This window comes from Eptesicus fuscus, chromosome 3, assembly GCF_027574615.1.
Source record: "Eptesicus fuscus isolate TK198812 chromosome 3, DD_ASM_mEF_20220401, whole genome shotgun sequence".
Taxonomy (NCBI): domain Eukaryota; kingdom Metazoa; phylum Chordata; class Mammalia; order Chiroptera; family Vespertilionidae; genus Eptesicus; species Eptesicus fuscus.
The window spans coordinates 23,732,006-23,966,426 of record NC_072475.1 but is presented as its reverse complement, the minus strand read 5'-3'; the positions used below and the strand labels follow the sequence as shown (position 1 = coordinate 23,966,426).

General features: G+C 43.5%; 1 protein-coding gene across 4 annotated transcripts; it reads right to left on the bottom strand.

Annotated features, from left to right (window-relative positions):
• Window positions 1-96,201: 96,201 nt before the first annotated feature.
• SCHIP1 (schwannomin interacting protein 1) lies at window positions 96,202-212,072 on the bottom strand. 4 transcript variants are annotated; one of them, XM_054713680.1, is made up of 8 exons: window positions 211,888-212,072; window positions 210,647-211,369; window positions 124,923-125,041; window positions 107,283-107,400; window positions 106,033-106,230; window positions 105,021-105,144; window positions 102,173-102,266; window positions 96,202-97,155 (listed from the first exon to the last, which is right to left on the bottom strand). In XM_054713680.1, exons 2-8 carry the CDS (start codon window positions 211,349-211,351, stop codon window positions 97,104-97,106), a joined length of 1,410 nt encoding a protein of 469 aa, XP_054569655.1. In that variant the 5' UTR covers window positions 211,352-211,369; window positions 211,888-212,072; the 3' UTR covers window positions 96,202-97,103. The 4 variants fall into 4 exon arrangements, with proteins under 4 accessions (XP_054569655.1, XP_054569654.1, XP_054569657.1 ...); XM_054713679.1 differs by lacking the exon at window positions 211,888-212,072 and having other exon boundaries at window positions 210,647-211,727; XM_054713682.1 differs by lacking the exons at window positions 210,647-211,369; window positions 211,888-212,072 and adding an exon at window positions 150,697-151,063.
• Between the last annotated feature and the right edge of the window lie 22,349 nt (window positions 212,073-234,421).

Sequence of the window (234,421 nt, the reverse complement as noted above, 5' to 3'; positions counted from 1 at the left end):
AGCGGTGAACAGATCCCTTCGGGGCACTCCCATACCGAATCTGACTCAGTGTGTCTTGCCCATGGGTACTGGCTTACCCATGAACAGGGTTGAAACCAGACTATGTAATAACCTACTGTTTTCAAGAGTCCAGATTCTTACAGAGTCCAGGAGAAAATCGTGACAATGTAGTGGGATGGATCAATGGTCCGCAAACTCATTAGTCAGCAGAGCCAAATATCAACAGCACAACGATTGAAATTTCTTTTGAGAGCCAAAATTTTTAAACTTAAACTTCTTCTAATGCCACTTCTTCAAAATAGACTCGCCCAGGCTGTGGTATTTTGTGGAAGAGCCACACTCAAGGGGCCAAAGAGCCGCAGTTTGCCGACCACGGGGATGGATCCTCAGCTCCTGGGAGGAGAAGCCCAGAGAGAGGGCACCTCAGCAGGAGCAATGGGGGTGAAGCAGCAGCAAAGGCTCCCAAGAGCAGAGGTCCCTCCTCTGCGCCGTCCCCCCCATCCCCCCAACCTGAGCGTTGAAGGGTGAATAGGCCTTAGACCACTTCCAGTGGAAGGGGGTGCAGGTTCTAGGTAGGGGAACAGTGATCAGAAGCACAGTCAGGGAGGGTAGGGGGAGTGGCTGTCCAGGGGTCCTGCTGCCAGGGTGGGAGACTGGACAGGATGATGAGGCTGTGCCATGAGATTGGTAGATGCCATGAGGAGGAGTGTGCATTCTGCTGAGGGTGGTGGGAGCCTTCTAGAGCAGCGGTCGCCAACCGGTGGTCCCTGAGGTCCGAAAGGTTGGCGACAGCTGTTCTAGAGTGTTAGGCAGGATATATGGTCTGATGTGCATGATGCAGAGATTTCTCCAGCAGTAGCATGGAGGGTGGATCCCAGGAGTCAGGAGTGGAGCAGAGGGAGCAGTTGGGAGGGTGTGGCCAAGGCCCCATTTAGAATGGAGAACAAGGGTGGACAGAGGGGGGCCAAGGCTGGGTAACTCCTCAGGTGTAAGGGCCAGACAGGCACTGCGAATAGTTGAATGGAGGTTGTCCCAGGTCCTGCACAGGGGTTACTGGAAGAGGGGAGTGAGATTGGAGGCGACAGTGACAAGTTCCATTTTGGATGTGCTGGGTTTGAGATTCCTGTGGGACTTTTCAGTTCACTCATTTCTACCCAAGCATTAGTCACCCTGGGTGTCTATGAAAGGGAAGGCTGTGTTTGGTCACCCGCTCAAGGCTTCTGAAGGGTCACACTGCACCAAGGTCCCAGGACTTCTCTATGGAGCCGGCGGTGTCCACCATTGTGCAGATTCACCGGTCTTGGGTAGGGAAAAGGCTTTTGGGAATACAAGAGAGAAGAGTGGGTGTTTCTTCTTCCTCTCCTCTGGGTCTCCATTGGCGTCGGGGTAGATGAGATCACTGTAAGCCCTGAGATGCTACCATGAACTCTTGGCTGGGCCAACCTCTCTGAAGATGGGCTGATGAAGCCAATGAGGAGAAAGCTATATTAGCCCCTGGTCTGATCCAAGCTCTCTCAGTTGTTGGCATCAGTCTCTCTCTCTGCCACCCCCCCCCCCCCCCCATATATTTGCTTGAAGATAATGAGGCTTCCACCTTAGGGACTTTTAGATGTGTGTAAAGGAGAGCAATAGTTGATCACTGAGCCTCCTTCCAATGCTACTGTCTGAACTCCCCCATAGAGACCAATGGGTTGTCAGAAACAATTACGTTTAGCAGATTGAGTAAAGCAAATGACAGGTGCAGAGCTGTGATGTTGCCATAGGGTTTAGGATGCAGTTAAATATACTTTAAGTCAGAAGTCAAGTTTATCACAATTGAGCTATTTCTCCCCTGGAAGGCCGTCTCCAATGGAAGAGTAATTTCTGTGGCATATGTAAGCACAGGCCTCTCTGCTCAGAATGTAGTCTTGGCCCCCAGACACAGTTTCTAACCTGTTCTTTTGTGAAACAGTTCTCTGCACATCCTGTAGCCAAGATAAAATGAAAAACTTTCTACATGAGGCATTATTGGAGCCATGATCACTACTACATAGTGTCTGATATTGTACTGGAAGTCTTGGCCAATGCTATAATGAAAGAAAAAGACACGAGAGGTTTACAAATTGGAGAGGAAAAAACCAAATTTTTATTATTTACAGTTGATGTACAGAAAAGCAACAGAAACAATAGAGCCAATAGTAGAACTTCACTGGATACAAATATCAACTTACAAAAATCAACTAAGTTCTCTACATCAGCAACAACCAATTAGAAAATCTATAATAATAAAAGCGTAATATGCTAATTAAACCAGATGTCCTTCTGGATGTCCTTCCGGACGACCTTCTGGATGAAGCCACAGCGGGCGGGGGTCCAGGCAGAGGCTGCTGTCGCGGCAGGCAGGTCTGAGCCCCTTGCACGAATTTCGTGCATTGAGCCTCTAGTATAATAACAATAATATACCAGATAATACATAAATAATGAAAAAGATACTACTCACAGTTGCAGTCAAACTATATAAAGTAATTGCGTGTAGGAAGAGAGGGAATACAGAGGTTAAGAGTATGGATTCTTAACTATTTGAATCCAGGTTTTGTTACTTGTGGTGTTACTGTGTGTTCTTGGGCAAGTTACTTATCACTCTGGGTTCAGTTTCCTCATCTGGAAAATGGTGATAATAAAATACCCATATTTTTGGGTTCTATTTATTACCATGAGTTAGTGTAAGTATAGAATAGTCTTTGGAGGAAAATTTAAAAGTCTACTCAAGGACATAGAATGACTTCAGTGAAATAGAAATACATTCCATATCCTTGGGTGAAAGATCTTAATATATAAAGAACTCAATATATATAGTCTCCTTTAGTTAACTTATATACTCAATGGAATCCCAGTACAAATTACAAATAAACTTTCTGAGGAACTAAATAAAAACCTATTCTAAAATATATAACAATAAAAGCCTATGGATAAAATCTAAACTAAATTTGTAAAGGAATCACAAAGATGTGGAATATGAAAACATAGTTCAAAACAATAGTAATAAAATTAGTGTTTGTCAAAAGAACACTAGTAGAACTACTGTTAGTTCTACTATGGAATATTCAGCCAAATGAACTATTGAAACAAAAATAGAGAAACTAGAATGGACTCAGTATGTCTGGGTATTTATTTAGTATGAGGTACAGATTAATGAGGGAAGCATGGATTATTAGTAGAAAGTGCTCCATGTGTGGTGAAAAATAAACTAGACTCCAGCCTAAAATAAAATACAGAGGTGAAGCCATTTGGAAGTGGATTAAAGAAAAAATATGAAAAATAAAATTACTACAGTAGTAGAAGGAAATGTAGGAGACTATGTTGTCACTCAAGGATGGGAAAGATTTTTTAAAAAACATCAAAGCCCCAAGCCATAAGGCAAAAATACTGATAAATTTAATTACATAAAAATTAAGAATTTCTGTAGTATGATTTCCTGTTAACCATGGACAAAGTTAGCAGTCAGCTGGCATATTAGGAGAAGATATTTTGCAATGCCTAGACTCAATAGGGAAGTACACAGAAATGCCTGTAAACAAGAAAGAAAAAGACAGAAATCCCAGTGAAAATGGGCAAAGCCTATGGGCAGGATTTATAGAGAGGAAACCCCAAAGGCCAACCAGCATCACGAGATGCTCAGATATATTATAATCAGAAAAAATGCAAATGAAAACAAGAATAAGATACCACTTTATAACTATGAGACTGGCAAAAACAGGTGCATGGATACTGACAAGTGTTGGTGGAAATACAGGATTCCAGGATCCTTTCTATAATGCAGCAAGTAGACTGATGCAGCTATGTTGGAAGGCATTCTGATATAGCTTGGTCAGATTAAGTACGTGCACACCTGAGGACCCAGTGTTCTACCCTGGGAATGTTTCCCAGAGAGATTCTTATCCAGGCTCCTAAAGAGACATGTGTGAGGATGTTCATGAAGTCCCTGTTTGTAGTGGTGGGGAGCTGGAGGCCATGTAGTTGCCCACCACTGGGGCAGTGGGTAGGTAAAATGTGAGGGATCCTCCACTTCATGGAATATTCTGCAGCAGTTATAGTAACGACCGGATGTACATGCAGCAACATGGATAGATCTTAAAAACATAATACTGGGTACAGATATAAGGTAAAAACAGAATAAGATCTGTATATAATAAGCCCCTTGGAGTCAGATTTGGTTTGGAATTTTAAAATTTTGGATTTTAGAAAGCGAAGAGGCAGCATCTCACGATTAAACACAGTGTTTCTGCAGCAACATGTAGGGATGGTTATACTAGATGGATAAGGAATGCAAATAATCTCCTGTCCCCTGAGTTAGATTTTGCTGCTGAGTTTAAGAAAAGATGTTTGGTGACCAGAACTCTGTAGGTTTCAGAAACATAAATAAGTGATTGTGGACCTCTATTTATTTAAATAAGAGGAATATATTCAAAATGATACACATCACACAAGGACACTTACAAACAGAAAGATACATGTTCAGTATATTAGGATAGATCCCACTGAGGAGGGAGGAGGCCAAGAATGAGAAATGGGGATAAAGAAAAGAAATACATGAATACCTGCAGACACACGTATAAGAGAAGGGACTGCTGATGCCATTGATTGAAGAATATGATCAACTTAATTTTCTTTATCTGAAGTCTTTAGAGATATGAAACAAGACCCTTTGTAAGCAGGTAACTTGACATAGTTGTTTGCAAACTTCAGTTGTAATTTTGTACATTCAGAAAGTTATTTATTTCCCATTAACTTTGAGTAATGGGCCAACTGGTAGTCTAGCTTTCTCTTGTGAATCAGATTATGTAATGTAATATGGGATTTCACATAATAGTTTCAACACTGGGAATCAAGGGTCTTTTTGAGAATTTGGCACAATATATTAAGGCCCTCTATCAGGGGTTCTGGACTGGAGGCAATCTTGCTCCCCAATGTATGGAGACATTTTTGGCTGTCATAATGGGGGAGGTTGCTACCAGCACTTAGTGGGTAGAGGAATGAAACTAAAGGCTGCTAAACATCCTACAGTGCACAGGAAAGCCTTGCCTAACACCCGAATTATCAATAGTGCTGGATTGAGAAATACTGGCCAATATGAGGCCAATAAGTAGCTCAGGATGCCTGCCTTTGTTGTTATTCTTGATACATAGACAGATCATAGTCATAGGCCCTGAACAGAAGACTCTGGGCTGTGTGCTTAGAGTGGTAGCCCATCTTTGGAAGAAGTGAGTGTGATCCCAAAGGGGCTTATGATCAGTTGAAACTGTAAATGTGAATCTGTAGGTAGGTACTGTCAACCCTAGAGTCCCTTATAAGGTAACATAGCAAGGACTCTGCTGTCAGCTTGCCTGCAGATCTGTTCCATAGGTGTCATTGAATTTGAGCATAAATCAGCCAGTGCTTTGATGCTATCTGACAGTCTGGGTCCAGTACAGCTCTAATCCTGAAAGGTGACCAATCAGGGTAAGAAGCAGAGCTTTATGTTCCTTATTGCATAGCAGCCCCAAGCATGACATGCTGATGAGGCTGGTTCCATGAGGCTGGTTCTTTGGTGGTGAAATGTTTCAGCAGCAGGGAGGAAAATAGTGAGCTGAACCAGAAAGACTGTGGTAGAGTAACTTTGAATCTATGACCAAAAGACCTAGGTCCTAGCCCCTTTCTGCTACTTGGTAGCTGTGTGAGCATGAACAAACCACTGTGTTTCCTAATTTCCATATCTGCAAAATGGCGATGGCAATCCCTGGTGGTCTAGCTTTGTCTTGTGAATCAGATTATATAATGAACAGGTAAGAATTTTGTAAAGTGGCCTGGCCAACATGGTTCAGTGGGTGACCTGTGATCCAGGAGATCTTGGTTTGATTCCTGGTCTGGGCACATGCCTGGGTTGTGGGCTCGATCCCCAGTGTGGGGCGTGCAGGATTCAGCCGATCCATGATTCTCTCTCATCATTGATGTTTCTCTCTCTCCCTCTCCCTCTCCCTTCCTCTCAGAAATCAATAAAAATATTTTAAAAAAAGAAAAAAATGAATTTTGTAAATTGGTAGCATGTCATCATTGTGAGATAATCACTATACAATGAGAGAAGTAGTTACTATTTTAGATTAACACACACACACACACACACACACACACACACACACACACACACACACACCAGCTTCTTCTACAACTGCCTTTTTGCACTCTTCACAATGTTAAGTGGCAACTTCCCAATGAGGGGGAAGGTGAGTCCTAAATAGTCACAACACAGTTTCTATAGGCAACATCCATATGTTATCAATACTGTCCTGAAGAATCTCAAAAATACTAACAATCGGTTTCAAGAAAAAAATCCCAGGAAAGGTGCCATTATTGCTTATTGATGCTCCAGTATGAAGATTTTATTAATTTTGCAAACTTTTCTGCATCTCGAGTCAGTTTAACAAACTCTCCGGATATGATACAGCTCCTGGACGTTCAGCCTCATGAATGATAAAATCATCTGATACCTAGATAATATAAATACAAGATTGATGAATTTGGCTATATAAAAATTAAACATTTCTGCAAAGAAAAGATACCATAGATAACATTTAAAGACAAATATTAACCTAGAAAAAAAAAACACATTTGCAAAAGCACATGGCAGACCAAGGGTTAATATCCTTAGTATGTAAATATGTACATCACCAAGCAAAAAGGCCAACAATACAATGCAAAAATGGACAAAGGATATGAGCAGACAGTTCAAAGAAAGAGAAATACAAATTACTTATAAATATATGAAAAAAGTCAGCTGCACTCAAAATTAAAGAAATGCAAATTACTACTAGATATGATTTTTAACTTATAATTTGTAAAACTAAAAAGTTTGATGATTTATAGATTGTGTGAGGGTATGTGGAAATAGGTTGCCATCTTCTGTTGGAGGGAATATAATCTAGTGGCATCTATTTTTACAATAGCTGTCAAAATAAAAAATGCAGCCCTAATAAAAAATGCACATAAACTTTCTCAGTAATTCCACTTCTAGGAATTTATTCTATAAACTAGTTTCACGTATATATAAAGACGGTTTTCATTAGAAGTATTATTTTTAACATCAAAACACTTGAAACTCTCTAAATGTCCATTAACAGGGGATTATTTAAATATAACATTATTGATCTTTTCAATGGATTAATAAACAGCTTTTTAAAAACTTTGTTAGATTTATATGTGTGATAGGAACAACCTTCATTATGTGAAATGAAGGTTCAGATTAGTGTATAATATACTTCATTTGTGCAAGGAAAAAGTATACACACATACATACACATATATACATGTAGATACAGGTATAGTATAGATAGAGATCTATACTCATAAGAGCTTAGAAAATCAATGATCAATGGAGAGTGAAATTGGATCTTTGAAATAGGAGGAAAACCTGCTTTTATTGAATACCCACTCATTACTGTTTAAATTATTTAACATGCAAATATATCAGAGTTTTATTTGTCTTTGTTTTGATTTGTTTTATTTGCATTTTAAAAGATTGACTAATGGCAGGTGACAATGAACTGCTAAGACAGTTCCTGGGCCCATTCTGACAGTTTTTGAATAGAGAATTTCCTGTAAACTGCAGGATTCTTGCTGGATTTACAGTACAAACACTGAATCTGTGAGCTGAGGCAGGGGCTTTTGTGTCTGACTCCATCCATCCATCCATCCATCCATCCATCCATCCATCCATCCATCCATCTATCCATCCATTTATCCATCCAATTCATCCACCCATCTCCTCGCTTTATTTTTGAAGACTATTCTACACGTATGCTATGCACATTTAGATCATCCTTTTAATTATTATATGCACTAACATTATTATTTCACTGGCTGGAACCTTTCTAGCCTATGGCCTGATGAAGTGAAAAGACCATGGGCTTTTCAGTCCGAGGTTAAAATCCAGCCTCCATCCATTTCTAACTGTGCAACTTGGACAATTTCCTTAACTTTTCGGAATTCCTGTAAGACAGAGAGAAAAACGCCTTCCCTGTTGGGATAATGTATACAGGGCAAGTCAGAGCCCTGTAACACAGTAGCATTGCCCTTAGTGATTGCTAGTTTCCTTTTGTGGCATTGATTTCTGAACAGTGACTGATGAGGTTATTTTATTGATTTTAGAAAGAGAGAGAGAGAGAGAGAGAGAGAGAGAGAGAGAGAGAGAGAGAGACTAATGTGAGAGAGAAACATCCAGCGGTTTTATCCTGCACGGGTCCCGATTGGGGATTGAATCCACAGCCTGGGTATGTGCCCTGACTGGGAATCAAACCTGCCACCTTTTGGTGTATGGGATGACACTCCCACCAAAGGAGCCACCCAGCCAGGGCCACTAATAAGGTTTTAAAAAACCCACAAGTCTTACTCTTCAGTGAGTAGAAGGGTTGGGCTAGTATTATGATGCTGTGTCACCCCTAATGTGGAAGGAAACAGTATTCCTGGTCAAGATCATCCTTTTTTTGCTTCTTAAGAAACAATGAAAATTGTTTTTCAAATGAGACCCGAAAGGCAAGCTGGCTGGCATTAGCTTTTTTAAGTCCCCAAATAGCCATTTTAATTATTTTATGTAGTCATTATTCATGTATGTTTAGTTTCCAGGGTTTTTAATTTCTCCAAATTCTTTCACCTTTTGTTTGCCTTAAATGTCTTTATTTTGGATTAATTTTTAAAGGATGTTTTTCTTGCCCGGCTGGGATGGCTCAGTGGTTGAACATTGACCTGTGAACCAACAGGTCAGGGTTTGATTCCTGGTCAGGGCGCATGCCCGGGTTGCGGGCTTGATACCCAGTGTGGGGTGTGCAGAAGGCAGCTGATCAATGATTCTCTCTCATTATTGATGTTTCTATCTCTGTCCCTCTCTGAAATCAGTACAAATAGTAAAAAATATGTTTTTGCTTATGTTATTTTCTTTCAGCTACCATTGTTTCTATTTAGAAGTTGCTGTATTTTTGTTGTTTTTTATTGTTGCTCCTTTGAAGGTAATTTGTTTGGGATGATAGTCTGTCTGTTTATAGGATTTTCTTTTTCCCCTGGGAATTTGATCATGACCTTCCCAGATGTGTTTTTCTTTGCATTTATTGTGCTTGAGGTTTGCAGCACTTCTTGAATCTGTAACTTAATCCCTTTAAATTGATTATGGAAAATTCTCAGTCATTAAAATATTGTGTCTATTGCTCCCAACTCAATCTCCCTCTGGAACTCTTCTGAAACCCTGATTATACATATGTTAGACCTTTTCACAATGTCCTATGTGTTTTTCATGCTATTTTCTGTGTTTTCTACATTTTTTTTGTTTTGATCTGCATGCTTTCAACTGGATATTTTCTGGCAATCAATCTTCCAGGACACCAATGCTTTCATCACCTGTGTCTAAAACTATTGTTAAATTAATTTATTGAATTTTTAATGTCAGTTATTGTATTTTGCAGTTTTAGAATTTCTAATTGGCTTATTTTATTCATAGATTTCAGTTCTCTAATAAAATTATCCATGTTGTCATCTAATTTCTTGAACATATTAATCACAGTTATTTTATATTCTGTCTGATGATTCCAGTATCTGGATCATCTGTGTGTCTATTTCTATTGTATATTTTTTCTCTTGTCCCTGTCTCTGTGTATGCCTGGTAATTTTTGATTAAATGCCAGATATTGTACATGAAAAGTTGTAGAACTTCTTGATGATGTTAACTCTGGCAGGCAGTAGGATTAAATGTAGGACACCTAAACCAATCATGGAATACATTGATTTGAGGTTGGGTCTATATCGTTTATCCTTATTCCTATGAGTTTCACTTGAAAGCAGGAGTGTTTACCAAGGCCACCCTGTTTGTTAGGCTCTAAATGTTTGTGCTTATTTATCTAGCCCTGTGGTACTGTCATTTACTTTGTTTAATTTCTTAGTCTCTTCGTGGCCACTTTTTGTTCTGCTTTTCTAACTCTTAGGCTGTTTTGTCTACTAAATGTCAAATATGTAGAGGCAAAAAGCAGCTCCTTCTTCACTTTCTTTCACTCCAAGATCTTGGCATTTCAAGTTCTGGTTGCTTTGGTGGCCCTGAACATCAGTATTTGTCACTCCACTGAGTCTACCGAAACCTCTACTCACCTTCTCTGCTTTTTAATAGCCACTTTCTGCTCAGTTTCTCAGTACTATATTCATTATGTGTGTGAGTCAACAAATGACTCAATGGGGAATGTGGACTCATCTCAGTGAGTTTTCCTTCTTTCAGGGATCTTGACCCTTCAAGTCCTGATGTTGCTTTGGTGGCTCTTCAATGTTTTCAGAATATATATATATTTTTGAATTTTATTTGGCTCTTATCGTTGTTCTCATGGGAGAATTTTCCATCAAGCTAGCCTGTCATGGCTGTAAATAGAAACCAAATAGCCATTTATAAAAAAGGGTCTGCTCAGAGTTCCAAAGTTGAAACTCAACTCAGAGTGATTATGACAACTGATAGTGTCCTCCTTTTTAAAGATAATATATTGTCTTTAGAAGAGCTGTGATCAACATTGAATACTAATAATAACCTACAAGTTATGTATTACTATTATCATCTTCCTTTTTACAGATAAGCAAACTGAGGAACAGGGCATCCAAGTCAGTCACTGAAAGTCATGTAGATGGTAAGTAGCAGTGCTGGGATTTGAATCCCTATGGTCTGGCTCTTGAGGTCACTCTTAACAGAAGAGAAGACCTTGTCACAAGTTATTATTGAGAAAGTAATATAAGAAGCAATGAGAAATATATAAAGAGGCCTTTACACCATAATTATCCTTCAGAAATTCATAGACTCCTAGAGGCCTTGTACAGAGCTTGGCACATGCAGATTCACAATACAAACATTTTAATTTCTGGATTAGAGCTGAGGTCTGAAGTTATATTTCATTGTTTGTCCCTGCTGCTTTTCTTATGTTGTTGTAGGAATTCAGCAATACATATAACATTTGTGCAGATGAATGTTCAGGTGCAGAGTACAATTGTGCGAGCCAAAGAGGCCATTTGGGGCAAAATCTAGCGCTTTCCTTGTCAAGTTGTGATCTTTACTGCAGCGTGAAGGAAGGGGTTTCTTTTCCTTATTCAGGTTCTGGGCAACTCTAAGTTACAATTTTTCCTTAACCCACCTCCCAGGAGGAATTACCCATCTTTTTAGGCCAAAACAGTTGGATAGGAAAATGTCTAAACTCAACTGTTTGTTCTCATATACCTCTGCTTATTTGGTGGTCACTGCATGGGAAATTTACAGGTCTGATAACACTGATATCAGAGTACGGAGAAGGAAAATAGGACAGGGAAACACTGGCTATATTTGTACTTCAGAAAGGGAAAAATTGACTCAGTTTTTTGTTCCCAAATGCTACCTTTGGCGTCAGACCAAAGCTTTTTATTGAGTAGATTTCCAGAGAAGAAACTTCAGGTGAAAGCAGCAGCAACAATTTCATTTCCTCTGTTGTTTTTACAGCATGAAATGCCCCAGCGTTTCTCTCCTAAGTAATGACACAAATTTGCCCAATGTCAAGGAACTCCAAAGAATTGAGAACACGCTCTGTGTATTAATCTCACTGGTAGTTATAGCCTTTTAGACAACAGATACAGAACAATTTTGAGTGGTTTCTCTCTAGAAGGTAAATACTTATGTTCCCACACCTAATAAATATCTAGCTTTAGAACAAGATTAAGGCAACGCATTGGCATAAAGCAATAGGAAATGATCTATTTTTGGTTTGAATAGAGCTAAACTGACTTCATAGGACAGTTTTAGGGCACCCATCTGCTAAATAGCTTTTTACAAGTGATTTCATTTATCTTGAGATCATCTCAACCAACAATTCTGGGGATAACCAAACCAAAAACTCACCAAATTCTACACAAAATTCCAACGGACCTTCTAAATTAATTGAAATGGCTTTTTCTTATTAAGTTGCTTAGGGACATTAAAAAAAAAAACAAAAAAAAACCCAAACCCAACATTGATTTCTATGGAGAGGCTATGCTCAAAATGTACTAGGTGCCAATGAGGCCTATTTATGATGATGAAATACAAAGCTATTTATGTTGATTTCCTCTCTTTCTGGAAATTTTTTTTCCCAAATTGGAGCCATTGCCCCTTAAATAAATGTTTCCCTTGAAATAAAAAAGAACAATTAATCATTATTAAAATAATGTATAAAGGGCAGAAAAGCACCTTTGCTAAGATCTTCTTTGCCTCCAGGTGGTAACCAAATAGGCTACTATTTTTAGAATAATGAGGCTTTGTGTGTGGATACAATAATTGAGCAACTTCAGCTAATGAACAGTTTTATTAAACGGGGAAGCTTAGTACTTTTCCAGACTGTGTGTAGGGGATTTTGCATCCATATATTACTCTGGCTAGGAGAGACTTGGGGAAGAGTGACCTTGCAGGTTATTGGCAGCAATTTTGCTAACATTTGTTGACTACATGTGATGGTGCCAGGGTGTGTACTAGGCAATTTTATATTATCATTTCATATAATCCTCATAATAACCTTATGAGCTAGATACCATTACTACCCCCATTTTACAGATGAGGAAACTGAGGTTAAACAACTTCCCTAAGATAGTAGAGCTGGCATTTGAACCCAGCATGTCTTTGCTACTCTCTTAAAATATAATGGGGAGTAGGGGCTGGTTGAGGTAGTAGGAGGGGAGTGTATACAACCTTCTTGGAAAGCAGTTTGAAATATTTATCAAAACCCCTTTAAAATATATCACACACACACACACACACACACACACACACACACACACAACATAATTCCAAATAATTACACTTCTGACCTCTGAGACTCTCATTTAGGGCATTGATCAGAGATTTAAACAATGATTATGTAAATGTCCACTGCAGTACTGTTTATAAGAGTTTATGATATAGATTGGAATACAACTAATTGTCCATAGTAGGCACATAATATAAATTATGACAATGGCATAGTTAGAAAATTATGTATCTTGTTCTTTTTATTGATATCAGAGAAGAAGGAAGAGGAAGAGAGATAGAAACATCAATGAAGAGAGAGAATCATTGATCGGCTGCCTCCTGCATAACCCCTACTGGGGATCCAGCCAGCCAGGCATGTGCCCTGACAGGGACTCAAACCATGACCTCCTAGTTCATAAGTTGACACTCAACCATTGAGCCATGCCAGCTGGGCACATTATCTATTTTTTAATTTGTTGTCAGGTGACAAAGAAAGATATAAAACTATACATGTATAGTATAATGATAATTATGTTTAAAATGGAAGGAAATCAGCAAAATGTCAACAGTGGCTATCTCTTGATAATGGATTATAGGTAATTTTTATGTTCATCTTTAAGCTTTTTCAGTTAAAAAAATTTTTCAGTAATGAGTATGAATTACTTCTATAAACAAAAGAAAATATTCTTTTGTTTAAACTAAAGAATAGTAAATTAGCCAATGTTATAATTTCCATTGTCAACAAATCACTTTTTTTCCTGGGCTTTATTTTTAAAAAAATTCATTTTTCTCTTACTGAGTCTTATTTTTTTCTGTGCAACTTCTGAAGCATCACTGTAGAGGAAATTGTCATCTCAGGCAGATATTCTGTGGCAGAGGGAAGCACTGTGTCTACTCAAACCTGCGACCTAAATGCTATCTGCAGCTGCTCTCATTGGGCATATTTAAGTTCCCTGACCCTCCCAGCAGATAGTAAGAAGACACCCAAAGGCCCAGCTCAGGAAGCTCTTACAATTGGAGAACACGGTCAGGATGTATCCTCTGAAATGGACACTAATCTAATTAACAGAAGAGAGCACCTACGAAGTAAAGGTATCTTGAGAGAAAATTTGTGAACACATTCTTTTGTTTATCCAGCAGATGTTTATAGAATATGTTCCATACTAAAGGTTCTGGGAAACTTTATATATTAGCCACGATGACCCCATGTTGCTGAGTTTTTATTAGATGCCAGTGGGTTTCCAACTGGGAAGCAGAGAATCCCTTAGTTTAGGTAAGAGGCAGGCAAAAGAAGCTTTCAAATCTGACTACAGTTAAGAGGCATTATAAGACCTCATGATAATACCTGCAAAGAGAGCTTAAGTCACCTCCCAGGTAGTCTTGCCAAACCCCAGGTGTAAGTGGGAAGGGATGGGGAGGAATACAGACATTCTAAAGAGTGTGTAATGAATGGAAGACTGAGATGTGGTGATTAAACAAATAAAAGCAGACCTGATTCCAGCTTTCTCCTTCTCCTTTTAATATTTTCAGACTAGAATCTCATATTCCTTTGGTCAACATCATAATGAATCCAAACACCTCTGCAAATGGCCCGCAAGCCCCTCACGGACATGTCTCCCCCTAATGTGCATCTTCTGGTCTGACCCGACTAATCTCCACCTACATTTCCCACGACTTCCTCATGTTCGAGTCTCAGAGACACTGCTCTTCCAGCCCTGAAACAGGCCAGGCCTGTTCCCAGGTCAGATTTGTTTGCACTTCCTGTTCCTTCTCTCTGAACCACTGTTCCTCTAGGTCACTCACGTGTGTCATCACGTCTCTTCCTCCTGGTCCCGGCCCCACCACCTTGTGTAAACTGCACTATTCCTTCCCCGCCCCTCATGACTCTCCAGCCCCTACTCAGTTTTATTTTGCTTTATTAGCACTTACCACCACTTGACAGTATATTATATGTTTAGCTGTTTGTTTATTATCTGTTGTCCTGCATTAGAATGTACCCTCCCTGAGGACAGGGACTTTGTCCATTTTATTCACTATTGTATTCCCAGCATATAGAGCAGTTCTTGGTACATAGTAGAAGCTTGAGAAATAGTTACTGAGTAAATAATAAATGAATGGGTGTACTTTTCTGGGGGGCAGTTTGGGAATATATATCCACACATAAAATGGTACATAACTTTGACTTAGCCAAGTCAACTTCTTAGATTTGTACTAAGGAGATAATTATGCCGGTGAGAAATGATATGTATAATAAGGTTAAACAGAAGATTGTTTATGGTAACATACACAGAGAATCTAAATATCTATTAATGGAACACTGATATAGGCAATTGACATTATGATATGTAGATCAATACTTATTTGATAAAGATAAAGATAAGGATAAAGATACTTTTTGAAAAATCCTACATCCATAGACCAAAACTTTTATTTTTTAAAATATATATTTTTATTTACCATGTGACAATACTTCTTTCATCTGGAACTCACCTCTATAAGGGTATGACATGGACGGTGGGTGCAAGACATCTCATTTCCAAAGGACAATATATGTTAGCACAGGAAATTAATGCGAGCATAAGATATTTTTGCAATTTTTTAATATCTTGTTCTAATTCTTGAGACATCGTGGATGCTTATTTTGTGATATTTCTATTAAAAATAGAGTAAGTTGACCTTTCGGTGTCTAAATGAGAAAGGAAAAATTGTAATTGGATGTCTACCAAGAATCATCTTGTTTATAAGTAAGAGGTTAGGAGACTGTCCCCATTTGGACTTTTGGGACAAAGAAAAAAAACCTAGTAATAACATTACTGATGATTATTTAATGTTCCCTTGAGTAGATAGCAAAGGGAAGAGGCTTTTTGAATGATGTTTGTCTCTGAGTTCTGAATCTTTCATTAATTTCTCAATAAAAAGAACTAAATACTTAATTTATGGCCTGAAAAAGCAAAGGGAATTATTGGCCAAGAATCCCCCTAAAACACTTAGGGAAAGTACTGAGATATATACATTTAATTAATTTTTTTTTTTCTATTTGGAAAAATGGCCGTAAAGATGGCCATGCATTGTATTATTAAGGGTATAAATATTGGTGTTATTTTAGAGACAAAGGTAGCAGCAGTAGCTTAAATAAAATAGACATTTCCCTGGATTATTTTCCTAACAATGAGGGTGGAAGAAGCCAGGGAGGGCTACATGGAGTTAGAGATCTAGGTTTCTCTCACTTTCTTGCTCCACCTAACGTGCAGCTTCCACCTTGTGGGCCAAAATGACTGCTGTGGCTCCAGCCATCACATCTGCATTTCAGCTGTTGAGAAGGAGATAAGTGGAAGGGGATAGCATAGACTTTTCCCTCAAGGGTATGATCTCAAAGTTTCATACATCATCTACTCACATCTCACTGGCCAGAACTTAGACACATGGCTATACCAAGCTGCAAGGAGGACTGAGAAATGTCAATTTACCTAGTTGGCCATATGATAAGCTAAAAAATCTGTTATGTGTAAGAAGATGAGAATGGAAATGAAGGAACAAGCAAGGAGGGAAAAGAAAGGAGAATGAAATAATTTGGAAATTAAGTGGGAGAAAGAGAATGGGAGAAGAAAAAGACAAAGTTTATATTGCTAAAGGCAGACTGTATTTTACGTTGTTTTCTCATTTTCTGTTGTTCAGTTGAGTCTCGACTTCTGAGTTTATTTATATCATTGCAATTTGCAATGTTACATAGCAAACTTAAAACTTTGCTTATCTAGTCTCCGTTTATTTAACTCCATTCAAGGAATACCTATTTGTGAGTGCTTTCTGCAAACCTGAAACTGTGGTAGGTGTCAGGCATCCAGTGCAGAAAAGAAAGATCAGTTCCTGCCTTGAAAGAATGCAATGAAAGCATTCATATGGTGGTGGGGCAGATACTGACCAAGTAATTACAAAGTGATTAATGATATAAAATGAGGAGTACAGGGAGCTATAGCAGCATAGAGGTGAGCACCCAGGCTATGTTGCAGAGAGAATAATTTGTCTTATTAATTTTCTTTCTGAGCAAGATACCCACAGAAGCCCATTAGAAGAAAAATTATTTTTCTGGACTGCATTGATCCCAAGAATGTTACACTAGAGGCTGAAGAATCAAGCCCATTTAATTGAACCCAATGGAACAACCATGATTTGAGTATCCACTATGTCTGAGAATCTGGGCCAGGCTCTGTGGGAACTACAAAAGAGAATAAGAGACGATCTCCCATCTTAAGTAGCTCATGATCCACATGTGAGGAGACAACAGTGTGATTCAGGGCATCTGTGACCAAGACCTAAGGCAGAGATGCCCATAAAACCTAAGGGGAAGGAGGATAACTGTTGAGCCTTGAATAATGTGATTGGGTAGAAGGGACTTTTAGGAGGACACAGCTGGAACCAAAGGCAGAAAATGCAGGGTATATTTAAGACGGACTTCTAGTCAAATGCAGCTGATCGGGTGGAGGAGGGGCATGAGGGTGTCATGTGACCCTAGGGCATGCTTCATAGATACTTCTGGAAGGGCAGGGGGTAGATATGGTCACAAAGCTAACAAAACTTTCTTTTATAGGAGACAGGAGTTTGATGATCAGATACTCTCTGCTTTTGGAAGCTTATTATGGAGAGGGGCATCTGATGACAATCAAACTAGAGAGGAGGCTTTTAAAATTGCCTAGACAGTGAGGATCGAAGAGAGAGGCCTTGATGAGGAGGCTTCTTTAGACTGAGCATCTGGCTGAGTATGGGTGGGAAGGAGAAGCACAGAGGTGAAGAAAACTCTGAGGTTTTAAGCCTGAGTGATTGGGAGGGTGATGATGACTTTAAGTGGTTTAGGGAAGAAAAGGAGGAAATAAGCAGAGTATAGACACTACTGGTTCTCTAGACAACAGCCATGTCCCTGTTCTTCACAGAGCCCTGATTTTCTCAAATGTCCAGTCCATCCTCAGCCCCCTGAGGAGTGTCCTAATTGGTGTCATCCAATCAACTCAAGGACTCCCTCCCCCTGCTGACTGGCATTGATCCGGGGTAGGGGAAAGCCTGGCACTCAAACTGGCCCTCTCACATTGAGTGCATAGCTCGTGTTTGGGAATGCATACTCCACGTTCTAGGATGTACACAGCAGAGTGGGGTTTCTAAACAGCCAGCCTGAAAAGGAAGCCTCAGGGAATCAAAAAGTATCAAGGAGATCATGGAGAGGGACAGGATCAGGAATTCAACTCCATCAAGCTGTGTAGAACCCCTGGGCTCACCCTTGACCTGCATATGTGTAGCTCTGACCCTAATCAGATGAACAGACTCTGAGGACAGCACTGTGGGGCAGAGGAACCTGTGGTTCCACACTGGTCACTGGATGGCATACACAGGGCACAGATCCAAATAACCCTGCAAAGACTTTGAAAACTGAACTGTCATTAGAACCACAACCCACAGAAGGCTGGTTGGAACTTGTGGCCTGAATCCAAGCAGGTCAATTGCCTGCTAAAGCACAAATACCAAAATTCTCCCTAGGATTCAAACAAAAGACCCCAGGTCTCATTTCAGGACATTCGGACTGTCAAAGTACAATCCAAAATTACTCCTCATGCCAAGAACCCGGAAAATATCCACTCACATGAGAAAAGATAAGGTATAGATACCCACACTGAGATGACACAAATTTTGGAATTGTAACTTTAAAAAATATATTTTTATTAATTTCAGAGAGGAAGCGAGAGGGAGAGAGATAGAAACATCAATGATGAGAGAGAATCATTTGATCAGCTGCCTCCTGCACACCCAACTCTGAGGATCGAGCCCGAAACCTGAGCATGTGCCCTGACCGGGAATCTAGTTCAATGCTCAACCACTGAGCCATGCCAGCCGGGTTGGAATGGTAACTTTTAAGTAGCTATTATAGGAATGCGCCAAGAAGTAAAGGTGGGTGGACTTGAAATGAATGTCTCAGCAAAGAAATGAAGATAAAAAGGAACCAAATGGAAATTTGAGAACTGAAAAATAAATAAATAAATAGCTAAATAAAAAGCTCTCCAGAAGGACTGAATAATCAAACCACAGATAACAGAATTTGTTACATTTAAAGACAAATCAATGGAAATTGTCCAGTCTGAACAACAGAGAGAAAAAAGATTTATGTGGGTGTAGGAATTGAAGAGCTCTCTCTTTCCTGCGGGCGAATACCAAAAGGTCTCACATTTGTGGCATCAGAGTCCCAGAAATTGAGTAGAAAGAGGAAACTTTGGAAAAAATATTTGAAAGAATAATGACTGAAAATTCCCCAAATTTTGTTAACAAGCAACAGAAATACAGGATAAGAATAAAGAAGACGGCAAACAAAATGTCATAGAATATAACCAAGGGCTGAAAAGGTTTTGAACTTATGAATGCCCAATATTGCCACTTACTTACTAACCTACTGACTTACTGTGTGATCTTGGGAAATTTTGCTTATCTCTCTGAGTCTTAGTTTCTTCATCTGTAAAATGGGCAGAATGGGATCTACCTAAGATAAGGCTGTCACGAAGATTTAACACAATATTCTAAAAATAAAAAAAAGCACTTAGCACAATTCCTGACTCATAAGAAGTGCTGAATAACCTTTTTAAAAGGAGAAGAGTGGTCAGCAAAGATGTCAAAGATGATGAGGACTGAGAAGAGATCACAGGGTATTGCAAGAAGGAAATGATTATCTTAGATGATTTTGGCCAGAGCAAGAGCCAGACTATTTTAAGTTGAGGAGTCAACGAGGGCAGAGGAAAGAAAGGAAGTCAGTGTAAACATTCATTGGCAAAGTCTGGTGATGAAAGGAAGGTGAGAAAGAAAATACTTGTGTGAGGATGCAAAGCTGCTGGAACATGCTCCCTTTTTTTAAGATGGAGAATTTGATCCTGTTTTTTTTAAGCTGAGGGATGAAGCTCAGGAGAAAAAAGTTGTTTTAGGAGAGAAATGAGAGGACTGACAGCACATGGCCTTGGAGAAGGCAGGAAGTAATTGCAGCAAACCCACAGTTTGTTTTTCTTTAAAACATGTTTTTATTGATTTTACAGAGAGGAAGGGAGAGGGATAGAAAGTTAGAAATACCAATGAGAGAGAAACATGGATGAGCTGCCTCCTGCATGCCCCCTACTGGGACCCAGCTCGCAACCAAGGTACATGCCCTTGACTAGAATTGAACCCAGGAACCTTTAGTCCGAGGGCCAACTCTCTATCCACTGAGCCAAACACATTTAGGGTTTTTTTCTTTTTCTTTTTAACGTTCTTGTTGATGCAATGGCTTAAAGCAGAAATTCAAAGTCTGGTATAACAGAGGGAGCATGATTATCATGATTTGCAGATATATTTCCTATCCAGTAATTCTCAACTATTTTCCACATTTGGGCACATAAAAAAATGATAATATCTGTAAGATATATTGGTGTAAAACAGGGTGTTTGGAGACAATTTTCTGTGGCTTGGTGAAAATTTTAGTATGTATTTATATTAAGTGATAATAAAAGTAAAATGTAGGGTATAAGGGAAGATGTTAAATGTTGAGTTTATATAAAATTTCCATGTAAAATATTCTAAAATGGTTTACCTAGGAACTTAAGCTTAGTTCTGTGGACATAACTTGCATATAAGATTATATGCCTGAAAGGACTATAAGCATTTCTTAGTGCTGACTTTTTAATGATCATCTCTTGCTAGTCAACATGAATGAGAAACTTTATTCGTGTAAATTGATGATTTAAACTATTTAATTTTTTAATCTTTAAAATTTATAATAGTTGCCAAGAGAATCTAATAGCTCTTTCATAGACAAATGTTATACCAAAATGTGTGATGGTGCAAACAGATTTTTCTCAACAATAGAACTTTTTCATATCACATACTTCAAAGGAGTGATGAAGCTCAAATGTGATGGAAAGGCAGGCCTTATTGGAGTATCACCTTGCAAGTAGCGTGAATGTCACTAAAATAATCCATCAGCCACAGATAAGTGACAGCATCTGCTGTGTGTCAGGACCAAGATTCCAAGTTGCCACCTGGTGAAGTGCCTGCCCCGAGCCCCTAACCAAGTGCACCATGGGCTGTGACCCGGGCATAGGGGACACCTGGAAGCCACACCCCTCCAGCAGCTCCATGGGCCCAGATGTGCTCTGCCAGCGCCAGCCTGGCTGGAGGGCGCCTCATTGGCTGGGTTTAATGCAGCCATGAAGCAGGGTGAGCGAGCCAGATGAGTCCAGCTATGCTCATTGCTAATAGTGACCACACCTAGTCAGAGCTACTCTGTTTATCTGCTTCGGGCACTCTCTCTAGCCTCCAAGGAGCTTCATGATCATAGGTGACCCGCTACAAGTGGCTGCACCAGACCTTCCTTGATGGCTGGGGCTGTCAGTATCTCCCAGGGCACCGAAGTCTGATCCTCTGCATGCCAGTGGACCGCACACAGCACACCAACTGGAAAGCTGTGGTCTAGAAAGCCCAAGGGAGAAAAGTATTGACATTAATAAAAGAGTGAGAGAATGACTTAATATGTGAAAGATACACACATACATAAAGATAAAGATCTGAAAATTACTGGATTTTCTATATACTAACTATAACCAGTGAGCAAACATAATGGCAAAACAGATTGCATTCCCAATAGTAACAAAATAGATGAAATACCTAGGAATAGCTTTACAAGAAATGTGAAAGATTTATATGAATAAATGACAAGATTTTACTACAAGATGCAAAAGAACGCTTCAATAAAAACCATACTATGTTCTTGGATGGGAGAACTGAATATTATACAATGTCAATTCCGACCAAATTAATTTATAGTTATAATATAACTCCAATCAAAATCCCAACAGGGTTGTTTTAGGAATATGACAAAATCATTCTAAAGTGCATCTAGAGGACAACAGGCCATGGTAACTAATGCATTTTGAGAAAAAAAAGGGAGGGGGGTTGGTGGAGATGAATTAGCTTTCCCAGAAAGTAGAAGACAGCCGAAGAGAACAATAATGTTATCAATTTGTTTCTATTACTGGTATAGATTAGTGAAACAGAGCGGTAGGCCAGAAATAGCCCATAGAATATATCTGATGATGATAAAGAAGGCATCACAAAAGAGGACGGAAGTGAAGGAGAATGGGGGTTGGGAGTGGCGCTGGAGGATGAATGGAGAGGAACTGTTGTCCTGAGTGTGTGTGTCTGTGTACAGGGTCTTCAGCTAGACTCACCCTCCCCACTCTCTCCCTCTCGTCCTCCCTCTGCCCTCTGCTCTGCGGTCCCTCATGAGGAAGGTTCTGTCCTGCCTTTCTGGGATTTGCTGGGAGTTAAGCAGGGCCTGGGTTTGGATGACTGAGGCAGCTTAATTCAGGGGGATGATGTATTAGCAGATGATTTGGGCTGTTTATTTAAAAATCACATGTTCTAGTATAATTCTGAGCTTTACTCAGAAGTAAAGGCACCATCGGCCCACAGTATGGCTTTATCTTTTCATTGGTTTCTAACTCATGAGGGGGAAAAGGTATTATTTGTTGGTCCAGTTAAAACTCCCAAACTAGAACAAGTGGCTGGCTAGCATGCCAATATATGAAGAATAACTTTTATAAATGTCAAATTATTAAAAATGAAAATATAAGACAATATGAAATTTCTCATGCAGGGAAGACCTTCTAACGTTAAAAGCAAATGCAAAGATCCTAAAGGCAAAGATATCACCCTCTAACAATATTTAAAAACAGGGTGTACATATAAAAAAAGCAAAAATGAATGAAAAGGCAATTATCAAACTGGAAAATTATTTTCAGTGTATGCTACACATCATTATTACACTAAATTTATCAAGTACATAAACAAAATGATCAAGGACATGAATACCTCAACAGGTGAGTGGGAAAAAAACATAATAGGCAATTCACAAGAAGGAAAGTACAAATAGCTAATGAATATGTAAAAAATGTCATAAACATGAATGATCAAAGAGATGCACTTAAAATAAAAACACCTTGTTTGTCTATCCAGTTTGGAGAAAAAATGATAAAACAAGAATAACTAGTCCTAGGGAAGGTATAATGAAATGATCACTGTGACTGGTAAGAACTAAATCAGTACAAGTTTTCTGAGAAGAAATTTGGCAATTATCATGAGTCTTAAAATGCTTATACCTTTTGACTCTAGTAAGTCTAGGTTAAGTACATTATTTTACAATGGAATATTATGCTGTTGTTAAAATTAATCAAGAAAGAGTTTTTAAAAATCACCTAAGAACATTTGAAAAAAACACCAAAAACCCACCATAAAACCCTCTGTTAAAGTGATTTAAAGTAGCTTGTGAATAGATTTAAAATTCAGCAAGATTGCCTGAGTTAGAAGTAGTCGAGGGAAAGAAGCCAATAAGAGTAGGGGCAAACTAAGAGCTGGAAAAAAACTATCAAAAAAATGAAAAACTGTTGTTGAAGTTTGAACACTGGCTCTGGGTAAGCCACAAATCTGACTCCATGAAAATTCAAAAAGGAAAGGTGTTTTGTAACATCACAGTGTAGAATTTGCTAGGGAGGCAACGTGAGATAAATACAAAGATTGTGTTAGGCATGATGAAAAGCGCATGTGAGGTTTGGCAATATAATTTTGTGTTGGATCCACTTGGCAGACATCTGTGATTTTTCTCCAGCAACACTCAGCAGCCTAAAAATAGACGCCACAGCATCAGGCGCTGAGAAAACGAGTGCTGGATAAATTAAAGTTTGGAAATTGACACAATGAAGGGGAAAAAGTCAGGTGATAGAGGCAGCCCATGTGCTTCTTTGAGCAATCATTTATTCAACAGAAAGTTATTGACACCAGGCACTGGCCTCCTCACTCGTGGGATACATCAGTGAACATCACTAAGATCTTTACATTTGGCCCAAGATTTGAGTTTGGGAGGGGACACAGAATAAATAATAAACAATAGATTTGTGTAATTCGGTACAAAAGAAACTATCCAGCATGGTATAGAAATTGAGAGTATGGACTCTGTGTGTGTGTGTGTGTGTGTGTGACACTGGTCAGTAAAAACTTAAAGGAGATAAGGGAGCGAGTCACAAAGGTATCTTGGGGAAAAGGCCAAGGAATGAGGGCATCTAGAATCTAGAATGGCAGTGAGGAAAGAAAGGCAAGGCAAGGGCTTGAGTCTTAGATGGAGAGAGAAGAGAGGGTCTAGGTACAGTTCGAGAGAGAGAGAGAGAGAGAGAGAGAGAGAGAGAGAGAGAGAGAGAGAAAGTAGGAAGCTATTCCAAAAGGGGAATCCCTGAGCTTAGAATCTTGGAGATTCATACCTCTTATCTTAAACTCACTCCCTTTCCTCACAGAACTATTTTAAGTTTCCAATTCCACACGTCTCCTAGGTGCAGCCCTTTCCCTGCCTTGATTTCAGAACACGTGCTATATAGCATAATGACAATTAGGATACTGTAGGAGAGAAGTCCTTGATAAAACATTTAAAGAAGAATTGAGGGACTCACACATTCAAATTAAAAATAAAGAGAGAATTTTAAGGCATGTAATTATACAAATAGGATGATCATAATTTTGTCAGATAATAACATAGTCCAAAATCAAATGCATAGAAAAAGAAAAAGGGGAGAATGGAAGAAAACACCAAAATATCTACTACGGCGGGCTGTCTTTGGGTGGTGGGGTTACACAAGCTTTTTTATTTCTTTGTTTCTCCTTATTTTACTTTTATAATGGCTGAAGAATCTTTTACTTAAAAATAGAATAGGTTTTTCTCTCAATTTTGGGTTAAGTATTGTCCTGCTAGAAAGGAAGGGAATACAATGACCAAAGAATATAAAAACATAATTAACATAAGAAATAAAAATAGTAAAGGTAGTATGAAAAGATACTCAACATGACTAGTAACCAAAGAAATGAAGGTTGAACCTTTTAAAAATTTATCTTTTTTTGCTCATTATATTGTCCATTAAATAAATGTTTGTAATGTAGAACTGAAAAAAAAGGAGGCAAAGAAACCATTAAGGAAATGGTTCAACAAAATTGCCTAGAACCAAAGGAAATAGAACCCATTTGAGTGGCCATCAGCATGGATGAGAACAGACTCACATCAAGGTATAGGCTCATGAAATTTCACAACACAGGGGACATAAATAAAATCCTACAAGTTTCTAGAGAGAAAAGAAAACAGCTTATATAGAAAAAGGATCATGAATCAAAACAGTTGTGGATTTTTCAAAGATAAAACTTGAAAATAAAAGGAAGTAAAGAATTGTTCTAAAAAATGTCAGAATGAAAATTATTTTCAACCTCTAACAAACTGTCAATCGAATGAAGGTACAACAGAGATCTTTTTAAGATCTCATAAATTTGCCTCTGACTTATTCCTTTTTAAGAAGGCAACTGGAGGGTGTGCATGATGAAAACTAAGGAGTAAACCAAGAAAGAGAACTGCTGAAAGAAGAAACAAGGAAAGAGGACATTTAGGGTGATGTTAAGGGATGATCCCAAATGGCAGCCAGCCCAGATCAGAACAGAAGTCTCCAGGAGAAAATTCTTCAGGAACATGACTTGATAAACATCTGCTGTTTCTAAACATCTTGAAAGGAAGTTAGATGATTAACAGGGGCTTTGCAGTTGAGTCAGGAGTATGTTGAAAATAAGCAAATAAAAATAGGTAATTACTAACAGGAAAAATGCAAATTTGTACAGGAAAGGGAATATAAATCATAGTATGAGTTTGAATGATGTCTAAACAGTCATTAGAATGTAAACACATCGCTTTAATCAAAGCTGTGGAATAACTGTATTGGGAGGACGGGGGACTGGGAAGGGGCATGTGTAGAGTAGGGAAAAGAAAGCTAAATCCTTTTTCTTCATAGAGGGAAGTTAATAAATAAGGCCAGATTCCTCTTCTCCATGTAGACACTCTTTTGTCTGGATGGGAAGTTATTAAAAAGCCAAATAACCTGAGAATAAAAGTGATATACTAAGGATAGCTGAATGCAAAGACAGAATCTGGGTCTTTTGTGATTTAGCATTGAATTAACCAGTCCTGGAATCTACTGCAATCTACTGGGTGTGCAAGGACCTCAGTGATGACACTGTGGATGTCTATGGTTTCCACATTCAAGTACCAGTACTTTGCACAACTATCCCTACATGTTGGCACATCTTCTATATAAGATTTTCTATAAAACTCTATAAGCAAAGAAAAAGTCAATGTTAATGATAGGATACATCATTATTAAACACTGACAATGTTCCATGTCCTTTAGACTACCTGAAGATTGATAGCCCTTACAGACCATGAATTTTACTGCCTATAGTCTTAAATCTTTGCATACACAGAATTATTTAAAGAAAAAAATACTTCACTTAAAATAGCCTCTGATATTTGTATACAAATTTAGGCTTTTAAATAATAAGTTCACACACGACAAGTTACTATTCTAAAGAAACACATTATTATGTGTTAGCTACTTCAGAAATGCTAAACTAAAGAAATGAGTAAGGCCATATAAATTTCTACAAGGACTTTCAAATATACACTGAGTGGCCAGATTATGATGATCTCTGAATGCATAATAATCTGGCCACTCAGTGTATATCCTATATAATAAAAGGCTAATATGCAAATTGTCCCCTTGACCAGGAGTTTGACCAGCAGGCAGGCAGGCCAACCGCCCATGTCCCCTCCCCCTGGCTAGGCTGGCCGGACCCCACCCATGCACGAATTCATGCACCAGGCCTCTAATATATATATATACTGAGTGGCCAGATTATTATGCATTCAGAGATCATAATAATCTGGCCACTCAGTGTATATTATGCCTCAATCATTATTGAATAGATTTCTGTATTAAATATTCAGTGTAGCTATGTTAAGATGGGCCAATTGTTCTTTGACTTCAGGTACACACACACCTGGTATTCCTCTCAGCTCCTTACCCCTCTTTTTGCTCAGATATACTTGATCCTGGACCGGAGGTACCAGGTAAATACTGCTTCCATATTTGTTTGGGATTTTAGTATTCTGTCCACGCATCATATCATGAGGTCTGGTTTTGATTGCATGCTCCCATAGACCAAGGAGCGTATCTGTCTCACCTAATTATTACAGAGTTCTGTCACGGTCTTGAGTTTGCCAATCATTCATGCAAACTGCAAGTAATTTGAAAAACAGTGAGCTGGAGGGGCTCAGTAAGGGGAGGCGATGATCAGACCCCACTCAGGCATGGAGCCTCGGAGCCATGACAGCAAGCGCACAGGGGAGCACAGGCCCTCTCAGCACCGGAGAATCACTGAATCTGAATTCTCCTGATATGGCCACCATTGGCCTGCTACACTCCTAAGATGTATTTCATTTGTTTGCCAAAAAATTGGTACAAAAGGACTCGTGAACAATGTCCTAGTATGCTCCTGACAAACCCCGAAATGAATTGGAAAGCATTAAACGGGATTGGATTGTCAATAAATGATAAATAAGAACATCAACATAAAAAGCCTTTGTGTTTGTCTCAATTATTTAATCTCTGCCAGTTCAGATGTGCATCTTCCCTGCCCTGGTGTTAATGAAACTGACATCTGAAGTGAAGCGAGCTGCTTTCAGCTCCTTTGAAAATGGAAATGGAGGTGTCAAGGGAGCTCAGAGAATGGAAATGGGGAAATGCTGTTCATCATCATGGCCGCAGAATGCACAATACCACCACCAGGGCCATGAATTTGTACAGCGGGTCTTCTGGATGATAGAAGTGTTTGTCAGATCGGGCCTGTTGCGCTGATGGTGCCGACAGCCCAGCTGTGGAGGCTGTCACTGTAGATGTCTTTTGAGGCGGGATGTTTCCTCAAATTTCCCTCTTATGGCAGTTTTAGGAATATGGAAATTCTATGCTGGAAGGGACCTTACAAACCACGGAGTCCAATGCTTTTGTTCTACGAAGAGGAAATATAACCCAAAGAGAGGAGGCAGCTTGCTAAGTTCAAAGAGATGGTTATGTCAGCGGCTGGAACAGAACCCAGGCCTTCTGAGCTCCCACCAGTGCTCTTTCATCTGCTCTGCAAGGCCTTCCCTAGTAAATTACCTTGTTGCCTGTTAACTCATTGACAAGAGGCATCCTTACATGGTGCAGACAGCACATGGTTTAGTTAAGGGACACTCCCATCCTGTGAAACACAGGTCTAATCTTTTTCTTAGGCATCCAGACTCCTTGGGGCAGACATGCACAATTATTGTTCTCTTATTTCTGGAGTGTGGGATCATGGGTGATTTTAATTTTCTTTTTGTCTCTGTTTGAAAAAACGTTAATACTGTTTACATGGTTTCTCCTCTAGTCAGTGTGTATTGCTGGTTAAGGGCATGTACCTGTGTTGCAGGCCTGATCCCATGTGCAGGAGACAACTAATTGATGTGTCTCTCTCTTACTGATGTTTCCCTCTCTCTCCCCACTCCCTCCTTTTCACTCTCTCTATGAACAATGGAAATAATATCCTCAGGTGAGGATTAACCAAAAAGAATAATAATTAAAAAATAATAAAAACACGACAAAATATTTTAAAGGATTTTAGGGTCCAGAATATGTCCACCAGAATGGGTTGTTGGATCAGAGCAAAGAGCTTTGTAACAGGGGGTGAGGGTGGTGTCAACAATTTATGGCTGGGTTGTCAGCTGTGGGCCATTTAGATGATGAAGTTACTCATAATGATGGTATGAGATGGGTCAGAGAGAAAGCTGGAAGTCAGGGGCCAATGTCTTCAACAAATGGGCAGAGGTGGGAGGGCTGCTGTGGAAATCAGGAAAAATAGCGAGTGACGTAGATAGATGGCATGGACTTCAGTGACAAATAAAAGTCATGCTCTGGAAGCAGCAACAAGACCTTAATAGGGGAAGAAGGATGTGGGTGAGAGCCAGAGCACCACCAAGACAAGAAGGTTGAGTTAATATTTTGTGGTTGAAGGTGTAGGAGAATTTTCTTTTTTCTGTTTCTTCTCTTTTTATTATTAAACTAGAGGCCTGGTGCATGAAATTCTTGCACAGGGGGTGAGGGTGTCCCCTCAGCCCAGCCTGTACCCTCTCCAATCTGGGACATCCCTCTCACAATCCGGGACCACTGGCTTCTAACTGCTCACCTGCCTGCCTGCCTGCCTGCCTGATAGCCTCTAACTCCCCCCCCCCCCGCCAGCCTGATCACCCCTAACCAACTCTGCCTGACAGCCTGATCACCCCTCACAGCCCCCTCTGCTGGCCTGGTAGCCCCTCACTGCCCCCCATGCTGGCCTGGTCACCCCACGCAGCCTGCTGTTCGGTCGTTACTGTGAGGGCATTGTGACCAATTTGCATATTACCCTTTTATTAGTATAGATATTAAGGGCCTAGTGCACAAATTTGTACACCTTGAAAGGAACTGTGGGATGAGAGGCTGTGGAAGGCACAGGGGTGGGTCTCAGCTCATCCTCAGCAGGGGGAGGTAGAGAAGCCTTCAGGGGTGATCAGGGCCTGCAGCTGCTGCTCGCACCTGCTGATGGTGCTGAGTGATTTGGACTGGTGCTGGGCCTGGCAACAGGTGCAAATGGTGGCTCCAGAACTGGCTGCGGGTGCGAGCAGGGCTGGCGATGGCAGTGGGCAGGACTGCGGCATGTGGGAGCAAAGAATTTTCAGTAACCACCAGAGGCTCGCCCCGATAACAGTGACCAGCGCCCTGCCTTGGTCTGGTGCCCCCACTCACCTGCTCCACCATCCCACTGTGACCAATGCCCCCCATGTTCCACACACTCCCCCTGGTGGTCAGCGTACATCATAGCAACTGGTTATTTGGTTGGTTGTTCCGGTTGTTCCACCATTCGGTCTATTTGTATATTAGATTTTTATTATATAGGATAACACAGAGGAAAAAATACAAAATGTTACCAAATGCATGGTCACTTATATGGTCAGTTACAAGCTCATTCCTGGTGGCCACAATGGACTCCAAGGCAGGGACACTCCTCTTTGATTTCTGATTACTTAGCCTAGAAAGCAGGAGCTAGGGTGCTAAGAGAAGACCGGCTTTGGATTCTGCTCTGAAATTAGCCAGGGGGTGCGGGGGGGGGGGAGGTATATATGTGTGCGTGTATATATATATATATATATAATTTGCATTTTCATTCTTCATCACTGCATCATTGCAAGGTTCATTGTCGGATGACTATGAAGCAACAAAACTAATTTTAAAAATAGTAAATAATTAACATTGCTCTTTAAAATCCCTCCCAGAATCACGTTCTTGTCCTTCCAAGGGGTCACTCAGGTGATACATTTGTCCTCAAGATCTTACACTTGCTCCAATCATTTTGAGAACTCTTTCTGCACTGTCTTTTATACACATGAGATAAATCAATCTCTACCCCACAGCCATCTGTTGGTTGAATCTCTGTGGAGTTAGAGCAAAAGCAGATTGCTTAGCTTGGTCATCCATCTAATTTACCAGACTTGCTGCTTCAGAATCTCCATTGGATTTTGGTTGCATATAAAACTTCTTAGAATGGTACAAAGCTCTTTAAAATTTGACCTCAGCCTGTTGCACTCCCATATCTCTTGCTACCTCCCAACTTCATTCATCTCCTACATCCTGCTACTGATACCCTATGTTCCAGCTTCAAAACCTTCGCTCTTCCTTAAATCACAATGTTCTTTTGTGCCTTTGCTTCTCTCCCCATAATAACTTTCCACACATTATTGGCCGCCTCGTTCTCAGGTTATAAATCCAACATCACCAGATCCAAGTTATTGCCTTCTCTAAGCTCTCTCATCTCCCTGAAAGTATTTCTGCTTTAGCCTTTCTGCTTGAGGGGGATTATTATTATTTTTAAAACTAGTCTGGCTTCCCCTGTAGAGTGTATGCTCCTTTAGGACAGGATCTAGAGTTGCGTTGATATGATATTCCCAGGGCTTCACACTGAGTTGGACACATGGTAAGGAAGAATGATCCCAACATTAAGTCTCCTTCAAAGGAGATATTTTTAAACATCTGCTACAGACTGGAAGGCATTAAGCACCTGTGTATTATATGCATATTACTCCAGGTGCTGGCAGTCTGTGGGGACTCATAGATGAAAAGGAGCTAGTCCTTACAACCAAAGAGGTACAAGCTACAGGAAGAGATGAAGAGGAAGCAGGAAACCAGAAGCAGGTGGGGTATGTTGTGGAAGAGCTGAGGAGGAAAGGGGTTCATGTGACCATGACACCTTTTGAAGCGGCTTCATTAATCACACGTGATTAATAAATACTAGTCCTGTTGTTAAAACAGCAATCTAATTACATGGGGTTTTGAAGGTATCATCTAGGTTTATTTTGACCTCAGCTAATGATCCCTCACTGCCTGTTCCCCATTGCCTGACATTCCATTACAAGCCACTAATTTAGAGAACAGCCTTATATGCTCCAGAGAGTTCTGTTAAAATATGCACGTGTGTTATTAAGATGAGCTAACAGTACCTTAGAGCCTCCTGACACTTAACCTTTAGGTCATCCTGACTCCTTCACTTCCCACACCTCAGACCTCAAGTCAAAGTCCTGAGGCTTCTTCCTCTTGTCTCTCACATCTGGCCCTTCTTCAGACTCACTGTCACCATTTTAGTTCAGGGAACGACCTCTGGAATATCCTCAGTCTCTCCTCACTGTATTTCATGCCATTGTCTAGTTAATATACTGAAAACAGTTATTTCCCGTTCAAAAATCTTCAGAGGTTTGCCCAAATTTTAAATTTAATATTTAGGGACCTTTGTGAGCGAATTCCAGCTGACTTTTCTAATTTACTGTGGCAGTGAATTAGTTAGGAGATAGATCGAGCAGCTGCAAGAAAAAGACCTAATTATGGTAACAGAAACACATAAATATGTCCTTTGAAGGAGACTTAATGTTGGGATCATTCTTCCCTACCATGTGTCCATATGCAAAAATTTAAGTAGATGGGCCAGGGGCTGAGGGAGGCTGCTTTCAAGATGACCCCAACAATTCCTGCCGCCTCCCATTCATACCCTGGTGTAGTTCCCTCCCACCTGCGTGAAAGTAAATGAGGAAAAGTATTTTTATTTACATTGTAAATATATAAGAAACTGATCCTCAAAAAAGTTAAGTGATGTGATTGGTATAATGGGTGAAAGGAACAAGAATCAGGTGTCCTGATATCAAATCCAAGACTTTGTTTATGATGCTGTTCCTTGGAAGGAGAGGAAATTGAATGAATGAAATTAAGCATTTTCCATTCATTCAAATGGTTGCTAACAGGGTTAAGCAGAGCCCTCACATCCAGAGATAACAATGCACAAATACATATTTACCCTTCAAAATGCTTTTCAGTTAAATACATTAGTAAATGATGAGTAACATCAAAAGGGATGTGGACTCCCCCCTTTTCTCCTCTATCTTTTTAATTAATCAACTCATCCCCTTTTCTGTTGGCTCAGAGATAAAAAGATTTGCATAATATCCGGGTTGCCATGGCTGTTAACGTGCTTGGTTAATTAACTCTTAAAGGAGGAGTCATATAAAAGCCTTTAAATGACCACATGAATTATGCATAAGGGACTCAACTCAAGTCATGCATATAAGATGGGCATTAAGAACACAAACTTGACTCTCTTTTTCTTTTATAAAGACCCCTACACGGGGCTTGCTAGCCTAGTCCGTAGCCCTCTTGTAGAACAAAATGGAATTTGAGTTACTGGTTTGAACAAGTTTACAAAATGAAGAGCAGCAGCCAAGAAAATCAAGTTTTATAAACGCAGTTGGCATCTGACAAATAATAATAATGACAATATGTCTTTTCAAATTTCTGTATATCGTATGGAACATTATATAATCGTGCACGTAGTAACTGATGAAATCCAACCCTTCTTCCACCCAGCTAAGAAGAACCAGTTTTAGACTAGCAAGTGATTTGCTGACGAGCTCAGGAGGTGCAGAAGAGGTTCCAATCCCATCTCCTGTTCTCCCGATTTATTCTCTATGATACCTTTGAGGACAAAACTGAGTCTCAATGGGGATAATGCGACACAGGAGGGACAGGCCATTGCTAATTTAAGAAGACGGAGATGCAGGGGAGACCCTGGTCTTCACCACAACAGCCAAACTCCCTTTCAATTTCAGCTGTCCAAGACCTAGTCCAGTTAGTTTAAACCCATCTTCTCACCAAATTCCCAGGCTATTAAAGATTCAGGGACACCTCAAAGGGAATGTATAGGCGGTGATTTTGTCTGAGACCCTCAACTCGAGCACAGCCTGGAAAAGAGCACTCCTGTGTTGGTTTGATTGAACCTTATTTGGGAGAATTTGTTTTTGTCTTTTAACCACATGTAACTTAAGAACAGCTTGCTGATGCTTTCCCATGGTGATCATGGAGAAATCAAGATTTGGGTCAGTTGGCATGCAAGTCCACTACCAGCCATTGCCATCTCTCACCAAGCTAGGGCAATAGTCCCCGATGTGGCCTCCTTGCCTCCCCTCTCACTCCGTACAGCCCATTTTCCACACAGCAGCTGAAACCATCTATAGCTTTTCATTACTTAGAACAGACGCCAAGCCCCTTACCCCTGCCTACACGGCCTTCCATGACATGGCCCTGCCGGGCTTCCCTAAGTAATTTTGTACCACCCTCCTCCTTGCCCATTACTTTCCAACCCTTGCTTTCTTTTGGTTTCTTACACACATTAAGCTTGCTTCTACCTGAGGTTCTTCACACTCCTTCCTTTTACCTGGAATAATCCTACCACTCTATCATTGCCTTTCCAGCTCCTTCTTGTCTTTTCCATTTATTTTATTTTATTTTTTTGTTAATTTTCACCTGAGGATATTTTTCCATTGATTTTTTTTTTTTTTTTAGAGTGGAAGGGAGGAGGAGAGACACACAGAGAGAAACATTGATGTGAGAGAGACACATCGATTAGTTGCCTCCTGCATGCACCCCATCCTGGGCCAGGGATCATGCTTGCAACCGAGGTACATGCCCTTGACCAGAATCGAACCTAGGACCCTTCAATATGAAGGCCAATGCTCTATCCACTGAGACACACCAGCCAGGGCTCCATTTCTTATTAAATGTCACTTCCCCCAGAGCATCCTTCCCTGACCATCCAATCTGAATGAATAGTTCTAGCACATGACTTGGTTTTATTTTCATCTTATTGCTTCCTGATGTGTCCTTGTTTTTAATTTGATCTGTTTTATTGTGTGGCTTTACCCTTCCAAACTGTCAGCTGCAAAGGCAAACACCTCCTTGTCTAATTCCCCATTGTGGCTCCAGCGCTAGGACACTCAGCTGGCACTAGGACACACTCGGTGTTTGTTGATTGAACAAGTGCCTTTTTCATTTGGATCAGTCATATTAGAAAAATATGTTGGTTTATGTGCATGGAATTGATTCAGTCATTTCATAAAAACAAATATTCCCCAGTTAATGTCGATTCATAGTTGAATAAAAAAAATTACTAGGAAATTTAGCTTTAGGAAGTTAGTGTGCTATTCCCTTCACAGGTCCAATTCAACGGACTCAGACAACTGAAAACGTCCTTCGAGTTACAATTGCTGGTCTTGAGATTGCCTTCTCTTTCTCTGGGCTCCAAGGACCCAACACAAGTCCTGTGTCCTCTGTAAGTTTTTTGACCCGTCCCCTCCCCCCCCCTCCGCCCCCAGCCCACAGAATTGCTCTCTTTCTTGGATGGCCCCTCCTTTCAGAGCACTTAGAACTTCAGTCACTCCTCAGGACTTGGAGAGAGGTGGCTATTAGGTAGTCTCTGCTCTTTGGGGTGAATTTGCAGGTAGGCAGAGAGAGGCTTGGTGCCCTTTTATTTCTCCTGGGCTCCTATTTCTCCTGGGCTAAATAGTGGGCTTTGTAGCACAGCATTTGTCCTGTGGATATTGTGTTGACCTGTTGACCCAACTCCAGTGTTTTTTTTCCTCCCCCTCAGTTTAGTTTTAAATGAGTATCTGCTCCTTGCAGGGGTAGGGCCCCAGGATAGTCTGGCCCCACGTTTGGCCATGGTCAGTGGCAGTGGGCAGGGCAGCGTTCAGAGGGGGACTCTTTCCAGGATGCCCCAAATGTGGAAGGCGCTTCCCCTTTCCCTTTCAGTTGAGATCATTCAGTGAAGTCATTCTTAGCCAGAAATAAGTTGTAAAAAGGCAAGAACTAGATCCCTTTACCTTCCACCATAGCTTTCCACAAAAGAGGGAGATCCTCCCAGCTGAGATCAAGTCTCATTTTAGCTGATGCTACTGGGCAACCCACAATAATCCCCCTCCACAGCCAGGAACCCATTAGCATCTTTTTACCAGATAAATGATGATGCACAAGCAAGTCTCCAGACATCTTCCCCAGTAAAGGGGTTTGAATCTTGGAGAAATCAAGTCCTTGGTGTAAAGATATGGTAAAAATCTTACTGTTCCTAAGAGCAGAGGAACCTTTCCCTCTTCGCAGAGAACGTGTTGCTATCAGGTGATTCTTTTGATTAGGCACTTGGAAAGAGGGTGGGACATCTGAGCTACAGTCTTGACTCCTGGGACTGTCTTATAAGGAAGGTGGATTCAGATGATTGAAAAGTTCAAAGAAATTCCTGCCCCTAAATCTCTCTCATTGATAAGGAGATTAATTTTTTTTTTCTTGAAAGCCTTTCTGCCTTTCAGAACTTTTATTAAAACACTAGTAGCCCATTTGCACGAAGATTCGTGCAATAGACCTTCATTCACCTGGCTGCCTGCACCAGTTTTCTGCCGGCACCGGGGACCCAGGCCTTGGCTGTGGCCACCGCCTTCTGCCTTCTTTCAGGGTCCGAGCTTGGCCCCGGGCGGTGGCCTTGGGCTCAGCCGCACCCAGCGTCCCTGCTACCGATCGTAGGAGCCGACCCCCAGTGGTCTCCTGCTATCGGCGCAGGCACCCCGCTGGCGCCCAAGGCCGGGAAAGCCTTGGGCGGCTTTCCCGGCCTTGGGCTCTGCCACACCCCAACGTCCCTGCAATGGTTTCCTGGTGGGCGTGGTTGGTGGGCGTGGCTTGGTTGGTGGGCGTGGCTTGGTGTAGCGAAGGTGCAGGTCAATTTGCATATTTGTCTATTATAAGGTAAGATATCTCTTTCAACTAGGGGTAAACTCTAAGTCATTCATCAGGTGGTAGGTTACAGACCCACATGTACACTCCATGGAGTCCTATACTAATATAATAAATAACCCTACAGTATAGAATTTACCACGTTGCTTTTTTCCATGGTTGTGACCCCACCAGGTCGATAGGGACCCTAGAAAGCAGACAGTTTATCTTATCCATCTTTTCTCTCCCAGGCCTGGTACGGTGCCTGGCACGTGATAGGTCCTTGATAAATACACATTTCTGAATGAATGACCAACACTGCTAGATGCTTCCAAGTCTGGAAGCCAGCCGAGCTGAGGAGTAGACCACAGATGCTGGCCCAAGAATGGTTGTGGGGAGAAGGTCTCCGGTAAGAAAGGGAAGAGGATCCCTAGACTTCTGAACCTTTCCCCCATTGGCCACACACAACGCAGATGGCGAGGAGAGCCGCTTCGGCGGGCAGAGAGCGAAATTTCTCAGAGGATGCCATGGACATGTTTGAAACACTTTCTCTCTCCTCTGTGACTGTGACAACTCAGCGAAGCCATTTCATCTCCTCACTAATCAGTAACAATCTCTCCCTGCTAAAGCATTTGGAGTGTGAATTCTAACGATAACTCTGGGAACCGCTCCTGCAATAAACCCGGGGAATTAATGCAGGCTGCAGGGCCGGCTGTGCCGAGATCATGGCAGTTTGATTTTCTCAGGTCACAGCTCCCCCTGAAAGGAGAAAGCGGTGGTTCCTCACCGACCACATGCTGGGGACTGAGGCTTGTGGGGGCTGTGGGATGGCCCCCACAGTGCGGGCTGTGGTAGGACTCCGGCCCCAATACTGAGCAGCTCCCCATGCTTTCCAAACAGATGATGGAACAGGACCGGGGGCTGGGCCAGCATGTACCACCCCCTAGAGCAGAGGGCGGTCAGCTCAGCAGGATGTGTGCTGAAAGAGTTGGCAGCATGCTGTCAAGATGGGGAGGCGTGTGGTTCCTCTGGTGACTTTCTTTCTGGGAGCGTTTGCTGCTTCTGTGCAGGGTTAGAAACAACAGACACCACCAATCCTTATTAAGCACCTACTCTGTGCTAACCATAGTTCTACGTGATTATACACACATGAATTCACCCAATACTCATAACAGCTGATGAGGCAAGTACGATTATTGCCCCCATTTTACAGATAGGAACTCTAGAAAGTGGGGCACAGTGTAAGGGCTACTCCTTAGCCATCCTTTTCCCATTCAGAGTGACATTTTATAAAAAGGTCTCAGGTTTTGGATTCCCCAGCTCAGAGGTGTCTATCTTACTGTCTCCTCCCTCTCTATAGCCCCCTCACCCTAACCCTTCCTTTCCATGCTATGTCTGGCAGTTGACTCTGACCTCTGTCTGTCTGAGTGTCCTGGGTTGTGTACCAATAGCCACAAGCCAGCCCTGCCTCACCCCAGCACCCAGCTGGCCTCTTAACCCTACCAGGGGTCAGGTGGGTGGTCCACAGGCTGCCAGGGTCGGCAGTGGAACACATGATTGGTGGGAATAGCAGGTCCTCTTTTGAAAGCAGGTACTAGCACCTAGCAGGTCTCCATATGTAGGCGATATGGATTGCTGAAATGTGTGGCGGTGAAGTTAGATGTGGGTTGACTGGTAAGTCAGGAGTATGAGATGCAGTAGCTGAGTGGTGGCTAAATGATGCAAATGCAGAAGGGAAAAGATAGAAGGTGCAGAATTGCTCTGCTCTTGCTTACTCTCCTTTTTGTGTGTTATGTTGTTTCTGTAAGTAGATTGTAGATCTGGGAAGTCATATATAATGTATGTACTCCCAGTATCTCGCCCAAGGCTGGGCACAAAAAAAAAAAATAGCTTAGAAACAGACTCTCCTGTTGGCGAGGCACCGTATTGGCTCCTCAGTGCATGGGCATCAAATATTCTGGAGTTGGATGTAGGCCTCCTCGTAGTCCTGGCTTCCTCCAATGCTATCTGCCTCTTTTCTATCCAATCTATGAAGCTGGACTAACCTCCTACTTTTTTAGACTTTATTTTTTAGGTTTTTATAGACTTTTTTTTAAAAGAGCAGTTTTAGATTCATAGCAAAATTGAATATGAAGTACAGAGAGGCCCTATATACCTCCCTGTACCCACCCACATGCCCTATTTCTCCCATTGTCAACATCCCGAACCAAAACAATACATTTGTTACAATCAGTGAACCTACATCAACACACCATTATCACCCAGACGCCACAGTTTACATCAGGGTTCACTCTTGGTGTTGTACATTCTGTGTTTGGATGAATTAATAATAACATGTGTCTGTTATTACAGGATCATACAGAATAGTTTCACTGCCCTAAAAATCCTCTGTGCTCTGCCTTCTCATTCCTCCCTTGCCCCTCACTCTTGGCAACCACTGATCTTTTTACTGTCTCCTTAGTTTTGCCTTTTTCAGAATGTCATGGAGTTGGAACCATACCATATGCCGCCTTTCATGTTCAATGTCCTACTTTTCATTTTTCAATCACTTCCCATGTTGCACCCTTTTCAAATCCAGGGTTTGGGTCCCTGGGTATCTGGGTAATCACATAGTGGGCACAGCCTGTAGGGTGTCCACATAGAGAGGACTGGTGACGTTGCGAGGCAGTGCTAGGGATCTCTGAGGGCCAGAGATTCCCTTCCCACTCTGCCTAATGCTGCGACTGCCCTTTATGTCTGGATGTTGAAGTTCCCTGTTGAAATACAAGCACAGCCTGTGGAAGGGATGATATACGTTATTAAGCATCAACATGCTGACTCACATTAGATGAGTCACAAGAGCTAAAGGGTAATATGAATCCAGGGGAATTTGCCCAAAAGGGAGACCAGGGACAGAGGGAGGGGCTCCCTGGGTTGTATGTACTGCACAGTCTGAACTCCTGGGAAAGTGGAGAAAGGTAGACAAAACGTGGTCTAGTGGAAAATATACACAGAAGGAAGGGTTCCCTTGTATAGTAGTAACCTATGACTGTGGACCAAATTACCCCCAAAACTTAGTGGTTTAGAACAATAAGCAATCGTCATCTCACATTTTCTGTGTCAGAAATTTGAGAGTGGCTTGGCTGGGTAGTTCTGGCTCAGAGCCCCTCATGAGGTTGCAGTCAGGATGTTAGCCAAGGCTGCAGCCATCCCAACACTGACGGGCAGGCCCCCTTCAAGATGGCTCACTCACAAGGCTGTTGGCAGAGCCCTCAGGTCTCTGTTGGCTGTGGAAAGGTTCTCCCCATCCCCCCATTGTTCTCTCGGGCGGGGGCTGCTTGGATGCCCTCCTGGCATGGCGCTGGCTTTCCCCAGAGTGAACAATCAGGAGAGAGCAGGGAGAAGGCCACAGTACCTTCTGTGACCTGCCCACTACACAGCCATGCCTACCATGTCCCATTTCTTAGAAGCGAGTCACTGAGTCAAGTCCATGCTGAAGGGAAGGCTCTACTTTTTTTTTTTTTTTTAAGTAGTTTTGAAGAATTTGTGCACATATTTAACACCAGGATCCCTATGGTGTCTATCCTTACACAGTCGGACTCCTGGAGTGGAAGGACAGAGAAATGTGTTGTGGAGAGAATCATCTATTTGCCATCCAAGACCTGGCTGGAGTGGTCTTTCCACTCACCAGTGGTGGCTCCTGGAAAATCTCACGTGCTGTGAACCTTGGTTTCCATAGTCAGAATTATCCGGACAATATGCCCTGCCCACAGCTGCAGAGAGCCTTATAGAGGGCAGAAGGGTGATGCTTGTGAAACCCTCTCTGTATGTCACAAAATGCTATGCAGACTCAGTTTCTATAGTCACACTAATTTTATAGTTTGCATGAGTGGTCGAGGGAAACATCCATAGAAAATTCACACAAGCATTCCCTCCTCCCCTGTGGGCAGCATCCAAATCTCTGCCTCTTTCTCATCCTCAAGTGCAGGTCACAAAGTTCAGACCAGGTCTGTTTCAGGACCAGGGAGGCATCCACAGGGCGAGGCCTGGTTAACATGCCCCTTCCTGAGCCCCTCCGGAGGCCTGGAAACATTCCATACAGGCTGTGGTCCTGTTTCCTGTAGAAACAAGCTGAAGTCATCTATAATTAGGGTCATCAGACTCCAATTCAGAAAGCAGAGTTTGTGTTGTGTGTCCTTTCTCCCCATTGTTAAGCCTTACTTAATTTCTGCTTTATTTACTGGCCCGGTGGCAAATTTTTATCAAAATGATGTGAAGACAGTTTTGTGTGCTGGGAATGCTGTGTTTTTCCTTCCTGCACGCCCTTTCATTGGTTATTGCATCCCAGGGCTCTTTTTAAAAGAATTCTTTGTGATGGAGTCATCAAGCGCTGGAAAATGTATCCCTTAGGGGCCTAGAATGAGGAGTTCAAATGACGTGTTTGTTCCAAGGGATTCTATGATGGTCACCTCCACCCACCTAAATGTTTTCCATGTTGGGAAGGAGCTTGGAAATGTAAAAGAGAACAGACATTCAAATTTTAGGGAGCAGTCAGTGACATCAGTTTCAGCAGTGTGGCTACCCGAGCAGGCACCATCTGAAATATCTCTGGATGTACACTTAAGAGGGAAGAAAAGGCCTTGCAGACTAAAAATGGGCTCCTGCCACGTTCATCGTAACCTTTATGTCTCAACCAGGCCAGGACCTCTAGCTGATCCCGGGCGGCGTTCAGTGATGTGATGCCTGAATATGACACTATCTGTTTAGGTTCTTGGTCTACCCAGCATTTCCACTCTTTTGGAGCATGATGGAACATCATAGATTGAGCCCAGATTATTTTCAGGGAAAATTTCCCCTGGTGACATAGCCTGGGGATTCCTGTTGTCTCAGGAAATTCAAAACTCTTATAGTAAAGTCAGTTTAAATTCTCTGGAAAATAGATAAGAACAGAGGATACATTAAAAAGAACACAAAACAAACAAACAAACAAAAAGAAAAGGTTGGGGAAAAGTAAAGAAATGAGGGATTGGCATGGCTCCAAATTGGAAATCACTTATTTCCCCTTCTTTTCTGTGGCAGAGATTGCCAGTGGCCTTGATGTCAGACCTGCTCTTCTTTTATTCTCTAGAACCACAGAAACATGCTTCTAGTATTTAGGTGGCCACAAGCTCACCCAACACCTCTTGCAGCTAGGTGCACCATGTGACTAAGTTCTGGACAGTGGCACAATAAACAGAAACAACGTCTGCATCTTCCAGAAAGTTTCCTTAAAAGACGTGGTGCATGCTCTTCTCTTCTTTTCTTCTTCCCAATGACTGGAATACAGATGTGATGGCTACAGTTGGAACAGCCTTCTTGGATCGGGAGATGATGGAAATGGAAACCACACACAGAAGAACCATAGGATAAAAGCAGCCTGGATGAACACCATGGAGCACGATGCCAGCCCTAGCCCATCCATCAACCCTATGCATGCAACTGAAAGGTGGTCCAGCTGGCATCTTCATTCCGCCATGCTGCCTCTTGGTGTTGTGGCCACGGAAGCATGTGACCTGGTGGTTTAGAATGCTAGCTTTCCAAATCAGGTGATTTGGGGTTGAAATTCTGGCTTCACCACTTATGAGCTGTATGATCTTGGGCAAATTATTTAATCTCTCTGTTATGATCGTGTATTGCTGTGTAACAAATTTCCCCCTATCCTGCATACTCATAAATTTCAGGGTCAGAAATGTAGACAGAACACAGCAGTTTCATCTCTGTTCCCTGATGTCTGGGGCCTTCGCTGGAAGACTCAAAGGCTGAGGGTAACTCGACAGCTGGGGACTGAAATCAAATGAAGGCTCATTCACTCACACATCTGACTGTTGATGCCAGCTGTCTGCTGAACCTCCAATGGGACCTCAACTGGGACTGCCAGCCAGAGCACCTACACGTGGCCTTTCATTTGGGCTTCTTCTATATGGTGGTTGTATTCCAACAATGAGTGTCCGGAGAGAGGACCAAGTGGAAACTGAATCTCCTATGCTAGCCTCACCCCAGAAATCACACATTCTGCTCATTGAGACAGCCACACAGTCCCACCCAAGTTGTTGGGGAGGGGAGATAAACACCAGACTTGATGGGGAAGCAACAAAGTTCTTGAAGAACATGCATGACCAGAAATATTATTGTAGCCAATTTGGGAAAAGAGAGTCGGCCTTATTCTCTAAAGCCTTCAGTTCTTCATCTGCAAATGAGGATAACCTTATCTACCTGATAAGGCAGGGTGACATTAGGAGTATTTAACTATGAGCACAGCGTGGACACTGACCCATTCACAACAGTCACCAGTATTAACGCTTTGGTCCCGGATCATGGAACAGTTGTGGAGGACCCCAGGGGAGAGGAAAAGGTGCACAGGGAGCGACACTTAGTGGCTGACACTTAGTGGAATACAGACCACCAGGAAAGAAGCAGGTCAGTAGCTTAACAACCTACTGTGGCATAGAGGCTGAATGTCAGCTCTGCTCACGTCATTTTGAGGATTGAGCAAGATACTGCAAATACAGCACTTGGCACATGGTAAAAACAGAATAAACAATGATTAGTGTCATAGCTCTTTCTGGTACTTTCCCATTCTAACATGCAGCATAGAAATTAAAATCTGAAAAACAGGGGACCCCCTAATGTTTTATCTATTTAATATGAGGACACATGTCTCCGCTTCCCCAAGAGCTTATAGACCATGTGAGTATCTAAGGTCTTTAATAAATCAAGTGGATGACCTTTCAGGGGATAGATTATTCCTGAGAAATAAGGACTCTGGTTTTTTCCCCCCTCTGGTTGGAAATCATGAGTCAATGACAGTATTGCTCTGTATTAGTTTCTTCAACAGCTGTATGAAACTTGAAAATTTCCTAGATGTTTGGTACACATTGTCAGCAAATTGATATGATAAAGGAATAGAAACAAGAGTATTACCCAGCTGTAATTTCAGAAGGGATTTCTGTGGCTTCATAGAGAAGTGTGCTTTGTAGCATGGAGCCCTATATCCTAAAATTAGAATATGCCAAAAGGGACAGAGTCCAGATCATAGTTCCTCCTAGAATAGGAACCTTCTTTAATAATGAAATTATGCTCACAGAACCTGACTCACTAGCACATTTCCTGGACACGAAGGAGGCCCCCAAGGTTGGGCTGGCCGATACCTGAATTCTCAGGAAAAAGGCTGATTGATGTTGAAGAATTTTTTACAATGTGGGGTAACCCTATTTTCTGTCAAGCCACATCAGCTGGGAAAAGTCAGATAAAGGGTTGGCTAATAATGGTGACAGGAACGAAAGCTAACGTTAGCTTTGAGCACCTGTCCAACAATCTGGGTCAGAACACCCCTTCGGATTCTCCGTCCCTCTGTCTCTGGGAACTCCATAGTTCTCAGAGGTGCCTTTTAGAGTATTTCTGCTGCAGCTGTAGGCTCCATACCCCGTTCCCACCAACTGGTCTGAGCAGGAGCTGCTGCAGCCATGGTCCCCTCCACCTTGGGGAATGACCCAAGGCTACCTCTGTGCAGCCATTGCTGTCTGGAGGTGCACTCTGTGGACTGAGGTGGGCAGTCACTCTACTAGGGTCACATCACACCTGAATTAGCACAGAAAACGTGTTGTGTGGCCTGGCACTAAATTCCGTGGGGGCAAGGTTAGAGGACAGCTGCGGGGTGTCGTGTGGGTGGCACCCAGAAACGTCTCTCCTCACCACTTGGTTTCCAGTGTGGCACCCCAGCTTCTTCTCTGGCCTCTGGGTAGTTCCTGATCCCCCTGGGTCCTCTCTGAGAGGCCAGGCCTGCTATTGCCCCTCCCTTTTTTGTTGAGCAGCCCCCTCCCCACACACAGAATTGTTTTTTCCTCCCACAGGTATTCTTCACCTTCTCAGGCACACAACTGGCCCCCTGGTCACTCTCACTGGGGGCCACCATTTATTAGATAGGAACACATGTCTCTTGGCTCCTTGACTATAATTTGGAGACCTTCACTTAAGCCTGGTAATCAGTGAAAGATGAATTTTAATTGGGTTCAAAGCCAGACCTTTGCTGTGCAAGCAAATCTCATTAACCCCTTGTTTAATGGGACCCCTACTAAAGTTAAATGTGGTACTTCACCTGACTCATCTTAACTGATAGCAAATTCACTCTTTTTGTTTGTTTGTTTGTTTGTTTGTTTGTCAAACATTTACCAGGTGCCTACTGCATACAAAGCACTGAGTTGTGGGGACACAGCAAAAGTAAATAGTTCCCAGCATAAGGTGCTAATAGTTTTGTGAGAGAGAACTGAAGAGGTGGTGACACCTCCTGTGGTCAGGCAGAGAGAGGAGCAGCACCAGGTCCTCACTCAGGGTGGGCTCTCCAACCCAAGAGATGATCAGAAATTTAAGACAGGTTGAAGCCTTCTTAGGTGGTTAGGGGAAAGGGTGCAGGGAAATGGTCCCTTGTGTGTTTCTCTGCCTCTGTGGATGGAGAATAGGGAGGGCATTTTGGAGACACAGTAAACAAACCTGAAAGGTTCTCGAACTTCTCCAGGGAGCTAAGCTGCATTCATAGGAAGCAAAACTTTGGAAGTATCTCCATTTAGTCCAGTAATTGTGGAAATTCAATTGTCTGTATTTTGAAAAAAAATTTTATTTCAAGGATCAATATTGTTTCTCCAATATCTTTAGACTATGATTTTTTTACATCGTGTTCCAGTAAATATATTGAAAAATGATTTCTAACTAAAATTGTTTCATAAAACAATACTTAATCATACTGTGTTGAATATACTGTTTTCTCTCTTGGTCTTATCCCTTTTCTCTCTCTCTCTCTCTCTCTCTCTCTCTCTCTCTCTCTCTCTGTCTCTCTCTCTCTCTCTCTCTCGATGGTTACTACCCACTAAATTGACCTAACAGATAACTAATGCTTTTTAAAATCACAGTTCTAGATCACTGAATGCAAAGTCTTGAATTGCCAATCATTCCTTCCCAGTACCTGAGTAACTCAGTTACTGAGCTTTGCTCACCATGTCTACAATAGGCAATTAGAGCCCATCCAGACTGGGTCAGGATGACTCACCTAGAGCACCATTCTGTTCTATAAAATTGGATGAATTTATTTTCCTGCCTGTGGTTGGTCTTGCTGTATCATGTAACAGCTTTATTCTGTAACTAGAGGCCTGGTGAATGGATTTGTGCACTGGTGGGGTCCCCCAGCCTGGCCTGTGGGGATTGGGCTGAAATCAGCTCTCCAACATCCCCCGAGGTGTCCTGGATTGCAAGAGGGTGGTTCTCGGGTGACACACCCTGGAATCAGGCTCCCTCCTCTCTGGTTCCTGATGTGGCACCCGAGAACTGCAGCTGCCAAGTCACCGCAGCTCGGCAGCTCCTGTATTGAGCGTCTGCTGGTCTCCTGTATTGAGCCTCTGGTGGTCATTGCTACTGGCTGGTTGGCCATTTGGCTGTTTGACCGATTGATTAGGCTTTTATATATATAGACTAGCGTTCCCGTTGCAGGAAAAATCCTGCAATAGGGTTTCCGGCTGCACTCTACCCCGCCCCGCCTCCGCTCCTCCCTTGTCCCCCGGGCCGCCTTCTCCGCCAGCCCGCCCTGCCTCCGCTCCTCCTTTGTCCCCCGGCCCACCTTCTCCACCAGCCTGCCCCGCTCTCCTTCCTTCTCCCCCAGCCCCACTTCCGCTCCTCCCTCCCCCCACCCACCCCCTGCTTGCTTGCTTCTCCAAAGCTTTGCTCCCTTCAGCATCTCTTAGCTTCTTTCTACCCTGTCTTGATATGCAAATTAACCGCCATCTTTGTTGGGGTAATTTGCATACTTGTCCTGATTGGTTGTTGGGCGTGGCTTGGGCATAGCGAAGGTGCGGTCAATTTGCATATTTGTCTATTATTACATAGGATACCTAGAGCTTTTTTTGGCACATTAAAACTAAACACTTGGAAATTACTTCAAATAGTATCTAGAGCCATTTTATTTATTTTATTTTTGCTTTTCAAATTTTTTTATTTTTCAGTTACAGTTCACATACAGTATTTATTAGTTTCAGGTGTACAACAAAGTGATTAGACATCTATATAACTTATAAAGTGATCAGCCTGTTAAGCCTAATTCCCATCTGACACCATGCATAGTTATTACAATATTATTGATGACATTCCCTATGCTGTATTTTAGATTCCCCATAACTGTTTTTATAACTGGCCATTTGTACTTCTTAATCCTTTCACCCATCCCCTCTGGAGCCATTTTAGAAAAATCAACTTCAGAATCACTTCGTTCTCATAAAGAATACTCAGGTCATGTTTAATACATTTTCATTTCTTGGACTTGAGCCTCAGTAGTGTTATAAAAACCCATTCAGTGTGGTGTAGTGGTCGGGTTTGTGCTTGGAAGTCCGTCTCTGTTTGCTCATCTGTTAAATGAGGGTAATACTAGTCCTGTTTTCACGGGATTGTTGTAAGGAGTAATGATAGTGTGACTGTAATGAACTTTGCAGAATGCCTGGCTCATGGCAGATGCATGGTGGTGGTGGAGGTTCATTGGTGTTATCATCCTGTATTGCTCCAAACTTGTTGCCTTCCCTCTCTCACTCAGGTCAGCAGTCCCTGCCCGTGGCTCTGGGAGACAGTTTTGCTGACTGTAGATACTTGACATATAGACTTCCTTGTTTAGATCTCACTCGGTTCCTCCCTAGGTAACCTCCTTCACTTACTGAAAGATAGGAGAGAACTTTACAATAACAAGGAAGTGAAACTCCATTGCTCTTCCAGAGGACACATAGCAAAGGTGCCAGGTTCAAACTTCCCATATCTTTATATCAAACTAGAGGCCTGGTGCATGATTTCATGCACAGGTTGGGCAGGCCAGGGGCAGGGGCTGCGGGTGGTTGGCTGGCCGGCCCACCCCCTGGTTGAACTCCCAGTAGAACTCCTGGTCGAACTCCTGGTCAAGGGGACAATTTGCATATTAACCTTTTATTATATAAGATAATTATCTTTATTTGAATTTTCAAGGGGATGTCTTCCATGTAGAAAACTCCCCCTAAGTGAGAGATACTGAGAGGGGAATTTAAATCTGCCTGAATTTGGATTAAAATGTGACACTAATGCTCTGTGACTTGGGGAGGGGGATGATGGGGAGAGATAGGGTCCCATGAATAACTGAAATCTGAAAAACATTTAATGCAAAACATTTACTGTGTGCCTCTCATTCATGTTGCACTGAACCACCAGGAGCTTACCACTTAATTGAGGGTTAAAATATATTTATATACTAGAGGCCCGGTGCATGAAATTCGTGCACGGGGGGGGGTGTCCCTCAGCCCAGCCTGCACCCTCTCCAACCTAGGACCCCTCGAGGAATGTGCGACTGCCCGTTTAGGCTGCCCGTTTAGGCCCGATCCCAATGGGATCGGGCCTGAATGGGCAGTCGGACATCCCTCTCACAATCCAGGACTGCTGGCTCCCAACTACTCACCTGCCTGTCTTCCTGATTGCCCCTAACCGCTTCTGCCTGCCAGCCTGATCACCCCGTAACCACTCCCATGCCAGCCTGATTGATGTCTAACTGCTCCCCTGCCAGCCTGTTTGCCCCCAACTTCCCTCCTCCGCCAGCCTGGTCACCCCTAACTGGGCCTAACTGCCCTCCCCTGCAGGGTTGATAGCCCCCAACTGCCCTCCCTTACAGACCTGGTCCCTCTCAACTGCCCTCCCTTGCAGGCCTGGTGCCTCCCAACTGCCCTCCCCTGCTTGCCTGATCGCCCACAACTGCCCTCCCTTGCAGGCCTGGTCCCTCCCAACTGCCCTCCCCTGCTGGCCATCTTGTGGTGGCCATATTGTGTCCACATGGGGGCAGGATCTTTGACCACATGGGGGCAGCATCTTGTGTGTTCGAGTGATGGTCAATCTGCATATTACTCTTTTATTAGATAGGATTAACTTTAAAAAAAATAACCCACGAGTGCCCAGCTGGTGTGGCTCAAAGGTTGAGTGTTGACCTATGAACCAGGAGGTCCTGGTTTGATTCCCTGTCAGGGCACCTGCCTAGGTTGTGGGTTCGATCCCAAGTGGGGGGGCGTGTGGGAGACAGCCAATGAATGATTCTCTCTCATCATTGATGTCTCTCTCTTTCTCTCTCCCTTCCTCTCTGAAATCAATAAAAAATATAGTAAAGAAATAAAAATAACCCAAGAGAACTCATGGGCCATTGGATAATGATGCTCCCTGTCTCTTACTTGACACTATGTGTTGTGAGTTGTAGACATTTTCTGAAACTGGGGTTAACCCTAGATAAATACATATTTGGTGAATGAATAAAGAAGTAATTAAAGAACATGTACAAAGGTAAAGAAGAGTGCACAAACTCAGGGGGAAATAGACATACAGTCTAGAGAGAAAAAGTTCATCATTTATAGTAAGTTTTGTACACAGGGAAATGCTGAGAAAGCTAGTCTTGGCCTTAGCTGTATTGTTGCTACATGTGGACTGCTCTGGTTTCCATGTACTCTGCTCTAATAGAGAACTAGTTAATTAGATACTTGGGTTGGCCCATCTACAGCAACATCAAAAGAACTATGGAAGAAGTATAAGGTGCCCGTGGTTGACATCAATACAGTCAGACATCCCTCTCACAATCCAGGACTGCTGGCTACCAACTGCTTGCCTGCCTGCCTTCCTGATTGCCCCTAACCGCTTCTACCTGCCAGCCTGATCACCCCCTAACCACTCTGCTGCCAGCCTGTTTGCCCCAAACTTCCCTCCTCTGCTGGCCTGGTTACCCCTAACTACCCTCTCCTGCAGGGTTGATCACCTCCAACTGCCCTCCCTTGCAGGCCTGGTCCTTCTCAACTGCCCTCCCTTGCAGGCCGGGTGCCTCCCAACTGCCCTCTCCTGCTGGCCATCTTGTGGTGGCCATCTTGTGTCCACATGGGGGCAGGATCTTTGACCACATGGGGGCAGCTATATTGTGTGTTGCAGTGATGATCAATCTGCATAGTACTCTTTTATTAGATAGGATAGAGGCCTGGTACAGGGGTGGGGGCCAGCTGGTTTGCCCTGAAGGGTGTCCCGGATCAGGTGGGGGTTCCCTTGGGGCATGGGGCGGCCTGAGCGAGGGGCCTGTGGTGGTTTGCAGGCTGGCCATGCCCCCTCGCAACGCAAGCGGAGGCCCTGGTATCTGGAATTTATTTTCCTTCTACAATTGAAACTTTGTAGCCTGGAGCAGAGCCAAGCCTGGGGCTCCCTCCGAGGCCCACAGCCATTTGTGTTGGGGTTATAATTGAAACTTTGTTGCCTTAAGCGGGTGGGCCCGGCCAGGGTGTGCGGAAAGCTTTGCTTCCCCTGTTGCCGGCGGCAACCCTGGCCTGCTCTCTCAAGCTCCATTCTGCCACCATTTGTTTGAATTTGTTTACCTTCTATAATTGAAACTTTGTAGCTTGAGTGGAGGCTTAGGCCTGCAATGGCTGGCAGAAAGCTTGGCTTCCTCTGTTACCTAGGAAACCTTACTCTCTGTGGCTGTAGCCATCTTGGTTTGGGTTAATTTGCATACTCACCCTGATTGGATGGTGGGCGTGGCTGGTGGGCGTGGTTTGTGGGTGTGTTGGAGGTATGGTCAATTTGCATATTTGTCTATTATTAGATAGGATATCTACTTATCCATATCTTATATATATAGTAGCCCATTTGCAGGAAGAATCCTGCAAGCAGCCATTTTGGCCGCCTTTGCGGCTGCGCGCCTGCACCCACTGGCCACTGCCGCCTGCCCCGTTCCACCCCCACTCCGCCCCCGCTCCGCCCCGCCCAGGCTTTCCCTCTGGCAGCCACCTTGCTTTCCGCTTTTCCTCCCTCTTCCTTCTAAGTTGTCTTCAGTCTTCACTCCTCCCTCCCTCAGCGTATGCAAATTAACCGCCATCTTTGTTGGGTAATTTGCATACGCACCCAGATTGGCGGGTGGGCGTGGCTTTGGCTGGTGGGCGTGGCTTGGGCATAGCGAAGGTGTGGTCAATTTGCATATTACTATTTTATTAGGTAGGAGATATATATATATATATATATATATATATATATATATATATGTTATGTATAAATACTTCTTTATAGGAACAACATATGAAGCAATATCAAAGATCCTTATTTTGCCCCATTCTCCCCAAGGTGGATCACTTCCAGAGTTATAGGTAGAAATTCTAGGTAGAAAGCTGTTGACCCAGGAGAGGATCAGTGTTAACATGGCAAGACTCATAGAATAGGTATAAATTGCTTTCTTCTATTGCAATCTATTTTACTTTACTTTCTCTCCTCAGGCAAGGGTTGTAGAGTGGGGGGCAGAGTTCTAAGACCACAAGAAGCAGGAAAGGACAAGTTGAGTCTCTCTCAGATCCTGCCAGGGTCAGGATGTGGCCTACCTGCCTTTAAGGACTAGGCAGGCACAGCCTTCAGGGGCTTCCTAGGAGTCTTTACCCCTGATTTCCTGACCACATTGACCATGGTGCTTAGCTGGAACCTCTTCCCAGGCCAATAATACGCCTTGTACTATTATGGCTCCTCTCAAAGCACTAGCACACATATTCTCTCCTTTGGAACTGACCGTAGCCCTTGTTCTGGGCTTTATTTTCACAGAGGAGACAAATGCAACCCAGATCTTCAGACTGTAAAGGCTTCTGCACTGAGCCAGTCTGTTTTGACTTAGTGAGGAACCCACGGATCCTCTCTGTAGAGGAAGGCACATATGCTGACACATAGGAATGGGCTATTTTTTTTTTCCATAAAGAAAACAGGTCTCTTTTTTCCTAAGTGCCATAGAAACTAAAATGCTTGACCATGTTTTTATACACAAAAATATCCCCATAGCAGAGAGAAATAAAGTTAATTCTAAGAAGCAAATATGCCTACATATAAGTATATAGGACAAAGGTGTTGATCTAACCTATATTTTAAAGAAAAAAAATCCTAATTTATAGTGTTTAAAAATTGTATAGCTGATTACATATGAATTTATAAAGCTGAATTTACTCCTTTGTATGGGTTTTGCTTCAATAAAGATACTTTATTAAATGTGCCACTAAATGTGATACACAAGTCAGAAAATAATTTTTCATCAGACTTTATGTCTTAATTTTTGTTTTAGAAAAATAGGGTCATCATTGTTAAAGGGAAAAAATATCAGCTTACAAATTAGTTATGTCCTAAGGTAGACAAGCCAAAGCTGACTTCATTGGAGATGATTTTGATATAAGGCATGGATATAGCTCCAGAGTGTGGTGAAACTCAGGACAACTGGGGCATTGCAGTCAGAGCAGGACTTGAAGACCAGTGTGATATTGAGCCACCGAGGAACTGACCCTGAACTCCTTATCCTGTTCCTAAGAAGACATCAGCAGGACTTACAGGTGTGAAGAGATGGAGCCCACAGTTATCAAAACAAGACCATGCAGGACAAGGAGGTAAGAGGATCATTTCACAGGGCCATTCCCCCATTACAATGAGAGGCACAGCTGTATTAAATGCTAATGTGGCATTTGTGACCAATTGTGACTTTATGTTAGCATTCCAGCCACAGTGCTTGTGGGCTTCTCCTCCTGGGCCTTCCTCAGGGAGCGGAATTGTGGCGTTGGAGCTGATAGTTAATGTTGGATGGGATTTTCCCATAGGCTGTGAAATGTGACACCGAAGATGAGACAGTAAGTGAACTAGGGCTGAAACAAAAAAAGCAAAACGTCCTAAGTTTCACGGACATTTATCGAGAGGCTCTGCGGAGATTGTAGCTTTAGGGTAACAGAAGAACATTTTAGGGAACCAGACCAGAGCAAAGGGTCTTGCATCCAAATGTGATGTGAGGGCAGTCCAGAGCGTCCTTGACGTCTTTGAAGCCTGTTAATCATTATCTTTTTTAAAGTGGCAGGGACCTTGGCGATGAGTATCAAGGGGACTTTTAAGGACAGAGTGATAGCTAAGATAATCTGTGTACACATATGAAATTTTATATTTTACTAATGATCTCATATTCTGTTAAAACACCGATCAACAGTGGTTTGGCAGCCATTTTGAAAAATGATAGCTACAGAAATAAAGCCATAGGATGCGCTGAGTACATGTGGTCTTGAGACACACACACAAACTTCAAAGTTCTCTAAACAGCTTTTGGAGCAAAGGATAATAGTTGGGGGAAGGGAGTTGTGCAAAATGGGTTGGAGGACTGAATGGCTGGTTAACTGCATGTTCTCATTTTTTCCTTGTGGATTTCAAAAGTCCTTGCTCACCATCTTTCACTTAACTTTTAATGTATCTGATGACTATTATCAAGTGCTCTTTTCCCCAAAGACCGTCAGCTTCCCTGGGCTTTTATTCTTTAACCTATGTCTCTAGAACAAAAAATGAACTCAATTTCTCTAGCTTTCCCACATTTTACTGATTAATTTCTCAGCCCATTTATCATTTTCATTGATTACTAACAGAGTTCCTTGGTTTATGAACTTATTTTAGAAGCCAGTCCATGTGAGTCTCACCTGCATCAAGAAAAACTCTCCTCTCTGAGCCCAGAGCCTTCAATACAAGGATCTTGGTCTGAAAAGACCCCTGACTGCGGCTGCCTTGGGACCTCTCACTTGCTTTCAGGCCATCATTTGTCCCATATTTGGGTGCACCAGTGGTTTGGGCACTTGAGTTGTGGTGTCAGAAATGGGACGATATGCTTCCATGGGACAATTTTTATTTTATACACATCTATAAAATAACTGCTAGTGTCTTGCATGAGAAGTGCTCATGATTCAAGACAAGGTTCATTTTTACATTTGTCAAGTTTTTATCAGTCTTTTCAAGATGGCCTTTCAAAGGTAAAGTCGAGTGGAAACTTTTGAGCATTAGGGCCTCATTTCTTCCCGAGGTCCTCTGGGTATGGAGCCAAGCACAGGCAGAAACAGAGTGCGATGGTGATGAATCATTCATTTCTTTCTGTCTGGCCAGGAGACCTGCCTCATGAAATCCTCATTCCTGAACAGCAAGAAGAACTTCCACTCACCCTGGCTCCACTCAGAGAGCCACAGCTCACATTTGTGAAATGTTTAGTTTCCCTCTCTGCGAGGTGACTAGCTTTCTTCCAACCAACCCAGAGTTGACACCTCTTCTTTATTTTGGTTTCCAAAATGCGTGCCAAGTCCCACTCTTACAGAAGGCTGTGCTGGGTTTCCTGTAGCACCATCCCCACTTGGGATGAGCTCACAGGTCTCCCCTTCTCTCACTTCTCTCAGGGTTATGCTAAGCCTGTGGAGTTTTTAAACCATTAACTTGAGTAATGAGACTTTATCAGGGTGGTTTGTTTGTGAAAATAACCCTGTTTCTGGAGAAAAGACTCAATGTTTTGGTGTTGCTGTTCATCCCTGCCCCAAGGCCAAGAGAAAATGAAAGTTCCTGTTTATCCTTTTATGTGAACATGCCCACATTCTCCTCAGACTTCTTCCTCAAAGGCCTGGCTTTGGTTCCCTCTGCTGTTCACTGAGGTCAGATAGTCCCTGACCTTGAGGAACTGGTTTGAAAGAAGAGCCTCAAACCGTTGATTAGAAGTTGGGAGGCTTCAGTGTTCCCAAGAGCTGTGACTGATGGAGCCCTGATGTGAGGAAAGGAAAGGACTCTTTCTTAAATTTAGAAGTGAGGAAAGGAAAAAACTCTTTCTTAAATGTGCATAGATTCAGCTTTCTTTCTATTGACAGGATCCAGCCCAGCCAGATCCCATAAGTTATCAATCATGGTCTAGATCAATCAAAATTTCCAACCTTAACACAAATCAGAGCTCTGCCCACCCTCCCCGGGTAAGCTAAGGTGCTTAGGGAAGGCCATTCTGGAGAGGTGACATATGAGCAGAAGGGCCAGGTCACTTACTGACTGAATCATGGCCTGTGGTGTGGTGAAGGGTCAGCCAGACACTCTCTTGCTTACATAATCCCAATAATGACCTCTATTGTCATCATAAATCCACCTTCTACTGGGTCTACAAGGCTTTTCTCCATATTCTACTGCCATCCTACCACTTGTGCTTTTCACAGTTTTCATTCTTTGAAAGCCAAGCATTTCTTTTCTTAATGGTCTCTGCGTATATCCTTTTCTCTACCACAAATACTTCCCCACTCAGTTGTCCTTCCTTTAATTTCTGCTTAGTTAGCTCCACTAATCCTTCAGACTTCAGCTTAGATATCTCTTCCTCCAGGAAGCCTTTTTTGACCACTCAGGGAAGCCTAGGTTTCCTATCCCTGTAATTGTTAGTTCTTGTCCTGACTCCTCATGTCCCCACTGGACTATAACTTTCTTATGTTCAGGGACCATATTTTTCTTATTCACCACTTGATCTCTGGCATTGAGCACAATGCCTGGCACATAGTAGATGCTCAATAAATATGGGACAGCCCTAGCTGGTTTGGCTCAGTGGATAGAGCATCGGCCTGTGGACCAAAGTGTCCCGGGTTTGATTCCAGTCAAGAGCATGTACCTTGGTTGCAGGCTCCTCCCCAGCTTGGGCCCTGGTCAGGGCTCCTGCAAGAGGCAACCAATTGATGTGTTTCCCTCACCTTGATGTTTCTCTCTATCTTTCCCTCTCTTCCACTCTCCCTAAAAATCAATGGAAAAATATCCTCAGGTGAGGATTAACAACAACAACAACAACAAAATGGGACAAATGATGGCCTGAAAGCAACTGTGAGGTCCCAAAAGCAGCAGCAGAGTCAGGGGTCTGTTCAGGCCAGGTTCCTTGTATTGCAGGGGTATGAAAGGGGCTGATGCTGACGAAGCTGGGACCTGGAGACATCTGTGCAGAGGAGACTGAGTCCGTGCTCTGGCATCAGGAAGGAGCTGCAAAAATGTACTGATGGGGAGAAGAGAGTGTTTCTGCAGCTCAACAAGACTCAGGGCTGGCAAGCTCAAGGCCTCTGTCCAGATTCCACGGGTCTGCCTTGCCCCGGGCCAGCTGGAGTGCTTTGCTTGGAAGCCCCCTGGAAGGGGCTTTTGACACCACATTTCATGAACCCCCTAGATCCCATCCGTAGATTTGCGTCCATCTGTTGAGGTTCCTCCACTTAAATGTCAGCCTAATTGGAGATTGATGATTTGTTCCCTCAAAGTCAGGTAAAGGACAAAGCAGGATGGGTGAGGGAAGAGTGGAGAGGGCTCAGCTGGATAGATGGGGGCGATTTTCTTGGTCCCACTGTGGCTAGGGCTTTTCTGTATGACTTGGAGATGCTTGAAAACCACTCTCAAAGGCGGACTAAGAGCTGGACAAAATGGAGGGAATAACTCCTCTCTTGTTTGGTCCCTGGTTTGTCACTGACAGCATCTCTGCTCTCTGGCTCTAGGCTGGGCCTTGTCTGGCCTGCTGGATGATGGATGGGATGGGGGCATCCTGGCAGAGGGACCTGAGGCCTGCAGCTCTTAGTGGCATCCTACTCTTTATTCGTTGAGACTGGTTGATGGTGTGAATGCTAAAGCCGGAACGTCTAGGGTTGAATCCCAGCTCTGCCATTTATGCCTGGCTATGTGATTGTAGCACGTTCCTTGCCTCCCTTTTCTGCTTTGTACCTATCACACATATTTTTAAAGTCCTTAGAATTCTGCCTGGCACCAAGCAAATATGAAACTGCATTTTCATCTTTAAAATGGGAGGTTGGACCCAGTGAACTCAGAACCTTTCAATATAAAATTCATGGCCTGCCTGGGTTCAAATCCTGACTCTACCATTGGCCAGCTGGAAGTTCTTAAGGTCAGGGACTGACTTACCTGGGTCAACTCTGTACCCCTAAAGGGCCTGACACAATGCCTGCCAGTGTAACAGGCACTCAGGAAATTGGAAGGAGTGCATGAATTGCCTGGTGCAGAGGTCTGCAGACACTCAATAAGAAATTGAGTGAATGGTTGAATGCATACATGAGTGCAATTTACTCCTCTAGAGCAAGACTTTTTCCTTAAGTTGTCTCTCTCATTTTAATAGGAGAAAGGATGCTGGAAAACAAAATAAAAAACAAACCCAAACAAATTAAGCCCTTTAGTCTTGTCATTCTTTTTTGCCAAACTTTACTTATGGTTATGAAGATGAATTTCTTTTTTTTTTTTTAATCCTCACCCGAGGATATTTTTCCATTGCTTTTTAGAGAGAGTGGCAGAGAGAGGGAAAGGCAGAGAGAAATAGCAGTGTGAGAGAAACACATCGATTGGTTGCCTCCCTCATGAGCCGCAACTAAGGCCCAGGCCAGGGAGGAGCTGCAACTGAGGTACGTGTCCCCGAATGGAATTGAACCTGGGACCCATTGGTCCACAGGCCAATGCTCTATCCACTGAGCCAAACTGGCCAGGGCTGAAGATAAATTTTTGACACTGTTTTTGTTTTTCCCCCAAGATGCTCATTGCGAATGCTGATTGGTTGAGGCCTGTGGTGACGACTTTTTATCAAATCAAAGAGGTGTTGCTGGCTCCTGCTGGTCAGAAAACTATGCTGTGTCACAGCAGGGGAGCAGAAATGAATTCAAATCACCCCCTTCAGAGCAAATCACAGAGTGGGAGGAGCTGGAGAGAGATCTTTGGTTCAGCCCAGAGGTCAAGGAAATGGAATCTAGTTCTGTTTTTCCTCTCTTGCCACCCCAACCCTGATCCTAGGAAGAGCGTGGTTCTGAGTTGACAAGTGACATCATCATTGCCCTGTGGGCCATTCCTCACCAAGGTCTGTTCTGATGGGGTCACCCAGGGCTGTGTTGTCAGTGGCCTGCATAGCACTTAGGAATGTGCCTGACATCCCTGAGTGTCCTCCACAACTCTAGTTTTGATTATGTGTTCCATGAATTTAGTGAGACTTTAGGGGAAGCTTATTTTTATTCTCAACCTAAACCATGCCCTAGAGGTTAATGGGCTTCCTTACTTTATGACTTAGTATGTAGGAATAAAACTTTTCTTCATTTATCATTAATTTGCTTCTTGCAAGACCTAAGGTGGGGACCACAACAGGCAACTTGAGAGTCTCATGTGGCTTGAGCGTCTCGTGGCTCTGCAGGTAGGTGTGCTTGGTTGAACTCCCACAACTAATTTGAATTAATTGCCAACATTACAAACTAGGCAGTTTTACATAATTATCTGAGGTTATGGCTTCTCTTGGAAAATAGAAACATCCCGCAATTCTGGGCCGCAGTCCTTCATGGTAACAGTTGGCTGGGCCTGAGTAGCGGTTGCCCCATGTAGACCCAGGAATACTCTCTTGTTTAATGCAGTCAGCACCATTTTCAGTTGCCTTACTCCAACAGAACAGCAGATATCTAAAGCAAAGTCAGTCCAGAGAGATTTGGAGGAGGGATGCAGGGGAAACTCAAGATCAGGGGTAACTATTTCAAATTAGGAAAGGGGGCAGGAAAAGTTCAGAGAAGCTAAAGTGTTTATTGCAATGGTAAGGAGAAACTTGGTCATTGTGTCTTCCAATGAGTTTCTTCTGGTAGGCACTATAGGACTGTGCATTAGTTTGCCATGGCAGTTATAACAAAGTCCAAAATGTGAAGGCTTAAAACAGAAATCTATTCTCTCACAGTTCCAGAGGCCAAAGTGCAAAATCAGTTTCACTGGGCCAAAATCAAGCTGTTGGCACTGCTGTGCTCCCTCTGGAAGTTCTTGCCCTTTCCAGCTTCTGGTCGCTGTCTGTGTTCCTTGGTTTGTGGCCATGTCATTCCAATTTTCAAGGTCAACCTTTAAATCCTCTCTGCTCTGATTTCATGTTGCCTTCTCATGGTGTGTGTGTAAAATCTCCCTCTTATACCTGTGCTTGCATTTAAGATCTACCAGATAATTCAGGATGATCTCTTCCTCTTGGGATCCTTAAATTAACCTTTTGCACTCGGATGTCGAGTGTGACTCGACACGGTTAGCATTAGAATAAAGAAATCGAGAAAAAAGCAAGCGAGTGCAAAGGGTTAATTACATCTGCAGTGATCCCCCCCCCCCCCCTTGTTTTACTGGTAGATTACTAGTTTATTACAAAGAATATATATATATGTAAAGTTTTACATATGTCTCCTTTTTCCCTGATTTACCTCCCCCCGACCCCAGCCATTCCCACCCTGAGCCAGCCCCCACTGCCACAGTGTCTGTGTCCATTGTTATGCTAATATGCATGCATATTAAGTCCTTTGGTTGCTCTCTAATCCCTCCTCCCCTACCATTTGTCTCTAGATCGATCTATTCTTGTTTATCAAATTATGTTGATCATTATATCCCACATATGAGTGAGATCATGTGATATTTCTCTTTCTCTGACTAGCTTATTTCACTTAGCATAATGCTCTCCAGCTCCATCCATGCTGTTGCAAATGGTAAAAGTTCTTTCTTTTTAATAGTGGCATAGTATTCCATTGTGTAGATGTACCACAATTTTCTAATCCACTCATCTGCTGATGGGCACTTAGGCTGTTTCCAAATCCTAGCTATTGTAAATTGTGCTGCTATGAACATAGTGGTGCATTTATCCTTTCTGATGGTGTTTCTTGGGATATAGTCCTAGAAGTGGGATTACTGGGTCAAATGGGAATTCCATTTTTAACTTTTTGAGGAAACTCTATTCTGTCTTCCATAGTGGCTGCACCAGTCTGCATTCCCACTAGCAGTGCACGAGGGTTCCTTTTTCTCCACATCCTTGCCAGCACTTCTCGTTTGTTGATTTGTTGATGATAGCCATTCTGACAGGTGTGAGATGGTATCTCATCGTTGTTTTGATTTGCATCTCTCAGATGATTAGTGACTTTGAGCATGTTTTCATATGTCTCTCGGCCTTCTGTATGTCCTCTTTCAAAAAGTGTCTATTTAGGTCATTTGCCCATTTTTTGATTTGATCATTTATCTTCCTTTTGTTAATTTGTATGAGTTCTCTGTAAATTTTGGAGATTAAACCCTTATCTGAGAGAACCCAAGATGACGGCGTAGGTAAACACCTAAACTGCTGCCATGCACAACAATTTCAAAACTACAACTAAAAGACAAAACCTCTATCAACCAGAGCCATGGGAGGGCTGGCTGAGTGGAAGTTCTACAACTAGACGGAAAGAGAAAAGAGCATTCAGTGCACAAACGCTGAAAAGCTGAGGTATGGGGGCACGCACAATACGGGCTGGCGGCAGATCCAGGCTGGTGGCGGGTGTTGCTTTCTTCAACTTGAAGAGAGACAAGCTCCCGATTTCTCTGAAATCCAGTTTCTGGGGAGACATGCAGGACCCAAACTCCTATGGGGAGAAGCTGGACTATCTGCCATCGGGTCGGAAAGTGAGGATGGCTTGCTTGCAGAGCTGTGCGGAGGAATAATTGTTTACTGCCCTGGGGCGCGAGATGCTGGGACGAGGTCGAAGGTGCAGGACAGCGGGCTGCCAGCTTTTGCTGTTTGCCATGCCCCAGCCTAGTGACACCCTGAGACCCCGCCCCCGCACAACCTACAAACTCACCCAAGCTCCAAGCAGCAGCTTTTGCATATGAATGGCCTTCACTATCGCCGCTTAACCTAGCAAACTTGCAAACAAGTTCAGACAGCTCCATAATCTACAAATCCCAAGCAGGGAGGAGAGGACTGTAGTTCTCACTGTAGCTCCTGCAGGGTGGCCTCAGACAGTAGCTGACCTGCACCCAATTGGAGATCCAGAAGCCAGTGTACCTAGTGGTCAGTGTGAGACACAGATTTCAACTCCTCACATCCATAAGTGACACATTCAAGAGGCGGACTCAGAGAACACCAAAGACCCACTAAAACAAGTCCTGCACCATAAGCGTGTCTCCAGCGCAGCAGTTCTTTCATTATAAACACAGCGGGTCCCCACAGCCAATTGGCCTGGAAGACAATCCCTCCCAGTGTACCAATAGCAATCAAGGCTTAACTACACCAAGACTTTGCACTCAGCCCACAACGGGGTGTACCAAGACCATCCACCTCAGGTGATTGTGGAGGCTGAGCTACTGGCCCCTATAGGTCACCTACCACACAAAGCCACTCCATCAACACAAGGAAGCAGCCAAAATGCGAAGACACAGAAACATGTCACGAATGAAAGAAATGGAGGAAAGCAAACTATGGGACGACATAGAGTTCAAAACCACATTTATAAGGTTACTCAAGAATCTTCTAAAAACCGCTGAGAAACTTGATGAGACCTTCAAGGACCTTAATGAGAATACCAAAAAAATGGAAAAGGACCATTCAGAAATTAAGCATACACTGTCTGAAATAAAGAATATACAGAAACTCAACTGTAGATCACCGTACCCCAAAAAACACCCAACCAGAGAGGCGGAAAGAAAGAAGAATCCAAAAGTGTGAGGATAGCGTAAGGAGCCTCTGGGATGGCTTTAAGCGTACCAACATCCGAATTTTTGGGGTGCCAGAAGAAGAGAGAGAGCAAAATATTGAAAACCTATTAGAAGAAATAATGACAGAAAACTTTCCCTACCTGGTGAAAGAAATAGACGTACAAGTTCAGGAAGCGCACAGAACCCCAAACAAGAGGAATCCAAAGAGGACCACTCCAAGACACATCATAATTAAAATGCCAAGGGCAAAAGACAAAGAGAGAATCTTGAAAGCAGCAAGAGAAAAGCAGTTAGTTACCTACAAGGGAGTACCCATACGACTGTCAGCTGATTTCTCAACAGAAACTATGCAGGCCAGAAGGGAGTGGCAGGAAATATTCAAAGTGATGAACAGCAAGAACCTACAACCAAGATTACTCTACCCAGCAAAGCTATCATTCAGAATAGAAGGTCAGAGAAAGAGCTTCACAGATAAGAAAAAGCTAAAGGAGTTCATCATCACCAAATCAGGATTATATGAAATGATGAAGGGTATTCTTTAAGAAGAGGAAGAAGAAGAAAGGGGTAAAGATAAAAATTATGAACAACAAAATGACAACAAATATATACCTACCAACAAGTGAAGCTAAAAATCAAGTGAATAAAAAGTCTGAAGAATAGAATGGACTGGTGAATATAATGGAATCAGGGACATAGAAAGGCAGTGGACTGACAATTCTCAGGGGAAGGGGGTCTGAAGGGTGTGGGAAGAGATTGGACAAAAGTCTTACACCTATGGATGAAGACAGTGGCAGGGGATAAGGGCATGAGGTGGGGTGGGGAATCAGGTGGAGGGGAGCTATGGGGACAAAAAAACAGAGGAACACTTGTAATAATCTGAACAATAAAGATTTGTTAAAAAAAAAACAAAAACAAAAACCCTTATCTGAAATAGCATTGGCAAATATGTTCTCCCATGCAGTGGACTTTCTTGTTGTTTTGTTGATGGTTACTTTTGCTGTGCAGAAGCTTTTTATTTTGATGTAGTCCCATTTGTTTATTTTCTCCTTAGTCTCATTGCCCTAGGAGCCGTGTCGGTAAAGATATTGCTATGACATATGTCTGCTATTTTGCTGCCGATGGAGTCTTGTAGGATTTTTATGGTTTCCCGTCTTACATTTTAGCCATTTTGAGTTTGATTTTGTGTATGGTGTAAGTTAGTGATCTAGTTTCATTTTTTTGCATGTATCTGACCAAATTTCCCAGCACCATTTATTAAAGAGGCTGTTTTGACTCCATTGTATGCTCTTGCCTCCTTTGTCAAATATTAATTGAGCATAATGGCTTGGGTCGATTTCTGGGCTCTCTGTTCTGTCCCATTGGTCTATATATCTGTTCTTGTGTCAGTACCAGGCAGTTTTGAGAACTGTGGCTTGGTAATATAGCTTGATATCTGGTATTGTGATCCCTCCAACTTTGTTCTTCTTTCACAGGATTGCTTTGGCTATTCGGGGTCTTTTTTTATTTCAGATGAATTTTTGGAGAGTTTGTTCTAGATCTTTGAAATGTGCTGTTGGTATTTTAATGGGGATTGCATTGAATCTGTAGATTGCTTTGGGTGGTATGGACATTTTAATGATGTTGATTCTAGCAATCCATGAACATGGTATGTTCTTCCATTTGTTTACGTCTTCCTCTATCTCTTTTTTTCAATGTCCTGTAGTTTTCTAAGTACAGGTCTTTTACCTCCTTAGTTAAGTTTATTCCTAGGTATCTTAATTTTTTTGGTGCAATGGTAAATGGATTGTTTTTTTAGTTTTGCTTTCTGTGAGCTCATTATTGGTGTATAAAAAGGTCATAGATTTCTGGGTGTTAATTTTGTATCTTGCTACATTGCCAAATTCATTTACTAGTAGTTTTTTGATGTAGTCTTTGGGGTTTTCTATATATAGATAGTATCATGTCATCTGTGAATAAGGACAGTTTTACTTCTTTTCCAATTTGGATGCCTTTTATTTCTTCTTTTTGTCTGATCGCTATGGCTAGCACTTCCAGTACTATATCAAACAGAAGTGGTGAAAGTGGGCATCTCTGTCATGTCCCCGTTCTTAGGGGAAATGAGTTTAGTTTTTTGTCCATTGAGTATGATATTGGCTGTAGGTTTGTCATATAGGGCTTTTATTATGTTGAGGTATGATTCCTCTATTCCCACTTTGCTGAGAGTTTTTATCAAGAAAGGGTGTTGGATTTTGTCAAATGCTTTTTCTGCATCGATTGATATGTTTATGTGATTTTTGTCTCTCAATTTGTTTATGTGATTTGCAGATATTTTACCATCCTTGCAATCCTGGAATAAATCCCACTTGGTCATGGTGTATGATCTTTCTAATGAAATGCTGAATCCGATTTGCTAGAATTTTGTTGAGGATTTTAGCATCTATGTTCATCAAGGATATTGGCCTGTAGTTCTCTTTTTTTGTGGTGTCTTTATCTGGTTTTGGGATTAGGGTAATGCTGGCTTCATAGAAAGAGCTTGGAAGTGTGCCTTCCTCTTGAATTTTTTGGAATAGTCTGAGGAGGATAGGTTTTAGTTCTTCTTTGAATGCTTGGTAGAACTCCCCTGTAAAGCTGTCCGGACCAGGGCTTTTGTTTGCTGGAAGATTTTTTATCTCTGCTTCAATTTCTTCGGTAGTTATCGGCCTATTCAGTTTTTTTTTTATTATTATTATTCCTGATTGAATTTTGGGAGCTTGTATTTTTCTAAGAATATGTCCATTTTGTCTAGGTTGCCCATTTTTTTGGAATGCAGTGATCCTTTTTTTGACTTAAGGCAATATTTATTAGATGCCAGGGATTAACACCTGACACTATTGGGAGCACTAGTAGGACTACTACAGATTGCTATTGATTTTGGTGTGTTAACCTTGGATTCAGCAACATTTAAAGAGTTTGTCTGAAGAGTCAACTTTTCTATATAGACAGGTATATCATAGACAGATAACAATTTCTGTTTATTTACTGATGCAAAGAACGTCTATTCTTCTTCCTTTTCATTCTCATTCCAAGCACCTCTTTCTTTGCATCCTTCTTTTTAAATTTCTGGTGTTACTTTATTATTTTTTAAAAATCTGAGTAATTTTCAAATGTTTTTTTCTGTTTGTAGCAGCTTTATCAAGACATCATTAATATACCATACAATTTCCTTGTTTAAATTGCAAAATTCAATGGCTTTTAGTATATTGACAGAGTTAGGTAACTATCACCACAATCAATTTTAGAACATTTTATCACTCCATAAAAAACTGCATGTCCCTTAACCATCAACCCACCACCCTTTCCTCTCCCTGAGCCCTCAGCAACCACGATCTACTTTATGTCTCTATAAATTTTCTTATTCCGGAATTTTATATAAATGAAATCATATCATACCTGACCTTTTGTGACTGGCTTCTTTCATTTAGCATAATCATATCAAAGTTCATCCATGTCGGAGCATGTATCAAGATTTCATATTTTTGTTGGGGTAAAATATATACAACACAATATTTATCAGTTTAACCATTTCTAAGTTTACAATTTGGTGGCATTGAACACATTTATAATGCTGTGTAACTATCACCACTATCTATACTCAGAACATGTTCATAATCCTCAAGAAAAACTCTAAACTCTTTAAACAGTAACTCCTATCTCCTTAGCTGCCCTGGCCCCTGGTAACCCCTTTTTCACTTTCTGTCTCTTTGAATTTGCCTATTCTAGATATCTCATGTAAGCAGAATCATATAATACTTGTCCTTCTATGTCTGTCTCATTTCATTAAGTATAATGTTTTCAAGGTCCGTCCATGTTATAGTGCATATTAAAATGCCATTCATTTTTAAGACTGAATAATATTTCATTTTATGTATTCACCACATTTTGTTTAACAAATCATCTGGGTGCTTGGGTGTTTCCCCCTTTGTGAATAATGATGCTATGAACATTAATGTGCAAATACCTGTTTGAGTCTCTACTTTTTAATTCTTTACATTCTTTGCAAGTTACTAGGAGTGAACTTGAGGGGCCACATGGTAGTTCCATGTTTAATGTTTTGAGAAGCCACCAAGCTGTTTTCCACAGTGGCTGCACCACTTCATATTCCCACTAGCAAAGCATGATGGTTCCAATTTCTCCAAATGCTCACCAACACTTATTTTCCTTTTTTTTTTAAATCATTATAATAGACATCTTAGTGTAAAGTGGTATCTCATTGTGGGTTTTGAATTTAGTTTCTCTAATAACTAATGATGTTGAGCATTTTTTATGTGCTTACTGGATATATCTATCTATCTTTGAGAAAGTCTCTTTAAGTAATTTACCCATTTTGAATTGTCTTTTTAATTTTTAATTGTAGTTTTATAAGTTTTCTGTATATACTGGATATTAATGTCTCTTATTGGGTATATGATCTGCAAATATTTTATCCCATTCAGTAGATTTTCTTTCCCTTTTCTTGACAGTATTTTTTGATGCACAAAAGTTTTTAATTTTTATGAAGTCCAACTTATTTTCTGTTGCCTGTGCTTTTATTGCCATATCCATGAAATTATTGCCAATCATTTCCTTTCTTTATATTGCCAATTGATATTCCATTATATAGATATGCCATATTTTATTTATCTATTCATCGGTTGTTAGACTTTTTGGTTGGTTTCTACCTATTATGAATACTGCTGCTTTAAAAGTTGCTAAATTCATATTCTCATGTAGATGTATGTTTTTATTTCTCTTGGCCATAAATCTAAAGTAGAATTATGCTGGGTTATGAAGTAATTGTTTGAAGAACTGTCATACTGTTTTTCAAAGTGATTATACTACTATATATAACATACTCATCATTAGGATATGAAGGTTTCAATTTCTCTACATATTCACTAACAATTGTTATTATTTAACTTTTTGATCAAAGCCATCTAGTGAATTTGAAGTAGTATCTCATTGTGGCTTTGATTTTCATTTCCTTAATGGCATCTTTTCATGTACTGATTGGTCACGGATATATCGTTTTTGGAGGAGTGTCTATTCAGATACTTTGCCCATTTTTAAATTGGGTTGTCTATTGAGTTGTAATAGTTTTTTATATTTTTTAGATATAAGTCTCTTATGAGATATATGATTCTCAAAATTTTTCTTCTATTCTGTGTGCTGTGTTTTCACCATCTTGATGGTTTTCTTTGAAGCACAGAAGTTTTAAATTGTGATGATGTTACCTTATGTATATTTTTTTCTTTTGTTGCTTGTGATTTTAGTGTCACATCTAAGAAATAATTGCTTAATCCAAGGTTATTTGTACCTATGTTTTCTTTAAATAGCTTTCTAATTTCAGCTCTTACATTTATGTCTGATCCATTTGAGTTTATTTTAAAAATATGGTATGAGGTGTCAGGGAGGGTCCCACTTTATTCTTTTGCATGTGGCTATCCAACTGTCCTAAACCCATTTGTTGAAAGGACAGTTTTCTCATCAGTGGATACCCTTGTTGACCACAAATATGAAGGCTTATTTCTGAACTTTTCTTTATTTAATATAGAAGTCATAGCAGGCATCTTGGTATGATCCTGATTTTAATGGGAAAATTTTTAGGCCTTCACCTTTTGGTGGTGCTGCCATTAGTTTTTGATAAATGGATGTTTCTTTGCATTTCTAATTTGTTAAGAGATTTAAAATTTTGTGTTTAATGAAATTCAAATGCTTTCTCTACATATATTTGTTTTATTTTTAAATTTATTCGCATGTTAAGTCACACTGAATGGTGTTTTTAATGGTGAATTCTTGCATTCCTGAGATAAACCCCTCTTGGACTTGCTTGTATTTTATGTAGGACTTCTGTATCTATGTATATAAGTGAGATTGACCCATAGATTTCTTATGTAGTTTTGATCTGGCCTTGGTAGCAAAAACCAAAGTATCTGGTTTTGTTTTGTTTTTGTTTTTAAAATATTTTTATTGATTTCAGAGAGAAAGGGAGAGGGAGAGAGAGATAGAAACATCAATGATGACAGAGAATCATTGATTGGCTGCCTCCAGCATGTTCCCCCGAGCCCGCAACCCAGGGATATGCCCTTGACCGGAATTGAACCTGGAACCCTTCAGTCCACAGGCTGACACTCTATCCACTGAGCCAAACCAGCTAGGGCTGGTTTTATTGTTTTATTTATTTATTTATTTATTTATTTATTTATTTATTTATTATCTCACTTCTTTGGAGCATGTTTTAAAAATCTTCCCAGCCCTCCCTGCTTTGTCTCTGGCTTTGGGCAGGTACAACCGAACTGCACTTTGTCTAAGTCTGTCTCATGTTCCTCTCAGGTCCTTCCTAGGGCTTCCCCAATGCACAGGCACGAATGCCTGCAAAACTTGCTCACACTCACACAAGTGCCCCTGGAAGTGCTGGGGAGCGAGGCTGCCCTTGACCAGTGGGGGGCCTTGCCCACAGCACTCAGGAGAACCTATGCACCATCCTTTCTTTCCCCAGGTTGACAGTCCTGAGATAAAATTAATAAGACCTCGCAGAAGGTCCCAGTCTCCCTTAGTGGAGGTCAGCTCAGGGATGCATCCTTATCTTGGCTTTCCTCCTTCCCTGTTTCAACCTCTGCCCCTCATTTCTGCTTCTGGGGATCACACTCCAAATAAACTACCTACATACATGCAAGCTTGTGTCTCAGGCTCTGTTTTCAGGGGAACTCAAGCCAAGACAGTTTTGTCTCAGAAAATAAGTTGGTAGCTTTCGTTATTTAAAAAAATTCTTTTTCTATGATGGTTGTATTGAGTAAGAATAATCTGTTGAATGTTTGTTATAACCTCATGGTTTCTCTCTTTTTTCTTGGTAAGTGTTTGTTTATTGGTCACAATTTACTTATTGTCTTTTCAAAGAAGTAGATTTTAGTTTTGTTGATGATCATTAATTTCTGATTTCATATTTACTTATTTTTTTCTGCTTTCTTTGAGTTTACTTTGAGTCAAATTCTTCCTGAATTAGCTCATTTATTTTTCTTAAAAAGTTTTGATAACTTTGTAGTGTATACAAATATCAAAGTATAATGCTGTGCCCTTGAAACTTATATATATATATGTAAGTTTTAATTATGAGATATCTTAAACACCCATAAAAGCAAAAACAAACCAACCCATATATCCTCTATAATAAAAGCCCAGCGACTGAATGACAGAACGACCAGAATGACCGGTCAACCAGTCACTATGACATGCACTGACCACCGGGGGCAGACACTCAATACAGGAGCTTCCCCCTGGTGGTCAGTGCACTACCACAGTGGAAGTGCCACTTGGCTGACCGGGATGAGCGGCTGCTCCTGCTGTGAACCCCAGGCCAACAGGCAGGAACCCGGGCTGCCATCGTCGCCTCCTCACCCCAGGCTCCTCCTCCTCACTCCCTGCCACCTCCTCTGGATGCCTGCACGTCATGCAGCACCACCGCTGGGCTCGCAGAGCTGACCCCGAAGGCTGGGAGGCAGGTTCGTGGCCTCCACGGGACTGAGGTTTGCTCTGCTGCCTCTCACTGCTGTTGTCTCTGGGCCTGGCCCCAACTGGGCCCCCTGGAGAGGCTAGTGCTCCAGCTCCATGGAAGATGCCAGACCCGGGAGCAGCCGCTCAGAGGGTGGGTCCACAGCCGCTTGGCTGATCAGGATGAGCAGAGCTCCCACAGCAGGCCACGCCCTCGACCAGTGCATGAATCCTGTGCACTGGGCCTCTAGTATGTGATAAACACCCATGTAACTATTACCCAGCTTTAAAAAATCAAATTAATTTTTAATATTTCTTATTTATTAAAGATTTATTTATTAATAATTGCATTTAAGACTACAATTTTTCATATAAATACAACATTCATTATATCTTATAATTCTGGATTTGTAGTCCTTTGGTTATTTTTTGGTTTCCCACATTTTGACATTTTTATTGTGATTCCTTCTTGAATTCACACATTATTAGAATGATGTCTGTCCTTAAAATTCCAAATGTATTTTTTTCCTACCTTCTTATATTGATTTCCAATTTTATTGCTCTGTGAAGAGAATATTAAATCTATTCTTTTAGAGTAGTTGATATTTCTTTTATTGATTTGGAAAGAAGCTCATGGCATATTGTTGAGAGAAAACATCATTATGTTCAAATATATCGCATTGAAGAGAAAAGTGTGTGCATGCCTGCAGGGAGAAAAGATGAAAGGATACAAGCCAAAATATTTATCTGCCAAATATTATCACCAAAGTGAAAGGAGATTATGGAAGGTTTTTAAAATCATTTTGTTTCTGAAATTTCCAAAAAAAAATTTTTTTTCCTGCAAAAAGTTTTATTTTTTTTATTTGGTCCAATGCATGGGAGAGGGCTTCAGGGTGGTTAAAAGAATAGTTAGCAGTTTCAGGGAGAGGCTCAGAAAAAGCCAGACACCAGAGGGGTGCAGAGGAGCCCCTCAAAGGCCTCTGGGCTCCAAAGGCTCCTAGTTGTGCTTGAGGGTGGGCCTTTCGAAGAGATACTTGCCCCGCCCAGTCTGGGGGCCAGCCAGCCTGCAGAGGTGAGTCAGGTGTAGCCCATCTTCTTCTTCTTTTTTTAATAATATATATATATTTTATTGATTTTTTACAGAGAGGAAGGGAGAGGGGTAGAGAGTTAGAAACATCAATGAGAGAGAAACATTGATCAGCTGCCTCCTGCACACCCCCTACTGGGGATGTGCCCACAACCAAGGTACATGCCCTTGACCAGAATCAAACCTGGGATCCTTCAGTCTGCAGGCTGACGCGCTATCCACTGAGCCAAACCGGTCAGGGCTGTAGCCCATCTTCTTGATGAGTTTCATTTCCTCACTCCAGAAGTGATTCTCCAGGAAGTCACAGAGCTGAGGGTCTGCACAGGTGGAACCCAGGGCCTGCAGCTCCCAAAGGGCCTGGTTCAGGTTCCTCTCCAAGGACAGGGCGGCTTCCATGGGCCCTGAGTTTTACCCACTCATCTTGGGAGGCTTCAGCACGTCTTTGGAGAGCATGCGGCCATCACGCTGGTTTTGCGTCTTTAAGAGACACCCAGAGGCCTCATGTGTCTTCTCCACCCACTCAAGGAAGAAGCAGCCCCGCCCTCCAGAGCCACATACTCAAGGTCGAAATAGAAGCCCAGAGAGAGGTAGGTACAGGAGGCTGGCCGATGCAGGCCGGGCAGTTGGCTGAAGTCTCCACCTCGGTGGAATAATTCTGTCGAATTTGGGAGCTCATGGTTGTTCGGCAATAAGGAGTAAAGGCAGGAAAAAAACCAGTGTGTTGGCTGGTCCTGGAGGTGGTTCTGAAGGTGGTGACTGGATAAGACGCTGGAGAGTAGCTGGAGACTGGAAGAAGGGGCATCCCTGGGTCTGTTCCATCCAAACACTATTGAAGCAAGAGACAGATCCGGGACTGCCAAGGGCACTCTCTCCAATAATTTCTTAATGACCATGTGCTCTCCTTTAACAATTAAAAATTAGTTTACATATTTAAAAAAATATCTTCTCATGTAAAAATAATCAATACACATTCAAAAACATAAAATACAGAAATGTATACTATAGAAAGTTGTTGCTTGATTTCTAAACATAGATCCTACATTTATTAATTTTAAATGGTAGAAAGAATCTAAGAAATCATGTAATTCAGGATTTCTCAACACCAGGCCACATCTTCCCAGTGAGTCCTGAAATCACTTTTGTGAGTCACAACAGCATTATTTTATTCATTAAGAAATTCAAAATTGCCCTAACTGGTTTGGCTCAGTGGATAGAGCATCGGCCTGCAGACTCAAGGGTCCCAGGTTCGATACTGGTCAAGGGTATGTACCTTGGTTGCGGGCACATACCCCGTAGGAAGTGTGCAGGAGGCAACTGATCGATGTTTCTCTCTCATCGATGTTTCTAACTCTGTATCCCTCTCCCTTTCTCTCTGTAAAAAATTAATAAAATATATTTTTAAAAAATTAAAAATTGAGTAAGATATATGAAAACAGAAAGTATCAGAGTTTATTGTACATAGAAAGGTTATATATATATATATATATACTATTGGGAAACTGTTTTACAATATGATTTGTGTCTGTGTGTAGTGTGTGTTCCTGTACATGTGTGTGGTCTGTGTATGCATAAATGTGCTTTGTGTATGTACTTTTTTGTATGTGTTGTGTGCTAATGCATAGGTATGCATGTTTTGTGGTTTAAATGTATTTCTTACTGTTGGTCCTGGGCTAAAAAGTTTTAAATTCATTGTCTTAGTTCAAAATACCTTACTTTATGGATAAGGAAATGGAGGCTCAGACAGGCAAAGTGACTTGTTCAAGATAAAGAGCATAATTAGAATTTCTACCCATATGTCTGGACTTACAGATTTTATCCTATTGCATAGATTCCTCTGCTGCCAGAGCCTTAAGAACGAGCAGGAGTGAAAAGGTAGGTAATTGGATTTTCATTTTTGAAAGACCCTGAGGCACAATGTAGAGGATGGGCTAGAGCTGAATTTGGACTCTGGTCGGAGGTTTTTATATCAGCCCTGGTGAGAACTGATGACTCCACTAAGGCATTGGCCCTAGGCCTGCAGAGGAGGAGAAAGGTGTGAAATTTACCTAAAGGCAGAAATGATAGGACCTTGTGATGACCAGTTTTGAAGTAGGAGTCAAGAATACGTCCCAAGTTACAGACTCGGGTGCCTGGATATATGGTAGGGCTGTTTGCTGAACAAGAGAAAACAGGAGAAGGAGCAGTTGCAGGGACAAAGACAACAAGAATAGATGTGAACCCAGTCGGCATGACTCAGTGGTTGAGCATTGACCTATGAACCAGGAGGTCACTGGTTCAATTCCCTGTCAAGGCACATGCCTGGGTTGCGGGCTCGATCCCCAGTGTGAGGTGGGCAGGAGGCATCTGATCAATGATTCTCTGTCATCATTGATGTTTCTATCGCTGTCTCCCTCTCCCTTCCTCTCTGAAATCAATAGTAATAATAATAATAATAATAATAATAATAATAATAAAATAGATGTGAGATGGCTTTGGAACTTTATAGTAGACACTTCCAGAAAAGCCAGTTGAAAATGAAGAACAGCACTCGAGGACTGAGCTGATGATCTGGGATGACCTGGGGGTCATCTGTGGAGGTGGATGGACAGCTGTGAACTTCTTCTTCTTCTGGGCTCCTTTGGTCCTCACTGACCGAGTGTGGTTTCCAGGGTTTCTTATTCGAAGGCCATCAGCAGAAATTTCTCACGACTCACCACCTCCACCAAATGCAACAGAAATGCAAAGTGAAACCTTTGGGAACTGACTCAGAAACCAAACCAACAAATTCTCCTCTCAGAAGCTCTTTATTTACTCATTTGGTTTCCATTTGTGCCAGTGTAATTAAACAACACTTTCTTTTACTTGGAACCTTTTATTTGGCCACCGGGGACTTCCCTCTGGTCGGCCAGTAGCCACTCCAAGGACTTACCCCAGAGACCTCAGAACAGAAGCAGCTGCATTTCCACTTGCACTATTATTTCTCTGCCTAAGGAATCTTCCTGACCAATAATCCTGCTAACCATTGACGGGAAATTTGGCCTCTGGGCACCACAGGTATTAAATTCACAATGAAACCATGGAAGACTCCCATTCATTAAAAATTCCATTCTTGGGGTGTAGGAGTAGCCACTCTAAATAACCCAACTGACAAACAACTCTTTCTTTTATGTTATACTAGAGGCCTGGTGCATGAATTTGTGCAGGGGGGAGGGGGGAAGGGGAGTGTGTCCCTCAGCCCGGCCTGCACCCTCTCACAATCTGGGACCGCGGGCTCCTAAACACTCTCCTGCCTGCCTGATCGCCCCTAACCCCTCTGCCTGCCTGCCTGACGACCCCTAACCACATGTCCGCTGCCAGATTGCCCCTAACCACCTCTGCTTGCCTGCCTGACCATTCCTAACCACTCTGCTTGCCTGCTTGATCACCCTAACCACTCGCCTGCCTGCCTGATTGCCCCTAACCACTCTGCCTGCCTGCCTGACAGCCCCTAACTGCTTCTGCCTGCCTGCCTTATCGCCCCTAACCACTTGCCTACCTGCCTGATTGCCCCTAACCACTAGCCTTCCTGCCTGATCGTCCCTAATCACTCACCTGCCTGCCTGATCACCTTTAACCACTCTGCCTGCCTGCCTGATTGCCCCTAACCACTTGCCTGCCTGATCACCCCTAACCACTCTGCCTGCCTGCCTGATCACCCCTAACTGCTCACCTGACGGTCTGTTCGCACCTAACCGTCTCTGCCTCATCCCCTGCCACCGCGGCTTCATCTGAAAGGATGTCTGAAATGACGTCCAGAAGGTCATTTTGCTGTCTGGTCTAATTAGCATATTCTGCTTTTATTATTATAGACTAGCTTTCCCGTTGCAGGAAAAATCCTGCAATAGGATTTCCTGCTGCACTCTACCCCGCCTCCGTTCCTCCCTTGTTCGCCCACCTCACCTTCTCCTCCAGCCCGCCCGAGTTTCCCTTCACCCCTGGCCCCGCCTCCGCCCCGCCCTTGTCACCCGCCCCGCCTTCTCCTCCAGCCCGCCCGCGTTTCCCTTCACCCCCAGCCCCGCCTCCGCCCCGCCCTTCTCCCTCCCCCCGGCCCCGCCTCCCCCCGGCCCCGCCCCGCCCTTCTCCTCCCCCTGTCCCCGCCTCCGCCCCGCCCTTCCCCCAAGCTTTACTCCCTTCTGCAGCTGTTGGCTTCTTTGGACGCTGTCTTGATATGCAAATTAGCTGCCATCGTTGTTGGGGCAATTTGCATACTCATCCTGATTGGTTGGTGGGCGTGGCTTGGCTGGTGGGCATGGCTTAGGTGTAGCGAAGGTGCGGTCAATTTGCATATTTGTCTATTATTAGATTAGATGTGTCCTGTGAATTCCAAGGGAATTCATTAAATAGAGGGAGAGAGAAGTATTTTCTTATTTCACTTTTTAAATAGATGTCTAAGGCTTTGTTGGGAGGTTACATACGTATGGATCAGGGACATTTCTTAGTGGCATCTATCAAGCTGGGGCTATTTTAAAGGAGGCAGAACTTGCCTGGATTGAAGGTATCTAAAAATTTTCCATAGATTCATGATTCTGATAAGTCACTTCACCTTTCCAGGCCACATTTCTTTTTCCTCAAGAAAAGGGGAAATGGGATCACGTGGTCACTAAGTTTTTTTCGGGATCTAAAACTGCTATGGTTTTATGAATGACTTTGCAGTACTCCCCATTTAAAAGACACTTTAGAATAAGCATGTCAAACTCAAAGGCTAACATGGGCCAAATAAACAAGGTTTAAGTGTATGTGGGCAGTAAAAAAACAAAAGCTTCAATTTTCATAGAAACGTAGGTTTATTTTGATAGAGACATGCTGAATACAAAGGGCTGAAATAAATGAGTAATTGTTAACATAAAATAATAGAACATTTAAATAAGAATTCATATTTTCTTGAACATTAACTTACCAGACACTGAATAACTACACAAATTAATAAGTATAATGCAAATAAAGCTATTTTTCTTGTTCTCCAAAAGTGAAATATTTCCTATTGCGCACACCAAACAAGTCAGTTCAAGACTAATGACATGGTAATCAGCTGCTAAAATATTCGCTGCTAGTATTAGTGGAGAGAAATGGTGCACCTGTGCATAAGGTGCATAAGGGAAATGAATGCAATATGATTATAGTAATCAATCATTAGCAAACGTTTGGTTTGTTATTAATAACTAGAGGCCCAGTGCACAAAATTTGTGCATGGTTATGGTCCCTAGGCCTGGCTGGCGATAAGGACCAATCTGTGGGGCAACTGGTGGGGTGATCTGGGAGCCCCAGCTGGCACCTGCCTTGGCTGGATTGGGGCTGCTCCTGTGTTGAGTGTTTGCTTCCTGGTGGTCAGTGTGCATCATAGTGACTGGTTATTCCACCGGTTGATCCTCTGTTCGGTCAGTTTATATTAGGCTTTTATTATATACATCATGTATAACAGGATATTGTAAAAATCAAGTTATGAAATTTTTATTAAAATGTTTCTTACATACCATTATATTGGCTGGGCTGCAAACATATTCATTGTGGGCCGCATGCGGCCCATGGCCCACGCGTTTGATATGCTTGCTTTAGAAAGATAAATACAATTTTCTTTGACTTCCAACTTCACTCAATTAATTGGGCGAATATGTAGGGACAGCCTATGAGGTGCCTGGCATTCTGTTTGGTGCAGGGAAACTTAGGACAGGGGGCATGGCACCCTGTCCTTGTAGCTACAGGGGAGACAAGCCAGCCATGTTTCAGGGTCACAATGGCCTGAGCTTTCTGTTTCTGACTTGCCATGTCTCAGTGTGCTCAATATAAAAACAGAGTCAAATTCTGATAAGTTATTGTCTCTCTTGTCCAGTAGTGTGAAGGGCAGGAATGTAATCTCTTTTCTTTGTTGTTGTGTCTCCAGTACTTAGAAAAATACCCAATGCATTGTTGGTGATTGATGTACAATGTGTAATGATGGGACACACATTTGGAGGATTTATTCAAAAGTGGTGGAAGCCTGAGCTAATACAAGCTGAAGTATGCTTATCCCCAAACAATTTACAAACTTTCCAAGGGGTAGGTGGTCATGGATAGCTTTGGGGGAATCAATTTCCAGATGCTCAACTTCGGTAGGAACCATCTGCCTGAGAGCCACTGAGAAAGTTGTCCTGCTGGCTTCTTTCCCATCTTCCCTTTCACAGTGTTCTCTTACTTAGCAACGAATGGCTTTTCTCTCCAGTCTCACTGAGATGCATTCCCCCAGGTGGTAAAACAAAAACAAAAACAAAAAAAAAACACTTGAGAAGAAACCCTTGAAGGTATAGGAACAGGATTGAGAAGGTGAATGGCTCTAATGATGGGCTAATGAATGTCTGAAAATCAAGTGGTTGCTGTCAACAAAATTCAAGTAGAACCTAATGGAGTTGTCATTTGATACATCATTAAAATGATTTTTTAAAAAATATGTTTTTACTGATTTCAGAGAGGAAGAGAGAGGTAGAAACATCAGTGATGAGAGGGAATCACCGATCGGCTGCCTCCTGCATGTTGGACCAAGCCTGCAACCCAGGCATGTCCCCCTGACCAGAATCAAACCTGGGACCTTTCTGTCTGCAGGCCAACACTCTATCCACTGAGCCAAACCAGCCAGGGCCATTAAAATGATTTTTGATAATAGATCACAATGTAAATGTAAATTTTGGCATATCGTTCAAAGGGAACTCAAATAATTAATTAACATTGTTGTAACAAGACTCCTTCCATTTCCATTTACTTATTTATGAACACATTTTCTCAGGGTTTACATCTATACATACAAATAGTGGGAATAGAAATGATGGAGAACTGTATCTCATTCTGTCAATAAGTAATATTCATCAGCAGGTACATGATTGAATTGGAAAAGAAATCAACCTCCTCTCAATAAAAGATGTATTTCCAATACAATTTCCTTTTTCTTCTATAATTATTAATCAAACCTTATAATATATTTATGTTTTAAAAAATCAATTTATTAATAGTATTTGTAACAGAAACTCAGTATTAAAGAACTTTGTTACTTAGAAACTTATGGTCACAGGAAACTTAAACATTTAAATTCATATTTATATACTTTTTTGTATAAGGAAGTTTGATAGGGTTATCAATAAGATGTTTTTTAAAAATTACATAAGGATTAAATTCTGAGGGTAAATTGGAATGAAAATATAAGTTCAAGAATAAATAAATGAGCCCTAACTGGTTTGGCTCAGTGGATAGAGTGTTGGCCTGCGGACTGAAAGGTCCCTGGTTCGATTCCAGTCAAGGGCATGTACGTTGGTTGCGGGCACATACCCCGTAGGGAGTGTGCAGGAGGCAGCTGATCGATGTTTCTCTCTCCTGGATGTTTCTAGCTCTCTATCCCTCTCCCTTACTCTCTGTAAAAAAAAAAATCAATATATATATATATATAAAAAATATAATATATATATATATATAGCCAGTTTAGCCAGCGGGGAATGTACCTTGGTTGTAGGTTCGATTCCCACCCCGGTTGGGGCGAGTGTGGGAGACAACCAGTCTCTCTCTTTCTCTCTCTCTTTCTCACACACACACACAATGATATTTTCCTCTCTCTGTCTCTCCCCCTTTCCTCTACTATTTAAAAAATCAATGGAAGAAATATTTTTGAGTGAGGATTAACAACAACAGAAAGAATAAATAAATGATATAAAATTTCCAACAGTTAAAGAAGAGCTTGCTCATTTACTTAAAAAAATGGATATGATAGTCAAATTGCTTTGGTATTCAAATACCATTAGATACAAGGAAAATATATGTTTAATTGGATATTCCAGATATATTTTTAAGTCTTTTTATTTAGAAAGTTCTGGATATAATATTTTTTTGCAATCTTTTAAAAGTATAATGGACAAATTTTGAAGTCAGTTTAGAAACATATGAGGAATAGGTAGTTTCAAACATTTTTCTGGGAGCTATGTAGGCAGCCAACTTTAAAGACCCAGGGGCTAATAAAACAAGTGTGGCATTCTAATCCTGGCTGCACAGTTGCTATCAAGCCTTGGGAAATGCCCTTCTTAATCCCTCTGTGCCCATTTCTCTTTCTGCAAAATGAAAAGCACACCTGCCTGCTTTTTCTTATTCTCAGGAAAATTCTGAGATCATACAAGATAATGAAACAATGTGAAAAGGTCTAGATTATTTCCTGGGGGTAAGTTGGACACCTCTGGGAAGTTTCAATAACTTTTTGAGGCTAGCAGGATACTGGTTAGTTCCCCAGAAAGTATGAATGAAAGGTATTCTTATGACTACCTCTACTTTACTGAGGCCTCCCATTTCCCCTAGTTTTGATTCAGCCTTTGGAACGTCACGAAAGCCATCTAACACCGTAAGGTTAGTTTCTGCATCTCTGCATCAAAGGATTAGCAAGAAGGACCTAACTTTAGTGCTGGTCTCTGTCCAAGATACTACTCTGATGGTTGTCAAGAGAAACCACAGAAATGGCTGTGAAAGTACACGTGACTTAGCCCAAAGAATAGTGACTGAGCTTGTGAGTATTGCCATTATTAACACCTCTTCAGGTAACTGGATGGTCCATGCTCACCACATGCCCCCCTTTAGTGTATTAAATTCCTTTCCTCTTAAAGATGCTTATAATTTTGTAAACAATGAATGGAAAGTTAGACCTGAGCCTCTCATCCAAGTTCATAGGGCCAAGGCCACAAGATTAGAGATAAGAGTATAATCAGTAGGTTGCGATGTCAGCAGATCTAATGGGCTTCAGAATTGGTTTTTCTTCACAGGCTTTATGAGTACATTGAATCTTGAAGACTTTTAAGACAACTGCAGTTTTGAAAAGACATGGGGTCTTAAGTTGTTGCTTAAACCTAAGAACTTGTGAGGAAAATTGGTCAGTGAATAGAAAGAGAAATTAGGAGTAGGATTTCTTTATGAGGTGGCATTGAACATTTATTCATTCACTCATTCAACACATATTTATTTCGCTCCTATTGAGTGCCATTTGCTTGGCTGGACATTAAGAAACACAGAAAAATGCCCTTCCTTGTTCTCAAGGAGCTATGAGGATATGGTGGGAGCAGAGGAGAAAAACAGCAAATTCTATCTAAGGAAGCAAAGAAAGACTTTCTAGAGAAGATGACATTTGAGCTCAAAGCAGGGGGAGGGAATTTCAGAGATAAACTAATGCCATGTACAAAGGCCTGGAGGCCAGGGAGAAATTGGGATCAATAAGGAGCTCAAATGTCACCTCCTCAAAATCTGAGAGGGGAGTGGCAAGAGTTAGGCCAGATGAGAAGTCTTGAATATCATGCAGAGAGTTTATATTTTATCCCGTGGGTGATAGTCTTTCAGGACACTGAGCAAGGACATGTCAAGATCCAATGTTTGTTAGAAACATTACAAGGTCGCTTAGCTCTGTGGAGGGTGGATTGAGGTGATAGGGCCAGGGCCACAAGATTAGAGATAAGAGTATAATCAGTAGGACTCTTCCAGTACTGACAAAAATCCAACTTAAATCAGCATAAGCAAAATGGGATATTATTGGCTGTTGTAACAAAATGTCAAGGGAAGGATCTGACTTCAGACTAAATCCAAAAACTTGTAGGATGTCGTCAGGGCTTCTCTCCTTCCCTCTGGCCATCTCTCAGCTCTGCTGCTCTGTTAGCTTCTGATGCAAACTTTCCCTCTACATAGTAGACGAGATGGCTGCCAGGCTCTTATTGTCTCATTTTAGCAAACCCAGTATTCATAGACCAATCCAGGGAAGCGTCTGATTGGTTCTGCTGGGGTCACATGTACATTAATGAACCAATTATTGATGTAGGGTCGGGGATAGGTATTTCATTCTGGGTGACTGTCTGGGTCATTTCTTTCTGTGAAAGAAGGGGCAGGCACCAAGTCTGACAGCCTCAGCAGAACCACATAAAGAAAGAGATCTCCAAAGAAACCAGAAGGAGAATGGGAACATGCACTGGGGTTAGAAAGACTGTAGCTACCACTGACCATAAGAGTAGAATTTGATTACAATATAAGAGTGGAATTGTGGAAAAGAGGACAGACAAAAGAGGGTTGGGGCATATAATTGGCATTAGAACTTGGTTTTTATTCACTTGATCTTCTAAAACAAAATAGACTCTGCCTCTGAAAGGTACCCAGTTGCTGCCATTAGAAGATTCCAGGTATTGGTAGCCAGAGAGGGCTAAGTAAATATCTATACTAATAAGAGGGTAATATGTTAATTAGGGTGACAGGACATCTTCCAGACATCCAACTTCCTTCTGGACAGTTAGGGGGAGACCAGGCCAGCAGGGGGTCAGTTGGGGGGGGTGACCAGGCCAGCAAGGAGACAGTTGGGGGGCAACCAGGCCAGCAGGGGGGCTGTTGGGGGGTGACCAGGCTGGCAGGGGGGGAAGTTAGGGGGCAATCAGGCAGGCAAGCAGGTGAGCGGTTAGGAGCCAGTGGTCCCAGATTGTGAGAGGGATGTCCGACAATCCCCAGGATTGAGCCTAAACCAGCAGTCAGACATCCCCTGAGGTGTCCCTGATTGGCGAGGGTGCAGGGGGTGCAGGCCGGGCTGAGGGATCCCCCCCAATGCATGAATTTCATGCACCAGGCCTCTAGTATAAGGATAAATATGTAAATAAAATTATAGATACATATAAAAATAAATAAATACATAGAGATTTTATTTGCTTATGATGCCTCCCCCCCTTTTTTTTTGGTTTCCCAAAAGAGTTTGTAGCAACTTAAAGGGATAATACAGTAAACTAGGAATGACATTATTCCAAGCTCTTCTTCAACTTGTCATAGGTGGGCTGCAAATTTAGTTCTTTGCTTCCTAGAAGCCAATGCAAAGAGGCAACATTATGTGTTAAAAATTTAACAAGAGAAACTTGACTAGTATTGGTACTGACATCTGAAAGGAATCTCTCCCCCAAACACTCATAAACTTGTCATTCTGCAGTGCAGTAGTAATATTATTGTCTGTAAACATAATATATTTTGTGGGGCTCTTTTTAGAATGACTTTCGGTGCTGGCTAATGTCATATGGCTGAAACATTAGTTAATAGAAGTAATGAGCTCTGTAACAAAAGTAGAATATTTTGAAATCTTAGAAAAGTCTTGCAGAAGCCAGTTCAGCCCAGCAGTTAGACAGTTAGCATTTTCTTGACGGTGAATCCCTTTAGTCAGGTCATGTGCTTCTCACTGTCTTACACCCAAGTTGTTTCTGTTACTGGTGTTACCAGTGTGGCCCCTAAATGCATTTGTATATGTGATCTCTGGGAGAGATGCATATAACCAGTGGTCCAACTCCTTTCCCCTCTGCACATCTCAACCAACCTATTAGCATATTGCCTGCCATGTCTTCTTTTCTCTGTCCCAGCTGCCTCTGGTACTCGCTTTATCAAATACCCCTTCCATTCTCCTCCAGTCTGCCCTGGGCAAGTCCTCACATTCTCCCTTCTCCTGCTCTGGGCTTCAGGACCTGGAAGGTAAAGCTACCCCCTTCCTAAAGACCCAGCACCCCCACTAGCAGTGTGGTGAGACTGGTCCATGTTTTTGGACAGTTCACATGACTGGCTTAGAAACTGAAGCCAAGGAATTCCTGACGAAAATGCTTTCATCTTGAGCCAAGATGCCTGGGGTAACTGTGGGTCGGGAATCTCAGAAATCTGAAGTAGCCCTAAGATTTGGCTTTCACTTTCTGGTGTGATGTGAAAATATTGCTGCTGGCCCAGTTAGTTGGCAGTAAAGGGATATCCACGCGTGCTCCTGAAATGAGAGTCATTTGTATGTGAACTTCCTACTTTTTAAAAAAAATTGTTAATTACAGTTTACATTCAGTATTATTTTGTATTAATTGCAGGTGTACAGCATAATCCTGTTTTCTTTAAAATTCAAAATTCTGAGAATGAGGGAGTGTATTTGACCCCAGCTAGTAAGTACGAGGCTCCTAAGATATGAAATGAAGGCAACTGTGATGTTTTATTTTTATTTTTTATTTTTTTTTATTTTTTAAATAAATCTTTATTGTTCAGATTATTACAATTGTTTCTCCTTTTTTCCCCCCATATCTCCCCATCACCCGGTTCCCTCCCCCCCGTTGTCCTTATCCATAGGTGTATGATTTTTGTCCAGTCTCTTCCCATACCCCCCACACAGACACCCCTTTCCCCCTGAGAATTATCAATCCACTCCCATTCTATGCCTCTGATTCTATTATGTTCACCAGTTTATTCTGTTCCTCAGATTTTTAATTCACTTGATTTTTAGAATCACTTGTTGATAGATGTTTGTTGTTCATAATTTTTATCTTTACTTTTTTCTTCTTTTTCCTCTTTTTAAAGAATACCTTTCAGCATTTCATATAATACTGGTTTGGTGGTGATGAACTCCTTTAGCTTTTTCTTATCTGTGAAGCTCTTTATCTGCCCTTCAATTCTGAATGATAACTTTGCTGGGTAGAGTAGTCTTGGTTGTAGGTTCTTGCTATTCATCACTTTGAATATTTCTTGCCATTCCTGTCTGGCCTGCATAGTTTCTGTTGAGAAATCAGCTGACAGTCGTATGGGTGCTCCCTTGTAGGTAATTAACTGTTTTTCTCTTGCTGCTTGTAAGATTCTCTCTTTGTCTTTTGCCCTTGGCATTTTAATTATGATGTGTCTTGGTGTGGTCCTCTTTGGATTCCTCTTGTTTGGAGTTCTGTGCGCTTCCTGAACTTGTAAGTCCATTTCTTTCACCAGGTGGGGGAAGTTTTCTGTCATTATTTCTTCAAATAGGTTTTCAGTATCTTGCTCTCTCTCTTCTGGCACCCCAAAAATTCGGATATTGGTACGCTTAAAGCCATCCTGGAGGCTCCTTATGCTATCCTCACACTTTTGGATTCTTCTTTCTTTCCGCCTCTCTGGTTGAGTGTTTTTTTCTTCCTCATATTCCAGCTCTTTGGTTTGACTCTTCGGGTGCAGTGGTCTACTCTGTATATTCTTTATTTCAGACAGTGTATGCATAATTTCTGACTGGTCCTTTTCCATTTTTTTTAGTATTCTCATTTAGGTCCTTGAAGGTCTCTTCAAGTTCCTCAGCGGTTTTTAGAAGATTCTTGAGTAACCTTATAACTATGGTTCTGAACACTGTGTCGTCCATTAGTTTGCTTTCATCTATCTCTCCTACTTGTGACATACTCCGATGTCTCCACATTTTGGCTGCCTCCCTGTGTTGATGGAGTGGCTTTGTGTGGTCGGTGACCTATAGGGCCCGGTAGCTCAGCTTCCCCAATCACCCTAGGTGGTCGCTCTTGGTACTCCCCTTTGTGGGCTGAGTGGAAAGTCTTGGTGAAGTTAAAAGCCCTGATTGCTGTTGGTACACTGGGAGGAATTGACCTCCGGTCCAATTGGCTGTGAGGGCCTGCTGTCTATATAACAGAAGAATTGCTGTGCTGGAGACACAGTAGGGCTTTGGTGCTCACGACAGAAAAGTCACTCTCACTCTCCGACCGGCCGAGAGTCCCTCCCGTAGGCGTCTGGGTCCCCCGCGTGTCCCCAGAAACTGGAGTTCAGAGTGGTTGGGATTGTTGGTATCACTGGCGGGAATTGATCTCCAAGCCAGTTGGCTGTGAGGATCAGCAGTGTCTCCGCTGGGAGAGCTTCTGTGCTCAGCTTGGATGGGGCGGAGTCTCAGGGTGGCACAGACAAGCTTTGGTTTCCCGTCTGCTCCGCCCTAAGAGGGGCGGTTTCTCCGTGCCCGAATTAATGGCTGCGCGCCTCTGAGAGAAGGCAGCTTTCAAGCCTCTCCCGCTGCCTAACAGACCAGTTTCTCCCCAGCTGGGGCTTTGTTTTTCTCCCGAACGAGAAATCCAGTCACTGGGAGGGCTGTGCTCAGCTTGAATGGGGCGGAGTCTCAGGGTGGCGCAGACAAACTTGGTTTCCGTCCGCACCGCCCTAAGAGGGCCGGTTCCTCCGTGCCCGAATTAATGGCTGCGCGCCTCTGAGATAAGGCCGCTCTCAAGCCTCGTCCGCTGCCAAACAGCCCAGTTTCTCCCCGACCGCAGCTGGACCTCAGTGCAGTCGGGCGGCCCTGCTTTTCTCCCAAACGAGAAAGCTAGCCACGCAGCGTCTGCTGCCCTCCCTCTCCGCGCAGCGTCTGCTGCCCTCCCTCTCCACGCGCGTGCTGCGAGCAAGCCTGCCGCGTATTCAGCCACCCGCCCTTTCCGCGCTCACGGATCTCCGCACCTCCACAGCTCCTGAGGCTCAGTGTCCCCCTCTCTGTTTTTCTCTAGTTGTAGGTTTTCCACTCTGCCAGCTTTCCGGTGGTTCTGGACGGTGTGCGCTCTGTTTTCCAGTTGTAGTTTCAAAATTGTTGTGGTAGGCAACAGTTAGGTGTTTACCTTATGCCGCCATCTTGGTTTTCCTCCAACTGTGATGTTTTAAAGGAGCGGTTACTACCTCAGATAAAATCAAACACTTGGATAATTTTATAGTTTGAAATTCTTGACAATGAGTATAATTTAGGAAGTGATACACATGTGTGTACTTTTAAAAAAGAGGAAGTGGGCATTTAGACTTTTTATTTTAGTGGGTTGGGGAGGGCATTGATAGCACAATATTGGCTCACCAGCTATGCAAATCAGGGGCTTGGGCTAATATAAAAAAAAAAAAAGAGAGAAAGAAAATAAGACTTGAAATACAACTTAGATATCAAAACTATGACAATTTATCTAGGACTCTTTCTTATAAGGAGCAAATAGACAACACATTTGAAGTGTGGCCCAAAAGGGCATAATTTAAAACTTTTAAGATTTATATTTTTATTGTTGGATTTGCCCCTTCCGTCTCAACCCCATTAATTTATATTTCCTGATTGTTGCCTAAATGTTTGGGGGAGGTAGCTTCAAGAGCAGTTCAAGAAGTAGAGGAAACTCAAAAGAGGTATTTAATTGTTTACGTATGGCCTACAACATTCATAAAACCTAGATTATTCAGCCCCTTCAGCCCTTCAAGGCAGCCTTTGGCAATTCCCCTGTAGGCCTCAGGCCTCCTGGGGGTGGGCCTGGCCCTGAGCTTCCCGGGTCCCACTGTGGTGATGGAGAATGTTCTCATAGGAAAGTGCAGGTCCCTAGAAGGCAGGCTCCCTCGCTGCCTCCAGGCAGTTCGCTAGCTCTGACTCTCACAGAGGCAACACCCACCAGGTGGCTCCTTGGTACGGGGGTTCCAGGCACCAAAATGCAGTGGAAGTGCTGTGGCAGGGCCAGAGGTGGAGCATCAGATGCTGTCCTGGTTCTCTGGGCCTCTTAGTGAACAGCACTTCCATTCTCCAGTCCTCACACTCTCCTGCTCTGGGGCTCAGGCCCATGAGGTGAGAGCTGCTGTCTCCCTAGAGACCCAGCACCCCCCACGTGCAGCGTGGGTGAGACTGGTTTGGGAACTCGGAAAAGGCCCGGGTACTGTTTCACTCCCACTCTTGATTTAGCCAGAACTGCGGGGAGATGGAGTTATTAGTCCCATACAAAACATCCCCATACCTAATTATTCTTCCCAAGGCATTTATGACTTCCCTTAACGAATTAGTTAGCTCAACAGAGTTGCCTGGTGCTTGATTCTCAGTCTGATTTGCATCTGAGACAATGACTCATCTTAAAACCAGCCTTTTAAAGCCACATAGACAAGAGTCCTTCACATCACTGGAAAGAGGAAAGGGACACTTTGTGAGAAATTAGTTAAAGTCCTTTTTTCCCTTTGCCTGTAAGAGTCAACACTGCGTCTTTAACCCTCACATCTAAATTGTCCTCAGGTGAAGAATGGGCTCCTGCTGTCTTTCAGATGCCGTTGCTAATACACAGGGATGCTCTGGGACCTAAAAAAGACCCTCACAGGGTGAGATGACATGTCATTACAGACTAATTTCTACTGAGAACTAACAGACATCTGGAAGGAAGTAACTTTATGAGCCAGAAAATTAAAGAACTTATTTCCAGTCTTGTCTACACTTTACCAGAGCCAGGTTCCATGCCACTATTGCCTGCAAAGTCAAAAAGCAAATAAGGTATCGATTCAATATAAGAGAAAAGAGACTCTGGTTGTAAATAATCACCAAGAAAGTTTGAACTGCCCTAGTCTGGAGGGTGAAAATAAAATCTCTTTTCCCATAACTATCGCTTTCCTACCCTGTGCTCTTGTATATTGGTGCAAGGTAGTTCATTCAGTGGTTTTTATTTTTATATATTTATTTTTTTATATATATTTTTTTAATATATATTTTATTGATTTTTTACAGAGAGGAAGAGAGAGAGGGATAGAGAGTTAGAAACATCGATCAGCCGCCTCCTGCACACCCCCTACTGGGGATGTGCCCGCAACCAAGGTACATGTCCTTGACCGGAATCGAACCTGGGACCCTTGAGTCCGCAGGCCGACGCTCTATCCACTGAGCCAAACCGGTTTCGGCTTATTTTTATATATACTTTTTCAACTGGTTTTTATTTATAAATATATATCAAATTCACAAAATTAGTTTTCACTTGTCTTCCCAATCACCTGGTCATTCAATGGTTTTTCAAACAAGGGCAGTGTTACAACCACAGGCAGAGCATTGTTTTAGAACAGAGAAATGTATGAAGAGAAACATGTGATGGGAAAGAATTTCTTACAACCAATTAATTCATCCTGGTAAATCATTTCCTACTAAATGAAAGACCTTTTGGATTCTCACTCAGAAATTTTCATTTGGCATAGCCAGACTATTAATTCATAAATTATTTAATATAATATTAATTTATACCAACAATGAACTATAAGCCTCCATTAAAATATCCTGAAAAACTCATTACCCATCAACCTATCTTATAATGAATGTGTCATATCTTATTTAGAAAAAATAAATGAACATCGATACAAAAGGTAATTGCTTTTTCTAAGCATCAGAATTCAGCTGTGGGACTAAACAATCAAAGAGGATTGTGGGACACCAAAGAAAGTTCCTGTAGTCACTTGATAAATATTTGTGTTTCTGGCATCATAATAAAATCCATATTCTTCTTTCTGATGTGAATTGTTTGTTTATGACAAATCTCATTCTGACCCAATGGCTAAAGGAAAAGATAGAATAGGGACAGGATTTGAACTAACCTGACGAGGTCCATAAACTGAAAAAGGGTAAGTCACTGACCTAGAGAAGATGTTTCAGAGGAAAGAGGTGAGACCTCTAGAAGCATGTGGCATGAAGGTTAAGAACACAAACCTGAGGGTTTGTATTCAGAGACCTGGATTTGTGTTCTAGCTCTTTTTTAGAGGACTATGGTTTTCCTTGTTAAGGTCCTGCATCAGTTATGGTAGTGCCAGCTGTTGCAACAAAAAGATTTGATGCAGTATAATGGCTCTAACATAATCATGCCTATAAATGTCTGAGGCAAATCTTTCTGGACAGCAGGCAGCTGTCCCCATGCAGTGGGCTCAAGGACCCAACCCAAACTCCTTCCATATTGTGGCTCTGCCATATTCTAGGTTCTTGTGATTGCAGTTGATAAAACAAGGAGAAAGCATGGAGAAGGCAAATCCCTTCTTCAAAGGCTTGCCTGGAATTAAGACACATCACACCCACTCACATTCTCTTGATGAAAATCAGTTATGGGTCACAAATGCAAGGAGGGCCGAAACCGGTTTGGCTCAATGGATGGAGCGTCGGTCTGCGGACTGAGGGGTCCCAGGTTCGATTCCGGTCAAGGGCATGTACATTGGCTGCGGGCACATCCCTGGTGGGGGGTGTGCAGGAGGCAGCTGGTCGATGATTCTCTCTCATCGATGTTTCTAGCTCTCTGTCCCTCTCCCTTCCTCTCTGTAAAAAATCAATAAAATATATTTAAAAAAAAACAAATGCAAGGAGGTGGTGGGAGAGAAATGTAGTTCCTATTTAGCCACTTCCCAGGGACAACTCTATAACTGTGAACATGATGGGAGGCATACATTTTAGCAAATGGCTAAGCCATACCTGCCATAGACAGTGTGAAAAGAAAGTCTCTGGACTAAAATCAAAACTGTGGAGAGATCAAGGACATAAGGAAAAGTCAACAAGTCATGGGGGATCACGCTTAAGAATAGAGAGATTAAACCTGCGGGGAAGTCAGGTTGAGAGGCTCAGCCCTCAACTTCGAGGAGCAGCATAAAGAGCTCCACCTGTTAATGGAAGTGACAAAAAGGCAGATCCCAATGATCATAGAGTTTCTCTTCAGAAGACTGCCTGCTTCTGTGCTGAGGGCTATAGTTACAAACGTGACTGAGGTTTGCCTCCTCCCTCAAACAGGAAATAGAGAAAAATCTGTATTCAGAAGGCAGATGACAGTCCTTGGAGGCTGTGTGTGGTGTGTGAGTGACAGAGAAAGAGAGAAAGAGAGAGGGAGAGAGAGAGAGAGAGAGAGAGAGAGAGAGAGAGAGAGAGAGAGAAACATTTGTATCAAGGAAGTGATACCCATACTCTTTAAAGATGAAAATGAGTTTGTGTTTGTCAGACAAGGGGATTGGTCCAATTTTGTTGCAAGAAATCGAACTTTCGTGCAATGGCTTCATTTTGTCTTCCCTTTCTCCTTCCTTCCTTCCTTCCTTCCTTCCTTCCTTCCTTCCTTCCTTCCTTCCTTCCTTCCTTTCTTTCTTTCTTTTTTTAAAAATATATTTTATTGATTTTTTACAGAGAGGAAGGGAGAGAGATAGAGAGTTAGGAACATCAATGAGAGAGAAACATCGATCAGCTGCCTCCTGCACACTCCCCAATGGATATGTGCCCACAAGCAAGGTACATGCCCTTGACTGGAATCTAACCTGGGACCCTTGAGTCTGCAGGCCGATGCTCTATCCACTGAGCCAAACCGGTCAGGGCTGGTCTTCCCTTTCTTAATTAGCTCTCTATATTCTGCAGTTTCCTATATAATAAAAGGCTAATATGCAAATCAACTGAACAGCGTAATGACCAGTCACTATGATGCACACTGACCACCAGGGGGCAGATGCTCAATGCAGGAGCTTCCCCCTGGTGGTCAGTGCGCTCCCACAGGAGGAGTGCCCGTCAGCCAGAAGCCGGGCTGATAGCTGGCGAGTGCAGCAGCAGTAGCGGGAGCCTCTCCTGCCTCCACAGTAGCACTAAGGACCCCTCACGGGGAGCGGGCCTAAGCTGGCAGTCAGACATCCCCCAAGGGGTCCCAGACTGCAAGAGGGCGCAGGCTGGGCTGAGGGCCTCCCATCCCAGTGCACAGATGTCGTGCACTGGGCCTCTAGTCTAAACAAAATACTAAGTGAGGGTTAAAGAAGAAAGGTTATCACAGAATAAAAGCACAAGTAGATGCAAGTACAAGCATACTTATTGCATCACTGTGCTTAGTGTAAGAAATCTGGAAAGATCTTAATGCCCATAATTAAAGGGAATAGCTGAATAAACTATGTTCCATCATATGGGGGTGATTATACAGCAGTTAAAAATGACTTAGATCTGTATAGGCTCACCTGGAGAGGCGTCCATGGACAAAGCAGGTTGCTTTTATTTATTTATTTAATTTTTTTCTTTATTGTTTAAGGTATTACATATGTGTTCTTATCCCCCCATTACCCCCTTCCTTCCCCCCCCACTCACTTACCCCCTCACTCCCCTGGTGTCTGTGTCCATTGGTTAGGCGTATATGCATGCATACAAGTCCTTTGGTTGATCTCTTCCCCTTACCCCCACCCTCCCCTACGTTCCGTCTGAGGTTTGATGGTCTGATCCATGCTTCTCTGTCTCTGGGTCTGTTTTTGTTCATCAGTTTATGTTTTTCATTATAGTCCACAAATGAGTGAGATCATGTGATATTTATCTTTCTCAAAGCACTATGTTTTATATGATCCTACCTTTTATAAACAAACTGAAACAAAAAATCTAATTGGTTGTATCTGTTTGTACAAGCATGGAGAAAGGTGTGTGAGAGCATACATTCCTGCCAGAAGCCAATTCCAGCATGTCATAATTACAAGACTTTCATCAAAAGGTTGATGAAACTTGGGGACTCAACAAGGGCTGAGTCACATATGTAATCACCTGTTGGAAAGGCTGAAAGGCACTTCCCCCAAACCTGAATAGGATGATTGTTTGTTGCCAGACCGCTCAGGGCATCTCAATCTACATGTTATTGCCTCTTGTTGGCCAAACCCCTGAACAGCTGTAGGCTATTCCCCAATCTGACAATGCTTCTGTATCCTACCCTTTGAAGTGTATTATCTCCACCTTGCCTTAGGACAAATTGTGTTAATAAAAAGCAAGGGTCCTGAGACAAGGAGAACTTTAGCTCCTTTAGCCAAAGCTCCTCTGACCCCTAATGCCTTTCAAAATTATCTTTCATCTTTGGACTCTTACTTAATCTATGCACAGCCTTTCTCCAGATTTCTGAACCCTTTGTAATGCTGGAACAAGAACCCCGGCACATTCCAAGTTTTAACATTGATATCTGGAGGAGAGATGGGTGTTGAAGATTTATATTATTTTTTCCTTAAGCATCTGTTTTGTAAATTGATTATGAATAAACAAGAAAAAAATCCCTTAAGGATGTGTTAAATCAGAAACTGATAAAATACAGAATTCCTTCTTCACTCAAATTCTGATCATTCACTTCTTTCAACAATTATTTAGTGAGAATCTACTGGGTGCCAGGTGCTTTCATGGCACTATTTTATTCAATCTTTAGAATAATCCCAAAACAGCTTATTTCAGGTGGTAAAATAAGATAAAATAGAGTTGTAGCAACTCGCTCAAAGTCAAATCACTAGGAAGATGGTGGAGTCAGCTTTTGTGTCCTACCCCATCTGGTCCCAGACCTGGTGCACTCTCACTCCTTATTTTCTTAAAACTGGGAAGCAAGGAGGGCCTATTTTTTAGGTCAGGTAGTCTAGCATTCCAATTAAGCCTGGTTAAGGGTCCTAGTTTTGTTATATAATTTACAAAACAGATACTTAAGGAAAAAAATAATGTCAATCTTCAAGCCCCATCACTCCTCCAGATATCAACGTTAAAACTTGGAATGTATTCTCACATACCTTTCTCCATGCTGATACAAATAAATAAAAACCAATAGGTTTTGTGTTTCAATTTATTTTTACAGAGGTGGGATCACATATCACAGTGCAGATGAGAATCCTGTTGTGAATAATCCCAGTCCTTGCAAAAAACCCTAAGCAATAGGACTAGAAAGACCCAATTAAAAAAATTTAAATTTAGCACCCCTATGTTCATTGCAGTATTATTCACGGTGGCCAAGACATGGAAACAACCCAAGTGTCCAGTGATAGAAAGACCCAAGTTTGAAAGAATCCCCTTGGAGGTGAGTCATGTGGTGACATCTCTGCCAGGGGCAGAGAAGTGTGAAAGGAATGTGGGACACCAAGTGTAATTGCCTTTGAGGGTCTTGGGTGTGGGGAGAACTCTCTACTTTCGGCTGGTTTTGACCCCGGGGGTGTTTCCAGGGGCCCTTGTGATGTGATGTCACTTTCTTCCTTCTCTAGGTGGGGGCTTCAAACAACTGGAGAATTTAGAGTCCACGGATTTCTTCAGAACATATTTCTAGCCAGAGAGTTTACATTGCTTAAGACAAAGAGAAAACTCATTTCTAAATTTTTATTAAAATGGGCAATTTTAGCAAGAATTGAAAATCTTAAGTCTTGGTGGGTTGAGTTCCAGCGTCAGGACTCCAAGCTGTAGATGTCACTGAAGGAGGTTTTTAGGTCACACTACCGCTCTTACTTGGCACTGGCACTCTTCCAGACCGGCTCTCCTCAGAAGTCCAAATTAATAGCAATACATTTTAATTAGAAAAAAAATTAGAATTTGTCTTTGGGTGGTGGGCACACGGTGCACTATACAGATGTTGTAACATAGAAACCCACACCTGAAACCTATATGTTCATGTTGACCAATGTCACCCCAATCCTATCTAATAAAAGGGTAATATGCAAATTAACCATCACTCCATCACAAAAGATGGTGGCGCCCATAGCGGCTGGGGTGCTGGACGCTGGTGGCGTCTTCCCGGCGACCAGCCCGTGTCCCGTGTGCCATGGCCCACGGAGGGCAGGCGGGTGGGCCTCTGGCCAGAGGCCAGCCAAGGTGTGGGACGCTGGTGCTGTTGCAGGCCGGGCTGAGGGCCTCTTCTCCCCCCGTGCACGAATTTTGTGCACCGGGCCTCTAGTAAATTTAATAAAAAAAACAAAAAACGTAGATACTAAAAAAATGCTTAAAGAAAAGCTAAAAAGGAAGAAAGTCTAAGGCAGTGGTTCTCAGCATCAGTATTACCTAGGGACCTTAAAAAAAAAATCCAGATACACAGGCCACATGCTGGACCAATTAAATCAGTACCTTGGGGGGGGGGGGGGGGGACCCAGGCCCCAGTCGTTGCTCAGTTGCCCAGGTGATTGCCTGTGCAGCTAAAGATGGGAGTCACTGCTTACTGACCAGTATTCTCACCCAGCTGCCAGGCCTGGATTCTCAGGGCTAGGATCAACCCAGATGACTGACAGCTGGTGCAGGAGTTCAGCGCTCAGTTAGAGATCTCTAGGCAGAGAGGACTTTGGGCCCCACCCTTTAGCTCAGTGGTGAACAAGCTCTCCTGCACAATAGCCAACTCACAAAAGCGAAAATATATCTATGGGCTACTTTATTTTTCTTTTCCAAATGAAACAACTTGATGGAGGCCCAGAAAAATTAGTGTTACAATTTAAGATAATAGAAAACTCTGAAAACCAGCAACTCTTTATTACTATTACTTAAAATACCTAGTTGGATTTTTTTTTTTTTCTGCAAAAAGCTTGTTTCCATTTGGTCCAATGCATGGGAGAAGGCTTCAAGGTAGTTAAAAAAATAGCTAGCAGTTTCAGAGAGAGGCTCAGGAAAAAGCCAGACACCAGGGGGGTGCAGAGGGGCCCCTCAAAGGCCTCTGGGCTCCACAGGCTCTTAGTCATGCTCGAGGGTGGGCCTTTCACCTCCTCACCCTGGAAGTCACAGAGCTGAGGGTCTGCACAGGTGGAACCCAGGCCTGCAGCTCCCAAAGGGCCTGCTTCAGGTTCCTCTCCAAGGACAAGGCGGCTTCCATGGGCCCTGAGCTTTGCCCACTCATCTTGGGAGGCTTCAGCATGTCCTGGAGAGAATGCGGCCACCGTTCTGGTTTTGCAACTTTAAGAGATGCTCAGAGGCTCCGTGCTTCTTCTCCGCCAACTCAAGGAATAAGTGGCCCTAGCCCTCCAGAGCCACATCGCCCGGTCGGGGGGAGGTGTGGGAGGCCCGCAGATGCAGGCTGGCCAGGTGGTTGACTGCAGCCTCCACCCAGTTGGAATAATTCTGACGAATTTGGGAGCTCATGGTTGTTTGGCAATAAGGAGCTAAGGTAGGAGAAAAGCATTATGTTGGCTGGTCTTGGAGGTGGTTCTGAAGGTGGTGACTAAGTCGCTGGCGAGTGGCTGGAGCCTGGAAGAAGGGGCATCCCTGGGTCTGTTCCTTGCAAACACTGTTGAAGCAAGAGACAGATCCGGGACCATCGAGGGCACTATCTTGCTGGATATTTTTAAGAAAGGAAAGTGTAGACAGTTGTCTAGATTTGTATTTTCAGATTACATCATGGACCTTCGAGTGAAACCAGGTGGTCTGTGGGTGGTTCTGGAATGTTGTTCATCTCTGCTTTAGTTTATGGTTCCCTAACACCTGCATGGATGCTAGCTAATTACTTTGATTTTCTGAAGCTCTCTACTTATTGGAGAATACTCTTTAGACTTGGCATTTTTCTTTTTTTAAGATATATTTTTATTGATTTCAGAAAGGAAGAGGGAGAGATAGAAACATCAATGATGAGAGTCATTGATCGGCTGCCTCCTGCACACCCCACATTAGGGATTGAGCCTGCAACCCAGATATGTGCCCCGACTAGGAATTGAACCATGACTTTCTGGTTCATAGGTCAACGCTCAACCACTGAGCCACACCGGGCTAGACTTGGCATTTTTCTTCATGAGACCAGTGGAAGTGATTAAAATTGGAAAAATGGCCACAGCTGGCCTGAAGAAAAGCATGAGTGCAAGCATTGTGTATTCATGTGGCAAATTTGGTAAACGGAGTTTTGATGCAGTCATGGGCTCTAACAAGACCAGCAGCTGTGAAATGGTGCAGTGCTAGAATTCCAGATTGGTAACTCTGAGCAGTAACAGAAGCACTAGCTTGGATGTTGTCACACACACACACACACACACACACACACACACACACACACTCTCTCTCTTTCTGATTCACACATACCCTCACATACACTTATACTCATACTCATTCACACACACACACACACACACACACACACACACCCTCACATTCTCTCTCTCTCTCTCACATACACACACACACATACACACATATCCTTCCCCATCTTTTTGGCAACTCACTGTATTGCTTGTCCTCTGGAGAGCACTTCATTTGTTCACTGGTAAAATAACTTGTAACCTACTTCTTTAGACTTGGCAATTTTCTTCATGAGACCCGTAGAAGTGGTTAAAACCACAAAAAAATTCCGGGTGGGAATATGGTTGAAGAAGAGTGAAAAGTAAAGAAATATAGCCAGGGTAGGACTTGCTAGTGAGCAAAAAGACATATCATATGAAACAAAGTTTTAATTTTTATTTTACATATTTATACATAAAACTTTCAAGGAACCCTCTGAATCCAACAGAATGTTAATAGCACATCTAAAAATGAACTTCAGGTAGTCAACATTCACAAAATGTTGAAAACTGATTCAAATATACATATTACGGAGAGCTACAACTTCACTACGAGGCAGGCATGTATTTTTGACTTGTATAGCACCGTCATTTACAGTTCTTTAAAACTACAGTGAAGAATGAAAGTAGTCAATGGTAAAATACCGCTCCAACCGAAAACCTCTAAACAAATAAAAACTACCCTTTTGGATTTTGTGATGGTGTAAGCACTGTACATTTCTGTAACAATATTTTATTAAAATGCCTGATATTTAGTGGCACGGTAAAAAAAATTTAAAATAAATTAAGAAGCGAAGGCCAGGAAACTGCCCTGCTTGAATGCTGTGGCGTGAGGTGGTCGGCTTATCTAGAGAGAGTATTGGGCTCAGGAGTCGAGAAAAATGGAGGGAAGTTGAGGCTTCTCTGAAGCTCGTGGGCTCTCGTGTGAAGGAGAGGTTTACCTTTCGGAGGAGGCTGGACGTGTTGCCTTTGGGCTCCTCTGCCAGCCCGGGGAGGAGTGGCGTGGGAGACAGAGGGCATGCTACCACATTCCAGACAAAGATCTGGGAAAGATCCACAAAGCTGCCGGCCCCGGCAACGCATGGAGAGTGAAAAATTCTCTTGTTCAGGTGAAGTGGCTTGAATGACAGCGGTAAGAAAAAAAGGACTGCTCTACATCTGGCCTGCGCCAATGGCCATCTGGGAGTGGCCGCTCTCGCTCCTAGCAGACAGAAAATGCCTGTTGCAGCCCTGTGACACTGAAAACAGAACAGCTCTGATAAAGGCCATACGACGCCAGGAAGAGGCATGGGCAACCATGCGGTTAGACCATGGTGCTGGTCCAAATGCAGTGGGCATCGACGGCAACACTGCTCCCCACTGTGCTGTCACTGGTGAAAACACAGCTATAGTAGCAGAGCTGCTTTCACACAAGGCAAGCACTGAAATAGGCACGAGGATGACCTCAGACCACTTTCACTTATTCTGAAGGAAAGCAAAGAGCAAATGGTGGGATTTTTTATTAAATAGAGGCACCAAAGCCAATCAGATGGGAAGCAATGACCAACTCACTTAGAATGAAGACGACCTAAAAAGTGTTCTGCAAGTAGCCATCTTGGTCTACAGGAATCTATCCAATACAAGTATCAGGAAAAACAAATTCAAGGACAGCGAATGAGAGTTCTGAAGACGAAGGAGCAGAACAGGTGAAGTGGCTTGAATGACAGCGGTAAGAAAAACAGGACTGCTCTACATCTTGGCCTGCGCCAATGGCCATCCGGGAGTGGCCGCTCTCGCTCCTAGCAGACAGAAAATGCCTGTTGCAGCCCTGTGACACTGAAAACAGAACAGCTCTGATAAAGGCCATACGACGCCAGGAAGAGGCATGGGCAACTATGCGGTTAGACCATGGTGCTGGTCCAAATGCAGTGGGCATCGACGGCAACACTGCTCCCCACTGTGCTGTCACTGGTGAAAACACAGCTATAGTAGCAGAGCTGCTTTCACACAAGGCAAGCACTGAAGCGGGCACGAGGATGACCTCAGACCACTTTCACTTATTCTGAAGGAAAGCAAAGAGCAAATGGTGGGATTTTTTATTAAATAGAGGCACAAAAGTCAATCAGATAAAAATGACCAAATAACTTAGAATGAAGACGACCTAAAAAGTGTTCTGAAAGTAGCAATCCTGGTCTACAGGAATCTATCCAATACAAGTATCAGGAAAAACAAATTCAAGGACAGCGAATGAGAGTTCTGAAGACGAAGGAGCAGAACAGGTGAAGTGGCTTGAATGACAGCGGTAAGAAAAACAGGACTGCTCTACATCTTGGCCTGCGCCAATGGCCATCCGGGAGTGGCCGCTCTCGCTCCTAGCAGACAGAAAATGCCTGTTGCAGCCCTGTGACACTGAAAACAGAACAGCTCTGATAAAGGCCATACGACGCCAGGAAGAGGCATGGGCAACTATGCGGTTAGACCATGGTGCTGGTCCAAATGCAGTGGGCATCGGCGGCAACACTGCTCCCCACTGTGCTGTCACTGGTGAAAACACAGCTATAGTAGCAGAGCTGCTTTCACACAAGGCAAGCACTGAAGCGGGCACGAGGATGACCTCAGACCACTTTCACTTATTCTGAAGGAAAGCAAAGAGCAAATGGTGGGGTTTTTATTAAATAGAGGCACAAAAGTCGATCAGATGGGAAGCAATGACCAACTCACTTAGAATGAAGACGACCTAGAAAGTGTTCTGAAAGTAGCAATCCTGGTCTACAGGAATCTATCCAATACAAGTATCAGGGAAAACAAATTCAAGGACAGCGAGTGAGAGTTCTGAAGACGAAGGAGCAGAACAGGTTGCACAAAACGCCAGCTTGTGGACGCTGTTCCCGGGCTTTCAGCAAACCTGGAATTAATCGACTCCTGTGCCTACATCGGATGATGAAGACTTTGAGACAAAGTGCTCTCTTGTGAAATTGATTTTTCCTGCTCTGAATTTAATTTTGTGTAGTACTCACTCTTCAATTTAAGGAGGGGTCTGCCTATCATTGTTTTATGCTTTTAAGGGAAAACTTGTCTTTTCTATTGTATGATTCCTTTTATATGAAATTTCCAGAATAAGTGAATCTATAGAGACAGAAAACAGACAAGTGGCTGACAGTGACTGCAGTAGGGGGCATGGGGAGTGACCATTTCACGGGGATGTGTTTTGGAACTAGATAGAAGTGATCATTGCACAACATCGTAAACGTACCAAATGCTACTGGATTTTTCATTTTAAAATGGTTAATTTTATGTTTGGTGAACTTTACTCACTAAAAAAAAAAAAAAAAAAAGAATACTGCTGCCATAACAACAATCAATCAATCCAATGAAGATCATGGTACACATTTTAAAATAATCCTATGGGCTCATTGAAAACCTGCCTTCTAGTGAAAGGTTCCATTGCTGGTTTGAGACTTTCGTGTCTCGTGAATTTGGGGTTGTGTTCTTATTTTACTTGTCTTGAGGTATCTTTTTTTTTTTTTTAAATGTTTTTATTGATTTTAGAGCGAGAGGAAGGAGAGGAAGAGAGAGAGAGAAAGAGAAACATCAATGTGAGAGAGAAACATCGATTGGCTGCCTCCTGCATGCCTCCTACTGGGGATTGAGCCCACAACCCAGGCATGTGCCCTGACCTGGAATGGAACCAGACGGCACCCAATCAACTGAGCCACACCGGCCAGGGATCAAGGTATCTTTTGATTTCTTCCTTGGTCTCATTGTTAGCCCACTCACTGTTTGGTAGTGTGTTATTTAGCCTCCATGTGTTTGTGTGTTTTTCAGGGTTTGTTTTTTTTAAAAATTGATTTCTAGTTTCATGCCATTGTGGTTGGGGGTGGGTGGGAGGTGTGTGGAATGATTTAAATCTTTTTAAATTCATTTAAGCTTGTTTTGTGGCTTAATATGTGGTCTGTCCTACAGGGTGTTCCATGTGCAGTTGAGGGGAACGTGTGCCCTGCAGTTTTGGGGTGTAATGCTCTGAAAATGTCAAATTCATCTGGTAAAATGCGGAAAAAAAAGAAAAAGAAGCAAAGGCCAATCACTGGACATGAAGCTTCAGACATTATCAATGAATGACTAACACTGATGTTTGTTTGTTTCTGCGCCACCTTGCGCAACAGCATTTTTACAACCACAGAAGCAAAAAGACGTCTAGCTTGTCCTCTGATGGGATGGCTCCTCTTCACTTCGCAGGCATTTTCTCTGCCAAGTGCTTCTGCTGACTTTCGGCATGTCTGCAAAATTAATAAATCAACTGGTTAGTGCGAAGGGGAAAGATGCAAGCTGCTTTCCAATCAACAGCTAAAACATCCTCCAAACTGAGGTTCAGTTACTCATCGTGGAATCAAGAAATAGATCTTAATTCAAATGGATTTGTCCTCTTCAGTTTTTATATTCTATGCACGAGTCCTTTTATTTAATGAGCCATTGGATGAACCTCCGACCGGTTAAAGTGCTGTGTTTAAAAATGAGGAGCGATAAGTCTCTGGGATCATTTATTCAACAAATGTTCCCTATGTGCCCGGCACGGCTGCTGACTCGAGTGGGTTTGGTGGTGAGTAGACAACGAGGTCTTTGTTCTCATGGAGTGAGTATTCCAAAGGAGAGAGACAAGAAAGGAACAAGTAGCAAACAAGGAGTGAGCAGACAGAAAACAAGCACTAAGCAGAGAGTCAAAACAAGGTGGGGTGACAGGAAGTAACTTCGTGACTACTTTATCTGAACACATGCACACAAGACACACGTATTGGCAAGGCTCCCAATAGGAATTGGAAGCCAGCAATCTAACGCCATTCTTACAAAGCTAATGTCTTCCTAGCAAATGGTAGGCTTTTGTAGATGTATCCTTTTTCCCCCTCAAATAGTCCAAAGGGCATGATCATGGCAGTGAGGGTAGGGGTAGGATGGGGTGAATCTTCTTATTCATCTAGCCTTACCATGGCCTTGAGCCCAAAGTGTGGCCGACCCGGTGGAGACGGTGGGAGGAATAGCTAAGCTGCTTCTATCACTTACATGGGCACTAATTAACCGTCTTCTCAGAGAATGGTAGGGTCTGAAGGCTGCAAAAGACACGTGTTTTGAAGAAGGATAAGGATATTAGGAAGTTGCAAATTGGGCAAGAGAAAAGCATCTCGGGGTGTGGCTCTCAGCTGTACCCAAAGGATCGGGCAGTTTTGTGTGCTGCCCTCATCTGGGTGGTCAATGACGTCAAGTTTAACTCGCTGTTTTATGCAGAATGTCTCATATCATATCTATGGTACAGAGAAGAAAAACCACAAATACGTTCAGAAACAGGGAAGTCACAAAAGAGTCCTTGCCACAGTCAACAGCCCACAAATAATTGGTGATATTCATTTAACAATAAAGGAACTCAAGAAAAAGATATCCTCCTTCCTTAAAAAAAAAAAAATTATGCTCTTTAACGGACCACCTCATGGCCCTATTTACATGTATAAAAGAATCTCAATCATATTCATAAAGCAGCTCCTGGCCCCCCCCTTAACAAATTCAGTTCAAGAAATATTTTGATGTCCAATAAGCTAAGGTTCCACTATAGCTAACTGAATTCTAGTTCTTAAGGCAGTTTTAAAATATGTATCTATGAGTGCATGTGCACACACACATGTATGCACACACAGAGCAAGGGTGTGTGTGTTTTTTTTTTGGAGAAAGAAGGAAAGAACAGACAGGATATTGCTTTGGGAAATATTAAAAACTGGGTATTATTTTGAGAGATATATACAAGGGTGAAAACAGATATACCATACAACCCAGCAATTCCACTTATGAGCACTTCCCCAAAGAAAACGAGAACACTAATTCAATGAACACCCATATGTTCATTGCAGCATTATTTACAATAGCCAAGATATGGAAGCAACCTAGGTATCCATCAATAGATAAGTGGATAAAGATGTGGTACACACACACACACACACACACACACACACACACAGAAATATTATGCAGCAATAAAAAAGAATAAAATCTTGCAATCTGTGACAACATGGATGGATCTAGAGGCTATTAGGCTAAGTGAAATAATCCAGACAGAGAAATACAAATACCATATGGTTTTACTTATATGTAGAATCTAAAAACAAAACGAACAAATAAAACAAAAATAGATTAATAGAAACAGAGACCAAAGAGATGATTACCAGAAGGGATGGGTTAGGTGGATGGGTGAAAAGGGGGAGGGGAATATAGTCAACAATATTGTGGTAAGTTTGCACAGTGACAAATGATTACTAGAATTAGTGGAGTGATCAACATTGTAAGGTATAAAAATGTCGAATCATTATATTGTACAGAAACTAATATAACTAATATAAGATTGTATAACAACTATGCTTAATAGTAAGTTTTAAAAATGGTGCATTTCATTAACATTTTAAACAAAGGAGGGAAAAGGGTTTCAGTCCATACAATTAAAAGGTACTCATCAGTTATTTATAGGAAAGCCCCAAAAGGACTCCTTTTTATCCACAATCGTTATTGAGGACCTACTATGTACCTGGCGGTCCTTGTCTTCAGCTATGGGGATGCAGCAATGAATGAGCCTGGCGCTGTCTCTGCTTTCAGGGGGTTTACAGCCAGGCAGGGACAGACAGCAGATGACCTAGCACGGATGATTAGGCTCCACAGGGGAGTATCCTACCCCAGTCTCAGGGAGCCAGGGAGCGCGTCTCCAAAGAGGCATCATACGAACCAGAGGTCCTCATTCGGCTGCGCACTGAAATCACCTGGGGAGCTTTAAAAACTCCTAATGCCCAGGCCACGGCCACGTGATAATTAAATCAGGATCGCTGGGGGTGGGACCCAGCCAGCCACACGTTATAAAGGTCCCTGGGGTTCCAGTGTGCAGCCGCATCTGAAAGCCCCACAGCCACGCTCTTCACCGGCTCGGACCTGGCTGCAAAGCTCTGGGATTGCTACCGTGAGGGGCGTTTAAGGACCCTCCCTTTCCCCCATGAGCACAGTTAAAATCCACCAGTCGGGAAGGGACATGGAACTTCTCCCTACTGACTCCAATTTAAAGGATGCCTCCAACACCTTTAACTCAGCGACTCCTCTCCTTTTAACCCCCTGGCTCTGCCTGCCCCGCTTCCCAGGATCACACCATCTGAAAGGCAGACACAAAAAAACACACTGCAATCCTAACCCTTCGAGAGAAGGGGAGCCTCTCCATGTCCTCCTTGCAACGAGTGAGGCCAATGCTGCTTTGAGGGGCCGAGAAAAAGGCTCTGCATCCACAGGCAGATCATAGAATTTATCAGAGAGTTCACAGATTTTTCAAAGATGCCGGTCCCGGGTGTCTATTTCACTACTGGTTTCCCATCATCTTAATACATGCATGCAAATTTCTTGTATTGACAAAAAGGGATGCATCTTATAGCTGTTGGTGCAGTGCCTGAATACATCTGTAGATGGCAATACTATTACTGAGTGTTATTGCGGTTTGAGTGTTATTTCAGATGCAGGCAAATATGCTCAGGAGGCATGGGAAGGCCTTCTGTTTTTTTGGGTTTTTTGTTTTGGTCATTTTTGTGAGGGGTGCAGCAGTATACTATTCAAAGCCTAAAAACAGAGTGCTGCCCCTAGATAGGTCTTTTTTTTTTTTTTTAAGCCTAAACAGAGTTCCGTGGCATTTATTTTGCCAGCCAGACCATTTTTACAGCATTTGCATTTAGAAAAATATTTTTCCCAGCGTGCCACACCGAGAAGGGGTCCTTGGGAGCGTTTTCAAGCTCCTTTAGGATGGCGGTGGGTCACGTGGCCAATGCCCTATGTTATTGTGACAAGCAGTGTTCTTTCTTTCCTCGGCGAGCCTTCTGCTCTCTGAATACCGGTTCTGGGATTGATAGTAATCGTTGCCTCCTGGTTTAAAGACTTCAGATAAGCTGTCTATAGAAAGGTGCCTAGGAAATGTGAGATACCAGGAATGCTCGCAGTATCTTGTGTATTTTCTATACTTACGGTGACAAGCTTTTCTACAAGGAAAACTAACAAATGCAAGACCTTGGCCAGCATTAGCCTTGTTTCCTTGTCGCCTGGGGAAGGAGGCACTCAGGCATTCTTTACCGCTTCACAGCGAGGCACTTGGAGCCAGGCCCGGCTGGAGACTCAAGTCCCGGAGTCTCTCCCCACCGCCCGCCCCCCCCTTTCACGGTAAGAGCAATCTGGTGGTACTGGTACTGTGGAAGGATGCCAGTGCCCCTGCCTTCTGGGCATAGCAGATGCGATCAAGAGTCAGGTCACAAAACAGCAAGTGCCATTTTGTGGCACCCACCCCGTGGCGGCTCATCCGCTGGAAACTCGCCAGCCTGGAATGGCTTAGAGCAGTGGTTCTCAACCTTCCTAATGCCGTGACCCTTTAATACAGTTCCTCATGTTGTGGTGACCCCCAACCATAAAATTATTATTGTTATTTTTTTAATATATTTTATTGATTTTTTACAGAGAGGAAGAGAGAGGGATAGACAGTTAGAAACATCGATGAGAGAGAAACATCGATCAGCTGCCTCTTGCACACCTCCTATTGGGGATGTGCCCGCAGCCAAGGTACATGCCCCTGACCGGAATCGAACCTGGGACCCTTGAGTCCGCAGGCCGACGCTCTATCCACTGAGCCAAACCGGTTTCGGCCCATAAAATTATTTCATTGCTACTTCATAACTGTAATTTTGGTACTGTTAATGAATTGTAATGTAAATATCTGTGTTTTCCGATGGTCTTAGGCTCTACAGCAGCGGTTCTCAACTTGTGAGTTGCGACCCACAGGTTGAGAACTGCTAGCAGGGTCGCCTAAGGTCATCGGAAAACACAGATATTTACATTACAATTCATTAACAGTACCAAAATTACAGTTATGAAGTAGCAATGAAATAATTTTATGGTTGGGGGTCACCACAACATGAGGAACTGTATTAAAGGGTCGCGGCATTAGAAAGGTTGAGAACCACTGGCTTAGAGCCTACTCCCTGGGCCAGAACCGCTGACCGCCCTGGGTGCGCCCTACGACGGGTCCAGTGCCCTGGCGCCCATCACACCGGGAGTACGGCTGTGACAAGCAATGCATTTGGAAAGGAGCAGCTCTGGCCACTTCCCCTCCATCTAAACAGCTGACACCAGCAGGGATTAGGTGAGGAACCCATGGGAGGAAGGGAGGGAGTTCTCCAGAGCACGCTCTTGCCCTAACTCTTAAACTTCAGACCAGGGCTTTTCTAGAAAGGGCGAAACATCACCGACCTGGTCAAGTCTTCGATGTCCACCAGCATGGCGTCCTGTTCTGTGTGCAGCTCATCTCGGATGAGCAGCAGCTGGACCAGCTCTTCATTCAAGCCTGGGGCAGAGAGGAGAGAGCACTTAAAAACAGGCAGGACTGCATCCAGGTAAGTCTCATCCAGGTCAGAATGGGTAACGATTTCTGGGCACATGTATCACAGATCTATCTGTCTGTCTGTCTATCTGTCTATCTATCTATCTATCATCTATCATCTATCTATATCATTTCTGTTAAAATTTAGAATTCTTATATGAGCTTCTCATAAGCTCAGGGGAAGCCATCAATTTGAGAACATGACTAATCTGCATAATTATAAGAGTGTTGGAAGGAAAGGAGTCAAGTACAAAGGATTTCCTAAAACATTAACATTAGAGTGGGAAAAATTGTTCACTATTAGGGAAATAGCTTGTTAGAAAAAGCGGGGTTTTGTTTGAAAAACAAAAAAACAAAAAACGTGAGCAAAAATGCCTGGGGTTTATTAAATTCTCCACTGCGCCTGCCACACTGAGAGTCGGAGCGGCCGCCGGGCCTGACTCGGTGCCCAGCGGGAGAGGAAGGTGCCTCAGGGATGCTCGGGGCTTCCCGAGGCCCAGGAAGGAGCAGCCCTGAGTGCAGGTTGCTCTGGGAAAAGTATTCGCAGAAAGCCAGGGCGTAAGGCCTGAGGAAATAAGCCCCAAGTCTCTGGACAACAGGCACCAAGACAAATATTCCTCAGGGCTTATGCTGGGAATAAAATACACGGACACATTTCTCATCTTTCTGAAATCAGTGCACGGGTCAATCTGGCTTCTGCCTCTGAAGGGGATGAACAAGCAAGGGGCTCTCTCTTGCGTTTTCCCCTCAGTTCAGCTAAGAATCAAAGCTTGTAAGTCTGGACACATGGACACAAGGGGAGAACAACTCATTCAGCGAGAGCTCTGGGCCCGGAAACCAAAGAACGGAAGTGGGGACTCAGCCAGGTCCCCCTGGGAAATGCTTTTAGAGATCCTGACTTCAAGTGATGCATTTGTCTGCCTTTAGTTCAGACTAGTTTCCAATTTTCAAAAGAAAGGGAGGGAAAGAACCATACTAAGAGGTCTAAAACATCATCTGCCCCGGAAAAGGACGAGACGGCAATTTATTAGCATTTAAAATTCCAGGGAAGATGCTGCAGTAGTAAAACATCCCTTGACAGAGTAACACTCCCAGTAATTTACTCAACTAAATTAAAATGTAGAATTTTTAGAAATCCATTGAATCTATGGTTTCTTAATTAAAATGTTAAACTCTCTCAATTTTATTTTTTATTACAAATATTTTTACAATTAAAAAATTTTTATGTTGACATTATGGCCGACACCCCCATCACCCCCTTTGCCCACCCTCACCTCCCTCAGCCTCCCCCTCCCTTGGCCTTCACCACACTATTCTCCCGGTCCATGGGGCATGCCTATATGTTCTTTAGCTAATCCCTTCGCCTGCTTTATCCAGCCACCCTACCGCCCTCCCCTCTGGCTCCTGCCAGTCTGTGCCATGGATCCATTATCCATGCTTCCAGTTCCATTTGTTCATTAGATTCCACATATTAGTGACATCAATGGTATTTGTCTTTCTCTGACTGGCTTATTTTGCAGATGAAAGAATTCTTTATCTCTTCTAGATTTTAAAACAATACTGAATGTATTAACTTGACACTGAAGATGTCCAATTCTTTCTAATTTTTCCAGTGTGTTCTCGGGGGTAGGGTTTTATGCTCGTACCCAGGACAGTGCCTGCATTGTGCATAGGAATTTCTTCCCCCATATGAAGTTTTTAACTTTTTATTATGGGAAATTCCAAACTGATACAAAAGCAAAGAGCATAGTTTAAGAATGCCCCATGCGTCCATCTAGCTTCAACTAGCCAATCTTGACTCATCTCTCTCCCTTTCTCCTAGTGGACTCTTTTAAAGCAAATTCCAGACGTTATATTATTTCCTCTGTTGGTGCTTCAGTGTGTATTTCTAAAGATGGGGCTCTTTTTAAAAAATTACCATAATCACAATATCTTCATCGTATCTGAATAAATACATCTTTAATAAAACATTTAGTCAGTGTTCAATTTTCCCACTTAGCTCCTAAACATGCTTTTTATAGTTAGTTTGTCTGAATGCACTTGGTTGGCATATCTCTCAGGTGGCTTTATTTGTAAGTGCCACCATATGTTCCCAAGGATTCATGAGCCCATCTGGCCTAACCACTCTGCCCAGGTGGGCATGCTCTCTCCTTCATCGGGCCAACCAACTGACCTTCTCTGTACCTCTAGTCAGTGCGAGCGAGTGCCACCCACTCACTACCCCTCCCCACTGCAGCTATTCTGGGGGAAACAGGCCCACATTTGATCACCCTGTAATTTTCACATATTGGTCCTATCTACTCTTACCACCTGGAGTACCACAAATAAGTCGACTTTGGTTTGATGACCCAAAATAAATGTATGTACCAGTAAAGTTGAGGATATCATTGTATAGCAAATGACCTGTAACTACTAAATTGTATTCTAGAAACAGGTGTTGCTAGCCAGATACATGCCAAGTGCTTGCTATTTAAAATAAATAATAAGGACCTAACCTTGAAAAATTCTTAAAGTTTCTGAATATTTCTAAGAAGAGAGAGAGAGAGAGAGAGAGAGAGAGAGAGAGAGAGAGAGAGAGAGAGAGACGAACGAACTTGCAGGCACACCCACAGGAGGAGCCCAGTGAAATGCTGTAGAAAGGATCTAAATTGAGGAAGTGGTGCTGTCCCATTGCATTTCCCATTTGTTATCCCATTTTCAAGCACACCTTACACTTACTTTCTATCTGAGAATGGAGATCGTTGACTATCACTTGTAGCTGCCCAATAGTCATGTCTCTCAGGTCAGCGGGCTTTAAACTCCTCTTCATCAAGCATTCGCTTATATGAGGCATGTGTGGCAGCTGCGGAGACAGAGGGAAGAGATGGACGTGTGAACAGAGCAGCAAGTACACTGAACCCAAGACCCAGTTTTCCCCATAAAGACTGCCCCTCTCATTCACCCACTTCAAGTTCTGGCCTTAGAAGCTTTCCCAGGCTAACCTTCTCTAACCATCTCAGGTACACACCACCATGTCTGAAACACTGTCAGCATCAAAATGCTATCCTACTCAGACCAAAAGCTTTCAGACTGGCTCTTACACAGGCTGTGGCAACCATGAGTCCATTCCTCTATACACAAATGAATTACCGGGGAGCTCAAATAATATCGATGACATGGATGAAATTAATAATATCAGCCATGTATTAATTCATAGCATGCCCCAAGCACTGTGCTATGTGCTCTGACACAGGTGTTATTGCTTATACCCATTTTATAGATGAGGAAGCCGAGCGTTCTGTAACCTGACCAGAGCCCCACAGTAGGTCTGTGGCAGAGATAGATCTAAACTCCAAAGCGCCGGGCTCTTGTCCACTAGGCTACACTGTCTTTGTTGAGAGGCGGGACCGAGAGCATAGCAGTAGTGAGTCTGCCACAACCAATGGGTTCTTAAACTGAAATCGCTTTAAAGGAATTTAAATGGTCCCCTGACAGCTAACATTGTCCCTAACAAACACAGCAGATCTGAATCAAGAGCCAAGTTTACTTTTGTGAAATCTGCTGCTTATGTGTCTTTCAGTGATGCAGCAGAAAGGAAAAAGAAACAAACTTAAGTATTTCTCAATGACAGTATTTCTTACAAACTGCCTTGGAGAAACCCAAGTTTGCATAACTCTGGTAAAGGAGCGGGGCAGCGCCAACCCTTTGCAGCCACCAGGCACGCACTTGCGTTTCAGCGTTTGCTACTTACTAGGTCAGCGACGGGAGACTTTTTCCTGTTCTGTTTTTCCACTTCTACTTGCATTTTGGCCATGGGTTTGGCCATGGCGAGGGCCATTTTGGCTTCAGCCTGCAATTTCTTTTGCCTGGTGAGGAAATCCATATCATCTAAGGATTCAGATTCCTCTTCAGTAGTGTCTCTATCGGAATAGGAAGAGCTCTGTTTGCTCTGCGGAGGGAAAAAGAGCAGCCCTGAGCTTTGCATGCCGGGTAGCATCTGGGGAGAGGGGCCAGAGCACCCCCTGAGCCCTCCCAAGACTCCCCTCCATCCACTCAGCTCGCCGCACGATTTGACCTGTACCAGTCTCAAGTAAAAAGGTAGTTTATTGCCTCAGTGTCGATACCAGACAGTGATTTTAGCATAAAGTGTAACAGAATCCTATATAATAAAGAGCTAATATGCTAACTAGACCGAACAGCAGAATGACCATCCGGATGACCTCCGGATGAAGTCAGGCTGTGAGGGCCGGCCGGGGCTTGGAGGGCCAGCCGGGACAGCTGGGGCTGCGAGGGTCAAGCCCCTTGCACAGATTTCGTGCATCGGGCCTCTAGTAAATAAATAGGAGGAGGAACAGATTTATGACACACTTTGATTGAGACATTTCTTTGATTTGGTCTCCCAAGACACAGCAACATATTTAACCCAGAGCTAAGGCAGCGTGTTGCTCTCAGGAGTTGGACAGGATCTCAGGTACCCAGTGACCAACACGGGTTCCTTGGTAAGAAAACACGATTGGCTGGTGAGAAAAGAGATGCGCAGACCTCACCGAGTGGCAAGAATCCCAGCAACAAGCTCCCATGATCAGAAGGCAGTCTTTATGGTACGTGTGCGAGGAGTGAGTAAGGAATACGATGCACACTGCATCCTGCTGGTTTCTCTGAGCATCACCTCTATGCATGAGCTTTCCCCTGGGCCCTGCCGCCCATCCTTTTAAAACGTGTCCTACTGCTGGTCTGTGCTCATATATTTCTACACCCAGGGGGGAAGGATTGGTGTGTAGCATATTGTCCTTTAAATTTTTTAGGACACGTGCAATTTCTCTTACGGTTTAACATGAAAGTAGTTGCTAACTTTAACAGAGCTTATGTAGCGCGGCTGTATCACAGGTTTGGGTTTCCAATCACTGTCCCATCTTGGGAGCATGCCACGTCAGGAAATGCCAAGAGGCTGAATGGCCAGCAAAGCACACACACTGAGCTTCGGCGGCAGCTCTGACTCACCATGGGCGACAAGGGGGTGTCCAGGCTGGTTTCCGTCTTGCTGTCATCCGCATCGCTGTCCTTGTCACTGCCGCTGTCGTTGACAAAGCAGATCTGCAGGTTCATCCCACTCTGTAGGCTGGGCAGAAGCAGACAGGACACCAATCCACTCAGCTATTTGCCATCTGGGCGCACCCAATAGAACTGTCTGGTTTTGCTAATAAAAAGCAGGTTTATGTATTCTTCACGTGGAGAAGTGGGTGACCAATATGACTCTTGATTCCTCAGCAATAACATACCAGAGGATATTAATGATCACTTGATCACTTGATCACTGGGTAAGTGATAAAATCACAACTTTTACTGATGCTGTATTACCTTTTCCCACACTCATTTCACAGTAGGTGAAAAATAATTTAGTCCACATATTAGAGCCCCCAGCACAATACCAAACACACAGTTGGTGCCCAATAAGAATGGGTGAGTCACTGAGTTTATATTCCCGTCGACGAAGATGATGGGGGTCCTCGGCCACGTGAAGCCGCATGGTGTCATCTAGTGTCCTGCCCCCTGGGGACAGTCCAAGGACGCTCTCCGAGCCAGCACCCCGGCCACAGTTCTCTGAAGACTCCTCTCTCCCTCAAATAGACAGAAGAGGGTCAACTGAAGGAAAATTTTAGGTAAGGCAGTTGCCAAAAGCCAACCAAGGGAGCTCACTTCTGTCATTAAGAAAAACACACACTGCAGTTCACCCTAAAGGTCAATGGGGAAAAAAGAAGGACCTATGTAATACTTTCAACAATAAAGATTAAAAAAACAAACAAAAAACCCCACCCTAGCGCCATGGTCAGCAAACTGCAGCTCGCGAGCCACATGCGGCTCTTTGGCCCCCTGAGTGTGGCTTTTCCACAAAATACCACGGCCTGGGCGAGTCTATTTTGAAGAAGTGGTGTTAGAAGAAGTTTAAGTTTAAAAAATTTGGCTCTCAAAAGAAATTTCAATCATTGTACTGTTGATATTTGGCTCCGTTGACTAATGAGTTTGCCGACCACTGCCCTAGAGGAATGTAAGGAAACCCCAAACCCAGGCAGAAGCACAACCTGCGACCCAGTGGGGCTCCGCAGCCGCCTTGTGCACTCAGCGCCGCAGGGGGCACTTTCGGGAGCTCCTGAGGCTCCAGGCGTGGAGGTGGTGGAGGGGGGGGGTCACAGAGGGTCACCCAGCTGTGTGTCTGCTGTGCACCAGGCCAGACAGGGAATCCAGTTCTTTGTCCTAACCTCTCTTGAAGTGGAACACATTTCACTGCTGTCTGGCGATGGGGAGTTTTTAAAGAAGTAATTTTCTTAGCCTCCCTAATAGCCAGGTCTGTGTGTAAGAGAAGAGAAAGAAAAGGCAAACGGGGACCCCTCGGTTGCCAGGATCGAGGGCTTGTCTAAACCAGCATCACTGCTTCACAGGGACAAGGCAAAGAACCGTTGGCCTGACGGGCATTTGTACTTGATTTTTAAAAAATTCCAATGGGTAGGGATGCTTAGTACAAACTGCTCAGATGACTCTATAAAGTGCTTCTTTGAAAATGATACAGAATCCAGGAAAAGAAATCTACTGGTTTAACACGGCACCACCCTTGTTATGTGTATGTACTGCCACCTATTGTTCGCTTCCATCGTTAGTGGAAGTCCCAGCTTATTTCCCCAGTAGGCGGGGTCTGTTCCCTTCCTGCCCTCATGTGCTGCAAGGAGAGCCAGGCCGGGGCTGGGCACAGAAGCCGGCAGGTGCTGTGTGATCAGCTCAGGGTGCTTGGGTTCTGAATCCTCACTTCTATGTATAGGCAGATTACTCTAGGACCCTCGGTTTCCTCATCTGTAAAATGGGGTGAATAAGTCAGTGTTTTGTAGGAAGAATGGAAAGAGTTAGCTGAGAGCTGGGCACAAGGCAGGTGCTCTGTGCATGTTAACTACCCTCCTTTCTGTTCTGTCTGAAAGCCCAAAGGAACACAGAATTTTAAAAGTGGGGTGACTTTGCAAAGGGCCCTCTAAAGTCTCTTACTGCAACACCTCGCCTGGTCACAGCTCTGTTAGGCAGCTGCACTTCTATGGGCCTGGGATTTGTCTCCTTTAACTTTCTTCTAGAAAACTTTTTTTTTTTTTCTGGAGAAATCTGATATGTATAGGTTACCCTTTGATCCCATATAAATCAAGTTTTAAAATGTATTTGTCTATAGTTGGTAAAAAAAAAAAAAAACCCCACACCCAAATATCAATCCATTTTTAATAATAAAACCCAAGGTGTATGGATTGGAAGATAATGGGAAATAAAATAGCAAATTAAAAACAAACATTTAAAAGTAAAAAAAAAAAATTAAATTAAACCTAATTTGAATCTAAGATTAGATAACACTTTCTATTTATTGAATAGCTAAAGTTTTGAAAAGAAGCATCTGGCCACGGGATACTCAGATTATAAAAATATAAAACAACCCAGAATAAAATTGCAAAATAATATTGAAAACATCTAAAGATATATATATTCTGAAGAAAGTTAATCGTAAATTCTATTGTTCTGCCCCCAAACTGAACTTTGTGCTAGGATCAACTCAGACCTAAATCAACCATCCCACACAGCATTCCTAACTCAAGAAAGGCAAGGGAAAAAGGGGGGTAGGGGGAAGGATTTAGCAGTCAGAGCAAAATGAAAAAGCACCTCAGGTAGAAATTCAGAAAATCGCCTTAGTACCACATTATCTCCGTGGGAAACCGAACAGAGCTTCTTACAGGGTGAGACTTATAATTCCTCATAGCGGTAATCACCAAGAACGTTCCTCTCAGGAAAAGGAAATTATGTGACATAACAGCTAATGGTTCAGAGGGGATTTTTGTAAAAAGATGTCTTAAAACGGACTCAAGTTTCAAAAAGGATTTGTTTGCCTTTAGCCTTTAAGCAGGTTTTAAGATGAAGGTGGTTTGGGGGAAATTCAACCACAGTCCCAAGCAGCGGCCTGGCTGTGGGTGAGCAGGGCCACCCGGTGCTGCTGAAGGCCTCTGTGTCCAGGGTCAAGTTCGATAACCCCTGTCCTGACCCCTGCCAGCCTGGAGAGGCATGGCTCACGCCTGGACCCAGGGGTCCCTGGTCTCCATCCCTCACACTGCAGGGCATCCATCCAGCCTCACTCACAACCAGGCTACACAGTCTTCAAAATCCAAGCTGCGAGGGGTCTAATCTGTCTGGATATCTCTCAAGCACAGTCTGAGGTGGGAACAGAACACACGGCTCATCCTGCTAATTAGGGATATGATTTAAGGTGTCCACGCCAAGGCTGCTTGATGTTTCGAGTGGCATTTGGCAGAGCACTGCCTGTAAGGGCTGCCTGACTGCTGCCCCGCCTGTGGATTTTCCTTTTGAAGGATCTGCGTCCCAGTTCTCCCAGAAACCTCTTCTCCTTATGCACCACGAGGCAATGGAAAACCACACTACAGACCAGAGCTACTGACAGGGAGCCGAGGGCATCTGGAGAGAAGGTGTTCTGGACGGGGAATGCTCTCAAAGATGAAGGGATAAAGACGGTGCGCAGAAGTGGCTTTCTGAGCGACAGTGCCTCGGCGGGGAGTGCGAAGGCGTTTACTCAGTGGAGAGGCTGTTCAGCACCCACGTCTGCTTGGCAGTTCCAGAGAGGAAGATGGCTACTTGGAAAACGCTTGTGCTGACTTCCAACCACCGCTACCAGAGATATTACAAAAACATGCACAAAACGGAGAGGATGATAGAGATGAGGAGTTCTTAACTACTAAGAGAATGCTTCAAAAACTTAGCCAATGGTCATAGGCTTTGGAATAAAGACACTCCCCCCCCCCCCAAAAAAAAAAAATATGCAAGGACAAGACCAGTTTATTTCCTGCGATGAACAATGCAATGGTCCTAAAGTTTGCCGAATTGTGAGACGGGCCTCAGTCCCTGGCCTCGGGTATGGTGACCGGGACTGGGCGTCTGCAGCCAGCTCTGAACCCCAGAACTATTTGGTGTTTTCTGATTTTAGAAATAGCAATCTCCCAGGACCAGCATGGCCACCAGCATTTTCATATATTGAAAACTAGTAGCCCGTTTGCACGAAGATTCGTGCAATAGACCTTCATTCACCTGGCTGCCTGCACCAGTTTTCTGCCAGCACCGGGGACCCAGGCCTTGGCTGTGGCCACCGCCTTCTGCCTTCTTTCAGGGTCCGGGCTTGGCCCTGGGCGGTGGCCTTGGGCTCGGCTGCACCCAGCGTCCCTGCTACCAATCGCAGGAGCCGACCCTCAGTGGTCTCCTGCGATCGGCGCAGGCACCCCGCTGGCGCCCAAGGCCGGGAAAGCCTCGGGCGGCTTTCCCGGCCTTGGGCTCGGACGCACCCAGCGTCCCTGCGACCGATCGCAGGAGCCGACCCCCAGTGGTCTCCTGCGATCGGCGCAGGCACCCCGCTGGGCTCCGCCACACCCAGCGTCCCTGCAACGGTTTCCTGGTGGGCGTGGTTGATGGGCGTGGCTTGGTTGGTGGGCGTGGCTTGGGCGTAGCGAAGGTGTGGTCAATTTGCATATTTGTCTATTATAAGGTAAGATTCTTGGGCTTTACCCCCTACACCACCCCTCTGTTAACTTCACATGGCTGGACAACCAACCACCTGTGGATTACAGGCAAGGTAACACCTACTCAGAGAAGTCAAACTCCCTGCCCCGGAACTGTGACAGCCCAATTATAAACATGGTCCCAGTTCCTCCCCCTCCGTAATAGGACTCTGCGGCTCCTTCCAGGCTGGCCTCCTGACTTGGGTTGGCCCACAGAATGCAGAGGAAGGGGCTTCGTTCCGGCTCCAAGCCTCCATTCTCAGGGGACCCCGCCCCACGTCCAGGCTAGCCTGCTGGTAGATGAGTGACTTTGCAGCACACAGTTCAATCAGCAGCTGTCCCAACTGAGCCTGCCTGGGGACACATGACAGAGCTCAGCTCAGAGCAGTAGAGGCACCTTACCAACCCATAGCTGACTGCAGACACACGACTAAGCCCACGTGAGCCCAGCTCTGAACAGCAGAGCTGCTCAGCTGACCTGCTAGTATACAGGCTCCCAAGCCGAAACCAATGCCACTGATGTTGAAAGCCACTGATGTGGGTGGTTTATTATGTACCATCACTGTGGCAACAGATAACTGGTCCAAGGTCACAAAGCAAGAGACTACAGGCTGGACCTCTGGTTTTGGAATCCAATGGCCTTTCCTCCATACTACACTTGACCTTAGGTTTAGATTTATTAGATCCTCACTGTGACGGCCATATAATTTTAAAGGGCTGATACCTCCTGTAGTTGCTTATACTTTCAAGGCAATTGTACAGTTTCCTTAAGAACAGAGTGAGAGGGAACTTCCCACGTGCCTATGGATCTCAAACATGCCTTGCTCATTATCTGTCCACAACCAGAGTGACTAAGAACCATGGGCCCTGCTGTGCCATTCATTACTCAATATCCTCAACTGGTTTGTGGATGGGCAGTTAAAATATATTATTTCCAGTTTAATGGATCTCTGATGCATTATTCAAAGACTTTACACATAATGAATAATCACCCACATTATTATACCGTATCTTTTTCTCTTTCATGAGAATTTCAAAAGGGAAGGAACATAAAATGTAGATTGTAATTACCCAAGGGTAGCTGTAAACACATTTCATTTTTCTAAGGATTTGTCGTGAAGAAAGAACGTGAGAACAATTGAGCTCTGGACAAGTTCTAGATGTACCACGTGTGATGGTATCTTTGTGGACTGTGCTGAGGTGGGATGATAAATTATAAAATACTTTTCCCATCCGCCAAACCCTGCATCTTCCTCTTCTTTTTTCTATTGACTGTTCCATGTTGATTTTTATCATTATTGTAATAGAAATACTTACTACTATTTCTTTAAAAAAGGCAAAGATTTTGCTTCCTGACATTTGTTATTGTCAAAATACAGTATTTCTTATTTTACTTTAGTGGGATCGTGTGAATTTTCTTTGCCTCAGACTGTGTGATGCATAGATGATACTCTGACTTTAGAAAAGGAGTGGAAGTCATATAACAGGTGAGAATATTGCTGGTCCAACACATATCATCACACACACAAAAGACCTGTCAGTGATTTTTATAACTATGTCAGAGAGAAAGGGATGTTTAACTGTTCATCCACTCATTCATTTGATGATCAGGTAAGGACATCTCTGCAAGCGCCATGGTGCCAATAGAGTAGCGTAGCTGCTGTCCCTTTTGCCCAGGGCACACATACACTTCCTAGTTTGCTACAGTCCCACCCGTGGCCTTTTATCTAGGGTACTCAACTCATTTGTATTTATTGCTGGCCCCTGAAGGCATTTTATAGTTCGCGACCCCTATAGTAAGTGAATGTACAATAGTAGTTGAACCAAGAACAACAGAAACTAGGCCTTTTAACAGGTACTGGTGGTTGAATCATTACATCACAATGTACAACTGCAAGTGTGGAATATACAGGGCATTGGAAGAGAACAAAAACAAAACAAAACAAGACAAAACAAAACAAAACAAAAAACCCCTATCTATATATATAAAAGCCTAATATTCTAAGTGTCTGACCATTCATTCAATATCGCTATGATGTGCACTGACCACCAGGGGGCAGACGCTCCGACTGGTAGGTTAGCTTGCTGCTGGGGTCTGGCTGATCGGGACTGGGCAAGACAGGATGGACATGCCCTGGAGCACTCCTGCGGTCTCTCCCCGGCCCCGATCGTGCACCGGCAGGGTCCCTCAGCCTGGCCTGAGCCCTCTTGCAATCCAGGACCCCTTGGGGGATGCCAGAGAGCCGATTTCAGCCTGATCCCCACAGGCCAGGCCAAGGGACCCCACCGGTATACAAATATGTGCACCGGGCCAGTTTCGCCTGATCCACACAGGCCAAGACTAGGGCCTCTAGTAGTCTTATACACTGAGTGGCCAGATTATTATGATCTCTGAATGCATAATAATCTGGCCACTCAATATATATATATATATATATTAGAGGCCTGGTGCATGAATTCGTGCATGGGTGGAGTCCGGCCAGCCTGGCCAGGGCGAGGGGACATGGGCGGTTGGTCGGCCTGCTTGCGGGTTAAACTCCTGGTGGAGGGGACAATTTGCATATTAGCCTTTCATTATATAGGATTACACTGAGTGGCCAGATTATTATGCGTTCAGAGATCATAATAATCTGGCCACTCAGTGTATATGAGAAAAGACATACTTTAGTAACCTGGACATGCATTAATAAGGTGTTAACCAAGAAGAGTGAACAAGCAGGAAAGTGCTGAAGAAAGGAGGGCCTGGTGAAGAGGGGTGGAGGGGATAAGTGCAGGGGAGGGATGGAAAGCTGACCCTCCAGCAGTTATGAGCCCAGAGATGTGAAGGGTGGTTCCAAACCATGTGCTAAAGAGGACTGGGGGAAATGGGAATGTTTCCCTCTTTGTGGCCCGTCCTGACCCCTCCTGACCCACATCTTACAGGGCTCAGGCTTTCTCAGCAGAAGCTGAGAGGCAGCTGCAAAGGTGCGGACGGGTGAAAGGCCCTCTCTGGGTGTCACTGGCTTTTCTGGTGGAGCACCCGCCCCTAACCTGTTCTCCAGAGATCTATAAATACCACATTCCTTAGGCAGCTGCGGGACCCGATTCCACAGCAGTGTCTGGTTTCTTCACTAATGACCATTTACACGTAATTAAATTTGGAATTACAGGATCTTAATGTTAGAAAAATGCATTTCACCACAACTGTTCTTTAGGATTGGCTGAAGACCAGAACGAGGCTTCTCCTAGGCACCAAATGTGGTCTACTCTCATCCTAATGAAAGCCTAATGATTCCTAAGCAACCTGCCTTCTGAAATAAAAAGAGTGACCGTTTTTGAGCATCTACTGCGTGGTAGGTACTTTATAGTTACCTCTGATCCTCAGACATACATAAAGTAAGTATTCTGACCTCCATTTTACATACGAGAAAACTAAGGCCCAGAGGTTAAATTATACAGGGTCACTTTAAGAAGAATAGAATAAATTTATGAATGGAAGAAACAATGAGAAGATGAAAAAATAAATCAAAATGAAAATGAAACAAAAAAACTGGAACCAACTCCAATGTCTGTCTAAGAGATGAATTAAGTATATTTTGATGAAATCTATATGATAGTAGAAAGTTGTGTATTGGGCAAATGTTCATGATATATTGAAAAACAGCCTAAACAGTAGGTATAATAGGATTTCAACTTTGTAAACAAAAATATCTTACCTTATAATAGACAAATATGCAAATTGACCGCACCTTCGCTATGCCCAAGCCACGCCCATCAACCACGCCCACCAGGAAACCGTTGCAGGGAAGCTGGGGTGCAGCGGAGCCCAAGGCCGGGAAAGCCGCCCGAGGCTTTCCGGGCCTTGGGCACCAGCGGGGTGCCTGCTCCTGCGATCGGGTCACAGGGACGCTGGGTGCAGCCGAGCCCAAGGCCACCGCCCAGGGCCAAGCCGGGACCCTGAAAGAAGGTAGAAGGCGGTGGCCACAGCCAAGGCCTGGGTCCCCGGTGCCGGCAGAAAACTGGTGCAGGCAGCCAGGTGAATGAAGGTCTATTGCACGAATCTTTGTGCAAACGGGCTACTAGTGGAGATATATGCACCAAACAGTAAATATACCTAGGCATTTTTTTGGACGGAGTAATTGAACTGACTTTACGTTTTTCTCTTTTGAGTGCTTCTGAGTTGCCATGTGGGCATTTCACAGGAATTAAAAAAGGAGAAGGAGAGAAAAGGGGCGAGTTGATGAGTGCTTATGTGTTGGAGAAAAGGTGAGTGGGATTAAATGTTTGACAGCTGGGAGAGGATGGCAGGGAGTCTGACTCAGACGGTGGCTTTGCAGGGACCATGACTCACACAGATGAGTCAGGCTGGGCTTTTGTTTTTGACAAGGTGCTGGGTGGTAGATCATGTTGGAGGAAGGATGGGCTCTTTGATTCAACTACTGACATCCTTCCAGCCCAGTCTCAACCCCATCCTCTCCTTGGACCTGCAGTAGATAACAGCCTCTAGAACAATCGACATGCACTGAACTGTGTGTATTGGGAAAGCCAGCCTGCCTGTTTATTCCGCTCAGCCCAGACAATTTAAACTTGTATCTGCCCGATTTGCTGCTGACTTTCAGCTGCTCATCCCTTCCAGACCTGGGATAACATTCCTGTGGTCGGGGCAACATTATGGCAGCTGCAGAGTCAGTGCCTGGATTTTGTGGAAATGGCCAAGTCTCTTAATCTCGTGAATGCTGAATCACTGCCATCACCACTTTTTATAGTCAATGTTTAAGGAAGTGTTGGGGCTGCCATTTAGGCTCGGTTGCACAGTAAGCTTTATCTCAAAGGCGTTCTCTTTCATGGTTTAATTCATGGTCATTCGGATTCTATGCAGCCATGACAAAGAATGCAGTAGATGTGCTGAACCGTCTGGACCCTGTGAGGCGTGGCTATGCGCATCCTGCCATCTTTAAAATCAGGATGCGCCTCACGATCTTGGCCACCCAGGCAGCTGGTGGCAGTTCTGCTCAACTGAACTGTAACCCCGTCGGCCAACAAGCCAGTTAAGGACCAGTGAGGCGGAGGCGGCCCTGGGAGTTGACCGTTCCTGTCCTCTGATGAGAACAACGAAGACCCAGCATCACAACCTGCCGACCGGGGACAGTGGCTCAGAAGGTGATGCGGACAACTCTGAGGGAACGTGCTTACACAGACAATTGGACTCTGAATGTGAAAGGGTTTTGGAAAAACTCAACCAACAGATTTCACTTTTTCTTCTTCTTTTGCATGCACAAAGACATGTATATCCAAAGAAGCGTATATCCAAATAAGTCTGAAAGGACTCTTTCAACAACTAAAATAAAAATTCTAAGTGTGAGGAGGCATGTCATCATTGAATTGGCAGTGGTTTTCTGAAATAGCTTCCATGGGTTTTTAATGCCTGGGACGATCTGAATGACAGTAATCTGAGGGGCACAGAACGTTCGATAGGATGGAACAAAGAGATTGTGTTCAACCCCTAGAGGACAGCTCGCCCGAAGGCAGTGAGGGTGTTTTCTAGTGGCAGCGAATGCTCTTGGAAGCTCTTAAAGGAGCCCCGGCTTCACATGAGCTGCGTGTGTCCAGACACGTGTCCAAGGGGAGTGTGAACTGCGGTAATAAAGTCGTGACAACTTGTCAAAGATGATGCACCAATGAAAAATTATCCCCAGAAGCTCTTTTAATTAAACATTCGGCTGTCCGCTGGAGCCATTTTAAAATATAAACCCCAGCCCTGTGGCCTTTTTCTTCCTGCTTCCCACCCTTTTGCAATAGCTCCGACAGTGACTTCTCATTGGTGATTAAAAAAAATTCATAAGACAGGGTACAGCTGGTTATGCCTCTAGCAAGATGTCAAATTTCGCTTGCACAAAATTAATTGCACCTAATTAAACTGGGGTCATTGGCATTATTATAAAGCATGGCTATTTATTAGACAAAGAAAATTTCTCAAATACCAATTTGCTTTTCTTTCAGGTTTGTGAAAGAGAAGAATTGCTGACATAATTAAATTTGTTTTGCCATTTTAATCTTATTGATCCTCAAAAGATCCACTTCAAATCTTGCTTCACTTATAAAACGGTGTAACATTTTAGAATACTAGAGGTAATACTTAGAGGAGAACATAAAAAAAAAAAGATAGATTTTCTGTAGATTACCCGATGACTTTTCAAATAATATTAAAGAATTTATAAACTTCCATTTGCAAAGATGCATACCTTGGAATTACTAACACAAAGGGTTTCTAAGCTAATTATTAGTACATATGTATGAGATAAATAGGAAATTTAAAACGTAGGCTGCATGTAGTAAATAAGTTCCCATAGTATGCACTTATTACTGCAAGAAAGATGTCACAGAAAGCAAATGTCATTGCGATGAAAGAGGACAACCTCTTTCCTCACCCATGTTGGGTATATATGACGCTTCTGCTCACTTCTTCCAGGAAGTTATGCAAACATTATGACCATTAGAGACAGAAGGACGATTCGCTTTCCTGGCAAAATGATGCTGGTTTGACCTGGGATTCCGTGGCAGATTATAAAGATTCCCAGTTCCTCACAATCAAATCTAATTTCCTTAAAGGCTCTCTAGATCGATGCTACCCGTCCAATGGATACCACTCCCTAGGCTATGGTGCCCCCGCGCCCCCCCCCCAATCCCCTAACCTAACCCAAACACCAAAGGAGGTGTGGGTACCTACTACTGGTCTTGTCCCAGCCAAACAACAGGAATGGAATGCATTTTGATTTGGGGATGTTGGATTGGTTGAAATAAAGAAACAGTAATCATTATTCAAACCAGCTGCTCAAAAGCTCTCTGGGGAATTTCTGCTTTTCACAACATTCACAATATTTGCAGACCTAGTCTAGGCTACACCACATGCTTTGTGAAAAAGACTGTATGAGATTGCATTTATGTTTATATGCATGTAAATGAGACCTATCTTGGGGTAAGGTAAGAAGTGGGTGGGGGAGCCAGGTTATTGTGCAGTTCCTCTGAGAAAAGGAGCAGGAGGAAGGCGGAGAGTTTTCTCCACAATGTCGATCAGGTTGTAATGCCTGAACAATGAAGGGTTTCCTGGATGCCTATCACTAACGACCACTCCGTCTGGTGTTCCCACAGCAGCCAAGCCAGGTTCCATCCCTTTTATAACACGCAGCTTTGTAAACTCAGAATCCAAATTATAATGCCGATCAAGATTAATGTGGTCAATGAAAATATTTTATAGGACATTATTATACTCCTCATAAAAAGAATATTTATTTTTTAAGACTATAATTACACCTACTATTTCTTAGAAACCTTTTTTTCAAAAATAGGTAATTCATTTTTCTCATTCCTTTTTAAGCTTTTAAAAGCTTTTTGCTGGAACATTTTTAAATAGAAAAAAATGACAAAGGTCAGACAGTCTCAGTGTGAAAGGCTGATTATGTGTGGATGAGCAAATTTTGAAGAAAAAAATGGCACTTCTTATATTTGTCACATTTCAGTGTAAGTCAAATTTAATTAGTTGAGTTATGAATCAGTATCAAAAATTCTTTTGCTACAGTACTAGGCATGAAATATCTTTATGGGATTACTGTAAGCCTAGCTTACATTTAACAGCTTGTCACTCTTTTAAAAAGTGCTTTAGGAGATACAGCAATTAGAAAAATTCAGTGGGGACAACCGAGAAGGACTTATACTCACAGGAGCAGCTTAAACACACCTTCCCGGAAGACCTCTAGCTACTTCATAATTGCTCACGTAATGTGTGTATAAGGTTAATTTTTACAGGTAAGTGCACATCCTTTAAAATACACAGGCACAACTCCATTGCTCTGCCAAATATCCCACGTATTTGGGTAGCCAGTCCTCGCCTTAAAAGTAAGCACTTTTTAATTGTTTGGCCAATTAATTTTTAGTCCTCAGCCTCACTTAAAATTGAGCACTGAGCTCTTCAGAGTAGTACATTCATATAAGATTTACCTAGTTCTGATTATTTAACTAACTCAACACATGTGGGCACGACGGTGACCTCAAAGGTCTAACATCCCTCAAGTACTCTTGTTAAGTAAGAGGTGAGGTATTTCTAGCTCAATGAAGAATTTCAGGGACTGTGATACATTAAGAAAAAAATTAATTCTAACAGGGATGGGGAATACGGGTTACACAAATGCAACTGAACATTTCCTAGGGCTTTTCTCCTACATTACTACCGATGAGGGGGAATGACAGTCAATCTCTGCAGACTTTAAACTTACAGCAATAAAGAGATATTTCTTAGAAACATTAAGTGTCATTATTAATCATCATCCTAAGGGGTATCCAAGAAGTCGTCGTGTTCTCGCAGAGGATGATCTCATCCCAGCGTGTGCACATAAAAACATCTGAAAGAACAGGATAAAAATAATCTTCCTTATGGCGAGTCAACAAGTGTAGCTTGTTCTGAGCTGCTGTGAAATACACGTGTTTCGATATCTGTGTCTCCAAAGGGGGTAGATGACTCAGTGATTTCCAAGGTTTGCTCTGCCAGAAGGGTTTCAGGTGGGCTCTGGGGGCTGGCAGGGGAGGGGCGGCGAGGGGCATTGAAGGGAAAGGCGGGGGGAGGCACTTTCCAGGCAGGGTTATCCCAGTCCTTCTCCTTCAGTCCTCCTGAGCCAGAGGAGGACTGCTTTGTTTTACACACAGGGCTTCTGCTCAGGGTTTTATGGGAGAAGATATTTCTTTTATCATTTCACTTATATGCGGAATCTAAAGAAAATAAACAAACAAAATAGAAACAGACTCAAGAGATACAGAGAACAGACTGACAGTTGATAGAAGGAAGGAGGGCTGGGAGACTGGGTGAAAAAGGTGAAGGAATTAAGAAGTACAAATTGGTAGTTACAGAACAGTCAAAGAGATGTAAATCACAGCATAGGGAATATAGCAAGTAATCTATACTAATAAAAGGGTAATATGCTAATTAGACCGGGAGACCTTCCAGAAGACCTTCCAGATGTCCTTCCGGACAAAGCCATGGTGGCGGGGCTGAGGCAGAAGTGGTTAGGGGTGATCAGGCCGGCGGGGGTGAGGGGGGAGTTGGGGGCGAGCAGGCCGACAGGGGAGGGCCAGTTGGGGGCAAGCAGGCTGGCAGGGGGGGCAGTTGGAGGTGAGCAGACCGGAAGAGGGGGGCAGTTGGGAGTGATCAGGCCAGTGTGGGGGGCAGTTGGGGGCGATAAGGCTGGAGGGGGGAGCAGTTGGAGGCAAGCAGACCGGAAGAGGGGGGCAGTTGCGGGCAATCAGGCCGGCAAGGGGGGGGCAGTTGGGGGTGAGAAGGCCAGTGGGGGGGGGGGCACAGGCAGGCAGGTGAGCCGTTAGGAGCCAGCGGTCCTGGATTGCGAGTCGGACATCCCTTGAGGGGTCCCAGATTGGAGAGGGTGAAGGCCAGGCTAAGGGACACTCCTCCCCGCCCCTGTGCACGAATTTCATGCACTGGGCCACTCGTGTCATAATAATTATGTTTGGGGTTAGGTGGGTACTGGAGATATTTGGGGGGACAACTCTGTAAAGTATAGGATTAACTAACCACTATGCTGTACACCTGAAACTGATGCAGAATAATATTGATAATACTGAATGTAAACCATAATTAAAAAAGAAAATAAAAACCTTCATGAGACTTCTATTTAAACATGCCATACTGAACACAGCTATTTAATCTCTCCTCTGAAACCCTACCACTATAATGATAAAGGAAGAAAAAAAGGTATAAACCTACACAAACAAAGAAAATGGAAGAGATGATAATAGCACACAAGAGAGCTTGAAAAAATTTGGGAGATAAAATGTAGATGGATGACAGGTATTTGACAACACCTGACGGGACTACCTAGTCTATGGACTTCTCTGTTTGTACCATATCCAGAAACCTGATTTATTACAGACTTTAAAAAAAATGAACACTTTCAACTCTTGGTATGACATCTAGGTTAATGACGTTTGGACATTGGGGTAGAAGAAGATTTTTTTTATATTAGACACAGAAAAGCTTGACTCTAAAAGAAAAGTTTGATAAAAATTTACTATATTGAAATTAAGAACTTGTGGTCATAAAAGATACATTGAAGAATTAAAAAGATAAGCTACAACCTGGGAGAATACTCTTGCAATACCTACAACGTAATAAGGATTAGTATTATGACTACACAACTTTGATAAATTAATTTTAAAAAGCACAGAGAATCCTGTAAGACCCGCATAGAAATTTTGCAGAAGAGGAAACAGGATGTCTAATAAACACAACGAAATAGCATATTATATCCATTGAATTAACAAAAGTTTAAAAGAAATTGGCAATATCAAGTGTTAGAAAAGTTATGGATCCACAGGATCTCTGAGACATTGCTGGTAGGCATGGAACTTGTTGCAACCATTTTGGAAATCAGATTGGCATTATCGTCTAAATGTGAGCAATCATGCATTTTCCTAGCCATTCCACTCTTAGGTATACACCAAAGAGAAACTCTTGCACACTGACAGGAAAAGACACGTACAAGCACATTTATAAGCAGCATTGTTTACAAGAGCGAAACCTCTGGAACAACCCAATGCCCATCATCAGAAAAGTGGCAGGAGAAACCGGTTGTATTCACACAGTGGAATATGATATAGCAGTCGAAATCACAGACGGGCAAAAAGAAAAATGGGGCAATTTTAAATTCAGGACAAACAACATCATTTCTCAAGTAATCATAGATTAGCATATGGCTCAGTATGAATAATACATGAGCTTAATAAAGTCAACATTGAATAGTTATGTGACCTCAAATTGTGAAATGGCCACGAAGAGAACAGGGTTTGGAATATACTAGTATAGATGTATCTGTGAGGGGGCAATAAAAGAGAGTTAAGTCCCACATTCCCACAGTAGGTGGTCAAAAGATGGTAATTTAAAAGCAATCACTAAGAAGACAAGCATTTTACTTAGAGATATGCAGGTAAAAACCAGAAAAACAAAGAGCTAAAAAGTTTCTGGAGAGTGGGACAAGGATAGAGAGGGCTGTTACTTTTATTTCATGTTATTATATGCCTTGCAGTTTTCATTGATTCTATTTCACAGCCATATATATGTATGCATGTGTATGCATGTATATATCTATATCTATCTATCGAACTAACTTTCATTTAAAAAAAAACACAAGAATCTCCCATTTGGACCCGATAGATCTGACATTGCTGAGCAGAGAAATGGAGTTTCTAGAAGAAAACTTCTTGGCATTTTGGGGAACATTAGAGAGCAGTAGCAGAAATCTATTAAGACTTATGGTCCAATCTCCTCATTTTACGAAAATGAAACTGAGGCATGATAAAACCAAGTCTCAAAATTAGAAGCTCAACTAAGACTAATCCTCAGGTCTCCAGGTGCCCAGGCCTGAGCTCTTCCTGCCGCATCCCACTGTGGGGGGAACAGGTGCCTCCGCAGCAAAGGGAAAGGCTGACCCCGCAGCTCTGGAAAGGCACATGAAAAGCGTGGGAATGAGGAAGAGGTGCCTCAGCGCTGCACGGCCAAACTGCAGCTCCTGCCTCGACGGGCTAACTCACCTGCAGTGACCCTAAACACGCATTTATGTGAGCATGTGTGTGCTTTCCGATTCTTGCTGATTTACTAGTAGATGAGTCTAAGGATCAGACTGAAGTACAAGGCGTAATGAGAGCCAGAGAGATATAAATAGATATGAAGGTGTCTAAGTCCAGGCTTCAGATGAAGGACAGAGTGAAAATCTATTGGCTGAATGAGTGTGTAACTGCCATCATGTGTCTCCCACACCTGGCCTAACATGGTGAAATGATCTAGTATTTATACGGGGAGTATTTACTCTTAGAGAGCCCAAAGGAAGACGCAGGCATTCCAACCAGAAACAGCCATCTGAGGAGGCATCAAGAGAACACTGATGGGTCTTCAGTTACTACCGCCTTTATTAACCCAAAGTTCCGTGTGTTTTAACCACTTGGAATATCTACACTCGTAACAGTTAATTTTTGAGATTGTCTATATCCTCACGTAGCAAAGTGTCACCGATGGATGGGCAGTCTGGACGTCAGCTGGGAGCTTGTTAGAAATACAGCATCTTGAGCCCCACCCAGGCCTAGTGACTCAGAATCGGCACCAGCATTTTAACAAAATCCCCAGGGTTTTCACATGCACATTACAGTTTGAGAAGTTCTGGCTGATAGCCTTAATTTCCAGGTAAAATTATAATTTTAATTGGAGTTGGAAGCTATGCAAATAATCAAAGATATCTGAAATAGTGAGAAATAAGCAATGATATCTTGAAATAAATTAAGATAAACAAAAACTGCCTGGGCCGGCTGGTGTGGTTCAGTGGTTGGGTGTCGACCTATGAATCAGGAGGTCATGCTTCGAATCCCAGTAGGGGCACATACCCAGGTTACAGGCTCGATCCCCAGTGTGGGGCACGCAGGAGGCAGCCAATCAATGATTCTCTCTCATCACTGATGTTTCTGACTCTCCCTCTCCCTTCCTCTCTGAAATCAATTAAAAAAAAAAAAAATATAAATATATATATATATATATATATATATATAAAAGAAAAACCGCCTGGAGGACAAGCTAAGCTCTGTAATAAACATCAAATGCTCAAAGTGGGAACTGTATTTCTCAGCTACGGTATTCACTACAATCAAATGGAAGAGGGGAGCAATGCTGGGTGCTTTGGGACTGCTTAATGGGAAATCTGGTGATCTGCCATGCTTCTCTAAGCATCAGCCAGCTTTGGAGTGTGCCTTGATTCCCCCATCACAGTGCAAAAACAGCACTGTGTCTTGAAAAACATGAAATATAGAAATCTGACCTCAGGTGGCTTGGAACACTGGCCAAAAAAGCCCCAAAACTAAACCTCAGTAAACAAACCCAACAAATGGGGGAAGTCTGTCCAGAATCCAAATAAAGTTGATAGTATTATGAAAAAAAAAATACTCAAGGACTTAAAGGATATCTTTTATTAGACAAGTGGTCAGATGACAAAACCCATTAGGTACACATATCAGAGAATCAATGCGAAGGAACACTCACCGAGAGGAAAGGCTTGGCTTCCCACTTTTGCTGCAGCTGGTATAAATTCCTGGGCCATCATCAAAGAAGCTCCCGAGTGCCAACTTCTGTCGGATAGATTCTCTCTCATTTTTCTGTGCCTAAAATTTCAGGAAAATAAAAAATGCCGATAAGCGGGCAGATACATCACAACCATAGGCGGTCTAACTGCTAAGTTTCTTAGAACTGTAACATTAGATGAAAAAATAAATACATAGGCCACAGCCAAGAGCATTTGAATTATTAAGAGCTGGAATTAAACCAGCCTCTCCTGGTTCCACCCCTGCGAGCAATTTCAGTTCTTTGGAGCCTTTCCGATCGTTAGTCTAGGGCAGTGGTCGGCAAACTGCGGCTCGCGAGCTACATGCGGCTCTTTGGCCTCTTGAGTGTGGCTCTTCCACAAAATACCACGGCCTGTGCGAGTCTATTTTGAAGAAGTGGCGTTAGAAGAAGTTTAAGTTAAAAATATTTGGCTCTCAAAAGAAATTTCAATCGTTGTACTGTTGATATTTGGCTCTGTTGACTAATGAGTTTGCCGACCACTGGTCTAGGGAATCACCATTGTGGTGCTAAAGATCTTCACCAGCATTGAGCTAGGTTTCCGGGAGCTGTAATCTTTCTCCTTACCTGCTAGATTCAACAGAGTAATGCTGTGGAGAGCAAGCATTTCCTCCTAAATCAAATTGCTTTTATCCCAAATGGGGCCTCTCCTTGATCCCTGTCTTCTCTCTCTTCCTTTGATCATCCCTTCAGCCCACTTTCTCTATGGCAAGAACATTCATTCATTCATTCAACCACAATGCACTGAACCTCTATGAGATGGGGCTGCCCACACTATGGCGCGGGGACAGGGCCCTGGACGGATGGACACAGCTTCTGCTGCCACCACGCTCTATCTCGCTTCTGTTCAAGACTCATCCTGATCTCACCAGGCTCAGAATATGAGCTGCCCTAACATACTGTGTGGAAGAGCTGGAGAATTCTAATCGAACCCATCTGGTTCATATTTTGAAGGGAAGTCAGGCCGGTGTGCACAGGAAAGGATCTGGCAAACGGCACGATGGAGATAATTTGGGTATGTTTACAACACTCGGCTTCCCATAAAAGTCCCATAAAAACTCACCATGCTGAACTTTTAAACCCTTTAAACAACAGGAGAGAAGATTAGGAATGATTTCCTTAGTTAAAAATAAAACAACTACGAAAACGAACATCATGAGTTAGAAATCCTGGGGAGAACGAGGCCCTGGTTTTGTTTTGTGGGATGATGAAGGCTGTGAGCAGCATCACCGTACGTTCTGAGCAGGGAGATAAGACTATGCTGAGCAAACTAGGTTACAAAACCCAGCCCAGGTGCCTGGGTGTGGCTACAGAAGGCACAGTGGCCCCTGGATCCTTCCAGTAGGAGGTTCTGGAGCCACGTCGGCTGCCACCAGAGCCCAGAAGTTAACCGTGAAAGGTCTGAGCCATCATCTGAGCGTCACTGTGATGAAACACACACCTGTTGGAAGGATGGGCTGAAATGGCTTCATTTCACCCCCAAGTGGAGGGCAGTGCACTCTAGGTCAAGGCTGCTCTAACATGGTAGAAATTCTTTACACGCAGCTGTTTACATTCTAATTAAAATAAAAGTTCCATTTTTATGAGCTGCATTTGAAGAGCTCCACAGCCACAGGTGGACAGCACAGAATAAATATATGTCAGAGCAGTACCGCTAAGCCAGTATTCCCAACAGGCTGCGTCAGAATTTCCTGTAGAGACTTTAGACATTCCCACTGCTTCTCAGCCTTTTGGCTAAGATCATGTGTAAAATATACATTCCCTCGGCTTTCGGACCAGATATTTTGTTTCAATAGATTTGAGAACTTCTAATTCAAGGAAAGCTCATCTCTGTTCTCCTTTCTTCTAACATTTTTAAGTCTTTGGACACTATAAGCATTCTTTCAACTGTCATAGTCATCGATGACATCTCTATCTATCTATTCATCCATCCCCCATTTTGGCATATACTAAGGGAAGTGCGTCATACTAGTAGATACTGTGTGTGTGTGTGTGTGTGTGTGTGTGTGTGTGTGTGTGTGTGTGTGTGTGTGTGAGAGAGAAGAAAGAGAGAGAGAGAGAAAGAAAGAGAGAGAGAGATATAATATATATTATATATGTATATATATATATATGGACTTTGCCCACACGGGACTCACAACTCCTAAAACTCTTGCAATTTCCTAAGTGATGAGGACACAGGTGTCTATTGTTATGTGAATGAGGTGACTTTTAGAAAGTACCTAGGGTGGAGGCTGGTTGTCAGAAGAACTCACCATGAGACTAGAGTGTTGGAACTTTCAGTCTCTGCCCCTCTCCCCACCTTTGGGATGGGGTCTGAATAACTTCTGGGTTAGTGAACACATGAGGATATGGGGAGAGTGGGGCACCTGGAGAGGGCATTGAAGCTCTGTGCCCCTTCCCATATACCTTGCCCTATGTCTCTCTTCATCTGGCTGTTCCTGAGTCATATCTTTTTCTAGTAAACCAGTGTTCTAGTAAGTGACAAGATCCTCTGAGTCCTGTGAGCCATTCTAGAAAATTAATTGACCCCAAAGAGGGGGTTATGGGAATCTTTGATTTATAACCAATCAGTCAACGCCTGGACTTGCAATTGGCATCTCAAGTGTGTGTTTGTCAGGGGCAGGGGGTGGGGGGTGGGGAGTCTTATGGGACTGAACCCTCTGGGCTGACAGCGTCATAATTTAGTTGAATTCTTGGACTACCCTGCTGGTGTCCAGAATCTTTTGTTGGTGTGGGTGTGCGGGGAATTCCCCCACATTGGAATTGGGTCTGGGAACCCTAATTTAGTGTATAATACAGCCACAAAGCAAAAGACTACTTTTACACAGTTCCAGCTGTGATACTGATTTCATGTGGTTTATTGGGCTAGCACAGCACTGAGCTCTGAGAAAATAGCCATGAGGTTGTAAGGGAAGCCAGAATGCCTTTAATTTCATAAATACTTGTGAGTGCACTGCTGGGAACCTTAACTAAAGAAACACACCCTTCCAAAAAAGCAGGGCTGGAACTGGTGATGGCCCTGCCAAAATAGAACCCTATCAATCTTTATTTAAAATAAATTCATTTCAAAATCCCCAAATCTGCCATGCAGATTGAATGTAGTCAGTGAACAATAAACAAAAGAGAGTCTCACTCAATGTCCTCTAATCAGAAAACTGTTGAATGGAACTGAGCACCCAAATATAAAAACAGTAGATAACCACAGGTCCTTAACGTCTTATGCTCAACAACTCGCTGGTGTCCAACATTAGCCTGGGGTCTGGAAGAGGTTTATCTGAAGAAGACACCTACTCCAGGTATGAATGTGTGAACATGCCCTAGATTCCATGTCTGCCTTTTCTGATCTACTTGACCTATAGATGTAGGAGAAGGCCTTAAAAAAAGAATTCTATTTACACGGATTACAATTCTCTCTACCCAAATACTTCATTAACAGTGTGAAGAGGACTGTTCTATAATACACAATCTTTCCCCCTTCTCTCTCTCTGGATCCAACAAATCAAGAAAAGCATTAAGAATATACACTGAGTGGCCAGATTATTATAATCTCTAAATGCATAATAATCTGGCCACTCAGTGTATATCCTATATAATAAAAGGCTAATATGCAAATTGTCCCCTCGACTGGCAGTTTGACCAGCAGGCAGGCCAGCCAACCGCCCATGTCCTCTCCCCCTGGTCAGGCTGGCCGGACCCCACCCATGCACAAATTCATGCACCGGGCCTCTAATATATACATATACATACACACACACACACACACACACACACACACACACACACACATATATATATTGAGTGGCCAGATTATTATGCGTTCAGAGATAATAATTTGGCCACTCAGTGTAAATGTCACCCACAATCCCACCACTTAGACACAGACCACTGCTAACATTTCAGTATATTTCTCAGTAGCTTTTAAATCTTATGTGTGCATTTTCTTCTTCATAAAAATGGAGTTTATATTGTTTGTTGTATTTTGAGAATTTCCCTCATTTCATTTAAAAAATTCTTTAAAAACAATTTTAAGGGCTGTCAATTGCTCTACCCTATGTTAGCCATTTAGGCTACATCCAATTAAAAGCAACATAAGTTAGCATTTTTACATAAACCCCTGCCCACATGTCAGATTATTCCCTCAGGATAAATTCCTGGAAGTGGAATTACCAGATCAGCTCAGTGTGAACATTTGTTGAGGCTCTTGACACATTCTGCCACATGGCTCCACAGAAAGCTGCTCCAACTTACATGCCCACGAGCCTCGCAAAAGGGTACAGTTTTCTCTTACATCCTGGCTAACACTGAAGATTTTCACTTAACAAACTGCTGTCACTTTAAATTTGATAGGCCAAAGGCATTCTTTTTATTTTAATTTCTTTACCAATGAGATTAAATATTTAAATATTTTTCGTTACTGTACTTGCTTCCCTCTACATTTATTTACTCCTAGCTTTGCTTATTTTTCCATAAAGGTCTGAGACTTTTGACATTTCTTATTCAGGGTCTTAGTCCTTTAGAATTGTAAGTCTAACTACTCTGTAGTTTAAGTCTAGAGCTTGCTTCCTCTGTCCTGTCTTTGATGGCTTTGTGCTTGCACAGCCCTTCCCAGTCCAGAGGTAAAGGATCTCACTTGACATTGGAGGATTAAATGAGAGAATTTACGTAAACTCTTTAGCAGCTGTACCTGGTCCATGCTCATGTAAATCTACCATAAATGGTGGCTGTTGTGGCTAATCCCCCAACAATTCCTGCTTTGAAGGTGAGGAAACGAGGGTGATGGAAGGTTACCCACTGATATCGAGGAGCTAGGACTCCGGCCCATCCTCCCAGCGCTAGGACTTTCTGCTCCTTCACACTGATGAGTAAGGTGTCCAGGTGGACACTACGCTGGGGACACAATGTGAGAATTAAGGAGCTAGAGATCCACGGCTTTCCTGAGATGGATGTGATGCTTTCTCAGGGAAGGAGAAAGCCCTGGGCTGCCAAGCATATACCAAGGCCTAATCACAACCACAGATATTTATAACGCAAACACTCTCTCATCAGAGCCAGTCTCCTTGACACCACCGCTCACTCTTCCTTTGGGAACAAACGTGATTCCCAATGTTTCAAGTAATTATGATGCAACTGACTAGCAAATACTTTTTCTCTTAAAATTCACCAACTGGAACCCAATTTTCTTTTGGTTGCCCATATGTGTAAAGTGAGTGTGTGTGTGTGTGGGTGTGTGTGTGGGTGGGGGTGGGGTGTGGTTCAAAGCCCTTTTGTTTTCTAAGGAATTACACCTGCAGGGCAAGTATGTCCTCCAACCCCTTCCCCACAAAGCCCAAAGCTACCCCAGGATGAGGAGTAGCAAGGTGTACAGGAACGGGAGGGGCTGACTCAAAACTACACAGTTTGTGTGTATGACAAGGGGAGCCCCCATCCACTCCTAAAATGGCCTTGGGAAATACCCACATAAAACAAAAGTGAAACATCTAAAACTGATATTGCCAGCAAAAGCACAAGGGCAACTGAGAATAGTGGTTCATCACTAGGAGACAGAAAAGCTATTCAAGACCAAGATGAGAGCAACAATGTGCTTGGAAAGGCAGTTTTTGTCTTCAGCTGTCGCTGAATTCCCTCTGCCACCCCCTGTGCCCAGGCAGATAAGGCTCACAATGGTTTTCGGGGGTGCCCTGTGAGCCACTATCTCAGAACAGACTGGGGAGCACGTTCAGACCCCCGCACGGTGCTCAGCCTTTCCCAAGGCATCATTCTTCTGCGGCGATTCCCCCAAACTTGACAAGAACAAAGAGAGGTATTTGGTTCTGCCTGGGTAGATATCGTCCGTCCCCACATCTAGTACGTCCCCAAGTCCCACCCATCCTTTCTTCAGGATGTGGCGTGTACCGTCCCTTCCACACGGATGCTGCTCCCAAGTCCCCTCCTCCGGTCCTGCCTTCATCCCTCTGGCCCAGCCCACCTCACCAGCGGCATCTGGCGGCGCTGGCCTCGGGGCGGGGCCACCTAGGCTTTCACATGCTCATCTGCACAGACATTTACAGGCGGAATATTGAGTATCTTCTGCATTCTAAATCTTATTTAATGGACAAACTGTATTTCTGCGGGGACAGCTGCAGGGCCACTGGGGTTCTCAGGAACACACTTCAGGAAATAACAGCCTAAACCTAAACTAAAGCCAGCTGGTGCTCAGGAACTGCAAACAGCTGCTTCCTCCTGGCTCCTTGTGCAGATGATGAAGTCCGAGTAGCCGGAAAGGGCCCGTCTGACCAGGAGGAAGGAGGTCCTTAAACTCCCCAAAGGAGGGAGATGCGTGAAGAGGATTGGTCTAGAGCAGTGGTTCTCAACCTTTCTAATGCCGCGACCCTTTAATGCAGTTCCTCATGTTGTGGTGACCCCCAACCATAAAATTATTTTTGTTGCTACTTCATAGTTGTAATTTTGCTACTGTTATGAATCGTAATGTAAATATCTGTGTTTTCTGATGGTCTTAGGCTCTATAGCAGCGGTTCTCAACCTGTGGTTCACGACCCACAGGTTGAGAACCGCTAGCAGGGTCGGTTCATTGGGGGACCCAGTTGATGCAAATGGCACAGGGGTGCTGCGGGACTAAAGGCGGGTGGAAGCTTTGGAGCCACAACACTTTCCACCAAGGGGCAAAGGAAAACAACGCGCCATTGAGGAAGATCTTCCTCAGGACTGGGCTGCGTTGTGCCAGAAGCTGATGAATACCCTGGTCACCCACAGCCCACCAAGGAACCCAGGACGCCAGGGGGTGGCTGTGACACAGATGTGCCAAGTGGAGAACTGCACAGGTGGCCCTCTGTCGGTCACATGTCTTATACCAGTAGTTCTCCAACTTGGTTATGCATGAGAATCACTGGAGGGCTTGTACAAACAGACTATTTTTTCTGATTCCGGAGATCTGGGCTGGGGCTGAGAGAGTGCATTTCAATCAAGTTCCCAGATGCTGCTCATGCTGCTAGTCCAGACACTGAGAACCACGGCTTCCACCAATGGAACAGACCAAGTAGCTGGATGAGACAGAGTTGGTTCTTCTTTATCTGAGCACGAATCTGTTCCATGTGGAATGGCCAGACTCTGCATCCAGGTGGATTTCATTTGTGGCCGTCTGGCCCCTGCCAAGGCCTTGCCAGGATGCCTGTTTTGAAGCAATTAATGATCCCCTGGCTTCAGTGCAATAATCCATTGCCTAGTGATATCTGGCATCATCGCCATTAGCAGCATCCGCCGGGAGTGCACTGGGACTCTATTCTGGAGCCCCCTGTCGGGGAGGGCTCTTCCTTCAGAAAGATGACAGTCGCTCTTCTCCCCACAGCTTGTTAGGAAGGGCGGCTTTCCTCTAACACTTAGGGGCAGCACTGCAGTGTGGAGTCCTTTGTAACATTAGGAACCAGAAGTACACAACTTATTTGTTCCTTAGGCAGATTTTCTTTAAAATAGAAACTAAAAAAAAAACCCACAAACACTCAACTATACTGGTGGTATTTTCTAATTATTTTCTCTCTGAAACAACCATGGGTTTTGTGACACGATCAAAATATAAAAAGAACATTTTGTAAGAAAATACGTCTTACGCCTTTGAATGGCACATGCATAATTATTTGCACTGTGTGGGTTATGTCAAGTTCTTGTGTCTTATTTTATCCCCGGGAAGATTTTGATGACTAGTGGGAACACAAGTTGAATAACCTAGGATCTTCATGAGAATCACTGGAGGAAGGACTCTGGGACATGCTTTACTTGAGAACGGGCAGGCCACAATAGTGCTGGGATGCCAGTGCAGAGAACGGAGACGTTTGCAATTACGTGTTAGCCCCGAGGACGGTTTTGCCTATCGACTGCATTGCTTGTCCCCACGCTACAGGGACGGTATAAACAGGGGCAGGCAGATAGAAGTGCTGTTGTACAGACTCCCTGAGACCTGAATACTCTAATTGTTAAGGACCAGAGCAAAGGGACTTAACAAACATCTCATCTAGGGCTGAAGTTTCAGGAGCCACTCACTGACTGAATGGGAACTTTGGCGAAGGTATCGGAGCCCAAGGCGCAGTCCACAAAGTTGGCTGCTGTAGTGCAAGTGTTTCCACGTTCAGTCCTAGGGGGCCGCCGCCGAAAACTCAAGTTTTCCTCCCTCGTGAGCAGCGTGTCCCAAACATGAACCGCTGGGAGCATCCTGGGCTCTTTCTGGTCCTCAGATGACCGAGGCTGCTTTTTCCCACAGCACACTGCTATCTGGGAGCTCTATTTTTAACAGGTGCATTTCAGAGGTCTGCAAACCCATCGCAGGCATTCAGTGTCACTGTCAGAACACAACAGTCTGAAACACCTACTGGATGGTTATGAAACAGCCAGACCTCAATCAATCACTGCCAGGAAGCCAGTGTCCCCAGTTTCCCACCTCACGGTGGACTCAGGATCTGGGAGAGCCAGACACAGGCACGTGACCAGGAAGGAGGAGGCCAGGGCAGGGAAACTGGGGTCAAGAAGACCCAAGTCCACATCTTGACTCTGACACCTCCTAGTGCAGGTTACAGAAACTCTTTAAGCCCCCGTTTCTTTTTCTGAAGAAAGATAATACTACTCATCTTTGAGGTTGTGTTAAGGATCAAATGAAATGCTATATAGAAAGTAGTTGGCATGGTGCCCGGCCCAGAGAGAAACTTCTTAAATGGTAGGTGTGAATATTAAAGGGAGAGATGAACAGACTGCCATACCTCAATGTGGGGTTGGGGGGACGAAAAGAGATAAACCAAAGAACTTATATACTTATACGCACAGCTCATGGACACAGGCAATAAGGCAAGTAAAGACCTGGTGGGGGTAAGGGGAAAGTAGGGGCTGGGAGGAGGCGGTAAAAGGGGGGAAAATGGGAGACATCTGTAATACTATCAGCAATATATATATATATATATTTTAAATAAATAAATAAATAAATATATTTATTTAAAGAAGGGAATAGAGCTGAAACTGGTTTGGTTCAGCGGATGGAGCGTTGGCCTTCGGACTGAAGGGTCCCAGGTTCAATTCTGGTCAAGGGCATGTACCTTGGTTGCGGGCACATCCCCAGTAGGGGGTGTGCAGGAGGCACTGATCGATGTTTCCCTCTCATCGATGTTTCTAACTCTCTGTCCCTCTCCCTTCCTCTCTGTAAAAAATCAATAAAATATATATTAAAAAAAAAAAGATGCCCCCCCGCCCCAATAAAAAAAAACAAAAAACCAAGAAGGGAATAGAGAGAGCCAGAATTAACCAGGACAGACAAATCCATAAAGACAGCAAACAGCCTTAGCTGGTTGGCTAAGTGGGTAGAACGTTGGCCTGTACACTGAAGGGTTCCAGGTTCGATTCCGGGCAAGGGCATATGCCCAGATTGTGGGCTCAATCCCCAGTAGGGGGCGTACAGGAGGCAGCTGATCAATGATTCTCTCTCATCATTGATGTTTCTCTCTCTCCTCTCCCTGCCTCTCTAAAATAAATAAATTAATTAAAGTAAAAAGACAGCAAACAGATTAATGTCTGGGGAGGAAAGAATTGGGAGTAATTGCAGATGGATACAGTGTTTCTTTGGGGTGATGAAAATATTCTGGAATTAGACGATAGTGGTTTGCATAACCTTATAAATATATTAAAACCCATCAAAATTTGAAATGGTATGTGAGCTGTGTCTCATATATTAGGGTATATAAATTATATCTCAATTGAAAAATAAACCATACACATTTTTTTTGTTTGTTACGTGTGTGGTTTATTACTTTTATTGAGCTATAATTCACACACCACATGCCCAGAAAACCTAGTTACTTGACACAACCGTCCCCTGACTATGCTGGTGAAGCAGGGTGATATCCGGGGAGGAACCCCGAAGTAGGAGCCGAGGCCTCATCTTTACATCATCTAAGACCCTCCAGGCCCGTTCCTCCCAGCAACGGAAGGGAGACCCTGGCTCGGAGAGCGGGAGCGATTGTCCCCAGGTGGCGAGGTGGGCCCAGGCTCCGGGCTCAGGAGCTGAGCAGTCCTTCCAGCGCAATCAGCCCTCACGGACAGGAAGACGGGAGGGTTAATGGAGGTCGACGGCTGCTTTTCCTCAGTAATTGAGTGGGGAGGGCAGAGCTCTGGTCTGGAGTGGCAGCTGGCATTCTGTGTTCCTGTTTATTGCAGTTTATCTCCAGCAGTCATTCCCATTCACCTTTTAAAAAAACATGAGGCGCAGCTGTGGCTTCACTTTAAATATTGTTCCTTCCAGCCTTTTAATGTTTTCACGGGCTCCTCCCTAATCTTTCACTGTAATTGGATGCACAGCACCTCGGAGGAACAAAGCGAGGCGAGCAGGCCTCCCCGTCCTGTCCTCGACTGCACAGGCCTGCGCGCTCCCCCCCTCCCCGCCCCCGCTCCTCTCTGGGAGGGGCAGCCTGCAGACAGAGGCAGGACGGCTTCCCTGGGTCTGCTCTGCTCCCAGACACAGTGGGAGCCTCCCAGCCTTCTGCCGTCTATGTTACCTTTTCCCGATTTCCTCTCTCTCCATCAGTGTAACTTGGATCTTCCCAGGCTCTGAGAGGACACAAGCTGCGTGTTTTTCGGTCTACACTAGCTATCCAAACACCCAGGCAGCATCATCCATATCACAGAGTCCTGGAACCCCAACACCTCTCACCGCCCCCCCCCCACCCCCTCCCACCCGAGCCCCTTGAGGGAAAGCCCATTCTCCCTTCTGCGATCCTGGCCTTAGATGTGCCCATGCTTGCTCCTAAAGACAGTCAGCTGTGTGGGCTCTACCAGAGGGTCGGGGGTTGCGCAGAGCAAGGCAGGGCGATGACCACTGAACATACACACCCTGGATTCTGCCAAGGTGCAGGCCTTCCTTCCTAAATACTGAGATCTGTGTCCTGTTGAGGACAGCTTCACCGCTACTGAGCAAACCAGAGATCCTAATGAGACATCTTGCTAACCGCCGGGGCCTTCCCCAAGGAAAGGGACAGATGCCTGCTCTCTTCCTTCCCCCGCCTGGGCGGAATCTAATTTTAGTTATCGGAAAGTGACCTTTCCCCCAAGGCTGTTTGCCTGACTTTATTACAATCTTGTAAAATAATCCCTGTACCCATGTGGTATTTATTAGTGCAACTGGTATAGGAAGTTCTGTCGTATCTACCAGTAGGCAGGGGTATATCCATTTTCCAACTGTTTTTGACAACTGACCTCATAGGCACAGGAGAGGAAAGGGAAATTATTAAAACTTTAATTTATATTTAAACATTTATTTAAAAGTATCTATTGGTATATGTTTTATATGTATGTATTTTTACAATGATATGTGCATGTAACTTATGAATAAAATATATGTATATTAGAGGCATGGGCTCAAAAACATTTTACTGATGGGTACAAGGTCAAAAAAGCCTGCAGACCCCTGCTTTATGGCACCTAATTTAATTTTCTACTTAGTCAACCAAACAGCAAAAACAAAACATTTGGGGGTGGGGGGGGGAAACTTAGAAAAAGAAGATTCCAATTAGGAAAAGTGATTTTTATACTACCTAATTCTTTTCCTGCTCTTTGTACTTTAAAGAAAACATATGTTGCCTTGTTTTGCTAGACATTCTTAATGAAATTAAGACTAGTATTTTTTTTTTTTAGCATAATGAAGCCTTCATAGTAAACACAATATGCATAAATTTGAAAGCATTTGCCTGAGCAAGGCAGTTAGAAAGCTGAACCGTCAAGAGAACAACTCTCATGTTAGGGTCCAGAACAACATCGCCTGACCTCTGGCATCCTCCTCATCGAGGGGTTTCATCTAGGGGTGCTTCTTACTTGACCTGTCAGACACCAGGTCTCCTGAAAGCTCATGTGGCACCCCGCTGCCTCAGTCAGATAATGGGCTTCACACTGCAGCTCTGTCTTGTTGTTGTTGATGTTTCAAAGCGACTGGAGCCTTTCAAGCTTGTGGCTTTAGTCCGTGCTGTATCAGGTTGCCTCATATCACCGCTCACTCATCCCAGGCATCTGGGCTCTCAGGTTCGGAGGAGCATGAAACTACAGGGGCCATTCTTTTATTGTTATTGCGTGAGCAATGGCATGTTTCTCATTTTTCCCTAAGTGCAAACTGACCTACACTTTTCTATCTGAGACGATTTAACAAAGAAAACCGAGAGCCGTCTTTTGGCCCTGAACGTAAGAGGGAGTGTGAGAGGCGTGCACTTGGCTCTCCTGGGCTGGGTAAGTGACCGACTCTGATTGCTGAGTGTCCCCAGCGTCTGCCGTGCACCCACTTCCGGCAGGAGGGGACAGCTGAGAGGTGTTGGGGTTCCAGGACTCTGTGCACTTACCACCTCGGGCACTCATTCCCTCCTTGGGGATCGCAAGGGACAAAACACACGCAGGGCAACATGGCAGGTCATTTAAATCTCACATATTTACATTTCAGCTTCTGAAGGAAGAGCATACATTACCCTGGGCTGCTCCAAGAGATAAAGCATATGCTCAAAACAGCGCCTATTCTCACACACAATTATGCATATAAGACGCAGACTGCCATATTTTGCATTATTATCAAGACAGAAGCTTCTTTCTCTATCTCACTCTGGGGAAACAAGTTTGTGACAAACTTGATCAAATCAGAAGTTGAGCAGCAAGTCTTCCTGTGTTAGTTCCATGATGGGAGGGCCCTTCTTTTTCATCCTGTGCTGGGCCGTGACCTACATCTGACTTAGGGAAAATAATAAGGGAGAAGGACGGAGCATGTGTTTAGCCCTCTGTGGACGGACAAGCACACACTTGTAGTTCAATTTCATGACCTCACCCATATAACTAAAGCTATTTTTACTTGGGCCTCTTATGACCAGGCAATTACCATATAAAACATTCCAAAAATATATTCACTGGCTTTCAAAAGAAAAGGCAGGCAAAGAATTAGTAGATACCGCATCAAATTTTTAAAACCCCACACCTTCTCTTAGTAAAACTTAATATTTTTTTAAAAAGTCAAAGTTAGAAAGACAGGTTAAACATTCTAGTAATTTTTAATTGCAGGCAAATTTTTAACATGTCAGTAATTTAAAAAATTCTTCCTTTATATAAAAAGCCTGCCTAGCAACTAAATGTATAATTTTTTTCAACTTCAGAATAACAACATGTGTATTCCAGTTACTGCTTAAATATATTAATGAATACAAGCTGGGAAAAGCAGAAAGGAGAGCTTTCCCAGCTTAATGTATTCAATTCTGTGCATTTCAGCTTTCCTGAATATATTATGGCAATGGCCACTGACTGTGGAATTTGGCCACTTCTCAAGGGTGATCTTTCTCCCAGTGAGAAAAATGGTCCAATTGTTCACAAACAAAAGAACTCTCCCCCCCCCCGCCCCCGCCCTTACCTTTTTATAATTCCCCTCCATATCCAATGGGGATTCTTGACTGATGATGTCATCCATTCCATCACTGTCCAAATTCATCCTTTGACTCTTTAGAATTTTACTTGAGAAAGAACCTCTCCTGAATTCTGATAGGCTGATGTGCCAATTGCTCAGGACCCTGCTCACTGCTCATGCTGACGTGGGAGAGCCAGCTAAGAGTCTGTGCCCGGCTGTGCGTGTCCTTGTCCTGCTCTGTCTCGGAGACACCGCCCGCCCGGCCCTGGTCTGCCCTGTGTGCTGGCACCGGGGCAGCTGCCGCTTTCTGAGGCTCACTCTGCACTGACGCTCGGCCGGTGGGAAGGCCAGCCTTCCCACCATCTGCCGTCGCCTTCCCCTGGATGATCCCGCCTGGATCCCTCTCCACAGCACCTTCCCTCTTCCCAACCCAGGAAAAGCCGATTCCACTCCCCAGCTGCCCAGGTCAGGGCTGACTGTGGCTAGGGGCTCTGGGAGGAAACCAGCAACCTTATTCTGAACCCGGGGCAGAGTGGAGGAGATAAAAATAGATGCAAACAACCCAGCCTCGCAGACTTCACCAGCGAGTTAAAAGCCGGGTATCCCATGACAGAATGAAAACAGTATAATTTAAAGGCTAACCTGTAGGACAGATGTTTGCTCTTTCTTTTTTCTTTTCCCCACAACCAATCATTTCTTAGCATCAGATGTAAATGTCTCATCTTGTGGTAGAAGCCCCAGCACGAAGATGAAACTTACTTCCAACCCACAGAAGGACCCCTCCGCCCGAAGATCGGCGCTTTGCTCTGTTAATACAGTCAAGAGAAAAAGATCCATCAGCTTTTCTTTAAGATTCAGCCGGTGGCGGGCTTTTTCACAAAAGAGAAGGTTCCTTTCTGTTGCTCTCCTCACCCTATTCCCAGGGCTTTTGGTTTTGTTTACTGGCTTTACACACAGAGAAGGAAAAGACCCACAGCTGGAGGATGTTTGGGTGCAAGAGGCAGACAAACAACACACAAACACACTCTCATCACTGCTGAATGACTAGCGCCAGAGACTGAAAAATATACCCACTGCTCATTAAAAAAAAAAAAAAAAAAAAAAGATGTTACTGTTTGCAGAAGTGGGCCAAAGAGCTCCAAGGGCAAGCTCTGTCTAACAACACCATCTCCTCCTCTGACAAGTGTAGACAGAAATCAGCAGATGTACTAGTTAATACCTTTTCCAATATGAATTCTTGACCAAGTTCAAAGCTGTGAAGAACACTCTAACCAACCAAAAAATGCCATAAGGTAGTCTTTTGGCATCTGATCCTCTGCTGAAATGCTGGAATTCTGTTGTCTATTTCCCCACAATTTTTTAAAAATTCCATTTGCTCAAGACTGGTGGCATGAATGTGTCTCGATGTAGTTGAGTGTAGCACAACTTTTGCAAAGCAAATAGCTTCCTCTGCAGCCCCTGACCCAAATCCAAATCCTCCCTGCACTCCACCCTCGGGCCCCCCGCCCCTCAGTTCCCAAGAGAGTGACCTGCACATTTGCAGACAGTACAATGACAAGCTGTGTCTCAGGAGCCACACGCATTTGGGCAGGGTTTCTCCCTAGCAGAGATCTCCCATGTCTTATTCTCTTCCAGGCCCCAGGACCCTAATGCTAAACAAGGCTCCCACTATCTGCACACAAGGGACCCAAAACACCTCCCAAGGCTGTGAGGCAATGCTGGGTGCTGCCCCAATGTGGGTGTTCCCAACACCGGAGAATTCACCAAGGTGAAGGCTTTGGGGTTACAATAAAGCATCTGTACCGTAAAGAATCTGTGTATACTAAATCCTGAGGGGTCTCTCAGCCCAGCCTGCCCGCTCTCACATACTGGGAGCCCTCAGGGGATGTCCTACTGATGGCTTAGGATTGCCCCCTTTGGGAGTGGACCTAAGCCGCAGTCTGGCCTCCCTTTTCAGGAGGCGACCAGGCTGATCAGGGGAAGGCGCCAGCCCCATCATCCAGCTGCTGCAGCCACTGCCAGTCACCACAGCCACCAAGGTGTTTTCATCAACACAGACTCCAGTCCCTTCACCATGAAAAAATGACAACTTTCTTTAGGCATTTTCAAGATGTGTCTTTCATAGGATATGACATTTCTTTCTTTATTTTTCTTTTTATTCTCACCTGAGGATATGTTTCTATTGACTTTTTCCCCTTCCCTCCGATCCCAGGCTCAGCCCCTGCCCAAGCCTAAAGCCTCTGCCCCAGGCTTTAGGCTTAGGAAGCGCCCCCCTCTCCCCGCCCCTCCAATCACAGGCTCTGGCCCACCTCCTCCAATGGCCGGCTGGGAGTGACCTGGGTGCTGAGGAAGTTCCCGGGACCCAGGTATGTATGCAAATTAACCACCATTTTTGTTGGGTTAATTTGCATACTCATTCTGATTGGCTGTGGGTGTAGCGGAGGTACAGTCAATTTACATGTTTCTCTATTATTAGGTAAGTTAATAACAATAGTTACCTTTCCTGAGGGGTTGCTATGTGCCAGGCACCTCCCACGTGTGTCTTACACGTCTTTGATCCTCACAGTCACACTATGGAGTAGATACTACTATCATTTGCATTTTATAGCTGAGTGAGAGCGCAGTGAGGATAAGTAACCTGCCCACAGTGAGGCTGCTTGCAAATGGTCAGACCAGAGGGTGAACCTGGGCCCCCTGCTTCCGTGGCCCACATTCTAAGTGGGCGTGCCAGACCGCCTCCCACTGGCTGCCTTGGTAAGAAACAAATGCCCACACTAAAATAATCAGCACAGCTTTTAAAAACTAAGATTTAGTACAGAGAGGATTCCGGCAGCACTTCTATAACAATATCACATACTATCAATCGCACATCAGGAACACCTAGCACATATCGCCACTATCCCCTGCCAATTAGACCTCAAGAAATAAAATGAGAGTGCCTCCACCAAGGGCCGTGACCTAACACGCGGGAGAGTGGATCTTTTCCAGTTCAACACTGTGCTTTTGGAGCCACTGTGGCTCCTTCCCATCAGCCATGGGGTTTCAAGGCTGCTTCTAAGGGGGCAGAGTTTGCTTATTCACCTTGTTCCCCCCACAGCATCCAGACACGGCCTCACACACGTTAAGGGGACAGTGAAGAGCTGTCGCATAAGCACATGAACGCAGGAGAAATGCAAGTGTTGCTTAAACTGTTTCCTCTAAATGCTGTCCATGGTAGGAAATACTAATAGTTCACATTACTGCTTTTCAACCGAGATTTTCTGTGGAAACCACATATGTTCAAAGTTAAAAATGGGTCTGCTTTGGTTAAAAGAGGGGAGCTACCATGAACTTCATTCAGTCTCTGACCTTGGTTAGCAGCCTAGTTCACTTAGCAATCGACAACCAAGAGCTAACATGGATGAAATTATAAAAATGTTGAGACTATAAGACTTAGTAAGATACATAACACTATAAGCCTAATCAACTAATGTCGTTTTCCTTGCATTTTTACAGGGTGGGCTTAAATATATAGTTAAAATGACCAAACTCTTGAACTCTCATTATTAACTATGTATATGTATATACATATTCAAATTAACATACAGTAATAATATACTGACTGCATACATCTAATCTAATAATAGACAAATATGCAAATTGACCACACCTTCACTATACCTAAGCCACGCCCACCAACCAATCAGAAAGAGTATGCAAATTACCACAACAAAGATGGCGGCTAATTTGCATATCAAGACAGCGTCAAAAGAAGCCAAGAGCTGCAGAAGGGAGTAAAGCTTCGAAGAAGCAAGCAAGCCGGGGGGAGGAGAAGGGAGGAGCGAAGTCAGGGGCGGGGGCGAAGGGAAAAGCAGGCGGGCTGGTGGAGAAGGCGGGGCGGGTGACAAGGGCGGAGCGGAGGCGGGGCCGGGGGCGAAGGGAAAAGCAGGCGGGCTGGTGGAGAAGGCGGGGCGGGTGACAAGGGCGTGGTGGAGGCGGGGCCGGGGGAGAAGGGAAAAGCAGGCGGGCTGGCCGAGAAGGCGGGGCGGGCGACAAGGGAGGAGTGGAGGCGGGGTAGAGTGCAGCAGGAAATCCTATTGCAGGATTTTTCCTGCAACGGGAACGCTAGTACATATATATGCACACATATCCTTTAAAAATATATTATCTTCTGGAGAAGGCACCTCAAAATCCAAGATGAAATTTCCCAAACAACAGCAACAAGGATTTGCACTAAGTGAAGAATGAACACCATTCTGCTCCTCTACCCTCTACGCCTTTTCCGGTCATAAGTGATTCTCTAATAAGCACTACCCAGAGGCAAGTGACAGAACATCCCCTCCTGAAACACGGATGCAAGAGCTTGCAGGGTGGGGCCCCCGATGGTGATGCATTTTCTCTGCACCCGCCCCCACAAGGTGCTCAGCACAGACACGCCCACAGAAGGAGCTGTACCACCGCTGTCTGGGTGGCTTGTACCAGCTTAAAATATCTGGTGATTTCCTATCATGTGGACTGACCTGTGATGTATTCTACAGCTTTGCTACTCAAAGTGTGTCCTCTGACATTTCCTGGGAACTGACTGGAAATGAACACTCTGAGGTCCCAACCCAGACCTACTGAATCAGAAAAGACATTTTTAAAAAGAGCTCTTGGATTTGTGAATGTACCTTAAATTTTAGAAGCATAGATCCAGACCTTGCAAAAATTTATTATACAGCCATTATCCTTTTACGTTAGATCATATTTCTATGCTTGGTGGCAAGACTCTGACTTTAGATGTTTGGGGTCAACACTGTAATTAATTTCACTCCCAAGAGGTCCAGATGAATACAGGAAAGGAAAAAACAAACCACTTCACTGGAAGATGAGCCGTATGCAATGCGTGGTGGTTTTGCAGTAGCTATGCAAACAAGGGGATAACAGCCACTCGTGTCCTTTCTACCGAGAATTTTCTCTGGTTCCTTCTCCACTGCCACCTTCTCCAAAATGAACGATGCTGGCTTAACATGGGCCCAGACACTGACGCCATCCCTTAGAAAACATACACACAGCCACTGACAATCCCTGAGGTTTAGAGGGCTTTTTCTCACTCCCTCCCCTGCCCTGAAATTCAAGGACTGGACCGGAGAGCTTCAGTTTCCTGTCAAGCCATGCCCTCGACTGCAAGGTGCATTGATCACGTGAGCTAATGCTTTTAAATGATCATTATCGGGCCCTGGTGGAAATTATTGACTCTGAGAACACTGACCACATTACTGGGAAATCACTTAGGCATTGCAAAAAGATTTTCCAGTTTACAGATGGGAACTCTAATTCATCCCGACTAAAGCCTGCAGCATCCACTGCCTGCCCTTCAGCCTGAACATCCAAATTCCACCTGCTATACAAAGCGATACTTGAGTTGTAATCTTTTTTCAAATTAATTATTTGGTTTTTCTTCTGTGCAAAGTTCATTTAAATTTGCTTTGCTTTTTTTTTAAAAATTAAATCTTTGATGTTGAAAGTCTTACATATATCCCCTTTGCCCCCCATTGACTCCTTCTATCCTGCTCTCATCCCCCACCCCAGGCTTTCCCTACCCTATTGTCTGTGTCCATGGGTTATGCATATATGCATATAAGTTCTTTGGTTGATCTTTTTCCACCCACCTAACCACCTCCTTTGCTTTGCTTTTCAATTAAGGCACACTGATAGCTAGATGAGCCAGGAAAATATGCAGACAAATTTTTAAATGGACTTTTCAGCGTATGTTGAAAAATTAAAATAATGGCACTGGGAGTGTGGGGTAGAGGAGGTGAAGGTGTTGGGAGTACAGAGAGTGCCAGAGTCACCTGTATTAAAATGACTGAGGACCACAGACATAGATCTTTGTGCCCAACTGAAAACCTGAGCACAAGGAACTCAACTGCCGTCACTCTGTGGGCCACAGCACGGCGTCCAAACGGAACCAGGATTAATGTCCTCGTTGCATGTCTCTGTGTTCCTAGCATGCTTTCCCCATTACTGGCTCTCCTATGCTGACTGTCATATGCCTTTCCGAGAGTTGTTTTCTTCTGAATTCAAGCAGTTCTGTCAAAGTACTTTCTATTTCAGGAAGCTTGGTAATTTCTGATGCTTTTAGATAGTGCAAAGGAGAATACTAAGTACACCAAGATTTCAAATCTTCCCTTGGCATAGTGGATATAAATAAATAATAGGAGGTGGCTGTATTAATGCTGAGCTTCTTCATGTGAAGTTGTAATTAGTTACCCATGATTGTGTGTGTGTGTGTGTGTGTGTGTGTGTGTGTGTGGTCTCTACTCTTCAAAAATCATGAATGCACTGACATGTACCAGAGAGATGTTCCCATTTCCTGTCCTCCCCCATCACCATCCTCTTTCCAAGAGAAAATACTAGATGTTTGGCTTACATAAGCGTTGCATATTTATTTCTTAAAACCACTGGATGTCTGAATCCTGATGTTTGAGGCACCAAGTGCTATTTTAAATAGGAATGTCTGTGCTTCTACTAAATTTCTATTTCAGATCAGGTGTATAATGTAGCTCTGTTGAGATGATTTTTTTTTGTTTTCATTTGGACACATTGCTTTGTTCTCTCTGTATTAAAACACATAAACTAGATTTTCAGATATCTTTCTTGGCTAAAAACAAGTGCAGAATTATATATCCAGAATTATTTTCTTAATTTTTAAGGTGATGGATATGTTACTGCCTCCTCAGAAAAAACACACTGTATTTCAGCAAGGCAAAATACAACTATAACCAGGCAAAATCATGAAAACGAAGTATTATCCAACACTAGTGACTATGGGGAAAATGTTTCCAGTAAAAAAATTTATAGAATCAGACAGAAAACTGTTTCAATGAACTTAGCTGTAAATGCCTGTATCAAATAGTGCACCACAAAGCTTTGAAATTCCCTTTTCCATTAGGTCAATATATTTTTCCCTGCTGTGGATGAAACAGGCTTAAATTGGGTGGAATCTTAAATGAATTCAAATTTGATAACTTTGTTTTCTCATTCACAGGAACAAGGGATTGGGAAATGAACCCTCGCTTGGCCTGGTGTCAGTGGGGATAGAATATATTTCCTTTCCTTTGTTAACCATTAAATAACCCACTAGAATTTGAGCGTGTAGGATGTTTTATACTCTCCCTAGTAAGAATTTTCACATCTTGGTGTACTACTTAAACTGATATACTCCCTAGCTTTATCAGACCAATATAGGCCATATTTTATTTTATGTGCTGGGTATAGCACTTTCACTGGGCTGACTCATTTTGCCCAAAACTTTGGTGTTTCAGGAGGCAGTTAAGTTATCTCTCCTTATGGTAAAAATATTTATTATAACTTTGCAAAATTCAACATATTAAGAAAGGCAGCTTGGATATGAGTGCTTGCCTCAACCTATTGCAAGTGTTTTGAAAAAGCGCTTGGGGATAGACCATGAGGTTCACCTTGGGAAAAATTCATGGGTGAAGGATTAGTAGGTACGGAGGTATATTCTTAATGCATTGCCGCTGGGAAGGCTGGGATGTTTGTCTCATTCATTCTGTCTTCCCCACCCCCATTTTGGCAGATGGGATGTTAGAAATGCTGGCAACTGGCCAAGAGGCTCACAAGCCAGGTGCCTGGACTGCTGGGGTCAGCTTCACCAACTCACTGTTGCAAAGCACAGATCTGAGCTTCTCTCTGGTATCGTGACGGGAAATCCTGATCCTGAGAACTCAGAACATCACCAACCGCAGAAAATGCAATCCTACCCAACAGACATTTATTGAACACACACTCTGTGTGTAGGGCAGGAAATGAAAACAAGGCTCTTGCCTCCAAGAAGACTGCTGTCTAATGGGGAAGGCGGACTTATACATCACTAGCTGCAAATGGATTCTCAGAGGTAAAACCAAAGTGCACTGAGGAGAACTTCTGACTGGGGACCCGAGGGGGAAGGTGTCCTCTGAGCCTTGACAGTTGCATCAGCCTACAACAGGTTGAAGCAGGTGGAGTGTGAGCAGGAGACATTCCAGGCTAAGGAACCAAAGCAGAGCAGTGATGGCAATGAGGGCAGGAGTGTGGGATCTGGAGGGAGGACTGTTTCCAGCTGGGGATTCAGGTCATGGTTAGGCCTTACAGGCCATGCAAAGGGGTGTGGCTGTATCCCATGGAAAATGGGGTGGCATTCTAGATTTCTACCAGGGTTTCCTCAAGACCAGGTGTGTGTTTGAAGAGGAGCCTCTTTAAGCTCCCCAGGGAGAAGAGAGATGAGAGTCATTGATGTATCACGTTACTTTCTTTTCTTGCAAGTCTAGATTCCCACAGGAGCAAAGAATGTGAGGGCACGATCTGTATCCGAGGTGGTCGAGGAGAATTGGGCGAGGGAAAGAAAGGGATGAAAGCATGTCATTGTTTTTATATACACACACAAGTCCCCAAAACCAACTACTGGGAAAAAGGAGAAAATATTTGGGAGCTTTGAAGCAAAACGGACCCTCTGACCCCAACTTGAGCTGTCACATTAACAACATCTCCAAGCTTTCTACCAGGGGCTGTTGAGAAGAATGTGGCCTAAGAAGGCTGCCAGGCCCGAAGCTGTGGGCGAGGCTCTTTCCTGAAGAGGCTGGCTTCCTCCCAAGTCTGGAAGACGGAGGTCGGCAGCTCTATCTGAACACGGCTACAACGGAAAAGGACGGCACATGCCTCAGTAACCTCTTCGCTAATGTAAATCCCGAGTACACGGAGAAGAGTACACGGAGATGACGACGTGAGAGCCTTTAAAAACACAACCACCACAGAAAATTCTGCCCGAGCATTTCTCTCTGATGGTCCCTCCTTGGATGAAGTTGTGCTATGCACAGAGCTTGCAGAACACCCGTAACAGAGGTTTTCGGGCTCCTGGTAGCCGTGAAACTCTCTTTCAAAGCAACCATCTACTTGGAAAAGCAATATACGAGAATCAATTACAGTTTCCTATATTAGCAACAAACAGTTGAGAGCTGGAGTGGTGCATGGTTCTCCCCTGCTGCTTCCCAGCCTTCACGGGGTCCCTGCTGTGCACCAGAGAAGGAGCGCGCTCTTAATTCATGGTAACAGACCTGGTTATGCAGAAAGGTGGCCTCCCACAGGGGACCTGCCAACTTCCAGGGCAGGGTGATAAGTAGGAAAAATCCCATTTCCCAGATGAGAAAAGCAACAGGAAATATGGGGATCATTTGTCCCTCAATGGGAACTTTCAGGTTAACGGCAGGTGTTGTGGGGAGGGAGGACAATATCAAAACATAAGAAACCAAGGTGCTATACCCTGGCCTGGTAGCTCAGTTCATTAGAACATCCACCCAATACACCAAGGTTTGGGTTTGATCCCCTGTCGGGGGACACACAAGAATCAACCAGTGACTGCATCAATGGGTGGAGCTGCAAATCTATATTTCTCTCTCTCTCTCTCTCTCTCTCTCTCTCTCTCTCTCTCTCTCTCTCTTCAATAAAGAAATTTAAAAAAAAAAGAAACCATGATGCTATGGTACTTTATATATAGTAGGCATATCCATCCACATTACTTGAGGGCTTGTTCTAAGCACCGGGAAAGCACATGGATACAAATATGAAAATCCCTGCCCTCATGGAGTTTACATGGTGTGAGGGAGACAGAAAATACACAAATCCATATGTACTCTGATAGATGGTAATGAATGCCAAGCATACAAATAAATTACATAAGTGTAACAGAGATGTTGGGATAGATTTGGAAAGTTGGAAGTTGACATAATAAGTCTAGAGAAGGCCTGCCCGAGAAGATAACATTTGAGCAAAGACCTGAATAAGCTACGGGGGATACTGACAGGAAAAACACAGGATGGCCAGCTGAATATGAATTCCTAATAAACAGTGAACAATTTTTTAGTACATGCATGTCTCAAACACTGTAGGAGATTTGCTAAATCTGGCAACCCTACGCGGAGCAGCATATGCCAGGTAGGAGGGGGGCGGGTAACGGGAAAGGGGGATGTGGGAGAGGACTCCAAGAGGAAGCAGGGCCCTGGTTGGCCCAGAGTTTTATTCTGAGCAGGATTTCGAGAGGGATGACCTGTTCTGACTTAGGTTTTAAAAGAGCATTCAAGGGCAGGAGCAGCAAGAACAGTTAGGAGGCCATTACTGCTGCAATGATAATGATGACGATGATAATGTAATGATAATATACATCTAGACATATGCACCAAAATGAGCATGGAATTTGGAGGGGAGGGGATGGCCCCTGAAGCCGCATTCATGAACTCTCCATTAAGAAGCGTTGGTATACATTTATGGTAGGAAAGGAATCAGTCCTAGAAATAAATTCTATCTACTCGGTAGCAATGCTAACCTCAGGAAGGTGCTTTAACCCACGACATTATCATTCTCAAAAATAAACAACTGAATACGCCATCATCCTGAAAGGGGAAGTTTCTGAAAAACATCAGACTGTCGATATGGCATCATGAGTGACTGTGGTAACACCAGGCCAAGGACGTGGAGAAACCGCCCTTTCTGAATCCAATCTCAGTGGTGCCAGCTGGGTTCTAAGATTCAGGTGCCTAAGTGGGATCGAGACTTTGCTTCCAGGATACTGTTTTTGTCTTTGCTGGGTTACGGATAAAGGGAGGGGTTTCAGAAGAACACACAAATGAAGGTAGTTCTACCACAGAACCCATGGAGATGCAAGATCTATCGACTATGACTGTGTGCCTGATACCCTTAATTGCGTTGTGAAAATGAGCCATAAACACTTCAAAACTATCAAACACACCATGACAGTGTTACATGCTCTAGATCATATAAAAGAAAAGTCAACTTGTCTTCCTCTGGAAAAGACAGTAGGCTAACCACAGCCCTCCTTCCCAGATGAAACTGCTGACATTTGACCAATTTTTGACCTAGAAAAACAGTGATTTCGTGTTCAACCTAATGAAAAGATATAGGGAATCATCCTGGAGTAGCTTGCCTTTCAAAAAATTAAATTACAGAGTTTCTCTGCAAAGAGAGGAGAAAAATTATCTTAATTATGATAGTCATTTAACCATCTGGAGCCGTGCCAGAGGTAGGCTGGCTCTGCAGAGATGGTGACACTCTCCACTCCCGAGCTCTGTCTCATGTGCGAGTGAGGATGCAGTTGTTTCCTCAGCATCTTGACCCCTTTCTCTTGGGAAGAATTTCTGGGAAGCACAAATCTTGATACTTAGGCTCTATATGGACCTGAATGTACCATAAAGGGAAATGCTCTACTACAATTACAAAATTGCAATTATGAAGCAGAGGAAAAGGTGAGTAAATATATTCTACAGGCACACTTGACTTAGACCCGAGAAACCACTGCCTTAAGTCTTTGTGAAATGTCCTATTCCGCCTGCATACATTTACCCCTGTGAAACCTGACCTCAGGAGAAACACCTGCTGGTCTCAGGTAACCTACCTCACACAAGGAAGAGGCATTGTTGAGTGTGAGAGAGAACTGGTCTCTCAGAGCTTCTAAACTCGGTCAGCCGAGTAAAGCCCAATATTAACTCTCCAGGACTTAGACGAGCCATGCCAGAGGTGCAAAGAGCAATTTCTCTGAGAACAATCTCGCTGTCTGTTTACAAGGAGGATGCTGGCCATGTTGTCTCGACACAGGAAGGAGTTATTAACACTCTAGAACTGGTCTTTTGAAGTCATAAACTCCAGACAGCAAATTAGCATATAGATGAATATGCATTGTGAAACATTTTCTACTTTGAGTTTTTTATGCATGCGGGTTGGTACCTTAATTCTTATTTACTAACCATCTAAAACAATCTATTAGTAAAAATAAGTTTGGAAACACAAGTGCAACTTTAAACATCGAAGATATGCTGGCTGATCTTCGGAAATTTCTAAGATCATCAATTACTTCCTATTTACATCATTTCCTTAAAGTCAATCCTAAAAACTGGACGTGAAGCAACTCACATCCTCTGCAATGAGCAAATACCATAGTCTCCGGACCAGATTCCTCTCCCCCCAACCCCCCTGAAGCCCCTTCAATTCAATTACAGTTGAAATAGTTCCTCTTATTTGCAGGCGTACAGAACACGCAAAGCTCAGATCACCTCGGTGGATTTCACATATGCCTTCAAGGCCAAGGAAAAGCAGTGTTTTCTGCCCCATTAGCCCCAGAAAACCTAATTACAATTCAGACCCTGTATGCGATGGAGGCGAGGAGAGGAGGATGGCAAATCCCTGGAAAATCCGGAGAGGCAACCTGCTGCTTGGCAGGAGGAAGGCCTCCCCTCCCAGAGGATGCCGGCCTCACCCCCAGGCTGTAAATCTTACCTGGTACGAGCAGTTCTCCTGATGCACCATCTCAGTGCATCCTAGGGCGCAGACCCCACGCAGGACTGCTCAGCGAGGCTGCGGGAGCGCGCAGGGCACCCGCGGCGGAGAGCACGCCCTGGGCAGGCAGGGCTCCCCGCAGAGGAAAATGGATGCTGTTTCCCGATCAACCTGCGCAGTGGCACCGCCTGCCTGTGCGGGAGGCGCGCAGCGAGCCGAGCTGAGCTGAGCTGAGCTGAGCCGAGCCGAGCTGCTCTCCTCTCTCCGCGGAAGCCAGCAGTGAGGCTCACAAACATGGAGCGGGGACCGGGCTGGGGGAGGGGGCGCTCATCACTGGCACAATCAGCCAATTATATTAGCGGCACAAAGAAAGGGATCAGGCTGGGGCTGCGGTGACCTTCTGGTGCCGTAGGAAGGCGGTTAACGGGCGTGGAAACATTCTAGTCCTCATTAAAGGGGAAAGGCCCGCGGGGGAGCGGGAGAGGGACGGGCGCAGATCGAGGCTGCAGCTGAACTAGATTTCTAACCCCGCGCCCGCATCACCCCGCCGGCCCACAGAGGCTGCTGGGATGGCGCTTCTGGACAGAGAGGCCTGAGGGACCAGTTCAGAACTTTTAACGTGCGAAAGGGAAGACGACCCACGCTGAATACTGACACGGAAAGGATGTTTCCTCTGCTCAGTTTATGAAGTGTTTGTCAACTTGATCACGAAAGGAAGGGTCTTCGTTCTTTAAAAAAAATATATTATTTTGTAATTCTTTTGATAATCCACTGATTTTTGGCTCTCACCTGCTTTTTAAGTCCAACAGAAATCAGGTGAAATAATTATGCCTATAGTGTTGGTTTGTTTTTTTAGGGACAGAGCGTATTAAAGTCAGTTTAATTCATTCATTTCATGAAAATGAAGCTAAGTTGCAAGTTTTTTAAAGGCTTTATGTGTGTGTTTATCTATCTATCTATCTATCTATCTATCTATCTATCTATCTATCTATCTATCGTACCAATGCTGTGATTTGACTATGTAGACATCCCCAATCCTATATGATAAAAGGCTAATATGCAAATTGTCCCCTGGACTGGGAGTTCCACAGGGAGTTCGACTAGGAGGCAGGCTGGCCAGCCAACTGCCCAAGGCCCTTCCCCCTGGCCAGCCCGGCAGATAGGCCTGATCAGGGCGGGCTGGCCGGACCCCACCAGTGCACGAATTCATGCACCAGGCCTCTAGTATAACACATGATCTTAGAAACCAATCACTGTGCCTAACGGACAGCAATGGAAAGAACTCTACACTTGCAGATGGTAAGCAAAGGAAATACAAGTTGGACCATACATGTTTCTGGGGGTCAAAGGGTCCAATTTCTGAACTGCTTCAGGGCCTTTCTAGGATTTTAGGATTTATAAAAAGGATCAACCAGGCCTGTAAATTTTTGAAGCTACCTAATGATGGAAGATTAAGAAAATAAACACAATAAAATAAAAATGTTCTTATTTATGTTCCTTAGTTGCCATTGGCAATTTGTCTTGTTGTTTCCTAATAAAATGACCCTGAGCACATAACGGTACTCAATAAAAACTTGACTGAATTTAAACCATTGATTAAAAAAAATCAATAGGGATATTATATTTAATATATCTATCAATTTATCTTCCCCAAAACTCTTATTAATAACTGCAGCCTTCATTATGTTGCTGATAGAGAAAAACAAGTACTTTTTGCCCGAGGAACGAAATCAGCATGTTTGACAAGCTTTCATATCATGCTCTATCATAAGGAATGGTGAGAGTTTGCATTTGGAATAGTTGGTGATATATTTTTAATTGTATAGCAAACATCTCTGTTATATGGAAAGAGAAAAACCTATTTTTAGAAATAGTCTTCATTTTTGCTCTTTGATTTAGAAATATTCTTCACTTTCGCTCTTTGAGATTCAAACAGGAGAAAAGTTGGCTACCTCAGTTCAAGGCCACTGACACACTCACATGCATGGCTTCAGCCTTCCCTGTCAGGGGAGTGAAAAGGTGGCAGGGCGGGCCCCCATGACGATGGCACAGGCTCACATTTCAGCACTGGGCTCACGGGTTAGAGGAAAATATTCTGGAGATGTACCCTCAGCTCACAGCTCCTCTCCCTGGAACACAGGAGGAAGACAGGGCACGTAACATGTGCAGGGCGTTTTAGGCCTCCTGGTTGGCAGGTGGCACGATAAAGCAGAAGCCTGAACTAGATGACGAGTCTTCTCAGATACCGGAGGAAGAAAAGAGGACAGAAATTTTTCAGGGAAAGGAAACAATATGCAACATCCCGCCCCCCCCCCCCCCCCACCCCAACCTCCATGCTTCCCTCCTGAGCACTCCGCACAGAACAGAGAGGGGCAGAGACGTCTGTCTGTGTGGAGTGCGAGTTTGTTACACAACCACCTAGATGCAGGCTCTGGAATCCCAAGTATGTGCAAGGACAAGCAGGCCCCGGCAAAGGCTTCTTTTGCAAGGTAGCAAATAAGATGAAATGGAAATCTTACGCCTAATGTAAAAGGCATAATCCCAACTTTCCAAGACAGAAGAGTTTTAACTTCAAAGGCTGTTCAAGCTTGACTCAAGTTACTACTTTGACAGTCTGTGACCTTAAGACTCGGGAACATGCTTTTTCAAAAACTGTACCAGGCCACTTCCTGAACTCTGTTCTCTTCTGAAAACTGGAGGCTCTGCGATATATTACATAAGCTCCTGAAGACATTTATCATGTGCTGTTAAAAAAAACAAACCTAAACCTGATCCCACTCTTCACAGTTGCTGTTCCATAAATAGTGGAAGTGACTCAGAGGTGGCTCTGGGCAGAACAGATTTCTGACAACTGTATCCCAAATCCTGTCAAAAAAAATCTTCTCAAGTGGCATAAACAAGTTAAAAAAAAAAAAAGAAATATATTAAGCAAGTTTCCCTTTGTAGTCATTCACTGGAAAGGACTTCATGTTACAATTTAAATTATGATTTGCTCGTACAAAAAACTTTAAACAGAAACCAGCTGTTCCAAGAACATTTAAGCTAGAATAATTTATCGAGCTACAGTAATGTTTGTTATTTTTGAACTAAAAATATTGATGAACTGTTTTAAGTACGGGTTATATAACATAGAGATTCAGTTTTTTATCCCCAAGTCCTCACAACTTCCCTTCCCATAAGAAGTATTGGGTTTCAAATTTAGGAAGGACCTCAAGAGATACACTGTTACTTTCTAAGTAGGCCTAAGAAAGTTGTTCAAGAATATAAACCCTTCTTCAGCAACAAAAAAGCATCAAAGTAAGCGGGGGGGGGGGGGGGGGGAGGGAGAGATGGGCGCAGATATTCTGGTTTATACCTTATGAGTGTGTTCATAGGAAACAATGCTAAATGAGGACCCAGGAGCCCTGGCGGGGTGGCTCAGTTGGTTAGAGCGTTGTCCCAATATACCAAGGTTGCAGGTTTGATCCCCGGTCAGGGCACATACAAAAATCAACTATTGAATGCATAAATAAGTGGAATAACAAATTGATGTTTCTCTCTCTCTCCCTAAAATCAATTTTTTTAAAAAGGACCCAGTAGAGTAGATTTGGAGACATGAACCCCTTTGACTGAGCCAATGTAGTCTGGCCTTGAAATAAAAATGTATCATCAGGTGAAAGTGAGGTTGCAGTGTAGCACTACTTAAATCTCAACCCAAGGTATGTTTTAAAAGAGGGAAAAATACTATTATTCCTATTTCTGCCACCAAGCAAACTATTGTATAATTAAATCCAAAGGAGTATTTTTTAAATCACAGCAATTAATAGCAACAGAATGAGGGTTTTTTTTGGGGGACAGTAAATATAGTGATAAAAAGTCACTCCCTCAGGGCATCTGAGCCTACAGTTTCACAAGTGAATTATTGGGGTCATGGACTGACCTGGAAGGGACACAGGGAACTTTCTGGCACAGCTGTATGACTTGATAAAGACTTGGCTTACCCAGGAATAAATCTGTCAAAAACATACTGAACTAATATACTAGATTTAAGATTTGTGCATTTTATTGTATATAAAAAGTATCTTAAAATAATAAAAAGGCCCTGTTAACAAATTTGAACTCTAGTTAATGATGTGCACACTGAAGTATGTAGGTGAAGACTTACTGATGTCTGTAACTTTGAAACTAATCAAGTAAATGAGATGAATTGATGGATGGAGGGATGGGTTGGATGGAAAGCTGTGACAAAACAAGTTTAGTAAAACATGAATTCTTCAGTATGAATGGTGCATAAGTGGGTATTCACCTAAAAAATTTTCAGTTTGAAAATATTATTAAAGAAATGTTGGGAAAATAATAAGTTACTGCTGGCTACGGAAGATGAAAAAGGAAGTCATTGTTCTCAGTATTAACCTTTTAAACTTTCCTTAGAAATTTTGGAACGGCGGGAAGAAATTTTATATAGCTTTAAGTTTTGCTTCTTTACAGGGCAATGGAAGAAAAGGAATTGTAGGGGAAATTAATCCTGTTCACTTTGAGTGACCCACCCAAAGAAGAACACAGTTGGCATCACCTGAGACAATAAATCTGAGCAAATGGCTTTGCAGTTTACAAAGTGCTTTTCCCAATGCCTCCCTTGATTCATACAACCCTGTAGTTGAAACAAATTCCTATTATGTGCCATGTGAAGAAGTGTTTCTGCCCTCAAAGACTTCGGTAAGAGAAATAAGGCAATACACAAGTAGCTGTATATAATGATGAATGAATGAATTAAGTGCCTCCAAAGAGATTTTGTTGTTTACTCACCAGGAATTCAGAAGAGGAAGAAAATTCTTAGCTAGGGCAAACCAGGAGTCAGCAATAATCCTGTTCGTTTGATTGTTCACTTCTTAAATGTCTATTTCTAGATTAATGTCAGTTTCCTCAGAACTTGGATCTTGGTTCGTTTATTCAGTGTTCTTAGCCTCAGAATCTAAAATAGTACCTGGCATATAATAGGTTCTTGATAAAAATTTTTGAATGAATGAATGATTATGACCTTCAGAAAGTTACCTCATTACTCTTAGGCTCCGTTTCTTCATTTCTAAACTAAGAATGTTAATTCCTTGTTTATTGGGTTGATGACAGGATGCAATGAGAATAACATGTAAAATAGCCCTTAGTTGCCCAGAAAAGGATCAGAAATAGATTTTTTTGCCCTCTCCTAATTAAAGGCAATAACAACAGTCTAAGGAATAAAGAGAGGCCTGAAGGATGGAGGTGATAGTGGGAATGGGAAGGAAGACAGGGGGATGCATTCCCTGAAACACCATGAAAAGTTATTTGAAGGCACCTAGGCAATGATGAGACATGGGGGAGTAAACAAGAAAAGGAAGTCTCAGACCAGATTAAGATGCTCAAATCAAATCCATCCTCTGATCATGTGATTGGCAGCCCCTGGCAATCAGTACTCAAACTGTGGTGCCTTCGAAAAGTCATCTCATTAACATAACAAGAGATACCCTCACTTAGGAAATTCCAAGGGTTTTAGGAGCTCAGTGCCAGAATGAGGATGAAGAGCAAATCAGAATATCACACTAAGTATATCAGCTCATTCCATCTGGAGCCCTTGCTTCTTGATATGCACTGATTTAATGAACTATGATTTGAGCATCTTAATCTGGTCTGAGACTTCTGGGAGAGTGCCTGGTAGTGAACTTGGAAGCTACTTTTGTGGAGACAGAAGGAAACTAGATAGACAGGGACTGGGACCTTTCGGGGAGGGACAGGAGAGGAGAGAATAAAACCGGGAACCCAACTAGGCGGAGTTACTAAGGTACTACAACTGGGCGTGGAAGGAAAGGGTGAACATTGGAGACATGAACTTTAAAATGTATGAATGTTGCTAAGACAGGCAGCTTGCAGATAACCAATCACAAGATAGAAGGCGTATAAACCAATACCAAGGGTGTTGCTAAGGCAAAATTCTTTGGAAGGTCCAATCAGGGACTAACAATTTTTTACACAAAAAACCCGTGTGCTTCCTCTTCCCTCTCTCCCCTCAATGCACTGGGTGCTCCTATGGCAGGAGATTACCTCCCCTGCGTCCATGTGGCTTATAGCCATGTGGGGCTCTACACATGATCTCAAACTCAACACCCCACATTTTGGTTTCATTATTGCATCAAGGTCATTTCCCACAGAAAATGATGCTTGGTGTCAGGATATTCCCACAACTTCTTCCCACATACTCTGAGCCCAAAAAATGGGGAGGGCAGTTGGGAGGAACCAGGCCTGCAGGGGAGGACAGTTGGGGGTGACCAGGCCTACAGGGGAGGGCAGTTGGGAGCAACCAGGCCGGCAGGGGTGGGCAGTTAGGGGCGACCAGGCTGGCAAGGGAGGGCAGTTAGAGGTGACTGGGCCAGCAGGGATGGGCAGTTGGGGGCGACCAGGCCTGCAGGGGAGGGCAGTTGGGGGTGACCAGGCTGGCAAGGGAGGGCAGTTAGAGGTGACCAGGGTGGCAGGGGAGGGCAGTTAAGGGCGATCAGGCTGGCAGGCAGAAGCGGTTAGGGGAAATCAGGCAGGCAGGCAGGCAGGCAGGCGAGCGGTTGGGAACCAGCAGTCCTGGATTGTGAGAGGGATGTCCCACTGCCCGTTTAGGCCTGATCTCACCGGAATCGGGCCTAAACGGGCAGTCGGGCATCCCTCGAGGGGTCCCAGATTAGAGAGGGTGCAGGCTGGGCTAAGGGACAACCCCCCCCACCCCCGTGCACAAATTTCGTGCCCCGGGCTTCTAGTTGTAAATAAGAATCTTACCTGAGAGTCTTGTAAACTATGTAAATTGACTATTCTAACCCTGGCTACATTTATGTTTATTAATTCAGATATTAAAAAATAGTTTCCTGAGCAAATTATTAGTGTCAATCAATGGTTATCACTCATGTGTGCATGCATATAAGCACAACCAATGGGCACAAGACACTGGGGGGTGGTGGGATGAGGGCATTCGACATGGGGTAGGAGAGGCTGGGGGAAAGTCAATGGGGGGAAAAAAAGGAGATATATGTACTACTATGTGTAATACTTTAAACAATAAAAAAATGGTTATCACTCTTTTATTTTTCTTTAAGTATTAGAATCTGCTTTGAACATGAAAACCAATATGCAAAACAATCAAAAGTGTTTTTAATGAAGATAAAATTATTTGTTAATTCAATTTTATATTATTTACTTATTATATATCCTTCAATGAGAACATCAGGCTGTTTTGTTAAACACAAACAGTTAAAAATAGAACTTGAAGAAGTCAATTCCAGCCTTATCCAACTGTATTTTTACCTTTATTTCTTTATTTTATTTGTGCCACATCAAGAGAATTCTGTTTCACACAGGTAAGTAGTTTGGAAATGGTAACATCCTTTTTAATAGCTCATGCAGCAATCTCTGGATATTCTTCATTAAGTGTATCCAGAAGCTTGAAAATAAAGTAATAAGACATTTATTTCAAAACTAACATACTAATATTACACATCCAGTTGCTCACGTTTCTTATTGTCAACAAGATAAGACAGAGTAGCCCAACCCATAATAGGTCATCAACCTAGGACCAGACTTTCTCATTTGATAAGTTGGGCATTTATTAATCATTGCACAATCCACCTATTTGGCTTGATGAGAGAATTTGCCAAACAGATGTGCGCTACCCTAACCTGGCATGGCACCAAGCTGGAGTTCTTGGACCACTCAGGTAATTTTTCCTGCTTGGACATGCAAGAGTTTTCAGCAAGACCAGTAGAGAGCTCTCGTGGTCCATGACACATTTACAAGCTCAATTTTGAGGATTGTAATAAACTTCTTAACCTGGCAAATTAATAGGCTGATATCAAGTGGGGGGGGTGGGTGGGTTGAAGAAAAATACTCTGCCTGGATATGAGGGACTAAATCACTACAAATTGGACTGAAGTGGTATCTTCTTACCACAGCTTGACAGGACAACGTTTCTCCAAAAGCCCAGACAATCTCAATTATATCTATGTTCTCAATGATTTTCACATCTCAGAACTTTTGATTCCCAATTTGATTTTGGGAGGTGGAGGTTGGGGCCGAGATGTTTAGCAGCTCATATACTAGGTGAAAATGAGCCTCTAAAAATACCGCCCGCAACCCTGGGTTTCTACAGACACAGTTTGAAACCTGATGTGTCAGGCAGTGCTATAGCGGGCCGCCTCCCTCTCCCTCTAGAATAATGAGATGGTTTATATTTCAACAGAATCTGCCAAAGTGCTTGTTTATTGGACACCGTCCTAGTCCTCTCCCCATAGTATTTTCTGGCCAATGCTGACTGAAATGCGCACGCTGTAGAAAAATAGTAACTGACTCAAAGATAAATTTGGGTGATGTCTACATGGTTTCATCCCAAATTTATGTCAATGTTTAAAGATCATTTCTTTTAGTCTCCATTTAGTCTCTGACTTTGGAGTCAGAGAGAGAAATGGCAGAAAAAGTGAGGGTAGTATAACCTGCCAGGGTGAACACAAGTCTTTCCCAATAAAAATAAGTTGATCTGTTAAGAGAGGCATAAAGAGACAGAGAGAGAGAGAGAGAGAGAGAGAGAGAGAGAGAGAGAGAGAGAGAGAGAGAGAAAGAAGAGAGAGAGAGAGAGAGAGAGAGAGAGAGAAGGAAAAGAAGGGGGCATGCCTTCCCTTCATCCCTCCAGGCTTTTTAGTAGCCTTACCTACAATATAAGGGCATTTAGTTCAAGCAATATTTGGAATCTCTGACGACAAAGAAATTATGTTCATTTCTCTGAGGTGGTGGTGGCTTATTTAAAACCAGATCAATAGAGAATTAGGAAAGGGGACTGACCCTCATCTTGAAGAAAGGTGACCTCTAGTGGACAACTGTGTTTTTCAACCAGTTCAAACTATGCATAGGACAATGATATTTTAATGTCAGTTATAAATATAAATATGTCTTAAGTTACATTTAAAAATGAGTATAAAGGTTCCACCAATGCCAACACAGCCCAAGTTACAATCTGGGCCATCTTGGATGGTTCTGAAATTGGTAGAGCCGTGGACCAGGCGTCCCAGACTCGGATTCTGGGCTCCACTGTGCCTCTTAGATGCACGTGGGAACTTCATATCTCACAGCCTGTTCTTCCTAATCTAAAAATTGGGCTGACTCATAAACAGCCATCTTCTTGTGCTTCCCTACCCCCTTTTTTCATGCTATTGATTTTTTTTTAAAGTTTAAATCAGGTTTATTTTATATAAGTTTTCTAAATAAGCAACAACAGCCCTAGCTGATTTGGCTCAGTGGATAGAGCATCAGCCTGTGGACTGAAGGGTCCCAGGTTCGATTCCGGCCAAGGGGACATGCCGAGGGTTGCCAGCTCTATCCCCAGTAGGAGGTGTGCTGAAGGCAGCCAATCAATAATTCTCTCTCATCATTGATGTTTCTATCTCTCTCTCCCCTCTCCCTTCCTCTCTGAAATCAATAAAAAAAATTTTTTTAAAAAAAAGCAACAACAGCCAAAACAAAACAAAATTAATACCTACCATCACATACTGCCACTGAGTGAGTCAGCAAAAAACTATCAGATTTCAATTTAAGGTGTTCCTGATATAAGCGTAATGAATGTAAAGGCACTGATTTCTTTTTTTTTCTTTTTATATTGACTGTGGAAAAATATATTTCCAACACTAAACCCACTGGGCCACCAGTTTATTAGGAAAGTTAATTTTATTATAAAAGAGCTACTAGTTTTGACAGATTTATTTCACAGAATAAAACAAAAATGACAATGAAAAGAAGGGATGCATAATAATTTATGTAGTCTATTTCTTCTGAAAACTATCTGCTCATCAACTCATGTATGTCCCTAGTTCACCACTGAACTCTGGACAAGGCAGAATAATTTATGACTCAACTCAACATAATCTCTAAGAAACTATTAAAATTCTTTAGTGGTCCTTAAATCTTTTTTCCCACCCTCAATATCAGAGTAGTGTTGAAATGCTATTAGTTATAATGGGATTTAGTACTTAAGAGCTTTCTCAGGTGTATTCTCTAACCAGCTTTTCCTGGAACGCTTTTATAATCTTTCTCATTCTCAGCCTCAAAAGAGGTGCCCAAATGATTTTAGTTGCTGAAGGGTAGGAAAGCAAACACTGGTCTAATAAAAGGCTTTCTGAAGTGTAATAAAAATGCCAGCCTATCATTAAAAAATTTCCTTAACTCGCTTGATCTTAAAGCTATTGAGTTAAGGAAGTTTCTCATCTTTCAAAAAATAAATTCTTTCAGAATGTAAAGGCCCTGGCTAGGAAGCGACTCTACTCCAAACAGGTGCCCTCATTCTCAGAGGGGAGGGTTAAAATCGGTCACGGATAATTCATGAGCAGTAAAATCAATCTGCAGGTTAATAGCAGCTCTTCTAAAACTCCGTAACGAACCAGTTTTCCTTGGTGAAGGGCAAAGACAGCCTCCTTCAGACACAAGCTGGGCCAACAACGTGCGCGTTCATTGTTAAGTGCTCAGACTTTTTCATCGTGTATTGGGAAGCCGAGATGGAAATCAGCAGTCCTTTTGAGGTCCTGCACCTTGCAGAGCACCTAGCTACCTCAGGCCAACACCTCGCCTCTCTCCTCATCGGAGATGACGCTAGGGGATCACAGCCTTGGCTTGTTTCCACTCCTGACATTCAAAGCAAAAGAAGAAACCAGAAAAACACACACGATCCGTTTTTGCCTCCGCGCCAATGCTTCCTCTCCTGCGCCTGACTCCCGGGGTGACTGGGAGGAACGGTAGCCAGCGGAAAGCGCACACATCTGCTCTGCAGACAGCAGTGGAAACCTACAATGATGGTTCAACTACTTGTGTTCTGTTTTGAGTTTTTTTTTAATCAAATTTCCAAAGGACAGAAGTGATTATTTCAGCAGAGCTGTCACTTGCAGCTGAGGCAATCAGGCCTCCGACCCTCACACTTTGGATGCCATAAATTTATAAAACATCATTTAGAACGAATTTTAGACTCATTCACTCACCCAGCTGCCCCTGATTTGAGAGTTTGGGTAGTTGCATGCTTCTTGATTCATTCCCCAAACTGTTGCAAAAATATTAAGCGCTTGCAGCCTTAGTTATTCTTTGTGAATGAAAAATACGTCTGCTGAAACCATAAATCAGATTATGTCAGATCTTGGTTTAAAAACTCCTTGCTGGTTTCCCACAACATTTAGGATAAAATCCCAAATCCCCACAGGCCCTGCTCTACCCTTCAGGCTTCTTTTGCTCCTCGCATATTCTTGCTCACTTAGCTCTGGGCGCACTGGCTGCCGATCAGATTCCTAGAAAGGCCAAGACTGCCCCTCCTCAGGGCCTTCACATGAGTTGTTTCTCAATCTGAACATCCCTCCCTTTTCCGCCCAGTAAATTACCTTGCTTACAGTCAGAGGCCTTTCCTTAACCCACAGTCTAAATGTCCTGCCTCAAATCCACTTAGCACACACAGTGTCTTCTTTCTTAGCACAGTTTGTAACTCTCAGTTAATTGTGATTTTTTAATATTGATTTTAGAGAGAGAGGAAGGAGGAAGGAGAGAGAGGGAGGGAGGGGAGAGAGAGGGAGAGAGAGAGAGAGAGAGAGAGAGAGAGAGAGAGAGAGAGAGAGAGAAACATAGATGTGAGAAACACTGATTGGCTGCCTCCTTGTATGTCCCCCACCAGGGATAGAGCCCACAACCCGGGCATGTGCCCTGACCAGGAATTGAACTGTCAGCCTTTAGTTCATGAACACTCAACTGAGTCACTCTGGCCAGGCCAACTAAGCAGCAGTTTGTTCCATGAGACTGTCCACTCCATGAGAGAGCAAGGGCCATATCTGACATGTCTACCATTGTATGTCCAGCATCTAGCATGGTGCTGAGCACAGAGTAGGTGTCCAGTAAATATTTGAATAAGTGAATGGAATCATGAAGTTTTCTAACATCAGGGCCTTGGGGTCCAGGGCAGGAGTGTGCCCACAACCAGCTGTTGTTAGTTCAATTCACCACTGCGGCCAAACTGGCCAAGTGAAACATCCTCATCTTAAACAGCGGGAGAGCCTCACCTGCACCACTGGGAGGCTGAATGCCAGCTCGTGAGCCAGGCAGCGAGGCCTCGGGCTTCATTTCCCCCCTCGCAGTGAACTGTGTGTTGGCAGGCTCAGAGGGGCATGACCAGCTGTGCCAGCGGGACCTGAGGGCAAAGCACTCATTTGCAGCTCCCCATGGACCCTTAGCACCTTCTAAACTGCATCCACTAGACCACTGCCCCCAACTGCATACACAATTAATTAAAAAGAAAAACACAGCCCAGTGTTTGTTTCCCCTTCTCAATTTGCTACCTTGTAAGATAGACTGTTGGTCCAGAGGATAGTCTGGCAAAATAGACAATAATTTGCTATTGCCAACTTGTGCACTCCAAAAAAGAGGATATGGATCAGTACACTAAGTCAGAATTCTTATATTTAAGGGATGATCAAGTGCTCCAACTTATTTTCTCATCAAAAGGATAGGATGCAAAATAACTGGTGGAAAGGTGAGTGGGGTTTGAGACATGCTTTTAAATTTGCCTGCCTACCATGGAGGTTTAGGCTAGAAAAAAAAAAAGCAAAAAAGGAAACATTTAGCATGTTTGCTCTCTTAGACACAGGAAATCAAGCAAATGAAAATGACAGCTAAAACCAACCACCGACCTACAATTTAGGCTGTGGCTTTCCAGAAAGTATTCTCATGTTTGAGGAAGAAATGCTGGAGGTGACTTGAGTCTCTAATCCAAGTGCTCCTCTCTGTAGAAACTATTTGCTGATCTATAATATGGCATCCTCACTGATTACATTTCCACAGTAAGAGAATTACTGAAGTTTCCGTTCTCACTTGCCCTGTTTCGATGATAAATTAACTAATCCTGAATCTGGGTCAAGAGCACAGGGTAGAGGGCTGGCACTGCTGAATCCAGAAAGCCCACGAGGATGCCTCATTTAGCGCCAGTCACGTAATCTGGGTTTGATGGCTAAATCTGTGCAGGGACTTTGCTTCTCTTACATGATGGGTTGAATGAGGCAGGTATGCCATCTATCCCCAGATGGATGATGATTCAGTCTGGAATGCATCCCTGCCCTGTCCTGCCCCTGTGATCTCTTCTACCCCATGGCTACTGCTCTTGGATGTACACACTGCAGGAAGTGGATGGCTCCTGCAAAGACAACACGAGAGTTCCTACAAGCAGGTAGGGAATGCTCTCGAGGAAGGAGTCAATGCTCTGTTTGGCATGACTGATGTCATGCTTCATTTGCAGTTAAGAATAACATTCAGCGCTGGCCAGTGTGGCTCAGTAGTTGGAGCGTTAGCCTGTGCACTGAAGGGTCTCAGGCTTGATTCCTGGTCAAGGGCATGTATCTGGTTTGAAGATTTTATCACCGGCATGGTTGGGGCGCATGCAGCGGGAGGCAAGCAATTGATGTGTCTCTCTCACATTGATGTTTCTCTCCCCGCTTTCTCCCCCTCCATCCTTCCCTCCCTTCCACTCTAAAAATCAATGGAAAAATATCATTGGGTGAGGATTAACAAAAAAGCCAAAACAAAACAAATGAAAAACTCCAAAATGGATTACAGACTTAAATATAATACTCGAAATCATAAAACTCCTATAAGAAAACATAGGCAGTAAAATCTCTGACATTTACCTTTGCAATATTTTTTTTGACATATCTCCTTGAGTAAGGAAAACAAGAAAAAAATAAATAAAGGGGACTACATCAAACTAAAATGTTTTTGCACAGCAAATAAAACCACCAACAAAACAAAAAGATAACCTACTGAATGGAAGAAGATATTCTCCAATGACACATCCAATAAGAGGCAAATATCCAATTTTTAAAAATTAAATTTATTTGGATGATATTGGTTAATAAGATATATAGGTTTCAAGATTATATACACTTCTATGACAGATGATCTGTATATTGTATTGTGTGCCCACCACCCAAAGCCAAATCATCTTCCATCACCATATATTTGGCCCCCATTACCCCCACTCCCCTAATATCTAAATTTTATAAAGAACTCACACAACTCAACATGAAAAAAAAAACACACCCACAATGCAATTAAAAAATGAGAAGAGGATCTGAATAGGTATTTCTCCAAAGAGGACATACAGATGGCCAACAGACATATGAAAAGATGCTCAACATCACTAATCATCAGAGAAATGCAAATCAAAACCACAAGGAGATATCACTTCACACCTGTCAGAATGGCTACCAAATCAATAAACAAAAACTATTGGTGAGGATGTGAAAAAAAGAGAATCCCTGTGCACTGTTGGTGGGAATGCAGATTGGTGTAGCCACTATGAAAATCAGTATGAAAGTTCTTCAAAAAATTGAAAATGGAACTGCCTTGTGATCCAGTGATTCCACTTTTGGCTATATATCCAAAGAAACCCAAAACGTTAATTAGAAAGGATGTATGCATCCCTATGTTCATTGCAGTGTTATTTATAATTGCCAAGATATGGAAGCAACCCAAATGCCCATAAATACACAAGTGGATAACAAAGCTGTAGCGTATATACATATAATGGAATATTACTTAGCCATAAAAAAATGACGAAATCTTACCATTTGTAATAGCATGGATGGACCTAAAGGGTATTATGCTAAGTGAAAAAAAGTCAGAGAAAGACAAATGACATATGATTTCACTTATTTGTGGAATCTAAAGAACAAAATGAATGAACAAACAACATAGAAAGAGACTCATAGATACAGAAAACTGAGGGTAGCCAGACAAGAGATGGGTGAAGGGCTGGGTGAAAAAGGTGAAGGATTAAGAAGTACAGATTGGTAGTTACAAAATAGTCACAGGGATGTAAAGTACAGCATAGGGAATATACTCAATAATATTATAATATTAATAGAGGCCCGATGCACAAAATTAGTGCAAGGAGCTCAGCCCTTGCAGCCGCTGCAGCTTGCCTCTGCCCTCACAACCTTGGCTTCATCTGAAAGGTCGTTCGGCTGTCTGGTCTAATTAGCATATTATGCTTTTATAGATTATTATAGATGGGTGGGTACTGGAAATATCGGGGGGATCCCTTTGTAAAGTACTGTATATGATTATCTAACCACTGTGCTATATTCCTGAAACTAATAAAAATAATTTCAACTATAATTGAAAAATAAACTAAAAAACATACTACATATATTCTTCTTGTTTACTGCTTACCTTCCAGTATCATATCAGCTTTAGGATGTCAGGGGCTGTGTTTTGTTTTCAGCTGCCTCCAGCATCTACCAAACTAAGACACAGCACCCACCTCAATAAACGTTTCTTGAACAAATGATCAGAGATGCATGTTTTCCTTCTTTTCTTACTTTTTCAGGTTTCAGTTACTTTGCTCTAGTAACTACCTCCACCTCTTTATGGTAAAATTCATTTAATTTCAGACAGAATGAAAGCTAAAGGTTTTTAAATATTCTATACTGATAAACTCATTTGAAAATTTATACATATATATTTTTCTTTAAAGATAACTTATCTGTAATTATAATTTTTAGGAATTTTAATCATTCCTCTCACAGGAAAAAATCATAATTTCAAGTATTTACTATTGGTGTCTGATTTATCTTTAAGTAGCAGAAGTTCCTAACACCTATTCTGATTAAGGTAGGTGTAGGGGGAAAGGTAAAAACACCATGATTCTAAAACTGACTCATTATTCTGAGGAAATCACTTTAAATTATAGAATTAACCTCAGGGTTGCCTTCCTGGAGCCCTAGAAATCTTTCTATAGAATGCCCACCTGGAATCTTGTCAGAGAGCTGGGAGTGGCCACCAGCAGAGGTGTTCAGGCTGCCAGGTGTTCAACATTGGTTACAACCTTCATTCAAACCTGGAAATAGCTGACCAATCTCTGGACCAGACCACCTGGTCCAGGGAGAGATGGCTCCCAGGACCTGATCACCTGAGCGTTGGCCCTGAGGTGAGGGCTACTAGGTGGGGGCTAAGCCCCACACTGGGGCCCCGGCTTCACCTAGGAGACAGAAAGAGAAAAGCATGTGGGGAGAGATCTATGGGGGTGACCCAGGCACCACCTCAGCCTCCTGGTGGCCTCCTTTATGCCACTGGCCTACAAGACAAAGAGCAGGAGGCAGATTCTAGATAGACTGATCGCCTGGTCCAAAATCAGGGCTTAATCAGGAAGACAAAGTATATTATCTCTACATTTTTAGTCCCTGTAAATTCCTTGGAAAAGTAAAGATTTCTCTGTAATACAAGCAACCATTTCCTTAGGAAACAGTTCAGTGATGGGGAAATGTTTTCTTAACTGGAGCCACTGGGTGGCCAGGACATGCAAGTGACAGTCACACAGAGGAAGAGGAAAGCTGTTTACTCCAAGTGATGATGTTTTTGTTTTTTTTCTTTTCTTTTCTGTTTTGCTTTGTTCACATGGATATGGGTTAGAGACAGTAAGTGGTTTTAGAATATGTCCACAAATTCTTTGATACTCTTCCCATGAAGAGGTGGAGCCCAATTCTCTTCCCCTTAAGTGTAGGCTGAACTTAGTGACTTTCTTCTATAGAATAGAGAAATAAAGAGAAGTGACATAACGGCTACTTTGGAGACTAGGTTAATAAAAAAGACTCTCTCTCTCTCTCTCTCTCCCCAGAGTCACTTGCACTGGGGGAAGCTAGCCACCAAGTTGCAAGAACACTCAAGCAGCCTATGGAGAGGGCCATGTGGTGAGGAACTGAGGCCTCCAGCCCCGTGAATGACCCATCTTGGAAGTAGACTCTCCAGCCCCACTTGAGCCTTTGGATGACTGCAGCCCCAGTGGACATTCTCACTGAACCTCCTGAGAGACCCTGAGCCAGACCACTCAGCTAAGCAGCTCCCAGAGTCCTGACCATCAGAAACTGTGAGATAATAAATGAGTATTGTTTTAAGCTGTTAAGTTACATAGTAAGATGTTACAAAGTAATTGGTAACTAAGATAGAGTGTATAAGGACCACACATTTAAACGTTATTGATTTAAATGAAATATATAATTTTATTAATGTAAAAGAATCCTAAGTTGCCAGAAAGGAAAAACGCCTATTATGTTTCCACAGATTAGGGCAGGGTCTCTAGGTGGCCACACCTAACCCTCACTCTGTGACCTTGGGCAGGTCAAGCCTCAGTGTGACCCTTCCCTCCCCCCGCCCCCGCCCCCGCCCCCGCCCAGTGCAGTTACAGGGGCTGCATAAGATCGTGAGAGCCAAGCCCTTGGCAACGTTCCTGGCACTGAGAAGGCTGATGTCAGTGTCAGTGACTCCCTACCTCGGGCTGCCCTACAGAGATTCAAAGGCCCTGCTGACTCACAGACCATGCTCTGGCCACCCCCTTCCTGGGGAAGAGGGTACGAAGCTTCCGTAATTGGGAAATAAGAGAAGCGGATGATGCGACGCTCAGGAGGTTTATGTGATTGGACTTGCTACACTACGTGAACATTCTTTTCCACTTTGTTTTGGAATCTCAGACTGCTACCGTCTCCACTTTACAGCATTCCCAGCTACGGTTTACAGTTTTTCAACTGCTTGTTATTTCTAGAACTTTCGTGTTAGACAGGGCACAGGTATGGACAAACACACAGAATGGCCACACAAAAGTGGGAAAATTACTTTACACCCAGCTAAGCACTTCTTAGAGAGTGATTTTCTTCCCCTAGAAACTAGACGAGATCAGTGTCCACGCTGCTTTGTCTGACCCTGCAGGTTATGAGAATCTGCTCGGTGCTGCTCTCACCGACGATACCCCGCGGCTTGCTTTTCCCTTTCAGACCTCACCAGCCATGCATGGCAATCATTCTTAATCCACAAAGAAAATTCTTTACCTGAGCAAGAGTTATATTCTTGATGTGCTTGGGCTGTTGTTAGCCTAGTTTTATTCATCATAGGTATTTTTAAAAAAATATTTTTTACCCTCCCCTGAGGATATGTTTATTGATTTTAGAGAGAGAGGAAGGGGGGGGGGAGAATGAGAGAGAGAAACATTGATCAGTTGCCTCTCATATGCACCCAAACCGGGGACTGAACCTGAAACCTAGGTATGTGCCCTGACTTGGAATTGAACCCACAACCTTTTGGTGTACAGGATGACACCCTAACCAAGTGAGCTATCCATATCCATTAGCCCACATATATCCATTGAATACTTAAGATAAAGCAAGCATGTTAATAGGTGCAAGGAATAGGAATGAAATAAGACATATCCCCACTCTCAAGGTGCAGACAGACACATAAACAGGCAATTATATGATGCATTACAGATGTATACTATTTATATATAACGCTAGAGGCTTGGTGCACAAATTCATGCATGGTGGGGTCCCTCAGCCTGGCCTGCGATCGGGCTGATCAGGGCCATCTCGCCGGGGGGAGGGACCACAGGAGGTTGGCCGGCTGCGGGAGGTTGGCTGTGGGAGCGTACTGACCACCAGGGGGCAGCTCCTGCGTTGAGTGTCTGCCCCTTGGTAGTCAGTGCGCATCATAGCGACCAGCTGACTGGTTGTTCGGTCGACCGGTTGTAACAGTCGCTTAGGCTTTTATATATATAGATAATTATAACATTGGTTAGAGCACTAACCAAGTCTGGAGGAGAGAGGGGTCAGGAAAGATTTCTGGAGCAGATGATGGCTGAGCTGAGCTTCAGTGATGAGGATCCATTAACTGGTCAGGTAAAGGACAAGAGTGGGCAGGGTGGAGAAAACATTTCAGGCAAAGAATACAGCAACATCAAAGGCATGGAAACTAGAATTAGTGTGAACTAGGCAGTTCAGCAGATTGGTTTTGCTAGAGCATAGGGAATTGCAAGAAATGAGATAAGTCTTAAGTGGGACCGAGAAGTGGGAGTCCTCTAATGCCAAATTTAGGAGTTTAGGTTTTACCCTGAGAAAGTCATTAAAGGGTTTAAGAAGGAGACCCACCTGAACAGGTAGGTCAACTGGGAGAGAAACTTAAAGGGTGCAGGACTGGAGGCAGAAGGGCCAGGTGAGAAAAGCTATTGCGGTTGGGGTGAGAATGAAAAGATTTGTAGAACTGGGGTGGTAGCTGCAATAAGGAAGAGGACTGATTTGAGACACAGTTGAAAGGTAAAATTAGCAAGACTTGGTGACTGATTGGTTCCAGGAAATGAAGAGCAAGGAGGAGTCACATGAATGTTGGTGGAAGCCACTGCTGTTATCTGAGATAAAGGTACTGGCATCGACTTCAGTTGGAGGAGAAGATGACGATGAGTTAGTTTTGAATATGCTGCACTTGAGTTGGTTTATATAATTTATTTCTATAATTAATTTATTTATTCTCCCACTGTCTTCAAAAAAGTAAAGAAATATATAAGTTCAATTTAACTCTGGTTTAAAATAAAGGTAGCAAATGCTGTGTTAATAGACAACATCACTTATCTATTAGAGCACACTTGCTACAGCCCAGACCCACTTCTGCATCCTTCTTAACACATCGCTCTGTCCACAACAGGCAGCCAGCATATATTTCCGCACACCACGGTGGCACCACAGTCCAATGGAGAGTGCAGGCATGTTTCCCCCTAATCAAAGGCTTGAGAGAGTTTCCTTCTTTATAAGACACATGTCATGATTGGAAGGTATCCTTGAAGTGAATTATACCTTACCAAATTTAAGTAAGCAAGACCACATTGACCTTGAGGACCAGAGTCATTGGGAAGTCAACATATTTCTGAGAGATTTTCAACTTAGTTCAAGGTCAAGATAGGGGGGGCCGCAGTGATCAATAGAACCCAGTTCATCATTTATTAACTGCCTACTAGGTGATATGACTTCAGCAGGACACAAGCCTATTAGATGCTCCCTGGAAGGTGTCAGAAGTGAGGAAAGGTCTTCCTGATGAGGTAAGGTAAGACGATTTTGATTACATCCCCCTCTCTGAGGTCAAAGCACAGCAGCGTATTAAAGACTGAGAAATCCTATAGTAAAGACATCCATTTAACTGAGTTTAGCCCCATATTATCCAGAGTTATTTTGGCGATGGAATCCTCCTACTAGCTGACATCAATGAAATGCCACTGAAATTAGGAATATTTCAGTCCTCAAAATATATTCTCTTTCTACGTGAGGACTAGAAGCTCTAAAATCACGAATGCAGCAGGGCGAGGGAGATCTTAAATCCAGATCTTCCCTTTCCAGCTTCGGGGCCAATTCACAGGATCACTGATGGACGATGGATGTGTCTGTAGGGCGCGGCTACAGTGTTTGGACAGGTTCAAGCCTTGGACTGATGAGAGGGCACAGTCCTCTCGTGGCCACGTGCAAGTCCTAGCTTGGAGGGCAGAGCCCTTCCAGCATAATTATATCCAACAGCTATAGTTATAAGCTTGAACCTATGGTCCAAACACGTGGCCCCACATGCCTAAGTGATATAGGCTGCAAGCAAACAAAGCTTGATCAGGTGCACGTAATTGAGTAGGATCAAAACTCACGAGAATGGTATAAACATCTTGACCACGCCCTTACTGTGCCTCGTGCCATCTGCTATAAAATAAAGACACGGCTTGTAGTCCATGGCGCTGCTGGGTCCCCATCAGGGAAGCAGCATCCCACCGAGTCCCAGCTTTCCTTCTCTTGTCTATTTTTTCTCAATTCTTCATCGCACCCACTCAGGTTCACCCTTGGCCATGCTGGCGCGGCACATGTGTCAGTGTGTGTCAAAGGTCAGGGCTGACATATCTGGGTCACACATTCATTTCACAGGGCATGTCAGGCTCAGCCCCAATATTCTTGCTGGGCAACAACTACAGCATGTGTCCGCCAGGGCTCTCTGGGGTTCTTTCAGGCTGATATCTCATCTTGTCTTTCAGAGTACACGGCTATCAGCCCTTACTTCTAGGCGTTTAAAAACAACTCTACTTTGTTTATTCTATGCTACACCCTTGAGAGGAATTCTGGCCCCCAGGCCTTTGTTCCTGCTGTTTCTGCAGCCTGGAAACCTTAGAGATCATTTGGTGCAGACTGGTCCCTCAGGCAGCGGTTACCAGCAGGAACTCACTGACAAGTGCTCTGGGGATCCCTTTGAGGGCAGAGGGAGAAGCTGAATTCTGAAGCTGCAACAGCAAAGGCCTCACAGATGCTGGAAGGGAGCTCTGAAGCTGGGCTGGTCTTTCAGAGCTGACCCCAGCTGGGAGGAAGGCGCCAGGCCAGACATTGGATATAGGCTGCGTCTAGAAGGGGGCATGACCTTGGGCCATCCCTAGAGTGGGTCTCAGATGAGAACTGTCAGCTGCCAACACTCCCAGGATCTGGGGGGGAATGAGTACTTTACTTCTGAAGAGGGGATGGGTGGTGTCACAGGGGTGGGCTGCCCGACAGTGAGTTCAGGTCACGCTTCCTACTCCATCTCTCAGCTCCATTCGCTTGTCTGCATCCTGCAGATGCCAACAGAACTTAGTGTCTGTGCAGTGGCTTTATTATACTAACTTTACTTTTAGCATGGTTCATGGGTTTTATCTCCCTACCTTGATTGCAAAGCCCCCCAAAAGTTTTACATTTCTCTTGTATCCACAGGTTATAGGAAAGTGACCAATAATATATGTAGTGAAAAAAAGTAAGGGATTTAGAGCCTGAAATCCTAATTTTAAATCCTAGAATTACCACATATAAATGGATAAAGTTATATACATCATTTGATTTCTATAAATCTTAGTTTCATCATTTAGAATGTGGGACTAATAAAAATCCTTGTTTTGTCCAGGCTACAGTGTTGCTGTGAGAACATTAAGATGGTGAACTGAAAATGCTTTGTAAACTAATAAACTAAAACCAATGTTTTTCAATGTTGAGTACCAGACACCCCATTCAAGGGGAAAAATATTGGGCTGGTAAATGTAAAACTAGGTATACATTCTTTATGCTGGTAATACTTATAAAACATGAACAGTTTTACAAATAAATATAAACAAATATGATATACAATCAACTTCAATGGACAAAACCCAGGTTATTGTAATAGATGATGTTGGTTTGTAAGATGATGTTGGGTTTTTTGGCTTTTATACATATGGCACTAACTGCAGAGCAAAGGTTCATTTGGTTTGGATATGCCTATATTCTGTGTGCTATGCAATAATTCTGATTTTTCAACACTTGTCTCCATTTTCTCCATATGAAATCGATCATTTATACAATTCACCATGACATCATTTGAACTTCACATAAAAATATCATTTACGTACCTTAAATATACTTCTTTCCTTTAACTTTCCATTTTTATGTGCCAATTAGAATATATATCACAATGTTAATTTAGTAGCAAGTCCATAAAACAGTAACCTCAAAAATTAAGGAACAAAAGAAGTATAAGACTTATACAATGAAAACTATAAAATATTGCTGAGAGAAATCAAATAAGACCTGCATAAATGGAGAGACATTCTATATCTATGGATTGGAAGACTCAGTATTATTAAGATGGCAATTCTCCTCAAATTGATCTATAGATGCAACACAATTCCTATCAAAATTCTATTGGCAGAAATTGACAAGCTGATCCTAAACTTATATGAGAATTCAAAGGACACAGAACAGCCAAAAACAACCTGGAAAAAGAACAAAGTTGAAGAACTAATACTTCCCAAAGTGTGCTATAAAGATATATTAATCAAGAGAGTATGGTACTGGCATATGGATAGACATATAGATAAATGGAATAGAATTGAGAATCCAGAAATAAACCCTTACATTTATAGTCCATTTTTTTTTTTTTACATAGGTGCCAAGGTAATTCGATGGGGGAAAGGACAGTCTTTTCTACAAGGGTGCTGGGACAACTGGGTATCTGTAAAAAGATGGATTTATATACTTAACTCATATCATATAAAAATGGACTCAAAATTGATCACAAACTCATGTCAGGGCTAAAACTGGAAAAATTCTAGAAGAAAATATAGAACTTTTGTGGCCTTAGGTTAGGCAGAATTATTGAACACAATATCAAAAGCATGATCCACAAAAGGAAAAAAATTTAAAAAACAGACTTCATAAAAATTAAACCTTTTATACTTTACAAATCACCAATAATAAAATGAAAAGATAAACCACAGTCTGGAAGCAAATATTATTTCTGATAATGGGTTTATATCCAGAATATATAAAGATCTCTTATAAGACAAATCAATTTTAAAATGGGCTAAATAGCCCTAGCTGGTTTGGCTCAGTGGATAGAGCGTCTCCTTGCAGCCTGAAGGGTCCAGGGTTCGATTCCTGTCAAGGGCACATGCCCGGGTTGCCGACTCCATTCCCAGTAGGGGGCATGCAGGAGGCAGCCAATCAATGATTCTCTCTCATCATTAATGTTTCTATCTCTCTCTCCCTCTCCCTTCCTCTCTGAAATCGATAAAAATATATATTAAAAAAAGAAAAATGTCTTTAAAAAAATGGGCTACTAAGCCCATGAAAAGATGTTCAGCATCATTAATCATTAAGGAAATGTACATTAAAAGAACAATCAGATATTATTATTTCTACTAGAATGGGTATAGTAAAAAAGACAAAATAATGATTGGTGAGAATATGGAAAAACTGTTACCCTCATGCATTGCTGATGGGAACGTAAGATGGTACAGCCACTTGAAAAACAGCATGGCAGTTTCCTAAAAAAAGAAAAATTAAACCTAAATTTACCATATTATCCTGCAATTCCACTCCAAAGTATCTACCCATGAGAAATGAAAACACAGGTCTCACAAAGATGTATATGTGTTCATAATATCAAAAAGAATGGAAATACTCCTCATGTCCATCCACTGGTGAACGGATAAACAAAACATGGATACCCATAAAATGGAATATTATTCAACAATAAGGATCCATGCTACAACCTGAATGAACCTAACAATAAGCCAAGTAAAGAAGCCAGGTGCAAAAGATTAAATATTGTATGATCCCACTTATATGAAATGCCCAGAAAAGGCAAATTTATAGGGGCAGAAAGTAAATCATAGTTGCCTAGGGTTGGGGAGTGGAGCTGGGAATTGACTGTCAATGGGCAGGTGGGATCTTTTGAGGGTGATGAAAATTTCCTAAATTTGCACTGTGGTGATGCTTGCACAACTCTGAAAATTTACTAAAAAATCGCTGAGTTGTCCATTTAAAACAGGTGAATTTTAAGAAAAGGTAAATTATATCTCAATAAAGCTATTTTAACAATTAGGGAGCTTATTGTTCCCATATAATGAGCTGTCTATAGATAGCCAAGTCCAGGGCTGTTATGATGCTTTTTGTAATTAGGGAACCAGACTCTTTCCATCTTCAGTCAAGTGTTTTTGCCTCAAGGCTAGAAAAGGAAGAACAAAGAGTGCAAAAGGCATTAGCCTGCTAAGTTGGCTGCCTTTAATGATCTTTTTGGGAAGCCCCACCTAATAACTCTCTTATAAATCATTGGCTACAACAGTGTCACATGACCACTCTTAACTTCAAGGGAGTCTGGGATATGTAGGAATACTACTACCTGCAGTCAAATAACTGGCCTGTTAATGAGGAAGAAAGGAAGAGTGGATGAGTAGAGCAGCTAGCAATCTCTGCAGTGGAGAAATACTTCTTGGTGTCAGTGTGAATACAAATAGAACCAAGCAGAGGAGTACTCAGTTATCAAGTGATAACCCAGATGATCCAGAGTACACTTATTATTCATGGTTTCTTATCGAAATGAAAACATAAGGGTTCCAGAGAGACTGTCTACTACTCTGTTAAAGAAATACTAAACTGAACAAATGTTCCTTCTTCGTATTTTTATTTCTAAGACAAAAACTTGAGAGCTGAGCCAGTCAGCATAGTAGAAAGGGTCCTGGAGTTTGGAAATGCCTGGACTCAAAACCTGGCCACACCCTTTGGAAACGATTCCTTGGACAAAATCCTTAACTTACCTAAGACTCAATTTTCTCACCTGTACAAGGAGAATAACACTTGCTTCAAAAGCTTATTTGGGCCCTGGCCGGTTTGGCTCAGTGGATAGAGCGTCAGCCTTCGGACTGAAGGGTCCCAGGTTCGATTCCGGTCAAGGGCACATCCCCAGTAGGGAGTGTGCAGGAGGCAGCTGATCGATGTTTCTCTCTCATCGATGTTTCTAACTCTCTATCCCTCTCCCTTCCTATCTGTAAAAAATCAATAAAATATATATTAAAAAAAAAAAGCTTATTTGGGAGAACTTAGAACGACAGCAGGTGTAAAGCACTACACCTCACATGAGCTTCCCTCCCTCATTAGCCACACTGCAAAGTGGCCCGAGGTGCCTCAGACACCCAACAAGGAAGGAGAAATCCTATTATTGTTTTTCTTGCCAAAATTAAGCAGCTGGTGTCCCCCACTGCTCAAGTTGAGACTTTTCTCAGGAGAATTCCTAATTAGATATCATCCATTCAACACACACACACACACACACACACACAAATTATAAAGTGGGGTGGGGGTGGGAGGGGAGGAGCCAACAGAGCAAAACAAAAGAAATCACAATGAAGATTAACGTTAACCTCTGGAGAACAAACCTCCCAAAATACTTTTATCTTTGTACCCAATGTTGTAACCTCCCTAATACCTCATTCTTCTTCTTCTTCTTCTTCTTCTTCTTTTTTTTTTTTATCTATGAGTATGTCTATTTCTTGATTTTTTTTTTCATATATTTTATTGATTTTTTACAGAGAGGAAGGGAGAGGGATAGAGAGTTAGAAACATCGATGAGAGAGAAACACCGATCAGCTGCCTCCTGCACACCCCCTACTGGAGATGTGCCCGAAACCAAGGTACATGCCCTTGACCGGAATCGAACCTGGGACCTTTCAGTCCTCAGGCCGACACACTATCCACCAGTTTCGGCAGCTCATTCTTCTTTTACAGAATCAGAGAAGACTCAGAAAAACACACCAACAGAATGTATGTACTCGGCACGTTTTCAAAAGGTGGGGGTTGAGGCAAGTACTTGTGAAAGCAGGTGCACAGGTGGGCCTGTTGGCACGAACCCCAGGTCATCCATTACTTGCCCATCATTCATAAATCTGTTCGATGAAGCCACCTGGGGCCTCTCCCAGCGCTTTCTTCCTGAAGCACGAACACAGCTTAAAATAGGAGACTGGCGGATTAGGATTGGTTGGCAACTTTAGCAGCTTCTAAAATCTCGGTTAAACACTGACGGAATAAAACCTGTGTTTCTATAAGAACACTATGGATCTCAAATGAAAAGAATGAATCCAAAGCAGAATTGGGTAACGTGTCAACTGAAAGCTAGAAGAACTATTCCGTGTCTCTCTTCATTATCTGCAAAATACCAAAATTGTACTAATGATGACAGTAAACAGCATTTTACAATAAGTAGACAACTTAAAGAAAATAAACAGCATTTCCTTTACTTAAGAGACAAGGGCAGGCTGGGAAAACTGATGCAATGCTTTAGGGTACAATGATACAGTTGAGTCTTCCAGTCACTCTGTATCAGGGATTTAATTCTGTCACATCCCATGACCTATCTGACCAATATAGTATGATATCCATCTGCCCATTTTTCTTCTCCCCGAGAAAAGGGGAAGAGAAAATAGAGAGTGACCCCATTCCTGGAGGGGAACCTCGGCATCTTGTCCCGAGGGCCCTGGGGGGTGGGGGTTGGGGGGGGGGGGAGCGGCTCTCCTGGCTCACTCTCTGGTGAGCAGCAGCTCAGCCTGCCAAAACGAACAGCTGTGGGGACTTCTGCAGCTGGTGCTGCCACCACTTCCCAGAACTCTCCCCCAGACAGATTGAGAAACCCTGTCTGTCCTTCGATGCCCTCCACAGCGAATGGCAGTCCATTTCTGCTATGGGTTTGTGCAAAATCTCTCATCCTGCGAGCTCTCACGTTTGCACTTGAGTTAGAAGTCAATTAAAAGCAAGATATCACAGATACCTTATTCTCCATTTTCTTAAGAGTCATCCAATATGATGGTTACCATGCTCCTGCCTTTCCTCTCCACCCCAAAGTATGGAACACAGGGAAAGTCCTGTTGTCCCAAATGCGCAGGCCAAGAAGGGCCCCCTGGCACACAGCTTCACCCACAACTCACAGCAGAGCTCAGCAAAGCAGTGCAGCTGACTTGGTTATAACAAAACGCCCTGTCCAACGAGTGCTGCTCTGCTGTCCCACCACCTGGTGGCTATTCTGCATCCCAAAACCTATATTTGGGTTTGGTGGAGTCATCCTATATAATAAAAGGCTAACATGCAAATTGTCCCCTCAACCTGGAGTTCAACCAGGGGGCAGGGCTGGCCTGGCCCCCGATTGCCCACCCCCCACTCCAATCGGGGGCAGGCCAGCTGGCCAACCACCCGCGGCCCCTCCCCCTGGCCAGCCCAGCTGATTGGCCCTGATTGAGGCAGGCCGGCCAGACCCCACCTGTGCACAAATTCATGCACCAGACTCTAGTTTCATATATATAGGGTGTTCCCCAAAATGTATACACACTTTAACAGCTGATATCTCAATCTTACCTAATAAAAGAGAAACATGCAAATTAACCACCACTCCGCTACACCCACAGCCAATCAGAGTGAGTATGCAAATTAACCCAACGAAGATGGAGGTTAATTTGCATATAGAGGTGTGAAGCCTGCTATGAGGGCAAGGGGGGCGGCGGAGGGAGCTACTGGAGTGGTGCTCCAGACAGAAGCGAGGACTTGCCGGTTCTGGGCAGCCCGGGAGCGGGTATGTGCCGGCTCCCCGGGCAGCTGGGGTGGGGAGCGGGGACTTGCTGGCTCCCAGGCGGCTGGGAGTGAAGCCAGGGGAAGGAAGGCCTATTCTTGCACGAATATCGTGCAACGGACCTCTAGTTTTTAAAATAAAATGTATTTTAATAAACACTGCCTTTATAATTATTCAAAGTGTGTGTATACATTTTTAGGACACCATATACATGCACATTTTCCAAACAAATAGTTTTGTTTGTTTGTTTGTTTGTTTTCTTACTGTCAGGACAACTAGGCGATATATTTGATATTCATAAGGGCAAGTAGTGGCTAGGGAAGGAGACAGGAGAGCTGAGCAACATATGGGCTCTTCATTTACTCATACAAGTATCCACTAAGCATCCAGGAGCTCGGGTGCTGGGGCTGGGGCTTCGCACACAGGCCAGGCCCTCAGAGCACACCCTCTGTCCAGGGAGGAAGACACACTTTGGATGACTATTTGCAGGTGTGCCAAGGATTACAGAGGTCGCTCTGAGGGCACTGCCCTGCAAGGTCAGGGAAGGCCTGTGTACTGGGTCTCTGGAAGGTTTCTAATTAAATTGTGTATTCATTAAAGCACTTTTAAAAAAAATTTTAAATCCTCACCCAAGGATTTTTCCTCATTGCTTTCTAGAGATAGTGGAGGGAGGATAGGAGGAAAGGAGAGAGGAAGGGAGGGAGGGAGGGAGGGCGAGAGGGAGAGAAACGTCGATGTGAGAGAGACATATTGACTGGTTGCCTCCTGCAAGAGCCCCAACCGGGGCTTGGGATGGAACCTGCAACCCAGGCACATGACCTTAACAGAAATTGAACCCTTCAGTGGGCAGGCCTACACTTCAACCACTGAGCAACACTGGCCAGGGCCATTAAAGCACTTCTTGAAGTTTCATTTTGCTCACACTTTCCTTGTGTGTGAGGGGGTGACACAGCTCTTGTGATTTTCATTTCAATGGTTAATCCAAATCTCTGGATTCTCCGTCCAATTCTGTACTCCAAACACTAGGGGTCAGCAGCCTTCCAAAAGTCGTGAGCCCAGACAAGAACCCTAGTTGTGGGGTGCTGCTAAGAGCAGGGCGGGGCTGACTCTCACAATAGGAAGAGTCTGATAGACACTGTGGATACTTTCCCAAACTCCTCCCGTTCCTTTAGTACAACCTTAACTCTTATTTGGGTACCCTCAGCTAAGAGGGTACCCAGAGAAAGTGCAGGTGCTTGGGGGATGTTGATCTGGGCATGGGATTTGTGGCTCAGCCTAAATTAATTTTTTTTAATTATTTTATTGATTAAGGTATCACATATTTGTCCTCATCCCCCCCATTCCCATCCCAAACCCCTCCCCACGCATGCCCCCAACCCCCCTGTTGTCCGTGATCACTGGTTAGGCTCATATGCAAGCACACAAGTCCTTTGGTTGATAAGTTAATTTGCATTCTCCCACTCCCTGCCTCCGTGTATTGGTTCAGGGATAAACACATGGTCCTATTTGGACCAATAGAGATTGAGGAGAAATTTGCTGAGGATGGCTGGGAAAGTAGTTTCCTTGCTTTTCTTGGAGAGCTTTTCTTATGACAATATCTACCTCTCTCTCTCTTTCTCCCTCTTTCCTTACCCCCCGCCCCCGCATGAGGATGAAAAACCCCAAAGCCCTACAGGTAGAGACAGTCATCTGGCAACCACCAGGTGTGGAGGGACAGCTACAAGATGAAGGTGACTGCAAACACAAAACAAACAAACAAACAAACAAACAGAAAACACCAGCAGAGTGGTGAAAGCACACCTATGAAAAGCAACAAACTAGGGAGAGCACAGGGCTTCAGTTCTTTGCAACTGACCTCCCTTGCCTGCTCAGCCCTAAGCAGTCTACATCCTCACAGCACTAACACCTTGGCATTTCCTACAGTTCATTGTATGGTTTTACCAATAGTTCATTAGTTCAGTCAAGAACCAATGAGAGGGTCAAGGGAGCCCTCATACAACTCCAGGTCTATTCTCCTAAGGCTAGTATATAAAAAGAAACACTGATGGGATCCTTATACCTTCTCATAGTTTTTACAGATGAGAGGCTATGATGATAAAGGGTATGGATTTCAGCCTGGCCGGTGTGGCTCAGAGGTTGAGCATCAACCTATGAACCAGGAGGTCAGGCCACATGTGGGCTCGATCCCCAGTGTGGGGCATGCAGGAGGCAGCTAATCAGTGATTCTTTCTCATCATTGATGTTTCTATCTCTATCTCCCTCTCTGAAGTCAATAAAAAATATTTTTATAAAAAGGGTATGAATTTCAGAGTCCATCAGACCCAAGTTCAAATCTCAGCCACTTCCTTTACTAGTTATATGATTTTTGTTTGAGCTTCTATGTAAAATGAGAATGAATAAAGCCTACCTTTCACAGTTGCTCTCAAGTTTAAGTGTAATAACATATGTGATGAGTTTGGCGTTCAAAAAATAGCTTGTTAGGGTTATTATTTCAGTATCCTTGGGAGAAAAGAGCACTATGACAGAAAAGCAGCCAGTTCCCTAAACATTCTTCCCAATGAATATAGTATCTGCTTCCCACCCATGACAAGATGCCCTGGGTGTGAGTGTGCTGGTGAGAGCAGGTCGCAAGAAATTGAAAATCCGTGTCCCCTTGTCAGGTTGCTCAGACCTTCAATGGAAGTTGCAAGTTTCTGCAAGTAATTGCAGGTCTGGAGCTAGTGATTCATTAAGGATGTAATTCTTCAGGTAGGTCCTAGTGAGCAAAGGAGCTAATAAAACAAAGGTTATTGCCATATCTGCACGCGCATACACACACACACACACATATAATATATATATATATATATATATATATATATATATATATATATGATTACAAATGACACTTTTTTAAAAAAAATAAAAGGACTTAGTTGCCAACATTTAACATAAAAATCCCACACCCTGCATTTCAGCACAGCCACACTCTGTTGGCCACGCCCAGTGCCTTCTAGGTCCCCTTGGTTTAAGTCTACAATCTCTCCCCACTGGCAGGGGCTTCCCTTATTTAGAGATCTGCTGACCTGTATCTAAGGCATACAGATTTGAATATATGAATTTGAGGTGTCTGAGTTTGCACACACACACACACCTCTGCCCGGTGTAAAAGGCCTGCAACCTCAGATGATGCACCTATCGAAACGAAAGATCTGGCGAGGGTCAATTCTCCTTCTGTCACTGGGGCACCAGTCATGGAAAATCACACCTGGAGCATCATGGCTGCACAGCCACAAGGGAGCAGTCACCATGGAGGTTGGTGATCCTCAGGACAGTGGTCTCAGCAAAATTCACCTTCTAGCTCCAGATGCCATCCGTATAGCATAAAGCTGATAACAATATTCTGTCCCTCTGCACATTTGAGTTTGTGCCCCTGGCTTTGAGTAGCTTTGAATCATCCCTTTCTTGTCCCTGTCAGTGGGGGAGGGGACAGCTGCAAGAAGGGATCCTGAGACTCGGGCAAGCTTTTATCAGCACTGTGGTCAGAGATACGCACTGACCCTATGCAGTGGGCAGGTTAGCCCTGAGCCAAGCCTGCTCCACTGGGCTTGACCTCTCCTTCTAGAAGTAGAATCTGGGAGGTTAGCATCAATGTGGTCATAAAATCAGAGTACTGCATGTGTTTCACTCTATTCATTTGTGTCACATGTTGAGTGTAGCTCCATGAGGTAGAGACTTTGTTCACGACTGTACCCTTGGCAGCTAGAACAGTGCATGACACACAACTGATGTTCAATTAATGTGCATGGAGTAAATGAACAGATGATAACACCTCTTTTTCTTCCGCGAAGCCTCCTCTTCCCATGACCAGGCCTCCATCATCTCTCAACTGGGAAACTTCAACTGCCTCCCAACTAAATCGAACCCCAGGCCTCAGTATATCGCCTCTCCACTCAACCACATCTCCACTTAAAATTCCGCAAAAAGGTTTCTCATTATTCTTAGGATAGAATCCAAATTTTTTCATGAGGCTCCAACCAATCCCTCCTGCCCTGGCCAGCCTCACTGAACGCCTCTCCGTGCCCCACACTGTCCTGCACACCCCCCTCCTTCCCATCGCCCACCAGACTGGGTGGCAAACTCCTAGCTCATCCATGAGGTCTCAGCCTAGGTCTTGCCCCTGTTCTCATCACTGCCCTTCATTCCTCACTGTGCTTGCTGTGCCCCTGGGACAACCTGCCACACTGTGTCTGCTGGCCAGCCAACACTGGCAGGCTTGTCCGTCCTGTCACCTTGGTCACCTGTATCCCTGGCACTCAGGAGGGCCTGGCACAGGGGCGGCAGTGAGGACTCTTTCACTGGATAAACTGGTTTTATTTTGTGCCAGGTTCAGGGCCAGGCTCTTTGTAATCTTCCATTTCATGACCTCATAGCTGAGAAAGCTGAGGTCCAGGGAGGTGAAGTCATTGACCCAGGGTTAGGATTCGATTCGAGTCAGTGCGTCCCAGAGCCTGCTCTCTTTCCACCGGGCCACGTGGCGCCTGAGCCTTCCTCTTCTGCGAGAGCAACCCAGGCCGCATACCTGTGTCTGGGCGCCCTTGACGGTGTTTGCCTATGACCTCAGGAAGAAAGAATGCCCGAGGAGATGGAATTCTTGGTGGTTACTCAAGCCTGCTCACACAAGTATGAATACAGTTTCTTGAACACCAGAGGAAAGGAATGTAGGTCAAACAAATTGCCCGGGCCAGCGTCTCCCTCTATTACCCAACTCTTCTCATTGCATGTGTGAGGCCATAAATGGAAGATAACTAAGTGGAAAATTCCAGGAGCTGTGTAACTATCATTACAAACAAAAGCTCAAGAAATCAAGGGAAGGCTTTTAAAATCACTTTCTGTTTTAGCTCACGATCACTCTAATTGGAAAGTTCAGATTCATTAGTTTAAGAGCCACACAGGTATGGAAAACTGCAGTAGGCCTCTGGGAAAATGAGCCTTGTTCGGTTGTTAGAAATGGAGAGAAGGATGACGCTGAGGATAAAGAAAAATAACATTAATTATGAGTCAGGTATACACATTGCCATTTAATCCTCTAACAACCCTGTAAAGTAGGCACTATTAACACCCCCGTTTACAGATGTAGAAGTCGAGGCACAGATAGGTCAGGTACTTTGCTCAAGGTCATCCAGCTAAAAGGGACAAAAAGTATTAGAACCCAGCCCAGTTGGCTCTAAAACCTGCTCTTACCCACTATCCAATACCAACTTTCTAGTTTGTGTACTACTACTGGACATGATGCTTTCTAATAGTTAGATTTGTTTTAGAAAAACGTAGTACAGAGTTAGTCAAGCAACATTTCAATACTAATTTGTACCTTACAAATGTGTTGCCTGCAATAAGAAGCTTTATAACATACATACACATACATATATAAAAGATATATATATATATATATATATATATACACACATGTATATATATATATATACACATGTATATATATATATACACACATATATATATATATATATATATGTCTATATATATATAAAATATATATATATATACCTTTTAAGATAACAATGGAAGAGGAAAAAAAGAGAAAATCCTTAGAAAACAGTGATGCAGGACTTCCACATTTTAACCTAAGAGAAATGTAAGGACAGCTAATAAAATCAAGTTTTGCAATGGCCTGCTGAATACCTCATCAGCTTACCATATATGGTATCAATACCATCCTGCAGAAAAGAGTGGTACCATTGCCTCCCACCAATTGGAAGGACTGAAAAAAGTAGCCCTCCATGTCAATAATTTTGAAGGGTTTGAGGTTGAACAAGTAGTTATGGACCACCTGAGCAGCAGGAAGCCAAAGACCAAACACAACAGGAAAAACCAGTTAGTCACAGAAAAATGGGTAATTCAGTAGTTGCTCATTTAAGTCCTTGTTCTAACTCTATGGCATCATCTACAAGAAAAACAGTGTGGCCCAGCCGGCGTGGTTCAGTGATTGAGCGTTGACCTATGAACCAGGAGGTCACAGTTCGATTCCCAGTCAGGGCACATGCCTGAGCTGCCTGCTTGATCCCCAGTGTGGGGTGTGCAGGAGGCAGCCGATCAATGATTCTCTCTCATCATTGATGTTTCTATCTCTCTCTGCCTCCCCCTTCCTCTCTGAAATCAATAAAAATATATTTAAAGAAAAAGAAAAATTTAAAAATAGCACAAAGACATAGATTATCACAAATCACATCGAAGTTAAGAAATTGATATAAAACTTGCCGAAAAATCTAAACCCACTGATATTTTTTTCTTTTGAAAATGAAAATTTGCATTCTTGAAGGGATCCATTAATGTCTCTAGATGCAGCACATATTGCAAATTTGTGGAACAATGAACAGAAAGACTTAAAAAATTAATAATGTCTAAAAAGGCCTACTCAAACTATAAATGATTATCAAAATAATAACAGCATGTTACCATTCATTGTTGGAACACTTACTATGTCCCAGATGATGTCAAATGCTTTACCACATATAACCCTTTAACAACCCTGTGACACTAATGTTTACCCTCACATCAGATGAAGAAACTGACTGAGGGGTTAAGAAACTTCAGTGGTGGAGGTGGGAATCAAAGCCGACTCTGTCCTAGGCCCAAAGCTGAGACATTTGACAGGGTTGTTGATTTGAGCTGAATCTGATACAAGGGAGGCATTATCATTACCAATTCTATCATCCCTAGAAGTGAACAAACAAAGGAATTGTTGCAAAAAAGAGATGCCCATAGAATTCTAATCTTTAGGAGAAAATGAGTCATTTTTTTCTGGATACAAGACAGACACACACAGATAAGAATGGTTATTATAAGGATGTGCTTTTACACCCAAATGTGAACATGACTTCAAATGAAATCTTGAAAGTGAAATGAGAATCTGCCACACCATTCTAGTCTCTGGGACACTTAAATGTGATATTAAAAATACACTGAGATTTTTGTTTCCTTCATTAATATAAAAGTAGTTCCTAATAACAACGGGCAAACAATCGGCCGGATAATCTAAATAGACTAAAAGATTCCCTCCCTTGTTCCTTACAAGTAAGATTTCTTTATCACTAAGCTTATTATAGACTAAATGCACAAAATTCATAGTAAAGACCAACACAGCAAGGGAGAGAAGTAAAGAAAGCCACAGGCCTCTGCTCTATGATGCTGAGGCTGACACTCTGTAAACTATATATCCCAGGCTCCTTTGCCACCTGGCTCCGTTAGGTCCTGCCCATGGGTTGCACCAGGGGGAGGTAGCCACTAAGACGGTGGTTCTCAACCTTCCTAATGCCGCGACCCTTTAATACAGTTCCTCATGTTGTGGTGACCCCCAACCATAAAATTATTTTCGTTGCTACTTCATAACTGTAATTTTGCTACTGTTATGAATCATAATGTAAATATCTGTGTTTTCCGATGGTCTTAGGCGACCCCTGTGAAAGGGTTGTTCGACCCCCAAAGGGGTCTCGACCCACAGGTTGAGAACCGCTGCACTAAGAGGACAGGGGTATGTGCTTCGCGAGGTCATGCCTCCAGCAGCTGCAGAGACCCCAGTCCCAGGGCAACCCTTCTGTGATCTGACTGTGGCTGCCACATGTCCCCCAGGGTGCTCCCCAAGCACAACTATGTTCCCCACCGCCCTGCCCTATACCCAGCCACCTGAGGCATCCCTCAGACTCTGGCAACACCATCTCTTCCCTTTTGTTACTAGTTTCTGTGTTAACTTGGTGTCCATTGTTTGCTCTTTCACCCTTCCTTCACTTGTAACCAATTCTCTGTACTGAATCTACTCCCTGAAATTGTAGCATGGTTTCTGTTTGTCGACTGAACCCTGAACGAACGAACACAGCAATGAAACTGGAAGGTTAAATGGGAGAATGCACCTGCCTGGTGGGTGGTTGCTGAGCCTGGGGTGGATGTACTTCTCATCCACACTGAGGACCACTTACAACCACCCAGAGGTAGTTCTAGGGCCACCCAGCCCCGTGTGCTAAGGCCATTTACTCTATTGTCTTTCATAAGAAGGTCAAGCAGGCAAGGCTGAGGGATTAAGCTGACTCCGCCCACATTCTGATTCCTCAGAACCAGTTTTAAGGGTCTATCCTTACTCAAAGGTCAAACTTTTCATGTTGAGGAATGCAACTGTAGGATTTTAAAAGAACACTAAAACAAGTAATATAAATATAACGCTTTTGCACCACAATTGGGTTCAAAGGTCTTTATTAAGGAAGGAATCCCATTCTTACTATAAAATCTAAAAATAGCACAATAGAAGCCCAAAGCCCAAGCTTGGGAAAAATGGCTTCTATGTGGACATGGAACATTCTGAAATACATTTCGATTAATGCAATGTATAAATGTTTTTTCAAAGTCAATTCCCCTTCATGTTCAAAGAAAGACACAAAATAATCTTTGAAAAGGAGATTGTAACTTCACTCAAATTACAACCAAGAGAGGAAACACGCTTTATGAAGGGCTCACATTAACAAATTCTAATGCAGCCCAGGTTCCTCTCTCATAAAAACAGTCTATGTTACATCTAATGAAAAGTTACTATAAAAACTAAATTTTTAATGATTCACTAAAAGTGTTTCCAATCTCTGCGGACTCTGAGCCCCAGGGCTGAGTGCCGTTTGCAGACAGAAGCATCCTTTCACTGCAGTAAAAAGCGAAGCTTCCCACTTAAAGCCCCCATTCCCCAAACAACGGCCCTGTGTGACTCCACATCCAAGTCCAGGGAGAGAGGGCCTTGGCCAGTGGACCTGAGAACATGACTGTCCTGTGGTGGGGTGGATGCAGCTGTCAATCATCCCTTCCCTCGGCTCTGCCTCCTCAGCTCCTCATGCTTATTGCTCAGCGGTCCATGGAGCTGCCTGGGAGGGACTACCCCTCCCATGCTGATATGGTTATTCTGGTCACTCTGGTTGTTTAGTTCTTATTATAAATCAATAAATTAGCATTGATATTTTACACATCAATTTGGTAACCTTGATTTATTTGGATCCACCCTGAGAAATCATATAATCTTCCTTACGATCACAAAATCTGTTTCTGAGCCAGGAGGCTAAGGGGCAGACCCTGGATTGCACAGACCAGTGGTTCTCGAAGTGGGGTCCCTGGATCAGCTGGTTACCTGGGACTTGTTAGACCTACAAATTGTTGGGCCCAACCCCAGACCTTCTGAATCAAGGGTGTGGAGGCCAGCATTTCGTATTAACAAGCAACCCTGGGGGTTCTGATGTCTGCTCAAGTTGGAGAGCCACTAAATTGAAATGAGAGCTATTTGTGTAGTTGGGGAGGTTGGGAGGGGGTGATGGCTACTTTTATGGCAACCTGGCTAGGCCAGTACCCAGTAGTTTGGTCAAATGCCAGTCTCGAAGCTGCTGTGAAGGTATGTGTTAGAGGTGATTGACACAGCCTTAGACTTTGAGTAAAGCAGGTTATCCTCCACAATGTGAGTCAGCCTCATCCAATCAGTTGAAAGCCTGAAGAGAAAAGACAGGGGTTCCCTGAAGAGGAAAGAACCGGCCTCCACACTGCCTTTGGACTCAAGACTGCAGCACCAACTCTTCCCAGATTTCCAGCCTGCCCTCTAGATTTCAGACCTGCCAATCCCCACAAGAGCCAATTCCTTAAAATAAATACCTCTTTCTTTTTCTCTCTCTCTCCATAGGTAGACATAGATTCACACATACACACACACACATACACACAATTGGTTTTGTTTCTCTGGAGAACCCTGAGTAATACCGGGAGTTCATAGGCCTAAAGCTGTATCTACTGGTACATTGGGACTAGAATTCTACCTGTTTTTTTCAGTACTATGTGCTCAGTACTTAGCACATAGAAGACTCTCTCTGATGAATGTATGGAGCTCACTGAGAAAGGGAAGTGGATCATTTGGCTGGCCTAGCCTTGAAAACAGTCAACCCTGAGGTCACCTCCACTAAATTCCTGTGAGCAATAAACCACCCCTTAGGAATCTAGAGAGGAGAGATAAAACCAACAGGAAATCACAACCAGGAATTGGGTTTGCTGGTTCTGAGGTTAATTTCTTACAAGTGAAAGAATACCCAGCCCTCAGCAGGCCTTTCTTAAGGGTTGCTCTGTCCACAGGACCCGCTGTTTAAATGCCACGAGCGCAGCCACTGCCTCGTGTCATTCCTGTTATGCCTCGTACGTAGAGCATGCTTTCAGAGTTGATCCTTATCAGTACACTGTTTTCCTGAAAAGCATGAAATTGAAGACAGTCTCAAATATTGTCTGTATAAAGTGTCTCAAAGGGGTGCTTAGGGATAGCAGATTAAAGAATGTGCTTTCCTGAGAGGGGGGGACAGAACTCGGGGACATGGACGCTCCCCTTCACTTCTAGGTGGACACTGAGGGGGCAGCTGACAAAGGACAAAGGCAGGGCTTAGCCTGCAGGCTGAAGGGATTGTCCTGACACAGGTCAAAAGTCATCTTGATTAGCCAATTTGACCCCTCTCTGGTGGTAATTTTATCTGCCACATGAAATCCGAAAAGGTAAACATTCCACAGCTAACCTTCTCCATACCCCCTGCCAAAGCCCAAGTCCAGCCTCATCAAAACCAGGCCAGATGCTCGGCTTGGTTGACTGATTCAGGCTGGTGGGGCAGAGGGAGCTGGCCCAAAGCAGGAGGTAGGCAGAGGCGGGCAGAAAGGGGGGCTCAGGGCTGACAGATTCCTCTTCAACACAGCCGTCAGTCTTAGGTGGAATCTTAGACAGCCCAGTGAAACCACAGAGGTGTTCTGGGGGAGGAGTATAGCACTGAGAATTCATTTGTTGAATCTGCTCTCTATTCACTTAAAAATGTTTTGTTTTGTGGAAAGGGATTTGCCATTTCACTATAAATCTGTTCAGCTCACTAAGTGTTAGCACAGGGCAGACCCTGGGGCAGGCCGGGTCATGCTGACAGCCACTTATCTTCTGGGGTCTGAATACAAGCCTGAGCTAAGTGTGTGAGAGGGTGTGTGGGGGTAAACAGGGACTGGAAAGTTAGACAAGGTGCCTCAGCAACTTCTAGTGTTTACAAAACAATCAACACCTCAAACAAAGCAAACATAAAGGGATAGAGGCTAGGCTGGGGCATATTACCGTCAACCCAGATAGGAGCTACTTTGAAACAAATTCCAGGGATTTGCTGCAGTTTAAACATCTTAGTACAAAAACATTTAGATCTATAATGAACCTTCTTAATAGAGAAAAATGGAATAAAAGCTATTTTCTTCCAGAAACTAAGCAAAAAATAAAAAATAAAAAAATCCCATTTTTCTCCCTTTAAGGGAGAAATAACTAATTACGTATTTTATTTTATTTATTTTTTATATTTTTATTGATTTTAGAAAGGAAAGGAGAGGGAGAGAGAGAGAGAGAGATAGAAACATCAATGATGAGAGAGAATCATTGATCAGCTGCCTCCAGCACGCCCATACATTGGGGATGGAGCCCGCAACCCTGACCAGGAATCGAACAGTGACCTCCTGGTTCATAGGTTGAAGCTCAACCACTGAGCCACGATGGCTGGGCTAATTATGCATTTTAAATGGTCAGACTGTTTAAAACAACAACAACAAAAATGCACATACAACAAAACTATAGAAGATGTATTGAAACTTCCCAAGCACATGAGTATCACAGAAATGAATCTGATGATTTCAACTAGTTTGTTTCACATAAACCACTGTCTGCGAGAGATGACATGGTTCAAGGGACAGATGGCTCTTTTGTCGATGGGAGCAGCAGCCTGAGTGGGTCCTGTTAGAGCTTCTCCCTCGCATCCTCTTTATTATTCAGATTGGTTGGGAAAATATATTTTTTCTTCCGACAGAGTTGGGTTGCTTTTTAAGAAATTCCTGTTTCAAATTACATTCTTCTGTTGTAGCCCTCAAATCTGACAGCTCATGGACAGCTCAGGACTTGTGCAATCCCACTTCCCAACAAAAAACCATGGCCCTGCGGGGATGGCTCTGTATTTACATTCCGCCTTACACCTCAGCATTTACCAGGGTGAGGCCGCTGGCTGTCAGCTGCTGGCTCTTTGTCAATATTTAATCACGGTGCAGTTATGTAGGGAGCAGGAAACATTCCATATCCCGAGAACATGGCTTAAAAAATGAAAAGCTTTCATTACATTCATGGAAGCACACTTATGTTTTTTAAGAAAAGCTATAAAATTGAGAGGTTACACAACTGTTCTGACATAGCCTTTTAAATGCATTGTCATTGGTAGGTATAAAAAAGGAGTAATACATCACTATAATTTTTTTAAACTATTTTAAACCTTTGGGCTCACCCTAAAGCCCCCCCCCCTTTTTTTTTAAATGGAGAAGGGTGTTTATAGAAAAAAACACCTTGTTTATTTCATAATCTCCAGCCCTAGTTCACTCTCTAGGTTACATAGCAAAGTAGCCATACTAAGGAGAAAATTCCAATTGGTGTTTTGACTGTTTCAAAATGTTTACTTCGCAGTTTTGTTGTTGTTAGAGATTTGTAAATAATTTCTCCAACCCACCCATCAGTCAAAAGAAAACAGCAGTTGCCAAGTCGGCATGGGTGGCTCAATGGTTGAGCATTGACCTATGAACCAGGAGATCTCGATTAGATTCCCGGTCAGGGCACATGCCTGGGTTGCAGGCTTGATTGCCACTGTGGGATGTGCAGGAAGCAACTGATCAATGATTCTCTCTCACCACTGATGTTTCTATCTTTCTCCCTTCGTCTCTGAAATCAAGAAAAATATATATAAAAAAGAAAACAGTAGGAACTGATGGGAGACACCCACCGGGCAGGGAGTCCTTAGGCTCCAACCCAACGAAAACAGTGTGCGTTTCTCGAGTAGCAAATGGCTCTCCTACCAAGCAGATCACCTGAGCTGGAGATGGTCTCACCATTTTAACAAGATCTGCAGTGTTCCATAGGAAAGGCGCTGGCATGACTTACCGTTTCAAGATGAAAGGAAGACTGCGGTGAACTTGAGGCTGGAAAGCAAATCGGAGTAGGAAGCACTGAAAACGCCTTAGCGCAAAGGCACATGGTTCTTCTCTCTCATTCCTTACACTAACCAACATCCAGATGAGCAGGTGTGGACTTGCTCAGCTGGATGACGTGTGGCAGGAAACATTATTCACTCCAAAGCTGTAAACCATATTTGACATTCAATAGCTTTTCATTGTGGGTGGGTAGAGGAGAGAATTACCCTTTACCTCAGCTCGTTCCAGTCATCGGTCCTGCAATGACAGAGTAATTACCCTTTGGCTCCTAACCTAGGCCTCTGGTCCAATCATAACCTAGAGGGATGGGGGAAGGAAGGCGTTTCTCTAACCCCCTTGGACTTGTCTGAGGGGTGTAGGGGATTCCGAAAGGAAGTCCGAAAAGGTACTCAAGTGGCTGGCATTGATGTGCCTGGCTTTCTGCCCCCCCATCCTGCCAGCACCTGGCATTTCAACATCTGTGCCCCATCCTGGGTTAGTGCTCTAAGGCTTCAGGTAAAGCACCAATAGCTCATTAGGGAAAAGGTGGGTGGGTCTCTGTGTTAACATATTCCCAGCCTACGGCATCCAGTAGACCCGGTCAGGAAAACTCACAACTCTCCAACTCTCTTAAACCAAAATACTCAAGAAGTTCCTGGAGCCTGAGAAATTTTTTTATGTTTACATAAAAATATTTTTTTATTTATGTCAAAAAATGTACCACTACCAGGCAAACTACAAACTGGGGAATTTACCTGCAAAATACACGACTAAGAGTAACCTATTAAGAATTCTTACAAATTAGCAAGAAACAAGACAAGCATCTCAATGGAAGTCATTCACAAAACACGATATTAATAGAGAAAATTTTAAACAGACCACGTTTTGCCTATCACAATGACAGTGGCAGTAAGCATGGAAACTGCACTATGAAAAACTGCTGACAAACTGTTGCCACCATGATGACATACATCCTTTGACCTTACACACAATTTGTAAATTTCTTCTAAAAAAAATAAAAATGTACGAAGATTTAGACTGCTATGGCCAATAATAAGAATAGGCTAAACAAGTTATGGTAAATCCATTCAATGAAATACAGTGCACACATTAATGTTGCTGAAATATCTGACATGGAAAGATGTTCCCCATTTAAATGTTTAAAAAGTCTTAAATGGAGTCTACAAAACAGTGTAATTAGGGTGAACAAGTGTTTGTATATATAAAACGTGTACTGAGAAAGTCTAAGAGGGTAGACAGCAAAGTATGATGAAAGTTTTTCTTTTTATTTATCTGCATTTCTACAATGTGCATATATTACATGTGTACTTTTGTTTGTTTGTTTTTAATAGGAGTCAATGGAAGTTGAGTTCAGTAGAAAAATCCTAATTTCAAATCATCAGAGTTTGAATTGATTGAATCATTTCAGGTTAAATGCACCTGTTCAAAATCCAAGCTTGTCATTTTGTTTGGAACGATTTTTGAGAATCAAGTGGTCATGTAACTGAGGAAGCAAACAGGCATAAAATGGCAAGAGAACAATTGACAAAATAACTACCAGCTCTGTTCCAATGGCGATTGCAGTATAATAAATAAAATGAAAATTAACCAAAAATACCGTTATTTTAGTCTTCAAAGAACAAATTGTCCTTTGCTCCCCCCCACCCAAGGTAAACATGATTAACTTAAAAATGGCATTTATAGTGCCTCTCCAAAGCAATCCCCTTCAATGGGAAACAGCTTCACAGAATCCAGACACTGAAAGGTTTTAAAAAATTTATATTTTGTTGTCATTATTAAGACCAATCAGAGTCTAGCATAAGTCCAGGGATTCCTTTCTGGAGCCCGAGAAATTTAACACTAATTCACTACTGAATTCAAATAGCTTCTTCCCCCGAAAAGGTGCCACTGCCCACAGTACTCTGATTCTCTGCGTACAAGGAAATGGGGTGTCAAGAGAGAGTGAACGTACGATTTTATCTCTGTGCCTCCACTCAACCAGAGGATCATTAGGACCCCTTCAAGTAGGGTGAGTTGGCTTGTTTCTTTTTTTTTTTTTTTTTTTTGCAGGTTCTCAATAAATGTTTATTGAATAAAAGAAAAAATATACGTAGAAATGATAAATATGTACTTTTGTTAAAACCAATGAAAATTAGCATCACTGATAAAAGTTTGGCGGGGGGGAAGGACAATTTGTTCTTTGAAGACTAAAATAACGGTATTTTTGGTTAATTTTCATTTTATTTATTATACTGCAATCGCCATTGGAACAGAGCTGGTAGTTATTTTGTCAATTGTTCTCTTGCCATTTTATGCCTGTTTGCTTCCTCAGTTACATGACCACTTGATTCTCAAAAATCGTTCCAAACAAAATGACAAGCTTGGATTTTGAACAGGTGCATTTAACCTGAAATGATTCAATCAATTCAAACTCTGATGATTTGAAATTAGGATTTTTCTACTGAACTCAACTTCCATTGACTCCTATTAAAAACAAACAAACAAACAAACATTTTATTATTTTAATTAATAAAATTTTTGTAAGGCAAGTGTCTGACTAAGCCTTAAGAGACTGAACGGGTTTGACTATTAGAAGTAAGCACAGAAGTGGTGGTGGTGGGGACCTTCGAAGCAGAGAGAAAAATTAACCTTTTGCACTCGGATGTCGAGTGTGACTCGACACGGTTAGCATTAGAATAAAGGAATCGAGAAAAAAGCAAACGAGTGCAAAGGGTTAAAGCCATATAGTTATGTTCAAGTGAGTTTCTAATAATTAAAGAAAAGTTTCCATTTACCAAAAATTCTCCAATAGAACTGCATGGGGTATAAGTGGATATTACACATCAAGAGATTACAGATATTCAGACATGGCCATAGATATTAGCAAAGATAAGCAGTTATTGTGTGATGAGCCAGGAGCTAAATTCCAAATATTTGGGGTAGCAGTTTCTACCTGAAAGTGGGAAGCACTATCTCTGTGATCCCACCACAAGTTTCAGTTTCCTCATCTGTGAAATGGGAGTAAGAGCATCCACCTCACCCACTGTGAGTGCTAGGCCCAGTCAAGGGAAAGCAGGCACTCAACAAGTAACGGTTATTGTTATAACCGTGAAAACAGGTTTAGTTCTCACAGCATCATGGCCCTTCAGCAGCACCTGCTACATGTGTGCTCATGGGCCTTCTATCCGCTCTTGCACTTGGCCGAAAGCTCCATGAGGGCAGGAGGCTCTGGGACACGAGAAGCCCTACGTGAGCCTCTGCTTATCTCTGTCCTTCATGCAGCAGGCACTCAATACATATTTACAGACTCAACAGAGCTATGAAGAGAAAAAAAAAAGCATACATTAAGGAAATCCTTGGCAGACATCACTTTGCGGACTTTTGTGATTTTGCTGAAAAGCTTCATTCACGTAAGCAATTTACCAATACAGCTCTTCCTCAAAAGTGAATTCAGAAACTTTTCCCTTTAGAAACTCAGAGACACACAACATGTAGCCTACATAGTAACACAGTTTCTCCAGAATTAGGAATGGTTGGAAGGCAATCTTTAATTCACATTAAAAACACAAGATTCAGCCTGGCCGGTGTGGTTCAGTGGTTGAGCATTGACCTATGGCAGTTTGATTCCAGGTCAGGGCACATGTTCTTGATCCCCAGTAGGGGGTGTGCAGGAGGCAGCCAATCAATGATTCTCTCTCATCATTGATGTTTCTATCTCTCACTCCCTCTCCCTTCCTCTCTGAAATCAATATCTATATATATAAAAGCCTAAGCGACCATTACAACCGGATGACTGGATGACCGGCTGGTAGCTATGACATTCACTGACCATCAGGGGGGATATGCTCAATGCAGGAGTTGCCTCCTGGTGGTCAGTGCACTCCCATAACCAACCTCCACCGCCAGCCAACCTCTGCGGCTGGCCAACCTCCCACGGTCCCTCCCCCTGGCTGGCCCCAAATCAACCCTGATTGCTGGCCAGGCCGAGGGACCCCACCCATGCACAAATTTGTGCACCGGGCCTCTAGTATGTGTGTGTGTACACACACACACACACACACACACACACACACCCCCCACAAGATTCACCCATAATACTAGTGGCTTTTTTCCCAATAATCATGAGGAGGTTACTACTACTATTATGGGCTAGGTCTGTCAGATTCCTGAAACTGCTGATAACCACCACTTTCTTAGACAAAGTCTCAGCTGAAATGAGAGGGCACATCTGGATTGTCATCGGAGGGCACTGGGGTAACCCGTGACTGTGTCTAAAAGCTGACATTTCCGCTCAGTGTTGGCCATCTTGGTATTAATGCCACCAGCCCCAGGCTGGATCCCTATGTGGTCCCGTTAGCTTTGATCCTTTCCAAGGTCACTGATGCCACCCTTAGTTCTGCCCAGTCACCCTGTAAGTGGGTACCAGGACTACAGGGGCAGGGGGGCAGAGCGAGGTTGCAGAGACAAGATGACTGGGCAGATGGGCATGAGGTCTCCCTGTAGGATGTCAGTGTGGATGTTCCACCTACGACACCTTGGGAGGCTCTTCCTCTGTGCAGGCTCATTCTCTTCCTGTAGAATGAAAGGGACTGGCAGAGGAGCTCTAGGGTCCATCCCACCTTTGATATTCAATGATTCTGTGAAAGACTCAAAAAAACCTTAGACTTCTATTTATAGTGATATGGGCCCCACAACTGTCACGTTTGAACTTGAGTCATAAGTCAAGAGAGTGCCTGCTGTTAACAGTTAGGATTCCTGATTTGAAAGCAATAAAACCAACACTGGTTATAAACTCACAGAATCAACCGGAGATGAACATGGAACAGCAACTGGAAACAAGGGGAAACCTTGGAGTTTAGGACAGAGTTCTGAAAGGCCCCCCAACTGCTCCTGGGCCTTGCAGTGAGTGCTCTAGACTCCCAAGTCCTGGGGAAGAACGGGGGGTGGGGGGGGGGGGTGGGGGGAGGAAGGGAGGGAGGCTCTCCAGCCGCAGCAGAGCCAGGGGAGGGAGAATTCAGGGCTAAGGTTCCCAGAACACATGTCAGCCACTTATAATTACCCACCCCCTCTCCCCCCAAATAACACACAGCAGGAAAGGTAATGCCCTAGGACAGTGGTTCTCAACCTTTCTAATGCTGTGACCCTTTAATACAGTCCCTCATGTTGTGGTGACCCCCAACCATAAAATTATTTTCGTTGCTACTTCATAACTGTCATTTTGCTACTGTTAATGAATCGTAATGTAAATAGCTGTGTTTTCCGATGGCCTTAGGCTCGATGGTCGTGACCCACAGGTTGAGAACCGCTGCTATAGAGCCTAAGACCATCGGAAAACACAGCTATTTACATCACTGATATTTCTATCTCTTTCTCCCTCTCCCTTCCTCTCTGAAATCAACAAAAATATATTTTTAAAAACATTTTGGTCAAGAAAGCACAGTTTTCAATATGATGATATGGGTTTTGCTGAAAGAAGTATTTAGATAGTAGTATCATAATTCACAATACATTGAACATGTAATTAGTGGGGAAATTCTGGGAAATTTTAACCAGTCTTAGGAGAAAATCACTGATCCTGCCAGCCAAACCAGGCCACACACAAAGGCAGAGATGAGTAACTGGGAAATTCACCGAGAATTCACCGAGTCACAGAGAGATCCTCCCATTGCTGATAAAACTGTCCCTGGTGTCCATCATTAGTTGAGTTTTTCAAATTTGGGTCACTCAATCAGTCAATAAATAGTGAAGGTCCTGATATACCAGTACCCTTTCCTTTCCCTCTCCTGCAAGAGTATCAAACCTCCTTCCTCAGAATTTCTAATCCGTAAAATCTCCCAAATGTGTCCCTCGTGACTTAGCACTCATTTTATAAAAACCCTCACCTGAGGATATATTTATTGATTTTAGAAAGAGAGGATGAGAGAAAGAATGAGAGAGAGAGAGAGAGAGAGAGAGAGGGAGAGAGAGAGAGAGATCCATTGGTTGGTCTGCAGCACCCACCCTGACCCAGGATCAAACTGCAACCTTCTGGTGTATGGGACGATGCTCCAACCAACTGAGTCACCTGTCCCTCAGGTCACTGACAGCTCTCTGTAGTCAACTAGAAATGACTCCCTTCTGTTGCAATTTTCATACCATACACTCAGAGCCTTTGTAATCCCACCAGAAACCTAACTTGAAAGAAGTAAACTCCTTAGTTAAAAAACAAACAACAGCCCTAGCTGGTTTGGCTCAATGGATAGAGAATTGGCCTGTGGACTGAAGGGTCCAGGGTTCGATTCTGGTCAAGGACACATGGCTGGGTGGGCTCAATCCCCAGTAGGGGGCGTGCAGGAGGCAGCCAATCAATGATTATCTCTCATCATTGATGTTTCTCTCTCTCTCCCCCTTTCCTTTCCTCTCTAAAATCAATAAAAATATTAAAAAAAAAACACAACACAAAAAAAACCCCACAACATTCCAAAGGCTGGTGACAACTTGTGGCTGTTCATGAAAGCAGAGAGTGGGCGAACGTGTAGTTTATTTCTATAGTTGGGGGTTCATAATGCAGCCTCTCACTCCAGTCTTCCTGGCAGAGGAGTTGTACCCTCCTTTCAGCCTTCCTCTTTCCTTCCCCCTTAAAAAAAATAATATATATATATATATATATATATATATATATATATATATATATATTTAGAGAGAGAGGAAGGGAGAGGGAGAAATATCAATGAGATGAGAGAAACATCCACTGGCTGCCTCCTGCACGCCCCCTACTGGAGATCGAGTCCACAACCAGGGCATGTGCCCTGACCAGGAATCCAATGAGTGACCTCTCAGTATATGGGACCACACTCAACCACTGAGCCACACAGGCCGGGCTCTTCTGCCCCTTCTTTCAACCGCTTTCCCCACAGAGGCATCTGCACTTTCCACATAGGAGGGACCGAGGGATGCAATCTGACTGAAGAGGGGCAAGGAGACTGGTCTTCAAAATGCAAATGCATTTATAAAGCAAACTCACTAGTGGAAATTTTGCTTACATTTAACGTTTGCTTACATGACGATGTGGGGACGTGATAGAGAATACAGAGAAACCCTCCCCTTCCTCTTCAAGCCACAGTCTACGAGGATACATTACTTACTGCCTATCGTTTTAAGACAACCATTTTAATTTTAAAAAGTTAATATAAATTCAAATAAAGCATGTAGTTTAGGTAATGCTACTAGCATTGTGCCAATATTCATTTCTTGGTTTTGACAAATGTACCACAGTTAGAAGAGATGTTAACATTAAGGGAAGCTGGTAAATGATATTTGGGAACTCTGTAATGTGTTTGCAACTTTTGGGTAAATCTAAAGTTATTCTAAAATAAAGTGTTTTTTAAAAGTGAAAACACACACACACCAAACTTGTCTTCTTTGTTTGAACTCGATGCTGACTTTGTACTTAGGGTCAGTAATTTTCAAGAGGGAAAAAATATAACTTCCCAACCTCTATACTTTCAACAGGCCCACTCAACATTAATGTATAACAGCAGCAATTAAATAAAATCTCAATATGATTCAGCAATATTGAAGTTTCATTGGATGCCATATAATAAGAAATTTTATCAAACTCACCCCCCCACCTCTCCTTGGAAGTAAAATGTTCCCAGGTGAGTTTCCAGCATATAAAAGAACTGAGGCCACACATCATACAGTGCACGTGTGTGTGTATTTATGATTAAGAAACCAGTTTCTTTTCATTATTCATAAGTAATGAAAAACAAGTGTTGAGACATTACTTTGAATCCAAATAACAACTCAATTGAACTGCTTTGAAGATGAGACAAGTAAATTCGGAGAAATGGGATGTAAATAAGAATTAAGTGAAATAAGAGTACGTTGTATAAGGTAGTACTTACTTTCCCCCCTGGATGTTATTGTTTCAAATTATTTTAAGCACTTGAAAGGAGGGAGGAAGCTACTGTGGACAAAAGGAGCCACATGCTAACCTGACAAGCTCAGGGGAGGCCTGCATGGCAGTCTTGCAAACTCAGAGACCTAAAAAAACCACAAAAGATGGTCTGAAAATTAAATATTTAACTACAAACAGGTTATAGTGGGTAGTCATGTCCTAGGCCGATATTTTCCCTGACAAAGATCAACTTAGATCTTTACTGAGCCCATTTGCCTTTTTGCCTCTTAGATAACTTATCTGTGAGATGTCTGGGTAATTTGTAACTTCCCTTTTTCTGGAGCCCCTGGGGCACAACCAAATGTGGTGGGCGCCAGGACAGATGCCTCAAATTCCTTCATTATCATGTTAATTGTTCCTTCACTCACCTAAGTATGTGTCCATCATTTTACTTTTTATCCAATCCCAGGGGTTTCCCACCGCTTTGCTTTATCCCACCTCCTTAATCTATCACCAATGAATTTCATGTAGCCCACCTATGTCCCTCCTTTGTTTGCAATGTATAAATACAAATGTAACCCGCCATTCTCCGGAGCATTATCTCAATTCGTTGAGGTTCTACTTCCCGGCATATGTCAACAGTTTGGCTCAAATAAACTCACAAAAATTCTTTACAGGTTTAAATGTTTTTTTTTTAACGTTAACACTACTCTGGTGTTAGTAAATGTATATGAACACTCCTTCAGGAGTTTTCTTCCCTAACATCTCTCATTTCTAAATCTCACCAGACTCTCAGCAAGCCACCCCCACCTGGCTCCACCTCCCCTCACCCCCACTTCAATGAAGTCAGTTAACCTCTTTGGGCCTCAGTGTTCTCTCTGTAAAATGAGTAGATCGGGTTGGGTGTGGGATGAGAAACTGGGAGCCCAGAGGCCATATTCTGCACCACAGATCTGTTTGTTAGCCCCCAAATTATGTGTTTCTTTCAAGTTACTTGCCAAAATTTCATACTGAAGATATTTCTCATCAAACCCTGGCCTGGGTCTTGGGCTTCTCCTGATATATCAGAGGGCTGTGATGATATTCAGACATGGCGGGATGGAAGAACATCCCTTCATCCCTGGGACCCGTCCTCCGGGTCCCCACAGTCTTCCTCTCACCAGGCTCACTGCTCTCATTGGTTACCTAGCTGGCCTCTGCATGCACCTGGCTTTGCCATCCTTGCCACCCTTCCAGCTCTAATATTCTGACTCCCAGGGTCATTGTTTACCAGTAAAAGAGAGTTTTAACTAAAATGGAAAAAAGGAGACATATGTACTACTATTTGTAATACTTCAAACAATAAAAAAAAAAAATAAAATAAAATGGAAATGCTTCCAGTGCCCTGGGGTCTTACTCCTGTGTTAGTACAAGCACAACAATGGTATATTTACTTTGCTGAGCATTTCCATACGAAACCCAAGAACAATAAATCTAATACTGAAACCACCATATCACAGTAGAGTAGGTATTCAGAAAGTTTTCAAATTGCTGCAGCCTAACGTTGTTCTTCTAGAATGAGATCTTACTTTAAGGGCTATTTGGGTCAGACTGTGGAGCCACTGTAGGCTGAATAACTACTCTAACAGGAGATCACTGGTTACATAATTTAAGTATTCAAAAATAAAATCCCAGTGGTCTTCTCTCTTACTCCTTACAGAACCAATTTTAGAGTGGAAATAAAAAGGACAGAGCACTTAAGACTAATACAATGTCAGATCAGGTCAAAATGGACCCCAAATCGTGTGACATTCACAAAGAAAAAAATTGTAATTTTCATAAGTGGCATAATTTTTAGCTCCTGGTGCCATGAGGAGAAAAACAGAAGGCTCAATTGGTTTTGAAACTATTTGAAAACATGTTCTTTTTATAGGAGTGGAGATTAGCCTTTGAGTTCTTTTCTAAGACACTGTGCCAGGTTCCCACAGGGCCAGGCCCTTCTTATTTTGGAAATAAGTTTAATTCTAATCTTTTTCTGGAGGGGAATAGGGGCCACAAGCTATTATGCTGCTGGACTTGACCTTAAAAATGCTATAGTATTTCATAACACAGCAGCTTTTTTGGCTTTGTTTTTACGTTTTAATGCTCTAACCTCAGATCTAAATTTGTAACACGGCTGAAGATCTTAGGAATGATGAGGAAATTACCTCATTCCCTTTAAACTGTTTCAGACAGCAGAGTTCTTTCCCTATATGGCAAACCAAGAAGGAAGCAAGAATCAAGTTACACTAGGTTAGTAGCTGCCACAACTTACCTGTTGTTTAGCTCTGGGCATGCCCACAACCTGCTTGTGAGCAAGTGGACCCTGGCCACAGCCAGCTGGCCAGGGCGAGTGCCTGTCCTCAGCTCTCTCTCTCTCTCTCTCTCTCTCTCTCTCTCTCTCTCTCTCTCTCTCTCTCTCTCTCTCTCTCCACAGAGTCCATGAGGCAGCCCAGCAAGGAGCCTTCGCCACTAGAGGTACCAGGTACTAATGAGTCACTTTCTTGTGGACTTTGAATTGGTTCTCTGTGCACACAGGTAAACCTGCATAGGAGTAGGAAGGGAAACTGAGGCAGGCTGAGGTCCACAGCTGGGGGGGATCCTAAAGGAGGACGCAATGGGTGTGTGCTTCTGAGGGGCTAACAACAGGATGGGGGGCAGCGGGACAGAGGAGGTGCTGACAGACAATGGGCTGCCTGGAGGCCTGGCTGTGGGGCTGTGGGGCTGTGCTCTGTCGGCTGCCCTCCCTCATGCACCCTGAAAACCAGCCCCTCCACCTGCCAAACGGAGCATTGCCTGCAAAAGCCCAACCCGCGCACACTTTCTTGTTAGAAGCTTTTAGTAAGACTTAAAAAAAACACAAGTCCATGAATAACTCAGACATGTATTTCTACAAGGAAGAGTTCTGAAGGATCAATCATCTCTATTAGGACATGGACAATAAAACCCTCTGGAATTGATGAATTTGTAGAAATCAGCTGCCCACTAATGCATGGCTTCTTGTAACCCATAAAAATGAAAGCTTTTTCTTTTTTCGGTATACTATGCGAATATTCCAGGGAAGAAAGATTCACAATCACTTTCATGAACCATAAATACTAAGGAGAGACTATGAAATGGAAGGGGGGGGAAAGAACATGATATTGCCGATGATGGATAGACCAAAAAAAGGACATTCAACTACAAATAAATATAAAATATTTGGGGGGAGTTGTAGGGGTATCTGTAAAATGAACAGATACAAGTGGCAATTATTAGGAAATCAGATATACAAACCAGACTAAAGAAAACAGATCACTCTTTTAGCTTCCAGTAAGCTTTGCTTTAATGCAACCTCATGTCAGTTAGACGTAACTAAAAATATTATACCAGTACTTTTGGAAAGCATCATCCTGGGGCCGAACAAACACTAATCAAGTTCATTCCTATCACCTGGGAACTTCCTCACCTAATCCACCACCTTTTGAGTTATATAGAAAATGCTACAAAAGTAGGACAAAATGGGAATAGCCTAAAATCACACAACAAATACTGAAAAATAGGTCCGGTGGAGAGAATAAAATTAGGTTGAGCTTATGCATGAATGAAAACAGAGAAAGGCAAGTGATAAAGGTTGTGACAGAACATGCTTGACATAATTATTTAACAAATATTTCAGGGAAATAACAACATTATTCACAAGAGTAGCCCGAAACAAAACAAAGGAAACAAATGAAGTGCATCTGGAACAATGAGGGCCCTCACACATCTGATGAGGAGAGTGATAACTACAGCTGTCCTGGGCGTGACCAGGAGAACTAGCGATGACCTAGCTCTGCAGATTCACCTGGGAAACTCAGAAACATCACTCAGGGAACATAAAAACCCAAAGCATCACCCTTTCCTGACGCCCATTTTCTGTTCCTTGTTCTCACCCAGATACTAATAAAGCCAGGGGTTCTGATAGAGACGGTTATATGGGCGGTTTCTGAACTCCACAAATACCTTTCTCATCTTTCTAGTCTTCTTGGTTTTGTTAGTTTCCCTTTTGGGGGGCTGATAACACAACATTCACTTGCAATTCTGTCTAGATATGTTTCCACTTCAGGGTGAACAACCCGGAGATCTTTCCTCCTCTATCTTTCTGAATCCAGCACCCCCGCATGGCCCTGACAGTCAATGGACAGACTTTGTAAATGGAAGTGATGTGCAGAGAGGTACCTGAACCCTCGCTGCTGCCTTCTCTGCCTCCTTCAATTCAGGTGGCTCCTTGCAAAGTTCTCAAGAGCCAGTCACTGGTCATCCCTTGGCCCCGTGTCAGGAGAGGACTATGCGTTGCGCGGAGCTAGAAAGCAGGGTGGACAGCCAGGAAAAGTTGTTTACAGGTGGGAACGGAGCAAAGACAGCAAGAAAATCTGCCATCCCAGGGAGAGCACTGTTCTGTTGGTGTAAATACACACAGTGACGGGCTGAAGTCTGAATGGGAGAGGGCAAGTTTATAAATGTCGGACAACATGCGTTTAAAAAAGAAAACGAGAAAACAACACATTGAATACTGTTCTACCAAGGGATAAAAATTAGAAGACGCTTCTACATTTGAAAATCTTAAGTGAGACTGGATCTGTGCTACCAATTAAGTGTTGAAATACTTATTGTAAGAAATGTGGCATTAGCTGAAGAGGGGCAAGCTCATGAAAAGTGGGAATAGTAAACCAGGGGACACGAGGCTGGGTCAGGCCTGGGCTGAGAAGGTTGGGTGAAGTTTAACCTTCACAGACCTGCTTCCCGCTTTGAAGATGATGGAGAGGGTTGGATGAGATGACCTCTCAGAGCCTTCCTATCTTTAAAGTCCTATTACTTTACTACTAAAAATGCTCAATTTCATAACTGACTCTTGAATGTCTACAGAAGTTGTGTGCAAAATCATCTCCCAGGCACTGGCAGTATAAAGCGTCATAAAGCAGTATCTGTCTAACAGCCCAAGGGGAATAAAGCAGCTAAAGAAAAGCATTTGCAAAAGCCCTTTTTGTTAAAATACTTAGGACTGAATTTCAAATGTAAGAAAACAAAACCATTCATGTCTTCAGGGGCAAAGGTCCAGGAGCAAAAGCAATTTTCTGTTTTAAAATGCAAATGTAATGTTACAGATGCGCTTTTAAGAAAGGACCTAGAATTGCTATTATTAGCACTAATAAGAAATTTCAGCGTGTAGCAGTTTCTAGTAAATTTTAAAATGAAAGGGTGTTACAAAATAGGTTAGCCAACCAGGTATTCATCAGATGTCTATTCCTCAGTGAATACCTGAGCCTGTATTATGTATGTCTTTATGGAGAAGAGGGGAGATAAGAGGCCAAGAATATAAGGCAACGCCACTGAAAGAGCCTGGAACCACAGCCAGAAGTTGACAGGTTTAGCCTCGGTCAGTGATGGCGAACCTATGACACGCGTGTCAGCACTGACACGCGTAGCCATTTCTGATGACACGCGGCTGCTGAGGTGGCCGCAGGCCGAGGATGAAACATTTGCTGCTCCTGAGGATGAAACATTTGCGAAATAATGTTTTTTCCTCAAAGTGACACACTACCCGAGTTATGCTCAGTTTTTTGGCGAAGTTTGACACACCAAGCTCAGAAGGTTGCCCATCACTGGCCTAGGTCTTGCCAGGCATGAGACTTCAGGCAAATCCCTGAACCTCGCTGGGCCTCGGTTTCCTCATCTCTGAAATGGAAATGCTTTGTTCCAGTTCCAGATATCACGAGGAGCAAATGTGATAATGAACATGAGAATACTCAAAACCAAGAAGCCTTTTAAAAACCTAAGTATGAGGAAGAGGTACACAGCGGAACACCAGTTCAGAAGAGGTTGCTCAGGCTGCGATGGTCAGACAGCGCTTTCCCCAAAGAGGCGGGGCTCTGCATCAGAGCAGGCCCCGGAGTAGCAAATGCGGGGTGTAGTGGTGGACAGTGTCAGCAACGCCGGGACCTGCGACTTAGCAAAGGGCTCCTGCTGGGAATCCCCCAGAGTGAAGAAGGCGTGCCAGGTCAAAGGCCCGGGAGTTACAAATGCAGCAGAGCCAGAAAGCATGGAGGAAGGTGCACGAGGTCAGTGGTGAGATGGTCAAAGGGCTCAGAGAAGATGTGATGAGAATATCTACGTCCATGTTTCAGATATGCACCCTGACAACGTTCCTTAAGATGTTTTAAAGGACCACTACGTGTACGCCAATTGGTAGGCAAAGATTTCACTGACTCTAACTACAACATTTCCAAAGGCTGTTCCACCATAGGGTGAATCATCTGATGGTAGCTTCAATACACACACAGCCCCAGAACTGGGGTTTACCTGCAACCTATTTTTTAAGCCCAATCACATTTCTTTAAAGTCTTGAGTACGTGCGAATGGAGAAAGCAGCCTTTGTGGCTCTTAGACAAAAAGCAACATAAATTAGAAAAGCAGGCAAAGATGGCACTCAACATTTCAAGGGAAAAGGTCAAAGCACACAATACCCTTTAGCCCTGGTAATTTCTGGTCAGGGTTAAAAAACCAGAATGACTTTACCAGTCGTGTAATGCTCTCCAGCCAACAGAAATAAGTGTTAACTGCACACCACACAGAATGCTTTCACTGCTGTGTCCCAGGCTGCCGAATCACATCACTTATTAAAGTTATAAACTTTACTATATTTTGTAGAAGTAATAAAGGCCTCTTAACTCAGTCTATAAAAATGGGAATTCATGTAATTTAAATATAGCCCAAGTAACTGAGGAAACAAATACTTAGCCATTCAAGCTTCTTTAGTGGTGTCATTGATGGGGAAGGAGTAACTGGGCTGTAGTTCTCACAGAGTAATACATTGAAAATAACCTGTAATTAGTACCATTCTAGGAAGAAATGTAGGTAATTTAAAGTTTGCTACTAGTTAATAGTACAAACAAATAAAAAGACATTATTTTCGAGTACTTTGGAAATAACTTCATCAGGAGAATTTGCTTTCAATTAACATGTCAATTAAAATTTTTCTTATCTTCTCATTAAACAGGGGGAAATGCACCTGTCGCTGGCACTAAAATATAATAAAACTGGAATTAAAACGTGTCGGTCGGGTCTACAACTAGAACTCTTCTCTAATTTAAAAATGAGTCCTTTACTTTTTGAACAATAGGTGTGATGATGGGTTGAATGTAAGACGTGGTCCAGGTGCTTGCTCATTGTTTTAAGAGAGAGGGTGGCAGTCACTGCAGTCACCTGAAAAGCGATGTCCTGCAGGGCCCAAGGACCCAGATGGAACACAGCAACCAGGGGGAGAGAAAGCCAAGGTTAGAGTGACTGCATTCAGAATCATGGCGATGGCAACGTAAAATGGTGCAACTTCTTTGGAAAACAGGCAACTTCTTAAACAGTTAGATACACACCTCCCATATGACCCAGCCATTCTACTCTCAGATATTTACCCAGAGAAATGAAAGACTATGTCTCTACGAAGACTTGTACGTGAATGTTCAAAGCACTTTTATTTGTAATAGTCAAAAACTAGAAACAACTCAAATGCCCATCAACAGAAGAATAGGGTATATCCATAAAACGGAGTGCTATCTAACAACAGAAAGCAGTGAGCTACAAACATACACAGTAATATGGATGAATCACAAAACAATTACATGCTGAGGGAAAGAAGCCCAACGAAAACTGAGTATGGATTATATGATTCCACTTACATTCACTTTAGAAAATGCAAGCTGATCTATAGTGATAGAAATGAGACCAGTGGCTGCCAAGAGACAGGACTGGGGGGATTACCAAGGGGCACAAGGATACTTTTGGAGGTGAGAAATATGTTCATTATCTTGATTTTAGTGATGGTTTCACAGGTGTACACATATGTCAAAACTCATCAGATTGTACCCTTCAAATATGTGCAGTTGATTATATGTCAATTCGACCTGAGTAGAGCTATTTTAAAAGAAGAAGAAGAAGAATCCAAAGGCGAGAGAAGTTGGAGAAAAATGTGAGTTTCCAGAGACAGAACAGCTTAAACATGGAGGACCACAGACCCTGAAAGAGAGAAAAGGGCACGGAAAGATCAATGAGAGAGGGGAGAAACTGTACTCCATTCAAGAAAAGCAGTCCACTGAGGCACTGGGCACCCCCACAGCACCTGATGATGTGTGCAGAAGCCCCTTGAGTTAGCAGAGAGTGATACTGTGACAAATGGAGGTCCTGGAGAAGCAGGAGTAAGAGAAACTCCTGGTTTCCCTCAGGATTATCCAAGCCAGTCCACCAGAGTCAGAGCAGGCAGGGAGATGAGAATTTAGGATGAATACAAACAACCATTTGGGAGCCCGACTCCCTTATAGTAAACTCGCCTCCCTGGTTTTAAGTCTGATATCAAAAGCACCAACAACACCCAGTAACCTTCTTTACTCCTTAACTGCGTGGCAGTTGTCCTTGAGCATTTACACACCTGAGAAAACCGAGGCCCAGGGTCATTTAGTGATTTCTCCAAGGGCCTCAGTTTTCCCAATTGTAAAATGGGAGAGGTGGTTTAGCTCTGTGGTGTGCGGCTCATATACTGGTAAGTCCTTCATTCATTCATTCACGGGATCTTTCAGAGCGTACTATATCCCAGGCACTGTCGCAGACAGGCAAGATCCCTGCACTCCAACAGACTCCAGAGAGACTAAAAATGAAGATCTAGATAAGGTAATGTCAGGTAGTGATAAGCTCTAAGAAAATACACCAGGCGTGCCTGAGTGGGGGTGGAGTGCCTTCCTTTAGGGAGGTCAGGGACAGCAGCCCCGAGAAGGTCAGAGTTGAACAGAGTTGGGAATGATGAGAAGGAACCAGCCACCTGATTCCAAAGGAGAATGGGCACTAAGCTTATGTGGTTCTCTTCACAGGTGAAAAGAAACCTACACTCTCTTTCTCATGTATACCCCCTCCACCCAGTAATACAGAGAAATTCCATTTACACACAACTTCTTAAAGAGTAGCTAAAATACCATTTATTAGAACAACGCCTTCAAGACGGGCTTTCTCTTCTACCTAACTCCCTCATTATTTCTAAGTTTCCATCCTAGTGATTATAAATTTTCCCACTTCTTCTAGGCAGAAGTAAACAATTTAAATCAGTGTTATGATAGCGATGCATAGCAAGAAAGAAATCCTACACTGTGACCCAGTGTATACATAAAAATGAAATGAAAGTTTTAAAAAGCCACGCTAACCACGAGCAATGTGTTATCGTGCATTCTATTGTATTTAATTTTCCTTAAGTGATAAGGTGATTTCAAAGGTAATTCATACTTTGAAAAACATTATGCTAAACTAACATTAGCTAGTAATTTTGTTCAAAGACAAACAAAAACGTGGAAAATTTCAATACTGAACAACCTCAAAGGCCACCTCCCCTCCCCCTTATTTCTGTACCCATACTCGCTTGAAAGCAATGGAACCCAAATTTCTGACTTGTGGAGAAAAAGCCCAGAAGGGACATTTTTGAGGAGGGTTGGGGAGTGGGGTGGTGGGGAGGGGAGGAACCCCAATATGCAAACTGTTCTCTAGGTGAAGACATAACCTTTGGCTTGCAAGATTGCCCAAGAAGGAAAGATTCACAAAGTCTTCACAAAAACAAGAGAAGGTGCATGTGTGTGTGTGTGTGTGTGTGTGTGTGTTGGCAGAGGGGAAGCTGTCAGCAAGCCATTACATTGTAAGTGCCGGAGGACTGGCTGCCTCCCCTCACCACAATCCCTGTTTCACGGGGACAGATGTGCGACTGTAGCACTGGGAATCATACTTCAAATTCAGTACATAACACAAGGGGTGCTCAATAACATGTTGTCTAATAACTTTTGAATAATGGAGCTCATTGTCACCATCAAATCCTAACTTCACGTGTATACCCGGTTATCACATTCTCCTGGACTATATAAACGTCACACAATACTAAAGAAAACTTACTTATCTTCAAGTCATTGTTTAAGTCCAGAGAGCTGAATGAGGTATTTTTTTCTCAAGCACTAAGCAGGAAAAGGTTGCTTTCTATTGCAAGGTACAAGGAGCTACACTGGCGGTAATAGAAAGATTCCACATCTGCTAGCGGCCAGGGTAAACCTGGGATTAAAACGAGTGTGTTAATTTAATAGGTAATTTCTCAAGGGACCCTAACCAGTGGGCCCTGTCAGCTAAGGGCTCTCTCTGATGGAAACCGTGCCAATTTCTCTGTGAAACGCAGTTACCATCCTCACCCCTGGAGTCAGAAGTGCATGCACCCAATTTCCAGTAGCCCCAGGGCCCTGGAGCCGGAAAATTACACCTGCAAGCCAGCACTTTCCCCACACGGCCACGCAGCCGCCACACACAGAACGCAGCTCATTTCAACGGTGCCCTTCAGCCCCACTTAGGGACATCATTAACGATTTCAAATTACAACTGTTGCTGCATCTCCGAACAGTGATGGATAGGGGAGCTACATTCATGACGCTTTCTTTTACATCATGTATCTGCTCTCCTCTCAGGGGCACAGAAGATGCTGAGACAAGTCCAAACCTGTCAGAGCTCCTTACAGATGCAGCCCTCCTGCCCTCCCTCCCTCTGGCTTTCCAGCTTGGAGGCAAGTGACCTCCAGTGAGGAAGTGCAAGAGGTTCCTTATTAAAGCAAGGAGAATTCATCGGAGTCAGGAGACAGAGGCTCAAACGCCTCCCGCGCATCCTAGCAGATCAATTCACCCGGCTCCCCAGGTCAACAACAGGCCGGGTTTCAGAAAGGAAAGAGTCTTTCTTAGAGGAGGGCGGCCGCCCTTTCAAATACGGGAGCATCCGCTTAAACGCGAGATGGAACCAGCCGCGCTGCCAGACCAGAGGAGTGGGCAGGCGCGTGTGTGCGTGCGCACAGGGACCGCCTGTCTATGGGCGAGACAGCAGGTAGCCGCGCGGGGAGACCCACCACGGCTGACAAAGCCATGACTATCACGACTTCAAATTATCACCCGCAGGCACCGGCTGCGGCGCCCAGATCTCCCCGGATCTATTTTCAGACAAGTGACTCACAACCTCGTCTCCCTAAGTAATTCCATTAAAATGAGTCGCCGGTTCCACGAACCCGACTTTCCGCTGCTCTCCGGCTGCCCCTCCCTCCACTCCGCCCATCCAGCAAACCCAAACAGCTCGCAGACGGAGCCGCCGTACCCCAGGGGAGCAGGGGGGGGCAGGCTCTCCCGCCCGGCCCCCAGCCTTGGGGGGGGGGGAAGGATGAATGGGGCCCGCAGGCTGGCGGGAGGGCGCGTGCGGGCTGGGTACGCGGGGGTGTGCGCGCGTGGGCACGCACCCCGGCCAACTTACTGAGGTTGAGTTGGTCCTCCCGGGGCCCTGGTTCCGCACCTCCTGCTCCCGGAACTGCAGCCCGGCCAGATGCTTCTCCAGCGCCTCCCAGTCCATCGGGGGCATCGGGGGCTCCTCTGGGACGCACGTTCCGCCGTCCGTGGGCTGAAGGCAGAGGCCCCCCGCCGCCGGGCCCCGGCCGCCGCGCAGGCCCCCCGCCAGCTGGGGCTTCTGGACCGCCCGGCGGGGGACTCGAGAACCGCCGGGCCAGCCGGGCAGCACCACGTTGCCATTGTGCCTGAGGTCCTGGTGGGGGTCGTGCGGGTGGAGGTTGCCGTTGGGCAGGGGGGGCGGCATGGCGGTGGTGGCTCCTTTACCCCCGCCGCCGCCGCCGCCGCCGCCGCCGCTGCGGGTCCTGGCGCTCACGTCCCCCGGCTCCCGGGCGGGACAGCGGTCATCCCGGTACCCTCGTCCGTCGCGCTCGTCCTCCTCTTCCTCCTCCTCCTCCCCGTCCTCCTCCGGCGCCCACTCATCAATCACCTTCTTCTGGTAAACCGGGAAGGGCTCCTCATAGTCCTCCAGCGCAGACACCAAGTCCAGGCTGCCCCCCGGCGACGACGAGGATTTGCACTCGGAGCAAGGGGTCACTTTGGTGGAGTTGGACTGCGAACTGGCGCGGCTGCTGCTGCTGCTGCTGCTGCTGCCGGCGTCACTGCCTAGATCCATCCCATCCTCTCGGTAGTCCTGGGGGGAGGAGGCAGAGAGAGTGAGCTGCCGGGTCGAGCGCGCTCCGGCCGCCCGCCGCCCGCCGCAGACGCCCCGGCCCAGCGCGCTGCGCCCGTCTGGCGGGAGGTGCGCCCCGCCAGAGGCCTGGGGGCGGGAGTCGGCACCAGCCTGAGGCATCCCTCCCCCGACACCACCAGACTTCCTCCGGGTAACCGATCCTCAGATCAGCAAAGGGGGTGCCCAGCCACCAGCGCGCACACTTTCCTTAAGAGGGGCCGCGGGGCGCGCGGGGACTTTGTTTTAACCATTTTGCGCCAGGCGCGCCCCGGCACCCCGCCCCAAGGATTCTCGGGGAGCCAGACACTTTCCCAGAGAATTATAATTCCCGGCGGGTGGGGACTGAGAAGAAGGTGGGCGGATACTAAATTCGCACCTCGCTCTACGGGCGGAGGCCACCTCCCACCGGGCCCCGCCCCGCCCCGCCCCGCCCCGGTGGGCGGTGGGGAGCCTGACTCCGCTCTCCGGCTGAGCTTTACTTTCTAAGGAGCCGCGGGCAGCTCGGAGGTCTGACTCCCGCCTCCGCACCTCCCCGCCTCCCCGGCTGGCCCCTCCTCCGCTCGCCGGAAGGCTCGGGGTAGGTGGGCGCTCTGGGCTCCCGGCCGATCCCGGCGGCTCCCACCGCCCCCGAAGGTGTGCCGGCGGGGCGCGGCCGCAGTCCCTGCAGGCGCCGGCGCCGCCGCCCTGGGAGGAAGGACGCGCCCTCCCGGCGGCGAGCCGGTCCCGCCGACCGAGCATGCCCAGAGGATGCCGGGCGGGGCGCAGTCCGCTCTCCCGGTTTTCGCGGCCGCAGACGAGCGGGAGGCCGGGTGGGGATGGGGTTGGAGAGGCCGGGGAAAGGCCGAAGGAACGGGGGGCGCGAGGTACTAGGGGCGCAGACCCGGCCCGGTAGAAGGGGCGGCGCCCTGGAAAGGGTGGTGAATTTGAACCCCCAGACACTCTCGCATTTCCTGGGCGCGTCCCAAGCTCTCTTGTGGGGCTGATGACCCCGCCTAAGCCTCCGGAGACCCCCAAAGCGCGGGCTCGACGCGTCCTAACCCCACGCGGAAGTCCCCGAGTGACCCCGCGAAGGACCTCCCTCCCCCACTCGCGCACATACACAAGCCCATGTGGGAGCCCGAGTGACGTGGGAGCGGTGGTCATGCACCATCATTTCCCTCCCACCTTCCTACACGCTTCCTCTCCGCCGCCTAGCAGCTCCTCCAGTCGCCTAGCCCTCTCCCCTTCCAAGTTCAGACTGTGGGTGGGACCTGTTGCTTTAGCTCAGTTTCCTTCCCTCCGGGCTGCAGGCTGAGGATGACGACCTCAGAGAGGTGTGTGTGGGGGGAATACCGGCGGCAGTGTGAGATGGGACTGAGCCTCCAAAGCCCTCTGTGGCCACCTCCAATCAAGGAGGCATTAAAGGAGGGGAAGAAGAGGATATCCAGTGACATGCTTCTGGCACATTTGATGGTTTGCTTCTTTCAGTTTTTTAGGAAACTGACTCCAAGAACCCTATGCTGGGGTTTTCAACTAGATGAAGGGGGGGAATCCTTTCACAGTGTACACGGACATGCAAATCACCATGGTGCACACTTTAAATATCTTACAGTTTTATGGGGGTGGGGGTTATAAAGAGAAACAGCACTTAATTTTACAATGGGTTGAGGAAAACCAGTTTCCTTAAGCTTCCAGATTTGGTCCTGCTGTTAATTATCCCCAGTGACTTGTAGCCTGGACCAGGCCACTGCCCTGGCTTGGCACAGTCCAGATGCCAGGCAGAGGACCAGGGGCATGCTTAGGATTCTTCAGTAGGGAGTGGCTGCCTTTCTTCAGGGTCTTAATGGGGACCGGGTGCAGAGACCCTGTGTTTAAGTGAGGCTCTTTCCTCTCCTAGGTAGGCCTGAGCCTGGGAAGATAAGCTAATCTGCAGACTTTTCTGGAAACAGCAATCTCATGAATAACAGGAAAAGGGGGCCTTGTGTTCTGGAGCTCTTTACAGGGCCGATTATAACTTAGAATGTCTTTTACGGTAAGATCTGTCAAGAGCCTGCCTGGTGCTCCAAATATGGTTTGCTGCAGAGCCCTGGGTCAGCTGGCTGCCCCCTGTGGGATGGAGGTGGCGCTATGAGTGCTCAGGGATGCGGATAGAAAGCATTGTGTGCTGGGAACCAGACAGCTGCTTTTCAAGTCACCATGTCACTTGGCCAGGCTTAGGTCAGAAAAAAGCTTCCTGCTCGGTGGCAGGACACAGGTAGACAGAGAAGTATTGATGAACTGTGGCAATAAGAGAGACTTGTGGCCTCAGTGCCATTTTCAGACATTGGGGCCTCCTCAACCATTCACCCAGTCTCCCTCCTGGGCTTCAGCTCATCCCCCTGCTGCCCAGATGGTCTGTGTTTGGGGAATGCAAAATAAGGCCTTGAGAAAACATTTGGCAAGGTAAACTCACTGCCAAAAATGCATGGCATTTTGAAGCCAACTATGAACATCTTTGAATGATCTGTCCTTTTAAATTATTTTTTGACCAGATATTCTGGATCAGATGTTTCCTTTCTTCTTTTCTACCATGTTTTCTTTCTTCTTTTCTCTTCATGCAAGGTGCCTGGCTAGCCCTGTCTCCATTCTGCTTCCAGCTTTCCATCGCCTGCCAAGAACTTTGGGACAGGAGGGCCTGCCAACTCCTAGGCCAGCAACAGTCTACAGATGTGTCCAGCGGGATGGAGAGATGATTTGCAAAGTGATTGAAAGGTCCTGTCTTCCTGTTTACAGAAAGTCTCCTCAAGTTAGGGGCTTGGAGCTTACAGACTTAGATTTGTCCCCTTCAACCTTTGTAAATTAAACACCAGAGACATGAGTAAAGTGAGAGCCATCCCAGATCAGCACCTTCCTCCATCAATCACCAAGTCCTTTCCCTCTTACATACCCACTGCCCCCACCCTGGTCTACACCCTGTGTCTTGAAATTACTGAACAGTCTCCCAACAATCTTCGCCCATTCTCCTCTAGCAGTCAGAGTGGCCTTTCTCAAATGCAAATATGAGCAAGTCTCTCTCCGGCCTCATTACCTATCCCCCGCACCCCAACCGGGATTCCTCATTCCCCTTAAAGAAACTGCTCCCCCGACCCCAACTTCTTTTGGAAATTTTCTATTCATCTTTTAAGTCTCAGGTGAAATGTCACTTTCTCTTGGAAGGCTCCCCTGATTCTCTATACCTGCCGGTGGGGTCAGGTGACCTTCCCAAGCTTCCATGACACTCACTGCACTTATCACACGTGCTGTATGGAGGTTGCTGTTTAACTGCTTATTTTTACTACTACTCAAGCAATCCATTTTATATCAAGACCCAGGCCACACATACATATAAAAACATATGTAACTGAAAAATGTTTTATAAACTCTTATTTTGTAAAATCCTATCCTGCTTCATTTAAAACAAAATCTGGGCACACTTTATTACATTGATTTCACAACCTTTAAATGTGTCAGGGCTCCTAGTGTTAGAAAATACTCTAAATTCCATGAAGGACGTAGCCATTTCTATCTTGTTCATGGTAACTGGAGTGGAATAGGAGCTTCATCAATAGTGGTTGCTAGAATTATTCATTTTAACAACATTCAATTCCTTTCATCCCCAAAAACCCTATGAAGAAACTCTCTTCCCCATTTATAGGTGAGGATGCTGAAGACTGAGGTTAAGTCACTTGCTTAATGTAAAAAACGCTGAAAAGCCAGGTGGCAGAGTCAGGATTTGAACCTGGGTAGTTTGGCTTCATCATCCTTGCTCTTAGTCACTCAGCTAAAATTCAGTATCCCTTGGCCCAGAGGCATATGGACGGATTTACCCAGCAAAAATACCAGAGGGGTCTCCTTGCAGCAACCTCAAACTCCTTCCGCCTCCTGTCCTGCAGCGGCTCCTCGGGCAGCAGTTGTGTCTACGCGGAGAGGAAGGCAGCTGGCAAGAGCAGCTGTTCTCTTCTGCTCACATGTGCTCGACCTCCTCCACTGTCAACAAGTTCAGCAGTATTCAGCAAGTTGGGAGATTTCATTGTGCAGAGAATACAGACGGCTCAGAAAATGAAACTCCCCACTGGTATGAACTACATGCCTTAAGTTCCCCTCAAAACAAGTCCTTGAAGAAGATAGCCACCATGAGATTGGGTTGTTCAGTTTTGTCCTGGAGAGGAAATTGCAGCAATACTCAAAGGGTAGGGATGAGGGCACACTCCTCAGAGGTCAGTGCTATTTATAGGATTTTGATCTGTAAAGACAACACTGGAGAAAAGACCTGATTGAAATACTTCAATATTAAGGAGTATAAATAGGTTGGAAACAGATGTCTTTGAAAAATCCCCAAACGAATTCTAAAGTTATTAGCCCTAATGCTAAACTTCTCTAAGTTGTAGCATTTAGAGTAACAAAGAAATGGCTGGCAATGGGGTTTGTATTTCATCTTTATTACACGAATTGCATGCAAATCATATGCAGTACACAGATGCTCGCCTATATTTCATCACCTGAATGTAACTATGTGAGACTTTTTAAGCACTGTGGCCAAAGAGTCCTGGGTGTAGAACATCTGGGCTTAGTTCCCAGACCTGTCTCTAACCAGCTTTGTGACCTCAGTTTCCTCATGAAGGAGGCTGAACTGCATGATCATGGTGCTAAGCAAATAGTAAGAATACATTGAATGAATGAATGAATGAACTAACGGCTTCTTCCAGCTTAAAGACTCTTGGGATTTCATCCTAGACACTGGAATATCCTATACAATAAAAGCCCAGTGACCGAACGGCAGAATGACCAGAATGACCGGTTGACCAGTCGCTATGACACATACTGACCACAAGGGGGCAGACACTCAATGCAGGAGCTGCCCCCTGGTGGTCAGTACGCTCCCATAGTGGGAGCGCCACTTGGCTGACCAGGATGAGCTATGCTCCCACAGTGGGCCAATCCCCGCAGGCCACGCTCCCCACCAGTGCACAAATCCATGCACAGGGCCTCTAGTATAGTATAAAAGCATCTCTGAATTGTTTCATTGCCTTCCTTGTTAGGAGATACAAAGTTAATTCCTCCACTAACTCAAAACCAAGGTCCTTCTCCATTAGGCGTGTTGAATGCATAGTATTCCTTCTTTATTTATGTAGAGCTGATGGGTTGATCTCAACATATTAGTCTACATGTAAAGATACTTTGTAAATAAAAGAAAGAAAACAATTATATTTTAGGTGTACTAGTACATAGGATCCATCTTCAGAGCTATACTTTAAATTAATGAGAAGAAAACTTTTAAAAACATTAACATCTTAAATGTTTTGATTTTATAGCAAACCATGAGATTGCATTTCTCTTCTATGTTTTCCTCAATAAAAATGAAATGGCAAAATCTAGGCAACCTCGGCCCATAAAAGATAGCTCCAATGACCTATTTTCTAAACCTGAAACCAGGACACTTGGCTTGACAAATACAGTGCTTGCAAAACCAGGTGAATGTCTCTTTGAAATGAAGATTACCCTGAAAATTCTGTAGGCACTGGTGAGTAAGGCAACTCTAACTGCAGCAAAGAGACAGTGTCTCTATCAGAGAAAAGCCACATAGAGGGTGTTAGTCAGGAACTCAGCATATGGCCACACAGAATGTGAACTGCACCACAGGTCCCTGCCAGGAGGGACAACCATTTGCATAGATATAATTTTGTGTAAAGAACGCCCCCTGGAGTTGTGCAGTGCACAATCTGCCCAGCAGTCCACAGAGGCTCTATTGGCAATTCCATTGGTAGGAAGTTTGTTCCTACTGACAAGGTTGGAAGAGGAAGGCTGCTGTTCTTTTCCTAATAAAGTCAGACCTCAGATTGGATGGCATTGACAAAAATTCAACTTATCACCCTAATCGGTTTGGCTCAGTGGATAGAGCGTCGGCCTGCGGACTGAAGGGTCCCAGGTTCGATTCCAGTCAAGGGCATGTACGTTGGTTGCGGGCACATCCCCAGTAGCGGGTGTGCAGGAGGCAGCTAATCTATGTTTCTCTCTCATCCGATGTTTCTAGCTCTCTATCCCTCCCCCTTCCTCTCTGTAAAAAATCAATAAAATATATATATTTTTAAATTCGACTTATCTACACTCTCTCAGTCTTTCTTTTTCCAGAAGATTTCTGTCATTGTATTCTACTTTCCTTAAGTTCCTAGCAATTCTTGAAAATGCAAGTCTATTAAGCAACTCTGAATTTATTTTTTGAGCTTCATTGAAGGGTATGAATGACATAAAAGGATATTTAGGAAGAGCTGGGAAAGCTGGTGGATGCCCGGCATGAGCTCAGGGAAGCATTACAAGTGATAAGTCCATGTGCACATCACCCCAGACAAGATGGGCTGCCTCAGAAATCATGTGCCTTATCTTTGGATGTGTTAGGCTTGCCAAAGAGGACATCCTTGCAGGACACTAGGAAGTGAAAATTCTATTCTGGTCACTTGTTGACACAACTTTGGAAGCCTTATAAAATGAGAAAATAGCTCTGGCATTGTCAGCGCAGTGCAGGCAGCAGAAATGCATCTGGAAGTGAAGAGGGAGCAGCGGGGTGGACCAGGAGTGACCTTCCAAGGCTCTGACTCTGACGAGCTCTGCGTTTATGGGCAAGATGGACCCTGCGGGTCTCTGAGCCACGAAAGGATATTTATATGAAATTGTCAGATGCCTCCAAGGGTCAGTGAGGGAAGGTAAATGAGTGAAAGAGGCAGCATTGGCAACAGGGAGGCCCAGGGTGAGTCACTGAACAGCATCCATATTAAAATTCAGAACAAAAAGCAGATTTATTCTCAGTTTATCCCTGGATCACCACTTGGACCTCTGCTCTCAGCTCTAGATCCCCAGAGTTCGAAGTCTGCATGAGAGTGAGTTAGGAGACCATACATCTTGGCTTGCACAGGACAGTCCTGCTTTATACCTGTTGCCCTGGCATAATTATTAACGGTGCCCTCCTTCACTCCCCAAAATGTGCCAGGCTACAGGATAAATTATATTATCACCCAAGGTAAAGGGGAATCATCAATGACCAAACACAAATATTTCCCAAATCTGCCATTCAGATGGAGTTAAGTAGGTTTGGTGTTGGTGTTTTATAGGTAGAAATTAATCTAAATAAGCTTCCAAAGTTTCCCAACAGAAATGGTTCAATAAAAGCAGTATGTCAGGAATTTAAGAAGCACAGAAAAATATATGAGAGCCCGTCAATTTGTGAACAATGTTCATCATCACTAACAATCAAAGAAACACAATTTCAATAATAATGAGGTAATGTTTTGCCCATAAAACTAATTAAAAATTATTTAAAACTATGATACTCAGTGTCATGATGGGCGTGATCAAAGGAACACTCATATACTGCTGATGGGTTTATAAATTGGTTGATGCAAACTTTTTGGAATACATTGTGATAACATGTTTTATCACGTGTTGATTCGCATGTGTCTTTGTAAAGTTTGTACCCCATGACCTGTTACTAATTCAACAAATTTATTGAGCCCCTGCTACATGCCAGGCAACACAAGATATTGTGGTGAAAGAGACAAACACTATTTGCCCCAAATGGAACTTCAGTCCAGTGAAGAAACAGACATTTCAGGGGGAAACCACAGGCTGGGGCAAAAGGAGGTTTACAGTTGTTCACATGGAAAATAATATGATAGTTAATCGATAATAATGTAAGAATAAACGGTGTGTTTTGCGTACTCACAACTGTAAACCCACTTTTGCCCCACCCTGCATAGAACAATTTAGATGACAATTTGTAGGAGGTACCCAGACAGTAGACTCAGGATGCTGAGAGCATGTAGGTAGTGTTGTGTTGGCGGAGGCATCCGGAAGAGGATTGATCTGCTGAAGAGGGGAGGAAGGGTGTTATGGGCAGAGGTTTTGAGAAGGGAAGAAGCTGAGCAAGTTGAATAGCTGAAAGCACACCACCAGGTTGGAGCAAGAGAATAAGAGCCCAGGTGGCAAGGGGAGGGGTTGCTATGAAGATATTTCTTCTAACAGCCACTTACGGGTTATAAAAGCAGATGGACATTTTTAGAAACGTTCTCCATGGTGGAGACTTGCAAAGGGGATAGAAAAACAGAGCAGGACAGGAATGGAAACTGAGAGACCAATGAGGAAGCAAATAAAGTAAGTAGCCCAGGAATGAGATGAATGTGGCTTAGGAGGGGTTGGGGAAATGGACAGAGATAGAAACATTGAAGATATATTTAAGTGGTAGAATCAACAGGCCCTGGTGACTGAAGAGGTGGGGGTTGGTGACGGGGAGAGAGACATCACTGGGTGGTTTCCAGGTTGTATCATAAGCAACCTAGTGAAAAGGTGGTGCCTCTTTACTGAAATGGGCAAAAAGGAGGGGGTGGGGCTTGGTAGGGGAGCAGAAGAAGGGAAGATACGGGAACCTTTTTGGATATTTTCTATTTGAGATGCTATGAGACATGCAAGTGGAGATGAAAAGTAAGTATTTGGATGTGTAGGTCTGGAGCTTATGAAGAGAGATATGGGGTTGGAGAGGTAAATATGGGCATCAGAGTGCATAGATGGCATTTGAAATCTTGGGTATAATAGGCTCATCTGGAGACAAGTGTAAAGAGCAAGAAGGACAGGCCTGAGGAATTCTGTCATTTAAAGATCTTGGAGAAGAAGAATGAGTTTGTAAGAAAGACAAGGAACAGAATGGGGGAGAGGATACTTAAGTCTTTTAAAAAGTCTGGCCCAAGGACACAGAAAGGAAGATGGAGATTTATGCATAAAGATGCTCACTGTGGCATTTACAATAGTGAAAAATTAGCTTCAACCTAAATGTCAAAAAATGGGAAGATGTTGAAATAAATTGTGTCATATTCTTTCTGTGAAATAAATGCAGTCAAATGAGATGTTTTTGAAAATTATAACATTAAATGAATAAAAGAGGGTATACAATTATACATATAATGTGATCCACAGTTTAAAAATTAAATGGCTATTCCTAGAAAAAAGATGTAGCCAAATGTTAACAGTGCTCAACTACGGGTAGTATGATTTCAGGTGATTTGTTTTTTACCTTTGTATCTACTTGTGTTTTTTAATTTCTATATAATAATCCCAAAATAGGTGGTAATATATTTATGCAACAGGGAATAAATTACACATATTTATTTAACTCAAAATGAATGATTCTGAATTTGCTGAAGAATTCCATCAAAAGTAATTGTTGGGCTGAGTGAGAATTTACTTATATAAATTCTCTGATGTAGTCTTTCATAAAACAAATAATTTTATGGCTCCATAAATCACTTACTAATTTAAGATTTTGAATATCAGATTTTCTTTCAAAATATAGATTGAGCCAGCACACTTCTGAAATAAAGTTTGCGGTTATAATGGACCAAGCCAGGGGTCGGCAAATTTTTCTGTAAAGGGCTAAATAAAAAAATATATATATTTTCAGATTTGTGGGTCATACAGTCTCTTGCATAACATTTTTTTTTAAAATTTTAAACAAATGTTTATAAATGTAAAAACTCTTGCCCTAACTGGTTTGGCTCAGTGGATAGAGCATTGGCCTGAGGACTGAAAGGTCCCAGGTTCGATTCCGGTCAAGGGCATGTACCTTGGTTGCAGGCACATTCCCAGTAGGAGGTGTGCGGGAGGCAGCTGATTGATGTTTCTCTCCCATCAATGTTTCTAACTCTCTATCCCTCTCCCTTCCTCTCTGTATAAAATCAATAAAATATATTAAAAAAAAAATAAATGTAAAAACTCTTAACTCTGAAGCCATCCAAAAATGGGTTGCCGTCTGGATTTGGCCCGCAGGCCCGTTTGCTGACCTCTGGGCTGGAGGATGAATGCATAAGAACAACACACAGCTGCTTTCTCATTACAGCCTAACATGGCATTGGAGTTCTAGGAAGGCGAATCTTCAATTACTAAAGTCCTAGAACCAGGTCTGGACCTGTTTTCAACAGGAAGCAGAATAAATGGAAAAGTTCTAAAGAACAAACTTTTTAAAAAAAGTTTTATTTTTTAAATGGAAATTGATCTTATGCAAATATGTCAAGAAGTTGATATCTTTCACCCAAAAAGTAAAAGCTAAAAGAAAACGTATTTGTTTTCTTATTTCTTTGATATGTATTCTATATTAATCTTAGATTTCTTCTATATTAACCTTAGATTTTTGATATTATGAGAGGAGTGTTGTTATTTACAAGAATCTATTCATGCCCTAGCTGGTTTGGCTTGGTGGGGATAGAGCATTGGCCTGCGGACTGAAGGGTCCCGGGTTCGATTCCCGTCAGGGGCACATGCCCGGGTTGCAGGCTCAATCCCCAGTAGGGGGCGTGCAGGAGGCAGCCAATCAATGATTCTCATCATTGATGTTTCTATTTCTCTCCCATCCTCTCTGAAATCAATAATAATATAATAATAATAATAATAATAATAATCTATTCACTTGTTCATACCAGGAACCTGGGAGCCATCCTTGTTCCCCTCTCTGTATTTCCCCTCCACCACCCCCTACCCCCCCCCCCCCCCCCCCCCCCCCCCCATCATCAGATGCATTTGGTGCTGTTAGTGCTCCAAGCAGATTCCTGTTCCTGCGGCTACACCCACCGCCAGCTGCTTGAGTACCAGCTACAAAATCCCACAGCATCTTCTATGGTACAATTTATTCCTCCGCCTTCATCAGGCCAAAGATAGACCATCTGATCAGTATCCTATTTGGCATTTCCCCCTCCTTATCCTACTTCTCTCACTTCCTTACCTGTTTATCTTTCAATAAACCCGCACCCAAATCCCTGTCTCAGGCTCTGCTTCTAGGGAACCTGGCCTAAGACACCAAGTCTCAGGGATTCTACTTCCGGAATATATTTGTTTTTTTGACCACTATCTCTGCTTGGAGAAGGGATGGTGAACCAGGTTACACTTGTAATTTTATTCCAGTCTATAAGTACATTTCAAAATTTAGTGTATGATGTCAATAACTTTTATGAATACCAGGAAATTGTTCTTATAACATAGGCAACAATGTTCTGATAAACACAAATATCCATAAGGATAAATAAGAACTTGCAAAAGATTTAGCTTTCAATTGGTATTGCAATATAGAATTATTACTGGCATTATTAATACCAGTGAGTGGAAACAGCTGCAGCTCCAATATTATCAATTTTGCTAATTATTACTAATTATATTTTTAAAATTATACCAATAACTAATAGCCTATAAGTAATCTTCTGTTATCAGACCTTTTCCTTTTGTTATACTGTAATAGGTTCATTGATGTTTAATAAGATGTGAATATTTGCTAACTCTGATGAATACCTTTATTAGGATACGCATATGTGTTCAGTTTATCTTCTCAATTATACCTACATTAAAACCTGCAAAATTAAGTTTGCAAAAACAGGCTCTATGCAAGCAGTGGAGCCTATGTGACTTGTGATCTGCTCTATTGCATTCTGATTAATGATTCACAATAACCTTCAAGCATAAACACAGAGTAAATCAAAGGGTTCTGGATGGCTCTCAGGGAAATGTTGCACACAGCGCCCAGCAGTCCAAGACTGGACCCAGCACAGGTGGGAGCTGAACGTGTGATGCGCACAGACCCCCTGCAGCAGCCAGGGAGACGGTGTACAAAAGCACAGCGTTTCCCCATGGAAACAACACTTTCCCTCAGCTCCATCTAAAGTAATTCTCTCTTCACTGTTTCTATTCTGAAAGTAGGAAATTAGACACTTCTGTACTTTCTCAATGAAGTACATTTTGCTTCAGGTTGCTCATAATCATTTTCAAATGGGAAATCTATTATGAAAAACAAAATAGACTGTTCTTTGGTTTGATAGTCACTGAAACTATTGTTTAGGTAGCCATCATTAGTAAATAAATTACCCAGTAACCGAGACTAAAATGTTCCTTTTCTCTCCTTTACTTCTCAGAGAATGGGTTAAAAACAAAACAAAACTGAAACCTCTGAGTATGTTTTTACTTAATCAGATTATTCCAATACCTATAATGAATCTACTTCCTAGGAATTTCCTTTTTCTCTCATAAGAGGACGTCAGTGAAGTATAGCCACAGTCTTCAACCTGAGCATAGCTATAACTGCCCAAGTCTTCTTTGCCCAGTGGAGGACACAGGCTGTGTCTCAGGAGGGATCTGGGCACAGTGCTGGGGGTGGTGGGGTTGGCATGAGCTGGCGTTGGGGCCAAGAGGCAGTACCTGGGTGTGGGCAGTAAGGCCGAGTCACAATCATTTGGCACCTCCAGGACTTGGCCTTACTATATTCCACCTCTACTCTACTTACACAATATTCTCCTTTAAGTCAACTCATTTTTAAATTAAATTCATCCAAAAAGGGAACTTTATAGCACTATGACAAATGGAATATAAATACTATCTGCTAAAATAAAAGTAAAGTATACATATATTGCATTTCACCAATTTTAAGACATGATTTTAAAAATAATTTTAACACTTCTGAAACTGGGATATGTTTTTGAACCAATGGCATCTTGCAATTATAATTGATAACATCTTTGCTATTCTTTGTAGTACATACAAGATGATGTTTTATATATCAATGGTATATTATATCTTCTAAAATATAGTAAATTCTATAAAAATAAAGTAATTGAAATTTCAAAATCATAAAGTAAAAATGCCAAACAAAAAAAATGGAATAAATCAAATTGACTTATAAAATGTAGAGCTGAAAATAAGTTTCCTATTAAGAAGAATAAAACTTTCTTATCAAAATAGCTAGATATCCTAATTGATAGTTTTAGACAAAGAAGAGGGTCCACATCAATGAGACAAATCTGTCAGTTTTTTATAACCCACACTAAAATCTGAACTCGCATGAGGATGTGGTTGGACAGCTCAAAAGACGTTTAACTATTTTAACTGTTAAATGTATATACACATTTAAAGCAATGTCCAGAAGTGACATTTCAACATCATCACTGAATAAAACAGAAGTGCCTGTGGAACTCAGTATGGGAGTCCTTCCCGATTGGTGTGCTTCCTGCTGTCTGCTTCCAATAGTTCGTTTATAGAGGTTCGTTTATAGAGGGCTCGGAACATTTATGATTTTTGCCTCAGCCCTGATGCACAAGGTCCAGGTAAGGTTGATTACCGTGGCACTGTCTCGTCCTAAGAAATATCCTCTGTGCAATCACAGGTTTTATGTGCTCATTCCCCGCCCCCTGCTGAACATATACGAATGTAAATACAAACTGTCAAAGACATTTGTCTGAGTATCATCTAAAGATTACTGTGTACCACACTCTGGGAAACACTTGTCTGGATGAAACACCAAGTAGGAAGGACTCAGCAGAGACAGGGACAATTGGGTTTCAGTTAGAGTGAGATGGGTCGGGTGGGTTAAGGAGGATAGTTGGGAGGCAAGTGGAGGGTGATTCAGTCCTCTAGAGAAGGCCGTTGGGTAGAAAGGTGCTGCTTTAAGGAGATAGCACATTCATGTATCCATTCCTCTGTTCATTCAGTTACTCATTCATTCAAATACCTACTATGTGCCAGGCACTGGGTTGGGTTCTGGGGAGAAAGAATTGAAAGAGGTCAAAGAGCTCATGGTCTAGAAAGGGAACAAAGAATTATCGTTGGTTACAGTTGGGTTTCAAAGGATTAGGATGGGTATAGTCTAAGAGTACAATGAAGAAAGGCAGAGGAGGGGGCCTTTAACTCAATGTGGACAGCGCAGGGAAGGCTGCCAAAGGAAGTGATGCTTGAATTGAGTCTGAGGTATAAACAAGAGTTGCTAATGTTCCCCAAATGCAGAATGACAGGTCATTCCAATCTTAGGAAACAGTATGGTCAAAAGTTTGGCCTGGCTAGTGTGCTCAGTGGTTGAGTGCCAACTTATGAACCAGGAGGTCATGATTCGATTCCGCATCAGGGCACATGCCCGGGTTGCAGGCTCATTCCCTAGGGGGTATGCAGGAGGCAGCTGATCACTGATTTTCTCTCATCATTGATGTTTCTATCTCTCTCACCTTCTCCCTTCCTCTTTGAAATCAATGAAAATATATATATTTTAAAAAGTTTGGAGGTGTGAGAAGGCATGGTCTGTTACGCACAAATTAAGGAAGCTTGGTATAGATTATCTGAGGATGGTAGGAAAGTAAGAGCTGGATGTGAAGGATACTGAACTTGAAATTGATGGAGAGACCTGAAGGATTTTAAGCCAGAAATGGCTGGAATACATATATATATATATATATATATATATATATATATATGTTTTATGTGTTGATTGATATTGAGGAAAAGTAAATTTTGTAACAAAACATAATCTGAAGGTCTTAGCCACAGTGCTAGATAGTCAGCATATAGAGATCTGCCTCATTTTAAAAATGGTTTGAAGTCTCAGTGGTCTGCTGAGAGGGAGTGTAAGTGCAGGTGTTAGCATTGCATTTGTGAGGCACCGGGCCAGCCACACATCAGCTCAATGAAGTCTCCCAGGTGAGAAGAAGAGTTTGGGAGGAAAGGAAGAGGAGGAGCATGTGCTAAGCTTTGCAGTGAAAGCAGCAGAATGGCCGAACTACTAATTAATGACAATGACCAGGATGGCTGGGGGATGATGGAGGAATTCCCTTTCTCTAAAGTCCTAAGGTAATTCATAGGATCAACTTTATATCTACTTTTTTAAAATAACTTTCTATTATCGAAACACTCGCACATTTACATGATTGAATATTACCTTGAACCTCCATGCATCTATTATGAAACTCTGGCAAGGATCAACCCATGGTAATCATATTTCACCTATCACCTTAATGCTCCCCCCACCTCCACTAGATTATTTTGAAGAAAATCCTAGACATCATATCATTTTAAGACAATGGTCTTTATTCTCAACCCAAATCTGTGTCAGAATCATAGAATGTGATGAACCTTGTACCGTGGCTACTTAAAAAAACAACAACACTGAAAATTAACAAATATAGGAGCAAAGTCTACTCTCTAATAAAGAGAAATTAAAAATAAGACAGTATGAAATGATGATCAGTTATTTGGAGAAAGGGGCAACATAGAATAATTTATAAACAACACTAATCTGGTAAACAAGGTTACTAACAAAATCCTATGACATGAATTAAACTAATGAGGTTAAATATATGATCAAGAAACGGGAAAATTTAATTAAAAATGTATAAACTAAAGCATCAAAGAAATAAGCTATGCAGTAAGTATTAGACCGGAAAGAAAAACCTGAAAGCAGAAAGAAACCTGGGCTGATGATGAGATGGGGAAGCAAATTAAGTCTAAATTATAATACAGTCCAGCCCATTTAAAAGAGATCCCAATTAATTGCTTCACTCGGTAATTACTTACTGAGCACCTGCCCTGTGCAGGGTACTGTTCTGGTCTCTGGAATGTCATGTGCCTCCAGCAAACCACCTTCTCTGCGCGGAGAAGAGGCAGCAAGGACCTGGGGGCAAGTAGCTGCATCTACCTGATTCTGCCTGAACTTCATCCAGGTTCTTTATTAAACACCTGGCTCCTTGAGAAATGGAGGCAACTGGAAGGGGTTCAAAGGAGTGGAACAGAAAATAATTAGAGGAAGAGATTGATTTTAACAGAAAGATCAAAGGAACCGAATACAGGGAGCTCGGCTAAGCAAGGTCTCAGGGAAAAAATGAGCTATTTGAGGCATGTAAAGAGTGAAGCAAATAAATATTGAGCTGGTGCACAGAGCATAATGGGGAGCCTTAGGACGGAGAGCAACACAGGGAATGGCAGGCGACCGTAGGCTGAGGTGCTCACCTGGCTCGGCTCTGCACAGCAGCCCTACTGGCCACATTCCGATGCCTCCCAGGCCCCTGAGCAATGGCTGCCTTGGGTTAGAACCCCAGCGTCCAGGGAGGAGGCATTATTTTTAACTTTTCAACTTTGGACAAGAAGGTATATGAAATCAGTCCTGCCCAGTCCTGCCTTGACAAGTAGGAGGGGTGGGGCGTGGAGGGGTGAAAATTATTTTCTCTCAAATATAAATCATAGGTAAGTTCCAATGCTGTTCACTCACACAATTTTCCATTCAGCAAAAATTTTACCAGTGAAAGCAAAGAGATAAAGAGAGGGGAAAGACAGAGAGAGAGAGAGAGAGAGAGAGAGAGAGAGAGAGAGAGAGAGAGAGAGAGACATCTGTACTGGTTTTATGGTTTATGTTTTAACTTTTCACTTAAGGTCTTATTGGCAGCTTTTTTAGTTCTTGATCAGTTTCTTTCAGAACATGGGTCTTTATTTTTTTTGAGGAAGTAAAATTCATCTTTTTATTTTAAAATCTATCAGACATACAAAGCAGGGTATAAAAACGTATATGAACAGCTTAAAGAATAATGATAAAATGAACACCAGCGTCTCCTGACTTTCATTTTAAGTCAGATTATTCTGGCGCCTTGGACTCCTTCTGCGTGTACCACCCTGATCACATTTCTCTCTCTGCCTCTCTCTTCCAACCCCCAATATGATCCTAAAATGTAGCCTAACCCCAGGCCTTTCCTTATAGCTTTCCTATAAAGTATTGTCAAAAGCTACTCCATGGTACTGCTGCCCCAGGATGCCTTTTGTTTGGCCCAGAGGCCTGCAGGGAGGCTGAAACTGTCATCAGCGTCTCACGCAAGTTCATGCCCGGACCACAACCTGCAAAAGCAAATTCGAGCTCCTGATATGACTTCCCCACCAGCCTTTGCGACAATCTCCCCCACCTCCCAGAGCCTTCCCCTTTGTGCCCAGCTCTTGACAGTTAGAATAAGGTTTTTCACTGTCATAACACCTATAGTCACATGATGCTTTCATGGGAGGTCTCTTGCCCGGCTTCCAGGACGGCACTGACAAGGGCCAGAGGGGCTTTTTTTCATCAGTGGACAAAAAGGTAAAAACAACTGAGTTCATGACGTTGGCTACTCAAGTTGCAAACAGGGCTTGACCAGTGGATGGAAGAACCACGCACAGCACACCACCGTGAGGAAGCTGGAGGTGTGTGTCACTGTTTGCCTTGCAGACCATATTTTGGAAGAAATGCTCATTCAGTATCCCTCAGGGAGGCCACCGGTGATGCACACTTTTGGGGCGGTGTCTCTGGGCCTCAGCCCTGCGCTGGCTCCCCGGGGCAGCATCCTCTCAGCAGAGGGTCTGGTGCAAGGAAGAGGCACAGTCAACTCTGCTTCCCTTTTCCTTGTGGCCCTTCCTGAGCTGAAATCACTCATGCGTGGTCCTCCCTGATTAGGCCAAAGCTCATCAGACATTTGGCTGCTGCCCAAAAGTTTTGATGCTGTACCCTATCTCAGTCCCTCAAACCCAAACTCCTGGAAGTGGGCCAGGCTTGGATTTGTCCTCCTCTGGGTCCCCCTCTGCTGTGAGCCCCGCTCCCTCCCTTCTGCCCAGCATCACACCAGCAAGGCTCTACCACTTTTGGTAACTTGGTGAGGCAGGCTCGGGGCTCATCCCACGTGGCCTCCCCCAGGCTCCTTAGCAGGTCTCATTAGGAGGCCATGTGGTTATGAATTTTAAAGAAGTGAAAGGATCAAGGCTTCAGAAGACCATATGTGGTCAGTTTTAAACTTTCTGATTTGGGTTTTTGTTTTTGTGTTCTATTCCCTGGGAACAGCTTAAAGAGGCATGAAGTCATGGAGTAAGGGATCTGGAAATTTCTACTCAGCAATTTTATACTAGCTCTTTACAAATATAAGGCATTCCATAAAGGCTAGGTAAAGCTAGCATTTCTAAGATCCTGTGAAACTGGTGTGTCTCAGTGGAGACATATTGTAGTAGGAACTGTGATATCTGAAAATTATTGCTACAATATCTAAAATTCCTCTCCTTCTCTCTCTCTCTCTAATTCCTAGAAGTCCAGGATCTTATGGGCAGCATACACTGAGTGGCCAGATTATTAAGATCTCTGAATGCATAATAATCTGGCCACTCAGTGCATATATCCTATATAATAAAAGGCTAATATGCAATTTGCTAATATATAATAAAAGGCTAGTATGCAAATTGTCCCCTCGACCAGGAGTTCGACCAGCAGGCAGGCCTGCCAACCGCCCATGTCCCCTCCCCCTGGCCAGGCTGGCCGGACCCCACCCATGCACGAATTCATGCACCGGGCCTCTAATATACTTATTTACACACTGAGTGGCCAGATTATTATGCGTTCAGAGATCATAATAATCTGGCCACTCAGTGTATGTGCCTTTTAGCAAAAGCTGGCTCTTGAGCTGTGAATTGCTTGGGTTCATTCCTCTCTCTTTTTCTATCTTCCCCGTACATTCATTCAACAACAAACATTTATGGAACATCTAATAAATGTCAGGTGTCATGCTAAGCACTGGAGAGTCAACGATAAAAACTGGCCTTGGCACCTCCTTTCCGGGGAGCTTCGGAGCTGGTAGAGGGAGAGAGAGATGCAAAGAAAGAAACACAGCAGCGTTCTAGGGTGCGATGGGAGTGTTTTCGGGAGCCAATGAGGATGGCATGAAGGAAGGTATTAACTCAGAGCAGGGGAGAGAATAGGAGCTGGTTGAGGTGGATGGTTTGGTTTATGAGTGGCTTTAGGGGATGGGGGCAGCGAAGATCTTGAGCTGAATTATGAATTACAGCCTCAAAGCGTATCAGAGTCTGAAAGAACTTTAGATCAACTTTATTTCTGAAGCCCAAGAAATAGACCTTGTCCCAACCTGCATGGCTAGTTGGTAGGGCTCTTTCTTTCTAACGCACGCTTTTGGTTTCCTCCTTTGGCAGTGGGCCGAGAAGTGGCCGGACTCTTGCAGGACCACACCTGGACCCAGAGATGAAGGCAGAGCTTCCTCTTCCTTGGTTTTTACAGTTAAGGAGGGTTGGGGGAGCATTTGCTTTTTTTCATTCCTGGGAGTTCGGTTTATGTAGATTGGGTGACGGGTTTTAAAATTTTAATTTGATTTTCTTGGGATGGTCCCATCTACTTTCTGTTTCTCTTCATCAGTTTCATGCAGAAATTGGAAGGCAGGGTGTGGGTCGGGATGTGACTCCATCAGCTCTAGCTGAAGGTGTGGCCTGCTGTTCTGCCTCACCCATATCCCGTCCCCAGGATTCCACTGGTGTCTGACCCGCTCTGCTCTCAGTATACAAGATCAAGGTGGGAAGACCCACTGCCCAAATTCCTTTCACCAGCACGGGGATGGCCTGAAGCCAGCTGCCTTCTCTCTCTTCTTCTCCTGCTCCCTCCTCCCCCTTCAGCTTAGTCTGGGGCCCAGGATGCTCCTTCCCACACGTCTGTGGGAAGTGGCTCCTTCTGCAGGTGAACTCTGAGGGGCGCCTGGGGCCACCTGCCATGGAGATACCGTAAGAAGTGATGGTTATAAAGAGAGAGAAGACATCAGTGTGAGGATTCTCTAACATCTGGGGAATGGAATTGCTTTTGTGGGGGAGGAGCTGATGCACCTGAAAACGATTTGCAAGGCTTTAATGCTCAAGTAAAATTAGTCCTGAAATGCCTGCAATCTCTTCAAGAGATTCCGATATTCGCTTAATGCTCCTCTCTCAGCAGAATAAATGTGGACTTGGTCCCTGTTAGTCATGTGACGAGGCCCTGGTTTTGTAAAATGAAACATGTAGGCTAATTCCTATTGACCCTTCAGAGGGAGAAATCACATATTATTATGCAGGAAGCACAGGTAATTTTATCTCTTTTTACAAGCCCAAATCAAATAGATTACCTTCCTGAGCTATGAACAACTTGAAATGCACACAGATCCGCAAGGTTAAAGAGCAAGAGGCTAAGGGCTTGCATTCGAAAGAGCAAAGTCTTCTGTAATTTGCTGCTGGAAAGATTCTCTCTAAAGAATACAGCGGAAACCAATGGATTCTGAAACTGAAAAATCTCCTGATGAAAAAAAGATAACATAGGGGTGTCATGGGAATAAAAATTTTATGTTTATCTAGCAGTCTTCTTTTGGAAGGTAGAAATACTTTTTAAAACCTTCACCATCACTCTCCCTGCCCAGGCCACCATCATCTCTACTCTGGACTACCGACACAGCTGCCTGCTGAATTTCTCTGCTTTTACCCTGTGCCTTTACAATTCCTTCTCCACTCAGCAGCCGGTCATCTCTTAAAGCCTCCAACTCTCCAACAGCTGCCCACTTTCAGGATGAAATTCCAACTTCTTACCCTGGCCCTGGAGGCTCTCAGGACTCCTCAAGAGACACTGCAGGGTGTCCAATCACCACCTGCACATCTTCAAATACCCTCTAGGCAGGTTGCATCACCCTCAGCTGAAAACTCCTACTAGCCTACTTGATTTGGCCCCTGCCCACCTTCAACCTCAGGACCTTTGCACGGGCTGTTTTCTCTGCCTGAACGTCTGAAATCCCAGACTATTCCTGTTTGGCTCTTTTCCACATGCAAGTCTGACCTTAAATGTAGCCTCCTCAGAAAGAAGGCCTTCCCTGACCACCCCATCTAAAATAGCAACACACACACACACACACACACACACACACACACACAGAGTCACTCTCTCTATGTACATTTATCTTTATTTGTTCACTTATTTATTGTCTGCCTTTCCTCCCTAGAATGTAAGTTCCATGAGAGCAGTCTGTTTTGTTTGCTACGATAGCTCCAATGCCTGGGGATACATTTTAAAAATATTTGCTGATTAAATAATAGATGCCATAAAGTTATATGTCATTTAATCTCATATATAACAAATGTTTGGAAGAAGGAGAAAAGCATTATCCAACTCATTTTTCAGATAAAGTACGAAGACACTAAAAGTAACAAATCCCACCCTGAGTGTTAAAGACGGAGGGAGGAAGAAAACTGGAGATGCCATTACCTCCTGATTAAGTCACAGTGGTTATTTCAGTATAAGGCGACCCATTAGATAGGTTACACGGAAAGACACATAACATGCAAAGTCTAATTAATATAATTTTCTTGTCCCACCATTTTAAGGCTAAATGTCCTTGGTGTTTACTACTATTTATATACCAATTGCATTTTATTTTTACTTCACAGATTATGATACTTTCTCAAATCTACGCTCAAAAACTTAGGTTCACCCGTCACAGAAGGGAGAGGAAAAGTAAACACATCTTATTGTTCCTTATGGAACACATTTGAATACCCATTTCTCATCTGATTCTAGTAGTGAACAAAACTTGATCCACGAGCTGGGCATAGTGTGGGGCCAGCAAATACATAGCACCCATGCCGCCACTCTGCACTCCCACACATTCAGCAGGCACAGCCACCAATTCCAGACCTCCCTCAAGCTGAGCACCCATTCCACCGGGGACTCCTCCACCCGCAGCTCCAGGCAGCTGCTACCAATACCTCAGAGTTAAACATCTGTTTGCCGGCCCTGGAAGAGTGGAAAGAGCAAATCTTTCCAGATCATTCTGAGCTGGAATCCCATATCTGCTCCTCGTCACTTGTGAGATCTTAGCTACTCACCCTCTTTCTGTTAGCTTCATGACACTAAGCTTGCAGGGTTGATGGGGTACGTTACAAATACTGTATGTAAAGTGTTTAGCACATTGCTTGTTACAATTAGAATTCAGTGAACGTTGAACATATAACTGTGGTGAGAAGAAGGCTCTATTTCACCCCTAAGAATGGAAGCGGTGTTATCTGGGATGGCGGGACGAGGTGAGTGAGATTGAGTGTTGAACTAGAGGAGTGATTCCCAAAGTGTGGTCCCCAGACCATCTGTGAACTTGTTACAAATGGCAAATATTCAGGCCCCAGCCCAGACCTACAGATCAGAAACTCTGGGGATGGGTCCCAGCATTGTATTAATAAATGGTCCAGGTAATTCTGATGCAAGCTCTCTCTAGTTTGGGAATTACTGCAATAGAGGGGGGTTGGGGGGAGGGAAATGGATGTGATGAAGTCAGAGGAGAAGAATGTCTGCTCACCTGGGGACTAACCAGAGAGGAAAGAAACAAGGAGTGCCGCTCAGAGAGGCTGTGGCCATCTCAGCACGCCCACCCCAGTGGCCACTTCCCACAGGCAGTATAGCAATTTGTCACAACATGAAGGACAGACCCAGAGCACACTAAGAGGAAGTGGGTTTGTATTACAAAGTTGGCTGAAGGGATGACTTCCCAAATGCAGCCCCAGTGCAGGAAGACAATAGACTGAACTTGAACGGCTCTTTCCCTGAGCAGAGAGAGGTAGATGGCCACTGTTCCTGACTGTTTCAAATGCCACTTTGACTGAAGGCAAGAGACTGGTCTAGACATTTCCTCAAGCTTCCTCAGCTTGGCGATTTCACGAATGAATCACATGGGACAAGTTCCAGGTGAAAAGCGGGGGCAGGGCATCAAGACGCAGCCCCACCAGGACGTCTCTACTCCGTCGGTTCAATCTAGATTACTTGCTTCCTCCACCCCAAGTCTTTCTGCCGGTGAACAGGATACAGAGGTACTTCCCATGTGGTCAATGGTCAAAAATATTTTGAACGAACATAATCATTCCAAAGCCCCGTGTGACCCAGCAGATGTTAACCCTGTTTCTGAAGTTAACCCCTGCAGTGAGATCTGTGATAGACTCAGCACCTACTTCTCTTTGGTTCCACCTAAAGAGAAACTTAAATTTTCATTAAAAATGTAAGTTACACATCCTTAGACACATATTCATACTTGCAGAGTGTTCTAAAGGGTGTAGAGAAGACCTAAGGTTAGTATCTTCTTATTAAAGTACAAGATCCAACAAAATTATTGAGCCCCGACCCCGCCAGCATTCCCGCCTTTCCCACACTATGTGCACAGCTTTGATTATCTATCATTCCCAGACCCTGAAACTGAGGCTCAGATGCATGAACTAGCCCAGAGTCCACAGCCACTGTTAAGTGGCCAAATGTGAACTAAAAAAATTTTTTTTAATTGAATTTATTGGGGTGACATTGGCAAATAAAATTGCACAGGTTTCAAGTATACAATTCTATGATACATCATCTGTATGTTGTATTTTGTGCTCACCACCCAAAGGCAAGCCAAGTGTAGGTTCTAA

Coding starts and splice junctions, on each gene's coding strand:
- SCHIP1 (XM_054713679.1), bottom strand. CDS start 211,528: ATGCCTCAGGCTGGTGCCGACTCCCGCCCCCAGGCCTCTGGCGGGGCG. Junction 125,042..210,646: donor GGAGGACCAACTCAACCTCA/GTAAGTTGGCCG, acceptor CTGAAATTTTAG/GCACAGAAAAATGAGAGAGA. Junction 97,156..102,172: donor GACATCGAAGACTTGACCAG/GTCGGTGATGTT, acceptor TTAATTTTGCAG/ACATGCCGAAAGTCAGCAGA.